General features: G+C 42.6%; 2 protein-coding genes across 4 annotated transcripts; one reads left to right on the forward strand and one right to left on the reverse strand.

The window, feature by feature from the left end:
• Nucleotides 1-1141: 1141 nt before the first annotated feature.
• On the reverse strand, nt 1142-192820 carry DEPTOR (DEP domain containing MTOR interacting protein). 3 transcript variants are annotated; one of them, XM_047783358.1, is made up of 11 exons: nt 192746-192820; nt 178176-178637; nt 129570-129748; nt 127980-128103; nt 94566-94744; nt 53804-53989; nt 51414-51548; nt 47304-47374; nt 44519-44623; nt 9811-9902; nt 6608-6666 (listed from the first exon to the last, which is right to left on the reverse strand). In XM_047783358.1, the coding sequence occupies exons 2-10, from the start codon at nt 178286-178288 to the stop codon at nt 9819-9821; spliced, it is 1176 nt and encodes a 391-aa protein (XP_047639314.1). In that variant the 5' UTR covers nt 178289-178637; nt 192746-192820; the 3' UTR covers nt 6608-6666; nt 9811-9818. The 3 variants fall into 3 exon arrangements, with proteins under 3 accessions (XP_047639313.1, XP_047639314.1, XP_047639315.1); XM_047783357.1 differs by lacking the exon at nt 9811-9902 and having other exon boundaries at nt 1142-6666; XM_047783359.1 differs by lacking the exons at nt 6608-6666; nt 9811-9902 and adding an exon at nt 29637-30369.
• On the forward strand, nt 192490-210731 carry DSCC1 (DNA replication and sister chromatid cohesion 1). Its single transcript, XM_047783360.1, has 9 exons — nt 192490-192950; nt 195211-195379; nt 197693-197827; nt 200861-200951; nt 203050-203188; nt 203564-203616; nt 203829-203983; nt 206627-206775; nt 209993-210731. The coding sequence occupies exons 1-9, from the start codon at nt 192772-192774 to the stop codon at nt 210099-210101; spliced, it is 1179 nt and encodes a 392-aa protein (XP_047639316.1). The 5' UTR covers nt 192490-192771; the 3' UTR covers nt 210102-210731.
• Nucleotides 210732-211313: the final 582 nt, after the last annotated feature.

Here is a 211313-nt window from a genome sequence, read left to right on the forward strand (position 1 = left end):
ATCAGAATGTTCAGAATGTTCACAGTGATTCTATTTAGGACAGCAACAGTAAGGACAATGGAAACAAACACAATGCTCATTGACAAGCAGGTAGACAAATAAGCTGTGCTCTGGAAATTTATGAAGCTGTAAAAAGTGAATTAATTACAACTACGCATAAACCTCAAGAAGAATCTTAGAAATATAATCCTGAATGAACACACACACAAGTCCCAGAGGTTTATATAAAACTCGATGCTCTTTTACTGAAGTTCATTTTTTAAAATCCCTAGGCAATTATTAAAAACACAAAGAAGAAGAGGATGGTAAACAACCTTTGCTATGGTGCTTCCGGGTAAAAGAAAGCGGGGGAGAGGATTAGGGAAGGAGAAACAGTTAAATGTAGGTTGCTGTCAGTGTTTTGTGGTAGAAAAATACATATTTTGGAGTTGCTTCTGTGGTGCAGTGGAAATGAAACCAACTAGTATCCATGAGGATACGGGTTCGATCCCTGGCCTTGCTCAGTGGGTTAAGGATCTGGCGTTGCGTGAGCTGTGGTGTAAGTCATACACTTGGCTTGGATCTGGCGTTGCTGTGGCTGCGGCCTGGGAACTTCCATAGGTGTCCACCCTAAGCCTGGGAACTTCCATATGCCACAGGTGGGGCCCTAAAAAGCAAAAACAAACAAACAAACAAAACCCATTTCAACACCAAGATTTCATGTTCCCACTTCTCCACGGAGAGAAGTTTTCTAGGAGACAGGCTCAGAGGTGACTCCTGAAGGATGAGCTGAATTCAGGGTGCTCTCTACTCGCTTTTGTAGTCCCAGGGCCTATACACACTGTCCAGCAAAACACGAGTTTTCCGTGTGGTTTCTTGCATGAATGAGCAAGTGAATAAACAAATAAATGAGAGAAAAATGTAAAGTTCCTTGGATTAATGTTGCGTGTAGTCTGAGTAACTGATCATCTCCATAGTTTAGCCCGACCTCCATACTTTTACTCTACGCATACTGACTCATGTAACTGATTTCCTAATTAATTGAAAATAAAAAAAGAATGTTTCGTCAAAATAGTAGACAACCACGTAGCATTTTTTTCATGTAGACTATTCCATAACATTTACCAATAACTATGTAGGGAGAAAATGATTCCAAATCAAATATTGTACAGAAAAAGCTTTTTAATGTACTTTTTTTTTTTTTTCCAGGCAAAAGAGCTTCAGAAAACATCCATCATCAAGTAGTTTTACAAATGGCACTTTTGGCTACATTAGAGAACTAGATACGAGTCCTATGTGTTTCCTCCGATAGGTTAGTTGTAGATCAGCTTTATAATGCAACCCTTCCTTAGGATAAAAAATGGCTAATTTGTTCTAAAAGACAGGAAAAGCTGAAACCCTAAAGACATTGTTTTAAAAACTTAACATCTATTTCATGCTATACCATCTATTTGCACATTATAATTTTAAGTATTTTGCTATAACTTTTAAGAAAGGAAGTAAATTTCAACCTAATTTAAAAATAAACATATATATTAAGTACATATATTAATGCATTTGACAATACCATACACTAACTTTGACAATGAACTTCATTTTGGTACAGTGCAGATTTGTTCTTTTGGTATTGAACTGAGAGAAAACATTACATTTGAAATGCTGCCTTAAATGAGTAAAACCAGGGTCAATGACACCAAGAGACTCTAACCAATCAGCAAAACTGAAATGTTCTAGAGTTATTACTATTTTTTTTTGGCCACGCCTGTAGCATGTGGAAGTTCCCAGGCCAGGGATTGAACCCATGCCAGGGCAGTGACAACACCAGATTCTTATCCCACTAGGCCACCAGGAACTCCATTCTAGAGTTATTCTGATCATTTAGAATCAAAGTGAAATAGGAATAATACTCAACAGGAGAGACCAGTTAATATCATTCAAATAGATCTTGAAAGTAGATTACTTTCTCAACTTATTTGAAAGAGATGAGTATTGGGAAATCTGAGACTCCATTTGGGACTGAAATCAGTAATTTTTACATTAGAAACTCCTCCCACTCCAATGCATTCATCTTTGACAAGATAGTGTGAAGCTGATCGCATCTAATTTACCCAAACATGGATCTCTTCTTCATGTAACCCATCATTTGTCAACTAGAAACTGATCACTTTGTACAATTATTTAACAGAGATTAGTAAGACGACGTCAGATGATAGAATCAACCCAAAAGGCAGCTGCAGAATTCTCTCTACAGCAGAATTAATCAACATGGCTTTCAAATTTGCACTGATAGCACATACTATACTAATGAATTATCAAAAACTGATTTCTGAGTCTATCACAAAAACAGAGAGACATTATACAAATACCTGAAAATCAAAAGTGTTTTCTTTAGGAACAAAGAAAGCCATTTCAGGGATTCTCCATGAACTCTCACACACAATACACTGATACACACAGTCACACGCATACACAGGAAATAACAACTCTTAGAAAGTCTGCTGTCTAGAATAATTCTCCATATTACATTTAGAAATGGAGTTTCTAAATTGTAAAGCAGTTCAACTGTCAACACATCACACAAAATATGCTTTTTTAATGCTGTAATTTAACAACCCAAGGCCTGAGTTAATTAAAATGTGTATCTGTCACCTTCACAGGTACATGGCGCAATTGCATTTAAGAATAACATGAAGCCAAAGGACTATTTTCACCACATTACCCTCCACGGCAGGAGGCTAAATTGTAAAGGACATAGGATTGGAGGGAGGGAGGCTGGCGTTTGGCCCAGGCCCTGACCCCAATAAGCCTCATGAGTTTGGACATGCCATGTGACCGTTCCACACCTGTTCCCTCCTCAGCAAAATGCAAAGAATAAAAACCGTGCTCTCCATGGCTCCATGTAGCACTATTACTTGGGGATTTTGTGACCCTGAAGTTTTCATTAGGCATGGAGTTTTATTCACAACGAAAGGTTACACTTCTACCCAGGGGTTGGTTGGTGATTTACATCTGGATAGCTGAAGCCTTTCAGTAACTAGGTAACTTCTTGGTTCTTTATTCAAAAAAAAAAAAAAAAATAGTGAGTACCTGCTTTTGGTGGACTAAAAATGGTCAGATTCTTTGCAGTTCCTACCATCAGAAGGGAGAGTCTGTCTCCCTACCTCTTGATTCTGGGTTAGCTTTATGACTTGCTTTGGCCAACAAAACGCTATGGAAATGACACTGCCTGACTTCGAAGCAAGTCTACGAAATGCCTTGCACTTTCCATTCTCCCCCTTTTGGATCTCAGGAGGCCTAATGAGGAAGCCTGGACTAGCTATGGGGAAAGGCCACCTAAAGAGGCTCCTGAGCCAAGAGCCCCAGCCAACCATGAAATATATGCATGAAGCCATCCAAATCAGCCAGCCCCCAGTCAACAGGCTCCCTGACCAGTGGTGTTTGTGTGAACCCAGTCCGTCCCACATCAAGCTGTGGCTGGTCATCCTAGCAGAGTTCTGCCCCAAAGGCCAACCCACAGGACCCCCTTCATGATTAAATAAGAAGTGTCATGAACTACACTTCAGGTTGATGCCTTAGAATATTCCACTGGATAGCTGACACCCTGCTCTGTGTCAGGAACTGTGCTGGGTGAAGGGAGTATCTGGGTAGCAAGACACAGTTCCTGTTCTGCAGATGCTCAGAATATAGTTAGGGAGACAGGCACAGAACGGGGCAATATTCCAAAGTAAAGGTCATCAGTGCTATAATCACAGGAGGCTGGTGTGTAGGGGTCCATGGGAATTTAGACAAGGGGCTTCAATTCCAGAACTGGCAAAGATGTTTCAGAGAAGATAATATCTAAAGGGTGTTCATAGAAAAATAACAGATTTTTCCAGGCAAAGGAGAAAGAATAATATTCCAGGCAGGAGAAACTGCATGTGCAAAGGCTGGACAGAGCTAGACTGGGCCCCTACGGAAATGGAGCACACACGTCAACCACAGGGTGAGGATGGCAGGGGTGGGTTGGGGTTATTATTCAGGAGATGCTCCCTCGGGCTTAAGAAAAATCCTCTGACATTTGGCCTTGAGGGTGATGGGAGCCAAAGGGAACAACAGTCCCTCTCTCCCTCCCTTCCATCTATCTTTCTCTCTTCTTCCTTCGTTCACCTTAGTGTCCATTTGAGCAAAGATATCAATGGCACTCTCCGAGTCAAAGAAATGTCACAGCAGGAGGCTGTATGATGTACAAAAAGACAGGTGCTCTTCTGGTGCTGAGATGGGCTAAAGGGAAGTGGTGCCATGCTGAGGTCCAAGACAGTGGGCATCAGGAGACGAGTAGAAAGGACACAGAGCAGGCAAGAAGAAGATGCCATTCCCCAAAGGCCTTCCTTCTCCTTTTGTCGATTAATGAATACCTGGGGACAAGAGGCATTTAGGACGCATCTTTTAAAGATGGTACCATTTTTTTAAAAAAAAGTCTAATGGTAAGGCTTCCCACTTTCTAGCTGCGTGGCCTTGGGCGTCTGACTAACTTCTTGAGGAGTCTGTTTCCTCAGTTGTAAAATGGACATAACGACAATGTTGACCTCCCAGGTCGGGAAGGATAGGCGATGCATAGTTTTAGCAGAGCACTGGGTACAGAATAAACCCTTGAGAGAAGGTCCCCAAATGGGGAAAGGCTGGGGAGGAGTGGGAGAGGGCGTAGCATGGGTTTCAGCATTAAATAAACTAATGTTTGAATCCAGGCTCTATCACTTCGCATTTCTTACAACCGTGTGAACTTCAGACGCCGTTTTTATTTTTATTTATTATTTTGGCCACACCTACGGCATGTGAAAGTTCTTGGGCCAGGGAGGGAATCCGCACCTCAGCAGCAACCTGAGCCACTGTGGTGCCAATGCTGGATCCTTAACCTTCAGAGTCATCAGGGAACTCCCTAAACACCATTTTTAAACTTGCTCGGCCTTAGTTTCCACGTCTGAAAAATGAGGAGGATAATCTCTACCTTGCAGGGTGGTGATGAGGATGAAAAGGCAGCATGTATGTAAAGAGCCATAGCACAGAGCCTGGCGCACAGTATAAATGCACGCGCACGCGTGCACGCACACACACACACACACACAGACGATAACAGTTCTCAACTATAGATCGAGAGTATTAATGTTAGCTACAGTCTCTCGTTCTTCAAAACTCTATTCTCTGATTAAAACTACAGGTCACAAAAAAGTTGGATAACCAGAAACATGTGAGTTAGCATGGCCTGTCCATTCTACCAGTACCATTACTAAATTATAATAACCTATTACCAAAAAAAAAAAAAAAAATGGCTGAGGTACAACATTCAGATTTTGTTAACCCATGATAAGAAAGTAACCTGGTCATTCAGAATGCATTATATGAAAATAAGAGGAACTGAACATTCCCTGACTCCCTAATCTGGCTCTTAGAGGAATTTCCTCTATATGCCAAGCCCCAAAATGCATTCTTTTCTAGAACTAAAAAAAGGAAAGAAAGAAACATGCATAAATACAAGTGAGCTGAAAAGTTATAACACAAAAAGGCGCTTTTGGTGAAAAATAATCCCGCCAAATAAGCAGCATGTCCTTAGAATATGTTACACTAGAAAGCTAATAAAAATTCAGGCCAATATGGCAATTGAGTTTCAAGTTTTATCATATATGGGCCAAGTTCTAGAATACTTTATTTAAAAAGGGACAACTTCAAAGAGAAATCTTGACAGGGGCTTGATTTTGAATTATATGTGTATATACAAACTTGTCTGTTTTCACATTCAACATATTCAGGATTATTTCTAGAAAGCCACTGTTGTTGACTGATGGAACAAAATGACGTAGGCTCAGAAACAGTAAACAGAACACATAGTTTTAAGTAGAATCTCTCTATCCACCCTACCCACACTATCATAAAGTTTTTATTTTTTTTTTGACCAATGCCATAATTGAGAACCCATGTTAAAAGTTGATACTAAAGGCAGGAATTAAGAACAAGTCAAAAATTTGATGGTTTTTAAGCACTTGAACACTTTAGAACTTTCAAAATGCTAATTAACTAGTACTATTCTTTTGGATGTTGCCTTAATTTGAAGTCTGATGAAGTCCAGATCCTCTAATAAACAGCTCCATGCTGCTTTTGGTGGGAGTATAACTTAAGGTCTGTAAAAACACCTTATTGACTCCTATGAAGGGGATTTTAGCATGTTGCTGTTTTGGCGAGAGAAACATTTCAACAACTTTCTGCAAACTGAGAAAAAACAATGGATGAAAACTACACGTAGAAATCGGGTAAGGCAATGATGCTGCTATATCAAAAAATTCTGTGTCTTGAACCTTTTCTACCCTGACATAAGTTTTTTTGTTTGTTTGTTTGTTTTAAGATGGATGACCCAGTTTTCCACATTCAAACAGTGACACTGTATGAAACTCGAATTAAAATGTGTAGGTACAGAGAAAAGACAGGTACGTCCAAAGCCATCCATGTACAGGGAAGTCTTGTCATTGCACAGCTCTGTGTTCTGTCTTGATCCTCCAAGGCCCTGGGGAGGGCTGGAGGGCCACCCACTCAGCACTCTAACTCCTCCATGACTTCCATGACAATCGTCCGTGGGCCCGTCAGAATCAGGTTGCTTACGGTCCGGTAATCCACATGCAGCACATTAAGCCCATTTACAGAGACGACAAACTGACAGACCTAAAGGACAAAGAAAAATCATCTCTTAGAGCTCCTGGTTTTTCACAGATCTAGAATAAAGACATTGTGAATTCTTTTTTTTTTTTGACGGTGCCCTCATCATACAGAAATTCCGGTGCCAGGGACCCAACCTGCGCCATAGCAGTGACCTGAGCCACAGCTGTGACAGTTGCCAGATCCTTAACCTGCTGAGCCCCAGGAAACTCCACACTGTGTATCTTTACCAAGTAACTTCCTACACACTGGTACCCAAGGATATCCAGGTGGCAACTGCAATTTAACAATTTCCAAGAAACTATACTTTTTCCTAGAAGGCAATGTACTAGAAAAGGTATGTGGTTACCAAATTGGGTCATTCAGCCACTTACTAGCTTCAGCTAGGCATCTAAATTTCTAAGCTTCATTTCCCTCAATTTTCAAATAGGGGTGATTAATAATAATAATACCTACCTTATAAGATTGTTGTAAGAATTACATGAGCTCAAGGATGTAAAACTTCTACTTCAGTGCTCTGAATCTGTGGAGTCCTCAACACATTTTCATAGTCACAGTGTTTATGGCTGTTACTATTCATTTGGACTCAATGTATAGGGATATTCTATGTCCTCATATTCCCCCCAAAACCCTCTTACATTTATTATTCCTGCAGGATTATTAGAAGTTTCTCCTTTCACTTGCCACGGCGCCTCAGTTGAGATGTTAAATTATCCACCCTTCCCTGTCTCCCATCCTTTTGAAAATGGATGAGGCCAACAAAGGTCAGCTTTTACACTGAGTTATTAGTTTATCTGTGATAGAACAGAGAATTCTAATACAAAAATAAAAACATCATTCAGTAATGAATGGCCTCTCTGGATGTGTCACTGTGAACTTGCCACTGATCCACAGCCTCTGCCTTAGACGGAGGAACTTCTCTTGAGGTTGGTGGTGGCATCATTTGTCACGTACTTTGCATTTAGCTGACACAGATTAAAAGATGGTATATCTCTTGTGTGTCTGAAGAGTGGACACTGGATATGAGTGACTGCTGATGCCACAGAGGAAAAAGAGGAGATAGACAGATCTCCAGCTTTTGGCGATAGGTACTTCTAATTGGCAAAACAGAATCAAACAGGATATAAATCCATACAGTTGCCTGGTACATAGTAGGTTGAGCAATACCCCCAACTCCCAAAGATGTCCATGTCCTAATCTCCAGAACCTGGGAATATATTAGTTGACACAGCGATGTAGAATGAAGGTTGAAGATAGAACAGGATTGCTTATCAGCTGCTTTTAACATAGGCGTTATCCAGGTGGGCCCAATGTCATCACAAGGGTACTTATAAGAAGGAGAAAATAAGTCAAAGGCAGAAATGGGAGACGTGGAGTTCCCATTGTGGCTCAGCAGTAATGATCCCACCTAGGGTCCACGAGGATGCAGGTTTGATCTTCGCCTCACTCAATGGGTTAAGGATCTGGAGTTGCCATGAGCTGTGGTGTAGGTCGCAGATGTGGCTCAGATCTGATGTTGCTGTGGCTGTGGTGTAGGCCAGCAGCTGTAGCTCTGATTCGACCCCGAGCCTGGGAACTTCCATGTGCTGAGGGTGCGGCCCTAAAAAAAAAAGAAAAGAAAAAAAAGTATGAGATGTGACAACAGGAGAGTGATACCAGGAGCCAAGGGATGCAGGAGAAGCTGAAAACAGTAAGGAAATGGATACATGGATTCTCCCCTCAGGACCTCTGGAAGGAATGCAGACCTGCTGTCACGGAGCAGGGCCCTGTGGGCTCCTGGGCACAAAAGCCTTTCTGTGTCCCCCATTTCTTGTTTTTTAGGAAATGGGCCTCCTTCAGCCTCATGGGCTTCCCTGAGTTGCAAGGGGCAAGTTCAGACCGTTGCTGATGAGGGAAGGAAGGGGATGGAGACGCAGGGAAGGAACAGTCAAGAGACAAGAGCACAGCCCTGGGCAGGGTCCTGGCTCCCCCCTCAAAGCATACACACAATGATGAGGCATCTTACACACCTAGGAGAAAAGTCACACTCCCGATGCTTCTTTTAGAGATGAAGACTTTGATGCTGAAGGGCTGGGAGCGCTTCCTTGCGCTTCTTCCCGGCGTAACTGCACCCTGAACACAATCACCTGTAAGCTACCGACTGGGACCATGAGCACCATGGCCTGTGGGTCAAAGATTATTAGAACATGTTTTTCAGGAACTTTCCTAGATTGCTCTAACTTCGGATCAATATGCCCTTTACGTGAGTACTGTCATTCAAGGCAATAACCTGAAGACCGGTCACACGCCGAGATCTCCTGACACCACCTTCCATGACTAAGATTCCTCCAAAGAAAGAAGAATGCATGTTTGTCCCAATTCTGATTTTTCATCTGTTTTATCTGTTTTTCTCCTTTTAGACTATAAAACTCCCTGTGATTCTACCCCCAAAGAGGGCACAGTCTTTAGAGCATTAGCTTGCTGTGGCCTCCTTTGCCTGGCAAAGCAATAAAAGCTATTTTTTTCTCCTTCACCCCAATCTCTGTTCCCGAATTTCTATTCGGCATCGGTGGACAGAGGCTGAGTTTCAGCAACACTACAGACACCTTTATTTCAGACTTCTGACTACAGAATTGTAAGATAATAAATTTGTGTTGCCTCAAGCTACCAAAGTTGTATTAATTTGTTACAGCAGCAATAGGAGATGAGTGAAGTAATCCATAATTTTTTTTTTTTCTTTTTAGGGCCACACCTGTAGCATATGGGAGTTCCCAGGCTAGGGGTCGAATTGGAGCTGCAGCTGCAGGCCTACGCCACAGCCACAGTAATGCTAGGATCTAAGTCACATCTGTAACCTATACTGCAGTTCACAGCAACACTGGATCCTTAACCCAGTCAGAAAGACCAGGGATTGAACCCATATCCTCATGGATACTAGTCAGGTTCTTAACCCACTGAGCCACAATGGGAACTCCTAATTATTCATTGTTGAGTGAATTGAATGAATACATGTATTAAGCAAAGAAAGCACAATTAAGAATGAGCCTAAAGGATTTCTGGCTTCTTGTAAAATGGAAAGACCAGAAGACAAAAGGAAGGGACAGAGTCAGGGAGAGGGGAAGCAAAGGAGATAAGACTGGCTGAGACTGATTAATTCAATGAAGTTATTACCATGGCGCTCAGCCCCAAGCTCTTATCCTCCCCTTTCCTTGAGGGAACAGAAGCTGCAGCTGTGGATAATGTTTTCCATGGCTTAGGGGAAGCTGCCAGAAGAGAAAAACAAGAACCCATCAGAACTGGTTAGAACTGGCCAAATCCAAGATGGTTACGCTCACGGTAACCTATTAGCATGCTAAATGACACACCCACCAACACCAGGACAGTTGACAACTGCCATGACAACCAGAAGAATCTATACAAGGAATGAAGAGGGGCAGTGCCCCAGTTCCCAGCAAAGTACATCCCTGCTCTGGTAAAAGTAATGAATATTCCTCCCTCTCCTTTTCTAATTCCCTCCCCTAACCCCAGCTCCTCTGTATCTATAGTTACCCTAGCCAGAGTTGGGCAAGAAGTTGATTTGCAAACCAAGTTCCTGCTTCTCCATTCTCTGGCCAATGAATAGAGCTTATGCTGTTTCAATCTCAGCATGGTTAGTTACTGGGCAAATCTGAATGGAAAATGAATGTTTCCTGTGAGGCAGGGGGTTTCCACCAGAGCTAGGGCCCAAGTGGGGGGTTCACCTGACCAATTCAGTGACAATGTCTCCCATATCTGTGCTCGTCATCATTCTTCTTTAACTATAATAACTGAGGAATTAAGGTACAGGCCTGCTTCCAATTATTTATTTATTATTATTATTACTTTTTTGTGTGTGGCATTTTTAGGGCTGCACCCACGGCATATGGAATTTCCCAGGCTAGGGATTGAATCAGAGGCAGCTGCTTGCCTACACCCCAGAAATGTGGGATCCATGCTATATCTGCAACCTATGCCACAGCTCAGGGCAATGCCGGATCCTTAACCCACTGAGCAAGGCCAGGGATCAAACCCATGTCTTCATGGATACTAGTTGGGTTTGAGCTGAGCCATGATGGAAACTCCTCCAATTATTTATTAATAGACTAATTTAATATTGATGACACAAAGAATGTAAAAATACTAGAACACTTGGAAACCACCACATCCTTTTATTATTTTACAGAAATTCAAGCTCTGTATTAATATAAACACATATAATATGAAATCTAATATAAAATGAAATATAAATAATATGAAATATAAATTACGTTTTACATTTTGTTTGTATTTTATTTTTTGGACTTGCCTGTGACATGCAGAAGTTCCTGGGCCAGGGATTAAACCCTGTGCAACTTCAGTGACCCAAGCCATAGCAATGACAACACCAGATCCTTAACCCCCTGAGCCACCATAGGACTCCATATTTTATATTTTCAATGTAAAAATGAAATAAGATATATAAAATACTATATTATTAAGTCTAAAAATATCTACACCTATTACTTAGATAAACCAAAATTGGAACATCTTAAAAGGGCAGCTGTGTAACGATGGAAAAGATGTAGGATTTAAGCTTTAAACTTAAACTTGAAAGTTTAAACTTAAACATATCATGGACTTAAGTTTTAGGCTCCTTTGCTGGATGATTTAACTCAAGTCATTTGTCCGCCTCTAGGCCTCAATGACATCATTTATATATAAAACAGAATTAGGTAAAAATGCTTAGCCTCACAGGTTCAAATTAATGAATTTAAAATCTCTTTGCAGTATCAAGCCCTATAGCAATACGAGGTCCTATGAACTTCTTTCCCTTTAAAAATACCCATTTTTTTTTTTCATGATCACATGCAAAACCATGGAAAGCAGATAGTGGAAAACACAGCAGTTATTTACTCAATAAACACTCACTGTTGTCATAAACCTCACTATTTTCCACTCCCAAACTTACAACATTGGTGAGATTCTACATAAGGAGACCAATCACTGTTTCTCCTTTCCCACTTCCACAAATCTATCCTCATGAATTCATAGCATGTTTCCCCCCCCCCCCCCCCCAGAGGACACCTTGTACAACAGAATCAGCAGTTCTCAACCATCGCTGAAGTTGTAGTCAGAATCAAGGTCACGAGAGCAAGCCATAATCCATCCTAAAGTAGGCTACAAGTAATTTGCAGGACAATTTAGCACTAATTCAATGTAGACATTTGCTGGAGCTTTGTGTTTTCTGCTCCAGCATATTCTTGAGCCAAAGAATGAGAGGAATTCCACCCCCTCCAGATGCAGAGTTGCAGAGTGTTGACTTTAGACCCAGGTCCTTCCTTTTTTTTTTCTTTTTTTTTTTTTTTGGCTTTTTAGGGCTGCACTCAGGCATATGGAGGTTCCCAGGCTAGGGGTCAAATTGGAGCTATGGCCACTGGCCTACGCCACAGCTACAGCCACGCCAGATCCAAGCCACATCTGCGACCTACACCACAGCTCATGGCAACAACAGATCCTTAACCCACTGAACGAGGCCAGGGATCGAACCTGCATGCTCATGGATACCAGTCAGATTCATTTTGTGCTAAGCCACGACGGGAACTCCTATTCTCTTATATTCTTGATATACGTCCAAGCAATTTCTTTTTTCCTTACGATGGCTGGTTCCTGCCATTGACAATTCATGATCATCAATATAATCCTTAAGAACAAACGGAATCTCAGAGAAGTTATTTGCTCAAGGTCGAAGAACTAGGTGCCTCACCTGGAACTGGAAGTCCATATGACTCTACAGTTCTACATAAATACACATTTATAAAGTGTAACATGCAAGTTCTGAGGAATACAGAGAATAGTGGAAAACAAGCATTTTCTCTCTCAGTTTTAACTTAAACAGTCTGGGTTCACTTAAATATCTTGTGATGTTGATATTTAGGGGCCCTTACTCAGTTAAGATTGGGCTACTTTCTGTGTCACTTAAAATTCTCAACAAAACATAAATTTAGAAATTTATTTCAAAATTTTTCCTTGAATGAGGCAAATAAAAAAGGCTTTCAAACATTTATCATGTTCATATTCAAGGTAGTATTTTTAGAGTCAGGCTATTAGACGTCATCTCTCCCTAAGTGGTCCCCAAAACTGCTGGGGTTCCAGCAGTTCCAGTGTCCTGTTACTAAAAATGTGCAAAATGATCTGGAAATGCAGGTACTGCAATGTAACATATTCAGTTCTAATAGAACAGAACTAGCATCCGTGGTACACTATGTTCTGAAAGGCAACACATACTACGAGTAACCACAGGAAGCACACAGCCTGAAGAAAAATTATTTCTCTACTGTATTATAAAGTGTACACACACACACACACACACACAAATGCAGAGAACACGTGATAACCTCCTAATAGACATACCTGAGGTATCTATTACCTCCTACCTGGGGTCGAGGGGCTTAGATGCCACCCATAGGTGATAATGAGAATTCAAGTGAGGTTGTGATGCATTTCTTCTGCTTATAATAATCTTTATCAGATCTGTTTTCAGAGATTTGATTGCCATCCTTTCAATTCCCCAGTTCACTGAAAAGAGCTCAATCATGAGCTCATGTAACTGCTCTGAACTCATCTCCTACTAAAAGGGGAGTAACTTCACTTTATAAAGAAAGGATATGATTTGGAGTAGATAAGCAATGAGAACCTGCTGTAGAGCACAGGGAACTGTATCTAGTCTCTTATGATGGAGCACGATGGAAGATAATGTGAGTTATATGTATGATTAGGTCACTTTGTTGTACTGCAGAAATTGACCGAACAATGTAAATCAACTAGAGTAGAAAAAATAAAAACCTAATAAAATTAAATTAAATAAAATGTTATTGGAACACCCCCCCCAAAAAAGAAGGGTTATGAAAGATGTTATCCTTAACGAAAAGAAAGAATAAAGCCTCCCTAAGTCATAGGTAAGTGATATCTCTGAGCAAGAGGGCAGTGAAGAAAAGTTCTAAAAACTCCAGCAGGTCCAATAAGAGTTAACAAGAAGAGGGAGGCAGGACTCAGATATTTTGGGGTGTGATCAAGTTGGGATAAATACCTAAGCTGAATTTCAGCCTTCCTCTTGATAAGGAGCCAAACAACTAAATAATCTCGCCTCTAATTCCTCTTCCTGCACCAGTGCTGGCAGATGCATGCTAACCCTCTGAATAGATTGCATGCCCGTGGGGTTATGCAACTGCACGTTAGTTTTCGTATGGCTGGAGTTTCATCATGATCCCTCGTTTCATTCAAAGAGAGAATGAGACTGGAGAGAGGTACTGCACCTACCTCTGAGTGACCTTAGGGTCTTCTCACTGCCATAGAAACCTGTATTCACCAAGTCATCTGTATCCCAGAAATGGCTGCATTCATGTGAAAATTACTCTGACTTTTCTCTCTCTCTCTCTCTCTTTTTTTTTTTTCATTCTCTCTTTCTGGTCTTGAAAGAGAAAGAAGGATTGGAAGGTCAGGCTGCTTCAGGCCTCCCTGAAATTAATATAAAACAGGTAGCAAGACGGAGACCAACACACATACTATTTCAGAGACAGAAAGAGTCATAAGGAGAAAAAACACCCAGAAAGATACAGAAAATAATCAGGAAGAACTGAGTCCTGGTGAATAGGAAATGGAAGTTTGTCCAATCAAATAACATAGAAAGCAGAACCAAGATATTAAGGGCAAGCTAATACTTAAATTCTTTTTGGGGGTGGGGTGGGGGCTGCACCTGCGGCCTATGGAAGTTCCCAGGCTAGGGATCCAATCGGAGCTGCAGCTGCTGCCCTACACCACAGCCACAGCAATGTGGGATCCAAGCTTCATCTGTGACCTACACCATAGTTCACGGCAACGCTGGATCCTTAACCCCCTGAGTGGGGCCAGGGATTGAACCTATGTCCTCACGGATACTAGTCAGGTTCGCAACAGCCACAACTGGAACTCCCCTTAAATTCTTAATCAAATAGAACATTCAGATGTATTCTAGAGATCATCCTGATTAAGCTCCCACTCAAAGCAGAACTTTTCTCTATAAATCCGGGCCAGCCATGCCACCTGTCTTACTTGAATGCTGCTTACGACAGGAAATGCACCAATTAATGAGGAAGCTTATTTTGAGCCAATTCTGTGTTAGAAGTTTCATCTGCCCATTCGGTCAACATTATTTAAGCTATTTTCACTATGCAACTGCCTAAGTATAAAAAGCACATCCAAATATAAAAATGTCTCTCAAACTGGGGTGCAAATAAATGTAAGTCACCCTTAAGGGCTGGTAGAAAATGCAAATTCTCAGATCTTGCCAAATCTGACTCGTGGGGGTGGGCCCCAAGAATCTGCATTTTGTTTTTTTCCTTTTTCTTTTTTCTTTTATGGCTGAACTCACAGCATATGCAAGTTCCCAGGTCAGGGATTGCATCAGAGCTGCAGCTGCAACCTACGCTGCAGCTGGGGCAACAGCTGGATCCTTTAACCCAGTGTACTGGGCTGGGGATTAAACCCATGCCTCTAGAGCGACCCAAGCCTCTGTAGTCAGATTCTTAACCCACTGTGCCACAGCAGGAACTCCAGAATCTGCATTTTTGTTAAGCATTATCATGTGATTCTGATACAGTGCTATGTTAAAAAAGTGTCATAAAGTATCCACCAGAATTCTTTGTACCAAAAGTTAGTTGAAGTACTCATCAAAGTGTTAACATTATTACATTCTATGGTGTTGAACCTTAACAGCCTCAAATATAAGAGGGAGGCTGATATTTCAGATTTTTATAATTATTACTTGCCTGCAGTTTATTTCATTTTTAGAGTCAAATTTTACTAAATTCTAGACGTCAAAATTAATCCTAACAATGTATAAAATGCTAAGTTTAGAACTATTATCACAGATAATATTCAAGTTGCTCAAAAGGCAATACCAAAAATAATCCAACTTGCTGCCATGTTACCACACATACTTTTAAAGACACATGTGAACCACCAATTTCAACTATTAACACAGCAAAAAATATACCACAACCAGCCCTGCTGAGAATGAAGCTTGAGGCTATTTAGAAAATTAATTAATTAATTAATTATTCTTATGATTATTATTTGCTTTTTAGGGCTGAACCTGAGGCATGTGGAAGTTCCCAGGCCAGGGGTCGAATTGGAACTGTAGCTGCTGGTCTACACCACAGTCACAGCAACGCCAAATCTGAGCCTCATCTGCAAACTGCACCACAGCTCATTGCCATGTCTGATCCTTAGCCCATTGAGTGAGGCCAGGGATGGAGCCAGCATCCTCATGGATACTAGTCAGGATACTAATCATGTTTTTCTGGATGATTTGTTATTTCTTTTCTTTGTTATCCACACCTGGGAAAGCCTAGTCATTTGACCCATGTATCTGGACCACTTCTCAGGTTACAACTTGCCAGTCAACATGGGTAGTGCTCTAATCACTAATAGGACCACCTAATATTTTCCCAAAGTTCTTCTCCTTTTTTTTTTTTTTTTTTTTAAGGGGATGAACCCATGGCATATGGAAGTTCCCAGGCTAGGGGTCGAATCAGAGCCGCAGCTGCTGGCCTACAGCATGGCCACAGCAACACCAGATCCAAGCTGCATCTGCGACCTACACCACAGCTCACGGCAACTTCGGATCCTTAACCCACTGAAGAAGGCCAGGGATCAAACCTCCAACCTCATGGATGCTAGTCTGGTGCGTTACCACTGAGCCACAATGCAAAATTCTCCCAGAGTTCCTTCCATGTGTAATCTCATAAATTTCCCACATACCCTATGGGCAGGTATGCTTATTAATATTATTGCTATTATTATTCCCATCTCACAGTCCAGGGTACATATTCGGAGAAAGAATTTAACTGGCCCAAGTTCATAAAGAAGTAAGTGGTGGCGGCCAGATTTTGACTCCAAACTTGTCTACTTAAGCCCTAGGCTACCCTACCTCGATGAGTCACAGACAATCAGCTCCTCTAAAACTGGCACCGACACCCATGGATAAATACCTCCGTCTGGTATCTAAGCACTTCTCGTGCACAATGAAGTTCTTAAGAACAATGCATTTCATTTTTCCTCTTACCAGCCTTGAAAATGGAATAATGCTCTTTTCATCATCGTCATCACTTGGGAAGAAAATGATTGAGGGTGGTAAGGGGGCATGATTATGTTTTAGGAATGACTTGGGGATTTCCTGTAGTGGCTCAGGGGTAATAAATCTGGCCAGTATCCATGAGGACGTGGGTTTGACGCCTGGCCTCCCTCAGTGGGGTGTGGAACTGGCATTGCTGTGAGCTGTGCCATACGTCACAGACTTGACTCCAGTCCCAAGTTGCTATGGCTGTGGCGCAGGCCGGCAGGATAGCTCCAATTCAATGCGTAGCCCGGGAACTTCCATATGTCAAGGGTGCAGCCCTAAAGAGACAAAAATAAATAAATGAATAAAAGAATACCTTGGGATAATCTTTATATCCGGGCTAGATCTGGCAGGTCTTACTGACAATGATCTTCAACCAATGTTTAAAGAACCAAGTTTATGTGTAATTCTTCTGCCTGAGTGAGCTGAATGATAATGATTCCTGGATGAAGACTTTAAAGACTCTGGGAGGAAGGACATAACACCAATAAAGGCTTGTACACTTACCCTTGGTTAACAATGCTGCATGTAGTTCAGCCAGCAAACTCCCCCAACCACACCATTTGTCATGGATGGTGATTACATCACCTAATCTGTGCCTTTAACTGGCATCGCCAATTCCACTCACATTCCTTTTTTTGTTGTTGCAGTCTTTTCTGCACAATAGAAACAGGACAGCAGAAGATTCGACATACCATCTGTCTTCTGTAGGTGGGTGAGAATGCTAGCGTCAGGTGACTAACACAGCATGGGAGTTATCATGTTCTATGGGAGGCACCCTTCACTTGTCTATGAAGCTTGGCTTATTCATAGCAAAAATAGAACTCTTGAGAAGTGCATCCCCAGGGATATGCTCATTCTCTCCTTCCTTTTCCTCCCCAGTGAGGATTTTTCCCAAGGGTAAGTTAATTATAGAGTAAGGGAGAAAGCACTGGACTAGCAGATAGGGGATAAGTCCTAGTCTCAGCTCTGCACCCAATGAGCTGAGTCACTTTGAACATGTTACTTCACTCCTCCGGGCATTAGTTCTGCATCTGATAAACTGAGCTGACAAAAAAAAAAAAAAAAGTACATTTATTAGAGGGGTTTTTTTGGCTTTTTTAGGGCTGCACCTGTGGCATATGGAAGTTCCCAGGCTAATGGCTGAATCAGAGCCACAGCTGCCAGCCAGCCAGCCACAGCAACGCCAGATCCAAGCCACATCTGTGACCTACACCAGAGCTCTTGGCAACCCGGATCCTTAACTCACTGAGCGAGGCCAGGGATTGAACCCACATCCTTACAGATATTAGATTTGTTGCTGCTGAGCCATGACAGGAACCCCATCAGAGAGTTTTAAAGCACTTTCAGGAGTTCCCTTGTGGCTCAGTAGGTTAAGGATCCAGGGTTGTCACTGCAGCAGCTTGGGTCACTACTGTGGCATGGGTTTGATTCTTGGCCTGGGAACTTCTGCATGCCATGGGCTCAGCACACACACACACACACACACACACACACACAAACAAACAAAACAAACAAAAAACACCTTTTGGCTCAAAAATTCAATAAGAAAAAATAACTTTCATTAATTAGTGATTGAACAACTACTTACTATGAATAGCAACCTTAGTTTACTGGTTACTTAGGTGCCAAGAACTAGGCCAGGAGTTTGGTTACACTTGCAAAGGAGACATTATTTTTAGATATGTGAACTGAAGTTTTGAAGGGTACAAATTAAGATGAGTCTCTCTCCTGTACTTAAGTGTTTTTGATATGGAAATAACAACAGCAACAAAGGTCTAAAAGATGTATTATAAAGCTATATTCTATTATTATAGTCTATAGGATGGTATAGTATTAGTATAGTTACATAGACCAATGTAACAGAATTGAAAGTCTATAAACTGCACCTCACACATGGGCACTTGACTTATGACAAAGGCAGTAATGCAGAAAAGCCCATTTTGTCTTTTTAGGGCTGCACCCATGGCATACGGAGGTTCCCAGGCTAGGGGTCTAATTGGAGCTGTAGCTGCCGGCTTATACCACAGCCACAGCAATGCCAGATCCAAGCTGCCTCTGAGATCTATACCACAGCTTGCGACAACGCTGGATCCTTAACCCACCGAGTGAGGCCAGGCACCGAACCTTCGTCCTCAAGGAAGCTAGTCAGATTCATTTCCACTGAGCCATGATGGGAACTCCAGAAAAGGACATTTTATAATGATAATAGTCTCAATCCGTTAGGAAGATATAAAAATTATAAATGTAGATATCTAACAAATGTACATACCAAAACAAAGCTCTGCTTTCAAATAAAGGATAGAACAATTAGGCAGAAGGTCACTCTAATTAAATGCAATATATACGTATAACCTGTGACCCAGCAATTCCACTCCTAGATATGTATCTAATATTATGAATGCTATATATTAGTTTAAATAAATTGTAGAAGTAGACAACTAATCCATGGTCTTAGAATTTCTGTGTAGTAGTTTCACTAGTACTTGTAATAATTTGAGACATGCATAAATACTTTGTGCATAAATTTTCTATACAGTGCAATAAAATTTATTTAACTTTCATTTTTAGTTTTTTAAAATTTTTTAGCCCACGCAGATGGCATGTGGAAGTTCCTGGGCCAGGGATCAAACCCATGCCACCACAGTGACCCAAGCTGCTGCAGTTACAACACCAGATCCTTAACCTGCTATACCACAGGGGAACTCCTCATTTTTGTAACCTAATAGTTACGTGACTTTAGCCAAGTTACAAAGTCTCCAAGTTACATTTTATTCATCTGTAAAATGGGGATTATGTTTATTACGAGAATCAAATCTGATTAAGTACTAAGCCCACTATTTAATACCAGTGAATGGTAAATAAGTATTTGTTTTTCTTTTCTAGCCCTCTTCCTGCACAACCTCTCCCTCTGGAATAATCCAGTGACTGCAGATTGTTGAAAGGGAGACAAGCCATTGCACAGGTCCCTACCCAAGAAAGCCAGTTTGGGTTTTGGTTTGGGAACTGGAAATAGATGTCAAATTGGAGTTATATATTCATATCAAAATTTTTATTTTATTATTTTACTATTTATAATTTTTATTTTTTTGTCTTTTTATTTATTTATTTTTTTTAGGGCTGCACTCCAGGCATATGGAGGTTCTCAGGCCAAGGGTCAAAGTGGAGCTGTTGCTGCCAGCCTATGCCAGAGCCACAGCAACACCAGATCTGAGCCGTGTCTGTGACCTACACCACAGCTCCTGGCAACACTGGATCCTTAACCCACTGAGCGAGGCCAGGGATCGAACCCACAACCTCATGGTTCCTAGCTAGATTCATTTTTTCTGTGCCACAATGGGAACTCCTAATTTTTACTTATTTTTTTTAAATTTTAGGTTCTCTTGTTTGGCGCGGCAGGTTAAACATCCGGTGTTGTCACCCTAACAGCCTGGGTCACTACTGTAGAGCAGGTTTGATCCCTGGGCCCTGGAACTTCCACATGCTGCAGGAGCGGCCAAAGCAAAAAAATGTTTCTTATTGAAGCATAGTTGATTTACAATATTACGTTAGTTTCAAGTGTACAGCAAAGTGATTCACTTATACATATACATATATCCATTATTTTTCAGAATCTCTTTTCCCATATAGGTATTTATAGAATATTGAGTAGAGTTCCCTGTGCTATACAGTAGGTCCTTGTTAATTATTTATCTTATATATAGTAGGGTATATGAGTTAATCCCAAACTCCTAATTTATCCCTCCCCCTCCATGTTTCTGCTTCAGAACCATTTGTTTTCAAAGTCTGTGAGTCTGTTCCTGTTTTGTAAAAAAGTTCATTTGCATCGTTTTAAAAAATTAGATTCCACATATTATTGATATCATATGATATCTTCTTTTTCTGTCTGAAAGATAGTGATCTTTCTATCACTTTGTATGATGATATCTAAATCCATCCAGGTTACTGAAAATTGCAGTATTTTTCTTTTTTATGGCTGAGTAATACTCCATTGTATATATCAAAACATTTTAAAAAGACATGAAAAACAATAGAGGGTGATGAGAGAATTTTTCCCAATCCAAGCGAACTCCATAAGGATAGAAAATCAGAAACCACAGTAAATAATCAGCAGAATTTTACAGTAAACAGATTGGTGGAATTCAGTTAAAGAATCTCTGGTTTTATCCATAAGATATTCACTTTAACAAAGTTCCTTCAGAACTGATGTAGTCATACAGTATAACTAGACTCATGGATGGTCCTTGAACAATATTAGAGATATACGCTGAATCATGATTTGTTAGTTACATCCATAGAGTTAGTTCCTTATACCTAAAGAATACTTGATTTTTACAAACACATTCACAGTCAACAAGGATACTACTGAGGAGTTTTGGACATTTCTACGGTAAATAATTTGTGTCTGTGTTTATTGCATAACAGCCCTGACAGCCAAAAAGTGTTCTTGGGGAAAAAAAAAAAAAAGAAAAAAGAAAATTTGCAGCTGTATGCTCAGTTCCATAAATCTCTCCACCAAATATGCAACTGGCTAGAGAGTGACTGGTGTGGGAGGAGGCAGAGAGCCAGTTCTTGGATAAACACAGGATTTGCTCTCCAGAGAATTACAGTCTTCTGAACTTTATGCATTTTAAGCATGCTATACGGCTATGCGGTGTTCCCAAAGAACAGACTGCACAATTAGCCTTGAAGAAAAGCCAAGTATGCGTAAGATTGACTTTCACAATAAAACAACACAACAAAAAGATACGCAAAGGAATTTTTGTTTCAAATTGAGAAAGTGCCTGCTGATTTCACCAGAATCAGCCCCCTCGCAGCCCAAATCAACCAAAGGTCTGTTTCATATCCAGGCTCACCCTTGATCCACTTTGCTTGGTTGGGAGTTCGGATGGGGTCAGCCAAGAAAGGGGGTGGGGCTTGTGGTTGCACTTAAAGGCTGGAGAGATATGAGGAACTCGGATTCAGTCCATGGAACTTGGATTCCCAAAGTGAGGATGCAAATCTGCCTTCCTGGCGATTCTCTCTCGAGACGTGGGTTAGGCTGGATAGCGGGTTTGTGGCCATCCCTGATGGCTCTGTTACCTCCCTACAAGTAGCTCATGAATGCATCCAAGGTCTGCTTATGCCAAGGGCAGACAGTATGCTCTTGACCTGGTGGTTTCTCAAGGTTATAAGAAGTGTTTGAGCACCGAAGAGAAGCATCACGGGCCCCCTACAACCACAAGATTCCTCGGACTTCCTTTTCTACTGAAGGAATCTGTCACCTGGGAGCTTTTTCACCACAAGGGATATGCAAATTATCACTGCTACCCAGTCCCCCCATACAAAGTTGGCTGACCCTGTGGATACAGGAAGTTCCTTAGAATTCCCCGTATTTGCAGGCTGGGGCTTCCAACAGCAGGAGATCCTCTCCCACCACATGTATTAACTCTCACAGGAACTGACGCCTGAAAGGAAGGAGGCTCCAGAAGGTCAGACTTCCTCCCTGACCCCAAATTCTTTCCTCCGCAAGAAACTTTTACTCAATTAACTCTTTGCCCCAAGAATGTCTCTTATTAGCTGCTTTTAAAATCCAGAAATTATTAGGCTTTTTTTCTGGATCACACTAAAATTAATATCCCCCAAATTTTCGAAGACAGATTATGCAACGAGATAGAGTACACCCTGGCATATTCACCAAGCAAATATATGCATTATAACTTTGTTTTCCCAAATGCAATGTGCTTTTCACATATTATTTTAATCATAAGGGGGACCTGTTGTGTGCTGACGACATTTTCTAGTCTTTAAAGGTGAGCCAAAGTCTGGCTTCCTTTATTCTGCCTCCAAAGAAGTGCGGCTCTGATGTGTGTGAAGATCAAAATATGTGTGTGGGAGCTCCCGCTGTGGCTCAGTGGGTTAAGAACCTGGCGTTGTCTTCCTGAGGATGTGGGTTTGATCCTTGCCCTCTCTTGGTGGGTTAAGGATCTGGTGTTGCCATAAGCTGCAGTGTAGATGGAAGAATTGGCTTGGACCCTGCATTGCTGTGGCTGTGTTGTAGGCCAGTGGTGACAGCTCCAATTCAACCCCTAGCCTGGGAATTTCCATATGCCACAGGTGCTGCCCTAAAAAGCAAAAAAAAAAAAAAAAAAGAGAGAGAGAGAGAGAGAAAGAGAGAGAGTTGCTGCACCCCTGACCTGGCTAAAGACTGGGGGATTAAGGCCTTCTTCCTCTCAGCTCCCACAGTCTAGCAATAAATGGTGGGCATGGCCCAGTGTGTCTGTCATATTCTGGATCATGCCACCTTTAGGAGCCTGGCACACCAGTCCCAGAGAATGAGTGGACTTGAAAACTGGGGTTCCCTTTAATATCTCCATTCCTAGAGAAACATGTAACCCCTGGCAGAACTGATCATATATTTTGCCAAGATTAGCCAGATGAAGAAACTGAGGACGAGAAAAGTAAAATAATTTGAACATATTGGAAGAGCACTGTGATATAATGGAAAGATCAAAGGTCCTGGAGCCAGACAGACCTGGGCTAGCCTGGCTTTTGGTTCTGTTGTTTAGTTGTACAACTAGAGGCTCACACTTTTTCACCCTCAACTATAAGACATAGCTAATAACCAGCTCATAGGGTTGTGACAAAGATTAAAGGAGATGAGACATATTAATAAGCAACTAGTATAGCACCTCGCCAAGATGCCCAACAAAAACTGGTTCTTTCTTCCCTTCATCCCTATAGAACATACCAGACATTGTTACATTAAGTGGTTTACCCACTAGATCAGCGCTCAGGCCTGTGAATGTTTATTTCTAAGGCTAATCCACCGGATTCGTAGCCAGGACCAAACTCTTTTGCTAAGCTTATGTGCAAGAAAGTGATTACTGGCTAATCCTGAAACGATGACTCCCATCCAGGGCACTCAAAACTGCTTCCAGGAAAGTTTTCCAGATGGCCACATTCAGCCTGGTCAGTGCTCTTCTGACTTTTTACAAAGTAGCTGAAATGAGCCATGCTGTGCATACTACAACTAGAGTTTGCAAGAACCAGTTCTTTTTCGAAGTTTGGAGAGAAAAGAGCAAAAAGAGGACTCCTATCTTAAACACTTCATCCATTTTGGGTGCCTGCCTCAAGGAGCCAGAGGGAACAAGACAGAGAGAGTTTCTGCTTACAGAGACAATGGCGAAAGCAATCTCCTTCTGGATGTATGTAAGAGAGGTCCATGTGCAGTAGCTCACACAAGGTACCGTCTAAAGGTATGCAGTACAATTCCATAAGCAGTAGCACAACCAAGGTACCTTCTAAATGTGTGTAATACAGTTCCATATGCCGTAGCCCACACAAGGTGCCACACTCAAGGAGCACTCTACCCTTCTGTCAGGGCATCCTCACGGTCCTTTACTGCATGGATCTCACTTTTGTTCTCTCCATCCTTTCTCATCCTTGTATCAAGGACATTTTGTGGCCGGTTATTAGGAAGAACATGACTATAAGAGGGTGGAGCTTTGTGGCATCTGCTTGGCCAAGCTGGCACCATATTTCGCAGATTCCCTTTCCAGTGCAGTTAGAGAGTCGAGCTGGCCACAGGAGAAATTAGCATAATACCTGGAAGTGAAAGCAAACAGCAACTCACGGCTGCCATGGTTACATGCAGTGAGAAGCCAACACAGAGGTGCCACAGAGTTCCACCCTGTCCTTGCTCTGTGCTGCTCCAGACCCAGCTCTTTCACCAACTGACAGCCCTGCTGACCAAGAGTGGTGTCAAGCCATGCCCACCAGCCCATGAGGTCACAGCCTTTAGAGATTTCTTTACCAGTTTCCCATGCCAGAACTTTCAGGAAAGAAAGTTAAGGTTACTCGACCAGGAATAAAGATTTGGGAACCATGAACAATTGAGGTGCTTGCCGAGGGTCCAGAGAATATGGAGTAGCAAAAAAAAAAAAAAAAAAAGAAGAAGTAGTTATTAGGACACATGCAGAGATGCAGAGATGTCGATGGATAACAATTTGTTCTCAGTTGCCCTTGAGGTGAGAGAGAGAAATGCGGCAGAGCTGGCAGTTTCCATCTCATCCGGGCTCCCGCCCAACTGCCAGCCCTGCTAATAAGAAGGAATCTCATGCCCACCACCAGACCCTCTAAAAGAGATGTGAAAAAGGAACCCAGGCTTGAAGCTGAGGATGAACGAGCCGGAATTTGAGTTACAGTGGTGGGAATCTAGGGGAGGCACAAAGACAGAGGCTGACTGCACAGACAATGCTGAAAGGTTTGAGGGACGAGGCTGAGGAGGAAGGAGAAGCAAGTTTAAGGCAAAGATGAGCAGGGACCTGGAGTTGTGGCCTGCGTGCGGCCATGCGGATGTGACATACTGGTCCTGGTGTCCAGGATGAGATGGCGAACAGGCCTGGAGCTGAGAGCTTGGGGTGAAGAGCCCACTTTGGGAGTCACTGACATAGAGGTGATGGGTGAGGCAGTAGGGGAGGTTCATGGAATCAGTACGGCAAAGTGGAACACTCAATTATACATAAACATGACGCCTCCGTCCCCCAGCGATTTCTCTCTGTCTGTATCTTATTGCCACAGGATCGGAAGCTCCCGAAGAGAATGACTTTGGACTCTCCACAGAGCCTGAGATGCATCTGCTGTGCTCCACACATGGACACACAGCCCTGGATTCCTGCTCACGCAGACACGGGCACCCCTGCTCCTGTCTCCCCTGTCCTAGCCAAGGCGGGAGACAGTCATGCCACCTCTGGGCCTACAAAGACACGGCCTGTGCCTGGTCCTGATTACTCTGGCTCTGTGAAGTGGAACTCGATCTCATCCATCCCAGCTGTGGGTACAGGCGGGAGGCCACCCCGCCCAGAACACAGTGTAGTTAGGGTACCATGGTCCCACTGTCGTAAAACAGCTGGTCACACATGGCCCGAGACAAAGGCGGCTTTCTCCTCCAAGAGGCAGAGGGGCTCTGTGGGCCCTCCTTATGCAGATGGCTGGCTTGCCCTGCCCCCAGCGAGAGGGCCTCAGTTAAAACCTTGCTCTGAGAACTTTTCAGCACTCAGCACAAACTGTGGCCAAATCTGGATGGCCACAGGTCTAGGGTGAAGGCGGGGGCTGGGGTGGGGGGTGGAAAATAAACATTTTCCCTTCAGGAAAGAAACATCCATCTTTTAAAACCAAATATCAAAGCATGTTCGCATTAATAGGAAATTAACCTCCTTAGACCACTGGGGCAGTATGGCCTTAGGACAGTATGCAGCGTACTTTCTCTTTTAAAAAGTTCGTGCTGTTCAAAGCGAGCAGGACACAGTGCAACCTGCCCCGGCTGCAAGACCACAGCAGTTCACTGGCAGCCTCACCCCCTGAGAGGCTGCAATCCCATCCCTACCTATGGGACACGCGACAAGAGCCGTGTTTTATGCTGGCAGTTAGGGGAAGCCGGGCTTCTTGAATGCCACATGGCACAGCTGCAAGGATTCAGTGGCTAAGATGAGCACAGGAGCAGAGTAGGCTCAAACACAGTGTTATTGAGGTTTGGGGGCTGCTGTTTTGCTCTGGGCAAATTCTGATATGAAGCGGACAGCATTCAGATATTTCCACATGTGTTTGTATCTGAGACGCTGCAAGGGAACACCTCAATGCCAAAAGCACACCCTCCAAATGCCTTCGCAATGTGTTTCAAAGACAGACCACAGAACACTGCCTTCCATTTGAATCTGAGGCACGAAAACCAGCAGAGCCACTCATTGAACAAGATGAAGGGATTATGCAGCATTGTATCCATCTTTTTTTTGGTCTTTTTGTCTTTTCTAGGGCCGCACCCGTGGCATACGGAGATTCCCAGGCTAGGGGTCTAATCGGAGCTGTAGTCGCTGGCCTACGCCGGGGCCATGGCAACTCGGGATCCGAGCCTCATCTGGGACCCACACCACAGCTCATGGCAACGCCAGATCCTTAACCCACTGAGCGAGGCCAGGGATTGAACCTGAAACCTCATGGTTCCTTGTTGGATTCATTAACCACTGAGCCACGATGGGAACTCCGATCTTTTTTTTTTTTTTTTTTTTTCTTTTAGGGCTGTACCCAAGGCATATGGAAGCTCCCAGGCTAGGGGTCAAATTGGAGCTGCAGATGCCGGCCTATGCCACAGTCACAGCAACGCCAGATCTGAGCTGCATCTGCAAACTAAGCTGCAGCTGGTGGCAACACTAGAACCCACGTCCTCATGGACACTATGTTAGGTTCTCAACCTGCTCAGCCACAATGGGAACTCTCTGTACCCGTCTTTTAAGAGGTCTGGGGTGGTATTCCTCACGCTTGACTGCTGTACATTAAAATCACCTGGGAGCTTCTGAAACGTGCTGACGTCTGAGCCTCACTCCAGACCAACCGAGTCCCTCCCTTTGGGTATATCCTGCAGATGCTTGCTTTAAATAAGCGGATTAGACGCCAGCCCAGCCCCCCAGAGTGGAAGTCATGGCATGAGAAGAGCTGGAATTCCCGCTTCACCTGACTCTGAACAACATACTTGGGTTCCTGGTTTTCTTACATGTAAAAGGGAGCTAATAGTACTTACTCAGCTCTGTTTCAGGAAGTTATGAAAAATGAAATATTCTCTGACATATGTTTTACAAAAGCAAGGCATTTTCATTATTACTATGAAAAACAGTCACACGCAATATAAACTCAAAGCAGCCCATATCATATTAGTTACTGAACTGATTGTGATAGGAGGAGAGGCACAGAGAAGGGATGGAAATAATATAAACTGGGTGTCCCCTGGGCCACACATTCATGCTGATCTATTACAGGAGTGCTCAGATCCTAGTTCCGGTTATCTTCCTTAACCCCAAATAAATCATTTCTCTTCTGTGGACTTTATTTTCTTTCTTTTTCTTTAAGTTTATTGAAGTATAGTCAATTTATAAGACTGGTAATTTCTTCTGACAACAAAGTGACCCAGTTATACCTATACACATATCCATTCTCTCTCAGATTCTTTTTCCATGAAGATTAACAGAGAATACTGGGTAGCGTTCTCTGTGCTATACAGCAGGTTCCCACTGGCCAATCATTCTATATATATCAGGTATGTATGCCAATCCCAAACAACCAGTCCACCCCACCTCCAACCTAGGCTTTATTTTCTTTACCCATAAAACGAGGAGGTTAGACTGAGAAATTTTTATCATGGAGTCCAAAGATAAGTTTTAGATGGTGCATGAACAGCATGTGTGCAAATGTGATTCTCTTGCTCTCTCTCTCTCAAACACACACACACACACACACACACACACACACACACACCTTTTTTATTGGGAAGACAGCCCAAGAAAGAGAGCCCATCTTTTTTCTTTGAATGTTCAAAGAGGCCTATGACCCCTAATTAACATTAAGAACCAGGAGAATTTTTTTGGCTCTAAATGTCTGATTATTGGTAGTGGAAATTCAACAGACATTTATATATGGGGTAGATTTCAAACACATTTCATTTATAAATTTACCCAATGCAAAGATCCAAGAATAAAACCTAGTCAATGCCCATTAGACGCTGTCATTGGGTTTTTTCATCTCCCCAAAATTAAATTGCTTTGATTTTGAAAGTGATGTAAAAAGACTGGCAACCTATACTGGCCCAGAGTGGTCCGGTGGTGACCAGAGCATCCTAGGTGCCTGCCAGTTTGGAGGTCATCTTTAGATCCTGCACTCTGGTTCCACAGTAGCAGTGGTGGAAGGAGTAGGGACACAGGGGCTGAAGGATAAATGAAGCAGAGAATGAAAACTTAGGGCCAAGGGGTTCAAGTCTAAAGATAGGATTGAGCCAGAAGAAGAACTTGAACCAGAATAAAGAAAAACCAGATACTCCAGCCCTGAGTGGAAGAAGATATCTAATGATGCTCATCCCTTATGTTGTTTGAGGCTCTCTATGATCACATCATCAGGATCAACACTTAGTATCTTTCTTTCTTTCTTTTTTTTTTTTTTTTGCCTTTTCTACGGCCACTCCCATGGCATATGGAGGTTCCCAGGCTAGGGGTCCAATTGGAGCTGTAGCCACCAGCCTACACCAGAGCCACAGCAACACGGGATCTGAGCCGTGTCTGCAACCCACACCACAGCTCCCTGCAACGCCAGATCCTTAACCCACTGAGCAAGGCCAGGGATTGGACTGCAACCTCATGGTTCCCAGTCAGATCCATTAACCACTGCGCCACGACGGGAATTCCCACACTTAGTATCTTGAGACACTAGGGTCCATGCTTTCAGACTTCTGACCAAGAGAAAATATCCATTCAGGAGCCCAGCTTAACTGCTGAGTGTCATATTATATCCCAAAGATGAAGAGATCTGAGTTGCTCAAATCCTTGGTCTGGAGAAAGCTCAGAGACAAGGACACGTGCTTTCTAGCTTTCAAAGCTCAATCTTTATTTTTAAGTATTTTATTGATTTGAACTTCTTAACTCACAAGAATGCCATCTATCAGTGTCATGTTCTTGGAGGACATAGTTATACAACAGGAGCCAATGCAGAGAGGACCCAAAAGCCATATTATCCTTCTGTCTACAGCATCATCTAAGCCCTATGAGATGTGAAAGATAAGGAGTCATGAGAAGAAGATTTTTTTTTTGTCTTTTTGTCTTTTTGCCATTTCTAGTGCCGCTCCCATGGCACATGGAGGTTCCCAGGCTAAGGGGTGAATTGGGAGCTGCAGCTGCTGGCCTACGCCACAGCCACAGCAACGGGGATCCGAGCCATGTCTGCAACCTACACCACAGCTCACGGCAACGCCAGATCCTTAACCCACTGAGCAAGGCCAGAGATCGAAGCTGCAACCTCATGGTTCCTAGTCGGATTGGTTAACCACTGAGCCACGATGGGCACTCTGAGAAGATTCTAGGAGGAGAAAAAAGTAAGTGCAAAAGCCAAATGGAGAGAAAGCACTCACTGGCTTGAGGAGCTAAAAGGTGGTATGGAGGCGAGCAAAGAGGAGGGAGGCAAGGAGAGATCAGATCATGCAGGACTGTGAGGCCAAGGTAATGCTTTCAGGTTTTATCCTAAATGCAATGTGAAACCCATAAAGGATCTCAAACCTGAGTTCCTTCAGATGCTAGGTAGGGAATGGATTTTTTTTTTCTCCTTGAAATTATTAGCTAATTCATTCATTTTTTAGGGAATGGATTATAAGGCTGCAAGAGTAGATGTAAAGAGACCAGTTAGAGCCTTAGTGGTCCTGGTGAGAGAAGGCAGTACTTTGGTTTTAGGGAAATAAAGAAAAACAGATGCATTTGAGATACATGTTGGAAGCATCTTGAATTGGAGGGAGAAGAAAAAAGCAAGCATGACTTCTAGGTTTCTGGCCTGAGCAACTGGGCGGACGGTAATGTTATTTACTGAGATGGAAGAGACTGGAGGAGGGACAGGAATGTGCAAAACAAAGCGTTCAATCAACTCAACATCCATAATTCCTGTTCCAGTGACCAGATCTTCTGCCAAATGAATGTTTTCCCATTCTGCTCTCCATCATTTCACTTTCTCTCACAGGCTCTCCTCTGAGAATTGTAAGTTGTAACTGCAATGCCAGCCATATCTGACTTTCTCTGTCAGGAATAAAGAAAAAAAATGATGGGTGATAAACTAAGAGACTCTGCCAGCAAATGGCAGACTCAGCACATGACTTTGGAGTCTTCATCTTGGAATTCTGAAAATGAATGAAATGTGCAAACTTAAAGAAAGTTTGTTTGTATCTGAGACCCCAAGTCTTGCACCCAGTCATGTTCCTGCCAAAACTACATATCACAGTTTATGATTTAATATTTGAATGAATAATTAACATCGGCCTCATCACTAGATCTGAAGTTCTACGAGTTCACTTGCTTTGCTCACTGGTGGATCCCACAAGGCATCATATGCATTAGGCACTCAATAAATATTAGTCAAAGGATGTCTGTACAGCTTTTTCTGGTCAATAATAGAAACTACTTGTTATCCTCCTGTACCACTGTCCCCACCCTCTTTATTAATAGAAACTTTTTTTTTTTCTTTTCTGGACATAGCCACTATATTAGTTTCCTTGGGCTACCATAACAAATACCAAAAACTAGGTGAATTAAAACCACAGACATGCATTGTCTCATAGTTCTGGAAGCAGGAAATGAAGGTAAGAGCGTGGCCATGCTCTTTGTGATGGCTCTAAGGGAGAATCCTTCCTTGCATCTTCCAGCATCTGGTATTTGCTGGCAATGCTTGTATTCCTTGGCTCGTGGCTATAGCACTCCAATCTCACTGCCATCTTCTCCACGTGTCTTCCTATTGTCTTTCTTCTGTGCAGATCTGTCCTTACATCTAAATATTCCTTTTTTTAAAAAAAAATTAGAGACAGTAGTCATACTGGATTAAGGACTAATCTAATGATTGCATCTTAACTTGATTACCTCTGTCAAGACCCTACTTCCAAGTAAGGTTACATTCTCAGGTACTGGAGATTAGGACTTCAAGATATATTTGGGGAGGACACAATTCAACCCCTAAGAGTCATCCAGAATAAACTCAACATTTCCCAGATTCCCTTGCATCAAAGTGTGGCCGTGTATGATTATGCTCCAGTTAACAGAATACAAATAGAAGTAGTGGGTGCAACCTCTGGGAGGTATTGTTAAAGAAGAAATAGTGCCCTTCTGCTTCCCTTCTTACTTTATAGGTGGCTGGGATGTAAACCTAATGGCTGGAGTTATAGCAGCCATCCTAGGCCATGAAGTAGCCTTCAGAATGGAAGTCAAGCAACATGAAAACACAAAGTAGGAAATCAGAGACCACCAAGACATACCTCAGTCTTGAACTGATTTTCTTCCAGCTTTTACATGGCAAAGAGATACTAATCTTAACCACTGTTTTCAAATATTTTATGTTGAACAAAAGGGAAACTAATTGTAATTGATATACAGCCTAAAACTGTGGAATTTCAGCAAGTCACACACTAGTAGAGACAGTAAGGACACTATTTATCTTTACTTTCCAAGATGCTTGGATCAGTCATGGATAAATCTAGGAATACAGTTTTGGAAAGAGATGTCCAGCCTTGGTTGGGACAGCTTTGAATTTCTTCCAGGTAATAGGTCAGTCTGGGGGAGGTCCCTGACTTTTCCCCTGGAGGTAGTCTTGGGGTTACCTGGCTTTGAGGAGTCCTCAAACCAGGAGTCCTGGTTTTGAGGAGTGACAGGGTTTGGCCTCACACGAATAATTCAGCTGTGATCTAGAAAAACAGAGCTACCACTTACTCTATTAAGAGTCCTGGGGCTGTCTCTTTCTCCGTACTTGCCTTTCTTCCTGTCTCCAGACATCCAGCACAAAAAGAAAGCCAGTGTTAGATCCCAGAGCAGATCTACTTAGGAAAAGTTGAGGACTATATCGAGATATTCCTAAAACTTGCTGTGTTTTGGTTACGAAAAGATGATCTTTTTCTACAGTTGTGAATAAAAGTGCTTAGTTTCAACTCAATGTGAAATAAGCTTAGCAAGGAGCAAAACAAACACACTGACAGGAGTGAAGCCGTCAGATGAGAGGTTGGAATCTGATGTAATGCCAGTAATTGCTTACTTTCAGATGCTCCTTTTAAGGACTCTGAAACTGCATCACATCTTATGGGATTTCATCTTATATTTGATGAAATATGTTAGATAATGCTCACTAAAGGCTACCATGTGTCAGGCAGGGGGCTTGATAGGTCACATACATTTTTTTAATTTATTCTCACAGTCATGCCATGAAGCAATTAACACTGCCATTTCAGGATGAGAAACAGAGATTTCGCATTTCTAAGAAAGTGATAGAATTGTATTGACATGCCGCAATGTGGCAGAAACATGATTACATAGATTCTGCTTCCCATGCTATCCTGTTTTAGCTACTGTTTTGTTACTTTATGTTATATGTTGGCAAATTTAAACTTATTTAAGCAAGAATCAGCCAGGAGGTCCCACTGTGGCTCAGCTGGTTAAGAACCCGACATAGTTTTCATGAGGATGCAGGTTCGATCCCTGGCCTCACTCAGTGGGATAAGGATCCAGCGTTGCTGCAAACTATGGCGTAGCTTGGATATATAGCTTGGATTTGGTGTTGCCATGGCTGTGGCACAGATGTCAGCATCAGCTCCAATTAGACCCCTAGCCTGGGAACTTCCACATGATGCAGGTGCAGCCATAAAAAGGAAAAAAAAAAAAAAAAAGAATTAGCTGGAAGACTCAGAATAACACAAAGATTCTAACAAGCAATATAATCAATGACACCTACACACATTTATTATTTATTTTGAGCGTGTTACTATGCTAGGACATGTATCATTTAACTGTAAATATTATAAGTGCCATTTTATTTATTTACTTTTGTCTTTTTAGGGCCATACCCTTGGCTTATAGAAGCTCCCCGGCTAGGGGTCAAATTAGAGCTGCAGCTGCTGGCCTATGCCACAGCCACAGCAAGGCAGGATTCTAGCCGAGTCTGTGACCTACACCACAGCTCATAGCAATGCCGGATCCCTGACCCACAGAGTGAGGCCAGGGATCGAACCCGAGTCCTCATGGATACTAGCCAGGTTTGTTCGTTACCGCTGAGCCATGACAGAAACTCCTCCAAAAGTACCATTTTAAAAGTGAAGAATTTAAGGGAGGGCAAGATAGGAGCAGGAGATTGAGAGGTACAATCTACTATGTATAAAATGAATACGCAACACGGGTACCTTGTACAACACAGGGAATATAGCAAATATTTTATAATAACTGTACATGGAATATAACCTTTAAAATTTTGTTTTTTTGTTTTTTTCTTTTTAGGGCCATACCTGTGGCATATGGAAATTCCCGGGATAGGGGTCCAATCGGAGCTGCAGCTGCCGGCTACGCCACAGCCACAGCAGTGTGGGGTCTGAGCCACAGCTGTGACTCTATACCACAGCTCACGACAAGCCAAATCCTTAACCCCCTGAGCAAAGCTAGGGATCAAACCTGCATCCTCATGGATACTAGTCATGTTCTTAGCCTGCTGAGCCACACAGGAACTCCTAAAAATTGTTAATTACTATACTATACATCTGAAACTTACAACTATACTTTAATAAAAATAATAATAAAAGAATTTGAGACTCAGATTAGAGTTTAAGTAGCTACCCTGGGTCCTATGGGAGGTTGGAATGTAAATATCTGGTGTCTGATACCTAATCCTGGCTTCTTCATCACAGGACCCAGAGCCAGGCACGAATAAGAAACTTGAGCCCATGGATGGGTCACAAGATAAAGGGAATGTGATGGGTCAGATGAAAGAAAGGAGAATGACTGGCTAAGAGAAGTCAGACATGACTTCTGGGAATCTTCTGGGAGATTTTTTTTTTTAAATATTTTATTATAGTTGATTTACAATGTTCTGTCAATTCCTGCTGTACAGTAAAGTGACCCAATTATACATATATATACATTCTTTTTCTCACATTATCCTCCATCATGTTCCATCACAAGTGATTAGATATAGTTCCCTGTGGAGGAGACTTTTGAAAGGGCTAGTCCCAGGGTCACTGGGTGAAATCAGCCAGAGAGGACCGTGTGGCCTCAGCAGGCAGCAGAGTGTGGCTTTCTGGACGCTCTGAGGAGCAGAGACATGAGGGGGATGGGAGGTCTGAGCAGAATTCTGAGATCATAAGGTAAATGGCAACTAAGACTGGAAAGGTTGGAGCTCAGGGAACTTGAGAAGGATGTCTGGAACTGAAGAAACCCTGACCTATTCCAGAAGCTGGATGCTGCTGAGCACGTCTTAGAGATGTGCCAAGGTCATCGTGCTGTGGGGGAAGGAGGAGAAAAACGACTCTCTCACCAGCTCTGTGAGCAGGACGCCACATGTGGCCTCATTTACCAGACGAGAAAAGGGCCCAGAGAAAGGAAATAATCTGCCAAACATCACAGAGACACGAGGAGTGGAGCCAGGATTCTAACAACTGACACTTATGTCTGGTGGTGGAAATCTGTAAAATGGGTTGCCTCTGGTGGGAGGGGACTATCTGGAAAGAGGCAGAAGGGAACTTTCTGAAGTGTGGGGAAATATTCTAAGTGCTGATTGGTAGTTACACAGGTGCATATACCTGACAACATTTATCAAACTAGATACTTCAGAGCTGTGCATTTTGTCATATGAAAATTATGACTCAATGTAAAACACACTTTTATAAATCTCTTAAGCTTTCTTCTAACTCATGCATTGTCTTCCTTTCCTCCTTCCTTTCCTTTATTTTGCTGTTTTTAGTGCCACACCCCAAGCATATGGAAATTCCTGGGCTAGGGGTCTAACTGGAGCTGCAGCTGCCTGCCGGCCTACACCACAGTCACAGCCACATGGGATCTGAGCCGAGTCTTCAGCCTATATCATAGCTCACAACAATGCCAGATCCTTGACCCACTGAACGAGGCCAGGGATCAAACCCACCTCCTCATGGATACTAATCAGGTTTGTTTCTGTGGCGCCACAATGAGAGCTCCTAAGTCATGCATTTTCAATGGGGGTGACTTAGTCTCTGAAGGGGAAAGGACTGCCTCTTGGAGTGTGAAAAAAATCTTCCTTTTTTATGCATAAAGCATATATATACATATATACACATACATAGTCCATAAGTAGATATATAGTTATCAGTGGTATATCCACATTTCGTAGGGAGGGATGATGAGGAGAAAAATGTCTTAAAAAGGCTCGAGTTTCCACTGAGGTGTGGTGTGTTAAGAATCTGACTGCAGCAGCTTAGGTCACTGCTGAGGAGTGGGTTCAATCCCTGGCCTGGTTCAGTGGGTTAAAGGACCCAGCAACTGTGGCGTAGGTCACAGTGGCAGCTCGGATTCAATCCCTGGCCTGGGAACGTCCATATTTTGTAGGTGTGGCCCCCCCAAAAAAGTAAAAAAATAAAAACAAAAAAAAATTGGCAGAGGAAGATAATAAAAAATAGATTTAAGAAACATTGCTCTGGGAGTTTCCAGTTGTGGTTCAACGGGTTATAAACCCTATCCATAAGGATGCGGGTTCTATCCCTGGCCTCGAATATCAGTGGGTTAAAGATCTGGCGTTACCATGAGCTGCAGTGTAGGTCACAGACATGGCTCAGATCCTGCGTGGCTGTGGCTGTGGCTGTGGTGTAGGCTGGCAGCTGCACCTCTGATTCAAACCTTAGCCTGGGAACTTCCATATGCCACGTTGTGGCCCTAAAAAGTAAAAAAAAAAAATTTTTTTAATATTAAAAAAGAAGGAGTTCCCGTCGTGGCGCAGTGGTTAATGAATCCGACTAGGAACCATGAGTTGCGGGTTTGATCCCTGGCCTTGCTCAGTGGGTTAAGGATCCGGCATTGCCATGAGCTATGGTGTAGGTTGCAGATGTGGCTCAGATCCCGCGTTGCTGTGGCTCTGGCGCAGACTGGTGGCTACAGCTCCGATTCGACCCCTAGCCTGGGAACCTCCATATGCCATGGGTGTGGCCCTAGAAAAAGGCAAAAAGACAAAAAAAAAAAAAGAAATTAAAAAAGAAAAAAGAAACAGTGCTCTAATTCACTGTTACCCACCCCCCTCCAAAATTCTCTTTACCCTGCAGTCAAGACTTAGCTTTTATTCTTTTTTTCCAAGGAACTATGTTCCCTTCTGGGTTTATGGAATAAACCTGTGTGTGTGCATGTTCATGTGTATGTGTGTGTACACCCCTGCACACAGGCACACACTGCAAACCACATGCATGTACCTGTACACAGAGGTGCGTACAATGCACACACAGACACAGGGACACTTAGGCTGACTTGATCTCTATTCATTCTTTAGGTCTCAGCTCAAGCATCATCCCTCCCTCAGGGGGCTGCTGCCTGCCATGCCGCTCGCTGTCCTACACAAATGGCTCTTTTCTTCACAGCTCTCGTCTCTGTTTATAATTATACGCTTCAGAGTGGAATTATTTGATGAATGTCCCTCTCCCTCCTTAGACCGTAAATCCCATAGAGACCTAACAGTTGTCTGGCTTGTGGGAGGTGGTCAGTAAGTGCTAACGGAACAAAGGACTGTGCCAAGCTGCCCTGGGATCTCCAGGTTGTTGGAACCTGATATGAGGGATGGCCCCCTGCCCAGGATGGGCACAGAGCTGGAAGGCAGTCTGAGTCGAGGTCCCAAGATGTGGCCTTAGCGCTGGCAGCACCCCCCACAGGCAAAGCGGTCTTATCTCCCCCAACAATGCCCAATGATAAGAGAGGGAACACTGACCCTTCTACTTCCTGTTGACTGGGAAGCAACAACTCTGATACAGTAAGAGCACAGCACAGAAGACAACCCTTTTTAATCCCCACATAGGACTTTCTTGAGCTCAACTGGCAAGGAGCTACTTTTCAAAAAACATTTTTTTGGCTGCCCCACGGCACATGGAGGTCCCAGGCCAGGGATCATATCTGAGCTGTAGTTTCGATGCTGCAATCAGTTGTGCCCCAGTGGGAACTCTGAAAAGGAAGTACTTTTAAAACATCACGGGAGTTCCCTGGTGGCTCAGTGGATTAAGGATCTGGTGTTGTCACTGCTGTGGTTCATGTTGATGTTGTAGCTAGAGTTTGATTCCCGGCCCAAGAACTTCTATATGCTGCAGCAACGCAAAAACAAACCAACAATCACCTGCAAGCCCCCCCCCCTCCCCCCCCGGCCCCCCCCCCCCGGCAAAAAAAAAAAAAAACCACATCATAGCATGCAATTTTTTTTTATTTGTGCTGATCATTTTACCATTTGCTACTTCAGTGCCGAAACTGTCTTGGTTAAGTTAATTAGGAACTTGGGATGGTTTGCCCAACCTGGCCTCTCTTGGTTTGGGAAGAAAATTCCATGAAATATACAGATTTGTTGCCACGGGGAGGAAAGACCAAAAAGCAGAATTTTGACATTTTCCTCTATATGAGAAAAAGGAATTTTTGGAAGGAGGAAGAAAGAACACAATGACCACTAATTCCTTACTCTGACTCAGATAATTTTGTCTCTAGGTAAACATACAAAGAAACAAACAAACACTGAAAAGAGGCCCCATAGGTCCACATCCATCAATTCATCACAGCAGGAAACAAGAAAAGAAGCCAAAGTCTTGAAATCCCTCTAAGAGTTGGCACAGGGTTGCATGAAAACTTGAATACTCTTTCTCACAGGATTTAATTATTCCCACCAGAAAAAAATAAACTTCCCAGAAAAGAGCAAGGATATCTTTTGTTTCTTATTTGTAAATATGGCTCAAATTCCTTCAGAATCTGAAAGCTGAATGGTCTGCTCTGATGAGTGTTTGATTAAACTAACAGATACATTTTTTTTACATCTTTCACTTGGATGACCCTGCAAGACATAGTCCTGACCTAGCTGAGAGGCTGGTGTCAAGGATAGAAATGTATGGGTCACCTTGCTGTACAGTAGAAAATTGACAGAACACTGTTAACCAGCTATGACGGAAAAAGTAAAAATCATTTAAAAAATAAATAATAAATAAAACATGAAAAAAAGAGAGAATAAAAATGATTTGCACCACGATGGGAACTCCCGGGGAGGAACTTTATTTCCTTTCAGAGTAGATGAAAAGAGGTAAGAATTGGAATTATTCTTTCTGGAACCATTTCTTCCTCCAGGATTTTTTATTTTTATTTTTATTTTTTTTTATTTAGGGCTGCCCAGGAGATGCCCATATGGAGATGCCCAGGCTAAGGGTCAAATCGGAGCTGCAGCTGGAGGCCTATGCCATAGCTCAGGGCAATGCTGGATCCTTAACCCACTGATCAAGGCCAGGGATTGAACCGGCATCCTCATGGATACTAGTCAGGTTGGTAACCTGCTGAGCCACAATGGGAACTCCCTTCCTCCAGGATTTTAATATTTAGATGCTAATATGAAGTGGACTCATGTACAGAAAGGGCCCAGTGTGGTGCAGGGTTAGGCATACAGAAGACACCTAATAAATTATAGTTTCTTTTTCTCTTTTCTCCTTTCCTCATGGTATTGGAATAAACCAGAAGCTACTGGTATGGACTCCCTAAAGGATAAGAGTCATCAAAGGGAAAATGTAGGGAACAACCTCTTTTACTTTATTTATTTATTTTTTTTAGGGCCACACCTGCGGCATGTGGAGGTGCCCAGGCTAGGAGTCGAATCAGAGCTGTAGCTGTTGGCCTATGCCACAGCCACAGAAACGCGGAATCCGAGCCACCTCTTTGAACTACACCAAAGCTCATGGCAATGCTGGATCCTTAACTCACTGAGCAAGGCCCGGGATCGAACCTGCGTCCTCATGGGTGCTAGTCAGATTCATTTCTGCTGAGCTATGATGGGAGCTCCAAGGGAACAACATCTTTTATATGAAAATGCATTGCGTGGGTTGATTCAGCTTTCCATGGGTCCCCTATGTCATGCTCCATTCCAGAGTTGCAATGCCAAGGAAAGGCCCTCTAAGCCAGAGGTTTACAGATTTCATTTGTAAGAAAATCTTTGCTTAAAATACAAAATAAGGGCCAGAAGGGCTGGCGAGAGGCGTATGAAATAACCACATAGACGATTATCAGCAAAGGTGTAACTAACTTATTGTTCTCTTTTTTATCTGGGTCTTGATTGGGACCTAACAGAAAATAAGGTTATAGTTTGGGGCCTCTGGTAACATCTGCTCCCTTTTTTGGTCTCTGGGGACAAATATATTTTATGGCATGAGGAGAAGAAGGGAACTAGAAGGGAGGAAGAGAAGTGGACTAGAGTAAATATAAAATTTTCACTCGAGCCAGAGATGCCATGAAAGTTTTTGGACCCAAACCCCTAAAACTCAATTCCACATACAACTGCAGTCAGGTTGGAACCTTCCCTCGCCAGCATCTCAGCAAAACCATCCTGCAGCTCAGCCCCTGGCCCTGCCCCCACCAGGGTCAGCTGTGACGAGGCTGTGGGCATGAAGAGCCCTGGGCACTGGGGCTAGCCCTGGGCACTGGGGCTAGGGCAAAAACTTCTCTATCTAATCCAGGAAAAAAATCAAGTAGACTTTATCTCTCTCCTCAAGGACACATTTTCTCTGGAGTTCTTCCAGAATTTCTAGAGAAGTAAATTTTAAGTCAGGCATGATGGTCTCCCCTTGTCATAGATTAAGGGCTCCATTTAAACCAGGCAAAGAGAGGGAGTTCCCGTCATGGCTCAGTGGTTAACGAATCCGATTAGGAACCATGAGGTTGCGGGTTCGATCCCTGGCCTTGCTCAGTGGGTTAAGGATCCGGTGTTGCTGTGAGCTGTGGTGTAGATCATAGACGTGGCTTGGATCCTGTGTTGCTGTGGCTCTGGCGTAGGCCGGCAGCTGTAGCTCCGATTAGACCCCCCCCCGGGAATGTCCATATGCCATGGGAGCAGCCCCAGGAAAGACAAAAAGACAATCAATCAATCAATCAATAAAATAAAATAAAATAAACCAGGCAAAGAGGGCTCTCCTCTGGGTCTGAAAAGGTCAAGAAGCATCATGAGGGGAATACGGCCCTCAGTCCCTTCAGTCTGGGGTCTGGCCTGTCCACAGACTGGTGGCCCACCTCTTAAAATTGTCCAAGCCCTATAAAAAGGTAAAATAGAAGTTTCCGTTGTAGCTCAGTGGGTTAAGAACCCCACTAGTATCCACGAGGTTCAATCCCTGGCCTTGCTCAGTGGGTTAAGGGTCTGGTGTTGCCGTGAGTTGTGGTGTAGGTAGGACATGTGGCTCGGATCTGGTGTTGCTGGAGCTGTGGTGTAGGCCAGCAGCTGCAGCTCCGATTTGACTGGTAGCCTGGGAACTTCCGTGTGCAGCAGGTGCAGCCCTAAGAAGAAAAACAACAACAACAACAAAGGTAAAACAAAAGAAATGGTAAACATTAAAAAAACACTTAGTTACAAAATGACTTCTGTTTTGGCAAGAAAAGCAGTGACGTTAGGCAGCCACAGTAAAGGTCTAAAAATTCTGCTCATGGCAAAGTCACTGGGCCCAGATGCAAAGTTTTGTCTACACTGGAAAGTAGGAGAAAATGAGGGCTGTGACCTGAAGGGTGAGCCTGATCTTCTGTGTGGAGAGTGACACAGAAGGCAAAGTCGGACACTTTACACTGTCCTAGGTCAGCTCTTGCCAGTCAGAGGTGCAAAAAGGAGGATTCTGGCCAAAGTTTTGGGTGATTTCTGCCCCCCAGACCATGCAGGTCAATCACTGCCCAGGTCAGGGGACTCTTCCCCCAGGACATGCTCCTTCAGAGTCACCCCTGCTCCCCTCACCACAGACAGAGCACCCCACAACCAGACTTACTGCCCTGTAGTTCAAGAGTAACAACAATGCAACAGGTCAGTGGAAAGAAGCCTCTAGGAATGGGTTATACAAATGGCGTTTCAGGAGTTTCCATTGTGGCTCAGCGGAAAACGAATCTGACTAGCATCCATGAGGTTGCAGGTCCTATCCCTGGCCTCGCTCAGTGGGTTAAGGATCCAGCATTGCCGTGAGCTGTGGTGTAGGTTGCAGATGTGGCTCAGATCTGGCACTGCAGTGGCTGAGGTGTAGGTTAGCGGCTACAACTCCAGTTTGACCTCTGGCCTGGGAGCCTCCACATGCCACAGGTGCAGCCCTAAAAAGACAAAAAACAAACAAACCAACCAACCTGGGAGTTCCCATCATGGCTCAGTGGTTAACAAACAGGATTAGCATCCATTAGGACGTGGGTTTAATCCCTGGCCTCGCTCAGTGGGTTAAGGATCCGGCATTGCTGTGGGCTGCGATGCGGTGTAGGTCACAGACGCAGTTCAGATCCCAAGTTGCTGTGGCGCTAGTGTAGGCTGGTAGCTACCGCTCCGATTGGACCCCTAGCCTGGGAACCTCCATATGCTGCAGGTACAGCCCTAAAAAGACAAACAAAAAAACCAAATGGCTTTTTAAATGTTAAGTTATTCTAGAACAGATACATATGGTAAAAATAGGAAATAATTTATTTGGTAACAAAATAACAGACTACGTAATTTAAAGTGAAGATATACAAATAAATTATATGGAAGAGCATACTATATTCCCTACCATTTCCATTTGACCAACAGTACAATTAAAAAATACATCTCAATGTATTTGTTCTACTACAGAGTTTGATCAAAAGCAGCTTTTTAGGACCGGGTTGTATCTTAATCTTAAGATTCTACTTCAGAGTTTCTATTAAATGATACATGTTGTATTAGCTAATTTAAACAGATTTGTTTTTCCTAGCTGGATTTCCCAGCATTTTTCGAATGCTAATGTGCTTTTTGTAAATTTCCAAGCGGGAAATAAAGTGTGCAGCAGTGGAAAACTGCCTTGATCACAGAACCTCAGGACAGAAAATTTTGCTAGACCAGAGGGCTGCATAATACAACTCTGAAAACTCTGCTCTACTGAATTCTGTACTGCCTACAACACATGCAAACCATTGTACACCCCCCTTGAGAAACTAAGAATATAAACCATATGAAGTGTTAGTTTTTGAAATTGAAAAAAAAAATATCAGGTTACTCATCTATCAGAGTAGATACATTAAGGAGTTCATTAATCAACTGACAATGTCTAGAACAGATATGCATGGTAATCAATAAAGATGGACTCAAATCGATGAAATACACCTGGCTAAGCAAAACGAGGTCTTTAGCTGCCATAAATCCATCGCTTTCCCAAAGGAAATATGCTTTAAGTCCAAACCCCATGCGAGTGAGTGCACGCTCATGATTGAAGCCCTCTGCCAAAAATAATTTAGACTGAGGTTCTTTACTGTGGAAATAAAATATAAAACTCTTTCCACAGCCAAGAGTTCCATTAGAAAATGAAAAATTTGGCCTCGGCACAAATGTACATGCTCCTGGCCAACTTTCCTGCCCTGGGCTGGTTTGGTGCTGTGCCCACTGCAATACTGAGGAGGTAGGAAAGGTCTCAAATACAAACAGACGTAGCCAACAAGGCTTCTGTAACCTGTCCAGAGCACAGGACCTGGTGATCCTGGGGCTCCTTGCAGGAAGGAGGTGTTCAAATCAGTGGGCGGGGTCAACCTGGAATTCTACCAGCGTCCAAAACCCAGACTGGCTGTCATCTCGGCTCTGTGCTCCCCTTGAGCTGGTCTCAGCTGCCCACGTCTCTTTTCTGGTGGCTAAACCAGTGCCAGAGGGGAGGTGCTAGAAATCAGAGCTGTGGAGATCCAAACCATGCCTATTGCTTCACTGGTTACCACTCGAGGAAAAGGACTGATGGGAGAGGATGAAAGTATTGAAGACATGAAGGAGGGCATAATATGCAGTTTTCAAGGCTTCTACATCCTCCCAGGGTCCCAGATAACCAAGAGATAAATGTCCTCTTTGAAATGTTTCACAGATGACAGAACGAAAGTGTACCAGATAAAGGTGTTTTGAAGCAGAATAACCAGTAAAGAATGCATATATGTGTGTGTGTGTGTATATATATGTGAATATATATAGAATATATATATACGTGAATCACTTTACTGTCCATCAGAAATTGGCACAACACTGTAAATCAACTATACTTTAACAAAAAATTTTTAAATAAAAAAATAAAGCAGAAAACCAGTGCTCTCAATATCCTCTTATACCATATTTCTTTACAAATAAAAAAAATGCATATATATATATACACTTATGTGTGTACATATAAATGTATACATATGCACAAGAAGTCTGGAAGAATATAAATCAAAATATTAACAGTGATACACTTTCCTTTTTTTTTTAACAGATGCACCTGTGGCATATGGAAATTCCTGTGCCAGGGGTTGAATAGGAGCTGCCGCTGCAGCCTTAGCTATAGCCACAGCAATAGTGGATCTGAGCCACATCTGCAACCTACGCCATAGCCTGCAGCATCGCCAGATCCTCAACCCACTGTGTGAGGCCAGGGATTGAACCTGTATCCTCACAGAGATAACATCAGGTCCCTAACCCACTGAGCCACACGGGGAACTCCTGATATGGGTTACTCTATGTCCATTACACTTCAACTGAGCTGCTTTAAAATGTTAAGAGTGGTTAGGAAAAATTATAGGCAATCATAATTTTTTTTCTGCCTGTCTATTCTCCAAATTTTCTGGACTCTATATTCATTACTTTAACAGTAAAAATATGTAAAAGTAAATTTCAAAAATCTTACACAATCCATTCAATTTTTTGAAGTGTTCTGACATATTTAACCCATGGCACAGCGAGTGAAATGTGATTACTAATTTCAGAGAGGAGGAAACAGGCTTTGAGATGTTGCAGAACTTGTTCAGAGAGCTAGTAAGTGGTAAAATCAAAATATGAATGCAGGTCTCTTCTTTCGAACTCCATGACTTTGGTCTTCTTCTCACCATTTCCTGTTTCTTACTAGTCTCACGTGCACCACTGGCTGCATAAATGCCACAAGTATATATGTTGTGTAGCACAGAAGCAGTAGAGTCATTACATAAGATTTAAGCAAACGGAAGCTTTTTTTTTTTTTTTTCCCCAAACTCAGCATTTGTTAAGGAGAGAATGCATAAGGGAGGTCTGGAGACCAAGGAGACCCAGTCACCGCGACAGGAAACCTTCTATTTGCTACTTCATACGCTCTTGGCTTCATTTCAACCCCATTCAGAAAAGGAAAGGGAAATGACAAAAATGGGACCAAAAAGCACAGGGAGGGAAAGTTCAAACGGCATCAAACAATGAAATAAAAGCAGAAGTACTTCAACATTGCTCAGCTGGAGGTACCTTCATCCCTGCAGCGGCTGCAGGGCCACTGGGGTCCACGGCCTGGATGTGGCATGGCTTGCTTCCCCGCACCACGAAGCCCCAGCCAACGGCGTCACCAACAATCTGCAGAGGAAAACCGCAATTAGCAACCCGCAGACAGTCCCTGGCAATTGGCCCGTCCTTCCAAGAGACAGAAAAACCCAAGATTAAGGTCATGCCCTGACATAATTCTTCTCCATTTCATCTCTGCCCTGTTAGGGGAAACGGCCTCCTCTGCTTCTATCACAAACACAGGCACATATATATATATATTTATACGTATGGAAAATGTGGTCCAGAAACCCTGGTTTGGCAGAAGGAAGCTTCTTCTGTGAGGTCACCACTCAATAAATAACTGGCAGATTGCTTCTTTCTTAGGCTCCCGTGCGGTTTAATCTCAGACTTGAATGGAAAATTTAGAAGATCTTAAAAAACATGGCTGAGATTTCTCTCCAGATCCAATTTCTGCTCCAAGCTTTGTTCTTTTCCCCTGTACCCAAAGGATGCTTTCTGGATGATCTGGCTATGTCATTGACCTCTAAAGTAACAATCTAAATTACTAATGGGGAGAAACAGGAAAAGTCTCGGCTTTCTTGAAATATGACTTTCTCTACCCAGAAAAGACTGTGAAAAAGGACATAAAGGTCACAGGGTACCAGCCGACTCTGGTCCAAAAGCTGTTTGACACTGGAAGGTGCCTTTACCGACATAATTATAATTTCAATTGGCAGTAACATTCGCTGGGCAGCTCCCGGACTTGTCTTTAACACAAACCCCAAGTGAAATACAGACGACAGCCGTTCACAATCAATTCCTGGCAATGCTGGCATGGATATTTAAAACCACAAGGAAACATACTTTAAAAATACAGTCCACTATCTCCTGAATGATGGAGACTAAGGAAAAGCAGGGAAACAAATGAAATTTGTGTGAACATTCTCAAAAAGATTTCTAGGGCAGGTCTGGTACTGATGAATGCTGTTTTTGCTTGTCTGAGAAGTTCTTTACTGGGCGCTTCATTGGCTTTGGGGTTTGCTGCTGTCAGCTCACGATAACTAATTTCACTTGCAAGGGTACACGTTACCTTTCCCCCCGATATAGACATATTACCAGTGCTTTTTTCATATTGCTGAATTAGGACTGGATCGATCCTATTTTAACACCTCAGTGCTCAGAATGGGAAGTATTCCTCGACAAATGTTTGCAGCATGAATGAGTGTAGAAAGCTCTGCCCCCACCCTGATGTATTAAAATAAAAATTGGAAGACTCAAGGAAAGATGAGAGGTGTTTTTGTTTTTGGTTTTGTTTTTGTCTTTTTAGGGCTGCACCCACGGCATTTGGAGGTTCCCAGGCTAGGGGGTCAAATCAGAGCTGTAGCCGCCGGCCTACACCACAGCCACAGCAACACAGGATCTGAGCCACGTCTGTGACCTACACCACAGCTCACAGCAATCCCAGATCCTTAACCCAGTGACAAGGCCAGGGATCGAACTTGCATTCTCATGCATGCTAGTTAGATTTGTTTCCACTGAGCCATGATGGGAACACCGAGAAGTATACTGAAGAGGATGTCGGGGTAAATGTGAAGAGACAGAGACCCAGGGACAGGAAGTGAGTGAGGTGATGTCAAGTGGGGCACTTGGATTCTGCTTGAGAAAAACCAGTGGGACCTTAGGGCTGAAGGAAGGCTGAAGGACCTCCAAGAAAGGGCAGGTGGTCAGAGGTGCTCACAGGAACCAGTTTGCCCAAATCAGGGGCTTGTATAACTCAAGGCATTGTAGCATTGTCAAAAGCATCACTGCTCAGGGCAGAGCAATCTATCCCACAATTTTCTTCCTCTACCTTAAGACTTCCCTAATGTCTTTAATAATTTTTAAAATTAACTATAATGCAGAAGGAATAACTGGCAGTATTTGTTCTACCACTTGCTTTTACATCTGTAATTATAGTAGAATAAATGCATAATGGAATTTGGGTTTCTTTGGCTGCAACCGTAGCAGGTAGAATTTCCTGGGCCAGGGGTTGAACCCATGCCACAGCAGCAACCTGAGCCACTGCGGGGATGACATGGGATCCTTAACATGATGCACCACAGGAGAACTCCAGAATCTTTTTTTTTTTTGTCTTTTTGCCATTTCTTGGGCCACAACGGCATATGGAGGTTCCCAGGCTAGGGGTCAAATCAGAGCTGTAGCCGCCAGCCTACACCACAGCCACACCACAACTCGGGATCCAAGCTACGCCTGCAACCAACACCACAGCTCACAGCAACACCGGATCCTTAACCCACTGAGCGAAGCTAGGGATCGAACCCGCAACCTCATGGTTCCTAGTTGGATTCATTAACCACTGAGCCATGACGGGAACTCCTCCAGGAATCTTTTTAAAAGGAATTGTAAGTGCTGTATCAAAAATAAATGGTGTCAAGTCCTAATGCATTTTAGTGCCTAAGGGTCAAGAAACCCCACTATTTAAAAAAATTTTTTTTTTAAATTATAGTTGATTTACAATATTGTGTCAAATTCTGCTGTACAGCAAAATAACCAGTCATATATTCTTTTTTTCATATTCTTTTCCATCATGTTCTGCCTCAAGAGATTGGAAATTGTTTCCTGTGCTTGAAAGCCCACTATTATAATGATGCTAAAAACAAAAAGGAGGTTGGGAAGAGCTTTTCAATTCTGTCCCTCGGCTGCCTACTGACACGTTGACATGGCCCAGAAGATGAGCAGCATGGGAGGAAAACCAAAACAACCAGCCTACCGTGAAGGTCTTCCTTGCATACGGAGCTCCGGGAGTCAGGAGTTCCTCAGACGTGACGGGTCTTTTTAACACTGTAAGACAGATGCAGTGTCAAGGTAGGAATGCTTTTGAGCCCTCTCTTCATTCATTCAGAGATCTATACTGAATGCCTCATATGTGACATCAGTGACCCAAAGTGGCAAAGATTCCTGCCTCCCAGTTTATGTTCTAGCCGCAAAGAGACAGAAAATGTTAGCACACATACATAACCCTAAACCCAATTGACAGAACTACAGAGAGAAGAAGTGGAGCAGAGTAAGGGGCAATAAGAATGCCAGTAGTGGGATGTGGAGTGGCTTGGACTTTCTCCATATAGGAAAAGACCACATTTTCTAGTTCTTGAATTTCTTTTGCTTAAACCCTGATAGGCATTCAACATGTCAAAGTTAAGAGAAATCCTGACTCTGGGGGTCTGAGAGCCATGCTTCCAGAGCTGACCCCATACTGAGGACACCTCATACACCAAAGCTACCCTGATGTCCTTATTAATACCCCCAGATTGCAGAGTTCCCTGGTGGCTCAGTAGGTTAAGGATCTAGTGTTGTCACTGCAGTGGCTTGGGTCTCTGCTGTGGAGTGGTTTCTATCCCTGGCCCAGGAACTTCTATATACCTTGGGCATGGCAGGGAGGGTGGCGGGGAGGGGAGGATTGCATGTACACACTGCCTTTTGCCCTGAATCATAATATCGATGAACTTTTCTGCACACTTAATATGTGCTAGGTGTTTTAAATACATCCTCTTATTTCATCATCACATGAACGAATGGGTTAGTTTCATCCTTATCCCTATTTTCCTAGGGAGAAAACAGAAGCTGAAAAAAGTTAAAGAGCTTGTGTCCAGGGTCTCATGGTCCACAGGCCGTAGAATTAAGATTCAAACTCAAACACTGGAAGTGGTGTTGGTGGTACCGTGGTGAACATGGCTGCCTTCCAAACTCAAGCATTTGATGCCCACACTCTTATTAGACGCTCTGCTACATGGTTCCTCCCATGCCATGCGGTTTCTGTAGGCAGAAGGAAGGGCTCAGATGCTCCAAAAGGTAGCTGTGCATTGCCCTCCGAAGACACCTGTTCCCATCAGTCTACTGCTGTGGTCTGCCAAGATGGCAAAGACCGCCGTCAATCCCTGACTTGCCGGCTGCCTAAAAACCCACCAAGAAATGAACTTCCACATTCATTCCATGCTCACTAAGAACTGAAGGAGGGATGACCACAGCTGCCCAGAGTAGCCAGTGGGTTGGAGGACAGGGATAATCCTATCCTAGTTTTAAAGGCATCATGAACTTGAGTCCACAAGGAAATTGGAAGGGTCAGGGCCAGGGGCCTGATGTGGCCAAGTGCCAGCCTCCACTTCCCCTTGCTGGTGGCCTTCAGGGGTCAGATGCCAGTCCTGGAACAAGTGTGCAGCTGAAAGTAAAAGGCAGCGTGGGGTGAGGCCTGGCTGATCCACCAGGCAGCTGGGCTCTAACAAGCCCTGTCTCAGTTAAAGGTCACCAAGTGCTTCTTGTTGAGAGGACAGGTGGCTGGGATTATTGCTTTGGCTCTCAGAAAGGTCATAATAGAGAACATGAATTTATGTTCCCCCAAAGGAGGGAGAAGTTGCATACCAAGAGCAGAAGCTCTCAGCACATGGTCAGGAGGTCAGCGAAGGGGTCCATGGTTGAGGACTGAAACCTCTTCTTCCCTGTCACATGACTCCCTCCCCACGTAGGGATCACACTATACTTGTGATACGTGGCAATGACACGGACCGCTTATTTTATCTTAGTTTTTGTCTTTTTAGGGCCACACCCGTGACATATGGAAGTTCCCAGACTAGGGGTTGAATTGGAGCTACAAGCCACAGCAATGCCATATCCAAGCCACATCTGTAACCTAAGCCACAGCTGGTGACAGTGCTGGATCCTTAACCCACTGAGCAAGGCCATGGGTTGAACCTGCTTCCTCATGGTTATTAGTTACGTTCGTCACTGCAGAGCCAAGATGGGAACTCCCCACTTACTTTTTTTTATACTTTCTCTCTTTTTAAATTGAGATATAATTGACATTTAACATTATATCAAAGTTTTGGGTTACAACATAATGATGGATATATTATGAAATGATCACCTAGTCTAGTTAACATCTATCACTTCATATAGCTACATATTTTTTTTTTCTTGAAATGAGAGCTTTTAACATTTACTCTGGGAGTTTCCTTGTGATGCAGCAGGTTAAGCAGGTTAAGTATCCAGCGTTGCCACTGTAGTGGCTCGGCTTGCTGCTGTGGCACGGGTTCAATGCCTGGTCCAGGAACTTTTACCCAGAAGGAGGGTTAACCCTCACACCACACTAGTTTGCAACTTTTTTCCATGAGCATGTATTTTCTTTATCATAAGAAACAATTATTTCAATAACATGATATTTAAAACTGCACCAAACTATATTAAAACTCCATGAAGTTTTCAAAAAAAAAGAAAGAAAGAAAAATACCCACTTGCCTAGAGAACAGCATTAGATGACAGTTTTCTCTCTCTCTCTATCTCCTTTTTTTTTTTTTTTTTTTTTAGGGCCACACCCACAGCATATGGAGGTTCCCAGGCTAGAGGTCAAACTGGAGCTGCAGCTGCCAGGCTATGCCACAGCCACAGCAACGTGGGATCCAAGCTGCATCTGTGGTTTATACCACAGCTCAAGGCAACGCCAGATCCTTAACCCACTGAGCGAGACCAGGGATCGAACCTGTAACCTCACAGTTACTCGTCGGGATCATTAACCACTGAGCCATGACGGGAACTCCGAGACAACGATTTTCTCTTAAAGCCCTTTAACAACATCTATTTGTCCTTATTCTCACGAACCTATAATTTTTTTTTCTCCAAAGAGAGGATGTGCTTCAAAGAGGGTTGGGGTCATGACCTCTCATCGTTGTGTCCCGAGTGATGAGAGAACGGCCTGAGGCACGAACAGAGTAACAAAGTCTCTTCCCTGAAGGTGATACACTGAAAGGTGGGTGGACAGGGCACTAAACAAATGGAGTTGAAGGTGTTTTCAAGGCCACAGTTGGAGTTCCCATTGTGGCTCAGTGGGTTAAGAACCTGACTAGTATCCATGAGGACATGGGTTGGATCCCTGGCCTTAAGGATTAAGGATCTGGTGTTGCCAAAAGCTGCAGTGTAGGTTGTAGGTGCAGCTCAGATCTGGCGTTGCTGTGGCTATGGTGTATGCTGGCAATTTGACCCCTAGCCTGGGAACTTCCACAGGCTGAGGGTGTGGCCCTGAGAAGAAAAAAAAAGAGCCACAGTTATCGTGATGAACCCCACAATCTAATCCTGGGAAGATGGGTAAGGAACAGTGAGAAGGTGGTAGTATCGGAGGGTTAGGGGTCCCTGTGTGGTTGAAGAACTGATCAAGTCAAGGAAGAATTACTTCTAAGTACAAGTTCATGAACAATCGCTGTGTCTAGATCTTTTCTGGAATATAAAGGCCATGAGGTTGATGAGTAGCATTTGAAATCACAAGGCACCAAGAGTCCACTGCAGGGATAGCTGAGTTTGCAGAGGTCCAAGTTTCTCCCCTAGGGGGGCTGAGACCTGACAGATCTTGGCATCAGCTGTGGTCTGGGGCAGCACTATTTCTTCCTTTGCTGGAACTGCTAATGGCAGACAGCCCTCAGAGTGCCAGTGTCCTCAACTGTCTTTGGAACCGCCTCTCCAAAGACAGCTGTCTTTTACCAGGTCATGCCCTCCTCCCGGGGCAGCCAACATCCAATGACTGGTCAACATGAGGGGATAAAGGCCTGCCCACCTCATCCCAAGTTGGGACAACTCTCAAGGGCCATCCCAACTCCAGAGCTCCTCCTGGGGTGAGCCACAGCCTTCACGGAAACTACACAGCAGCCCAATTCTCCCTCTGCCCAACCCCACACCCTTCCCTTCCACCCAATGGGTGTTGCCCCCAAGGACACTGTAATTTACAAGCTTCCCACAATGGTCTCCCTCCACCTGAGAATCTGCTTCCCAGAGAACCCAGGCTGCCCACAGTCCTGCACAGTCACGGTCAGAGAAATGGGGCCGCTTTTCAGCCACTCACCAGACTTGGGGTTGCAGAGCACTGGGGGGCTGCTGCTGAGGGTGGGGCTGCTGCTGAAGTAGCCACTGCTGCCGCAGCTGCTCATGCTGCTCCTCCGCACGGCAGACACGATCTTGATCTCCTTGCTGGGGCTGACTGTGGGCCGAGAACACTCACAGTCAGAGAGAGTGGCAGCCATGGTTCCCTAGAGCACGCGGGCTTTCGGCTGCCAGTGCCAGAATAAAGCACTCTGGCCTTGGAGTCAAAAAAGCAAGGTTTGCTTTATTTTTACGTATTTTTTCGGCTGTGCCCATGGCATATGGAAATTCCCGGGCAAGGAAGTGAACCCACAACCACAGCAGCAACCGAGCTGCTGCAGTGACAGTGATGGATCCTTAACCCACCGCACCACAAGAGAACTCTGAAAAAGCAAGGGTTTGAGTGGCATCTCTGCCACTTATGAAGAGCACAACCTGGGGCCATTCCTGCCAATTTTCTGAGCTTCAATTTCCCCAGCTGTGAAGTGGGAATGACATCCTCTCATAGGATTGGTGCAGGGGGTGGACGACGGAATACGTGTGAAAGTACTCAGCTACATAAGATATTAAGAACTACTGAGCCCATGCTAAGCATCCTTGGAAGGAGGTAAATTAAGTACAGGCGAGACACTTAATGAATTAACAGTGATAATAAGTGCCTCCTGATTGAATATTAAATTGTTAACCACCCAGAGCCATAGAAGGCAATTAAAACACAGAGCAAAAAGTTCAGGCTTTGAAGGTGCATGGGGGCAGTGACTTCAATGACCTCCTCTCTTTCTCTCTGCTGAGGAGTTGGCTGGCTCTCTTTGGGGAAGGACAGCAAGGTGTGTGATCCAATGAAAGAAGCCAAGGAGAGTGTTCCACTCAGTGCCTGGCACACAGGAAGCACACAATCAATGCTGGCTTTGATGGGGACCAGGTCTATAAGCCCCACTAAAGAAGAGGCAAACCCTAGTACCAACAAGGATGTGGGTGGTGCCTCTGCATTTGCAGGAGACTACAACCTGAGGGTCACACAGCTGTGTGCATGTATCTAAGCATAGGCTTCGGCTCCTGACTCTGGGCTGGTGTTTACTTTCCCAGAGCAGCTCTTGGTTCATTTTCTCCTCCATCCCAGCTGCATCTGAGGAACCTAGGAAGGTTGGGGAGGAGACAGTATAATATAAACACTGGAGTGAGACAGAACGAGAGCAAGACCCAGCTTCGTCCATCACTTTCTAGCTATGTAACCTTGGGTAAGCCTCTCAACTGCTTCATGTCTCAGTTTCTTCACCCAAAAAGTGAGATTAGGAAAGTCTTTCCTCAGAGTAATAGGGAGAATTAAACGAGCCACTTCCTGTCGGGGCTCAGTGGACTAGTATCCATGAGGAGGCAGATTTGATTCCTGGCCTCGCTCAGTGGGTTAAAGATCCAGCGTTGCCATGAGCTGTGGTGTAGGTCACAGACACGGCTCAGATACTGCATTGCTGTGGTGTAGGCCAGTGGCTATAGCTCAGATTCGATCCCTAGCCTGGGAACCTCCATGTGCTGTGGGTGTGGCCCTAAAAAGACAATAAATAAATAAATAAGAAAATTCAGGCAACTGAGCCTGGCTCTGTGTCAGGGGTGCAGAAAATTCTTAGGGCATCTTATTGTAGGTGTTCTCATTGTCACCTTCTATTCATAACCAAGGCACACATTTTCATTTTCAGGTTATGCCCAGAAGTTCCACACATTAGGCCAATCAGCTTCTTGAGTCAATGCCGTTTTCAGAGGGGTGGAAGATAACCGGTTAAGCCCCTCACACTTTTATACAGAATAACGCGTTAAGTTAACCTTTTCCGGATGAAGGGGGTTATCTCTGTGAATATCAGTCATCATTCCTGTCTGACCTTACGCATACTGTGCTTTCTGAGCTCCTGTGTCTGCTTTTCATAGTTTTAATTTGTTCAGTGTAATAAATTGATAATCAGTTGCCTTTTAGTTGTATATGCCCTCAGAAGATTTATTCGTCCTTAAACCATATAGCTTCGCAATATTGTGATTTAGAAAACTGGGTGCTTAAATAATACCTAGGAATTGTTTTTAAATGAAAAATAAATAAGGTATGAGTGAGAGCTTGAGTGGTCTTCTATAATGCAAATACACAATGTTATAAACCAGACTCTGTAGCATCTAAGTTGATTGCCCAGGAACAAGCAGGTGTGTATGTCTGCGTGCTTTCTCTTTTTGGGTGGGGGACGGGGGTGGGGGGGGGGGGGAGATATGCTTCATGGTTAGAAGTAAATAAAAATTTGCTGGAGAACAGAATTTCACCAAGGTGAAGTTACTACTATGCTACATCTCAAAAGACAGATTCACGCGATCAAACAAACAACGGAACCGACATACCTGACATAAAACTGGTAGATTTCCGATTGTCGTGGCTCTGCTTCCTCAGACAGAAGGGGCTGTCATGCGTTTCCTGGGAGGCGGGGGATTTCTCATTGAGCAGCTCCATCAGTCTTCGCCTCCTCCGGAAGTTCATTCTGAACTGGTAGAGAAGATTGCTGTCCACAAATGGGTGCTTGTTGGAAACTGGGGAGAAGAAACAAAGATGAGGACTTGTTGGCATCCTGGCCACTGAGGATGGTAGCCAGAAGACGCCAACCAACGGGGACAAGAGTCTTAAGAAAGAGTTTAGTTCTACAGATATCATAGAACCTTGCAGCGCACACATGGTCCCAAATCTTTCCACATGTCATGCACTTTAAACCTTTTCTTGGAGTTCCTGTCGTGGCGCAGTGGTTAATGAATCCAACTAGGAATCATGAAATTGCAGGTTCAATCCTTGGCCTTGCTCAGTGGGTTAAGGAACCAGTGTTGCCGTGAGCTGTGGTGTAGCTCGCAGATGCGGCTTGATCTCATGTTGCTGTGACTGGTGGTGTAGGACGGCGGCTACAGCTCCGATCAGACCCCTAGCCTGGGAACCTCCATATGCCGCAGGTGTGGCCTAGAAAAGGCAAAAAGACAAAAAATAAAAAAAATAAAATAAACCTTTGCCTTTTTGGACATGCGTGCAGCATTTGGAAGTGCCAAGGCCAGGGATCGAATCCAAGCCACTGCAGTGACAATGTCTGATCCTCAACCCACTGCACCACAGGGGAACTCCTAAACATTTTCTAACCAGTTCCTCTGGGGAAACTGCCTGACTTCACCCCCAGTCTAAGTTAGACCCATCCTGGTATTGTCCTGGTTCCTACTTCACCTCCATCAGAGCACTTATCACACACACTCTCATTGTCCTTCCACTTCTCTGCCTTTCCCACCAAGGTCTAGGTTCCTTGAACCAGTGATCATGGCTTCGTTCAGTCATGTGTACCCAATGTCCAGCACCTTGCTGGTTGCATAGCAACATGGCCATTCATTAACTTTTTTTTGTTGTTTTGCTTTTTGTCCTTTTTTTAGGACCGCATCCACAGCTTATGGAGGTTCCCAGGCTAGGGGTATAATAAGAGGTGTTGCTGCAGACCTACGCCAGAGCCACAGCAACGCCAGATCTGAGCCGCACCTGTGACCTACACCACAGCTCATGGCAATGCCGAATTGTTAACCCACTAAGCGAGGCCATGGATTGAACCCACAACCTCATGGTTCCTAGTTGGATTTGTTTCTGCTGTGTCATGACGGGAACTCCACATTTTTTAACTTTTTATTTTGTAATAATTATAGTCTCACAGAGAGTTGCAAAAATAATGCAGAGACCACACAGTATGTGATTCCATTCATCTGAAATATATAGAACAAGGAAATCCATAGAGACAGAGAATATTGGTGGTTTCCAGGGGCTGGTGGGGGTCTAAGGAGTAGGGGGCATTAACTAAAGTGTGGGATTTCTTTTGGAGGTGATGAAAATAGTCTGAAATTAACTGTGGTGATGATTGTACATATCTGTGGATACACTAAAAACCAATTAATATGAGTGAATGGCATGGTATGTGAACTATGTCTTAGTAAAGCTGCTGAAAAAAAAATCAACAGCAACAAGAAACAGTCTATTTGTAACTTCAATTTTATACTCTGAGTTCATGAATTGTGGAGCTGTGGAACAAGACACTAGGCTCCAAAAGTCATATTCCTGTGTCATTTTGGTCTCTGGGAAGTAACCAGGAACTCTGCAAACTGGCCAGCATCATCCTGAAGTCTCAACCCCATAAAATTCCAAACAATTGAGACTTCACACACACATATGTATATACACACACACACATATACAGTTAGCACATGAAAAGCTTAACCTTATTAGTTAATATGAAAATGCAAATTAAAATCACAATGATGGAAGTTCCTATTGTGGTTCAGTGGAAACAAATCTGACTTGCATCCATTAGGACACAGGTTTGATCCCTGGCCTCCTTCGGTGGGTTAAGGACCTGGCATTGCTGTGAGCTGTGGTGTACGCAACAGATGCGGCTTGAATCTGGAGTTGCTGTGGTTGTGGTGTAGGCTGGCAGCTGCAGCTCTGATTCAACCCCTAGCCTGGGAATCTCCATCTGCTGCAGGTGTGGCCCTAAAAAGGAAAAAAAGATCACAGTGATGTCATATCACACCCACTAGAATCACTAAAATAAAAAAGACTGACACCATCAAATGCTGATGAGGATGTGGAGCCACTGGAACTCTCACTTTGCTTCTGGGAATATAAAATGGTAAAAGTAGGTTGGAGAAGAGTCTGAAAGATCTTAGAAAGTTATATACCTATCTACCCTATGTCTCCACAAGTCTTAGGAATCCATCCACCACAAATGAAAACCTATGTCCCCCCAAATGTTCACTGCAGCCTTATTCATAATAGCTAAAACCTGGGAACATGTCCATCAACAGGAGAATGGATAAATCAACTGTATTATATTCAAACAACAAAACACTGCTCAGCAATAAAAAGGAATGTGCTGCTGGCGTATAAAACACCATGGGATCAATACCAAAAGAATTACTTTGAATGAGAAAAGCCAGACGTAACAACATACTGAGTGATTCCCTTTACATGAGGTTCAAGTATAGACGAAATTCACATATAATGACAGAAATCAAAAAGGGGAAAGGGAGAGGGTTGCCTGGAAAGGAGTAGGGGGAAATTTTCTGGGGTGATGAAAATGTTCTGGATCTTGCTTTTAGATGAACATATACTTGGTCAAAATGTATCAAACTAAACATTTAAGATCTGTATAGTCCACTGAAGGTTAAGTATATGTCCATCAATAAAAAGGAAACAAACAAGAACAACAACAAATGGACTGGAAGACCAGGAACAACAGAATCTTAACACTGTAAACCTAGTAGAAAAGAACAGGGTAGCACACTGCCAATGTAAGATGCTGCATAATGTTAAGGCCCAAATAGTTATATGGGTATGAATCACTGGGTATATGGTCAGTCTCAAAAAGGAGTAGTCCTATTCTACTTATCCGAGTTGTGAAATGTGGGGTTTTAATCCAATTTTTCTCTCTGGTCTTTTTCAACTAGATTATTATCTCTGCTCCAACAGAAATTTCTTTCCTACTGTTTGAAAATTAAAGGAAGTCAGAACTCCTGCAGCTCTGAAGAAAAGTGAAGGTTTTTTTCCTTTTATTCTCTTTTACTTTTTTTTTTTTCCGCTTTTGATTTCAGCAAGACAGGTCAAAACATGGTTTTATTTTAGAGATTCTACATGCATTTTGTAACAGCTTTATTGAGATATAATTCACATACAACAGCATTCACCCATTTAGTGTGCACAGTTCTATATATATTCTAGTCAAGAATATATTCAGAGTTGTGCATCCCATCACCACAATCAATTTTAAAACACTTCCACCACCCCACAAAAAACCCAACACTCCTTAGCCACCATTCCAATCTGCCCATAACCCTTGATCTTAGCTAAGCACTAACCAACTTTCTGTATCTACGGATTTGATTATGTGAAGCATTTAATATAAATATAAGAGTCATGGTATTAAGAAGACGTATATATACACAATGGAATACTACTCAGCTATAACAAAGAACAAAATAATGCCATTTGCAGCAACATGGATGGAACTAGAGACTCTCATACTAAGTGAAGTAAGTCACAAAGAGAGAGAAAAATACCACATAATACTACTTATTTATTTGTTAGCAAAAAAGCTTCTTTAATAATGATTTTGATTTTTTCCATTAATCTAATATACAGCACAAATGAACCTTTCTGCAGAAAAGAAACTCATGGACTTGGAGAACAGACTTGTGGTTCCCAAGGGGGAGGGGGATGGAGTGGGATGGATTGGGAGCTTGGGGTTAATAGATGCAAACTATTGCATTTGGACTGGATAAGCAGTGAGATCCTGCTGGACAGCATGGGAAACTATATCTAGTCACTTATGATAGAACATGATGGAGGATAATGTGAGAAAAAGAATGTGTATCTATGTGTGACTGGGTCACTTTGCTGTACATTAGACGCTGGACATTGACAGAACACTGTAAACCAACTATAATGGAAAAAATAAAAATCATTATAAAAAAATAAGAATCATGTAAGATATAATCCACATAAGATATGGCTTTTTTTCACTTAGCATAATGTTTACAAGGTTCATCCATGCAATATTGTGTATCAGTACTCACTCATTTATTGCCCAATGATATTCCACTGTATGGATATAATAGATTTTGTCTATCCATGCATCAGTTGATGGACATTTGAGCTGTTTTCCCTTCTTAGTTATAATGAATAATATTAACATTCATGGAGAAAGTTTTGTGTGGACATATATTTCCATGTCTCTCATATTTATAACTAGGAATAGAATGGCAGGATCATATAGTAACCCTTATTTTAGATGATTTTAGGAAGTGCCAGGCTCTTCTCCATAGATGATGCTCCATTTTACACTCCCACCAGCAGAGTGCGAGGTTCTAATTTCTCCACATCCTGATCAACATTTGTTATTCTCTATTTTTCTTATTACGCTTGTCCATGTGGGTGTCAAGTAGTATCTTACTGTGGTTTTGACTTGCCTTTCCCTGGTGGCTAATGATGTTGAGCATGTTTTTATGTGCTTATTGCATATGTGTATATCTTCTTTGGTGAAATATCTATCCAGATCCTCTATCCATTTTTTTAAATTAGGTTTGACTTTTTTTTTAAGAGACTTTTTTAAAAGCAATTTTAGGTTCACAGCAAAATTGATGAGAAAATACAGAAAGTTCTTATATACTCTGCCCCTGACATACAACTTTTCCCTACTATCAATTATGGAGAAAGGCACAGGTGTTACCATTGATGAGTCTACAGTGACACATCATAATTATCCAAAGTCCATAATTTACATTAGGGTTCACCTTGATACTGTGCATCCTATCGGATTTTGTCAAATATAGAATGATATCTACCTTTACAGCACAGAATTTTTGCCGTTCAAAAATCCTCTGTGTTCTACCCACTCATCCTTTCTTTCCCCCAACTCATGGCAATCACTGATCTTTTTACTATTTCATAGTTTTATATTTTCCAGAATGTCATATAGTTAAAGCCTTTTAATACTGTCTTCTTTCACTTAGTGATATGCATTTAAGGTTCCCCTAAGTCTTTACACGTCTTGATAGTTCTTTTTAGGATTGAATAATATTTCATCGTCTGGATGTATTGCAGCTTATCCATTCACCTATTGAAGGACATATTAGTTGCTTTTAAGTTACGGCAGTCATGAATAAAACTGCTATAAATATCCTTGCACAGGTTTTTGCATGGACATAAGTAAGTTTTCAACTCCTTTGGGTAAATACCAAGGAGCATGATTACTGGATAACATGACAAGAGTCTATTTAGTTTTGTAAGAAACTGCTAAAATAATTTCCTAAGTGACTATATCATTTTCCATGCCCATAGGCCATGAATGAGACCTCTGATGCTCCACAACTTTGCCTGCGTTTGGTACTGTCAGTGTTTTGGATTTTGGCCATTTTAATAGGTGAGTAATGGTATCTCATCCTTGTTTCAGTTTGCAATTCTCTAATGACAGAGGTTGTTTAGCATCTTTTCATGCTTATTTGCCATCTGTATATTTTCTATGAGAAGATGTATGCTCAGGTTCTTGGCTCATTTTTTAAAACCAGGTTGTTTGTTTTATTATTGTTGATTTTTAAGAGCTCTTTGTATATTTGGGGGTAAGAGTGCTTTTTCAGATGTCATTTGCAAATATTTTCAAGTCTGAGGATTGCCTCTCCATTTTCTTTGTGGGTTGTGTTTTTATATTTAGGTTGCCATGGCTCTTTATATATTCCAGATACAAGCCCTTTGTCAGACATATCATTCACAAATATTTTCTCCCATTCTGTAAGTTGTCTTTTCATTTTCTCAATTGTATCCTCTAAAGCACATGTTCAGTTTATTTTTTACTTTGTTGCTTGTACTTTTGGTGTCATGTCTAAGAAACTATTTTATATGGTATTTAAAGTAACAATTTTAAAAATAGTACCTTACAGGAGTTCCTGTCACGACACAGTGGTTAACGAATCCAACTAGGAACAATGAGGTTGAGGGTTCGATCCCTGGCCTTGCTCAGTGGGTTAAGGATCCAGCATTGCCGTGAGCTGTGGTATAGGTTGCAAACGCAGCTCTGATCCCATGTTGCTGTGGCTCTGGCGTAGGCCAGCAGCTACAGCTCCAATTAGACCCCTAGCTTGGGAACCTCCACATGCTGTGGGAGCGGCCCTAGAAAAGTCATAAAGACAAAAAACCAAAAAACAAACAAACACACAAAAAAAACAAAAAACAGTACCTCACATAAACATGAGAAATAGTGGGCTCTGTATGAACTGACAGAATGTGTACCTGCACGATGTCTTATCCATGTTATTTATGTGAAGCTGAAATGACGAAGATGAGATGAGAATTATGATGGAAGAATTTAAATCTAGCTCCAATTTGTAAAATACCTTACATTTCTGATTGAAATCTTTACACGTTTGTGTTTAAAATCTGAAAAATATATAAAGCTCTCATGCCTTAAAAAATAGAATTATCTATCTACGTTGAGCAAAGACAAGGCTGGCAAATACTAAATTTATAATATTCTCCACCTTTTATTCAGTATTTAAATACATTCTTATTCTTATTCATTTATACTATGAATACCTAGAGGCCAATCATCACTGCTTAAGAACTGGAAATAAAAAGAGAAATTATATGATAAATGCTCGCCCTTAGTCAGCTTATCATCTAGCAAAGGCAATAAAACATGCTCACATGTAACTACAGTACGAGACAGAAATTACATGTAAAGTGCTATGAAAATTTAGAGGAGAGATTATTTTCAGCCTGTGGGTAAAACAGGATTCACTAAAAATCGACATTCGTTGAAAAATAAATATATACATAAAGGAAGCTTATTTAGGAAAAAACAAATCAACAATCAAATCCAAAGAATTAGAACATGTATGTTCAACAATGGAGTTCCCATTGTGGCTCAGTGGGTTACGAACCCAACTAGTATCCACAAGGTTGCAGATTTATCCCGGGCCTTGCTCAGTGGGTTAAGGATCTGGTGTTGCCATAAGCTGTGGTGTAGGTCGCAGATGTAGCTTGGATCTGGCATTGCTGTGGCTGTGGTGCAGGTCGGCAGCTGCAGTTCTGATTGGACCCCCTAGCCTGGGAACTCCCATTCCATGAATTGCAGGTGCAGCCCTAAAAAGCAAAAAAAAAAAAAAAAAAGTATATGTTCAATATAATGCAACAACAAAGGATATCTCAGCCTCCTCTCTCTCTCTTTTTTTTTTTTTCACTTTCACTTGAAGAAAGTCAAGAAATATGTTCAGTTGCTTCATGGCAGGGGCACTATGAGGGGCACCCGTTCTCTGACACCAAGTCCAACAATCCTTCCATTACCCTGTGACACATGTTAGGTGGTCAAATGCTGAGTTTGATCTTGACTTCTGTGGTGAGTGGGCCATCATCTCAGCCCACCAGGGTTTCATAAACACCTGAATGTCCAACAACTACCATCTCTAGCCTACTCTGCAGAAGCTGGTCATAATTATACTAACAGCTCACTCTATGCCACGGTGCTAACCTTACACTGAGTATATATCATCATCTTCACATTCACTCTGCAAGGTGGACAGTGCCATTATCTTCATTTTACCGGGCAAGAATTGAGACCTAAGTTACTTCAGTAACTTGCCCAAGGCTGCACACCCGTGGCTTCTGATTCCAAAGAGACAAGTTTACTCAGAAATATAGGCCAGGGGTTCCTTATATGGCACAATGGGATCAGTGGCATCTCTGGAGTGCTGGGACTCAGGTTCAATTCCTGGCCCAGCACAGTAGGTTAAGGATCTGGCATTGTTGCTGCTGCAGCGCAGGTTGCAACTGCAACTCAGATCTGATCTCTGGCCTGGGAACTCCGTATACCTTTGGCAGCCAAAAAGAAAAAAAAAAAAGAATAAAAAGGAATAAAAGAAAAATAATATATAGGCCACAAGAAGTTGGAAGAGACTCTAAAGTTACAGAAAAATGTCATCTTATCCAACACTCACTCCCAAGTTCATCACAGAATCACAGAGTTCATCTTACCTTTCTTTACTTACTTTGCCAGGCTGTATCTTAATCATTCTAGCATCCTCAAATCTCAGGCTACTAGAGTTTGGCTCAGGGCAGGTACTTGGTAAATGGCTGGAAGTGAATCATCTGTGGTAGGTAGTCAAAGCACAGCTCACAAGACAGCTAACTTTTAACTACTTAGCAGTTAGTTATGCAGCAGCTCCCGCTGCATCAATCCGTGAGCTCATAGTGTGTCATGAAGAGTGTGCTGCGCCATGGGGAAATTGAAACATCAAGGACGATGCATTTAGTTTTTCCTGAAACTAACTCCACTCCATTTAAAGGCTTTCTTTTATTCTGAAATTATATCATTATATCTTTTTTGTTGTTCATTCATCCATCCATATATTCAACTAACATTTATTGAGTGACACTGATGCAATGCCAGGTACTTTTCTTGCCCAATGTTTTATGAAAGGCTGGTACAAATAGAAGTTGGGTTTTTTTTAAGTATTCAATTTTGGGGATTGTGTGTGTGTGTCTTTTTAGGGCCGCATATGCGGTATATGGAAGTTCCCAGGCTAGGGGTTGAATCAGAGCTGTAGCTGCTGGCCTAGGCCATAGCCACAGTAATGGGATCCGAGCCCCGTCTGAGACCTACAACACAGCTCATGGCAACACCAGATCCTTAACCCACTGAGCAGGGCCAGAGATTGAACCTGCATCCTCATAGATACTAGTACAGTTCATTACCGCTGAGCCACAACAGGAAATCCAGGAAATTTTTTTTTTTTTTTGACGGTGAAATTCAAAATTCTATAAACCACCACATATTAAGAATCATACTAACCCTTTTATCAATAATGTTCACTGGTTCATCGGCCTCCTTGGGTATTTCATAAACAGCATCAAATCTCTTCTAGGTCAATGCCAGCAAACCCAATCTAGGGTTGCAACTGTATTTATCATTCACATTTGCTAATGAATAATTCTTCTAGGGAGATGAACATCAGAGTCTCAGAAAGCTGGGTCCCTATTAAGAGAGTACATGCTGCCAACATCTAACCTAATGATTCACATGGGTGTTTCACAGTCTTCAAATGGTGATAAACTATTCACTTCAGCTAAATGAATGACGTTGGCCACAAGGACAAACACATTCAATTTAATGACAGTTCTATGTGTTCGTGGTAAATAATACATTTAAAAAAAATTTTTTAGAGTATAATTAATTTACAGTGTTGTGTCAATTTCTGCTGTATAGCATAGCCACCCAGTTATACATACATATACATTCTTTTTCTCATATTATCTTCCATCATTTTTAAATGCTAAATGCCTCCTGGACCAAAAAATAAGCCTTACACTTTCATATGCTATCTACAAATAGTGGCTCTTCTGCAGTTAGTCATATTTTTACACAAATTTACTACGTCATGATATTCAATAATACTATAATACAACTTTATAGCTAAGTTAAGCTTTTCTGAGTTTATTACAATTTTTAAAATCCTCAAGTTGACTTGGGTAGCAGTATCTTAAGTTATAAAGTAAAAATACATAGCACTGTTTATATACTTGTTAACACCTACTGTTTTGTCTTTGTACAGTGAATTACAAAAAAAAAAAAAAAAATTTGGTACAAATAAATCCAGAAAAGCATTCTGAATCTAAACAAATCGATAATAGATAAAAGCTCTTTAAAAAATTTTTTTGGGAGCTCCAAAATGATAAAAAAAAAGACAAAAAAAAAAGAAAGAAAGAAACACTACATTGAATGCCCTATTTCAATTTTCAAGGACTTAGGGTTTTCATGCCTCAGGAGCAGCCACATGTATTCTGAAATAAAGGTCTCATGTATTCATCGTCCAGCTGTGTGGTTGGCACAGATGGAGTCAAATTCTTCTCTCAGAATAGGAAAGCGACATTTGCATATGTCACTTGCACTGCTATCAATGAATTATTTGGCTTTTCAAAGTGTTCTTCTCCTTCCCCCCATTAAAAATTTAACAATACAAACACTGAGTTTCACACATTTGCTTTGTGAGTGCAGCCGTAGGTGTAGCATAGATAATTATAGTACCAAAAGGGAAGAGTGCAGTGAGACAGCCGTGTTAGAGCATCCATCAATCACATGTAACATCGTTCATTTATTCAACCGAGCACCTGTGCCACACACCATCCCAGGTACCTATGTTAGAACACTGACTGGAATATGACACATCCTCCTTCTTTCAAGCTCATCTGTATCAGTTTTTTTTTTTTTTCCTTTTTGTGGCCCCACCCCCATAGGGAAGTTCCCAGGCTAGAGGTCAGAGCTGCTGCTGCCAGCCTATGCCGCAGCCACAGCAATGCCATATCCCAGCTGCATCTGTGACCTATGCTGCAACCTGTGGCAATGCCAGATACTTAACCCACTGAGTGAGGCTAGGGATTGAAGCCAAAGCTTCATGGGCACTATGTTGGGTTCTTAACCCACAGAGCCACAATGGGAACTCCCATATCAAAGACTTCTAAAAAAGACATTGTTTCATACAAGAAAAAAACAGTTGGGACTTTAGTGAAAATGCTCCTAATGTTGATTAAGATTTGAAAATACTGGCATGAAATGAAAAGCTAAGGTTTTAGGAGTTTCCATCGTGGCTCAGGGGAAATGAATCTGACTAGTATCCATGAGGACATAGGTTTGACCCCTGGCCTCAATTAGTGGGTTAAGGATCTGGTGTTGCCATGAGCTGTGGTGTAAATCACAGATGCAGTTTGGACCCCGTGTTGCTGTAGCTGTAGCTGTGGTGTAGGCTGGCAGCTACAGCTCTGATTCGACCCTGGCCTGGGAACTTCCATATGCCATGGGTACGGACCTAAAAAGAAGAAGAAGAAAAAAAAAAAGGAAAGAAAAGATAAGTTTCTAGAATCAGCTGACCTCGGTTTTGCTGCCAGTCTGCCACCTTTATGAGCTGAGTGATTTGGGCAAATTACTAAATTTAAGCCTCAAATGTTTTGCATCATTTTGCTGTGAAGAAAAATAGGACAACTAATAAGAGATTTGACATGGTATCTGACATAGTGTTGTAAGAGTTCTTCTGAGACCCCTAAATACCGACATCAGCCTTTGGTCACTTAAGTTCTTACACAGAACCCATTTCTTCTGTCTTTTCTGCCCTTTTTTTTTTTTTTTTTTTGCTTTTTAGGGCCACACCTGTGGCATGTGGAAGTTCATAGACTAGGGGTCGAATTGGAGCTACAGCTGCTGACCTATACCACAAGCCATAGCAACGTGAGATCTGAGCCATGTCTGCGACCTACACCACAGCTCATGGCAACACCTGATCCTTAACCCACTGAGTGAGGTCAGGAATCAAACCTGAATCCTCATGGATCCTAGTTGGATTTGTTAACTGCTGAGCCACAAAGGGAACTCCCACACCCTTCTTTTAAAGAACAGTTTGCTCAGCTCTTACGAGCAGTTCTGTCACCTTCCACTTGTGAAAAATATGAAATCTTAACCAGATATCCAGTTCAAGTTTGCCAAGTTTCCACTGGAAGATGTTTAAACCTCAGAAAGCAAAGAAAAGCAATAAATAAAGGAGTGAGTTTGGAGACAGGAAGTTGTAAAAAGTAATGAGATTAAGAAAGCTAAAGATTTCTTTTTTATACCAATAAATTACATTATGTAGAGTCTCAAGAAAGAAAAATGGCTAATGACATCCAGTTTATATTCCAGAGAGAAATGCATTGGTTCCTTCTGTACTTTTACAGGACATTCTCCATATTAAATACAAATATCATTTACTATGTAAACAAGTTGCTTTTTCTTAAACACAGAAAAAATAACCTAAGATCGGGGGGGGGGGGGATTGAAGAGTAGGAAAGAAAAATCAAGAAGGAAAAACAGTGATTGGTGCCTCTAAATGTTGAGGTCACTCCAATTCTTCATTTCTTAGATCCCAATGCTATTTCAGGACCTTTATATCTTTTTTTTTTTTTTGGTCTTTTTGTCTTTTTCTAGGGCCGAACCACAGCACATGGAGGTTCCCAGGCTAGGGGTCTAATCGGATCTATAGCCGCCAGCCTACACCAGAGCCACAGCAGTGACGGATCCGAGCCGTGTATGCAACCTACACTACAGCTCACGGCAACACAGGATTAGTAACCCACTAAGCAAGGCCAGGGATCGAGCCCGCAACCTCATGGTTCCTAGTAGGGTTCGTTAATCACTACGCCACAAAAGGAACTCCTCAGGACCTTTATATTATAGTCAGTGTTGTAATATATACTATTTATTTATTTATCTTTTGTCCTTTTGAGGGCCACACTTGCGGCATATGCGGGTTTCAAGGTTTGGGGTCTAATCGGAGCTGTTGCTGCCGGCCTACGCCAGAGCCACGGCAACATGGGATCCAAGCCGTGTCTGCGACCTCCACTGCAGCTCACAGCAACACAGGATACTTAACCCACTGAGCGAGGCCAGGGATCGAACCCGCAACCTCATGGTTCCTAGTCGGATTTGTTTCTGCTGTGCCATGATGGGAACTCCACATATATTATTTAACAAATTTCTTTTTTTGTTCCTTGAGTGTGTGTGTGTGTGTATTTTACATACACAGCAGCATTGTTTGCAACTACACAAATTTGGTAGCAATATTAATGTCTAGCAATAGAGGAACAGTTGACTGAATTACTCCTTGAGAATAATAATCTCTGGACAAGAGTAAATTAAAAACAGACAATGCTCAAAGCCTACACTCAGTATCCAATATTCTAGTTGCTTTTATCACAACTGTAATTGAAAACTGACAATTTCTACTCATCTAATTTATAGTCTCTGGGACTTGCCAAGCATTCCTTTTTGCATTGGTGGAATTCTCTAGGCTTGGTTTGGCTTAGTATTAAATGAGACATAAAACAGGAGGAAAAGCAGGCATAGCCAGAAAGCTGAAGCAATGTAAATACAGGACGATCTTACTGCTTAGGAAAGCAGGAGCTCTAGAAGCACTAAACTCCCAATGTTGATATTTGGTAAAAGGAAACAGATCCCTCTTCATTTTCAGAAAGTGTGAGGTAACTGTCACGGAGTCCATCAAAAGAATAGATTGACATAGTTCAGATATGTTCCTTTGGTGGGTAATGTGGCTGCATTTTTCCCCTTATAAATGATTAGGTTGATTTTAGCCGACAAAGGAATCTTTAAAAGTTGATTATCTGAAAGAAGGAAATTTGGGTTCTATTCCATTCGCAAATATATTCTAAGGATGAATATAAAAACTTATCACCTTAAGCCCTTTAAGTTCAGCTGAATATAAAAGACATTCCAGGCTGCTTATCTAGTTGGAGGGAGGAGGATCACATACTTTCATCCATCCTTGAAATACTGGCTGGCAAACGACATAACACAACAGACAACAGGCGTCATGAACTAAGTAACTGAATCCAGCAGGGTGATAAAAGGGCAAGAAGGTGGGGGCTCCGGGAGAGGAGGGAGTGGAAAGCATGTGAGGACATCAACTGTGGCCTGGATGACAATTCATCAGACTTTTTTTAAGGTTTTAGAATTTAGAAGAATAAACAGGGGCCTTTGATGGGAATAAGGATAATGACTATTACGAGGACGAAGAAAGACCAGCAAAGGATGAGGCTGAGGGGGCCATGACTACAACTGCAAAGTCATGTCAAAGCTAAAACGTCTTTGAGGTCACCTTGCAGAGAGAAGACCCTCACCAGCTGCCATGGTTAACACCCTTCTCATCAGGACATTGCACAGTGGCACAGGTGGGTGAAGCTCACCACTTCAGCCAGTGTACAGTGGCAGGTGGAGGATCATTCTGGGCCATTAAGGATGTCACTCTATCCTACCACCAGTTCCATTTCTCCCTGCTTTCTTCTTTATGCTACTGGTACCTTTATCTCCTTCTAAGAGGACCATGTAGCTCTTTTTTTGTTTGTTTTTTTTGTTTTTGTCTTTTTAGGGCCGCACCCATGGCACATGGAGGTTCCCAGGCTAGGGGTCTAATCGCAGCTGTTGCTAAGCTGTTGCTGCCAGCCTAAGCCAGAGCTACAGCAATACCAGATCCCAGCCATGTCTGCGACCTATACCACAGCTCACACAACACTGGATCCTTAACCCACTGAGCGAGGCCAGGGATCACCCGCAAACTCATGGTTCCTAGTCGGATTCGTTTCTGCTGAGCCATGACAGGAACTCCCATTTAGCTTCTACAGAGAATGCTTAAGACTACAGACCAGAGGTTCCCGTTATGGCTCAGTAGGTTAAGAATCTGACCTACTACCTGTGAGGATGTGGATTTGATCCCTGGCTTCGCTCAGTGGTTTAAGGAACCGGCGCTGCCCCCAAGCCTCCTTGTAGATTGCAGATGCAGCCCAGATCCTGCATTGCTGAGGCTGTGGGTAAGCTAGCAGCTGCAGCTCCGATTCAACCCCTAGCCTGGGAACTTCCATATGCCACAGGTGCAGCTGTTAAAAAAAAAGGCAAACTTGAAGGATTACGAGGTGGCAGACCTAGTCCTCAGATTTAGTGTTTCTAAAAGGCAAATAAATTCTGCCTGTGAAAATGCTGCAACTTCCCTGCCAACAAAAGCTTTCTGCTGTTTCACATGTCCGGTGATGGATTTGCACTCTTGTATCCCTGCTCCTGCTAGATCCCAGTCCTGCAGAGACCAAGCATTTCATGTAACCTGATATGCTGCATATTTGAAAAATTGTCACGACTAGGGAGTTCCCGTCATGGCCCAGTGGTTAGCGAATCTGACTAGGAAGCATGAGATTGCAGGTTCGATCCCTGGCCTTGCTCAGTGGGTTAAGGATCCGGCGTTGGTGTAAACTGTGGTGTAGGTTGCAGACGTGGCTCGGATCCCGAGTTGCGGTGGCTCTTGTGTAGGCCTGTGGCTATGGCTCTGGTTCGACTCCTAGCCTGGGAACCTCCATATGCCACAAGAGCGGCCCAAGAAATGGCAAAAAGACAAAAAAAAAATTGTTGAGACTAAAAATATTAACATTTTATTTTTTAAATCACGTATTTGTTGGAAAACATGAATTGAGCATTAATTACAACAGAAAATGAAAATTATTCTTCAAAGAAAGTCTAAGCTTTCCTTAACGCCATCACTACCATTTCAAACCACCCTAAAGGGAGGCAGGAGTTGAGAGAGCTGTTTTCCAAAGCAGCACAGGTCCTTGATTCGAGAAGGTTAAGCAACTGTGTTGAAGTGTCTATGCCACACAAGGACAGTTAAGTGCCTGGGATACAGAACTCTTCAAAAGGCAATAACAACAGTGAGTCAGAGAACTAAAATAATTACTTCCTGAGCACTGACAACATTAAGAAGAGGATATGAAAGCAGGAAATTGATTTTAGGGCATAAAGTCCTATTAACTGACATTACTAAAACAAAACATTTCACCATACACAAAGCTAGGACACAATGACACTTATTTAATTGATTTAAGGGAAGACAGGGGATGGAAAAGAGAAGAGGAAAAAGGATCCAAGTAACTTCTGTAAAGGTAGCAGAAAAGAAGCAAATCAAAACATGACATTGTGATTATACACGTTTCTGCTGCTTGTGTGTCTTACTGCCAGAAAAGTAAAGGTAATAAACAGATGGGAGGTCAAATTATATTTTATTTTTTTCTCTATATCTTTAAATAATGGCTGGGTGCCTTCCAAAGACTAGAACCTTGTATCGTTAGCGATAAAATTCAGAACAAAGTGTACGTTTCTCAAAGATGAGAATGTTTTTCAGGGACTAATTCATAGTGCACTAATTCAAGAGTGGAGAGGTCTGAAAACAAATTTATTTTATCTGGCAAATGGAATCCTTCCCGTACATAATTCAATGAAAGAAATCTGTACCTCTATTCTAGATCTTTTGGAATTGTTGGCATAAATCCAAGGGATTTTAGTGCTGATTTATTTTAAAAAGTATATGTTCATGAGGTCCTGTCGTGGCTCAGGGGTTACCGAATCTGACTAGCATTCATGAGGAACGGGGCAGGTTCCATCCCTGGCCCCACTCAGTGGGTTAAGGATCCGGCGTTGCTGTGAGCTGTGGTATAGGTCACAGACAAGGCTCAGATCCTGGGATCCTGTGTTGCAGTTGCTGTGGTGTAGGCCAGTGGCTATTGCTCCGATTCGACCCTTAGCCTGGGAACCTCCATATGCTGCTAGTGCAGCCAGGAAAAAAAAAAGAAAAAAAAAAAAGAAATATATGTTCAGCATAGAGTATATATGAGATTTTGTTAATGAGATCCTGCTATATAGGATGGGAACTATATCTAGTCATTTATGAAGGAACATGATGGAGGATAATGTGAGAAAAAGAATGTGCTATATGTGTGACTGGGTCACTATGCTGTATAGCAGAAATTTTTTTTTTTGTCTTTTTGCCATTTCTTGGGCCGCTCCTGCGGCATACGGAGTTTCCCAGGCTAGGGGTCTATTTGGAGCCATAGCCACCAGCCTACGCCAGGGCCACAGCAACGTGGGATCCGAGCCGTGTCTGCGACCTACACCACAGCTCACGGCAACGCCAGATCCCTAACCCACTGAGCAAGGGCAGGGACCGAACCCGCAACCTCATGGTTCCTAGTCGGATTCGTTAACCACTGCGCCACGACGGGAACTCCTGTATAGCAGAAATTGACACAACACTGGAAACCAATATAATGGAAAAAATAAAAATCATTTAAAAAATTTAAAAAGATATTGTTTAAGATCTGCAGTAGAAGCCATTAAACTTATAATAATCTCTACCTACCAAGGCATCTGATGATATGGATATACTGATGATAATAATAATGATAACACTTATTGATTGATACACTGTGCTAGGCACTGTGCTTATTTCATAAGCACATGGCATAATTATATCATTCAGTTCTCAAAGCAGCACTCTGAGAGAGCTATTATAATTATTTGGCAGATGAGATTATACAAGGTCAACTTGCCCAGGGTCCCACAGTTGTGAACTGGAAGATCCAAGACAGAAGCACAGACAGATTAACTCTGGAACCCCACCCTTTAATCTCACTAGACTGCCCCCCATATCATAATATTGCCAAACGAGGAGGCAGATGAGCTTACAAACACAAGAAAAAAGTCTGCTTTTCTCTCACTCACTTCCGTCGTCAGGTTACAGAAGACGATTTGGCTGGGCATGTTTTCAACAACATTCTTCACCAGGACAAAACGTTGATTACCCTAGAGATGCTTATTAAAAGGACAAGAGTGACAGCATGATAAACACCCCCTGCCTTCAGGTAGCCCTGGGTTGAATATCAGCTTCACTCTTGACTAAGTAACTTAGCTTCCCTGAACTTCAGTATTGTTCATCTGTGCAATGAGTTGAAGGAGTAACGAAACAAGGGAAGTAAAAGGCTAATTAGAGTTTCTGGTCCATAGAGGCATTCAATTAATGTTGGCCATCTGTGGCTTCCAATTTCAGGCCCACTCATGTGTCAGTGCTCAAAGGACATCTTTTCCAGGTATAATAATTTTCAGACTTCACTTAGGTAGGGGAAGTGTCTGGAAGCTATTCTAGGTGGTCTGTGGGGAAAGGAGACATCCAGATAAATTCAGCAGGGCCAACCAACACCGAGAAGGATATCCAATATGGTGCTAGAGGGATCAGAATAATCCTACCCAGGAACCACTGGGTACGAAAGCCCACCAAAACCTTACTCCTGGAAAGCATTTTCTAACCATTCCCAGAAAGGTGCATATAACCCGTGGGTACTTCATTATACTGTCATTTATCAGGTGTTCCTTTTGAGACTGGACAGACTAGGATCCTTGAAGGAGGAAGAAGTAGACAGAAAAAGGAAGATATTGGTGGTGAGATTTAGTAGTTTTTTTTTAGTGTTTTCATATACTTTCTCTATTATTTATATTTGTACTCACCTTTTCTTAACAAAAAAGGAAGATAGAAAATATAGGAAAAACCTCACCAGTTTTTTCCCCTAACAAACTAGATTTCTAATGTGTAATAATTTTGGATTTATTTTTTAAAAAAAAGCTGCAAAGATAATACAGACAGTTCCCATATGCCCTTCCCCCAGCACCCCTTGACGTTACCCTAAGCATAGTACACTGGTCAAAATGAAGACATTAACACTGGTACACCCACCTGCTTTTAAATCTAGCTTAGAGCTACCAGGAACTTAGTGTGTTGAGACAGGAAGAAAATTGTTCCTTGGAAGCCCACGTTTCAGAGGGAAGGTCACCTAGCTACTTAATGAAAAGGGCACTTGTCCTTGTAGCTGACCATGCCAGCTGCTTGTCCAAAACCCATTCTCCGTTTCTTCTTTATCATCTGTATGGGGCAGCTGTTTTGCCAGCCTAACAGTATTAGATTCACTTATTGCCTTCCAGCGTGGAGTGACCATGAGACTTGGTTCTGATCCAGGGGAGGTAGGGAGAAATCCCTGAGAGGGGCCACTCTTCCTATGTAAAAAGGAACCTCTTGGTTCAAGCAGGCATTACTCTATTTTCTCTTATTTGTAACAAATTACAATCCTGTTATTGTTCCAAACTCAGAGTGGCGATGTGAAATCAAAGGCTTAAAAAACAAACACTGTGTATTTATTTTGCAGCCCACACCTTGCAACAAACTATGCTTGACTCAGAAGCCAAGGGTGATTAGACAGACAGTTCTACAGGTAAAAGACATGCATGCCTTAGTGCAACTCCGCTCTGATTCCCTCGTGACAGAACTGGTTACGGACAGTCCCTGAAACTCAATTTTTCCATCTGTGGAAAAGAAATGACAGTAACTTCTTTTATCTAAAGCAAGTGAATTAATAAACACATGGCAAGTCAGAGCTCTCCGAGAGACAGGGGTACAACGATGCTCAGGCACCATTAAAAAAAATAATACTGTTCTGCTGTCAGCAAAAATCCAAAGGATCCCATAACAAAGCCTAGGAATTTAAGAAAGTGCTCCTGAATTTTGGGTCATACATTGGACAAGCCTGTTCTGAGAAAAAAGAGAACTGCCAAGATCAGATCTAGTCCAAATGATCATAGACAACAATTTCTGATTTGTGGAAATACTAAAAAATTAGAGGAGGAGTTCCCATCGTGCCTCAGCGGTTGACAAACCCAACTAATAACCATGAGGTTGCAGGTTCAATCCCTGGTCTCGCTCAGTGGGTTAAGGATCTGGCATTGCCGTGACTCGGATCCAGTATTGCTGTGGTTCTGGCGTAGGCCAGCAGCTGTAGCTCCAATTAGACCCCTAGCCTGGGAACCTTGGTATGCCGTGGGTGTGGCCCTAAAAAGACAAAAAGACAAAAAAAAAAAAAAATCAGAGGAAAGGGAGTCAATCCTGATGGGTTGAGGATATGGTGTTGTCACTGCTGTGGCGTGGGTCACTGCTGTGGCTTGGGTCACTACTGTGGTGGGGGTTCCATCCCTGGCCCAGAACTTCCGCATGTCGTTAAATGTGGCCAAAAAAACAACAGCAACGATGATGATGGTGATGATGATGATGATAACAACGAAAGTAAGAGGAGAAAGAAAACATGACTGTGATACCAAGGTTCTTCCGTGACACAAACTTTCAGGTATTTTAGCTGTCGGGGAACAAAGATCTCCCAGCTCAGGGGTTGAAAAATGAAATACACACTCCCCAGGATACCACCCTGCCCTGTGCTGGTTTTTAAAAAGTCTAGAGCTGTGCTCTCCAGATTGGGTGACATGCGCTTGAAACGTGGCACATCTGAACTGAGATGATTTTTAAGTGTAAAATATGTACTGGATTTGGAAGAGAGAGGATGAAAAGAAGAACATAAAAGGTCTGACGGCTGTTTTCCATACTGAGCATACGCTGAAATAATGTTTTGGAGATCAGGAGTTAAAATATATTGTCAAGGTTAACTGCACCTGTTTCTCCTTTTTTCACTGTGGCTATTAGAAAACTTTAAATGACATATGGAATTAAAATGATAGTATTGGGAATTCCTTTGTAGCACAGTGGTTAAGAATTCAGTGTTGTCACTGCAGCAGCTCAGGTCACTGATGTGACAGAGTTGCAATCCCTGGCCCAGGAACTTTTGTATGCTGCAGGCATGGCCAAAAATGAAAAAAAAAAAAAAGGTAGTATCTTATAAAGTAGTGAATATTGACTTCTTAAGATGGTAACGCAGTGAGAAGGGGGCATAGTATTCAATGTTTACATAGTTAGCATCCGATCCCTTAATTATTTGTCAAAGCCAATAGTGTATATTAGTTTCAAAACAACTATAAAATGTATTGGCCAAAGACTGGTGTAATTTAAAGATTTTTTTCATTATAAGACTAATATTAAACTTGCTGAAAGATTAATTAGGTTAAACCAAAAAAAGAAAAGAAAAGAAAAATTTATTTTATTTTATTATGGCTGTACCTGTAGCATATGGACGTTCCTGAGCTAGAGGTTGAATTGGAGCTGCAGCTGCTGGCCTGTGCCACAGCCACACTAGATCCAAGCCACATCTGTGACCTACACTGCAGCTTGGGGCAACACCAGATCCTTAACCCACTAAGCAAGGCCAGGAATTGAACTCGCATCTTCACGGACACTATGTCAGGTTCTTAACCCACCAAGCCATGACGGGAACTCTAAGAAAAGAAAATTTTAAATTACACTGAACAAATAGATGGCATTTGTGGGTCACATCCTATTTCCATTGGTCCAGAGGCTGGTATAGCATAGGAACACATCAGCTAACCTACCAACAAGTTCATCCCTGTAAGTGTAGCACTTTGAGAGCCATTTATCCTAGAAGAGAACTCTTATCCTGAGCTTCCCACAGCTAAACAGTCAAGAGTTGTTACTGCTATCCAGTCTGGTCCCCCCTCACCACCACCACCACCATCCCTGCCAACACACTATCTGCCCCATCCTATTTCCTTTATTTTGATGAGGAAGTACTTTATGTTCTGATTTACTTCCACAGCAACAGACAGGAGTGGTTTTGCCAGTGGCCAAACCAATACCTATGCCCCTGTGTTGGCTGGTGGCTTTTGTCATTTCCAGGCAGACTAAAACCTGGGCCATAGCTGAAGGAGTACCTAAAATGAAATGGAAAGAATACAGACCCTGATGGAGTTATTGTTGTGGCTCAGGAGTAACAACCCAACTAGTATCCACGAGGATACAAGTTTGATCCCTGGCCTTGCTCGGTGGGTTGAGGATCTGGCACTGCCATGAGCTGTGGTGTAGGTTGCAGAGGCGGCTTGGATCCCACACCGCTGCTGTGGCTGAAGTGTAGGCCGGCAGCTACAGCTCTGATTGGATGTATAGCCTGGGAAGTTCCCTATGCCACGGGTGCAGCCCTAAAAAGACCAAAAAAAAAAAAAAAAAAAAGAGAGAGAGAGAGAATATAGGCCCTGATACACAGGCCTTCCTTGGGTGAAAGGAGAGAGGAAAGAGGTAGGCCTTTTATTGGGTCAAATGTCATTACTGGGACAGAGAAGAAAGTGAAGGACATCTTTTCAGAAAAAAGCCAGGTAAAATGTTAGAGCCTTAAAAATTTTATGTTGACTTTATTAATTTTTTTTTGTCTTTTTGCCTTTTCTAGGGCCCCTCCCGTGGCATATGGAGGTTCCCAGGCTAGGGGTTGAATCGGAGCTGTAGCCACTGGCCTACGCCAGAGCCACAGCAACGCGGGATCCGAGCCGCGTCTGTAACCTACACCACAGCTCACGGCAACGCCGGATCCTCAACCCACTGAGCAAGGGCAGGGACGGAACCCGCAACCTCATGGTTCCTAGTCGGATTCGTTAACCACTGCGCCACGACGGGAACTCCTTAAAATTGGTTATGAATATTAAGAAACACATTTTTCCAGTTGTAAACAGGATATGGCTGTGTGTGTGTGATACCTTCTTAAATTTTTTTTTTGTCTTGTCTTTTTAGGGCCGCACCCATGGCATATGGAGGTTCCCAGGCTAGGGGTCTAATCAGAGCTGTTGTTGCCAGCCCAAGCCACAGCCACAGCAATGCCAGATCTGAGTTGCATCTGTGACCTATACCACAGCTCACGGCAATGCCGGATCCTTAACCCACTGAGCGAGGCCAGGGATCGAACCTGCAACCTCATGGTTCCTGGTCAGATTCGTTTCCGACTGCACCATGATGGGAACTCCCCTTCTTAAATTTTTTCTTAATATTCTTCCAAGGTCATAGTGATCAGAGTTTACATATGGTCAGTTTTATACCTACTAATCACTCCGTGGTACCACTTGACTTTATCCATTCCTGGCTGAAGAGGGGAGGAGGCAGCAGGGAGAAGGCAGAGAAAAACAAGCATTTTCAAAGAATTATAGGCCTGAGCACAAAAGACAACCTGGACACTGTGTGAATGGGCGTATCAGCTAAGAGACACTGAGTTAAAGTGAGTAGCTAAGAATCTGGAGCCAGAAACGGCTGCTGGAAGAAGTTCTAGAGAACCGTGGGAGACCAGGGCATGGCAAAGGTGTCATGGCTGTGGAAATAATCATCATAACTGCCCCAGGAGAGCCTGGGTCCCGCACAGGAATCCCTGCCCCAAATCCCCAGCCTCCAAGCTGAGAAAGGCGCTTGCTCAAGACTGACACAGGGTCAAAGCTAGAAAAAAGTTCTGCCTGTGACGGGAAAGAGAATGGGGGCGGTCCCCTCCTTAAAGGAGAGCCTCTTAATTTTTTGGCCCCACCCTCCAGCTCCCACCTCCCTTTGAGGGCTGTGTCAAGCTCACGTCCAACAGTAACCAGGACTGAACATCCGCACTGCTTCCCACCAGGAGAGAGGGAAGGGCCACATCAATTGTCTCTTACACCCAGGAGATCATGATATGCTGTTCTTGCAATATACTGGAGACCTCAGCCTATACATCCCTCCAAAAATGACCACTGAAACTCAGCTAAGTCTTTATATTAACACATAAGGCCAGGCTATAAAAGGGCATTGCACATTTCCATATACTGCATCTGGACAGAGATTGTGGGCTTGTGTTTTAAGGCTTCCTTGCGCTGCTGTAACATCACACTTGAGCAAACTGAGGACTACATACTGCAGGGGACACTGGCTGAAAAGCGGTCAGGAGCCAGGCAGGAGTCAGTAGAGGCCTAGGCTTCAGAGTGAAACTCAGTCTGTATCTAAAATGTCAGTTTCTATACACCTGACAACAGCTGTACTGACGTCAGCTAAGGAGAGAGATTTACAGTTTCGACACTGTTGACAAAAGACCTCTGTTCTTTGTGCATAACACCCTTCCTTTGCAAGACTGTGTAAGATGAGGCATTGCTCACTCCTTTCGTACTTTCTAAAAGTCAAGGCTTAGGGCACCTACAGACCTGTTGTCCTTCAACAAAACCAACACTATATTGTGTGCCAACGTACCAGTCCTGGACTTTACCAAGGAATCTTGTTCCCTTATATTTACATTGCAACAGCACTCTGGCTGTGTCCATTTTGCTTCCTGCTTTGGATTCTGCTAGAATCAAACGTAAAACGGAGCCAAAGCCGATCAGAGGGCACAGTAGGAAAATCCCCAGAAATTCTAAATTGAAGAAGGAAAAAGTTGTGGTAGCTAACAGCTGCTAATAAAGATGACATAGGAAATACTAATTGTTGAAAGCAGATTGAGAAAATATTCTACCCAATCTTTATTTTCTTCTACTCAGACTTTAACATTTAGGAGCTAAGAATGATTATACTCATGGCAAATGCCTCAACACGGTCATTGAAAACAACAGGGATAATAATTATCAATTGAATTGATTTGAAGGGCAGATTAAAGGAACCAATAGCTGCAAAGAACGGCCTGTCACTTTGGCCTGCTCAGCACTCACTTCCTTAAGGTAACAGAATTTTTTTTTTTTTTGTAGAACAATGTGTCCCCCTCGCCTCCCCCCCCCACCTCCCCCACTCACCCACCACTTGGTGAGTCTGTCAATCAAAGGCCCTACCTATGAAGGGGATCAAGAGGTGGGCATGTGACCTAGGCTCAGCCAATCAGAGTTACACTCTAGCTTGGTCTCTGGAGAGAGAGACAGCACCGGGCAGAAAACGGCCAGTGCTGACTTCTCAGCTGTATGCAGCTGGAAGGGACTGCCCCTCAGTCACTATTTCCTGGCACCTGGGTCACCAAGAGCTGCTCTGATTCTTCTCCCAGCAGCCTGTTTTCTCAGTGTTTTAACTATCCACTAGCTCCCCCATATATTTGAAGCAGATGATGACCAAGGCAGCTTATTTTCAAAGTACTCCATCTGGTATAAACATGCGGCACCGTGCCTGGCAAAGGCAAATCCTCAAAAAGTGGTCATGACTGTCATTCATTTATTCAACACTTTTTTTTTTTTTTTTCGCTTTTTAGGGCCGCACCTGCTGCATATGGATGTTCCCAGGCTAGGGGTTGAATAGGAGCTATAGCTGCTGGCCACAGCCACAGCCACAGCAATGCCAGATCCGAGCTGCATCTGCGATCTACACCATAGCTCATAGCATTGTTAGATTCTTAACCCAGTGAGCGAGGCCAGGGATCAAACCTGAAACCTCATGGTTCCTAGTCGGATTTGTTTCTGCTGCATCATGACAGGAACACCAACTTTTTTTTTTTTTTTTAATAGAGAAGCTAATAAATAAATGTCAAGCCATGGGGGATACAGAGACGAGAAAACAGATTTTCTGTCTTCGAAGCACTTACATTCCAGCCAAGTGTACAGAAAGACTAAGAGATACTTGGAAAAATCTTCATTTTGTTGGTGGCAAGGAGGTATCAAAAACAAAAAGTAAGAGAACATGTATAGAATAGTCTTGAAGGAAAGGGTGAAAGGGTGGCAAGCCAGGGTAGGCTGCCCCTGACAAAGGCTCTCTCCTTGTCCAGACTTCAGTTAGATTCCTCTGAGCCCCTATTTCAACTAGCCCTTGACCTTGGCCCTTATTACTGTGGTAAGAGAACTTTAAAATAATAATAATAATAATAATAATAATATGGTTTTTTGGTGCAAGAGTGCCCATCCCCCACTCAGTGAGTCTGTCAGTCAAAGGGCCTGCTCATCCAGGGTCAAGAGGTGGGCATGAGGAGTTCCTGTCACAGTGCAGCAGAAATGAATCCGACTGGGAACCATGAGGTTGCAGGTTCGATGGCCTCACTCACTGGGTTAAGGATCCAGCATTGCCATGAGCTTCGGTGTGAGTCACAGACACGGCTTGGATCTGCCACTGCTGTGGCTTTGGCTGAGGCTGGCAGCTGTAGCTCTGATTGAACCCCTAGCCTGGGAACCTCCATATGCCGCGGGTGCAGCCCTAAAAAAAGCAATAAAATAAAATAAGAGGTGGGCATGATTCAGCCAGATTTGACCTACCAGCCCAGTGTCAGCAAAGAGTCCTGCTAAGTCAGGATCCCCCCACTGCACTCATGATATCTGATCACTCTTGTGATTTGACCAAGCTCCTCATCCTCCATCTTTGATGTCTAAGTCCCTGGCCTCAGAACCCTCTTACCCTTAGTGTCTCTCATTCATAAATTTCCATCCACTGGCCCCCTCGCCCTTCTTCATGGCAATAAATCCCCACTGGCCCCTGTTGTACCTGGAGTTGAGGCCCATCTCCCTCCCCTGCTAAAAATTCCTATTGCAACAGTCTCCCCCACCCTTTTTAAACTAAAGTATAATTGATTTACAATGTTTTGCCAATTGCTTCTATATAGCAAAGTGACCCAGTCATATGTATACATGCTTTCCCTTTCTTATATTATCTTCGATCATGGTCTATCCCAAGAGACTGGATATAGTTCCCTGTGCTGTACAGTAGGACCTCATTGCTTATAGTCTTAAGACTGCAATAGTCTTAAATAAAGTCATTCTTACTGTTTTCTATAATAATGTCAGAATAACTTGTTTTCTATAATATCTTATGGTCTTGAGCAAGTTACAAACTTGCCTTTAGCCTCAATCATCAGTGCCTTTTTTTCTTCCTTCCTCCCAACCTTCCATCCCTCTGTCTTTTCTTTCATTTTTTGGGCTATACCTGCTGCATGCAGAAGTTCCTGGAGCCAGGGATTGAACCTGCACCGCAGCAGTAACCTGAGCCACAGCAATGACAATGCCAGATCCTTACCCACTTAGCCACCAGGGAACTCCCCCCCCATCTCTCTTCTTCTCTGGCGAGGCTATTTCAGGCTCAGTTGAATTCTTTAGTGCTTTTAATTACTGAGAGGATGAGATTAATTCCTGTCTGGATCTGGCATCTAGCTTCCCCTGCAGAAAGTCCCATGCTCTCTCATTAGACTACCAGAGAGAATATCTCAGCTACAGTCTTCCCCTGGAGAATGGGATCACCAAAACTACCCCACAGCAGCTGGGTGGGTTAAAAATACAATTTATAGAAAACTGCTTTGTGTGTTGCAAAATGTTATATAAATGTATTTTTTAAAACCAAAGGCAAAGAAAGAGGGCTTGATGAAGTGTTGAAATTGTTAGAGTGCTCTGACTAAATCTTTAAAAGAGGAAATTACACGCCTGGACACAGCAGCGGTAGCCTGATTATCCAGGGTCAGCTGCTGCAGCTGTGAGCAATTTACCCACGTGACTCCCTGTTTCCTCGCTCCCCTCCATTTAAGGATAAGATAGCTGGATAGCAGCTCAAGCAGTTGAGGGAGATATTTATGTGAGTCAAGAAAAGCGTTCATCGCATTTGCAAAGGTCACACAAAAATCTCAAGGTACTCGGTCATTGTTGGCGAAAAAGGAATTTTGTCTATTTTATGACTTAACATGTATTATAGCTGCGCTAGCTGACAGGCTGTGTGAGCTGATGCAATAAAGGTTGAGGTTTTTTTCCCCTAATTTAGTGGCTTTTAATAAGGAACCAATCTTTTTTGATTAAGAGCCAGACGGCTTTGATGCGAATCTTTATTTCTTTATTTTTTTAGGGCCACACTTGAGGCATATGGAGATCCCCAGGCTAGGGGTCGAATCGGAGCCACAGCTGCCGCCCTGCACCAGAGCCACAGCAACACAGGATCCAAGCCGTGTCTGTGACCTACACCACAGCTCATGGGAATGCTGGATCCTTAACCCACTGAGCAAGGCCAGGGATCGAACCCGCAACCTCATGGATACTAGTCGTGTTCATTCACCACTGGGCCATGAGAGGAACTCCTTGATGTGACTCTAGAATCTCCCATTTACCAGCTCTTGTCTTCGGCAAGTTACTCAACCTCATTTTAAAAAGGAGAATTATTATGATACCTAACTCAGATATGGAGAGGTAAAATCAGTGAATGAGCAGAGTGACTGGGAACAGTGTCTGGTGTATAGTACAGACTCTACACATTTTAGCTGTTACTTAGAATCGATCAGATCCAGTATAATGACGGGTAGTTGAGGGCCATCAGAGGTAGACTCTGCTAAAAGCTTTTGCCCATTGCTGTCATTTAATTCTCACAGCAACTCTGTGTTGGAAAGAGTTGCCAAAGCAGCCCTGGAACAGAAAGGCCTGCTTGTGGGGCTGTCCCACGGCTAGCATCTGGGAACTTGGCTTTTAGCAGGTTCCCTTTGTTACTATCTGATAAGGCAACTGCTTACCTGGGGCACTGAATTCTTCTGCACTAGCCTGCCTACTTTGCGCACACTGTGATTGATGAAGAATGCATGCTTTCCTTCTGAGAGTTTGGAAGACTGGTAGTGTAGCTGCCCAGGCAGGCAGTGTGTCTAAGAGCTGTCCTCAATAAAACCTTGCCCTCTGAGTTTCAAGTGGGCTTCCCTGGACAGAGCTAGTCCACATGTGTTACTGCACACCCCCGCTGGAGGAAGGAACCAGTTCTACGTAGCCCTGGGAGGGAGCACAGAGGACGCCTGCACCTGGATTTTTCCAGACAACACCCAGTGTGTCTTTTTCCCTTGCTGATCCTTCTCTGCGTCTTTTCACCATAAAAAAGACTCACCAATCATATGGTGAGTCTTTCTAGTACATGGGGATAGTCCTATTATTTCAAAAATCAAAAGCCCAACCAACCAAATAAATGGAAGAGTTGAGACGTTGACAGCGCACACAGCGGGTAAAGAAAGGGTGCAAACCCTGTCTGCCTCCCTCCAAAGACCATGTTCATTATATAGTGCCAGGCAGCTGCCCCCAATTACATAGATCCTGGGCCAAAGGCCACTTCTTTCTAAGGCACAATACCCAGTAGCTTCTGGTTAGCTATGCAATCTTGGGAAAACATCTTAATGGCTTTGAATTCCAGATTTCTTCGCTGTAAAGCTGTCATAATAATATCAATGTCATAGGGTTGCTGTAAGGATTTAATAGGATTATATATATGATACATGCCATATATGTGGAGCATGCACGCATTACATATGCAATATATTAAAACCTATAGAGTATTTAGCCCAGTGCCTGGCACCATGGTGAACCTCTATAAATGAAAAAGATAGATAGGTATGAACATACATGATCAACATACATACATTTGTATAAATATGTACATACATAGGCATGTATATATACACACATATATATTTACATTTGCATACAAGTTAATTACTCAGCTAACAAGCTCTGCCTTGATTATAGAGCACCATTCACCATTCATAAATTAAGTTGGTTAGTATTTCATAAGTGAGCCTGATTTTAATGCCTATTTTCAAGCTAGGGGACGACTTTTACCCAGAAATCTCCTGCTCAAAGCCTAAAGGCTTTTTAATGTTTAACCTGTGAAATTAATTATTAGCTGGACAATTCAGAGCTTTCCTAAAGACACCAGCTGGTTTTTATCATTAAGCCTCACATATACATCTGTGGTGGCCATATTTTCCTAACTCAAAGTTAGAAACTGATCTAGTGATGAATTGCTGTGCTAGGAAACGTGAACTCCCTTGGAAACTCTGACTTCGGTGGACAGAGAATATTCAGTCTCATAGAACCATGGAAAACAAACTTTCTGCGGTTAGGATTTGCTATCAATAATACCTTATTTTACCCTTTATGTTGCAATGTTGTGGCTTTATGTTTACAGCATTACAAAATCACACTGTATTTGAAGTATATTTACTCACTCATTGGAAATCATTTGGAAACAATTCGTGGGATCCTCTATCTTCTCTTTGAAGTTGAGATGTATAGTATCAATTAGTGAACAGCATAAGGCTGGTTTTCTCTAGAATTTCGTGTCACCAAGTTTTCTCTCTGGAGCAAAGATGACAGAACTAACGAACCCAAACACACCATTTTTCACTGTGGTAAGACCCAGTCACTCCAACCAATTCCGAGTTCACAATTATGGGCAATAATATCCATTTGGACATTACGACCTGAGCAGCCTCTGATAAATTACTTAAACCACTGGTGGCTTTGTTTCCTTATCTGTAAAATGGAGATAATAAAAATTCTTGCCCTAGAGTAAAGGATACTATATTGTACACTTAAAAATTGGTAAGAGAGTTGATCGCATGTAAGGTGTTCTTACCACAATAAGTTTAATGACAGTAATTACAACATCTGCCCCAAAGGGTTTAAGAGCTTTCAATAAGTTGCTGTGTGTAAAATCACTAGAACAGTGCCTGGCACATGGTGTAAAATAAATAAATAAATTAAATACATCATACGTCTTCTACCGTTCTCTAATTGCTTCCATATCCATTCTATAATCTCTACAAGACTATCACCTGTTTAAGGCCATTTTAGAATTGGCACTGGCAAGAATTCTGCCCACCCTTCAAACCTCAGTCAACAGTCCAGCAGTAGACAAAGCTGGCCATTAATAAACAGTTGTGACTTTGATCATGACAGTATCACCATAGGAGAAAACAATCCGAAATACACTGTGTGGCTTGAGTACCTCTCAAGCCAATGATTCTACATCAGTGGCTTTCAAAATATTTGACCCCAATGTTCGCAGTAACAATTTTCTTTTTTTTTTTTTTTTCGTCTTTTTGTCATTTCTAGGGCCACTCCCTCGGCATATGGAAGTTCCCAGGCTAGGGGTCCAATCGGAGTTGTAGCCACTGGCCTACGCCAGAGCCACAGCAACGCGGGATCCGAGCCGCGTCTGTAACCTACACCACAGCTCACGGCAACGCCGGATCCTCAACCCACTGAGCAAGGGCAGGGACGGAACCCGCAACCTCATGGTTCCTAGTCGGATTCGTTAACCACTGCGCCACGACGGGAACTCCTTAAAATTGGTTATGAATATTAAGAAACACATTTTTCCAGTTGTAAACAGGATATGGCTGTGTGTGTGTGATACCTTCTTAAATTTTTTTTTTGTCTTGTCTTTTTAGGGCCGCACCCATGGCATATGGAGGTTCCCAGGCTAGGGGTCTAATCAGAGCTGTTGTTGCCAGCCCAAGCCACAGCCACAGCAATGCCAGATCTGAGTTGCATCTGTGACCTATACCACAGCTCACGGCAATGCCGGATCCTTAACCCACTGAGCGAGGCCAGGGATCGAACCTGCAACCTCATGGTTCCTGGTCAGATTCGTTTCCGACTGCACCATGATGGGAACTCCCCTTCTTAAATTTTTTCTTAATATTCTTCCAAGGTCATAGTGATCAGAGTTTACATATGGTCAGTTTTATACCTACTAATCACTCCGTGGTACCACTTGACTTTATCCATTCCTGGCTGAAGAGGGGAGGAGGCAGCAGGGAGAAGGCAGAGAAAAACAAGCATTTTCAAAGAATTATAGGCCTGAGCACAAAAGACAACCTGGACACTGTGTGAATGGGCGTATCAGCTAAGAGACACTGAGTTAAAGTGAGTAGCTAAGAATCTGGAGCCAGAAACGGCTGCTGGAAGAAGTTCTAGAGAACCGTGGGAGACCAGGGCATGGCAAAGGTGTCATGGCTGTGGAAATAATCATCATAACTGCCCCAGGAGAGCCTGGGTCCCGCACAGGAATCCCTGCCCCAAATCCCCAGCCTCCAAGCTGAGAAAGGCGCTTGCTCAAGACTGACACAGGGTCAAAGCTAGAAAAAAGTTCTGCCTGTGACGGGAAAGAGAATGGGGGCGGTCCCCTCCTTAAAGGAGAGCCTCTTAATTTTTTGGCCCCACCCTCCAGCTCCCACCTCCCTTTGAGGGCTGTGTCAAGCTCACGTCCAACAGTAACCAGGACTGAACATCCGCACTGCTTCCCACCAGGAGAGAGGGAAGGGCCACATCAATTGTCTCTTACACCCAGGAGATCATGATATGCTGTTCTTGCAATATACTGGAGACCTCAGCCTATACATCCCTCCAAAAATGACCACTGAAACTCAGCTAAGTCTTTATATTAACACATAAGGCCAGGCTATAAAAGGGCATTGCACATTTCCATATACTGCATCTGGACAGAGATTGTGGGCTTGTGTTTTAAGGCTTCCTTGCGCTGCTGTAACATCACACTTGAGCAAACTGAGGACTACATACTGCAGGGGACACTGGCTGAAAAGCGGTCAGGAGCCAGGCAGGAGTCAGTAGAGGCCTAGGCTTCAGAGTGAAACTCAGTCTGTATCTAAAATGTCAGTTTCTATACACCTGACAACAGCTGTACTGACGTCAGCTAAGGAGAGAGATTTACAGTTTCGACACTGTTGACAAAAGACCTCTGTTCTTTGTGCATAACACCCTTCCTTTGCAAGACTGTGTAAGATGAGGCATTGCTCACTCCTTTCGTACTTTCTAAAAGTCAAGGCTTAGGGCACCTACAGACCTGTTGTCCTTCAACAAAACCAACACTATATTGTGTGCCAACGTACCAGTCCTGGACTTTACCAAGGAATCTTGTTCCCTTATATTTACATTGCAACAGCACTCTGGCTGTGTCCATTTTGCTTCCTGCTTTGGATTCTGCTAGAATCAAACGTAAAACGGAGCCAAAGCCGATCAGAGGGCACAGTAGGAAAATCCCCAGAAATTCTAAATTGAAGAAGGAAAAAGTTGTGGTAGCTAACAGCTGCTAATAAAGATGACATAGGAAATACTAATTGTTGAAAGCAGATTGAGAAAATATTCTACCCAATCTTTATTTTCTTCTACTCAGACTTTAACATTTAGGAGCTAAGAATGATTATACTCATGGCAAATGCCTCAACACGGTCATTGAAAACAACAGGGATAATAATTATCAATTGAATTGATTTGAAGGGCAGATTAAAGGAACCAATAGCTGCAAAGAACGGCCTGTCACTTTGGCCTGCTCAGCACTCACTTCCTTAAGGTAACAGAATTTTTTTTTTTTTTTGTAGAACAATGTGTCCCCCTCGCCTCCCCCCCCACCTCCCCCACTCACCCACCACTTGGTGAGTCTGTCAATCAAAGGCCCTACCTATGAAGGGGATCAAGAGGTGGGCATGTGACCTAGGCTCAGCCAATCAGAGTTACACTCTAGCTTGGTCTCTGGAGAGAGAGACAGCACCGGGCAGAAAACGGCCAGTGCTGACTTCTCAGCTGTATGCAGCTGGAAGGGACTGCCCCTCAGTCACTATTTCCTGGCACCTGGGTCACCAAGAGCTGCTCTGATTCTTCTCCCAGCAGCCTGTTTTCTCAGTGTTTTAACTATCCACTAGCTCCCCCATATATTTGAAGCAGATGATGACCAAGGCAGCTTATTTTCAAAGTACTCCATCTGGTATAAACATGCGGCACCGTGCCTGGCAAAGGCAAATCCTCAAAAAGTGGTCATGACTGTCATTCATTTATTCAACACTTTTTTTTTTTTTTTTCGCTTTTTAGGGCCGCACCTGCTGCATATGGATGTTCCCAGGCTAGGGGTTGAATAGGAGCTATAGCTGCTGGCCACAGCCACAGCCACAGCAATGCCAGATCCGAGCTGCATCTGCGATCTACACCATAGCTCATAGCATTGTTAGATTCTTAACCCAGTGAGCGAGGCCAGGGATCAAACCTGAAACCTCATGGTTCCTAGTCGGATTTGTTTCTGCTGCATCATGACAGGAACACCAACTTTTTTTTTTTTTTTTAATAGAGAAGCTAATAAATAAATGTCAAGCCATGGGGGATACAGAGACGAGAAAACAGATTTTCTGTCTTCGAAGCACTTACATTCCAGCCAAGTGTACAGAAAGACTAAGAGATACTTGGAAAAATCTTCATTTTGTTGGTGGCAAGGAGGTATCAAAAACAAAAAGTAAGAGAACATGTATAGAATAGTCTTGAAGGAAAGGGTGAAAGGGTGGCAAGCCAGGGTAGGCTGCCCCTGACAAAGGCTCTCTCCTTGTCCAGACTTCAGTTAGATTCCTCTGAGCCCCTATTTCAACTAGCCCTTGACCTTGGCCCTTATTACTGTGGTAAGAGAACTTTAAAATAATAATAATAATAATAATAATAATATGGTTTTTTGGTGCAAGAGTGCCCATCCCCCACTCAGTGAGTCTGTCAGTCAAAGGGCCTGCTCATCCAGGGTCAAGAGGTGGGCATGAGGAGTTCCTGTCACAGTGCAGCAGAAATGAATCCGACTGGGAACCATGAGGTTGCAGGTTCGATGGCCTCACTCACTGGGTTAAGGATCCAGCATTGCCATGAGCTTCGGTGTGAGTCACAGACACGGCTTGGATCTGCCACTGCTGTGGCTTTGGCTGAGGCTGGCAGCTGTAGCTCTGATTGAACCCCTAGCCTGGGAACCTCCATATGCCGCGGGTGCAGCCCTAAAAAAAGCAATAAAATAAAATAAGAGGTGGGCATGATTCAGCCAGATTTGACCTACCAGCCCAGTGTCAGCAAAGAGTCCTGCTAAGTCAGGATCCCCCCACTGCACTCATGATATCTGATCACTCTTGTGATTTGACCAAGCTCCTCATCCTCCATCTTTGATGTCTAAGTCCCTGGCCTCAGAACCCTCTTACCCTTAGTGTCTCTCATTCATAAATTTCCATCCACTGGCCCCCTCGCCCTTCTTCATGGCAATAAATCCCCACTGGCCCCTGTTGTACCTGGAGTTGAGGCCCATCTCCCTCCCCTGCTAAAAATTCCTATTGCAACAGTCTCCCCCACCCTTTTTAAACTAAAGTATAATTGATTTACAATGTTTTGCCAATTGCTTCTATATAGCAAAGTGACCCAGTCATATGTATACATGCTTTCCCTTTCTTATATTATCTTCGATCATGGTCTATCCCAAGAGACTGGATATAGTTCCCTGTGCTGTACAGTAGGACCTCATTGCTTATAGTCTTAAGACTGCAATAGTCTTAAATAAAGTCATTCTTACTGTTTTCTATAATAATGTCAGAATAACTTGTTTTCTATAATATCTTATGGTCTTGAGCAAGTTACAAACTTGCCTTTAGCCTCAATCATCAGTGCCTTTTTTCTTCCTTCCTCCCAACCTTCCATCCCTCTGTCTTTTCTTTCATTTTTTGGGCTATACCTGCTGCATGCAGAAGTTCCTGGAGCCAGGGATTGAACCTGCACCGCAGCAGTAACCTGAGCCACAGCAATGACAATGCCAGATCCTTACCCACTTAGCCACCAGGGAACTCCCCCCCATCTCTCTTCTTCTCTGGCGAGGCTATTTCAGGCTCAGTTGAATTCTTTAGTGCTTTTAATTACTGAGAGGATGAGATTAATTCCTGTCTGGATCTGGCATCTAGCTTCCCCTGCAGAAAGTCCCATGCTCTCTCATTAGACTACCAGAGAGAATATCTCAGCTACAGTCTTCCCCTGGAGAATGGGATCACCAAAACTACCCCACAGCAGCTGGGTGGGTTAAAAATACAATTTATAGAAAACTGCTTTGTGTGTTGCAAAATGTTATATAAATGTATTTTTTAAAACCAAAGGCAAAGAAAGAGGGCTTGATGAAGTGTTGAAATTGTTAGAGTGCTCTGACTAAATCTTTAAAAGAGGAAATTACACGCCTGGACACAGCAGCGGTAGCCTGATTATCCAGGGTCAGCTGCTGCAGCTGTGAGCAATTTACCCACGTGACTCCCTGTTTCCTCGCTCCCTCCATTTAAGGATAAGATAGCTGGATAGCAGCTCAAGCAGTTGAGGGAGATATTTATGTGAGTCAAGAAAAGCGTTCATCGCATTTGCAAAGGTCACACAAAAATCTCAAGGTACTCGGTCATTGTTGGCGAAAAAGGAATTTTGTCTATTTTATGACTTAACATGTATTATAGCTGCGCTAGCTGACAGGCTGTGTGAGCTGATGCAATAAAGGTTGAGGTTTTTTTCCCCTAATTTAGTGGCTTTTAATAAGGAACCAATCTTTTTTGATTAAGAGCCAGACGGCTTTGATGCGAATCTTTATTTCTTTATTTTTTTAGGGCCACACTTGAGGCATATGGAGATCCCCAGGCTAGGGGTCGAATCGGAGCCACAGCTGCCGCCCTGCACCAGAGCCACAGCAACACAGGATCCAAGCCGTGTCTGTGACCTACACCACAGCTCATGGGAATGCTGGATCCTTAACCCACTGAGCAAGGCCAGGGATCGAACCCGCAACCTCATGGATACTAGTCGTGTTCATTCACCACTGGGCCATGAGAGGAACTCCTTGATGTGACTCTAGAATCTCCCATTTACCAGCTCTTGTCTTCGGCAAGTTACTCAACCTCATTTTAAAAAGGAGAATTATTATGATACCTAACTCAGATATGGAGAGGTAAAATCAGTGAATGAGCAGAGTGACTGGGAACAGTGTCTGGTGTATAGTACAGACTCTACACATTTTAGCTGTTACTTAGAATCGATCAGATCCAGTATAATGACGGGTAGTTGAGGGCCATCAGAGGTAGACTCTGCTAAAAGCTTTTGCCCATTGCTGTCATTTAATTCTCACAGCAACTCTGTGTTGGAAAGAGTTGCCAAAGCAGCCCTGGAACAGAAAGGCCTGCTTGTGGGGCTGTCCCACGGCTAGCATCTGGGAACTTGGCTTTTAGCAGGTTCCCTTTGTTACTATCTGATAAGGCAACTGCTTACCTGGGGCACTGAATTCTTCTGCACTAGCCTGCCTACTTTGCGCACACTGTGATTGATGAAGAATGCATGCTTTCCTTCTGAGAGTTTGGAAGACTGGTAGTGTAGCTGCCCAGGCAGGCAGTGTGTCTAAGAGCTGTCCTCAATAAAACCTTGCCCTCTGAGTTTCAAGTGGGCTTCCCTGGACAGAGCTAGTCCACATGTGTTACTGCACACCCCCGCTGGAGGAAGGAACCAGTTCTACGTAGCCCTGGGAGGGAGCACAGAGGACGCCTGCACCTGGATTTTTCCAGACAACACCCAGTGTGTCTTTTTCCCTTGCTGATCCTTCTCTGCGTCTTTTCACCATAAAAAAGACTCACCAATCATATGGTGAGTCTTTCTAGTACATGGGGATAGTCCTATTATTTCAAAAATCAAAAGCCCAACCAACCAAATAAATGGAAGAGTTGAGACGTTGACAGCGCACACAGCGGGTAAAGAAAGGGTGCAAACCCTGTCTGCCTCCCTCCAAAGACCATGTTCATTATATAGTGCCAGGCAGCTGCCCCCAATTACATAGATCCTGGGCCAAAGGCCACTTCTTTCTAAGGCACAATACCCAGTAGCTTCTGGTTAGCTATGCAATCTTGGGAAAACATCTTAATGGCTTTGAATTCCAGATTTCTTCGCTGTAAAGCTGTCATAATAATATCAATGTCATAGGGTTGCTGTAAGGATTTAATAGGATTATATATATGATACATGCCATATATGTGGAGCATGCACGCATTACATATGCAATATATTAAAACCTATAGAGTATTTAGCCCAGTGCCTGGCACCATGGTGAACCTCTATAAATGAAAAAGATAGATAGGTATGAACATACATGATCAACATACATACATTTGTATAAATATGTACATACATAGGCATGTATATATACACACATATATATTTACATTTGCATACAAGTTAATTACTCAGCTAACAAGCTCTGCCTTGATTATAGAGCACCATTCACCATTCATAAATTAAGTTGGTTAGTATTTCATAAGTGAGCCTGATTTTAATGCCTATTTTCAAGCTAGGGGACGACTTTTACCCAGAAATCTCCTGCTCAAAGCCTAAAGGCTTTTTAATGTTTAACCTGTGAAATTAATTATTAGCTGGACAATTCAGAGCTTTCCTAAAGACACCAGCTGGTTTTTATCATTAAGCCTCACATATACATCTGTGGTGGCCATATTTTCCTAACTCAAAGTTAGAAACTGATCTAGTGATGAATTGCTGTGCTAGGAAACGTGAACTCCCTTGGAAACTCTGACTTCGGTGGACAGAGAATATTCAGTCTCATAGAACCATGGAAAACAAACTTCTGCGGTTAGGATTTGCTATCAATAATACCTTATTTTACCCTTTATGTTGCAATGTTGTGGCTTTATGTTTACAGCATTACAAAATCACACTGTATTTGAAGTATATTTACTCACTCATTGGAAATCATTTGGAAACAATTCGTGGGATCCTCTATCTTCTCTTTGAAGTTGAGATGTATAGTATCAATTAGTGAACAGCATAAGGCTGGTTTTCTCTAGAATTTCGTGTCACCAAGTTTTCTCTCTGGAGCAAAGATGACAGAACTAACGAACCCAAACACACCATTTTTCACTGTGGTAAGACCCAGTCACTCCAACCAATTCCGAGTTCACAATTATGGGCAATAATATCCATTTGGACATTACGACCTGAGCAGCCTCTGATAAATTACTTAAACCACTGGTGGCTTTTGTTTCCTTATCTGTAAAATGGAGATAATAAAAATTCTTGCCCTAGAGTAAAGGATACTATATTGTACACTTAAAAATTTGGTAAGAGAGTTGATCGCATGTAAGGTGTTCTTACCACAATAAGTTTAATGACAGTAATTACAACATCTGCCCCAAAGGGTTTAAGAGCTTTCAATAAGTTGCTGTGTGTAAAATCACTAGAACAGTGCCTGGCACATGGTGTAAAATAAATAAATAAATTAAATACATCATACGTCTTCTACCGTTCTCTAATTGCTTCCATATCCATTCTATAATCTCTACAAGACTATCACCTGTTTAAGGCCATTTTAGAATTGGCACTGGCAAGAATTCTGCCCACCCTTCAAACCTCAGTCAACAGTCCAGCAGTAGACAAAGCTGGCCATTAATAAACAGTTGTGACTTTGATCATGACAGTATCACCATAGGAGAAAACAATCCGAAATACACTGTGTGGCTTGAGTACCTCTCAAGCCAATGATTCTACATCAGTGGCTTTCAAAATATTTGACCCCAATGTTCGCAGTAACAATTTTCTTTTTTTTTTTTTTTCGTCTTTTTGTCATTTCTAGGGCCACTCCCTCGGCATATGGAAGTTCCCAGGCTAGGGGTCCAATCGGAGTTGTAGCCGCTGGCCTACGCCAGAGCCACAGCAACGCGGGATCTGAGCTGCGTCTGCAACCTACACCATGGCTCATGGCAATGCCGGATCCTTAACCCACTGAGCAAGGGCAGGGATCGAACCCGCAACCTCATGGTTCCTAGTCGGATTCGTTAACCACTGCGCCACGATGGGAACTCCCACAGTAACAATTTTCATGTTGCAAACAAAGGCACACGTGACAATGTCCATGTTTATATAGTATATATCAACTGAAATAAACATTTTGTAAAACAGTCCTTAGCCTAAGGATGATCTTATACTTTCTATTCTAGTTAAATCCAATCCAGTACATCTCAAACTTTAAAGGGCATTCAGATCACATGGGTGTTATACTAAAATGTAGATCAAATTCAATGGGACTTGTGCAGGTTCAGAGATTCTGCATTTTGATCACATTCCTAGGTGACATTGTGGGTCCATGGACCACTTCAAGTAATAAGAATCTAGTTTAGCTTCCATTAAATTTTTTTTGGCTGCCACTATACTAAAAAATTGATTGAGGAGTTCCTGCTGTGGAGCAACAAGATCAGTAAGTCTCTGCAGCACCAGGATGCAGGTTCCATCCCCGGCCCAGCAGAGGGATTAAAGGATCTAGCATTGCCACAGCTGCAGCATGAATCGCAATTGTGACTTGGATCTGATCCCTGGTCCAGGAATACGATCCATATGCTGTAGGGCAGCCAAAAATACAAAAACAAAACCAAAAACATTGATCGAGCATGTATGTAGCTCAGTGAACCAAGTGCTTCGTATTGACCCTATTTACTCCGATCACCACCCTATGCGTGTATACCCACTTTACAGATGAGAGAAGAGAGCAGCTAATAACCAGTATAGCTGGGATTCCAGAGCCTATGTTCTTGTGACAGCCAACCTCACAAGGACCGAGATGGCTCCAGTGATCCTTGCCTCCTGGATTCGCACCCTTATAGAGTCCTCCCTCATGCCAAGCAGGACTGACCTGGTAACCCATAGGGTACTGTGACTGCCAAGGCTCAGTTAAGACACTGTGGCTTCTGTCTTGCATTCTCCAGGATCCCTCCCTCTGGAAGAAGCCCAGCTGCCATGTGATGAGAATTCTTAAGCAGCCTTCTGAAGAAATCCATACAGCAATGGACAGAAGCTTCCTACCAACAGCCAACACCAACTTGGTAGGCCTCTACCTGAGCCACTGTGGAATCAAATCCTCCAAGCTCTCAGGCCTTCAGGTGACTGTTACCCTGGCCAATGTCTTTTCTTTTTTTGGCTTTTCTGGTCTTTTTAGGGCTGCACTCGCAGCATATGGATATTCCCAGGCTAGGGGTCCAATCGGAACTGTAGCCGCTGGCCTACGCCACAGCCACAGCAACATGGGATCCTTAACCCACTGAGCAAGGCCAGGGATCGAACCTGCAACCTCATGGTTCCTAGTCGGATTCGTTTCCACTGCGCCACGACGGGAACTCCCCGGCCAATGTCTTGACTGCAACCTCATAAGAGATCTCCAAGTCAACCCACCCACTAAGCCTCTCCCAGATTCCTGACCCACAGAAACTGTGTGAGATAATAAACATTTATTATTGTTTTACACCATTAAGTTATAAGGCAATTTATTCTGTAGCAATAGATAACGGATATAGTTCTCAAACAATATGTTGCATTGCAATACTGTGATTCAGTCTTAAAAAAGGGGAATCTTTGAAGGTCTTTTGGATACTTCTTTACCAGGGCAGCATGAACCATGGTTCAGCAAATTTTCATTCTCCTGATGCAACCAACCTTGCAAGCACCATCTACTTCCCATCCAGACTTGACCAGCTGACCTGCTGTAGTCAGTTGGACATGAGAGCTGTTATGTACAATCATACCCAAGCAGAAGTTTCTGGAGATGCTACAAGAGTCTGCCTGCTGGAGTTCTCCTGTGGTACACTGGATTAAGGATCTGGCATTGTCACTGCAGCGAATTGGGTCTCTGCTGTGGCTAGAGTTCAGTCCTTGGCCCAGGAACTTCCATATGCCATGGGTGCAGCCAAAAAAAAAAAAAAAAATCCATATATTCCAAAGAGTGGATGCTTCTTTAGTCTGAGTCCCAGAATGAGAAGGCATGAAACACATACCTGAACTTGACCCTGGCTTGGAGACAAGCTAAGTGGGGCCCAAGCAAAGGTACCATTGACTTACAGAGCCATGAGTGAGAAATAAAGGCCTGTGGTTGCCAGCATAAGATTTTAGGGGTTGGCAAAAGCTGATCCATGCCTCACCGTGCTGTATGATGCCATGCTCCATGAGCCGTTGGCAAAGCTGCTCTGCCTCCTTCCTCGTAGTGGCCTCACCCTCCTGAACCAGCCAATCCAGGAATTCAGACGCCATGAAGGTGCGCTCATACTTGACCCCCTCCTCTTCCCTGGGCTGCAGGAGGGTGTTTTCAGGGCTCATCAGCCTGGGAGGAAGAAAGGAAAAATAAATAAGTAAACCTACACTTATGGCAGGCAGGAGAGGGAAGAGGGGAGGAGAAAGTTAGGGGGTAGGAGGAGTTCCCATCGTGGCTCAGTGGTTAATGAATCCCACTGGGAACCATGAGGTTGCGGGTTCAATCCCTGGTCTTGCTCAGCGGGTTAAGGATCCGGCGTTGCCATGAGCTGTGGTGTAGGTTGAAGACGCGGCTCGGATCCTGAGTTGCTGTGGCTCTGGCGTAGGCCGGCAGCTACAGCTCAGATTAGACCCCTAGCCTGGGAACCTCCATATGCCGTGGGAGCAGCTCAAGAAAAGGCACAAAGACAAAAACAAACAAACAAACCAAACGAAAGTTAGGGGTAGGGGGTTGAGAGATACAAAGCACTATGTGTAAAATGAACACGGAGTTCCTGTCATGTTCAGTGGTTAACGAAACTGACTAGTAACCATAAGGTTTCGGGTTCGATCCCTAGCCTCGCTCAGTGGGTTAAGGATCCAGCGTTGCCGTGAGCTGTGGTGTAGGTCGCAGACATGGCTTTGATCTGGTGTTCCTGTGGCTGTGGCATAGTCCTGCAACTACAGCTCTGATTTGATCCCTAGCCTGGGAACCCCTATATGCCGCACCCCTAAAAAGACAAAAGGCAAAAAATAAATAAATAGAATAAAACACATTACAAGGATATACTGTACAGTAGAGGGGCTATGGTTAATAATTTATACTAACTTTTTAATTTTATTAAAAAATTTTTTGAAGTTCCCGCTGTGGCCCAGTGGAAAGGAATCCGACTAGTCTCCATGAAGACTTGGGTTTGATCCCTGGCCTTGCTCAGTGGCTCAGGGATCCAGCATTGCTGTGAGCTATGGAATAGGTCACAGATGTGTGTCAGATCCCTCATTGCTGTGGTTGCGGCATAGGTCAGCAGCTGTAGCTCTGAGTTCACCCCTAGCCTGGGAATGTCCATATGCCATGGGTGAGGCCCTAAAAAGCAAAAAAAAAAGAAAAAAACAAAAAACTTTTTTTTTAGGTTGCACCTGTGGCATATGGAAGCTCCTGGGCCAGTGATCAGATCCAAGCTGCAGCTGTGCTCTATGCCACAGCTGCAGCAATGCCAGATCCTTAACCCCCTGTGTCACAGTGGGAACTCCTATAATAACTTTAAATGTTGAATAATCTATATGAAGTTTGAATCACTATGCTGTATACCAGAAATTAATACAATATTATAAATCAACTATACTCCAATTTAAAGAAAAAAAGAAGAGGAGTTCTCTGGTGGTTCAGTGGGTTAAGGATCCAGTGTTGGCACTGCTATGGCACAGGTTCAATCCCTGACCTGGGAACTTTGTATGCCACAGGAGCAGCCACTTTTTTCTTGAAAAAGGCTTCTGTGAAGTATCACCGCAGGGTTGTCAGACAATGCAGCTGTCATGTGCTGCCCCAAATGTAATTGTTAAGAGAAGGATCTGCTTCAGAAGTGAACATGATGCATTTTCTCCTGATGGTTAGAAAAAAAACTGAAACTGCAATCCAAAACTCTAGCATTAACAAACTAATGGTATTGGTATTCAGTTACTGACCAAACCCCACCCTGTGAAATCGATTGTTACGATCATTATACAACTACAGGTGTGATAAATTCATTTGAGTAATAAAAAAAATAAATAAAATAAAATAGTCTTACGTTTCTTTCCTAAAGCATCATTCCCTTTTCCAAATCATCCTGCTAATAAGACTACTTGCCATGGACTGCATGTGTCTTCCCAAAATTCATATATGAAAACACTAAAGCCCAATGTGATAATGATAAGAATAGAATAAGATAGTTACACAGGTAATTCTAGAATGCCCAGGAAGGGACCACAGAGAGAGAGGGAAACCTAGGGAACTTTGGGAGACCACTGTAAGTTAATAATCGCTCAAGAAGGCCATCAGAACATTGTGGAATGAAGCAGGCTTGCTTAATGATAAAACCATAAATAAAAGCATGAGATATGGTTTTCATTCAGCAAAAGATAAAAAAGAGGCCTGCATTCAGATTCAGCAAGATAATGATCCTTAGGACCAAGGACAGGAATTTAAGGAAAAGACGACCTTCCAAAGTAGGAGACTCTCATACAGAAACCTGAGGATTCAACATATTTTTGGCATATGTTACCACCCTTCTGCTGATTTGTATAAGCACCAGGCAGTTCTAGTTTGACCTCAGAGGGTCAAATTCTCTCTTACCTGATACAAAGGAGGAGCTAATGATATAAGCCTGAGGAAGAAGGCTGTTTTTCCCCACTCCCCAGTTTCCTTGGATTATAAAAATGCAGCCCATCTAATCCTCGTGGCCAAGCCTCCCCCCACCTGCTTATATCCCTCATAAGCGCCCTATCTTAATAAATCTATTTCTTGCCTGTCACTTTGTCTCTCCCTGAATTCCTCCTGTGCTGAGACACAAAGAACCTGAGCCTCAGTAAGTCCAGACCCCAGGTGAGTGATTCTAATGAAAAAACCAAACCAAACCAAACGTGGGTTCAAGTCTCAATCTGGGTTTTGGCTGGGTTCGAGTCGAGTGTTTTTGGTTTCAACAGCATTTGGAAATAGGGCCTTGGGGAGGTGCTTATTTCATAAGGGTAGAGGCCTGTTGTCGAGGAAGAAATTTTCCTTTGCCCTTCTAGATCATTTTGGTTGGTCTAGGAATTAAACCGACATAAGACAGATCAACAAGAGAAAATTGCACAAAAACTGATTAACATGTGCACATGGGAGAGCTCAGGAAAACTGAGTAACCCCAAACCCTCATCTTAAAAACCACCTTCAGCTGAAGACAAAAGAGGATGTTGGGGGTAGTGGTTCAGGATTTCAAAGGGGAGGAAAACAATTCAGGTGTAAAAGCAAATGTCTGGTAAATAAAAGTTGGCCATGTCTTGAAAAGACAATGGGACCCAGAGAGGAATTTTAACAAAAAGACTTTGTTAGGTTTCCACACCTAGCTCATACTAGGTTGCCCTTCCTGGAGCAGGTCTTCTGGCTAAGTATTTTTAGGCAGTTAGGTTGAAGGTCAAAGTTTCTTCCTGAGGAGTTCCCGTCTTGGCTCAGCGGTAATGAACCCAACTGGTACCCATGAGGATGCAGGTTCAATCCCTAGCCTTGGTCAGTGGATTAAGGATCAGACATTGGCATGAGCTGTGGTGTAGGCTGCAGATGTGGCTCGGATCCCCGAGTTGCTGTGGCTGTGGCATAGGCCGGCAGGTGAAGCTCCAATTCAACCCCTAGCCCGGGAACTTCCATGTGCCACAGGTGTGCACTGCCCCCCTCCCCAAAAAGGCCAAAAAATTTTTCTTCCTGTCTTTTGGGGGGCCGTAATTGTTTTCAGCTCAAAATACTCCACGAACCAAGGAGACATTTTGGGGTAGCAAACTGTGTTTCCCCCACATACTCATGATGTGATTACTGTCCTTATAAGAAGGGACAGGAGAGAGCCTGCTCCCTCTTTCTCGGTGAAGAGACAATGAGAAGATGTCTACAAACCCAGAAGAGGGCTCTCCCCACACAACAGGTCTGCTGGAGTGTTGATCTTGGACTTTGCAGCCTCCAGACTGTGAGAAATAAGTGTTTATTGGGTAAGCCATCCAGTCTATAGTATTTCTATAAAAGCAGCCTGAACTCAGACAACTTCATAAGTCACTCCTTTAAATGTCCATATTTAAAAAAAAAAAAAAGTAGGAGGCCCTCATCATACAGAAACCTGAGAGGATTCAACATATTTTAACATATGTTACTGCCCTTCTGCTGATTTGCATAAGCACCCGGATAGTCTTAGTTTGACCTAAGATGGTCAAATATTCTCTGATACAAAGGAGGAGCTAGTGAAGACTCCCTGAAGCATGAGAAGGAAGGCAGCGGTCTTTTCCCACTCCCCACTTTCCTAGGATTATAAAAATGTAGCCCACTGAGTCCTTGAGGCAGAGCTTCTTTGCTGGCCTGTCTGTATCTCCCATAAGTATCCTATCTTAATAAATCTATTTCTTACCTATTACTTTGTGTCTTTCCTTCTGCACTGAGACACAAAGAACTGAACCTCAGCAAGTCCAGACACCAGGTGAGTGATATGAATTAAAGACCATGGGTTCAAGTCCCAAAATGGGTTCTGCCTGGGTTCAAGGCAGAGGTGTTTTCAGTTTCAGCCCTGTCCCTATGTTTTCTCAGTGACCACTGTGTTGGCTCCTTCTACTTCTCTGGATGCTAAACATTTGCAATCCTTTGAGATCCAGTTCCTCAAATATCTTTTTCCCACTCTCTTGTCTCTCAGGGAAGTTCTTTTATTCCCCATGGCTTCAATTACCATCCATGCTCCAAGGATTCCCCAAATTTATATTCCCAAGCCCAGAATTTTGTACCCCCATGGACATCTCAGAGACAGAGCAAAATCAACAAACCCAACACCGGACTCAGGTTCTTCCCCCCAAACCTGGTCCTGTGACAGTGCCTGAAAACAAGGCTTTCCATGATGCCTCCAGCTGCCTTGAATGGTCTACTGGTACCAACTGTGAATTTTTCCTCTCAGACAGCTCTCACAAATGTCTAGGCCTTCCCATCTCTGGTGCTGCCACTGCCTTGGCCCCAAATACCAACACCCTTAACCTAGATACTTATAGTGGTGTCTTAACCAGACTATTCTCTGCATCCACTCTTGTTCTCAACTCAACCTCAAGTCCCCAAGGCCAGACATAGCAATTAAAATGATCTTTTAAAAACTGGAACCTGATAATGTCCTGCCCCTCTTGAAGATACGCTTTAATGTCTTCTAACTGCATGCTTGGCTCTGCCTCCTTGGGCCCACTCTTGCCTCTGACCCCTGTGTGCTCTAAAGATGCTGGCCTTCTTTCAGTTCAAACATATCAAGCCCCACTGACACTGAGCAGGGCCCTGTGGGGTTCCTGGGCACAAAACCTTTGTATTGTGCACTGAAGTTTGGCACTTGCCATCAGCCTCTACTTGGAGTAAAATATGAGTCACTGCAGCTGCCAACACATGGCACCCTGTGGGTGGCACTCAGGACAGAGACCAGGAGTGAGGCACGCTGTGCTCTGGGAAAACCGGAAGAGCAGGTCTTCAGGTAGTTAGACATTTTTTAGGAGAGATTTTCATGAGCCCAATTCTTGCATCTCCTCATATCCAGAAAGAGTGAAATCCTTCAATGATGGCAGATGTCTGTGACTAGTGATAACTTACATAAGACCATCAGCAAACTTCTGTAAAATGTGTGTGGGGCTGCATGCACCTCCCCCTTCACCTTTATAAGGTACATACACACACTCGCGCACACATATATACATACATACACACACACATACACACACATTTTTGTCTTTTTAGGGCCGCACTTTTGGCATTTGGAAGTTCTCGGGCTAGGGGTCGAATCAGAGCTCTAGTTGCCAGGCCACACCACAGCCACAGCAACGTGGGATCTGAGCCACATCTGCAACCTACGCCACAGCTCACAGCAATGCCAGATCCTTAACCCACTGAGCAAGGCCAGGGATCGAACCTATGTCCTCATGAATGCTAGTCAGATTCATTTCCACTAAGCCATGACGGGAACTCCTATGACTTACATCTTGATATTCCCCCCTTTCCTCTTTGGGATAGGATTTCAGAGCTAGAGTTAAATGGACTGTAGGTGAATGGACAAAAGATGTCACTGTCGTCTATGAGAACAGCCACTCCCAAGGGTGGGCCAGTGAGCCCTGAGGGAACTCAGGCAAGAAACAAAGACTGGCCCACAGCTGCAAAGTCTATCACAGGAGTGATTCCAGTAAGCCCAGACCTTTACCTCTTCCCATAGACACTGGCTGTCTATAAATCTTTGCCTATAAATCTGGTTATCTATAGACCTTTTGTTCCTACTACTTTCCCTTGGTTGCAAAAACTCATATATCCTAGCTTCCCCTCTTGGCTCCTTGGAGCGGTTTCTCAGGGCTACCTAAGATGCTGTCTCCAGGGCTTAGGTCCTAATTTCACCTCAAAGAAAACATAAAACATAACTTTCAACTTTCAGGTTGTATATCTTTAGTCAACACTATCCCCCCATTTCTTGTTTTTAGGGAAAAAGCTTCAGCTTCCATGAACTTCCCTGAGTTCCAAAGGGCAGGTTCAAATAGCTGCTAATCCGGGAAAGGAGGGGATGCAGAGAGAGGGAGGAGCAGTCCAGAAACAACAGTGCAGCCTGGGGGCAGAGTCCTGGTTCCCCCTCAAGAGAGACACATAATGACGTCTTTGAGCTCTTCTGCAGAACTAAAACCCCCAACAAATGAAAGATGTTAACTAATTGTTGAAACAGTCTTCATTCCAGAAAGGAAGAGGATGACCAGGTCCCAGTGCAGGGACCACTAAACATTAGCTTTGAAGAATGCAAGCTTGCACCTACCCTGATCCTTATCTGCCGCCCTATTTTCCACTTCCAAACTATAAGACCATCTCCTATGCTCTCCCAAAGGAGGATACAGTGTTTAAGGCATTAGCCTGCTGTAGCCTCCTTTGCCTGGAAAAGCAATAAAAGCTATCTTTTCCTCCTTCACCCAAAACTCTGTCTCCGCATTTCTATTCAGCACTGGTGGACAGAGGCCGAGTTTCAGCAACACTGCTGACCACAGGGCCTTTGAATAGGTCATTCTCAAAGCTGGAATGCTGTCCTCTTGATGCCAGAAAGATGATACCAGAATCCGGGTTCTTGTTCAGGGCAGCCAAAGAATGAACTCCACAACACACAGGCAGCAAACAAGCAAAGTCTTTTTTAAAGAAAGGCAAATAGTTCCCAGGGTTGCTGGGAGTGGGGAGAAAGAGCCCCCTTCTCTATTGTCCTATAGGGGTTTTTATCTCTTAAAGATGAGGTGGGGGCGGGCACCAACATGGGGTCCAGAAAGATGTGGTTTTCTCCCATTGGCCTTGCTCAATTACCTATATCAGTCCTTGTCCAATAGGGCCTTAGGGGTGGAAAAGTCCCGTAAGTCTCATAGTTTCTTTGCCCTTTTCTTCCCATAAACTGAGTCATAGGGGATTAGTGATTAATGTCCATCTGGGCGTAGGTACACTCCCTACAGTAAACAAGGCCTGCAGGGATGTTCCTCCCTGGAACCCTTAAGCCACAAATGTTAATCAATGACCACGTCAAAGAAGCCCAGGCTCCTACGCTGACTACCTGAGTTATTATTCTGCCTTACTCCACTTCTCTCCACTACTCCTCAAACCTAATTGGTATTTCAGTTACTGTCAGGTTTCCATTAAGCCATCCCATTGCTCCCTATACGGTCCGTATAATTATCAGTTTAAAGACTACCTTACTTGGAGTTTCTATCATGGCTCAGTGGTCAGCAAACCTGACTAGCATTGATGAGGACACGGGTTCGATCCCTAGTCTGGCTCAGTGGGTTAAGGATCTGCCGTTGCCGTGAGCTGTGGTGTAAGCTGCAGATGTGGCTCGAATCCTGCATTGCTGTGGTTCTGGCGTAGGTCGGCAGCTACAGCTCCGATTTGACCCCTGGCCTGGGAACCTCTATATGCCGAGGGTACGGCCCTAGAAAGACAAAAAGACCAAAAAATATAAAGACTACCTTAATTATAAGCTCCAACAGAATAGATGGAGTCCACGTGTTAGGGATGGAGCAGGCAAAGGTAGTTGTAGAAGTCCCAATAAGGGATCACAGATAAAGAGGGAAACTTAGGGGACTTTGAGAGATCACTGTGAGTTAATACTTGCTCAAGAAAGCCATCAGGATTAGGCAGGCTTGCTTGACTAGTGGAGGTGTGAGATGTTGGCTGGGGGATGGGATGAGGCCTGAGTTCAGATTCAGACCAAGGGCAGGAGTTTGAGGACTGCCCTTCTGCTGATTTGAATACACACCTTCCAGGATACTAAGGAGGAACCACTGCTTGAAGAGAGAGGAAGACGTGGTCTTTTCTGACCCCCCCCCCACTCCCCTTGGATGATAAAACTGCAGCCCACCAGATCCTTGGGGCAGAGCTTCCATGCCTGCCCGCTTGCATTTCTCACAAGTGTTCTATCCTAATAAATCTATTTCTTTTTTTCTTTCTTTTTTTTTTGTCTTTTTACTTTTTCCAGGGCTGCTTCCGACGGCACATGGAGGTTCCCAGGCTAGGGGTCAAATCGGAGCTGTAGCCACTGGCCTACGCCAGAGCCACAGCAACGCGGGATCCGAGCCTCACCTGCAACCTACACCACAGCTCACGGCAACGCCAGATCCTTAACCCACTGAGCAAGGCCAGGGATCGAACCCGCAACCTCATGGTTCCTAGTCAGATTTGTTAACCACTGCACCACGACGGGAACTCCAATAAATCTATTTCTTACCTATCACTTTGTCTCTTGCTGAATTCCTTCTGTGCAGAGACATGAAGAACGTGAACCTCAGTGAGTCAAGACACTGGGTGAGTGATTTTAATTAAAACCATGGGTTCAAGTCCCAATCTGTGTTCTGGCTAGATTCAGGCCATTAGTGCTGTCAGTTTCACATGTATTCCATGAAAACTTGTTCAATGGAAAACCGAACCTCATAAAATGCCACAACATTGTGTCATCTTCCTTCCAAACTCTTCCTGATGAGTTCTTGTCTTCTCTACGACAGTCTGTTTGTCTCTTTCAAAAACCCTCATGTCAGAGTTCCCACTGCGGCTCAGTGAAAACGGATCCAACTAGTATCCATGAAGATGCGAGTTCAAGCCCTGGCCTCGCCCAGTGGGTTAAGGATCTGGTGTTGCTGTGAGCTGCAGTGTCGGTCACAGACTCAGCTTGGATCCCACGTTGCTGAGGCAGTGGCATAGGGCAGAAGCTGCAGCTCTGATTCAACCCCTAGCCTGGGAACTTCCATACACTGAGTTTGGCCCTAAAAAAAAAAAAAGAAGAAGAAGAAGAAGGAAAAAATAAATAAATAAAATAAAAAACTTCATGTCTTCTCAAACTAACAACAGTCTGCAACACAAAGTTATTCTAGAACAGGAAGAAACCTTAGAGGTCACATTATAATCCAACTCTCTCTTCAGCCACAGGAGAAAAATGTTAATTCATATCCAAATGAGAAACATTGAATGACAACATTCAGGGTTTTGGAGAGAAAACTTGCTCAAGGTCATGCAAACAAGCATTTATACACATTTATAAATCATGTCATTGAATCTACATACTTGAATGTCTACTCATATGATGTCCATTTTCATTGCTTTCAGACTTAATGCCCAATCCTGCTGTGGACAGAATACTGGATGAGGAATCTGAAGACTTAAGGATTCAGAATGGGTCACTTGGTAGCTGTGAGATGTAAAGCAAGCCACTTTTCTCTTTTTAACCCTCTTTTTTCTTAAGAGTGTAAGGACAGCTTCATCCAGCTGTTGTGTGTGTGAGTGTAAGCGAAACACCACTTAATACAAAAGACAACATATAGACAAAGTGCTGTACTTAACTAATCATGGTACCTGTGGGACTTCAAGGCCCCTTCAAGGAGATGCAACTCAAAGTCAAGAATTACCAGACCCGTATCACTGCCCCACCTGTCTCACTGTAATGCCCCGCCCCCACCTTGAACAACCTGGCCTACTCCCTCCTGCTCCTACTAGGAAACGTATGTGGCCCACTCCTCACCCAGCCCCTGCCCCTAGAGGGGCCTTATACACCCCCAACCAACCAGCAAGTGTATGTTAAGACCCCTCTTTCCCCAAGCAATTAGCAGAGCAACAGGTGTATCGCAAGACCTCTCCTCTTCCTGGGCTATAAAAACAGACACGACCACACACTCAGAGTGGGCTCTCCCTGATTATCTGGAAGTTGTCCAACTGTGCTAGAAGCATCTCTTATCTCAATAAACCCTTCTTTCTCTTCACCTCGCTATGCCAGAAAATTCTTTTTCTGACTCACACCCATGAACCATGACAGTGTCTACCTCTGGGCATTATGAATGTGTGACAATAGCTACCGGGACTCTTCTGAGTCATCGCCACTCTCCCCAGAATCTGCAGAGTTCCACTGCTTAAAAGCCATGAAAAGGGCACAGCCTTGGGAAGTAGGACACCTGGGACTCAACTAATGACATGATTTTTCACTGCTTCAGGGTCTCCGGATTCATTTTAAATGAGGAGGATAATATATGTTCTACTGCCTTCACTGGATTGCTATCTTTAAGTATTTTTGTTAAGAGAAAAAAAAAAAGTTCTAAGTATAAAAGTGTATGCTTTTTTAATTAAAAAAAATTTTTTTTTTTGTCTTTAGGGCCGCTTCTGAGGCATACGGAAGTTCCCAGGCTAGGGATCAAATCAGATCTGTAGCTGCTGGCCTACGACACAGGATCCAAGCTGCATCTGTGACCCACACCACAGCTCACAGCCAAGCCAGATCCCCAACCCACTGAGCCAGGCCAGGGATCGAACCTGCATCCTCATGGATACTATTTGGATTTGTCACCACTGAGCCACAACAGGAACTACTATAAGTGTATGCTTTTATATTTAAGAGTTTTTATATGAAACTGATAAGACTAGATTCTCTACTTGATCTTAGCCAAAAAGCAACTAAGAGTAAGCCAAGAAACAAGTAAGAGTATTTATCAAAGCTATCTGCATATAACTGAACTCACTGAAAACCCTACTCAGCTTGTATACGTGTGTGCGTGTGTGTGTGTGTGTGTGTGTGTGTGTGTGTGTGTATTTTTTGGCCACATCCACAGCATGTGGACATCCCTGGGCCAGGGATAGAATCTGAGCCACAGCTGCAATAATACCAGATCCATAACCCACCACACTGGGCAAGGATCGAGCTGGCATCTCAGCAGGGACCTGAGTGGCTACAGAGACAATTTGGGATCCTTAACTTGCTGTGCCACAGCAGGAACTCCCCAAATTATACTTAATATAATAATGTCCAGGCCCTTCTTAGGAGATGGAAGGGACAACTACCACATATGCGGGAACACAAGGGAGAGAACCCTGAACACCTCTCATAGGCAACTACGTGGGATGATGGCCATACAGCTCCTCTCCTGCTTCTTTCTGATGTGACTTCACTGCTTCTCCCATCAAGAGGTTGAGTCTAGTTCCCCTTCCCTTGAACCTGGGCTGCCTTTGTGAATTGCACTGACCAACTAAATGCAGCAGAAATGACATTATTCGACTTGCAAGGCAAGGCCTAGCAACTTCCACCTTTGCACCCTTGGAATGCCATTCTGAGACCGCCGTCTAAGGGAGCAAGTCTAGTCTATTGGAGGTGAAGAGGCCCCAAGGCCCATGTAATGGCCAGCACCAGTCAGACAGGAGAATGGAGCCATTCTGGGTGTTCCAACCCAGCTGACCCTCCAGCAACCATATAAATAAGCCCAGAGGAAACTAGTACAGGAGTCACTTTGCAACCCACAGAGTCAGGAGAAATAATACGTCATCATTTTAAACTATTCAGTTTGAAGGTGAATTGTTTCGTAGGAATAGATAACTAGAATACATTCATAGCAAAGGGCAATGGCAAAAAAGATGTGAAACCTCACAAAGAGAGACATGTCACATCAGATGGAAAGTACTGTAAGAACAGTGAATTGGAAGGTTCTAGAAATAAACTGCATAAAATAAAGCCAGGTGGAGTAAGATCCAGGAGCCTGCACTGGTGATGGGAATCTAGAAAACAAAAGGCCAAATAAGGACTACCATTATTCCTTCATTTCTTTTGATCCTCAGGTAAGATATTTTATTTTATCTTATGCTACGCTTCTGATAAGTGGTAGTTCCCAGGCCAGGGGCCGAACCTGTGTCCCAGCAGCAACCCAAGCTACCCAGTGACTACACCAGATCCTTAACCCACTGTGCCACAGGACAACTTCTCAAATAAGGTATCTTAGAGAGAAAATAGAAGAAAACTAGTTTTCCAGTGTTAGGTATAATTTCTCTAAGCAATCTCCCACCCTATAAATCTGGACCACATGCCATTTCTATGTGCTCCCAGAGTCCCCCTGCAAGGGCCTTCTCAGAGCCTGGGAGAATAGCCTGATCACTTAATTATAAGCTTTTTTGTTTTTTGTTTTGGCCACGACCACAGCATGTGGAAATTCTGGGGCCAGGAATCGAACCTGCACCACAGTTGCAACCCAAGCCACAGCAATGACAATGCCAGATCCTTAACCTCCTAAGCTACCAGAGAACTCCTAATTATAAGCTTTTGGAGACCAGGGGTCCCTGTCTATGTGGTTGACAGCTGCTGCCTTGTGCAAAAGGTCCTTGTAAAGTATTCCCTGAATGAATAAATGAAACTCATTTCTCTGCATTCCCCTGCTACACATCATTAACCAAGAGGATATTAAAAACAACCCCGTGAGGATAACTGTGTGTGGAGATGAAGTGAATCAAGTTTCTTCCCTACTGGAGTTCCCGTCAGGGCTCAGCAGTAATGAACCCAACTAGTATCCATGAGGATGAGGGTTCATTCTCTAGCCTCACTCAGCGGGTTAAGGATCCGGCATTGCCGTGAGCTGTGGCATAGGTCTCAGATGCAGCTTGGGTCCTGAGTTGCTGTGGCTGTGGTGTAGGCTGGTAGCTGCAGCTCTGATTCAATCCCTAGCCTGGGAATTTCCACATGCTTTGGGTGCAGCCCTATGAAGACAAAAAAAAAAAAAGTTTCTTCCCTATTGATATTCTCCATTTAAGATATAGACACAGATGCCTGGCCTTCAACTCTGTGTCTAACCTCTCTGTCTCTTCCAGCTCAGCAATTTTCTTTTCAGGGCATGGGGAGGACAAGTGGATAGGGGTTTATTTGTGTCACTTCTTATAACCAGAAACATGACCTTCCAGCTCCCTAGAGCTCCTGTTAAGTAGCTGGTGACCTCTGGACAAGTGGCTGGTTAGCGGCTGCTGCCAAAGTGAGTTGAGAAAAGGGACAAGTTGGCAGGCCTGCCTGGACAGGTTCAGCTGGCTATTTAAAACATGCCCCACAACACTTAGCTCTTCCTTATTTCATTTCCCGGTAAAATCAAGCACTATTCTTATCCAGGTTCTTCTCTCGATGATAAAGCCCTGGGATTAGATTTTAGAATATGTAGCACAATATTAATACAATAATTTGACTTAATATTTGGTCCAATGATATCTTGCTATGTAACAAGTTACCCCAAAACTTGGTAGTTTAAAACAACCACCTTTTATGGGGATAAGGTTGTTTTTTTTTTTTTTTTTTTTTTTTTAATGGCCACAGGTGCAGGATATGGGTGTACCCAGGCTAGGGGTCAAATCAGAGCTACAGCTGCTGGCCTATGCCATAGCCACAAGCCAGATCTGAGCCGTATCTGAGACTTACACCACAGCTCTTGGCAACCCCAGATCCTTAACCCTCTGAGAGAGGGTAGGGATTGAACCCACATCCTCATGGATAGTCGGGTTTGTTACCACTGATCCAGAAGGGGAACTCCTGCAGTAGGCTTCTTAACCTACTATGCCATAGCAGGAACTACTGCCAGGACTTTATTTCATTCTTTTATTAATACACGTTAAGATATTATTAAGATATATTTTACTTAGCAGACAACGAGCCCATATAACGTAAAATTCAATGGTTTTCAGTATATACATACTGTTGTACAAGCATCACTACAATCCATATTAAAACACTTTATCACCGCAAAGGAAACCTCGTACCACTAATAATCACCCCCATTCCCATTCCCCCTGCCCTAGGCAAAGACTAGTGTGCCTCCTATATCTATGAATTTGCCTCTTACAGATAGTTCATATAAACAGAATCATACAATATGTGGTCCTGTGTGACTTGTTTCTTTCACTTACGATGTTGTCAACATGCCTCATTCATCATGGTGTAGCGTATATTAGTATTTCATCCTTTTTTATTGTCAAATAATATTCCATTGTATGAATATACCACATTAAGTTTATCCATGCCTCTGCTGATGGACATTTGGGTTGTTGCCATTTGGGGTTTTTTTGTTTTTGTTTTTGTTTTTGTTTTTGTTGCTGTTACTTTGAGAATTCATATACAAGTTTTTACATGGACATATGTTTTCTTTTCTCTTGGATATGCATCAAGGAGTAGAATTGTTGGGTCATAATGGTAACTCTTTGTAACCTATGGAGAAACTGCCAGACTGTTTTCCAAAGTGTCTGTGCTACTTTACATTCCTACTGGGAAAGTCCGAGAGTTCCAGTTTCCCCATATCCTCCCCAACATTTGGTGTCAGCTCTTCTTTTCTTTTTTTTTTTCTTTTTTTTTTTTTTATTTTCCCACTGTACAGCAAGGGGGTCAGGTTATCCTTACATGTATACAAGCTCTTCTTTTCTATTCGGATTCTCCTAGTGAGTGTGAAGAGCTCTGTCAATGTTGTTTTGAGTTGCATTTCCCTGATAATTAATGATACCGAGCATGTTTTTATGTGATTATTGTCCATTTACATATCTTTGGAGAAATGTCTGTTCTGGTCCTTTGTCCTTTTAAAGATTAGGTTACTTGCCTTTTTATTATTGAACTTTAAATATTCTTTATATATTCTTTGACCCAAGTCCTTAATCAGACAAATGATTTGTAGATATTTTCTCCTATTCTATGGGTTGTTTTTTCACTTTCTACTTCTTTTTTTTTTTTTTTTTTTTTGCCGCAGGGTACAGAGGCTTGATGTGGGATCTCAGCTCCCAGACCAGGGCTTGAACCCCAGCCACAGCAGTGAAAGCCCTGCGTCTTAACTACTAGACCACCCCGGGAATGGCTTTTTCTCGCTTTCTTGATGGTATTGTTTGTAACCCCAGAGTTTTTAACTTTATGGAGTCCAATTTATCCATCTTTCTGTTTTGTTCCTTGTGCTTTTGGTACCATATGTCAGAAACACTGCCTAATACAAGCCCATGAAAAGTTATTCCTATGATTTCTTCTAAGAGTTTCATAGTTTCAGTTCTTACACTTAATTCTATAATCCATTTCAAGTGAAATTTTTTTTTTTTAAGGCATGAGGCAAGGGTCAAGCTCTGTTTATTTGCATGTGGCTATCCAGCTGTCCCAGCACCATTTGTTGAAAAGACTATTTATCCTCTACTGAATTATCTTTTTGACTCTTGTCCAAAACCAATCAACCATGCCAGGCCTTCTTAATGCCTAGGCTCAGAAGTTCCAGAACTGCCCTGAATTATATTTCTTTAAAAGTATGAGATTAAAGACAAATGTAGCTTCAAATCCTAACTCTGCACACCTGTTTGATGAGATTCTACTTCCTCAAGTGTAAACTCGGGATAATGACAGTGTTTACTGAGGAGCTCTTGTGCTGCTTACATGTGATAATACATCAGATGCTTCAATCACAGTGCGGAATATTTAAACACTGAATGTATTTTAGCCATAATGATGATATGATGATGACAGTGATTCTGACAATAAAATTTTTCTAGATGGAGCCATTACTTGATAAGATCAAAGCACTTCCCTTTTTTTTTTTTTTTTTTGGCTGCATCCACAGCATGTGGAAACTTCCAGGCCAGGGAGGGAAACCACACCTCTTCAGTGACCAAGCTGCTACAGAGACAATACTGGATCCACAGCAGGAACTCCTCAAACCCCTTTCTTTGTGGTAAAATGAATTAAGATTCTGTGGGTATTCATTCCATCTTAAAGAGAAATGAGAAATGGGGGGACGATGTCCTGAAACTCTTTTATAGAATTCATCTTTAATCAAAACAGTCCTCTGTGGGCCTATAATCACGACATAAAGGAGTTCCCTGATGGCTTGGCAGGTTAAAGATCCAGCATGGTCACAGCTGTAGCTCTGGTTGCACAGGTTTGATCCCTGGCCTAGGATCTTCCACATGCCATTGATGCAGTCAAAAAAAAAAAAAAAACCCAAAGCCAAAACCAAAATATTAACAACAATAAGAGTTCTGGTCATGACTCAGCGATTAATGAACCTGACTAGCATCCATGAGGACTCTGGTTCAATCCCTGGCCTCACTCAGTGGGTTAAGGATCCAGCGCTGCCCTGAGCTATAGTGTAGGTCGCAGACGTGGCTCGGATCCCATGTTGCTGTGTCTGTGGCTTAGGCCGGCAGCTACAGCTCCAACTGGACCCCTAGCCTGGGAACCTGCATATGCTCCAAGTGTGGCCCTAAAAAAAAAAAGAAAAAAAGCGCAAAATATTAACAACAATAACAACAAAGACATAAAGCCACACACCCTATAAGGTATGAGGCATTAATGATACTCACCTCCTTAAAGTTCACACCGGGTTTTGCTTGTGCACATAACTGAGTTCAACCTTTCCTGGATATGCATCTGAGTCACAGTTCCCAGACTCACTGTAACCCAGGGGGAAGGCAGCATCACAATAGTAGGAACTGCTACATTTAGGGGCCAGCACAGGAATAGAAAGAAGCTGATAGCAATCGCCTTGTGCGTTGGGGGAAAAAGAAAATTCAAAAGAATTGAGAAGGCCCTATGGAACGTGGGAACATATGTGAATAGAGCACATGAACGCAAGCTAGGGAGGGAGCAAGATGACCAATGGGCTGTTAGGCCCAAAAGGTGCTTCAGAATTTGAGAGAGCTTTTTTTTAAAAAAAAAAAAAAATCATGTGGTAATATAATGATAAATGATTTTGAAAAGTAAAACATAAACTATATATAGGAAAGCCATTAAAAATTAAAAACCTATTCATCCAAATATTAATGGAGTTCTCTTGGGGCTCAAGCAGGTTAAGGATCCAGCATTGTCACTTCAGCAGCTCAGGTTGCTGTTATGGCACAACTTCAATCCCCGGCCCAGGAATTTTTCACAGGTCTTGGGCACAGCCAAAACAAACAAATAAACAAACAAACAAACAAAATCCCACAAACAAATATTAAAAGAGTTGCTTCCCGCTGAATGATTTCTCTTTTCTTTTTAACAGAATTCTCTATTACTCAAATTATTCCCCAGAGAGAACATACTATGTTTATATGTGGGGGAAAATATTAGCCATCGAGACGTTATATTAAGGTTAAGTTTATATTTAACCAGATGAATTATTCCTGACAAAATACTTATTTTAATACCCAACATAATAAAGTTGCTGCCAAGATATAAACTATATATTTAGATACGTGCTTCCAATATACCGTTTCAATGTATAACACTGACCTGTGTGATTAGCAGGCAACTATGAATTGTGCAGAAATTCTTCTGTGAGCACTGATATTTTTGAGTACTACATTATTATCTCTAGAAGAGATGGATGCAGACAAATTGACATAATTTTTATAATAATTAAGTTTGGAACTAGTAAGCAGAAAGTTGATTGGTTAATATTTGTCAATGAGAAATACACACTAGAAAAGGTGAGGCAAAGGTAAGCAAAACAGCGCCTTACTCTTTGCCAACAAATATTTTCCACCTTCGTTCACTTATCTTCACAATATACACTGAATAGAACATTCTCTTTCTCATCCTTTGCCTTACTCATGCTGTTCCCTCACATCTTCTCTCCTTCCTTTCCCTAGAGAAATCCAAACTATTCTTCAAAAAAAGGTGCTCACTGTACAGCGATGCAGGTTGTTCACTGCACAAGGGCTTCAGTGACAAATGAGGTCTAAAATCTAGTATCGACTCCTCATGGGCAGTCCCTATGGAGAGAGGGACTGTAGGAGCCTGAAGGAGAAGGCAAAAGGGTGTCTGTTCCTCATTTGCACAAAGGTGCTAAGTAAGACAGTGGGGCTCTGCATGGAGGGCTTGATTAAGTACCAACCTCTCTTTGAAAATATCTCAACAAACTAGAAGTTCCCATCATGGCTCAGTGGTTAACAAACCTGACTAGGAACTGTGAAGTTGCAGGTTCAATCCCTGGCCTCACTCAGTGGGTTAAAGATCCTGAGTTGCTATGGCTGTGGTGTAGGTTGGCGGCTACGGCTCCAATTAGACCCCTAGCCTGGAAACCTCCATATGCCATGGGTGTGGCCCTAAAAAAGACCTCCCCCGCCAAAAAAAAAAAAAATCTGTGATCTTATGGGACTTCCCATCATGACTCAGTGGTTAACGAATCTGACTAGGAACCATGAGGTTGCGGGTTCGATCCCTGGCCTTGCTCAGTGGGTTAAGGATCCGGTGTTGCCGTAAGCTGTGGTGTAGGTTACAGATGTGGCTCGGATCCCATGTTGCTGTGGCTGTGGCATAGGCTGGCAGCTAGAGCTCTGATTCGACCCCTAGCCTGGGAACCTCCATATGCCTCGGGTGCAGCCCTAGAAAAAGACAAGAAAAAAGAAAAAGAAAATATATCAACAACTCTCTCCCCCTCCTTTTTTTTTTTTTTTTTGGCTTTTTGCCATTTCTTGGGCTGCTTTTGCACCATATGGAGGTTCCCAGGCTAGGGGGTCTAATCGGAGCTGTAGCTGCCAGCCTACACCAGAGCCATAGCAATGCGGGATCCAAGCCAAGTCTTCGACCTACACCACAGCTCAGGGCAACGCCGGATCGTTAACCCACTGAGCAAGGCCAGGGATCGAACCCTCAACCTCATGGTTCCTAGTCAGATTCGTTGACCACTGCGTGCCACAACGGGAACTCTAGAGTTCTCTCTCTTTTTTGAACTTGAAGTCAGTACCAAAGTTTTGCCTATATTCTCTTAATTTTCAATGCACCATTTTTACCCCTTCAGCTAAACTAGACACTTCTGAAGGATAGACACCATGTCTTCCATGCTTTTATTTCTTGGAAACCCAGTCCAAGCAGACAGTATACATGAGATGCTTAACAAATATTGGTTAATCAAGTGACTGAAAACTAAGAATACCACAAGCAACAGTAACAGAGAGTGTTATTTGTCTTTGAAGGATAAAATCCCTTCCTCTTTGCTCACTATTTTAAATTTGCCAGGAAAAAAAAAAAGCAAAGAACTTTTTTAGTGTTGGTTTTATGTTCTAAAGAGACTGATATTCTGGAACCTAAGTTGTAATTTTCACATTCCCCATGGTTTTTAGTGTTGTCACATTAAACATTTCAGCTGTTGTTATTGAACCTGAATCGGCTTTAGACAGAAGCTGAGTATGGATTCCAAGCTCATAGCTGTCCTAAAAGGCTACATTCAGCTATGGTTTCATAACCATAAAATTACACAAGAAGGAGAGAAACCAAGCACTTTGACACTGAATTCAAAACAATTCAAACCTCTGTAAGCCTTTTCAAACAACTGTCAAGGGAAGCTGGGTTTTCAAACATATTATAAAGGCTTCTTTTAAAGGAATGGTTATTATTTCTTTTGGATGCTTTCATAATTATTAGAAAATAGAAGGATTTGCTGCCAAAAGCAAAGAAAAAAAGGGACGTAAAGAAAGAAGGTTAGAAGAGGCAGGATAAAGTAATTAAGGAAAATTAGAGATAATACCAACTAGAGAAAATAAAATGAATATATTTTTAAAGGCATAAGAAAAAATGATTTAAAAAAACTGAACACAGTGTTCTCGTCGTGGCTCAGCGGAAATGAATCTGACTAGTATCCATGAGGATGCAGGTTTGATCCCTGGCCTCGCTCAGCAGGTTAAGGATCCAGCGTTGCTGTGGCTACAGCTCCAATTTGACCCCTAACCTGGGAACTTCCATATGCCGCAAGTGCAGCCCTAAAAGGACCTAAATAAATAAATAACTGAACACAGTGACAAGTAGGAACTCCTTTTCTATAGGTTAACAAGAATCACTCTACCCTGCATACTTGCAGAAGTTACATGAAAGAGAACGGGAAACAGCCTCCCCTCTGTTTTTTTAAACGAGGTCTTAACTTTTTTTTTTTTTTGGTCTTTTTGCCTTTTCTAGGGCCTCTTCCCACGGCATATGGGGGTTCCCAGGCTAGGGGTCTAATCGGCCAACGCCAGAGCCACAGCATCACGGGATCCGAGCCACGTCTGCGACCTACACCACAGCTCACAGCAATGACGGATCCTTAACCCACTGAGCAAGGCCAGGGATCAAACCTGAAACCTCATGGTTCCTAGTCAGATTCGTTAACCACTGCACCACGACGGGAACTCCCCCGAGGTCTTGACATTTACAATCATAAGCCTCCTGCTCAACAAACATAGCTGAGGATACCCTGCCCTGAGCTGGCCGCTGGAATACAAAGAATAAGTCAAGGTTTCCTCTCTGGAAGATCAAGAGGAGGCAAGGTCACCAAACTTCTTGAAAGCTTGAAACTGCTCTTGTACACTTTGGTTTTTGCCCACCTGCTGGCAACCAGCAGGGAGTCATTAGTGGCAAAAGACTGATCGCTAACCTCAGTTATATCTCAGTCATTGTCTCAGAAATGAGACAAAGAAACACTCAGCAAGCTGGAGCCATGTCCACCTCTTAGCTCGGACTAGATGGAAGGGCATGGTCTATGAAAGTGAAATGCGATGGCGAAGCTGACCTCACAGTCTTTCCGAATCTACCTGTCCTAGGGCAGGGAGGAAACACAAAACAACACCCCTCTGCCACACCAAAGGAATCTAGGACTGGTCTGGTTGATTTTCTTCTCTGCTCTTGCCTATGAGCACAAACTGCTCCAGAGAGACAGGGGCAGTGGGAGGGGCCCTGGGTCTGAATCTCCAACCTGTGATTTCCAAGCTGTGGTTGGGCTCTACGACCCTGAGTTTCTTCCAGTAGGTAATGAAGAGAATCATGCTTACCTCAACAGGGCTGTGAAAATTACAGCTGATCTGTACAAAGCACACAGCCTATTGCCTGACACAAAGCAGCAGTGAACAAATGATACCCACAGGCACGCATGTGTGTGAGCGCAGGTGCTCTCTCTCACACACACACACAACAGCCCTGAGAGCTGACCCTTAGTAACTCGTGTCAATCCTTGGCAGGTTGGACAACAGTCCTGACTGGCCAGAAGAAATAATCCCAAGTGCCTGAGGGGAGGATGTGGTGTTTAGGTGACAGGTGCAACATAGGAGAGACAAAGCTGAATTACGTAAAAGGAAATTTCACATTCTAGGGAATGCTAACATCGATGCAAACATTAATTTTATTTAGGATATTAAATCACGGTAGAATACAGAGGACATTGAAAAATATACATAATTTGGGTGGTTCCATGAGTGTGCTGGGTTTGTGAACGTTTACTGAGCTGCACACTTACAGTATGTGTACTGTAGGAATAGTATGCTTCAACACATTTAACTCTATAGTTGAAGCTATATATATATATACCTGTCTTTATTATATATACAGATATATAATAAAGTTAAAATGCTATCTGGATTTTCTTTCTTTCTGGTCTGAGAGACTCTTCTGTTAGGGGCTCTGAAATTAATAAATGCTTCCCGCCAGTTTGCTGCTTTTTCCATTTATAGAACAATGCCATTGCTTACACCCCCCTGGCTCTGTGTGAAGAAACTATAATGAGGGAGGGATGTTTTCGTTTAGTAAACAAAGCACGAAAAACAGCATGGCAACTACATCTCTTGGAATCACCTCTGCATTTAAAGACAAAGCCACCTACCCAATGAGCTTCCACAGAAAACTTCTAATCAAGGAAGAACACCCTCCAACCTTAGGAAGCCCCAGGCGAGTTTTTCACTGGCATCATTCCTAGAAGGTCCATTTTTACTTTGCTCCAACAAGTGCCTCTCCTCCCAGGAGGTCCTGCCTCCTCTTCTCCTCTGTGTGTGTTCTCCTTCCCCTTGGTTGTAGACAGTTTGGCACAGCCTCGCCCTGCCCCCACCTCCTCCATCCATTCACTTTAGAATCTCAACACTTAAAAACAAACAAGAGCCACTTCCTCTAGAAAAGACTCTGAGTTTTAATCCCTTCCAGATGGAAGAAACTGACATCTGATGTCAACTAGAGTCACTGGATTCAAAGAGGCTGGGGACGGTATTCAATTTCTACAGGCTCCCTCGAGTTTTATTTTTTAACACCATTTGTGAGAAAGTGAAGAGCCTGCACTTTTGGCCAGGATCACTCTTTAGCAACTGAATGGGTAAAGAATGCCAATTAGCCCATCTCAAATTCGCTTTCCTTCCTTGTAAAACTGATGGTGAAAATCTCTCCCTTTTAGAGGTATAGGAAGAGTTCAGTAATCTGTGGAAAATACTTAAGATGATGCCTAGTACACAGAAGTCCTCGGTAAACAATGGCTGTAATTATTATTCTCATCTTTGAATGTTTATGATCAGAACCACAATGAGTAAATACGAACTGAGCAATCTTAGAATGAGAAACATCTACTACTGGTTTCAATCCAATTGAACATTCTAAGGTTAGGAAAGAAAGGGGCTGCCCAATGACCTCTTTCCTAAATAAGGATGACCATGCACTCATTTATCTATTCATCTTTTCATGAAACATGTATTTGGTACATGCTTTGTGCTGGACATTGAGGCGCCTAAGTTATGTGTCACCTCAAGCTGAAGAGACTAACATATCCAGCACAATCGCCTTGATATGAAATGGCTGCTATGGTTGCTGGGCTTAGAACTCAGGCTGATACAGGAGCAGAAAGGGAGCCAAAGAAATTCATTATAATCCACCCATTCTCTATACTCATACAACAGTGAGAGTACCCTGTGCAATTCTTTTTTTTTTTTTTTCCCACTGTACAGCAAGGGGGTCAGGTTATCCTTACATGTATACATTACAATTACATTTTCCCCCCAGCCTTTCTTCTGTTGCAACATGAGTATCTAGGCAAAGTTCTCAATGCTATTCAGCAGGATATCCTTGTAAATCTATTCTAAATTGTGTCTGATAAGCCCAAGCTCCTGATCCCTCCCACTCCCTCCCCCACCCTGTGCAATTCTAACCATCACATTATCCACAGTACGTGCTCAGAAAAAGAAAGAAAGAGCAAGTGAATTTTCCACCGATAGATGATGGGCAATTCTGCATGTCCACCCAAGGAGAGAGCAGGTAGCTCATTTCAGTTCCCAGGCGGGTCTCCCAGGCTCTGTCATGATCAGGGTGCCAGCAGAAAATTACAAAATGGTACAGATGGGCTAATAAAGAGGTAGTTTAGCGTAAAAGAAAGTTATGGGCAGGGTTAAAGGAAACTAAAAGAGAGAGTGAAGGTTCCAGACTAGCAGACGATGGTGACCATTAGCAACTCCACATCTCAGGATTACGTAGAGAGGGCAGTTTCCAGAGACTAAAGGGGACAGGTGTCAAGGAAAGGGCTGCCTGATGAGCTGTGACCAAAATAGCAGGGAGGGAACAGAGAAATAAGTACTGTGACCTCACTCTCCTCCCTTCTAACTGCTTCCTTCTAGGGCCGCCCATTGAACCAGCCAATGGCCATGGAGCCTGTGACACAGGCCATGTAAGTCAGCCTCCTGGGGCACGTGGCAGGCAGGGAAAGGATGGGGAATGAATCTGGAGGACCAACAGAAATGTCCTGCGTACAGGCTGGGTATCTCACCATGCAGAATATAATTCTTTACATATAAACATGTTTTTTTTTTTTTTTTAATGCAACTGGAGTCACCCAAGGATATTCTGGACTTTATGCGTTTTTCCTTACATATTAGCAACACAACACGAACCGTATGAGATGACACTTCACTGAACTTTATCTCATTTAGTCCTCACAGCAAGTTGAGTGAGTTATGCCTGTTCTTCCAATTTTACAGATGAAAAGCAGACTCAGAAAAGTTGAACGTCTCACTAAGTGGCAGGGGAAGAACTCATGCTTCTCCCACCCGAGAACTCTTAAATGGTTTTTCCATTCTACCAAGTTACTACAGAGATTGCTTGGCAAAAGTCAATGTTACAGACTTGGTTTGCAGCCCTGCAATTATCAAAGATGAGGAAAACTTGGAAGAAATACCCAGCACTGAATCTCCAGCAATGAATCAAGTCTACTGCTGAAGCAACAACATGTGCCTACCTTTATGTCATTTCTTTTTCTTTTCTTTTTCTTCCCCCCTTTCGTGGCCACCCTTGCAGCATGTGGATGTTCCCGGGCCAAGGACTGAATCCGAGCCACAGCTTCAGCAATGCCAGATCCTTAAGCCACTGTGGCAGGCTGGGGATTGAACCTGAGTCTCCTCTGCAACCCGAGCTGCTGCAGTGGGATCCTTAACCCACTTTGCCCGCAGCAGGAACTCCTTAAGTCATTTCTGAATAATCAACCAAGGCTAGAAATCTGTAGATGACAATCTAGGGCTGATGACTTCTGACAAGCACAGCTGGCCTGCCACCCGTGCTGCATGTTAACGAAGCTCTAATATCATCGCCACATACTGTGTAGGAGGGGAAGTGTGGCATTGCCGAGAAGCAGGAAAGAAGAATGTGATTTCCAAAATCAGACCCAAGGACTTGGTAGAAACCAGGAGATGAACACTTTTTTCATGCCCACTAAAAGTCTATCGAAAACCTATGCATATTGTTCATGCACCATTATTTAGTGACATTCATTACTTGCTACAGCCTTGGATTGAAGCTGCAGGCTGAAAAATAGTTACATGTGGGCTCATGCGCTCTGGAGCTGGAAACCAGGGCTCAGGCCCCACCACGATTTCTGGCTATGTGAGTGAGAATAAACAAATTAGTTTACCAATCTAGCCTCAATTTCCTTACCTGTGAAGGTAAGAATAACATAGGTTTTTCCATTAGTACAGAACGAGGCTTTAAGAAGAAAACACATTCAGAGTGTCCGGTATATAATAAGCATCAACAGTGTCCTACGTGTGCTCCTTTCATCATTATCATCAGCATCTTCAGGCCTTTGACACCATCTCTTCAACTCCTCTCACCATCTTTTCAAGAACGTTTGCACAGGCGTTCCTGTCGTGGCTCGGCAGCTAATGAACCCAACGAATATCCATGAGGATGCGGGTTCAATCCCTGGCCTTGCTCAGTGGCTTAAGGATCCGGCATTGCCTGAGCTGTGGTGTAGGTAGCAGACTCGGCTCAGAGCCAGTGTTGCTGTGGCTGTGGTATAGGCTGGCAGCTACAGCTCCAATTCGACCCCTAGCCTGGGAACCTCCATATGCCTCAGGTGCAGCCCTAAAAAGACAAAATAAATAAATAAATAAATAAATAAAAGAATGTTTGCATAAAGGACAGACCTGGAAGAGAAAGACAATGCCTCTTTCTGGGCCAGAAAGTAAGTTTGCTTGAAGACCATTACAAATGGTTTCTCAAGACTGGGGGTTCCTCTTCTGTAACCCAGTCTAGGCAGGTGGCATCTACCCCTCTTTGTGCTGTTCCTTGCGAATTAAGACTTGGAGGAACTGTCAAGGAAATGATGATACCCAGGTTACCGCTACTGTTGAGAGCGATAAACTGTCCTTTGTCCCCAGCCCAGGGGTCTCCTGCCAGCATCCATGAAATGGCAGGCAAACTTGTTAGCTCAAGTAAAATAAACTCTTAAAAACTTTTGACAGTTCTCTGACATTATCGAAATCGTGTCTCTTCACCCAGATTAAACAGTTGTAAAAGGTAACGTTTAACCCACTTACACTACAATCTTCGGATACTCTTCAAAAAACCCAAGGGGGAAGGAAGCATTTACTCCAAGATTCCATGAAACCACTAATGAATGGGGCGGCACAAGCAAACTGTGAAAAGTTGCATGTCACATATTAGAAATTATTTTTATTAGAGTGCGCAATTAAGACATTTTGCAGATTAACACGACTCTATTTGCAGAACTCAAAATCTCCATTTGGAAAGCACTTCTGCACCACAAATGCAACAAGATACGAAACAAAAACTTGGAGCCTCCCCCCTTTGTTAACGGAGCTCCCTGTTTCCAAGTTACCATCACCCTTACTTAAACCACTTCCTAGCTCCGGTGCCCCATCTCTACAAAGGGATTACTTGTGCCTCCAGGGTATAACTCACAGAGTTCTACAGGGTATCAAGTATGTTAATGGACAAGATGCTTTGCAAACTCTAAAGAGGCAAGACAAGGTACACCTCTGACTCCTGGTGCTTATCGCGAAAAGCAAGCTTTCTTTAGCTTTTTCATGGTACCAGCTCAACAGCTTGTAGCAATCACAGCATGTGGAGTCCTTTGTTCGTTCAACAAATATTTATTGTGCCAGCCACAGGGAGGGAACAGGAAAAAGATCCCAGGGGCACAAGGTAGAGAAATCTCTGATAAGATAAAACACACAAAAAGGGCTTTTCCCCTTTGTATATGGTTTCTCCCTTCCATTCTCCTCAGTCCTATGGAAGAGAAACTATAAAAGAAGCAGTGGGAACTCAACAGAATCTAATGGCATATGCGGGCACTTTAACTCTTCAATCAGGTCTACACTCCTAAGCAGAATAAACAGACCACTAGTGGCTAGAGAGAGAAATACATGATGAGAAAACTAAGACCTTTTGGATGAAAAACTAATGTCATTATGAACCAGACTTAGAAGGGACTGAACTCCCGATGAAGACTGAGGTTTAGGAGTTCTTGCAGGGGCTCAGTGGGTTAAGAATCCAACTGTAGCAGCTTGGGTTGCTGCAGAGGCATGATCCCTGGCCCCACACAGTGAGTGGGTTAAGGATCTGGCATTGCTGTAGTTGCAGTGTAGGTTGAAGTTGTGGCTTGGATTCAATGCCTGGCCCAGGAACTTCCACAAGCTGAGGGTGTAACCATAAAATTAAAAAAAAAAAAAGACCAAGGTTCAGTTAAATTTGAGAAGTCTCCTCTCCTCTATGTCTGAAGATGAAATCAAGGGTAGCTTACAATGTTGTTTCAACTATTAGTTTTAGCAAGGGTAGTCCAAATTGTACCCCAAACTTGTGTTCTCTTTTATAGCTAATTTTATTTATCCTGTAGAAAGCACATGGTAATCCTAAATTCAATTGTTTCTTAAACAGATCACTTGTGCCAACTACTGCAAGATGATGTTGTGTAGTTTGGAACATGCATCCAAAATACCTTCAACCAGGACATCCCATTGCAGCTCAGCAGCAAACCTGACTAGATTCTTGAGGATGGGGGTTCAATCCCTGGCTTCACTCAGTGGGCTGGGGATGCGGCATTGCCATGAGCTGTGGTGTATGTCGCAGACTCAGCCCAGATCTTGCATTGATGTGGCTGTGGTGTTGGCCGGCAACCGCAGCTCTGATTCAACCCATAGCTTGGGAACTTCCACATGCCACAAGTGTGGCCCTAAAAAGCAAAAAAAAAAAAAAAAATCTTCAACCATCTGAAGGCAATGGACATAGATTTGATGTTCTTTTAAGTTGGTGATGTTATCCTGCTTTCAAAGTTTTCTTTTTTTGCTTTTTTTTTTAGGGCCGCACCTATGGCATATGGAAGTTCCCAGGCTAGGGGTTGAATCAGAGCTACAGCTGCCAGCCTACACCACAGCCACAGCCATGTCAGATCCCAGCCGAGTCTTCGACCTATGCCACAGCTCAGGGCAATGCCGGATCCTTAACCCACTGAGCGAAGCCAGGGATGGAACCTGCATCCTCATGGATCCCTGTTGGGTTCATTAACTGCTGACCTACAAAGGGAACTCCTAGTAGGTGCTATCTTAAAGTAATATGATAAAAGAAGAATATCCTTTGCTTCTATTATTATTCACTACTCTAACAGCTGCAGCTAAGATTTCTTGGGATCTCAATCTGTGCCAAGCATGGGGCTTAGCACGGCGCAGAATGGATTTCATCCAATTAGCACTTTTCTTTACAGAATAGATTTCATCCAATCCTTCACACAGCCTTCCCCAGTGGGTTCCCCCCTTATCTCCCTTTAAGACTGCAAATCAGAGAGGTTCAAGGCCTCCTCAAGGTCACAGAGCACGCCAGGTATGAGACTGAACTGGAGACCAGGACTATGTGACTCTAAAACCTCTGCCACTTACTGTGAGAGAGGATCCATGTCACCAGCTCCCCTATAACCTTCCTCACATTGGGACAACATGAAAAGGCCAGCGTCTGCCCCTTAACTAGCGTTCATTCAAGAACCTCCAAGTTAAGGTAACTGAAGTGACAGAGACACTAAGAAGGAGCAGAGTCACTGAATTTTAGTCTTGAGACACAGATGTGTCCTGCCAAAGAGCAGACTGAGAAACACCGCCAGTGGTTAGAAAGCCAGCAGGTCCCCAAACCAGCATGTTTCAGCAAAACCCCAGCCAGAAACCACCGAGTTTCACAAAGGCCTATTAATAACACAGTACAAACAAGCCAGAGGAGAGCAAAAAGGAAATATTGACAATACAGCCAGGCCCTCAAGAGCTGGTGGGAGGTTTTGGCGAGCATGGCCTGCACACCTGCCACCCTGGGTCAGGCGTCTCCTGTCTGCCTCGAGCTGTAGCCCCAGAACACAGAAGTGACTTAACTGTTCTGGACCCCCAGAGGCTCCTCCTTCTGGAGGCAATAACGTAACACCCCATCTATTTTCTATTATTATTTCCTATGCTATTATTATTATATTATTTACTATCTATTGTTACTCTATTGAGGAGGTTCAGATAAAACAATCTGATGGCAGTGCTTTGAGAAGTTTAATTTATAAATAGAAGTCATTTTTATCATATTTAGAGGACACCACATAGATTTACCCTTCTCCAATGTAAATTTCCTACTTTGAAATTCTGGGATATTTTCCATGAATTTTTATAGAAAATGCCATACCCAGATATTCACAAACCCCTTGTTACATTTTTCAAGTAACCATTGGTTTCATTCATTTAATCTCTATTAAAGGAAACAGAAAAGGCTCATTAATAGCCTAGTAGTCTAGTAGCAATAAATTTGGGCTCTAGACCCTTGGTTCAAATACCAGCTGGTTTTTGGGTTTGTTGACTTTGTGTAAGACTTTGAGGTGACTTTGTGTAAGTCTTACCCATAAAATAGGGACAATGAGAGCATCTAACTAGGAGTTGTGATGATTAAATGAAACAGATTAGCCAGGATGTCTGATACATAGTCATAGTTAGCAGTCAGCAAATATTATCTGCTGTTATTATTTTAAAAGGAAAACAACTAAAGAGACACATATTTTGCAAGACCTTCTTTCACAAATGTCAGAGATAGCCTAAGCAAGGGTGCTGGCTAAAATAATATGGGGGGGGGTATCGATTCTATTTCTTTTTCCTGTTGTTGGCTGCTCCCAAGACACAGGGAAGTTCCTGGCCCAGGGATTGAACCCACGCCGCTGCAGAGACAATGCTGGCTCCTTAAACCCGTGCTCCACAGCAAGAACTCTGCCAATTCTAAAATAAATAAAATTCTTTATTTATTTTTATTTTATTTTATTATTTTAATAGCCATACCTGTGGCACATGGAAGTTCCCAGGGCAGGAACTGAATCTGAGCCACAGCCACAACCTATGCTGTAGCTTTGGCAACCCACTGCACCGGGCCAGGGATCAAATCTGCACCTCTGAAGCAACCAGAGACGCTGCAGTCAAGTCAGATTGTTAACCCACTGTGCCAAAGTGAAAACTCCAAAACCAGCTACTCATTTTTTTTTTTTTTTTAGGGCTGCACTCACAGCATGTGGAGGGTCCCAGGCCAGGAGTCAAACTGGAGCTGCAGCTGCCGGCCTACACCACGGCCATAGCAATGCCAGATCCGAGCTGCATCCTACGCCAGAGCTTGCAGCAACGTCAGATCTTTAAATCACTGAGTGAGGTCAGGGATTGAAACCTAATCCTCATGGATACTAGTTGGATTCTTAACCTGCAGACCCATAACGGGAACTCCAACTATTCATTTTTTATTTTATTTATTTTTCTAGGGCCGCACCTGCAGCATATGGAAGTTCCCAGGCTGGGGTCGAATCTGAGCTATAGCTGCCGGCCTACACCACAGCCACAGCAACGCCAGATCCAAGCCACATCTGTGACCTACATCACAGATCATGGCAATGCTAGATCCTTAATCCACCGAGCAAGGCCAGGGATAGAATCCAGGTCTTCAAGGCCACGATGGGGACTCCCAACTACTCATTTTTTAATGATATATATTTTTAAGTATCCAAAACTTACAAAGTCATAGTATATGTTGAGATGCATGGAAAACATGGCCAGTGAAACAAAGAAAATACATTAAAAATAGGTTAAAAAATAGGTAATAAACAAAACAGATCAACTAGGTAAACTGAACTAAAAAATTTCAAATGCCCCAAAGTTTGTTCCATGTCTGTTCTAGCAACCAAAAGTAGGGGCCAAGATTTGCAAGGCAGCATTTAGGTCATGCAAGGTTAAGTACTTATTAAATTACCTCTCCTAGTGCTAACTTTGCAAGCAGTTTGAAAACATGCATTGACTTGGAATTGAGACACTGAACACTAGTTGAGTAGAAAGCCAACTGCACACAGAAAAGTACAGCAATATTGATCAGCTTGTCCAGGGATCAAAAAATTTATTCATCCTTTCCAGCAAATATTTACCATTTACAATTGGCCAGGCTCCTGGGAAACCATAAGAAAGACAAAGAAAGATAAAGCAGTTCCTCCCTTTAGGTTTTTCAGTTTAACGCCATAAACATACAAAATCTGAATACAGCTCTTTCATAAGGCAAACACAGTAGCAGTATCTAGCTCAGTCCTAGGGGATATGAAGGATTCTCTGAAAAGGCTAAACTGATCTGAAGCCAGGAAGAGTCAAAGTGAGCAAGAGAAAGGGCTGAGCGTGGCAGGAAGAGACTTCTAGACAGAGGGAGCGGCATATGCAAAAAGCACATCGGATCACCACCTTACCACTCCCTACTCTCCCATGGCCTCCCATCAAAACTAAGATAAAAATTTCAATATCATGGCAGTAAAGGCCCTATATGATTTGGTCCCTATTCATCTCCTACTACTCCCCCTTTACTTCCTGCCCTCTGGACACTCTGGCCTCTTTACTGTCCTAAAATATACCCAGCACATTCCTACCTCAAGCCTTTATCCTTGCTTGTGGCCTCTGCCTGGGATGCTGTTCCAGCAGATACACAAGTCTCCTCTATTCAAATGCTACCTCTTCAGAGACATCTCCCCTGTACTCACCTCTAAAATAGCTTGCCACCTTCAATAAGTCTATTTTTCTTTCTATCAGTGAAAAATCACCTGTACCAAACATAGTCCTCTTCACGTGTTATCCCTTTAATGTCTGCCTCTTCAATTAGAATGCGAGCCCTATGAGGGCAGAGGCTTTCTCTGCCTTTGGTTCAAGGCACATTTCCAGTGCCTATAATTGTGCCTGGCAAGTGGTGAGGGCTCAATAAGTATTTTTGGATAATTAATAAATTAATAAATGTCCTGAAGGCAGAGAGGAGACTTGGAAGATCCAGAGACACGCAGTTTAGCATGAAGAGTGCACAGGATGTAGGGGGAGAAGCAACAGGAGGTGGGGCTGGAGTAAGTGTTTGCTAGCAAGTCTGACCAACTTTCTTCAACTTTTCTTATCATAGCCATCCCATCAGCGAGAACAGTTCTCCATCAGACATTTCAATTATTGCTAATCCCTGTCCCAGAACATGGCTACTCAGATCCCAAGAGATCATCTGCAGCTAGAGAGGAGTGTTACAGGATCCCCTGGCTTCTTTCCACGGAAATGACATGTATGTGGAAGTTCTCAGGCCATGGATCGAACCTGTGCCACAGCAGTGACCTGAGCCATTGCAGTGACAACATCGGATCATTACTCCGTTGTGCAGGAGAACGCCCTGCTTTTGACAACACAGAATGTTACAGTCCGAAGCGACTGTTAGCGTAATCTAAATACTTAACACTTGCTAGAATTTTCCAAAAGGAACTGAAGAAGTAAAAGAAAGGAGCAACAAAACATATGCACACACTTAAGCATACAAATGAAGTGTTGATAGATCCCTTCCCTTCAAATTCATGGGAGTCACGGAGATGAAGGATTTTCTATATTTTGAGACAGAAAGTAAGTGTGATCAGAGAACTAGGAGAACTAGTACATATCAGACATTATGTGGTTGGACAATACCAGCTCCAGAAACAGAAGTGAACAGAATTGGGACAGAGGTAGAACACAGGAGAGACGGAATGGAGAGAGGTTGTCAACATCATTTAATATATTTTTAAAAATGGCTGTCCCACCTCCGGCCTGACAACATACCAGGGTGACTGAACTAAATATTTAAGTACTTGATACAATTTATTCTTTTTAATTTTCTGTTTTTCTTTTTAAGGCTGCACCTTGCTAGACCACTCTCTTTCTTTCTCTTTCTTTTTTTCTCTTTAGGGCCACACCTGTGCAATATGGAAGTTCCCAAGCGAGGGGTTGAATTGGAGCTGCAGCTTCAGGCCTACACCACAGCCATGTCTTCAACCTACGCTGCAGCTTTCAGCAACATCTGATCCTTAACCCACGGAGTAAGGCCAGAGATCGAACCCACATCCTTATGGATACTAGTGAGGTTCTTAGCCCACTGAGCCACAACAGGAACTCCAATTTATTTTTTTAATTCCCAGAATAGCATTAAACACCTAGGAGGTAGGTGCTATCACCCACTCCCATATCATAAAAGAGGATGCTGAGGTTTTCAGAGGTAGCAGGGCTAGAGTTCAAACCTTGTTGGGTTCCTAACCATCATGCCACTCAATCTGACCTCCGAGGTGCCTCTGCCCCACGCACCAACCCACTTACAGAGTAGGCTCTTCTATATTATAAATGTTTTGAAAGGGTAATTGCAGTTAAGAAACAGGTGTCACTACCCCTGCACTCTTTCCCTGTAAGGGTTGCCCTGAAAAACAAGGCAGGCAGGCTAGGAAAGGGACTGCAGAAATAGCAGATCAGCTCAGAGACAAACCACTGAGAGATTCAAGATCCACCAACCAAATACTCCAGGGTTACACAGTACACTCATCTCTTCCAAGGAGCTGAGAGGGAATTCCTCGCAGGCCATCCTGCTATCGGACTTCTCTCAGAACTCATCTCTTGACCTGAACTGGAACTTCCCCTGTCCTTGACACTGCTTCTAGCCAGTTACAAGACCAAACCTCCATGTCATACACCCATATTTAAAAGAGAAGAGGAAACTGCATCCCTTGATGGCAAACATCAAGTGCCAAAGTTTTGCTTTTACTTCCGCAGTCTTGTTAAATTGACCTAAATATAGAAAATACTGTTTAAATAAATTCTTTACTAAGAATCTTATGACATCAACTTGATTTCTGGCAAAGAGAAAGGCAAGTGAGTGATTGGGTTTTCTCATATCAAAAGGAACAGTTATGTAACCACCCCACATGTAAGAGCCAGGCTGAAGTCAAAACGATAAAAGACTGAAATAGCCCTGTTTCTCTCCACAAGAACACAGCGGGGGAGTTCACGTGCAACATACTTCTCATACAGCCTCTGTCCTCTCATGAAGGCCTTCACTTCATTGTCCAGTGGGAAGGTGCCGTCATCCTTTCTAAAGCGGTAGAAGAGTTTGACGTCCTTGAATTCCTTATGCTCGTCACACACTGAAAGACAATATAAAAAGAGAGGCAAATAAGAAAAAAAAACCTCTCTTAATCACTCAAATGAAGGAAGATGCTAATTCAGATTTGCTTTACTACCTAATTTCTCGAGCATGCAACTACATAATTCTTTTTTTTAATATACGTGCTGCCGAAGCGAACAGCTACATAGTTTAATACATGTCAAGTATTTTGCATAGTACCTGGCACAGAAAAGTGCTCAATTTTATTAGCCATCATTTCATTACTATCATCATTTATTAAAAGAGACAAAATTCAATTCCTCATTATTTCTACAAATTCTTCTTGGGCATGATACTGAGGCAGTCATCAGCCTCATAAAAGGTGAATCTAATAAGAGAAAGAGAAATCTCAATATGTAATTAAAATATGGTGTGGAGTTGCCACTGTAGCACAGCAGGTTAAGGATCTGGCATTGCCACAGCTGTGGTGTGGCTTGCAGCAGTCGCTAGGATTTGATCCCTCGCCCAGGAACTTCTATATGCCGCGGGTATGCCCCCCCCCCAAAAAAAATATGGTGTGATAAGGCTATGAGGAGATGAGAAGACACTGAAGTGGGAGCCCAAAGGAGGAACACACCCAATACACCAGCTTTGGGAAATGCATGCTTCTCGGAAGAGTGTGTGAGTGGAGGAGTCCCGCAGAATGAGGAGAAAAGGAGCAAATATGTAGATGTAAGGGCACTCCAGCCCAAGAGAATAACAGCATGAGAAAGGTCTTGCCTAGGGTTTGAGATTTCAAGGAGGTATTTTCATGAATGTTCATTGAACCACTAGGGGTAACAGCAAAAACTTGGAAAGAGCCTAAATGTCCATCAGTAGGAGAACGGATAAAGGCCAAAATGATACATGGTACACATGGCAGTGAAAATGAGCAAACAAGATACACTGGGAGGGGAGGGAGAGGGATAAATGAGGAGGCTGGGATTAACATCTACACACTACCACATATAAAAGAGATAACTAACAAGGACCTACTGTACAGCACAGGGAAATCTGCTCAATATTCTGTAATAACCTACATGGGACAAGAATCTGAAAAAGAATGTACACGTGTGTATGTGTGACTCACGTTGCTGTACACTTGAAACTAACACGACATTGTAAGTCAACTACACTCCGATAAAATTTAAAAAAAAGAGGCACTGTCACTATGAGTGAATCCCGAAAAGAACATGTTGACCAAATTGCAGCTGAATAATCATGCATCTCTATAATGATGCAAAACATGTAAAATGATAATATTATTTTGCCCAGAGAGGCATATATAGAAAGGAAAAAGCACAAAGAACTCCATGGAAATGCCTCTTGAAGAAGGAAGGGAATGTGATTAGGGAGAAGTAAGTGAGGGAGAGGTTTTATTTCTTAAATGGGTGGGTCCATGTCTGAAACAGACGTGGAGTCCTTCGTTTGATCTCAGGTGACCATGACGGGCGCCCCCTCACTCACCGTGATGAATAATGCCCCGGTCTGCTAATTTCTGCATGAGCTTAATTGCCGTCTCTCGGTCAGAAGCCTCTTTGTGTTCGATCAGCCAGTCAATCAGTTCTTTTGCGACAAAACAGTTTGGGTAGGTTTTGAGATGATGTCGCCTATCTTTAATAACCTTTTCTTCGTGCAGCCTGAGCCTGGAAAGAAAATTGGGGCAATCACTTTAGGAGTTTTGATGACAACACCTATCATTAAACCAATCCCAGGGAGCAGTACAAAATGGAAGCCTGAAATGCACCAGAATGGGCATTTGGTCTATACTGTCGGAGCCCAGAGGTCTCAGAAAGTCATTCTACTGCAGATCTAGAGGTGATACAGGTGAGTGGGAGGGGAAACCACATCTGGACAGCCTAGAACTCTCCAGTTACTCAGGAGACTGAGAGAAGCTTTCTAATGCCTACTGGGCCTCACTTCCTTCTCTCTCCACCAGTTACGGCTTCAACAAACCAGCAAAAAAAAAAAAAAAAAAAAAAAACCAAAAAACAAAAACAAACAACTCTAGAAATTTGCTGAAATCAGGTACTTCCTCTTCATCACAGACTGCTCAGGATCCATGATTCTTGAATTAATTCAGCCACATAAGAAATATGAATGAACGTCTACCACCTGCCTAATAGGGACTTGCAAGTAATAGAGACATACATCAGAAAATACACAAAGATCCTTGTTGTTGCTGGCCTTGTTTTTTTGTAAGGGCTACAGCTAATCCTTTTGTGAGGCTCTTTACATAGATTAAATCACCTTATGCTCACAAACTCATCAGAAGTCATGACGGCTATCGCCTTTTTTTTTTTTTTTTTTTTTAAGCAGCAGAGAGAAGTAAGATCTCAGAAAGATTAAGTGACTTGTCTAAGACCACACAGTGAGCAAGTAGTGAAAATGAGATTTGAACCCTGACGGTCTCACTTTTAGAGTATGATTTTTCCAACTGCCTATCCTGCTGCCTCCAGCTAGGGAGGGATAAATGGAAAATCCAGGATGGATGGATTAAAGCTGGGATAGATTAAAGCTGTTGGACAAATACAACTTATTCATGGGCTGATGGATCAGCCTGGTGAAAAGCAGGTGACAGAGTCTCCCTTGCTCCCTCCAGAACCCAGTGACTTTTTTCCAAAAGAGTCTTAAATCTGCTTTTAGAAAAGTTTCTTCCATCTGCCTACCTTCCTTTTTTTTTTTTTTTGTCTTTTTAGGGACATACCTGTGGCATGTGGAGGTTCCCAGGCAAGGGGTCCAACTGGAGCTGTCGCTGCCAGCCTACGCCAGAGTCACAGCAACGCCAGATCCAAGCTGAATCTGCAACCTACACCACAGCTCACGGCAATGCCAAATCCTTAACCCACTGAGCAAGGCCAGGGATCGAACCCTCAACCTCATGGTTCCTAGTCGGACTCATTTCTGCTGCGCCATGACAGGAACTCCTGTCTTCCTTCCTTTTATCAGCCATACAATGGCTTTTAATTCTCAAGAGAAGGGCTGAGTTGGGTAAACAGGAGGTCTGTTTTCTTCCTAACTTCACCCAAGTGACTCCTAAGCTCCTTACTTCATCTTCTCAATGTTGTTGAGAAATGGAACTGCCACATGAGTAAATCACACGGTAACCCTGTGACCTGGGCAAGTGACTTAATGCCTTTTTCTTCCTCTACGGAGCCAACTATGCCTACCCCCTCTCGGGCAAAGCTGAGACGGGGGGATAATATTTGTTAGGCACTCAACCCAGCACAGTAACTGACACTGAACAAGTCCCAGCCTCCTTTCTTCCATTCTCTAAGGAAGGAACTAGGTCCTATTTGCTAGGTTTTTGTTTGTTTTTTGGGTTTTTTTTTTTTTTTTTTTTGAGCAGAGTGCACTGAATCGTATTTAATGGCTTTCAGTATCCCAAGGGTTGTGATGATGAGCTGGGATTACACTGGGCTGGAACTCTGAGGCCTAGATGCTCTTCCTTGCTAGACCACTGTTATAGGAGTTCCCTAAAATTCTTTTTTTTTTTTTTTTTCTTTTTATGGCTGCACCTGCAGCATATGGAAGTCCCTGGGCTAGGGGTCAAGTCAGAGCTGCAGGTTTAGGCCTACGCCACAGCCACAGCAACGCTGCAACTGAGCCACATCTGCAATCTACACCACAGCCTTAACCACTGAGCGAGGCCAGGGATCACCTGAATTAAGAATGAGTTAAGAATCTGCTGAACCACAATAGGAACTCCCTCCCCCCAAATTCTTTTGTTGAGGCCCTAATCCCTGGCACTTGGGAATGTGACTATATTTGGAGATAGGGTCTTTGTTATTATTATTTTTTTTATTAATGATTTCTATTTTTTCCATTATAGCTGGTTTACAGTGTTCTGTCAATGTTCTACTATACAGCAAATGACCAGACACACACACACACATCCACATTATTTTTCTCACATTATCCTCCATCATGCTGGGTCTTTTATTATTAGAAGACCTCTGTTACATTAAAATAAGGTCAAGAGAATAGGCCCTGATCCACTATGAGTTGTATCCTTGTAAGAAGTTGGAGATTAGGACACAAACGGGCACAGAGGAAAGACCATGTGAAGACACAGGAAGAAGGCAGCTGTCTACAAACCAAGGAGAGAGGCCTCAGAAAACCAACCCTCCCACCACCTTGATCTCAGATTTTAAGCCCCCAGAATTGTGACAAAGTAGATTTCTGTGGTTTAAGCCACTCGGTCCATGATTCTTGGTTTACAGCAGCCTGAGCTAAGACCACCACCGACTGCTGAAGACTAGAGGCTCCTGAGTGGTCTGGGGACAAAGGGCTCAGCTGGGGCATCAACAGGGGGAAGGGAAAGGAGAAGAGAGTCCTACCAGCTATGAACTGCACAGAAGGAAAAGAACCGTTTCAATGGAGTTCCTACGATATACTCTGCATTGTACTATTTTCATACAAGCTGGCTTAACTACTATGGCCTGAATGTTTGCATCCTGCCCAAATTCACACATTGAAATAATAAACCCCAAAATGCCAGTTATGTGGGTAGCCAGGAACACAGAACTAGGACTTGAAGGCTAGGCTCTCATCCTGATACTTCCAGTCCTTCCAGATGATCAAACTTCTGAGCATCAAGGCTCCTCACTGGTAAAACGAGGATAATGGTACCACCCTGATTACCCTAGCCTGTGGTCACAAAGCTCACTAATAAGGATAAAAATAGCATTTGATCCCTTACTAAAGGCTAGGTACCGTTCTGACCACTTTATTGGCATTAGTCCTCAGGACAACTCCCTAAGGCAGGTAATGCAAAAACCACAAATGATACCATCCATCGCAGACTTGTCATTATTCATAAAAAATAAATGAGCCCTATAAAAAAACCACATTCACATCGGTATGCTAAAGTCATCACATGAATCCTTCTAATTAATTCAGTGACAATGACACTGAGTAATTTGTTTAACATGCTCAAAGTGGCAGAATGCAAAACATTAATTCTTAGATGGGATGTCTGTCAGGAATCTAAGAATAATGAAGACCAATTTATTTAGAAATTGAAATGTGGGATAAGCTACTATATAATTTGGTGGAGGAGGAATATATTATGAGCCAAAAGAGAAGTTTCAGTGCCTGTAAACTTTCCCACTTAAAAAAAAAGTATTAGGTAATATTTATCTTTAAATACTACAGAAGAGAACCTTTTAGTCACTATCCTTTCATGAACCCTGAGCTTGGGGCTAATTCTTAAACATGCTTATTCCCTCTGAGTCTCACCCTGTACAGTAGGAAGAAGCACCAATCACTACCCCAGCAGCCTGGCCAGGGCCTGGTACATTTCCATGTTTAGAAAACTGAGGAGAGGAGTTCCCGCCATGGCTCAGTGGTTAACAAATCTGATTAGGAACCATGAGGTTGGGGGTTCGATCCCTGGCCTTGCTCAGTGGGTTAAGGATCCGGCATTGCTGTGAGCTGTGGTGTAGGTTACAGACGTGGCTCGGATCCCACATTGCTGTGGCTCTGGTGTAGGCTGGCGGCTACAGTTCTGATTGGATCCCTAGCCTGGGAACCTCCATATGCCCTAGGAGCAGCCCTAGAAAAGGCCAAAAGATGAAAAAAAATAAATAAATAAAAATAAAAGAAAGCATACTGAGCAGAAACAAGATGTGGTAGAAAGAACTTTAAATCGGAGATGGCCTGGAACTTGATCTTTTGAGACACCAGGGATTAAAAATGTTCAATAACTGTGCTGCCATCTTTTTTCTTTGACAGTCAGAAATAAAGAATTCTAAAAATAAGCATTAAAAATTGTACATTCCCGAAAAAGTATCCCAATAAGGATATGAATTTTCATACTCTAAACACGAAACCAAGTGTTTTGCCTGGAATTGTGGGTACTTCATAAATATATGGGGAACAAATGAATATACAGGGGCAATAGTAGAAATGACACCCTTTTCTAAAAGTTAGGAAGGCTTCTCTCTAAAAAAGTGGGAGTTCCCAGCCCACAACTTAGGAACCAACTAGTATCATGTAATTTATCTTTTTTACCTTTTAGCTGAAATTGCTTTTTTTAATTAAAAAATTACAACATGGACATGTCTTGCTGTGGTTTCCTCTTTTATGTCTTTGGATGGAGAATATCATTTTGGGCAGGTTCCAGTCTTTTTTTCCTCAGTGGTTGTTCAGCAGTTGTGGTTTTCAGGTGCTTGTAAGAGAAGCTGAGCTCAGGTCCTTCTACTCCACCACCTTGTCTCTTCTCCCAGAATTTATATTTTCACTTATTTTTTTTTTCATTTTTAAAGATTTTGGCTGCACCTGTGGCATGCAGAAGTTCCTGGGCCAGGGATCGAACTTGCACCACAGCAGTGATCCAAGCCACCACAGTGACAACACTGGATCCTTAATCCTCTAGGTTACCAGGGAACTCCTCAGAATTCATCTTAAAAAACAAAACAAAACAAAACAAAAAAACACCAAAAACTATTCATATGCTTTCACTTCTAGGGTAAACAATTTCCAAAGGTTTAATCCGTGTGTGTGTGTGTGTGTGTGTGTGTGTGTGTGTGTGTTTTAAAGAGGATTTCCATTTATCCGAACTAAATTTACCCCTTAAAAATTTCCACAGTGTTTAATACACTAATGCACAATGAAGATCACCAAGAAGGGGATAGAGTAAGAAATATTTCAAAGTTCTGCAGAAAAACATAAATTTTGCATAGCTGAGCCTTTTGTGGAATATGATTCTCTAGAAAGACTGTAAGAAGCTCGGGACTGAAAGCCACTTTTTTTTTTTTTTGGCTTTTTGCCATTTCTTAGGCCACTCCTGTGGCATATGGAGGTTCACAGGCTAGGGGTCGAATCAGAGCTGTAGCCACTGGCCTACACCAGAGCCACAGCAATGCGGGATCCGAGCCACGTCTGCAACCTACACCATAGCTCACAGCAATGCCGGATCCTTAACCCACTGAGCAAGGCCAGGGATTGAACCTGCAACTTCATGGTTCCTAGTCAGATTCGTTAACCACTTAAGCCACACTTTTAAACAGGGCATGTTGCCTGGACATGTCAGTCACCTTGTCTGCCATGCCCAACGTCCCCTTCCATTCGACACTGCCTTTCACACCTGATTCACTTCAGGCAGGGTTCCAACACCCGGTGCCTGTATTCTTTGCATGGGGCGGCAAGGGGTGCACCTGACTGGAAGAGCCCTTGACTTACAAGGGCCCCTGCACACGCCCACAGGCAGTTCAAAGGGGGGACGAGGGCCATGAGAGTCTACCTAATTCAAGCGTCAGTAATTAGCTAAGCCAAGCAGAAGGGCTCCATCCAAGATGTGCACTAGAGCTGGAGTTTTCAAACCCTGTTTCTGCTGGGACACTTCCCTTCAAGTGGAACTCACCTAGAAGTCACAGGTAAGACAGCAATGCAGGGTGTCCTGGCCAACAAGGGCTGCGGTTCCTGAGTCCAGAGTATTTCCTGGTTTTCCCATTTGGTTCTCCCATGTACACCCTCCACATCTCCCACACCATCCCCATTTTATCACGGGTTAAAAATCCTCCAGAGGAGTTCCTGTCATGGCTCAGTGGTTAACGAATCCGACTAGGAACCATGAGGTTGCGGGTTCGAGCCCTGGCCTCGCTCAGTGGGTTAAGGAACCGGCGTTGCCATGAGCAGTGGTGTAGGTTGCAGACACAGCTCGGATCTCTTGTTGCCGTGGCTAAGGCGTAGGCCGGTGGCTACAGCTCTGATTCGACCCCTAGCTTGGGAACCTCCATATGCCACGGGTGCGGCCCTAGAAAAGACAAAAAATAAAATAAAATAAAAAATAAAAATCCTCCAGAATTCCAATCTGGAAGGAGAGGGGAGTGAGGAGGCCAGCTCAGCAAAGCCAGAGGGCCAAGGAAAGAGCCCTAAAGCCACATATGAGAGATGGCAAGAGATACCTGCCTCTGGAGCAACCTTTGTTCTTTTTTGTTTGCTTTTTAGGGCTGCACCTAAAAAGGTGGCACATGGACGTTCCCAGGCCAGGGGGTGAATCAGAGCCGTAGCTGTAGCTGTAGCTGCCGGCCCACACCACAGCCATAACCATACCGGATCTCCAAACCACTGAGCAAGGCCAGGGATGGAATCTGCATCCTCATGGATACTAGTTGGATTCATGTCTGCTGCGCCACAATGGGAACTCTGCACCTTGGTTCTTTAGAGTTTTCCTGTTCTTCCAAGCTCCATACACCCTAGTAATAACCAGAACAGAACCCACCCCTTCAAGTGGCTGTAAAAGCCTGACTGCCGAGATCCAAAGGAGCTTCACCTACCCAGGCTCTAGGGAGCCCTTCAGCCCGACCCCAGGCCTCCTCTCAAACCTCTTCACTGCTCTCTCCCAAGCCCAAGCAGGTCCATCTTACAGTCTGGATACACCAGACTCTCTTCCATCGTGAGAAGCTGCCCTTACCCTCCATACCTCCACTCAAGACGGAGACCCCTCTGCTCAGAATGTGCCTCCTCCTGCCTGCAATAATTCAAAAACAAATCCTACCTGCTCTTCAGCTTAAAAGGCACCTCCACTGTGAACATCTTCCCAGACTTCCAAAGCCAGAAAGCAAGCTTCCCTCTGCCTCAGCTTTCCCACCATTTTTTTTACTGCCACTAGGAAAGCATCCAGCCCCCTGTATCACAATCAGATGAAGTGAAGGATAAGAAGGGATACTTATTTATTTTTCTAAGTCTAGTGCCTCGCACCTAGTAGAGACAGATCCCCGCGGATGCGAAAAATCAATTAGTGCCCATGAGGCCCTCTGCCTGCAGGGGCACAGGGCAGGCTCAACTTCTGAATCACATAGTCCTCATCAATCCACACAGAACCACTGGGAAGAGTAATCACCTCTGTTTTAGCTACATTTTCAATACCCCTGGCTGAGGAATTTAAATACAAAACCCATCTTCCCATCATTCATTTCAGACAGCTGGTTCCCAGGCTTTAGATTCAAGGTGGTTCTGTAATATTCTATTCCTGGCCAGCTAACCAGCTGCTGAAATTGCATCAGACCATTTCCTCTTCCAGCACAAGGAGAACAAACACAACGGAGTGCAGGGTGTTAATAATCCCTGTGAAATCACCGTCCGTCGGATAAGAAATGCAGAAAATGTTTTAAAAAAAAAAATAGCTCATAGAAAACTGCAGCAGGTTGCAGGACTGTGGGAACAAAAGGGGGCCAGAAACCACATATTCTCATTGAAAAACAGTGTCATAAATCTCAGCCGAAGTACACAGTTTAATTAAAAAAACACAGCAAGTCGAACGGTGGGGTTGATGGTGTGAGCGTTGTGATTTGGGCAATAGAACTGACATAGATGTGCTTTAAGCCAAAGCTATTGTCCCTTCCAGATGTTCAGCGGTGGCCAATATCTCTCCCTGGGGCTCAGGGAACTCAGAGAAAATCATTCTTAATCACCCACCCTCGAGAGGCCCCTACTGTAAAAGGATGAGGAAAAAAAAGCAGGAACAAATGAAATCGAACACACTGCATTTCCTTTGCATGTTTGGGTTTATTTTATAATTAACATTTCAAATTATCAAACTAATGCACCCTCCTGGTAGATTAAAAAAAAATATTCCAATACATATAACACGAAGCTGGGTATCTGGTGATGAACTCACAATTGTTCAAGCCAGGAGACAGGTGCATGGGGGTTTGCTTCACTGCTGTATTTGCTTTGGGATGGGTTTGAAATTTTCCTTGACCCCTACTTTTCAAAGGAACCCAGCGTGAATGGTTGTTTATGCATTCTTGCAAAAACCTGTTTATGTCCACATGAATGGCTATGTATATTTTTATGAGAAATGGGATCATAATAGACATTTCATGTAGTTTTGCTCCAAGAAGATGCTTGAATTCTTCCAGCATGATGAGAACAATAGAATACAGATAGTGATAGGAAGGAGACTATAGAACTGGTTAATGTTTTTGTTGTTACTGTTGTTTGCTTTTTAGGGCTGCACCTGTGGCATACGGACATTTCAACAAGGCTAGGGGTCGATTTGGAGCTGCAGCCGACACCACAGCCAGGGCAACACCGGATCCTTAAGCCACTGAGTGAGGCCAGGGATTGAACTGGAATCCTCATGGATAACTAGTCGGGTTCATAATCCGCTGAGCCATAACAGGAACTCCTGAACTGGTTAATGTAAACAGAATACGCGTGATTCTGGAGAGCCAGAACAAATTGGTCATTTCAAGAAACCAGAGCCTGTAGTCCCATTTTCTCTCTGATAACCATAGCCTCGTCGTACTGAAAGCCTTGTGCATGCGCAAGGCCAGGTTTGCATGCATGCCTGGGTGAGCATGTGTGCACGGGCACACACACAGCAGAATGCTGCAGTAAATCCCCTTCAACACTGGTAATAATATTAAATGTCCCATCAGGAGGGTGGTAAGCAACAGATCTAGGAATCCGGAACAAAGTCTTGAGCCATAAGTTCTACCCAGAGCCCTTCCAGGTCTCCAGTCAGGTCAGTACTTGTACGATGTGTGTCCTGTCACTGCAATGAATTGAGATGGTAAACACAACCAGGAAGGAAGCATGTTTGATTCCAAGTCCTGTACATCATGCGCTGTCTTTGAAATCATGATGACAGATGAAGAAGCTCAGAAAAATTATACGATGTACTCAGGTCACATTTTGGTTTTTTTTAAATGTGTTCTTAGCTTTATTGGATCCCCAACTATCACACCTAATTGTCCCACTATACACTGCTACAGTAACACACCTGCTACACTGAAGTCAGTTGACCAACAGAAACCTTTGTAGATGGGCAGCTGGTGATAGCTCACGGAAGGCTTTGATTGGCCGGATTAGTGGGGGTGGGGAGTGCAGCCCTCTTTCCTCTCTCTACCAAGGTTCCTTCATTGGATTGACCAGCTGTCAGGTTAAACCCCAGGTCACATTTTTAAAAAAGAATAGGGTTAGGATTTGAATTCAGATCTTCTGATTTCTATGTTAAGAGAGATTTCCATGCCATCAAACTTTCAATAGAAGCACCTGTCTTCTGCCAATTTTACACTCACGAAGGCTAAGAAGGCGAAAACATTCTATCATGCTAACATGCCACGGTAAGGTGAAAATTTATGCGATTTATATACATTACACAGCTCCTGCTACCATATACATACCAGATGGGGATCACAGAAGTGCCTGCAAAAGCAGTCATCACACTGTCTTCATGTTTGCACTGAGCCGATGTTGTATAATTAAGATGACACTTCTAGAGGGGCTGGAAATGGATGTCGTGAGTTATACCATCCCAGAGAGTCAGCCTCAGTTCATGTGGGACACACAACAAACACTTTTCAACGATGTGTACATAAAAGCCCATGAGGCCCTTTTAAATCTCTCATCTCATCCTTGAGAGAAGAAGTAAATATAGGGTCAAGACAGGAAGGTCCCTGAGTCAGCTTTCCTTATTATCTCATTAGACCTGAGATCTTCACTGAAGTCTTCCCACATGTGGGCCTTTTTCTAGGCCTCCTGTTCCAAGGAACGAACAACAACGGCATCAACATTCCTGCTCTGATCGCCTTTCTCTTGTGAGTCAGAAGAAAGGTGCTTTTCCAGCTTGCAAAGCGCTTTTCCAAGAAACTCCAAGATTTTTTCCCGAACAGGTCATTATCTGTTTGTATACTGTATCCCCATATCCAGCAGAAACAGGCTGCTAATTGCCATTTCATAGGTCAAGAAACTAACCCAGAATGGTTCCCGGAACTCGCGGAGGACACAGGGTGACTCACAGGCCCAGCACTTGCTGCAGAGTGAACTGATTCTTATTTTGGCAAAGGACTGGGCAGCACTTGTATTTCATGGTGGCTGCTTCAGGCCCTGGCCCAGTTGTGTCTTTCTGTAATGAGAGGATGCTGCAGCCTGACTCCTTCCTCCCAAAACAAAGAGGTTTGCTCCTCACTTAGAATAGTAGTTCTCAAATTGAGGCCCAAATTATGTCCCTCTCTTTACCCCTGGTCCCCAAGACCTGGCACAGGGCCAATAAATGGTACTATTCAGGTGATAGTACGTGCGGAATAAGAAAGTTCAGCTTTCAGGTAGGAAAAGGGACTCAGTTGCATTAGTTAGCAAATCCCCTTCCTGCCCTCCTCATTTGCCATTCATCACTCACGTATAGCCGGGCTGTGGAACCAGACCAACTGGGGTTCAAATCCAAGTAACCTCTATTATTCACTATGGATGTTGGAAAAAGAGCATTCAACTTCTCAGTGCCTCAACTTTCTCATCTATAAAATGGGAATAATATATGTCTCATATTGTGAGAATTAGATGAGAGATTCTTTCTGTGTGTGTGTGGGGGGGGGATTGTTTCCAGGCTAGGGGTTGAATCGGAGCTACAGCTGCCAGCCTATGCCATAGCCACAGCCACATCAGATCCAAGCTGCGTCTTCAACCTACACCACCCCTCACAGCAACGCCGAATCCTTAACCCACTGAGTGAGGCCAGGGATCCAACCCGCAACCTCATGGCTCCTAGGCGGATTTGTTTCTGGGAACTCCTAGATGAGAGAGTCTATGTAAAGTATTTAGCACATAGTAGGCTCTCAATAAATGTCAACTCTTACTGGTGTTATTATTATCAAGTAATATATAATTGTCAGATTTTGCCAGAAGCACCCTCAAAATGCCACTAAATATGCATTTCAGTTGTTTCTTAGAACAAATGCAGTCCTCAGGTGCTGACTGCTGTTTTCTAATATGGATGCAGGACTCGGCACCAAATTTGCTTAATGTCTCTAAGAGTTACTCTCAGAACAATTAGGGTGGGTTAGCAACTACTGAGAGACTTGGTTGTTCTTCTTTGTTAAGTACCTTCTTCTTAGGTAAAAGCAGCGAGAGCCAAAGATGAGAGAGTGTTCAGTCATATCCCTGAAAACATACCGAAGCCTTGCTTCTGGGGGGTTTGCTGGAACCTATCCCACCCCTTCCATGGTGGCAACCAAACTGAAAACTAACATCACTGTTCCCTGGAAAGAACCTCCCAGTTACCTTGTTCAAGCACCAACCCCCTCCCCTGATATCACTGTTTTACAGAGGGCAAAACAGAGAAACTAGGTGGCCGGCCTATGTTTTCCCTGATGGAATATCAGTCATGGCTTCCTGATTCTGAGCAGACTTATCTGTTGAACTTCACCGCGGCACAGCCTAGACACAGGCTGTTGCTAATCTCGCCCTTTAGCAAGGAGCCCTTTTAGCGCTGATGAGAAAACCGGCCTGGATTCTGTCTGTAACTGCCTTGCAAGTCATCTTTGGTAACACCCAGATTGCATGCACGCTTGAGAGACCCCGCATTCCAACAAAATATTTAATGTTGGAGACTGAAAACTTCTCCTCTGAGAAGCAGCAGTCTCGGGGCCAATTTTAGACAAAGGAAAAAAATATGTCGAAAGATGAAGTACAAAAGACCATGAACTGGTAACTAAGATACTGTTCAATCCATACCCCTCCCCCACAGTGGAGCATGGAAAATACGTGCCAAGGGCTGTGCAGACTGAGGCAGAGATTCAAGGTAGAGAAGGTGAGAGCAGAGATGCTCAAGGACAAGTGCATTACGATCACCTGGAGGTAGCAGTGCCTGTTGTGGCTCAGTGGGTTAAGGACCGGATGTTGTCTTCCTGAGAATGTGGGTTTAGTCCCTGGCCTCGCTTGGTGGGTCAAGGGTCTGGTGTTGCTGTGGCATAGGTCTCAATTGCAGCTCTGGGAACTTCCATATGCTGTACGTGTGGGTGTTTTTTTTAAAAAAAAAATCGGACTTCCCGTTGTGGCGCAGTGGTTAACAAATCCGACTAGGAACCATGAGGTTGAGGGTTCAATCCCTGGCCTTGCTCAGTGGGTTAAGGATCCGGCATTGCAGTGAGCTGTGGTGTAGGTTGCAGATGCGGCTTGGATCCTGTGTTGCTGTGGCTGTGGCATAGGCCGGTGGCTACAGCTCCGATTAGACCCCTAGCCTGGGAACCTCCATATGCTGTGGGAGCAGCCCTAGAAAAGACCAAAAACAAACAAACAAACAAAAAAAAACCACCTGGAGGCTTTGTTGACCCAAGATGTCTGGGCCCCACCTCTGATAATTCAGTAGGTCTGGAGCCCAAGAATCAGCATTTCTAATGAATGCCCAGGTGATGCTGATGCTGCTCATTAGGGAGCATCCTCTGTGAACCACTGGGCTGGAGTGAAACAGAACCAACATTGCGTTAAGGGATAAAAAGAAGAAAAGGCAGATGGAAAGGGGGATGGGCAGGGAGGAGAGTGGCTTATTAGCTGAGCGCTGGCCAAGCATGTCTGAGGGGGGAGGAGGCGCAGGGTGGGGTCAAGGTGGGCCATTCTGTCAGGGGGCATATTTCCAGGCACTGCAGTGCCTTCCTCAGGGAATCAGGAACCTGCGCGTCTATGGGCTCACACTTTGTCAACATTTTAAAAGGCTGACAAACGAGCTAACTCTGGGGCCAGCCTTCGGTGTGATCTTTAGGGCCCCTCCTTCCTTTATATGTATCTCCCCACCTGCTCACTGACGCTTGTTCCTCTTTGAGGAGGCACAAGGCCTTCCATCCTTCCCCCCAATGAGAAGGTATGAAAGTGTGGTTTTTTTAGGACCAGGTCTTCGGCTGGAGGAGCAAGTGACAAGCTCATACCAAATGTAATCAGTTCAGCTCTTGGAATGGATTTACCATGAGATCCTGCTGTGTAGCACTGAGAAATATGTCTAGATACTTATATCACAACACAACAATGGGAGGAAAAATTATGGATACATGTATGTGTAATTGGTCCCCATGCTGTACAGTGGAAAAAGATAAAAATAAAAATATAAATGTAATCAGTCAAGCAGCAAGTATAGATGATAGTATTGAATCTGTCCCCATTCTGATTGGGAGGAAGTTTAAAATAAGAAGGTGTGTGATTTCCAGGAAAGAAAAGGAAAGAGCTGGTCCCATCGGTGGGGAAGGATGCCTGGGGCAGAAGCTGGGCTCGGAAGCAAGACTTGGTCCCAGCGTGGGTGAATCCACAGAAGCCAGGTGCTGTTTTCTGGGAGGAGTCAGGCCACCTGAACCATAGTGTGTGCAGCGTCTGCCTAGGTAACTTGAGCTGGTGGTGGGTCTTAGTTAGAACCTCTTCCCTAATCTGGAAAATGAGGAAGTCAACTAGATTTAGCTCTAAACTCCCTTCCAACTCTGACTTCTCTGGTTTTTTTGTTTGTTTGTTTGTTTTTTTCTTTTTAGGGCCTCACCCGCAGCATATGGAAGTTCCCAGGCTAGGGGTTGAATCAGAGCTACAGCTGCTGGCTGACACCATAGCCACAGCAATGTGGGATACGAGCTGCGTCTGTGACCTACATCACAGCTCTCGGCAATGTGGGATCCTTAACCCACCGAGTGAGGCCAAGGATCGAACCCGCATCCTCGTGGATCCTAGTTTGGTTCGTTAGGCACTGAGCCGCGAAGGGAACTCCAAACTTCTGTTTTTTTATGGAAAAACCCTGAGGAGCCTCCAGAGTAAATCTTCACTTGCAAGATCAAAACAGAACAGCCCATTTGGGGCACATTTTGTACTGAAAAGATCTGCCACAAACCACAAGGCCAGGGAGCACAAAACAGCAATTTTCATTTCCTTTAGGCTTCCAAACAAGGATGCATGTATCAGAGTGAATCCTGTGCTAAGCATGCTGCTCAAACACCAGCAAGGGTTAGGATCATCTATTTTCAGCTCACAGGACAGATGTCGAAGTTGCCCAAATGCCAAAGGATTTGGATGTGTGGGTGTACAACAGTGTGTGTGTGGGGGGGGTATCAAAGTTTCTCGGGTTTAAAAATATTTCACGAGTCCTCAAAAGTGTTATCAGGGACATCTAAGGCTACAGTGGAAGCTGCTTTCCAATAAGGGACTTGTATAAAGGTTTCTCAACCAATACACATTTACTGAGCTCCAATGGCATACCAGACAACGTTTAAATGACTGCTCAGAGTGTACTAGTTTCTGTGGTTTGAGGGCCATCTAACTGAAAGAGGTGATGTTGTTTCAGAATAAAAATGCTGGAGTTCCCTTCGTGGCTCCGTGGTTAACAAACCAAACTAGGATCCATGAGGATTCGGGTTCGATTCTTGGCCTCGCTTGGTGGGTTAAGTATTTCATTTATAGAGGAGAAAAGAACTTTCTTCTTTCATATCCTAGGTGTACAGGAAACACATATACCAAAGTCTCCATAATATGTTAACACTGACTCTATCCAACATTGTTTTTCTTTTCTTCTACTTCCTATTTTAGCAGATGCATCACCTTCATTTCTGCCTCTGTCCCTAGATGTATGTTTTTCCTTGTTCAGGATACGCTCCTCTTTTCTTATTCCTCCACTAAAGTCTATCTTAACTCGACCTCCTCCACGATGTCTTCTTTCATTCAACCAGGCATGATATGGTTTCCCTGTCTCCTCTATGATATATTTACTGTGATGCTTATGTTTACCCATATATGATTTTGTTTTACTCTTTACTCTTTTTTTCTTTTTTTTAGGGCTGTACCTGCAGCATATAGAAGTTCCCAGGCTAGGGAATCAGAGCTACAGATGCCGGCCCACGCCACAGACTCAGCAATTCCGGATCCAAGCTGCATCTGCAACCTACACCACAGCTCACGGCAATGCTGGATCCTTAACCCACTGAGTGAGGCCAGGGATCAAACCTGCGTCCTCATGTTTACTGGTCAGATTTGTTTCTGCTGAGCTACTACGGGAACTCCTTAATTTACTCTTATTTGAATTCTCTCTTCAACTATTGTACAAATTGTATGAGTAAAGAATTATCCTCTTTCATATTCTCCAAAGTATCTAGGTCAGGGCTAATGGTAATTAATACTCTGCTAGGATAAAGGTCTTGGGTTTTCATCTTTGTCTTTTTTTTAATCTTTTATTATTATTATTATTATTATTATTTTTTAATGGTTGCCCCCACAACACATGGAAGTTCCTGGGCCAGAGACTGCATCCAAGCCACAGCTGCAACCTATGCCGCAGCTGCAACCTATGCCTCAGCTGCGGCCACACAGGTGCAAGTTTGATCCTTGGCCTTTAACTCACGCTGCCAGGCCAAGGATCAAACTTGCACCTCACCTCTGCAGCAACCCAAGCCTCTGGGGTTGGATTTTTAACCCCCTGTGCCATAGCAGGAACTCTTCATCTTTATTTTCAAGAGAAAAACCAGAGCACAGTACAGAATGCAGAACCTGAGTCTCTGGTCTTGGGCCGTTTGGTGGCTATAGACCCAACCAGGCTGCCCTTACTGGGCCACCTCCAAGTGCTCCTACCATTGCTTTCCCATCACTAGGAAGGCGTATTTGGACCATGTGTGGGTGTTTGGTTCCCCCTGGTTAAGAAGTGTTAAGTAATTCTTCTGTTAGAAAGAACCCATGCTACTCGTCAGAGAATGTGTACACAGCACGGGTCTGGCTTTAGCTCAGGTCTTCTGATGTCGGATCCAGGCAGGGGCCCTACTGGAGTCCCCTGACAGCCCAGTGGGGGAACCAGATGATCAGAGAGGAGGGAAGTTGGGAAAAGGCTCAAGTGTCTGGCAGCCCAAGGACAGGAGTCAAATCTGAAGGTCCTGTCTTCACTCAAGGTCTGTGAAGCCAAGGACCATAGGCAGCTCTGCTGTGGGGAAAAGGTGACAAAGACACACACAAAAGGGCATATTAACAGTCACAGGTGCAGGGACACAAACACACACTCTCACATACACACATTAGGGGACAAAAAAAAGGTCGCAAGAAGGGCTATTGAGAAACATCCAACCACTCAAAAATAAGCATAAAGGAGTGTTAACTGTCTCTTCTAAGTACTCAATACATTTACATCCAAATGTTTAGGTCACTTTTGTACTCTGTGCAGACCCCTAGTACACTTGGGATTAGATTTTTTTTTCCCCATGACTAACAGTGCAAGCAAAATACAACACTGGAGGAAACTCAAAAAGCCTGAAAATCTGTTATGTCTATTATGACTACGTAGAAAGCCAAAGAGGTTTGTCAGGGCTCCATGATAAAATGTTATTCCCGAAACCATTTTCAGGAAATCTTCACACACTCAATTGTCAGACACAGCAAGAGAGAAGAAACCCCGGGAAATCCAGGTATTGGTTTATTCTAGTTTTACATCTCCCCGCACCTCTTTTTTTTCACCACACCCATGGCAAATGGAAGTTTCCAGGCCAGGGTTCGAAACTGTGCCACAGCAATGACCTGAGCTGTTGCAGTGACAATGCTTGATCTTTAATCCTCTTCGCCACCAGGGAACTCCCTACATTTTCCCTTTCTTAACATAGTGACCTTGCATGTACTCAGTATACTTGAAGCTAAAATTTCAGGCGACTTGTGTATCACTGTCATCATAAATGCACTTGGTGTATGTTTGTACTCAATGAGGCTTTGATACTAATAACCTCATGTGTCTAGACCCACACTTATCTGGATCCCAGGTCACTCAAACTGAGGATCAGAGAGAAGAGGGGCCAAAGCAAGAAGCAATAAGCCATCATCAACAGCCAAGAAGGAATGATGTGGACTGTGGGAGAAAGGCTCTAGGCAGTAACTTTAGCAAGTGCAGTTTTCTATGAATTTGAGTTCCAATAGGGTTCTACATAATAAAAAGCGATATACATGTGCTTAGTACATTAAAAGTTATAAATTCCATACTCTTCACGTGATTTTGCAAACAGCCATGTGAGACAGTCAGGGGAGCAGTGATTTAGCCCTGTTTACAGGTGAGAAAAATAAAGTTTACTTTAGTGGTTGGAATTAGTTACTGATAATTTACATGGATAAAGGCACACGTTGCATCTACAACTTCAGACATCTCACCTACCGAGTCTTCACACCTGTAAGAGTATATCCAACTTCATTAACAAGAATATTTCTTTTCTTTCATTTTTTTTCTTTTCTTTTTTTCTTTTTCTTTTTTTTTTTTTTTTTGTGGTATGGTCACACCTGAGGCATATGGAAGTTCCCAGTTCAGGGATTAAATCTGAGCCACAGCTGTGGCAATGCCAGATCCTTTAACCCCCCAAGCAGGGCTGGGTATTGAACCTGCACCTCCACAATGACCCAAGCCACCACAGTCGGATTCTTAACACACTGCGCCACATTGGAGACTCCTAATGAGACTATTTCTGCATGGCAGTAGTTGTTTATATCAGTGGTTGCATCTGCAGTGTTATTTGCATATTAATGTTTTCCAGAGGTCCTCCATTACTTTACAAGCACCCCAAAGATTCCACTTTCTCTGCAACTCCTTATTTTGCTGTGGTGTATGGGCAGGTTATTTAAACCCTACTGATGACTATATAAAGGAACTGAAAACTCACCAAACTCTATTTAGGGCCCCAAATGCTAACATGGTTCCGAACACCTGTGGCTACTTATGAAATAAACCAAAGGCAGTTATCTCTAAAGATACCTAGATACCTAAAGATCTTGTTAGCAATCAGACATATTCTCGACAGCTGTCATTTGAACTGTAGTGGCATTTCCATAGATAAAAAGTCACACTATTAGGCTAACAGAGCAAGGTAGCAAAGCCCAAACTGGACTATTCTGAAGTCATTAAGATTCTAGAGGGCCTCTGAAAGACCTTTCCTAACTTAAAGTCACCACGCTACTACTGCACCTGTTTCCAATATAGTTCCATCAAAGCATTTCTTTTATTGTGTGCAAGATTTTAGGAAGCAAAGCCAACATAACAAACTCCCACTCTTGTTAACAAGAAGTAAATGATACCTGTGTTCAGTGAACTGGTGAGGTTTTTTTTTCCTTTTCATTTTGGTCAGTACCTGCGGCATACGGAAGTTCCCAGGCTGCAGGTGCCGGCATACGCCACATCCATGCCACATCCTGCCATAAAGCCATATCCCTAATCCTCCAAGTGAGGCCAAAGATCAAACCTACATCCTCACAGACACTATGTCGAGTTTTTAACCCATTGAGCCACAATGGAAACTCTGGATAGGTGGGGGGTTTTGGGTTTTTTTGTTTGCTTTTTTTTTTTTTTGTCTTTTCTAGGGCCACTCCCATGGCATATGGAGGTTCCCAGGATAGGGGTCTGATTGGAGTTGTAGCTACCAGCCTACACCACAGCCACAGCAATGCGGGATCCGAGCCGTATCTGCGCCTACACCACAGCTCACGGCAATGCCGGATCCTTAACCCACTGGGCGAGGCGAGGGATCGAACTCACAACCTCATGGTTCCTAGTCGGATTTGTTAACCACTGAACCACGATGGGAACTTCTGAATAGGTGGTTTTTATATATCTTTAAGCCTAGGGTCTGTTCCTCTGGGACCCTGATTCACAGAGATTGACATCTGTCCTGTGGTTATCTGATAAGTTAACTATCTGGTTTGTTCCTTGTGGAAACTTACAATATCCTACAAATAAGTCCCTATTTATCAGACTTGTAACTCTCCACACGCTGAAAGGACAAATATGTGATTTGATTAAATTGTTACTTGATTCAATGGCAAGTCAAGTTCTTTATTTCCTTGTGTTAAGGGTGGAGTTGCAGACAGAAAGTGGAACCCGACCAGAATAAGAGGTGTTCAGGTTAAAACAACGATGAAACATGCATTTTAATAAAGGGATATAACCTAAACCAAAGAATAGGGGTTTGTGTTAGTTTGATATTAGAAAAACAATGGTCTGGATGTAATAAATACAATTAGTTGGTGAACATAAACTATTGAACAAATAAAATTAAGCAATGTGTCTGCTCAGAGAATCACAATACTTTCCAGTTCTTCCTGGATTAGCGTGATTATTTCTGAAGCTCCTTTCCACAAAAAAAGAAACTTCCTTGCCTTTCTCTAGATTTTCTGTTTGTTTTTGTTTGTCTTTTTCTTTTTGGCCACCCTCGGGGCATATGGAGTTCCTAAGCCAGGGGTCAGAACCCAGACAGTTGCAACCTATGCACAGCTATGACAATGCACTATCCTTAACCCACTGGCCAGAAAGGTGATCAAACCTGTGTCCAGTACTCCAGAGGTGCAGCCAATCCCTTTGTGACACAGAGGGACTCCAGTCTTTCTCCTGTTTTCTTTTTAAAAGTTGTTGCTTTTATTTGCTGCAATGACCACACCATCCAGTTCCCTAAATCACCAAACATCTAACATAAAGAATGGGGACCCTCCTACCCAAACCAAACTCAACCAAACTTTCCACAATGAATCATGTACCAGTGACTAAAGTCCAGGTATCACAATGGATGTATAATTTCTTCCACTGCATATGTTTGCAGTGTGGCTGTAAGACCTGAGAATCAATTCTGTTTCTATAATGTCTTACACTAAGGACATTACTCTACCTTTGAGTCCTATATTGTAGTAGATCATTGAACTTCAGTTAATACTACGTTTAGTCTGCATTTCTTGAATACATGAGCTGAAGGTAAGGAGGTGACCATAAGAATAAAAAGAAAGGTGAATGTCTTGGTTTAAGAAATCTGTAGAGGAAAATTCAAATCCAGATAATAAAGCATTCTTTGCACTTCAAGATATGCATGCTTTCTTCTTCATGTTCTTTACTCTTATTTTATTTGTTTAATTTGTTTGCTTTTTAGGGCCGCACCCATGGCATACAGAAATTCCCAAGCTAGGGGTCAAATCGGAGCTATAGCTGCCGACGTACGCCACAGCCAAGGCAACTTGGCATCTGAACTGTGTCTTTGCCCTATGCCACAGCTCATGGCAACACCGGATCCCCAACCCACTGAGTGAGGCCAGGGATCGAACCCACATCCTCATGGATACTTGTCAGATTTGTTTCCACTGTGCCACAACAGGAACTCCTTACTCTTACTTTATACCCTGTGGTACTTCCAAACTTCATAGTTGATTCCATAACAAACCTCAATACCTCCGATCCTTCTCTCAACTCTAATTCAGGGAGCACCATGAGGACAGGGGTGTTCATCCATGGCATTCCCTGTACCATCTGAGGCTAGTATTTCCCCCAAACTCAACAGACACGAAGCGTGGTAGACACACATTAGGAATTATTTCAATGGTCCCATCTTTCTCCCCTCCTCCTTCCACACTCTGCCCATAAACACATACTCCTCTCATCACCATTCGCTAAACCAGTTCCTCTTCTCAAACATCGGTTCTCTAGAAATGATTCCCCACTTATTCCAGCCACCCAGGTAATATTTTTAGCCTTCTTGGGGTAGGAGCTTCCATTTCTGGGTCTTTACCCATGGTGCTCCCACTAATGGGAATTCTGTCTTCTTTCCTCCTGATTCTATAAAACCTACTCATCTTCCCTCATGTCCCATGAAGCCACCCCTTTCTTTTCAAGGTCACAGGGATTTCTCCTTTCTAAAACTGATGCTTTAATTCTCCAGAGTTCTTCACAATATTTTACTCAATTACCCTCCATTTATTCATGGATTCTTATTTCTCTGCCTAAAATGTCATCTTTTAGGGGCAGGATTCATACTGTTTATTTCTTGATAGCTTGTCCAATACAAACAAAAGCTGGCCCCACAAGCTCTCGATAAATATCTGTAGGCTGATTAATAACCAAAGGAAAATATTATCAGCAGCCATGTGTTTAAGAATATTTTCTGGGAGGAAAAGATGAAAAAGGATACATCTAGGCTTCTCTGAAATATGCAGAAGAAATCCACATTCTACATATACCGACAGGTATACAATCTTTTTTTAATCGAAGTATAGTGGATTTACAAAATTGTGTTAGCTTCTGGTGTACAGCTAAGTGATTCAGTTTGCACACACTTTTTCATATTTTTCTCCATTGGGGTTTATTCAAGATGCTGAATATAGTTCCCTGTGCTATACAGTAGGGACCTTGTTATCTATTTTATAAATAGTAGTTTGCATTTGCTAATCCCAAACTCCTAATTTTTTTTCTCCTCCATGCTGGAATCTTAACTAATTTATAATAAAACATTAACTGAGCTTTTAAAGTCTTCTTTAAATCCATCTACTAATTGCAAGGCACTGTGACCGACCTTCTGTTTTGTTTGTTGCCATGTGAAAAAGACAGTCCTGTTGCGAGAACATCACAGACCCTTATTCTCAAAAGTCAAACAGAAAAATATGCTTCTGATGTTGTTATCATTCTCCATAAGAGCCATGGTGGGAGGAAGAATGGCTCTCATTCTCTCTGCCTGCTTACACAAGGGCTATTTACCATTTTGCTAGGTCTTTCATCAGTGCCAAGTGCTCCACAATATCACTTTTATTGGTCACTCACCACCAGCACCATGTGATACCCAGGAATATTATTGCCCCCTGTTGAACAGCGCGAATGCCCTCATGAGACACAGAGAAATCCTGTGAGGGACTTGCCCTCCCTAAGTTAAACAGTGGGAATTAGAGCTTGAACTCAAAGCTCTGGTGTTCTGCTCCAAGTCCTGGGAAAATCTACAAAGGTCTTCCTTCAGTAAAGCTAGGGAACATGTGCCACCAGCTCATCATTTCAGGCTTATTCTCCAGCAGTACTGAAAAATCAACTTGATCCAACAGATATTTATTGGGTGCCTAGAAATGCCAGACACAGTGCTAGATGTGGGAGACAGAGCAGAGAATCTGACAGACCTGGCCTCACAGAGTGGAGAGTCTAGGCAGCAGTTTATAAAGGAGGAACCTGGGAGTTCCCACTGTAGCTCAGTGGGTTAAGTACCTGACAAGGTGTCTGTGAGGATAAGGGTTTGATCCCTAGCCTCACTCAGTGGGTTAAGGATCCAGCATTGCTGTGAGCTGTAGGATAGGTCAAAAATGTGGCTTGGATCTGGCATTGCTGTGGGTGGCTGTGGCACAGGCTAGCAGCTGCAGCTCCAATTTGATGCCTAGCCTGGGAACTTCCATATGCCTCAGGTGTAGTCCAAAGGGGGAAAAAAAAAAAAAAAAAAAGGAGGAAGGGAATCCTTTGGGGTATGGCTAGAAAATATTAGAATGTCTTTAGTTCTTTTATTTCACCATTTAAGGGATTTTTAAATTTTTATTTGTGGGTGTTTATGATACACTAACAGACAGTATGCTTATATTGGGGGGAATCTATGTTCAAAATATTTGCACAGATATGGATGGGCAAGTAGGACATTTGAAAACCACTGGATGGCAGGACTATTTGGACTTTCCTGAACATGCTGTGATGTTCACATATTAAAGCCTTTCTACCTGCTATTTTCTCTAAAATGTACCTCCTCTCTTGTTTAGTTTGTTTTTGTTTTGCTGCCCCTGTTGCATGCAGAAGTTCCCAGGCGAGGTTTCAATCCTGTGCCACAGTAGCGACAACGCCTGCTCCTTAAAACCTGATGAGCTACCAGTAAACTCCATCTCACCATTCTCCTTCCTGAGTGAACTCTTCCCAAGCTCAGCTATCGCTTGCTTAAGGAAGTCTTCCTTGTGCCTCCCTTCCCCAGGCAGAGTCTCACTTCTCTCTGGTGGCCTCCATTGTACCTTAGATGTCCCTTGCCCACAGGAACTACCATACTGCACTGTAACTGTCTGTCCACATTCCTGTCTCTGGCACTGACTGCCTGGAACCTCTGGTCTGTGAGCTCCCTGACGACAGGGCTCCTGTGTTTCACCTTTGGTTCTCAAGGGTTAGCACTGGCACTTGGCCCATAAGGGACTCTCACAGTGCATGTCAGAAATTTATTCACAAGTTTTTCTTTTTTATATAATTTCACTGGAGTAAAGTTGATTTTACAATGTTGTGTTAGCTTCAGGTATATAGCAAAGTGACTCAGTTATACACACACACATATATATTCGTTTCAGATTATTTCCCCATATAGGTTATTGCAGAAAATTGAGTAGAGTTCCCTGTGCTATACTGTGGGTCCCTGTTGATTATCGATTTTTTTATTCAGTAGTATGTATATGCTAATCAAAACTCCTAATTTATCTCCCGCCGCAACAACTCTTCCTTCCTTCCTCCTTCCCTTTTCCCTCTCTGCCTTTCTTTTTTTGGCTGCACCTGAAGCATGCAGAAGTTCCTGGGGTAGGGATTGAACCCACGCCACAGCAGCGACAACGCCAAGTCTTTACCCCCTAGGCCACCAGAGAAGTCCAACTTTTTCTTTTTAATTGCAATTGACTTAAGACGGAAGTTTCATGTGGGCAATCAGGGTGCATTTTACTTCCTCCTTTCTCCCCTTGTGGAGAAGGAGAGGTGCTGGGGAGGCAGGGAGGTGTGTTCATACTCAAGGTATTAGACTACAACCCCTAACTCCCCAGTTAAGTAGAAAATGTAGAGAGGGGCTATGAGAAAACAATACATTTAAAATTTCCCAGGAGTTCCTGTCCTGGCTCAGTGGTTGACGAATCTGACTAGGAACCATGAGGTTGCGGGTTCGCTCCCTGGCCTTGCTCAGGGGGTTAAGGATCCGGCGTTGTCGTGAGAGCTGTGGTGTAGGTTGCAGACGTGGCTTGGATCCCACGTTGCTGTGGCTCTGGTGTAGGCCGGTGGCTACAGCTCTGATTCCACCCCTAGCCTGGGAACCTCCATATGCCGCGGGAGCGGCCCAAGAAATGGCAAAAAGACACAAAAAAAGACAAAGTACTGCTAAACCTGGGAAGAAAAAATCAAAAATGCAGAGAGGTGCTGAGCTGAGATGGAACAGTCTCATGGACAGGCCTGCGGCGCTGAAAGGAGAGAAACTCAGGACTGAGTTATGAGGCACCTGTTCTGTTTCAGCTCTATGCACACGAAAGACATAACTAACTACCTTGGGGCCAAGTGGTCTCCAGAGAAGACCATTTTGATTCCTCATAAATACTTTAGAGTTGACCTGATGAAGGTGGGGATAGAGAGGAACCAGGACTGTCGGTTCCATCCTTAACTTTGGTGCCAAGTCAGAGGGCCAAGAAGGAGTCATTTAAAAAGGCCTCCCATCGTGGCTCAGCAGAAATGAATCTGGCTAGCATCCATGAGGACACACACTTGATCCCTGGCCTTGCTCAGTGGGTTAAGGATCCGGCATTGCTGTGAGCTGTGGTGTAGGTTGCAGATGTGGCTCGGATCTGGCACGGCTGTGGCTGTGGCACAGGCTGGCTGCTATAGCTCCGATTAGACCCCTAGCCTGGGAACCTCCATATGTCATGGATGTGGCCCTAAAAAAATAAATAAATAAAAGGCTGGGTTAGATAAATTATCACTAAGGTCCTGGCAGCCTGAAGTTTGACAACTTGATTACGCTGATGACATGGAGATGGTATGTCAACCAACGCTGTTAGGATCCATCCTTTGGGAAGACTTTCACTAAGGTGTGATTTAGAGCAATGACTTAGTTTTCTGGTGTTCAATTAATGTCAGCAAACATTAATTGAACACCTAGTGTGCATTAGGCACTGTAAGTAACAAGCAAACAAGACCTACATGGACTCTGCCTTTGGAGAGTGGGTAGTTTAGTAAACCGTGCTTTCCTTCTTCCCAACATGTAAAGGTTCTTTCCTGTCTTTTAAAGCCCCTGAAATGTGATGATTCAGTGTGAACTCCAAAGTGGCATGGCCCTCTCCAATATTTTTTTTTTTTTGTCTTTTCTAGGGTTGTGCTGCGGCATATGGAGGTTCCCAGGCTAGGGGTCAAATCAGAGCTGTAGCCGCCGGCCTACACCAGAGCCACAGCAACGCCAGATCCGAGCCGTGTCTGCAACCTAGACCACAGCTCATGGCAACGCCAGATCCTTAACCCACTGAGCAAGGCCAGGGATCAAACCCACAACCTCATGGTTCCTAGTCGGATTTGTTAACCACTGAGCCACAACGGGACCCCCTCCAATTTATTTTTGAAATTCCGTTTGAACACATCAAACTAGAGAACTTACATATTAGCTACAAAATAATCCCTCATTCAATTTAAGAGTGATGCATTCTGAGATTACAAATGTATTTCCTTATCTTACCTTTTAGCATTGACCACGACTTCAGTTGCTGTTGTTGGGGCATCACCATCACAAAGCTGTGTGTGGAATTTGGAATTGAACATCCTACATCTGAGCTCTGCCTCCATCACTTAGTAACTGGGTGTCCTTGGCCAAGTCACTTAATCTCTCAGAGCTGCATTTGTCACTTAACAAATGTTTATTCCATGTACCTACCTTAGAGGGGACACAACAATGAATAAAGTATGACAGAACTTCAGCAAAGCACTTTCCCTTGAAATCTAGAATCAGAATAACCAAATTCCCCTTAGCTCACAGGTTAAGGATCAACAGAACATTCAGAATCAATAAAATGATACATATATAATCTCTTTCTAAAGTAAAAGATGTGGCGTTCCCATTGTGACACAACAGAAACAAATCCAACTAATATCCATGAGGATGTGGATTTGATCCATGGCTTCGCTCAGTGGGTCAGGGATCCAGTGTTGCTGTGACCTGTGGAGTAGGTCACAGACACAGCTCAGATCCTGAGTTGCTAAGGCTGTGGCTGTGGCCGGCAGCTGTAGCTCTGATTCAACCCCTAGACTGGGAACTTCCATATGCTGCTGGTGCAGTCCTATAAATAAAAAAAGGAAGAAAAGAAAGAAAAGAGACACTGTTTAAATGTTAGTGAGCATTTGTAATCTGTTATCACATATACTTGTCACAAAACTAAGATAAAGAGAAAAACTGTTATTGCAATTGTTATAATAGAATTTCCTTATATATTCACCCCACCCAGCAAGTGTTCTATGATTTTATAGACTAAAGGCTCACAGTACGACCTCCTTTTATTTTTGTCTGAAGACATCTGAACCATCAACTAATAGGCGCTGTGAAGCCATGAGACTGTAATTACTGTATCTCTCTAATAGCATCTGTGAAAGCTAAAAATGTTAATATGTTTGTATGTTGCCTAACCTGCATAATCAGCTGATTCTAAAGTGAGATTTTATGTTTGTGCTTAAATATTTAGGAATTTTAACAGCACACTGAAGTGACAGACTAAAAATATAAAAAGACCAAAAAAGTGTTAACGGGCTCATGATAGAATTGCATTAAGTGTCCTTGTTCATGAAAAGATCCAAAACCTCACATAACCAAATGAACTCCATTAAATAAAACACTCTGCTTCTTATTGCCCAGTCTAAACTCTAAATGACCAACTTCAATTCCTAAAACCTCAGTTTCCCGATTTTTTAAGGAGGAAAGGGAAGCAGGAAATTTCATGGCTTAAAAACCGAAAGCAATTTCACTTTCCATAAGGGACCAATCAACAAGCATGTATTTTTCTAGAACAGTGGAGATGCCACAGTTACAGAAACTTGAATAACACACAGCCCTCTATGTAACAAATGTGGTTACAAGTCACTTTCATGTACTAAAGCCCATACAAATGTGAGGGGCCCTAAATGATTATTCTATTCCAAGCAGAATTAGTCTTTGTTTATACTTTGTAACAGATGATGCTTTATGTAAATACTCATAATCTATGCTTTTAGAAAAAGAATACAGACAAAATTTAAACATATGGCAATAATAGGTATTTGTGATTTTTGTCTTGTAGTACTCATGTACCTCATTCGTGGTACGAATTTCTGTGTCAATAATGGTTATGAGAAACAGACACTAATTCTGGCTAACTTAAGCAAAAAGGGGTTTTACGGAAAGGACACAGAGGCTCTTACAAATTCAAGGGAAGGCTGAAGAAGGAGCTTAAAAACACAAGAACTGTGTAGCTCTGAAAATACACTCGTGACTCTAAGAATGCAGGGGCACTTCTAGAAGATTTATAATCAGATAGGTAAGAAATGCCCAGAGACTTTTACAACCTTCTGGGTTATGAAGACCGTGAGTTCTTGAAACGGGCTGGCAAGTTCCTCTGAGCTATAAGTGATGCAGGGTATACAAACTATGGTTGATTCATAGCAGATTTGTGATTTAAAACAACAAAAAAAGGTTTTTACAAAGCAAAAGCAATTCCAGTTACTAATGACAGAAGACTTGTCTCCAAAAGCAGGTATTTTATTAAACTCAGTTTTTTGTTTGTTTGTCTTTTTTTGCCTTTTCTAGGGCCGTTCCCGTGGCATATGGAGGTTCCCAGGCTAGGGGTCTAATCGGAGCCTATGCCAGAGTCACAGCAATGCGGGATCCAAGCCACGTCTGCAACCTACACCACAGCTCACGGCAACGCCGGATTCTTAACCCACTGAGCAAGGCCAGGGAATGAACCCGCAACCTCAGGGTTCCTAGTTGGATTCGTTAACCACCACGCCACAACAGGAACTCCTAAACTGAGATTTTTGATTAACAATTTAAATATACACAGATTCCTGCACAGATTTAAAGCATTAACTTCTATAGGCTTATGTTACTTGTCTAAATGAATGCATGCATGTCTTCTTAACCATCTGAGAGACAACTTTTCCCGCAAATAGGAGATAAGGAAATGAAAGAAAAGAAAGTAATTCCTTCTTTCTTCAGCTCCTAGATTAGGTCCTGAGATCGAGAGTAAGAATTAATAGGGGTAGGAGGAGACTTCCAGGAGGTGGTTAAAGTGCAAACCAGCCAAGTAATCACAGGTAATTTCTAGTGTAATTTCTCATCTAGTGACGTGAAGGCGGCTGAAAGCAGAAACACACACAAGCAGCTGCTCAACACGGGACAATATGAAGAATGCCTTACATCACAGGATAAGGAGAACTTAAAGAATAATATGACCTTACACCTATAACACCATTTTGATATCTACAGTGGCTGATAGAGAGCCAGGTGAAGGAAGAAAAAAGATGGGATAAAAAGGAAGTCAGCATCTCACAAATGGTTAAAACAGCAACATGTCATCTCAATACAGTTTTCTATGGCCTTTGGCAAGACGGCATAGGGAACATCCACTAGTCTATATTCGCATATACATTATTGTCATCTGTTGCATCAGTGCAACAGGTATTACACGCATGATGGGGAAAGATAATTAGAAAACAAATGACTCAGGATTCTATATGGCTAATGAAGTCAAGACCTTAATCAAAACTTTCCGAACATTTCTAAATTTGGTTTCCTACTATAAATTATGTCTTAAAATGGAAACGATCATAGGCAATACTAAAGCTTCTCAAAGTCAATTTATAAATTTGTCAAACATTCATTTCTCATTTGAAAGAATGTCACCGACTTCTAGCAAAGTGTTCCTTATATAACCATATACAAACCACACACACACACACACACACACACACACACACACACACACACTTCTTCTCTCTTAGATGCACATCAAAGGTTTGCAAATTTTGTCTATAAAGGACCAGATGGAAATACCTTTGGCTTTGGAGACCATATAATCTTGGTTGCAACTAATTCTGCTGTGGTAGCACAAAAGCAGTCATAGACAGTATGTAAATGACTGGGCGTGGCTGTGTTCCAAAAAAACTTTACTTATAAAAAATAAGCAGTGGGCCAGATGTGGCCCACCAACTGTAGTTTACACCTACTCCCCACACACATGGTTGATTTCCATAGGTAATGTAAAAATTCATGTTTACACTCATTTCATAATTGAAGAAAAGGTGCTTCCAGAATGTTAATTCTGAGCCCTGCTGACCTATTTACTAATATTAACAGCAATAATAACAACTAACAATGAATGTTCCCTACATGCCAGGCCTTATTCTAAGAACTTTCCTCGCATGTAACCAGAAGCGCCCTATTTATTTCTCCCATTTTTAGAAAAGGAAACAGAACTTTAAACTCAGTCAACAAGAGTGCTCAGTGAGAGCCCCTGAATCTATCAAGAGAGCCCATTTTTAAGAACCCATGCCAAAATTGCATATCACTCTTTAAATATCCTTATTCTCTCTTCTGCTAAAGGATTTTTTTCTCTTATGATACTTGATAATTCTAAATCATAATTCTAGCATTATGCCCAAACATCCCCTGATATCTTAGAAAATCTTTACACTGATTGTCTTGAACCCCTAATTCCCCAATTCTGAGAGTTCTGCATTCATTCTTCTAATCCTAAAAATCAACACGTAAACTTCAGGAACCAATTTTCCAGCAAATCGAAAGGCTTGGTGTGAAAATTTCAGTTATAATTATAAAAGGCTTGCCTTAGCCATTCCTACAAAGGAAAAAAGAGGCTGTTAAATGAAATGTCCAGTGCGTGTTTGGCCATATCAATGTACACTCTTAGAGGACCTGAGTCAAAATATTATATATATTAGAATCTATTATATTATATTATGTAGAATATAAAATCTATTAGAATCTATTATAAGGATCTACAGTTAACTAAGTAAAATATTATTCTAGATCTAAAACAGTTGAGCAATACCTTAAAAGGCTCTTAATCTTCAATGTACGAAATATTTGAAATATTTTTTAATGTTTCTTTCATGAGATTCTACTGACTGATCTATTTCTTTCATGCAAAACATAAGTCTGGGGATACACATCTCGTGTTTTGTGTCACTGAGAAGTGGCAACACATAAGTTTCCTTTTAGAACCTAAAATAAGACCCACTAGACAATCATATTCAAGAACTTCGAATATTTTCACTTAATCCATATGTGAAGGTTATTTACTATTCGAGTAAAACACTCGTTAATCTGACACATGTCATATATATACGCTCATCAGTATGCTTCTGGGTAATTAGGCATATATAGCAGTGTAAGCAGACAATTAGTCATACAACTAAACCAAGTTTTTGTGGCTTTTAAATATTTCTTAGCCGATTAAAAATTTTTTTTTTCTTTTTAGGGCTGCACCTGTGGCACATGGAAGTTCCTGGGCCAGGGGTTGAATTGGAGATGCAGCTGCCAGCCTATACAACAGCCAAGGCAATGCCAGATCCTTAACCCACTAAGCAAGGCTCGGGATCAAACCTACATCCTCATGGATACTAAATGGGTTCTTAACCCCCTAAGCTACAATGGGAACTCCTGATTTTAAATGTATTTATGTTGCTCTTCATTGTTTTTTGTCTATGTAGACATAAGTATACCTATAATTTTTGCTCAATTCAAATTTTCAGAGACAGGTCAAAGTCCAGACTCCAGGTAACTGGGGGATTCTTTGCCTCTGTCCTCCAGACTCCAATGGCTTAGCACTGAGACCAGCTGTATTCTCAATCTGTACATTCTTAAGGCAAGGCTTCTGGCAACACTGCGAAGCTGCAAAACCCAGCTCTTCTATTTGCTGGCCTTGTGACCCTGGACAAGTTTCTTAATTTCTCTAAGCCTCTGTGTTCCCATCTCTAAAATGGGACTGATAATACCTGTAAAATAATCCATGTAAAATATTTATAACACTACTTGGAACACACTAAGGGTTCAATAAATACTGGCTATTACTAATTTTTACTGAGAAGGCCAAAAGAAAATCAGAGTAACACCAAACCAGTGAATACTGCAATAAATTGCATAGAAATAATATCTTACAATCTACTGCCGGGGGAAGATTTTTCCACCTGTCTTAGCAGAAGGAAGCGTGGAGTTAAGCAATTAAAAACAGGGCCTTCACCTAGTTTGACCTTTGAACTAAACACCCTCATTTTAAAAATAAGGTGAAGTTTAAAGTCCTGGTTTCAGAATTTCAGAGGAAGTCAAAATGCACGGAGGGGAGGCCTCCTTCCTGGATTTTAGCAGAGGAGTTGTAGCCTAAGGATGAATAAAGTGCCTTACCTTCCCTTGCGGGGTGCACAGACCTGCCAGCTGTGGAGGGACACACAGGTGTGTGGATGTGACCTTAGAGGCCCAGCTCGACTTTCCAGGCAGTGAGGTAGCTGGGGCTGGGAGCCTGGCCTGAGGGCCTGTGACCTCACACAAACCCCAGAGGCCTCCAGGTGCTGAGCACCTGGAGTCTTCCAGCTCCTTCTATCAGGAGCCTGAGTTCACACTGCAATCCAGAGATAAAGGCCATGCCACTGCTTGCATTATAGGAAAGTCGAGTACCCAGGGGTCAGGGTGCCTCCAGTGGAAGAGAAAGATGCTGTGTGTCAGGCAGCTGCATGCTCATCCCCTACTCGGTGGGACAATGGATGATGATGGAGGACCCTTTGTGCTGATGGGCCCCCAGTAAAGTGTTTAATCCGCACGAAAGTGGTATCTACCTTCACCCCCCTCACCACACAAGAAGGACAAAAATGGACCAGGTTGTAGATATCTTGATGTCCGTCTGCTCGAGGTACCAGAAGGCTCAAAATCAGAGAAGCACCCACTCTTTTAAGTCACTGGAAGTTCTGCAAAGAGAGCTTGGCTTCCCCTTTAGAAGGTGTCACCTTTTGCTGATACCTCCCATTCCTAAGTCTGAAGGGGAGGGAAGAGGAATCAGGCCTGCCATCATCCTGACCCTCTTCTGGGAGGATTATTAACCTGGATAGAGGGGCTCTTGGAGAAGAAAACATTTGCCCTGTGAGATACCTACTTCACTTAAATAATCCTTCTGGTATGGGAGGCAGTTCAGGTCATAGAGATAAGGTATGATTCTCAATGCCTTATGGTGAAATATTGAAAAATGTCTTCATTCTAGTAAATGCAGTTTGTTTGAGGTTTTTTTTGTTTTTTTTTTTGTTTGTTTGTTTGTTTTTGGCTGCACTAACATCATGTGGAGGTTCCTGGGCCAGGGACCGAACCTACGCCACAGCAATGACCATGCCAGATCCTTTTAACTGCTAGGCCACCAGGGAACTCCCCAGCAAATGTAGTTTTAAGTGACCCACTGAATAGCTAACGTTTAACCTTTGAACCCATCTCTGAATAGACTACCACAAATGGTTTTTTTTGGTTTTTGCTTTTTAGGGCCACACCCATAGCATATGGAAGTTCCCAGGCTAGGGATCGAATAGGAGCTGCATCTGCTGGCCGATGCCACAGAACATGGAATCCGAGCCTCGTCTTCGACCTCCACCCGCATCCTCATGGATACTAGTCAGATTCGTGTCCACTGCACCACAATGGGGACTCCTACCAAATAGTTTTAAATTCCTTTGTTACACTTTGGATTATAATCTCTACGAAGGCCTATCTTCCAGAGTACCCTGAACAACGTGATTTAATACCTATTGCTATGCTCTATCAAGAATAGCATTTTTGGGAGTTCCCTTTGCAGCACAGTGGTTAACGAACCTGACTAGCATCCATGAGATGTGAGTTCGATCCCTGGCCTTGCTCAGTGGGTTAAGGATCTGGCGTTGCCGTGAGCTGTGGTGTAGGTTGCAGATGTGGCTCGGATCCCACATTGCTGTGGCTGTGGCGTGGGCCAGAGGTTGTAGCTCTGATTTGACCCCTAGCCTGGGAACTTCCATATGCTGCACATACAGCCCTAAAAAGCCAAAAAAAAAAAAATAGCATTTTTGACTACAAAGTAAAACCAACTGTCATATTTTATTTTATTATAGATGGGTGTTCTTTTAAGGACTGCTAGGCTAAATTTCATAATAATTTGTTTTTTCCTCATAAGCCACCAACACAGTCTGCAATGATTTCCCCAAACACATATGAGCCTCCAAAAGTCTGACTGTGGCACTGGTGGCGATCATGCCATCACCACTCAAACACTGAGAAGCCCACAAAGAAGGGAAAGGGTCCTAGCCCCTGGAAGTTTTCTCTGGTAGAGGCTGGAAGGTCAGCCGAGGAGCATTCGTTGGGGAGGAGGCACAATATCAGAGAGCTGAAAATGTCCAGATAATCCCCAAATTCTCACAGTGTTCAAACTCCTCCCTGAGTAAACATTCTTCCAGAACTGCTGACAGACAGCCAAACCAACTTCCTCTCCTTCTCTGTGTTCCTCTTTCAGAAATGAAATTATCTAGAAGCAGAATAACCATCCCAAGTGGAGCTCCAGGAAGGCAACTGAAGAGATTCCCTTTGGGTTCATTAAGCGTGTAAGCAATCAAACAAAATGGGCTGATAAATCCTGTGCGTTGGAAAAGCGGTCTCCGAGGAATTCCTGGCCCTAACCACTGTGCCTCCACTCAAAGGACATAAGTGTAAATTATGATAAAGTCCTGAGTAATCAGACTCTGCTCTCCTTGGCTTCAAGCCCTCCTTAGAGCCAAGTCAGCAAATGGTGAACATGTAGGCAAGTGCATTGGCTCCAAGCCCAGCTTCTTAGATGTCATGGATGTTTCGCCATGGGTTTAACTGGAGCTTCTCCCTTTGGTAGCCAACGTAGGCATAAGGAAAAGCATAATTTTATATTACAGTACCTGAGGGCAAAAGGTTCACTGCATCTGGACACATACCACCCATTTTGAAGAATAAAAGGCTAAACTCATGTTGTATTATCCAAGAATAAAACCCTAAATTTGGGTTTATTCCTAACAGCTTTGTTGATGGTAAGATGTGGTACAAAATCAATGCCAAAAGTTGCTATTGAAGAGTCCACAGTGCAATAAGATACAAGCTTATCTGGTGAAAAACTTGCCTTCTTAATAATCTGAGGTAGCTCCAATTTCTGGAGAAAAGAGGGAAAACAATGACAAAATATATTGAAACGCATGACCTTCCTTAGTTATGTAAGTAAAGAACATTTTGCAACTTTCCCAGAAAGTCTGCATCTTAATTATTCTTCAAGCGGCATTGCTTAAACAAAGAGATAACTTTTATACAGCTTTGGCCGGGAGCCTTTCTGGGTGGAGGTGTTACTTGGAAAGACATCAAAACCCAAGTGATGCAAAAGGCATTCTCTGTTATTTGAACCTGAGCCACCTGCCATTTTAGTCACATTTAAAAAAAAAATTTTTTTTTTATTCAAGTGTAGTTGATTTATAATGTTGTGCCAATGTCTGCTATATAGTCATATGTTAAGGTCTTGATTTTACTTCTATTACTGAGCACACCTGGGGCATCTCTTCCAATTCAGAGGGTGGTGAGGTGTGGAAGGTGAGGGAGGGAGGGTATGGATGACAAACAGGTGATCATCATGATGGGGAGATTTCCAAGGAGACTTGCTTTGAAAGCGGTACAGTCCAGGTTCAATGCCAATGTCTCTGAGCCTTTCCCACGCTGAATCTTCCTTGTGGCTTTTCTGTGGACATTTTATTTTTTTCCTTACTGGAAATATTACAGCCTTATTTGTTTATTCATTTTTACATTTTTTATTAGAGTTGATTTACAATGTTCCTTCAATTTCTGCTGTACAGAAACATGACCCAGCCATACATACACACATTCTGGTTTGTTTGTTTGTTTTTTTCCCATACTCTCTCCCATCATGTTCTAACCCAAGAGACTGGACACAGTTTCCTGGGCAGTACAGGGAGAGCCCATTACTTATCTGTTCTAAATGTAAGTGTGGACGTTTCTTTAACACATGGGCTCTCCCTGCCCCCAAGATCTCCAAACTGGAAACCTTAAACCATGCAATTGAAAATCAAGTTTTCACATCGGCCAAAAGTGTGCTTGAAACTCTCAGAGATGTAGGTGATCACGGAGGGAAGTCAGGGAAATGAAGGTCATTCTCTTGCTCCCCAGCACCTTACTCAGTGCCTGGCATCTAGATCGGGTTTGGGAATTATTTATAGAACTAGTGCTGAGACGCTAAGAGGGATCCTGCATAGATATGACAGGACAACAGTGCAGCTTTTGCCTTCACAGATGCCCAAGCCGACCTTTTCTGCAGCTTTGCAACATTTCTGCTGAGTCCTGGAAAGGCATGGAAGGTAAGAGCTGCACACATGACAAGCCTACAGTAGAGCATCATAATTCTAAGGATACAGTATTATTTTCAGAAGAAGGATGGTTACATAAACACATAGTATCAACTCGTTATTCTACTTAGAAAAGTCATTTCTCTCTCCTGGATTGGGGGCGGGGAAATGTTGGGGTTTTTTTATTTTAATTTTTTTACAGAATAAAATACATATATTTGAACACAGTTACACTCACACAGATTATTATATCATGGATCTTAAGAAACAGATTAAGTGACTCCCTCTGGAGAAGTGGAATGGAAGACATGCTGAGACAAATAAGAAATTTATTCTATACTTTATCCTATTTTGTATGGCTTTCATCTTTACTATTTAGTATTATCTATTACATTTCAATTTTTCTTTAAATATTAGCATTATATTAAAATTTTGTATATTGTGCAACTAAAATTTATAAAGAAGAAAGCCTTATATACCATTAAATATTTTACATAGCATAATAAAAAGAATAACTTAACTGGTAAGAATAACAAAAATAATACATCCTCTGAAAATAAGTAAAATATAAAATGCATAAATTGGTTAAAAAACAGTGTAACTATATAAATATGTTCTCACAATTTGTTACATCTTATGGATTCTTCAATATAGGCATTACACCATTCTAGGTGATGTGATAAACAAGACATTATAGACCTTACATTGTACCACGGAGAGAAATGGTTGTTAATAATACAATTGTAGAACTGTATTATTTAATGGTACAGTGGCATTATTTAATTATAATTATCATAAGTTCTTTGATGGAGAGGAAATCAGAATCAGATGTAAGATTTCAGCATTCCAAGAATGACGTCAAATGACCCCCTTCATGGTGGATTATGCACTTATTTACTATGAGATATATTTCTTTTCCAGAGATTCCTTGTTTGTGTATCATTTGTAGATTTTTGGTTTGCAGTTATTCTGAAGTTGTGATATAAGAGTCTATATGTATATGAGATTGTTTTAGATTGTTGTTCTCTTAATTGCAAGTTCATCTCCAGTGTCCTGCATTTGTACCCACCTCTTCTCATGATTTCTGATTTTGGTGGTATAATTGTGTGTGGATGATTTCATACCTTTACTTATATATACCTTTACTGTTAAGCCTTGTCATTTGTGGAATTTTTGTTTCCTGTTGCTGTGTTTTCGTTTCTGCCTAGAGAAGTTCCTTTAGTATTTGTTGTAAGGCTGGTTTAGTATTGCTGAATTCTCTCAACTTCTGCTTATCTGTGAAGGTTTTGATTTCTCCTTCAAATCTGAATGAGAGCCTTGCTGGGTAAAGTAATCTTGGTTGGAGGTTTTTTCCTTTCATCACCTTAAGTATATCATGCCACTCCCTTCTGGCCTGCAGAGTTTCTGCTGAAAAATCTGCTGATAACATTATTGGGGTTCCCTTGTATGTTATTTGTTTCTTTTCCCTAGCTGCTTTCAAGATTTTCTCTTTGTCTTTAATTCTGATCAGTTTGATTAATATGTGTCTCAGTGTATTCCTCCTTGGGTTTATTTTATATGGTACTCGTTGTGCTTGCAGGATTTGAGCCAGTGGTTCCTTCAGCACATTAGGGAAGTTTTTGGCTATTATCTCTTGGAATATTTTTTCTGTCCCCTTCTCTCTCTCTTCTCCTTCTGGCACCCCTATAATACCGATGTTGGTGCATTTAACGTTGTCCCAGAGTTCTCTGGGACTCTCTTCATTTGTTTTCAATCTCTTTTCTCTTTTCTGTTCTGCATCGTAATTTCCACTAATCTGTCCTCCACTCTCGCTTATTTGTTCTTCTGCCTCCTGTATTCTGCTGTTAGCTGCTTCTAGTGAATTTTTTATTTCAGTTATTATATTTTGCATCTCTTCTTGTTTAAGTTTTATATCTTGTATCTCTTTGGTCAGTGTTTCCTGTAAGTTGTTCATCTTTGCCTCCAGTTTATTTCCAATGTCTTGCATCATCTTCAGCATCATGGGGGGTGGGGAATGTGATTTTGTGTTTTCATCCTCGTAAAACATGTAACATTTTTAAAGAATTGCCATAGTGACTTTAAGGAGACACCTGGTAAAACACATGATCATCTCTCTCCAGCTTTTAGTTTTTTGATTTTTTGTTTGTTTGTTTGTTTTTACTGATAAATAGAATGTCCATCATTAACACAATGTGGTTTCAGGTCATGAATTCTACCTTTTTGTACACACACTTATTAAGACTAAACAGGGTATAGTTTGAGATTCTCAAGGGTAAAGAGTTTCTCTTGTTTCGCTGATCTCTCTCACAGCAAGTAGTGTAACACCTGACATATAATAGACATTTAATAAACATAAATTGAGCACATGAGAAATGGTAGCACCCACCTAAAATAGGTTTGTGCAAAGAAATGAGCTCGTAAAAGCTGATGCATAGTTGCAAAAAGTCACAGTTTTGTCTTCTTATATCATAGTTTCACATTTGCAAAGAAATAAAAGATTTGTGTTTTGATTATTTTCTGATATGCTAAACTATTTTTTCCTCAAAACAGCCCATACTAAGAAGCTTTCTTTCCCTTTCCCAAAGTTAAAGAAAACACACAAGCAAGCAAAAAATTCCTAGAAATGGTAGAAGATTATGCATGAACTGTGAAGTGACCTTTGAAAAGGAGAGAAAAATTGTGCATGTGCGTGCGTGCGTGTGTGTGTGTGTGTGTGTGTGTGTGTGTTGTGGGGAGCTGTCTGGTTGGCTTGTGGCATCCACTCCCCAAGCCACAATCTCACTGGTTCATGAGTAGGCACATGATCTAAGCAGTCCAATCAGCATGAACTTGAGGAACTGTGTCTGGAATTCTGGGTGGAAATGTCCCCTTTCTCTTCCTTCTGGATATTATCACGAGCCAGGGTGAGGTCTGAAATTCCTATCCCACCACTGACTTGAGGATGAAGCAAACCAAAGAAAGAACTGACACATGAAGGTGCCGCAGAAGAGAACGAACAGATCTTCAGAGATTGAATTAAGCTTCAAGTCATTGCATCTTCTGGATTTCCAGTTATGGGGATCAATTCATTAAGTTGATTTTCTGTTTTTTAAACCAAAAGCATTCAAGGATGTGTGGCTATGACAGACGTATGTCTTAAGCAAAATGCATTAAATGGTATATTTCATTGTACATAAGTTTTTTCTCTAAAAAAAAACAAATAGTGTGTACAAGCTAGCAAATTTCATGTTGAAGATTTTAGAAATATATTATTATTTGCAACTTACTCTGAAATGCCTGGGGAAAAGATGAATGGACAGCTGATAAGACAGTTATGAGAGGAACCAAGCATGGTAGACTGTTTCTTGTGCAATCTAAGTGGTGGATAGGAGGGTGTTTGCTGTAAAATTTTTTAAACTTTTCTGTATCTTTGACTTTTTCATAATAAAATGTTGGGGTAAAAAAGCTCTAGTTCATTCTTATTCTTTATATTTGAATGTCCTTAAATACTTTGTGATATCTTTTGGCTATTATAAGGATGGTAGTAGGACAAGTGTATTTTATCCTGGCAACCAAGGTCTATTCATCTTCTTTCATAAAAACAGGTTCTACTCACTGTTATGTTTGACTATGAGAGTCTACAAAACAGTTATTCACAAAGTAAATTCTAACAAATGTGAAGGAAAATGAATCGTGGTTGTGCGTCAGATAACTGCCTTAAAACCTCATCTCTAAACTGATTTTTGTTGCCAGTTTTATTTATTTTATTCATTTATTTTTTGTCTTTTTTAGGGCTGCACCTGCGGCATATGAAAGTTCCCAGGCTAGGGTTCTAATCGGAGCTACAGCTGCTGGCCTACACCAGAGCCACAGCAACGCCAGATCTGAGCCACTTTTGCGACCAACACCACAGCTCAAGGCAACGCCAGATCCTTAATTCACTGAGTGAGGCCAGGGATCGAACTCTCAACCTCATGGTTCCTAGTCGGATTCGTTCCCGCTGCACCGCAATGGGAAGTCCACTGTTGCCAGTTTTAAAGAAGAAAAGTTTTGGTGAAGTCTTATTTTATCAACCTTATTAGAGCTTTACTAAAGATGATATAAGGGGCACTTGGCACCTCAAAGTAAAACACAATCATATATCACCACGGGGAATAGACCCTTGCTTTTTGCAGGGTATACATTCTGTGACAGTCTCTTTCATTTACGGAAAAGTTAAAGAGTAAGATAAGTAGAACTTTATAAAAACATTCAATGAGGAGTTTCTGCTGTGGCTCAGTGGTCACAAACCCAGCTAGGATCCATGAGGATGTGGGGGTCAAATCGGAACTTTTGCTGCCGGCCTACAGCAACGTGGGATCTGAGCTGCATCTGCAACCTACACCACAGCTCACAGCAATGCCAGATCCTTGACCCACTGAGTGAGGCCAGCGATTGAACCCACGTCCTTATGGATACCAGTCAGGTTCATTACTGCTGAGCCACGATGGGAACTCCTGGGAATTGCATTTTAAGTAGAAAACAGGAGTTCCCGTCGTGGCGCAGTGGTTAACGAATCTGACTAGGAACCATGAGGTTGCGGGTTCGGTCCCTGCGCTTGCTCAGTGGGTTAACCATCCAGCGTTGCCGTGAGCTGTGGTGTAGGTTGCAGACGCGGCTTGGATCCCGCGTTGCTGTGGCTCTGGCGTAGGCCGGAGACTACAGCTCCGATTAGACCCTTAGCCTGGGAACCTCCATATGCCGCGGGAGCGGCCCAAGAAATAGCAAAAAGACAATCAATCAATCAATAAATAAATAGAAAACGAACCCAGCATCCTCAATAGAAAATGTGCTAAATCCTTTCTTAAGATGGACAAACACTCCTTTCTTAATACATCCATTTTGTAAGACTGCACTTTTATACACTGGTTGTTCTTAAACCAGCACCTCATTATCTATCTGACACTACCCCCTTCCCGATCCCCCCCACTTTTTTTGGTGGACACACAACTCATAGTGTATTCCTCCAGAATTTTACAACTTGTTAGAAAATGACCAAATTTCACACACACACACACACACACACCAACCAACCAACCAAAAACAACCACAAGGACTAACCTAAACTTAATGAAAATAGGACAGACTGAAATGAGGCTTTCTCTCCTAAAAAGAGAAGGGTCATTTGTTTCCCACACTTTAAGTCAAGATCAAACAAGTTACTGAGCATGCTGTACTAGGATTGGTCCTTCTGAATCCTACCTAATCTGCCACAAAGCACACAGTTCAGTTCTCTGCAGCGCTAATAGTTTCAACCACCCAAGGGAGAGCCTCACAGAGCTGGATGATTAAAATAAGACCAAGACCTAAGTGGGTGTTGAGCCACGGCTTACCTCAAAGAAAAGAACCTCTGGGTAAATACCAGGATCAGAAATCTGTAGGTACAAGTACTGTAGGGGAGACAACATCATCAGGATTAAAACAAATCAACAAACCAACACCACCAACAATAACAAAACCAGGAGAAGCAGATAGAGGTTCCAAGTGGAAAGACTTGAGCCGTTCTCCGACGACACAAGATGCTACCTCCCTCCTGCTCTGCAGCTGCCACGGGCTTTTCCAGCTGGAGGCCCAGGCCTGTGTCCCCTCTCACTGCACCCTAGCAACAGCTGTCATCAGCAAACTGCCCAGATGCAAGGATATCTTGTCCCCGACTTTCAGGTGTGTATTCTCTCTCCATCTTGCCTCTCCCATTCAACCTTAAAAATATCTGAAAGGCTATAGAAAAGAGGGGTCATCTGAAAAGCTAAGTAAATTACTGCTCTCTGTGAACCATCCAACATGGAACTATCTCAACCAGGCCTGAGGAAAATAGCTCCTGTTGCCCCTGCTGGCACTGCCACAGGGAACAGCTGCTGGCAAGCAGGCTGTCTGATCTGCTAAGCTCTCTGCGCCCACTCTGTCTCCACTAAGTCCTCTGTGCCCACTCCACTGTCCCAACATCTAATAACCCATAGAAACAGTCACTGACATAAGCTGCCAAGTTTGGTGAAAGCTGATAATCCTGGGACAAGGATCTCAGATGTGGAACCCACTTGTCCTTGGTAGATCATGAGGAGCACAGAAAAGTGGGATGACTTACTATGTGGAAGAGGGCTGCTGACTGTTTCCTTTGACTTTTCCAAATCACTAAACTCATAGACACCAGTCATTTAAGAGCTGCCACCTGAGAAAAGGAAGTGAGTACCTGATCCAAATGAATACTAGAAATAACAGGAGAGGAGAAAAATCATCTGTTACTTCTCATTCTCTCTTTTTTTTTCTTTTTTCTGGCTGCACCTGTGGTGTATGGAAATTCCCAGCCAGGGATCAAAGCTGAGCCTCGGTTGCAACCTACGCCACAGCTGTGGCAACACTGGATCTTTTAACCCATAACCTGCTGGGCCAGGCTGGGAATCGAACCCACACCTCCACAGCAACCCAAGCCACTGGAGTCAGATTCTTAATCCACTGTGCCACAGCAAGAACTCCTCACTCTCTTCTTTTGAGATGTATATATTTAACTTATTTTCAGGTTTATTGATTCCAGAACCGACAGAATCCATAATCTAAATATCAGCATTGGGTATTTATTTATTTATTTTTAAAGCTGCACCTGCGGCATATGGAAATTCCTAGGCTAGGGGTCGAATCAGAGCTGCAGCTGCCAACCTGCACCACAGCTACAGCAATGCTGGACCTGAGCCGTGTCTTCAACCTATACTGCAGCTCATGGCAACACTGGATACTTAACCCACTGAGTGAGGCCAGGGACTGAGCTCGCATCCTCATGGATACTAGCACGGTTTGTAACCTGCTGAGCTGCAATGGGAACTCCTAGCATTGGCGTTTTTAGAAAAGTAATCAAAATCATATTATTCATAAACAATTAACACTGTGGTCCTTTCAAAAATAGGTTTACATAAGAAGTGCATAAAGGTGTAAATTAATTCCTCAATGATTTATTGAGCACTTACTAAGCATCTTCCATATGCATGAATGGTTTTTGCAAGTGACAAAGTACTTTCCCAGGCTCTCACTCCAGAGGAGAGAGGAGTCTTCACTGAGCTTGCTAAGTGCCAGGACGGTGCCCGTTCCCCCACATCCAATATATGAAGCGGAAAAGATGTTCATAGGAACAGGATCCGTAGGTGGGAAAAGCCTCTGAAACAAAGGCAGTTCAACACGCTACACAAGGCTCCTCTGAGCTGACTCCAAATACAGTGACTCTCCATTTCCTAAAGTCCCCCCCCCCCTTTTTTTTTATCTGAACAGGCAGTCATTTCCTGACACTGGGATATCCTCTCTGCTGTTTAGAAGAAAAAAAGCATACTCCTTCAGCTTGGAGCCCTACATTTTAGTAGCAGCATCTGGGCCGTAGCTTTCTGGCTATTCCTCTAGTTACAGTGTCTCGTAAGGCTAAGCTTCCATATTAGTGGTCATCAGTGAGGGACCCTCTAAGACATCCTCTAGGACAAATTTCCTCAAGTTCCAAGTGCAAGCAAATGAACTATAATTGACCCTTGAACAACAGGGGTTTGTACCACTCAGGTTCACCTATACTTGGATTTTTTTTCCATATCAATACGACAGTACTCCACAAGCCATGATGGGTTGAACCCATGAATGGGGACCTGGGGATACAGAGGAACAGCATATACAGAGTCTGACTATAAAGCCCTACCGGGATTTTTGACTGTGCAGAGGGTGGGGACCCTCACCCCCACATTGTTCAAAGGTCAACTGAATTGCTCCTTGTTCTGTTCTGTATCTCTGAATTCCTTATCTCTCTCCTTGTTCTGTTCTGTATCTCTGAATTCCTTATCTCATATTTACTTTATTATAGATTGGCCTTGGGTTCCACAAGCTGACTTTTACCTTTATCTGCCTACTGCATTAATGTTGGCAAAGCTAGCTCAGAAAAACGACTCAATATTGATTTCAACGTGCTTTTAAAAGGCAATAGCAAGGCTGTAAGAGTCTGGAAAGGCAGTCTGTTGTAGCAAAAAGGCAAATACATCAAACAATTTGCAAAAACTATAATTTCCTACAACTTAGCTAAAACTAAATTGCTTGTAGGGACCCAGCTTCAGTGCTGGGATGAGACTGTGGTAATTAGCATATTTGGTCTAGGTAGATGAACATAACTGAAAAGCTGGAAACGTTCTCTCTCTTAATTAAGCATTCCTCATAACGTTCTTAATTCTCCTCCCCACCCGACTCCCATCCTCACAGCTGGCAAAATAGCAAACTGCCATTTATCTTCCCATTAAAATGATTACAAAGTCAGAATGAGTGGAATTCAAATGAAGTTTTCAAAAGCACATGGCTAGGGAGACCCAGTTTAACAGTTGGTGGAGAAAGTGACCATTCTGTCTTGTCAAAACATAAACACTTCTAGAAATTAATTAGCTTTTTCCCAACAGAAGGCGAAAAAACCATTTGTCTGCTCGCTTGTTTGCAAAAGTTAACACACCAGGATGTGACAGTGTTAGACACATGATTCTGTTTTACTCCGGTCTTATCATGACGCTTCTCAACTCTCCAAATTACTCATTGGAGACACCATTAAATCACTGCCTAGCATCCTGCTTACAAGCAAAACCTCTCAGCTCTAATACTTGCTGGTTGAATCATCTATGGCCAGCTAGCTTACATTCTCTGTTCCTCAGTTTCTCATCTGTAAAATGGGGCTAATAAGTGTATCTTCTACACTTCTTATTAAGGGCATATACATAGATATATGTATACACTTTTGATATTATATATACATGTGCATTTAGTAATAATATATATGAGCACTTGGAAGAGTCCTTGACAGGTAATAAATGCCATGTAAGTGAGAATGTTATGATTATCATGTCTGCAATTATCACAGAATAGGGATATTCTTGGCTTTCTTTAAATGTTCTATTACAAACCACTTTCCTGCTGAGGAGCTCCAGGATCGGCCTATAGAAGAAACCTAAGGTAGATTTTGGATGCTGTGATTAGAGTGTCACAGCGATAACTGCATGGCAAATTTCAAAACAAAAGATTTATAGGTAAAACCTATAAAATAACTAATAATGTGAAAAGTCATAGAATGAAACCCCACAAATATGAATGATGTATATAAAGTCAACTCTTTTCAAATTAGGAATGTTGTGAGATGATTTTCTTGACTATGGCCTCTATGGCATCTTTTCTCTGTTTTATATGAAGAATAATGCCTACGAAAAGCCATATTAAAATATGGTGTGGTAGTATTGAGTTAATGATAAGTACATCACTTTCCTTGGCCAATCCAAAAAGACAGCAAAAATTTTCCTTGACATCTTGTCTTCCATCACGCTACCATCATCCAAATGCATTTCTATGACAGTTTTCTTGAGATATAATTCACATACCGCAAAATTCACCCATTCAATGTGTATAATTCAATGGTTTTAAGCATATCCACAGAACTGTGATATCATCACCACCATCAACTTCAGAGCCTTTTTCATCATCCCAAAAAGAAACTCTTTAACCATCAGCGGTCACTCTCCACTCCCCTTCCCCACTGCTGCTGGCAAGCACTTTCTGTCTCCATTGATTTGCCTGTTCTGGATATTTCCTATAAGTGGAGCCTTACACTATGTGGCCTTTTGTGACTGTCTTGGTTCACTTCGCATAATGTCTGTTAAAGTTCATCTGTGTTGTAGCATATGTCAGCACCTTATTCCTGAATAATACTGCCTTGTGTGGATACATCACATATTATCCTTTCATCAGCTGATGGACATTTGAGTTGTTTCTGTGTTTGGCTATTGTGAAAGATGCTGCTGTGAAAATCTGTGTACAAATTTAACGTGGACATACATTTTCATTTCTCTTAAGTATATACCTAGGAGTAAAACTGCTGGGTCATATGGTAATTGTATGTTTAATCTTCGAGGAAATGCCAGGCTGATTTACAAAGTGGCTGCATCATTTTACCTTTCCAATAGCAGTGTGTAAAGGTCCCAATTTTTCCACATCCTTGTCAACACTTGTTATTATCTGTCTTTGATTATGGCCATCCTGAAGCTGTGAAGTGGTATTCGAAGGCATTTTTAAGAAGCAAAAACATGCAAATACATTGGGCAAGGAAGTAAAATCTTTCATGACAAGAGAAACACAAAAAAGATTAGGAAAAAGATCCTGCAGTCAGGAGGTATTTTTCAGTCCGTTACTCAATTTCATATCCTTATGCAACCAGCTGCCCTTACCAAAGTATGAGGATTATGGAGCCAGCACCCAATTTCACATCCAGAGATTATAATGATCTTAACAACTACTCCTGATTTATTGATTTATTTTAACAAAGTCCCTTCCCACACTATACCCCATTTGATCCAACACCACAAATCTTACATGGGAAAATATCATTCCCATTCTGTAGATGTGGCACTTCTGCCCAGAGTGGCTGACTCGCCCAAGCAAACATAGTTAAAAATAAACACATATATCCATATGTAACATCCATATATGCATAAATAAATATTAAATAAATAAAATTCATGGAACTGGTCTTGAAAGCCAAATTTAGCACTTCAAATCCTAATCCTAGTTTCTCTTTGCCTCATCTTTGATGACCAGAAAGTAATGGAAAAGAAAGAGAAGGCAGAGAGGAATTTGTGTGTGTGTGTGTGTACGTACACACAACACAGAGGCAGGAGGCCTGGACAACATAAATGCCCCACAATCAGCCTGTGAGAGAGCAGTGAGGGATGCAAAAACATGTGACAGTAACAATAAGGACTTTATCCTCACTGTTTATAAGAGGTTCCTCCAGTAATCAGGCAGCCAGTGGCATACACGACCACTTAAATCCCTAAATTCTAATTATTACATTATCTGTATTTACAATAGCATATTACCTATACTAGTCATTCAAATATATGTACTCAACCTAGGATGGATGAGATTTTTAAAAAGCAATGATGACACTTTTCCAAAGTAAAAGTAAATGATTAACTCTTTTTTTTTTTTTTTTTTTGCTTTTTAGGGCCACACAGGACATATGGACATTCCCAGGCTAAGGGTTGAATCGGAGCTGCAGCTGCAGGCTTACACCACAGCCACAGCAATGGCGGGGGGGGGGGGCCCGGAAATCCGAGGCACGTCTTTGACCTACACCACAGCTCAGGGCAACGCCAGATCCTTAACCCACTGAGCAAGGCCAGGGATCCAATCCGCATCCGCATCCTCATAGATACTAGTTGGGCTTGTTACCACTGAACCACAACGGGAATTTCCTAAATAATTAACATTTACGAAGCCTCTTATATGTAGCATCTCCTCATTTAATTCTCACAAAATTCCTGCAAGAGAAGTGGACCAGAGGCACAGAGAAGTTGTAAATTGTCCTCAAGTCACAGGACTAATAAATGGTGGAGACAGAATAAGAACCCAGGCAGCCTGGTTATGTGCCTTGTGTCTGAACCACCAATCTTTCCTGCTAGATCCTGCTCAGCTGGAAGTCATGTGTGATGAAACACAGGGGCCAATGATATTCATTAACTCCAGCAACCATTTGTTGAAAGCTCATTAATACTTGAAGCCCTGGGGAGAATTCTTACAACACCACCATGAAGTGCTTATCGTCATTGCCTTTTTGCAGGTGAGGAAACAGAGGCACAGAGAAGAGAATTAACTTAGCTATTACAGAACTATAATAGCTAAGGCTGACATGACTGACGCTTACTACATACCAGGTTGTGTTCTAAGCACCCATCAAATTAATCCTCCTTACAACACCAGATAGGTTCTTCCATCCTTCTCAGTTAAGTAATATGTCTTAGGTCCCAGTCTTCTAAGTAGCAAACACAGATTTGCTCGGCTTTAAAGCCCTTCTCAAAACAAGATTGATTTTTGGCAACAAAGTAGCTGAGCAGAAATTCACACCCAGGTCTATAAATCTTGAGAGAGTCCTCTACCTTCTCACGGACACACTAAGCCTGGCCCTCAAACCTACTGCAGTGCAGAGGGGAGGGGTGCCAGGGAAGAGGGGACTAGCCAGGGATCAGGAGTCACACAAGGAAAGGGCATTTAAGCATTTCCAAGGAGGAAGTGCTTTCTGCACAAAGAAAGGCACCATGCAAGTTATTATTTTGAAGGAAGTGAAAAGTACCCGATTGAGGAGTAACTAAATTATTAAAGTGTTTCAAACTGAATCAGAAAAGCTTTATTTTGATTTTTTTTCAGTTAGGAAATCTCTTGATGGAAAACAAGCTTTTATTCCCTTGAATGTTGACTATACATTAAAAAATCATCAAGGAATAGAAATGTGCAGTTTGCCTTTTATAAGATTACACTCACTTCAGACCTCCAATATTTACTTTTTCGATCTAAGGGCAGCAAGCAGGGTGATTATTAAACCTTTAGGGATCTTTGCAAGATTCCCTCTCCTTTTGGTCCCGAAACACAGCATTTTAGAAAGCAAAATGAGCCTGGAGATTCAGACCAAAAAGTAGAAGAAACAGGAACTCACGCCTGGTGATGGGGCCAGGGGCCGGCATGCAAGTTGTAGCTCAAAGGCTGGAGAGGCAAGGGTTTTTTTTCCCCTGGCAAACTGATTTATGACCACAAGACAGGCAGCTGCGGAACCGGTCAGACCATAAGTACGATTCTCATACGTGAACAGAGAAGGACCAAGATTGCATAGGAGTGATGCGGAGATCTGAATCTGGGGGTCACTGCCTGTCCCGAGCATCTTGAGACGCGTCAAGTACCGATTCTCGAAGCAGCCGGGGGCCTGATGGGCTCTGCCGCCCAAAATGTACGCGCGGGGGAGTTGGCACTGCAGCAGGGCAGCGGGTCAGGGTACCTCCACGCCCCCTTGCGGACCCAAACGACCATTGACAAGAATTTACTAATTAAGCGACAGGTACCCTGTTAGAGAAATGTTCTCAGTTTAGTCCTTACAACAACCTTACAAGGAAGCTGCTGTGATCAGTCCCATTTTACAGATGAAAACACTGAGGCTCAGGGGACTGAAGCAAGACTTGCAAGCAAAAAGAGAACCTTAAGTGAAGGCGACCTTTGGGCTGGCTCCTTTTAATCTAGAAGTAAGAGGCTGGGGTTGAAGCCGGCTGGCGGCCCCCCACCGCTCTGTGGACGGACTAGGAGGCCTGGCAGCGCCGGGTGCCCCGGTAGAGGGGACGCGCGCGGTCGGGAGCAGCGCGTCTGCTGGACGCAGGGCTGCAGCCACTGGGCGAGGACGCAGCTAGCACCATGCGCTCGCATGCATCCGTCTCGGGAGCTCCGCTCCAGTCCAGAGTCCAAAGGGCGCTGGGCTGCAGCAGCTAAGCCGGGGGCGGCACCGAGGGTCCACGCGTCCTTAGGCGTCCCGGAGCCCCAAGCGAGTTGCGAGCCACTAGCCACGGCGCGCGTGCGCGCGGGACTTCTGCAGACACTGGCGAGCAGTGCCACGGCGAGCCCCCCGGCACAGTCCTTCGTCTTACCGTAGCTGCTCCCCGGTGACAAGGACCTCAGCCATGCGCTCCAGCTCCCTTTGCTGCGCTCCGCCACTCCCGCTAGTGCTGCCGTCGCTGCCAGCGCTGCTGCCCTCCTCCATGGTCGGGGCTGCGCCGCTACCACTGTCTTTGCTGTCCGTGGTGGGTTCAGGCGTTAAATCAGTCTGCCCTTAGTGAAGCCTTCCCCGCCATCTTTGTTAGGGGCAGTCCCGTAGCTCGGACGCGATTGGCTGGAGAGGGAATCCCTGTGGGTAGGCTGAGCCACTCGGCGAGTCCGCCCCTGAAACTCCAGCTGGGGGGCGTGGCTGGAGTCCCGCGTGGTCGGGGGCGGGACCGAAGGAGGAAAACATCAACATCTGGGCGGGGCATCGGTTCGGAGCTAATCCTGCTGGTTGAGGTCGAAGTCCTGAGTGCCCTTTCTTCTACCCACACAGCTCTCGTTATAGGATCCTGGGGACAGGCAGGGAGGTTATTAGACGACTGTGAAGTCATTTTCATTATTATGTCCACGCCCCAAATTGCCAGAGAGTGAAAGTAATAAATATAGCTAAATAGCGAACAATGAAGGATGTACATGTCAATGCAGGGCTTGAAGAAAGTAATGTCTTTTTTGGTCTAACCTCCTTACCAAAGTCGCTTGCTTACCTCATGATGTAATCAATAAAGAACTCTGGCTGGGAATCAGACAGACCTGAGCTCCAGCTCCACACCTATAATTTCCTAACTAAATGTCCTCAATTCTCAGTTTCTTCCTTTACAGAATAAAAATAATTGTGGCTTGTTGACAACTGCTGCATTAGAGATGCTTCAGGTAGTTGTTATTGTCTGTAATTGGAACAAATCCTGAGATGGGTATTGTCTGTGTTTTACATGGGGAAGCAGGTGAGGAGAGGTGGGATAACCTGAGCCTCATTCTGCATGAAGTAGGAAAATCATTTAACCAAAATAGTGGTCTCACTCAGAGTTAATGAGATTAACAAACAGCTGGGTGTTTCTCATGTTTTAATTCTATTGTTGTTGTTTTAGCCATGTCTTTCAGAAGTTCCTGGGCCAGGGGAGCAACAAGCCACACTGGATCTTTCACCTGCTGAGCCACCAGAGAACTCCATGTTTTAATTCTATAATCATTAAAACATTATCAAGAGTTTGCATGGGCTTCAAGCTCAAACATGCAGTGTCTTTCCTGATTCTGTCACGTACTAGGTTTGCAACCTTATGTTAGTTAATGTCTCTGGCCTCAATTTTCTATCGATGAAACAGGAATAATTCCTACCTTTTAGGGATGTTGCATAGCTTAAATAACATCATGTAAAGCTTCCAAGCACATGATATGTGTTCAAAAGCCATTCTCTTTAATATCACTACTGCTTTTAATGAGAAGAAGAGGAATAAAAGAAGAAAAAGAAATTCTTGCCAGATACTTTCCATTATGATTTTTTGATACTAGACAAAACATTTTTCTCAAGTTATCGCTAATTAATTTTTAATTATTTGTAGGCCTTAAAAATGAAGAAAAGAGAAGTGCAGACTTGGACCCACTAAATCTCTCTTTGAGTCAGTGTTTTAAGCTTTTTGAAAATGCAGAATGAAAAAAATTTACACATTCCTAATTATCCACTCTTCAACATTTAGTTTTGCCCCAAAGCTCTTGCCACCTATTGTAAGTCATATTGCTGTTATGATTGTCTTCTGCTTTTTTTTCCTCCTTTTAAATCTAGTCCTATTTTCATTTGAATTCAGGTAGCTTTCTTTATCTGAAAAATAAAAAATGAAAAATGCTTTCCTGTAAAATACTTTCTTGTTTAATAATTTCTGATAAAAATTAGTGATAAAAATTTTTATCATAAAATTTTGATAAAAAATTATGATTAGGAATTCCAGTCGTGGCTCAGCGGAAATGAATCCGACTAATGTTCATGAGGATGAGGGTTCGATCCCTGGCCTTACTCAGTGGGTTAAGGATCGGGGGTTGTCGTGAGCTGTGGTGTAGGTCACAGATGCAACTCAGATCTGGCATTGCTGTGTCTGGGATGTAGGCCGGCAGCTACAGCTCCAATTTGACCCCTGGCCTGGGAACTTTGATATGCTGTGGGTGCGGCACTTAAAAAAAAAAAAAAAAAAATTTTGGAGTTCCCGTCGTGGCGCAGTGGTTAACGAATCCGACTAGGAACCATGAGGTTGCGGGTTCGATCCCTGCGCTTGCTCAGTGGGTTAAGGATCCGGCGTTGCCGTGAGCTGTGGTGTAGGTTGCAGACGCGGCTCGGATCCCGAGTTGCTGTGGCTCTGGCGTAGGCCGGTGGCTACAGCTCCGATTCGACCCTTAGCCTGGGAACCTCCATATGCCGCGGGAGCGGCCCAAGAAATGGCAACAACAACAACAAAAAAGAAAAAGACAAAAAGACAAAAAAAAAAGTTTTAAAAAAGCACCTTAAAATAAGGGGAAAAATAATCTTGTTAGGAACATACTTGATACCACTACTCCAGTGAGAAGGACTGCAGAATTTATTTTCGATGCTTGACGAGAGGGGTGTGTGTGTGTGTGTGTGTGTGTGTGTGTGTGTGTGTAGATGTGAACAGGAAATGGAAACTGGTGTTTATTATTGTTTTTAAGCTTTCTTTTGACATATGAGACACACCACGCTCTGCTGAGTTAGAAGACAGACCCATTTTCCTAACTTACAGAAAGAGTGAACTGATTCTTGAGGACATGTGAGCAGCAATGCCAGTACTGTGAGCTCTGGAGCAACTGGTCCCAGCATCAAGTGTGATCTATAAGCATTGATGGATGAGAGGCAGGCACTGACATGGTGATGAAGTTCTTTAGAACGGGTGAAAATTCCATAGTATCTTGGTTTGACTCTGGCTCCTTTGCAGCCAGTTCTCTAAATTTTTGCTCTCCTTTCTAAAGTCAAGATCATACCACCAATCACAGTGCATTGTTCGGAGAATTAAATAAAATATAATGAGCCCCTGATGCAGGTGGAAACTATTATATGTGAGCCTTCTCCTCCAGGTTGTCTGACTCAACTGCTTCATGCCTTCCGGCTATTTTGGTGCTCTGGGGCCAGTACTTCTCAAATATTTGGTAGATAAGGATCAAGTGTGTATGTGTGTGTCTTCAATCCATTGAAGACTGGCACTTAGGTAAAACCCAATACAAACAAAGTTGTTAAAAACATAGATAAAACAAGCCCCAATTTTATTTATTGTAGTCACCAGACAAAAGATTGTCAAATTGCTATAAACATGTCTAAATGATTTCTCTCACTATCTGTATGTCCTAGTGTCTTACAATACAGGTGATGGTCACCAGTTGGCAGACCACCTCTTTGAATGGTTCTGGTTAAGGCCAAGCAGCAATGTGGGAAGATGCATAAAACCTGTGAAAGAATACTGTCAGCTATTAAGTTTAATAACATTACTGCTATTGCCTCTTAGTATACGCCTGTCTTATTCCCACCTGATCTTAATAACTAACTTAGGCTCATCTTCTCTGTGCTGTCTTCTTAACACTCCCCTAAGTGGTGTGTTGTTCCTGTCTGCACATTTTCATGATATTCAGAAATGTACATTATTCTTTTTTTTTTTTTTGTCTTTTTGCCATTTCTTGGGCCGCTCCTGCGGCATATGGAGATTCCCAGGCTAGGAGTCCAATCGGAGCTGTAGCCGCCGGCCTACGCCAGAGCCACAGCAACGCGGGATCTGAGCTGTGTCTGCGACTTACACCACAGCTCAAGGCAACGCTGGATCCTTAACCCACTGAGTAAGGCCAGAGATCAAACCCCCAACCTTATGGTTCCTAGTTGGATTCGTTAACCACTTCGCCACTATGGGAACTCCAGAAATGTACATTATTCTTAACCATTAATGGAAATCTGGATTCTCCAGCTGCCACAACTTTTATTCTCTTTCTGTGAATGGAAGCAGATTGATGGTTTAGCATCATCCCATCCAGATCTTTCTATTGATCCCTTAAGAAGGGAACTCTTTAAAAACATACATGTAAAGATAGAGAAAAATTAAATGTTGACGTATTCATCATTCACATCAGTTTTCAATATTTTTGTCATCTTTTTGCAGTGAAGGAAATAAAACATTACAAATAAATATGATGTCCGTCCAGTCTCAGGCCTCCTCACTCCCAAGTTCTTGATTCTGCCAGAGCATCAAAAACACTTAATCGTTGGTATATGCTTCCACCTAGTGGTTTTTTTTGTGATGACACTAAATGATTTTTCAGTCTCTTGTAGTTAAAGGGCCACATGCAAAAAGAGTTTTCAGAAATTTGGGTGTGGGTGTGTGTTTTCTCCTAATTGTGAGTGTTCCTGTTTTTTAGTGAGCAGGGACTAGGGATATTAGGTATTCTTATTTTCTTGAGACAACACCTCACAAAGAAGACTTGACTTGTCCTGTATCCTGAATGTCTTTCTTAGGTCCTCTGGGATCTTCATGGGTATGAAAAACCTGTTCGCAGTTATCTGATATTTAACCTAATTTGGTTTTATATAGAAATAAGATATTTTTGGGAGTTCCTGTAGTGGCTCAGTGATTAACGAATCCGACTAGGAACCATGAGGTTGAGGGTTCGATCCCTGGCCTTGCTCAGTGGGTTAAGGATCCGGTGTTGCCCTGATCTGTAGTGTAGGTCCCAGACTTGGCTTGGATCCCGAGTTGCTGTGGCTCTGGCGTAGGCCAGTTGCTGCAGCTCCAATTAGACCCCTAGCCTGGGAACTTCCACATGCTGCGGGCGTGGCCCTAGAAAAGACAAAAAAGAAAAAGAAATAAGATATTTTTAACATAATCTTGAGTTGTACATGGATGCAATTATTGTGTACATCAAGAAAAATTTCTCTTCGTTTTGTTGGGAACTTTACCAAGAAGCTTCATCATTATGTAAAATTGCTTCACTCAACATTTGTATGGTACCATGAGTACAGCACACTTTTTGAGTGTGCATTTGCTAGATACTGCATACCCAGTGATTCTGTGTGTGTTTGCAGAGGAATGTATTGTCATATCATAAAATGCCAAATATAAAACAGAAGTGATGGCAATATTCAGTTAAATATTGTCTTAAATCTGTTACTCTAAAATTATTCATGAGAAACATCTGATGACCTCACTAGGCCTTTAAAGTCATTTAAATATTAAAATACATATTGTTATATGTGATTTTCCTTTTCCTTTTCTTCCCTATACTCCAGTATAAAGGCATTATAATGATTTTTTTTTTAAATAATGCCCCCAGAAAGCTTATATTCTCTATGAATATATGACAAGGAAATAAAGTGAGCATTACAAAATATCTATTATTTTTAAGGGGACACTGAGTTAGACGGGTTTGAGAATCTTTTAAAATGGAATAATAATGTCATATTTCTTGAGCTCTTGGTCTGTGGCTGGCCATGGTCAAACCGTTGTACATAGATTAAAAATTTATTTCTCAAAATAACCCTGTGAATGGGCCATCAATTTTCCTTTTCCTTTTTTTGTTTAAGTTTAGTTAATTTATAATGTTGTGTTAGTTTCTGGTATGCAGCAATGTGATGCAGCTATACATATATATTCTTTTCCATTATGGTTTATTGCAAGATATTGAATGTAGTTCCCTCTGCTGTACAGTAGGATCTTGTTGTTTATTTTATATACAGTAGTTTGTATCTACTAATCTCAGTCTCCTAGTTTAACCCTCCCCATCTTTCCCATTTGGTAATCATAAGTTTGTTTTCTATGTCTGTGAGTCTTTTTCTGTTTTGTAAATGATTTCATTTGTGAACTTATTTTTTATGGCTGAGTAATATTCCACCCATTGTGTTTTTGTGTGTGTGTGTGTGTGTGTGTGTGTGTGTAGCACATTTCCTTTATTCATTCATCTGTTGGTGGACTTTTATGTTGCTTCCAAGTTTTAGCAATTGTAAATAAAGCTGCTATGAACATTGGGGTACATGTACCTTTTTAAATTCATTTTCATCTTTTCCAGATATATGCCCAGGAGAGGAATGGGATTGCTGGATCACACAGTAACTCTTTTTAGTTTCCTAAGGAACCTCTGTACTGTTTTCCATACAATTTACATTCCCATCAACAGTGTAAGAAGGTTCCCTTTCAGGGATGTATATTTTAATCTCTACAGTAATTACTGAAAAAAAAAAAAAAGTAGAGAGGAAGGATTAAGAGATCAACAGATAAATTATAATAAAATTCTTTTAAAAAATGCAAGTAATCCCCAGGAGGGTAGAAAATGAAGGATAGAATTTTTAAAAGTTGGAAAAAATTCAAATAAAAAATGGAAATTTCACCAGGAAAGACCATGCATTTGGCCATAAAACAAGTCTTGATAAAACTAAAATGACTGAAATCATATAGAGTATGTTCTCTGTGTATAAGCCTATCACAGTGACATTAAAAATTAATAAATATCTAGGAAATCAAAAATATCTGGATATACAATCCACTCCTAAACAATTCACAGGTCAAAGAAGTTACAAAGAAAATTAGAAACTACTTCAAACTCTGTGATAATGAAATATAACTTATCAAAATTTGTGCAATATAGAACTTTGGGATAAATTTATAGTTTTAAGTGGTGTTTGTATTAGAAAAGAAAAAAGGCCTAAAATCAATAAAAAGCTAGAAAAAGCAGAGTAAAGCAAACCCCAAGTAATTAGAAGCTGATATTTAATAAGTATTCCTTCTCCTTCTTTTTCCAGTGGGCTTAAGGAAACTTTGGAGGGTAATGAGAATAGTGTATTTTGATTGTGGTGGTGGTTTTGTAACTGATCTGTGTCCACCATTTCTTGTTTTTAGGAAATGGGCCTTATTTAGCCTCTTGGCCTTCCCTGAATTCCAAAGGGGCAGGTTCAGACAGTCACTGATTAGGAAAGGAAGGGGATGCAGAGGTGGGAGGAGCAGTCAGGAAACAATAGTACAGACTTGGGGCAGGATCCTGGCTCCCCCTCAAGGGATACACATAATGATGTAGGCATCTTATACACCTAAGAGAAAAGTTATATTCCTCATGCTTATTTCTTTTTTTCTTTTGTCCTTTTTAGGGCCACACCCACGGCGAAGGAGGTTCCCAGGCTAGAGGTCTAATCAGAGCTGTCTGGCTGGCCTACTCCAAAGCCACAGCAATGCCAGATCCGAGCTGCATCTGCCACCTACACCACAGCTCATGGCAACACCAGATCCTTAAGCCGCTGAGTAAGGCCAGGGATAGAACCTGCAACCTCATGGTTCCTAGGATTCATTTCTGCTGAGCCAGGATGGGAATTCTGTCCTTATGCTTCTTTTAGGAATGACTACTTTAACATTGAAGAGCTGGGAGCTCTTGCTTGTGCTTCTCCCTCATTTGATGGCACCATAAACACAATTACCTGCAAGCTACAGATTAGGCAAGCTGAGCACAATTGCCTGTGCTTTAAAGATTATTAATGAGCGCATGATGTTTTTCAGGAGCTTTCCTAATTTGTTCTAATTTCTGATCAATATCCCCTTTTCACAAGTACCGTTATTTTAGGCAATAACCCCAAAGACCAGCACCAGGATCATGCAAATATTTCCTGACAATAACTTTGATGATTAAGATTCCCCCAAAGAAAGGAGAATGTATGTTTGTCCCAATCCTGATTCTAATCTGAAACCCTGTTTTTCTCCTTTTAGACCATAAAAGTCCCTGTAATTCCTCCCCAAGGAGGACATGGTCTTCAAGGCATTAGTCTGCTGTAATCTCCTTTGCCTGGCAAAGCAATAAAAGCTCCTTTCCCTCCTTTACCCCAAACTCTGTCTCCACGTTTCTATCTGGCACCAGTGAACAGAGCCTGAGTTTTGGCAACAGTTTCACCAGTATGTAAACGTGTCAAATTCTTACTTACACTTTAAAGGGATGCAATTGCAATTTATTTTACTTAAATTACATCTCAATAAGGTTGGTTTAAAAACAAAGGAGCCCAGAGGCAGCAGTGCCTCTGGTAATTTAGGGAAAAGCAGGGGCACCAGGGTGGGGGTGGAGATTGTATCAGGTCTAATGGGTCTCATGAGGCTTGATAAGGACTTTGAGGCTATGGACACAGAAAAATTAAGATCTCTAAGACAAAGAGCATTGTTCACCACCCAGTTCTGCAAGAGTTAAGTGAGTCGACCACTGAGAGTGCACCCTGAAAGGAATTCATGATGAAAAACTAGATGAGGCATTCTATGCTTTGGGTGAGTAGGCCCCATAGGTAGTTAGATGCATATCTCAGGAAGAATTGCAATGGCTCCAGATCCTTGCATCTTTCCAGGCATAGAAAAGCACTAAAATCAATAACTTGACATAGCTGTTCTTTGCGATCAGCAGTGATTTTTACCAAGCTGTATGTTTGACTACATGTATTTCTGTGGCCAATAGGCTGCCTTCCGCACACCTATGCAGACTAGAAATGTGGAGACAGAGTTGGATGAGACTGAAACAGTAGCTTTAATTGCCAGGCCAAAAGGGAACACAGCGGGCTAGTGCCTCAAGTACTGTGCCTCCTGGCCCCCCCACAGGTGCCAAATAGAAATGCAGAGACAGAGTTTTGGGTGCCTTAGGAGAGACTGGGAGATGGTTTTATAGTTTGGTCAGTGGTAAATAGGGCTGCAGATAAGAATCAGGGCAGAGGCAAGCTTGCATTATTTTCAAAGCCAGTGTTCAGTGGTCTGATGGTCTTCTTTCCCAAATAAAGAATGCTTAATGAACATCTATTTGTTGGGGGGTTTAGTTCTGCAGAAGAACTCAAAGATACTCTTATCTATATTCCTTGAGGAGGGACCAAGACTCTGCCCCCAAAGCTGCACTATAATTTCTTGACTTACTCCTCCCTGTTCTCTGCATCCCCTCCCTTTCCTGAGTAGCAACTGATGGAATCTGTCCTTTGGAGCCCAAGGAAGATGATGAAGGCTGAAGTTTTTTTCCTAAAAACAAGAAATGGGGGCAGAAAGGCATGTGTGCCCAGGAGCCCCACAGGGTCCTGCTTGGTGTCACCTGTGGAGGGGGAAGTGAGGAGCCTTATATAGTGTTCAAGGAGCAGGGAGGGTGATCAGCTCATGGACATTTTCCTGATTGGTTGGGAGTCAGTATCATCAACCTTCTGGTTCCAGTGACCTGGGGTCTGCATGCTTGTGCACAGCCTGCAGTTGACTTCTTCTACCCAGTGGGGGCATCAGCACTTGCAGAACAGCTCCAACCACACAGCTCGGAATATTATCTATAGTCTTTGAGGAAGAACTAGAAGTCCTTACCTTTGTTGAATGTCTAAACTATGATTATTTTGTCTTGCTTGACCGTTTTTATTTTTTCCCTGTTATTTCCTCACTTCTCCGATTAAATTGATTCTTTAGTTTTTCTATAGACAAAACTGCAGGCAGAGGACATGAAGGGGGGTGGGCCACTCTGGGAAAGCCTCCCAGGGTCCCACTCCATTATATTTCCTAGCCAAAAATCATATATATGCTTCTCCCCTACCTCCTCAGAGTAACTGACTGGCTGTCACCAAGGCTCTAGTCCTTAATAAGATCCTGAATAAAACTGAAGTTCACATCTCTTACATTGTATATATTTCTTCAAGTTAACAGAGTTTATTCTAAAAGTGATCAGGATTCCACTGGGAAGATTTTGCACAGAGAATGCCATGATCTGACTTAACACTATTGCATGGACTGCAGAAGATAATGTATATAGTGTGCATAGTTCAGTGCTTGGCTCAGTAAATATTTAATAGATATGTCTATTTCCTAAGGCAATGGAGAGCAAAGGGGCAAAGCCAGCTACTTTGTGAAACATGAAATAATAGCACCATCTAGTGGGAAAAACCCTGTTTTACAGGCAAAGCCTAAAAAGTTTAATAAAAAACATTACAGCATTAATAAGCACATTGTAAATCAACTATACTTGGATTTACGTAATAGACTTTACCATAACTAGACTTATGGTTGCCAAGAGGGTGGGAGAGGGAGTGGGAGGGACAGGGAATTTGGGGTTAATAGATGCAAACTAATGCCTTCAGAGTGGATAAACAATGGGATCCTGCTGTATAGCACTGGGAATTATGTCTGGTCACTTGTGATGGAGCATGATAATGTGAGAAAAAAGAATGTATACATGTATGTGTGACTGGGTCACATTGCTGCGCAGTAGAAAATTGACAGAACTCTATATATTTCCATTACAGACAGCTATAATGGAAAAAATAAAATCATTATAAAATAAAATAAAACAAAATAAAAAATAAAAGATGTGAAGTTAAAATCTAAACCACTGTATTTTCCATAGAATGAAATAAAGCTTGCTGGGAATCAAAACTTCCTTATATGATGTGATTTTAAGTAAAAACAAGGTAATATGATTTCTAAGATACTATTTTATTCTGTTTTTCCTACTACGTGCAATTCTTTCCTATGTAGAAGTTTAGGGAGGTATTTCTTTCAAGGCTTCCACCTCAACTATTTGGTGAGATTTTCTGTTTAGTCCAGATTTTAGTTATATATCATATTCTCCCTGGGTGATCATGTTACCAAACCAAAGTTGGGTCCACTGGCAAAGCCAATCTACTGACACCAGGTTGTAGTGAAGGGAAGTCAATTTTTATTTTTTAATTCTTTTGTGCGGGCAGGTGCTCCACAGTATATGGAGTGTCCCAGGCTAGAGGCTGAATTGGAACTGTAGCTGCTGGCCTACACTGTAGCCACAGCAACTTGAGATCCGATCCACATCTGCAACCTACACCATGGCTCATGGCAATGCTGGATTCTTAACCCACTGAGCAAGGCCAGTGATCGAATCTGTGCCCTCACAGATGCTAGTCAGATTAGTTTTTGCTGAGCCACAACCGGAACTCCAGGAAGTCAACGTTTATTGCAAGGTGCCCAACCTGGGACCAAGGAGAACAGTCAGTTTATACTTAAAGGCCCCAAATCTCCACTGTTTTCAGGGAACAGCTTTTTAAAGACAGTGTAAGGGAGCGAGCACAGCGTGTGTAATCAGCTCATGCACAATTCTTCTGATTGGGTGGTATTTCAGGAGTCAACATCATCAACCTTCTTGCTCTAACCCACCTGGGTTCTACATGCTGGTGGTCAGCAGTTAACATTTTCCACCTGGTGGGGGTTTTAGTATCTGAGAAACAACTCAAGGATATGGCTCGGGATATTATCTATAGTCCTTGAGCAGAATCTTTCTTTCTTTCTTTCTTTTTTGTCTTTTTGCCATTTCTTGGGCCGCTCCCGTGGCATATGGAGGTTCCCAGGCTAGGGGTCGAATCAGAGCTGTAGCCAACGGCCTACACCAGAGCCATAGCAACGCGGGATCCAATCCTCATCTGCAACCTACGCCACAGCTCATGGCAATGCTAGATCCTTAACCCACTGAGCAAGGCCAAGGATCAAACCTGCAACCTCATGGTTCCTAGTTGGATTGTTAACCACTGAGCCACAACACGAACTCGAGGATCTTTCTTTTAATCATAAAAGAAAGTCAATTACATTTCTTTTATTGCTATTATTTTTTCTTGCTTGACTGTTTTCTTTTGTTTCTGTGTCATCTCTCTTCTCTGATTGTTTGCTCTTCAGAACTTGGTAAAGGCCTAGGAGGCTAAGACTTTTCTATAAATGAGAGGAAGGGGGGAGGTCTGTCCTGGGGAAGATCCTACAGGTCCTGCTCAACTTCAGTCTCACTCACAGGCTCCCTTGTAATTACCATGTATGTGCATTTAACACCTTTATCTTTGAACTCCTGGCCAGACCTTTATTCAAACTTCAACTTCTAGATCTAACATCAAGGCATGTTGTCACAGGTATATTCTCATAGCAAATTAATCTCCACATCTCAAAACCAGAGCTCACCTCACTCATTCCTAGGCTTCCTACAATATGTTGTAAATGAGGGGAAATGCACTTGCTCATGCAAGAATCTAGAATTTGTCCTTCATTCTTTCCTCTCTCTTATTCTCTATGTTTAATCAAGTAGCCGCTGTTGTCCATTCAATCTCAAAAACTATTTCTCAAACCCAGCCACTCTCTCCATTCATTTGCGATCTTACTGGTTTTCTACCTTCCCTTCAATCTGTGCCACAAATTTTTCTTTCTCCCATCTCCCTCCCTTCTTTCCTCATGTATTAACTGTCCATTGAAGTTTTTTGTCAGTATGTTGGGTTTTGCAATAACCCAAGGGAAAATATTTTAAATGTATTTAGCTATACATATTTAATGCATAAATATGCTCTCAGTGTTAAAATTTATACAGTAAAGATAAATTATAAATTATCCCCTTTGCACTCCCCTTCTAAGAGGTAAACATCATCACAACTCATTCATTTATTCATTCATTCAACTTTTTAGGAAATATATTTGAGGATCCATTCATTATGTGCTGGGCACTCTGCTTAATGATGGCCAAAAACATATCCTATGGAAGTGTATAGCCTTATACTTCTAGAGACAAAACCCCCAGATCCTCAAAACCCCACATTAAGTAATCATAAAAATGTAAAATTACAACTTACTTAATATCTAGGAATGAGAGGTATCTATTCCCATGAGATATATATTTGACAGGCTTGACCTGATTACGGAGGTCAGAGAAAGATTTCGGAGGAGTGACTATTGACTCAGAGCCAATGTAAGAGCCACTAGCCCCTGTAACTATTTACTTTTTTTTTTTTTTTCCTTTCCAGCTGCATATGGAAGTTCCTGGGCTAGTGGTTGAATTGGAGCTGAGGTCCACTCCACAGCCACAGCAATACCGGATCCAAGCTGCATCTGTGACCTACACTGCAGCTTAAGACAACCACCAGACACTTAATGCACCCAGGAACGCAATGCCAGGGATCACAACCTCACAGAGACAGTGTCGGGTCCTTAAGTGGCTGAGCCAAAATGGGAACTTAAATTTAAATTAACTAAAATTAAATAAAAATTAAAATTCCTCACTCACAGTATCTACATCCCAAGTCATCAAAAGCCTCATGAGGCTTAGGAGCTACCAAACTGGACTGAGCAGATACAGAACATTTCCAACACTGGTGTTCCCGTCCTGGCGCAGAGGAAACGAATCTGACTAGGAACCATGAGGTTGTGGGTTCGATCCCTGGCATCGCTCTGTGGGTTAAGGATCTGGTGTTGCCACGAGCTGTGGTGTAGGTTGCAGAGGCGGCTCGGATCCCTTGTTGCTGTTGCTGTGGTGTAGGATGGCAGCTGTAGCTCCAATTAGACCTCTAGCCTGGGAACCTCCATATGCCACAGGTGTGGCCCTGAAAAGACGAAAAAGAAAAAAGAACATTTCCAGCATCTTAGAAAGTTCTATCAGACAGTGCTCATCAAGAGAATGAACAGGTACGAACTGGGCAAAGAAAGGAGAGAATGTGATAGGCAAACAGAGCCACAAGTGGCAGAAAGTAAAAATCCTGGAGGAAGCCCTTGTGTCTGATACTAGAAAGAAGGCTTGAAGAGGAAGAAGGGGAGACAGAATGGGACACAGACCTTCCACATCGCTAAAGAAAAAAATCCAACAAACACAATCAAAGGCAGTGAAAGAAAATAAGAAGCAACAAAATACAAGAGTGTTCAATACACAAAAAATTTGGCAGAGAAGCAGTCAAATATATCAGATCTAAATCTGCATACTGTGTGCCTGAGCTTGTGTAGATCTGCTCCAGGAAAAATGATCTTGTCTTGATGTAGAAGTCACTTCAGAGCACTTTACACATCCTATAGTGTGAGTTTGTCTCCCTAGGAGGCAGCAGGGCCTTCCCAGCCCCAGGAAGCTGCTTTCCTCTTGACAAGGGTCTCAGCCCCTCAGCTGCTACTCCCCACCGCCGGCCCCTGGCACAAGCTAGGTACTCAACGAATGGATGGATCTAGTCCAAGCCTTAGACTCCCAGATATGATGGATGGTTCCCAGACTCAAAGAAGTGAGACGCTGTCTATTCCACCAGGTCCTCGTTTCCGGCCCAAGGTGTTTACACAAACCCGGCTGGAAGTTTTTAGAGACCTAATAGACCAGCCTGGAATCAGACTTTACTTCCTCCTGGCTGTGCCGCAGGGGCAAGGAGCTTGCTTCCTCATTTTGCAAAAAGGAATTTAAAAGCGTCCCCTTCACAGAGTTGTGGTGAAGGAGTCAGGAAATGGTGCACGCAAAATGCTTATCACAAGGCCGCCACCGGTGGAAGATGAGACAATTTTAATGGCGTGGAGATGGAGATAATATTGGCGGGAAACAGGGTGGGGAGGAGCGCAGCGGAAGGGGCGGGTGAGGGTTCCACGTGGAGCACCGCGGGGTCTACGCTCAGCTCCCGCCCGCTTCCGCCGAGGCCCCCGGCAGAAGCCGCCTTTCCTCCCAGCAATAGTCGATGCTCTGCCGATGGTGACCCGGTGTCGGAAGGCCCAAGTACCCTGAAGCTTTCGGACCTGCCGGGGGAACGCCCCCGCGGCGCGCCCCGCCCCGGAAACCCGCCCCCAGCTGCCTTGGCGCACTTTTAAAACAGACTCCATTCTACTTGTTTGTTTCTCTGGGTCAGAGCCCTTCGGGGTCTAGGTTCTCTTACCCTGAGCCGGCGGCCCCTGCACAACGATGAAGAGGACCCGCGACGAGGTGGACGCGACGCTGCAGATCGCCAAGCTGAACACGGCCGAGCTGCTGCCCACTGTGCACTGCTTGGGCTTCGGCCCCGGGGCCAGCGCCGCCGCCGGCGACTACTGCTTGCTCCAGCTGGAGCCTGCACTGTGCCAACAGCTGGAAGCGGGACGCAGGTGAGCCGGATCCGGGTCTGCCGCGCATTCAGCCTGGTGCCAGCCACCTTATTTTCCTGCGGGGAAACTGGGCCGGAGAGGTGCATTGATTTGACGGGGGCCTCACAGCAGGCCGGTGGCTTGATTCCCAGCTCGCCGCCTTTTCCCGAGGAGTCCAAGCACTGCGGGGATAAACGGGACAGCTTCAGCTGGTCTTGTTGGCCTCTGTCAGGGGAAACAAGTCAGGAAGTAGAACCTCAGGGAAGATTTGGGTATGTTAACTGTGAGGCCAGGGACTCAAAGAACACCTTTCCATTCCACCTTAAAGTGCAGTGGAAGTATCTAATATTTATAGGGTTCTTCTTGCCTTCTACTTATATTTATTTTACTCAGAAAGTAGATACGATTGTGGGGGGATGAATTTAAAGCCATTTGTATAGCCTCGTAATTGTGGAAGGCCCTCAAGAAACAGACTTGCTGGGGGGCACTCAGTAGGAACGTGAAGCTGTTTCTAATTCTACACAGTTGCTACACAGTTGCTGCAAGACCTTGGGTTAAAAAACATAGAGGAGGAGTCCCTGTGCGGTCCCTGAAAATGAGGAGTTGTAGGCTCTGGTTTAATTCTCTTCTGCACTGTCTTTCCTCCAGCACCTGTATGTTATCAGGGAGTATGTTCTCTTGTAGGATCCTTTAAGTTGAATCCTTTAGGCTGTCTTTCAGTTTTCCCACTGTACCCATCTAACAGTATTATAGTTAACTGGCCAGTATTCAGATGCTAGCAATAAAGTATCTTTGAGGGAACGGAAGGAGAACATCATTCAGGGGGGCTTCATTCCAGCTGAGTTGGCAGGAATTTGCGAAAGGACTTCAGGTGTGAGGACCTTCTTTGTCCAGCTGCAGTTAATCTGGCTGGCAGAAACTAGAAGGGTTTGAAAACGTGCGTTTTAAATTTTTTTTTTTTTTTCAGGGGAAAGGGGTAGTTGTTTTAAACAAAATATTTGAAGGTGGGGATAGTGTAATGTAGAAATAAATGTTAAGAGTAGGCACTTGGGACTATTAAACATTTTAGGACCAGGAAACTAAACAACAGAGGAAATTAAATGAAAGCTTATTTCAAAAAAATACATATATTTACACAGTCTCCTATTTCAGGTTTTTAGCTCTTTTACTTAAATGAATTGGGCTAAGAGGATTAAATATTTTATGGACAAAGAGAACTGCTTGAATCAACTCCTTTTTCGTTAATCTCAATCACCTTTATTATTTATCATTAGTTTTTCTTCCACCGCCTTTTTCTTTCTTTCTTTCTTTTTTTTTTTTTTTTCTGCACCTAGGGCATATGGAAATTCCTGGTCCAGGGATTGAATCTGAGTAGCAGCTGTGACATACACACGGTTGCAGTCACAGCTGCAGCATGCCTGATCACTTAATCCACTGCACCAGGCTGGGGATCAAATCTGCACTGCCACAGACACAATGCTGGATCCTTAACCCGCTGCACCAGAGAAGGAACTCCTACCACATCTTGCTCATTTTTATCCTCCCCTCTTCCTCCTTCTGCCTTTTTTTTTCCCACCAGTGACCCTGTATTAGAGACATCATTCAGTAGAGTTTGTAAACATACCATTTTCATATTTTTCATTGCAGCCTTTTCTCATAGTCGCCCCCCCCCCCCTTTTTTTTTTTTTTTGCAGTGTAGATGATTAGGCCAGGATGTGCTCCTTTGATTGTTAGGGGATCTCAGGACAAAACAAGAAGGACCAGTTTTGAGTGGGTACTAGGACCAGCGGCATGATCACCTGGGAGCTTGTTAGTAATGCAGACTCCTTGGTCCTATCCCAGACCTACTGAGTCCAGATCTGCTTTTTAACAAGATTCCCTAACGTGCCTACACATTAGTTTGAGAAGTATTGCTTTAGCATATTTTAGAAAATTGTGACATCTTGACTGAAGCTACTGAATGCTTTGCCTTGTGCTCTTCCTAGCAATTTGCACAAAGATGCCATATAGTGACATTTGGCCTCTTGGCATCTTTGGATCTTTTTTGCCTCTGTTGAGTTATTTTTCCTTAGTGAGGCCACCTGGTGCTCCTGGGTCTCAATTGGCCCAGTCTTTGCTCTGGGGAGCCCATCACTGTGGGGGCGGTGAGAGCAGGGGCCAGACACAGCCTTAAGACTTAGTTTTAAATTCTAGAAGCCTAGAGGATTTTGGAACTGTTTATAATCAAGGTGTGCATTGTTGTCTCAATAAACCAAATATTTTCTTTTCCCATTTCCTGCAGTCTTGTGATTCGTGGTGATAAGGATGAACAGGCAGTGCTGTGCAGTAAAGACAAAACGTATGACTTGAAAATAGCAGACACTTCCAATATGTTGCTTTTTCTTCCTGACTGTAAAACTCCAGACCAGCTGAAGATGGAAGAAACCCACTGTAACATTATTCACTCCGAGGTACTGTCTTCTGTTTCTGGATTTATTTAAGTAGAAAAATGACAACACATGTGCTAATCTTACCTTTAATTAAAAACTTGAGGTATGAAGTGTACAATCACGATCTGAAAAGTTTGCTAACGAAATTTGAAATTTCCCGGCATTATATTTGTTTGTAGTCTTGTAAAACTGTCTTTATTTTCTCAGTCTATTTTTAAAGTCCCAGATAACTTGACCATTCTCTGTAACAGAAAATTGGCTATCAGGTGAGTCATTTTAAACATTTTATCTATTTTTAGTAAGTTCTGCTGTGAATAGCCTTTGAAAGGAAATTCCCTCAAACCATAATTAGCGCATTAGATGAGGGAGAGAAATGAAGAAATTTGTTGTTGAGGGAAGTGTTTCTCACCTTTGACACTGGTTTAGTTCATAACTATCCACAGCCTTGTATAACAAATTCTTAATTATTTCGGAGACTACTGGTGGCAGATACCAAACAGAAGTCACCATTCTGGCTAGAATATTAAATGTATATGATTATAGTACAGCTCTTAATCCTATTAGAGTAACTTTAAGCCAGCTACTTAGTAAAAACAGAATTGGAATAGAAATAAGGGAAAATACTGGGACATTTCAGGGATTCATATGATGTGGCTAAAACAGACAAACTGCCAGTAAGTACCAAATTTTGGTTTTTGTAGGCATCTTCCATTGTAATTAACTAGAAATACTGACAAATCATCCTTTTGTAAAACACATTATTTTCTGGTCATGTACTTGTTTTGTAGGTATTTTGGGCAGGGCATAAAAACATCTGTGAGTACCTTTGAGTTCTTGTTATGGGAATTCTGTGTTCTGAGACTTAGTGAAACTTAACAAAGTTCTACTAACCAGTTTTAATCTGTGATTGTACTTTAGATGCCTAAAAAAGCTATGTAAGGAATGCACAAGAGCAAAGCAGCCTGGCCTTGATATATTGGTAGTGGATACCCAGTCACAGGAGATAGACAATGGGGGGGATCTATGGCAAATTAGAGCACACAAGCCCCAAGTCGGTGGGTGGGTACTTCCTGGCCTTGTGGGAAAGAGGGCTCAACATTCCAGATCTTCTGATTTCTCTTGTCCAAGTAAAGTTTAAAATTTAGATTTTAGGGGCACATCTCCTTATTTTTCAATGTTGGCAACTAATTAAAACTCTATACTAAACTTCCCTTCTTCCCAAGACAAAAGCACACACCAACATCTATTCATTGGATATAGCCAGGAGGCTTCCCATTTGTGAACTATGCATGAAATCAATCTTTGTGTTTTGGTCCTTAAGCTTTTCTTAGATTTAGCAGCATCTCCATCAGGCTCTGGGCCTCTTGTCTTGTCAGTCAAGGCTTATACTAGTTTTAGAGTAGATGCATCCTCAGACCTTTCATGTTCGGGTTGGAAGGCACCCCAGGGACAATCCATTTCAACCCTTTCCCCTTCTTTCACGAGCACCTACTAAGTGCCAGACATTTCACAAATCCTGGGGATACAGAGAGGGATAACGGATATTTATTTAGCTATCATTTAGTCATTATGACCTAGATTTCTTTGAGTGATTGGTCTCTCACTGTTTCACAAGTCCAAAGAGGAATTGGTTGCAATTCTAAAGAGTGGGAAGTTCTTACATCGATTAGAAGTTTCTCTTAACATCTGCTTAACTTTGGCATCATGAACAACACAGAACAATTATACCTCCTCTTCCCTTTAACATCCCTTCACTATGTGAAGACTGTGCTAATGTTTCTGTTTTTGAGCATGAAGATATTTTTTCTCTGTTGTTTCTATTTGGTTTGCAGAATTGTCACATCCTGGTCATTCTTTTCTGGGCATATTCCAGTTCCCAGAGTGCACTTGGGACATGGAACTCAATTATCTCTTCTTACTATGTTGACAGGGTCTTTTTTGGCCACACTCACAGCATATAGAAATTCCCAGGCTAGGAGCTGAATTGGTGCTGCAGCCGCCTGCCTATGCCACAGCCACAGCAACACCAGATCCTTAACCCACTGAGCGAGGCCAGAGATCCCACCTGCATCCTCATGGATACTAGTCGGGTTCGTTACCACTGAGCCACGACAGGAACTCTGACAGTGTCATCTTGAATTTTGAAAAGTGTTTCTTGAACATACCTATTCATCTGCTTGAGATGGTTGGTTGGATGGGCACCTTCTCAACAGAAGGGAGAATTCCTTGACTCCGTTTTCTTGCTTCTTCAGGAAGGCAGATGGGTTGGTTGAAATTTTGTAGCAAGTTTTATTCTTAGAATGGCCCCTAACATGTTATATTTTTAATTTCTAGATCTTTGGTTTTTCTAATAATTACTGGGAATTAAGAAGATGTAGACCTAAATTAAAGAAGTTAAAGAAACTTTTGATGGAAAATACCTATGAAGGACCTGATAGTCAAAAAGAAAAGGATTCAAATCAATCAAAAGTAAGACTGTTATTTTCATCTTTTAATTCATCTATTTGGAATTTTAGCAATAGAGCTATAAATAGAGACAGGTAATGGTGACATTCTTTCTAAAGTTTATGACAATTTCGAACATACCCAAAAACAGAAGGACCCCCAAATATTCATCACTCTGTTGAACATTAATATTTCATCAATCTCACTTCTGTCCCTCTGCTGCCTTCCACTTTTTTTTTTTCCTTTGGAGTATTTTAAGCAAGTCCTAGACATCATGGTGACATTTATGTAGCTGAAAGCTTCTCATGTTCCTAATTATGAGATAATAGTTTTTTAGAAGTTAGAATAATTTTTATTTAATTGAAAATTATAATTAGGGGCTCTTGAGAAAAGGCATTATGAAAACGGAAAGCATTCTTATTCTAATGTCAGGATTGACTAACTCCTGGAAATATGGAAAAATATTTATAAACCAAGTAAAAAAAATTTAAGTTTTAAATGTAATTCAAAATTATAGAACTCTATTTTGAAGACCACATTTGTATTAGAAGTTTGAACTTTCTTCTTTGTAACAGCTTTATTGAGAGATTTCTATAACAAGCAATTCACTCATTTTAAAGTGAATTAAGAAAATTCCCACTGTGGCAAGTGGCTTCAGGATCCGGTGTTGTCTCTGCAGCAGTGCAGGTTCAGTCCCCAGCCTGGCCAGTGGGTTAAGGATCAGGCATTGCCGCAGCTGTGGTATAGGTCACAGTTGCAGCTCGGATTCAATCCCTGGCTTGGGAACTTCCACATGCTGTAGGTGTGGCCAAAATAAAGTGAATTAAATTTAATTCAGTATTATTAGTACATTTATGGAGCTGTGCAATCATCAAAATGAAGTTTAGAATATTTTCATCACCTCAAAAGAAACAGTTACCTTCCAATCCTACCTTTTCCTCCCTCCCTCTCCCATCTCAGCCCTGGGCAGCTACTAATCTACTTTCTGCCTCTATTGATTTGCCACTTCTGGATATTTTGTGAACAGAATCAGTAAGTGACCTTTTCTGACTGGCTTCTTTGACTTGGCGTGCCTTTTTCATGGTTTATAGTCATTTTGTACTATGCATCAGTAGTTTGTTCCTTTTTGTTGTTGAATAATGCCCCAGTTTATGAATACATTATGTTCATCTATTCCATAGTGGGATACTTGAGTAGTTTCTACTTTTTGATTTTTATTCATCATTGGGATATTTGAGTAGTTTCTACTTTTTGATTATTATTCATCATTGGGATATTTGAGTAGTTTCTACTTTATTATTCATCATTTGATTATTATGAATAATACTGCTGTGAATATTCATGTATAAGTTTCTAGTAGACCTATGTTTTTATTTCTGTTGGGTATATACCTGAGTGAAATTGATGGGTCATGTGGTTACTCTGTATAACCATTTGAGGAATTGCCAGACTGTTTTCCAAAGTGGCTGCACTATTTTACATTTCCATTTTATGAGGGTTCCAACTTCTTCGTATCCTGGACAACAATTTTTACTGTCTTTTCTACATCCTCCCTAATGGGTTTGAAGTGGTATCATTGGGTTTTGATGTGTATTTCCCTAATGACTAATGATGTTGAACATCTTTTCATATGCTTTTTGACTATTTCTGTATCTTTGGAGAATGTCCATATAGAAACTCCTTTGCCTGATTTTTAATTGGGTTATTTGTCCTTTACTGACTTGTAGGAGTCTCTCCCCCCGCCTTGGCCACATCCGCAGCATGCAGATGTTCACGGGCCCAGGGATCAAACCCGCACCACAGCAGTGACCCAAGCTGCTTCAGCGACAACTGCTAGATCCTTAACTGAGTCACAAGAGAACTCCAGGAGTGTTCTTTATATAGTCTAAATATAAGTTCTTTGTCACCTATATGATATGCAAATATTTCCTCCTGTTTTGTGGGGTTTTTTTTCACTTTCTTGATTTTTTTTTTAAATTGTAAAAATGGACAGAACATTTATCATTTTAAGCATTTTTACCTGCACAGTTCTGTGGCATTACATATGTCCACACTGTTCTGCAACCATCACTATCATCCATCTACAGAAAATTTTCACCTTCCCAAGCTGAAACTCTATATGCATCAAACACCTAACTCCCCGGTTTTCCCTGCCTCTCACTTTCTGGCAACCACTGTTCTGTCTCTGTGAATGTGCCTATGTCAAATATACCATATAAGTGGAATCATATAATATTTGTCCTTTTGTGTTGGTGATGTTTGAAATATGAGTTTAATTACTCAATGAATTTTATTACATTTATAGTTGTACAACAGTCATCACAACCAAATTTTACAGCATTTCTACCCCAAACCTTCAGTGCATCCCCCCGCCCCCCAACTTGTCTCATTTGGAAACCATAAGTTTTCCAAAGTCTGTGAATCAGTATCTGTCCTGTAAATAAATTCATTATGTCCTTTTTTTAGATTCCACATGCAAGTGATAGCATTTGATATTGGTGTCTCATTGTCTGACTGACTTCACTTAGCATGATAGTCTCTACGTCCATCCATGTTGCTGCAAATGCCATTATTTCTTTCCTTTTAATGGCTGAGTAATATTCCATTGTGTATATGTACCACATCTTATTTATCCACTCCTCTGTTGATGGACATTTAGGCTATTCCCATGTCTTGGCTATTGAAAATAGTGCTGCAGTGAACATTGGAGTACATGTGTCTTTTCAAGTCATGGTTTTCTCTGGATAGATGCCCAGGAGCGGGAAGAGTTTTCACTTTGATGAAATCCACATTATTTATCTTTTGTTGATTGTGTTTTTAGTATCATCTAAAACCACTGCCAAATCCAACATCATAAAGATGTACCCTTGTTTTCTTCTAAGATGTCCACTGAATTTTTGTAGTAATCATTACACATTAACAAAAGAAAGTTAGGGTACCTATAAAAATTGCTTTAATCTATTCCTATGTATTTTCCCAAATTCAGTAAGCCTAAAAAAAAAAATTCTTTGCAGGCCTTAAAATATGTTTTTTTGTTTTGTTTTTTTCTTTTTTCAGTATACGACTGAAGATTTGCTTGATCAAATTCAGGCAAGTGAGGAAGAAATAACGGCCCAATTACAAGTTCTAAATGCCTGTGAGATTGCAGGTAGCATTACTTCTTATTCATAATGATGGAAATTGGGTGTCAAATGAGAAGTTTTTAGACATCTTCACCTGTTTATTGCTGTTGCCTGCTATTTATTTAATCTTTCTTAGGGCTCGGAGATGATGCTATTTGTATTACGGGTGTGGGGTAGAAACTACCTGTGATCACCTTTACAGGAGGAGGTCAGTCTCTGACCAGTGACTTTACGCCTCATGGGCCTATTTCTTTGTACTGAATGCTAATAGAAGAATCATATTAGATCAGGGAAAGGTCTTAAGATATGAGGTAGTCTAATCTCTTCATGGTTTTTAATCAGTGAGGAAACTAAGGCCTAGGAAAGGAAACGGACTTGTCCAGGGTTCCACATTGAGTTAGTGATGAGGCCAGGTACTTGAACTTCTACTTCAGCATTAACTCGATAACCTCATTGTACTTTCACATTGCTTAGAAGACCTCTCTTTTTGTGATGACTAAACGTACTTCTGAATGTGTGTTAGGTAGTTTGTATAGTAAACCTGTGTAAAAGGTGTATTTTTTGGCTTCAGAGGTTGAAGGAGAAGCCCCATTAATATCTTCTTCAGTGTTATGACCAGCTTCTGGTCTGGAGTGGTAGGTAAACTGGAAGCTTTCCCCCCACCTCACATCTAGGCGTGCTGTAATACTGGAGTAGATGTTTGTGTGCATTTTTCAGCCCTCTTTAGCTTGCCCAGGGAAGCAGCTTGATTCTGCCACCCATGTGTTAGGAAGGAGAAAATGGCATGGTTTGGGGGATGCACTGTTTCTTGGATGCTCACAGTCTTCCAAGCTGGATTTGCTTTTGTGAGGCCGTAACTCTCAAAGGTGATGAATTCTGTTGAATAAAGCAGCTGCGTGTGATTTTAAAAATAACTGGACGCATTTAGTTCTTTGTTATGGTTCCTGGAGACACATTTGGTCCTAATTGTGGTTGCTTGCTGCTAGTTACTATGGTATATGGGTACCATAAATGTTAAGGTTAAAAAACAAAAACAAAACAAACCCAAACCAGTGTATTTGATGCAGTCCTCTGCATTATTCACTAACTGCATGAAAATGGATAACATTTTGGTGTGTGTGGGTGGGGTGGCACATAGGTTTTTTTCCTAGCTTTCTCAGTTTTACATAACACATTCCATTTTTTAACATTGCCTTGATTTTTTCCGAATAGGAACATTCTCCCTTGAAAATGGTGGGTGTGTGCTTAACTTGTTTCTCCAGGAGTTGTGGCAGTGCCTTTGGTTATGAGAGGGCATTTCACAATCTCTCACAGGAATAGGGTAACATATCTTGATGCTAGCCTTTCTCTTTGCCACTGGTCCACATCATACCTCTGAGTCTGTTATCTCTTGAATGAACTAGACTTCTTTTTCTCCCCCCTTCATTTTTAGGGCTGCACTTGCAGCATATGGAAGTTCCCAGGCTAGGGGCTGAATTGGAACTGGCAGCTGCCAGTCTGTGTCACAGCCACAGCTGCACCAAATCCAAGCCATGTCGGTGACTGACACCATAGCTCATGGCAATCCTGGATCCTTTAACCCACTGAGCAAGGCCAGGGATTGAATCTGCACCCTCATGGATATTAGTTGGGTTCTTAACCTGCTGAGCCCTGACGGGAACTCCAGAGCTAGACTTGTTTATGAGCATGGGAAGACCTCTCCAAAAGAGCTGAGATGGGGCTTGTAACCACAGCAATGCCTCCACAGCAAAGACCACTGTCTGGTTCAACCTATGACCTTTTATCTCATTTGTAAAACATTCTAATGAAATGACTATACCAGCCACAGGTTTCCATGTTTCCATTTAGGATGACAAGATTATTGTGAGATAACTAAATATTAAAGCACATGGAGAAAAAAAAGTGTTAGTCATATGTCAAGTAACTCTAAAAACCAACAAATTTCCCTTAAGACACAATTTGTAACAAGAAAAGCATAAAAAGAAGCACTGTTTTATCAAGAAAGCTAAGACTTGCCATGACTTTCTTGCAATAGGCAAGAGTATGCAGCTACTTTATCAAATCTATCAGCCAATCCATTTTTTTTAAACGTTCTTTGAGAAATATAACTTCTGGAATTTGTAGGTTATTGGAGGATTCTTGAATTTGATTATGAGATGAAACTTCTGAATCATGTTACTCAGCTCGTGGATTCCGAATCTTGGTCTTTCAGTAAAGTTCCTTTGAATACATGCCTTCAGGAACTTGGACCATTGGAGCCAGAGTAAGTATTTTAATCAATGTCCCTCCAGGTTTCCTTAAAGGGGAAAAAATTATTTTCCAAGACTGAACTAAACCTAGGGCATAGACTATATTTTAATATCTTGTAGAAATCTAAAAAATATACAACCGAGAAGGAGTTGCGAATTTTGGTCACTGGGGGTGAATAAATGTGTATCTTTTTTTTTTTCCTGCCATCAAAAATACTTAGCATGGGGCCTGGAACATAGTAGCTTTCCAGTACATTTCACTTCCTAATGCAAAGTTCTGCTGGGCAACCAAAATCTTTTAGTATTTCAAATTTATATCTTAGTTTCTGGTTAGCAATGTTAAAAATATAATGCATAAAAATGTGAAAAAAGTGTTTAAAATTTTTCAGGGAAATGATTGAACACTGTCTCAACTGTTATGGAAAGAAATATTTAGATGAAGGTAAGACTGGAAAATATTTTAATGGGTATTTTAACTCCTGTGTTAAAATGGGTATACCTTTTTTAAGTATCCCTTCCTATTAAAAATAACTCCATGGGGTGATGGGAGATGAGTTGCGTATAAGTCCTGTGAAATGGTGCTGAAGAAAAGGAAACAGTAGTGTAATTAATTGTCAGAAGCCAATGTGAAACTGTCTGATACCTTTTCCTTAGGTGAAGTTTATTTTGAATTGAGTGCAGATAAAATATGCAGAGCCACAGCACAAATGCTACTTCAGAATGCAGTGAAATTCAATCTCGCTGAGTTTCAAGAAGTGTGGCAACAGAGTGTTCCGGAAGGAATGATAACTAGGCTTGATCAGCTTAAGGTAAGGTAGTGATGGTGACTGCCTCCATAACTCACTAGGTTACTAGGTGAAATGAAACCTGTATTAGAACTGAATTTGGAACTAATTTACTTTCCTTGCTGCCCGTTAGAGCGCTCTCTACATTCAATCCATCACAAGATCCTTAAACAAAAATAAAACCCAACCAAAAAAAATCCCACTTTATTGAAGTGTAATTTATACATCATAGTTCACCCTTCTGAAAAGGACTGGTATTAAATTTAATGAGCTACCAGCCAGCACAATCTAGTTTTAGAACATTTCTATCACCTCAGTGAGATCACTCCGGCCCATTTATAGGTAATCCTGGTTCCCACCTGGTGTATCTTTTTTCATCCCATTTATTTCCATTTTTACCAGCATCATGTTAGCTGTCTGGCTCTAAAGCAATAGCATCCCTAAGCAGGCCTTCAGTATTTTTAACTTTGCCCACCTCCAATCCATCCTCTGTGTGGTACTACTAGAATGACCTTTTAAAAATGCCAGTTAGATGAGATGAACATCTTGCTTAAATCACTGTAATGGTTTCCCATCACATTTAAGATATAAAATCAAGCGTTTCATGAAACAATGTAAAATATATAAAATCTTGGCCTATAAAGCCCTTCATAATCTGCCCCGTAGCTTCATCTCTTTCTCCTTTCTCTCTTCCCGGCATACCAGCCTTCTTTCAGGTTCTTAAGATCATCAAGCTGTCTCCTACCTTAGGCTCTAACAAGGCTTTGGTTCTAGAATAAACATCTCAGTTTCACCTGGCTATCTCTCCTACTCATCTTTTAGTCATTTCATCAAGAAGGCCTTCCTTCACTCTAAAAAAAAAAAAAAGTATTTGCTCAATATTGTCAGAATTTCTTTTTGTGCTTAGGCACCATGCTAGATGCTGAGGAGAAAACATCACACAAGGTGCCACCTAGGTCCTCAGCCTGGGGAAAGGCCGTGGGGGTGCACATTACATGTATATATCTCTTGCAGCAATGTAGAGCCATCTGTGCCTTGGGAAAAGCATACATAAGATATCATGGGAGCAACTGAAGGGGCTTATCCATTGGACTGGTCCATCAGGGATGAGTTTCTGAAGGAAACTGCTAAATTTGAGAGGATGACCTATTACTCTATAGATGGAAGGGCAGAGACGAGAATCCAGGAGCATATGTTCTAAGGTGTGGAGGATAAAAATTGGGACAGATAGTAGGGATACACAACTGGAGTGAAGAGGACTGGTGAGTTGGTGAAGGACACTGTGGACTGTGCTAAGCAATGTCAGCTCTCACCTAGAAAGCTCTTTGGGGCCATTCAGTGACATCGGTTAGAAGAGTTACCTGATGAGTTCTGCCTTTTGGAAAGAACACCATGACAGAATGAGGCTGGATGGATAGATGGATGGAAGGTTGGCTCAATCATGCAAAAGAACTGTCCAGCTTTCAACACTTAAATACTCCTAAGAGAATATTCCAGAATACTGGCCAAAGAAATCCTGCTGTATAGCACTGGGAACTGTATCTAGTCACTTACAATGGAGCATGATAATGTGAGAAAAAGGAATATTTATGTGTATGTGTGACTGGATCACCTTGCTGTACAGAAGAAAATTGATAGAACACTGTAAACCAGCTATAATGGGAAAATAAAAATCATTAAATAAAAAGAAAATAAAAAAGAATACTGGCTAAAGAAATGGGTAATCAGAAATGAATAGAGAAATGTTGAAGCCCTAAACTCTGGGATTTGGGGACCACTAATCCTAACCCTAGTGGTTTGACTAATGGAATCTAGGATGATGCCTAGGTTTCCTGGTTTCCTAGGATTAGTAAGACTAGAGTAGGTCTGGGTAACACACACAGTAAGTTCATATATAGGTTCAGACATAGAGGTCTGGTGTTTGCAAAATGGATTTGAGTTGAAGATACAAATATTACAGTCATTAGCAACTAAGTGGTTGTTCAAGTTCCAGGTTTAGAAGAGGTTACCAAGGACAGTGACAGCAAAACTAGAGGAATGGGATAGGAGGCCCTGTGAACTATAACATAAAGTTAGGAGTAAACAGTGATGCAGATTTAAAGATTTGTTAGCAATACTAACAAAATAAGCAGGGTGAACAAGATGAACCTAAGCAAAGGGTCCACTGGATTTGGCACTGACAGGTCTTCAGTGACCTCTAGGGCCAGATCCTTCTCTACAAACTGGTGGTAGTAACAGCCAGGTTACAGAAGGGACAGTAAGTCACAGCTTAGAGGACTCTTTTTACAAAAGTTTCTGGGGAGTTTCTTTTTTAATTTTTTTGTTGATTTACAGTGTTCTGTCAATTTCTGCTGTACAGCAAAGAGACCCAGCTATACATACATATATAATACACATACACATTCTTTTTCTCATGTTATCTTTATCATGCTCTATCACAAGTGACTGGCTATAGTTCCCTGTGCTTTAAGCAGGACCTGATTGCTTATTCATTCTAAATGTAATAGTTCGCATCTGCTAACCCTAACTTCCCGGTCCATCCCACTCCCTCCCCCTGTATGAGTTTCACGGGGCTTATATTTTAGATACCTTGGGCTAAGTTAAATGCAAGATAAAAGAATGAGCCTTTTTGACTTGAACTGTCCTTTGTCTTCTCATTTCTTACAGGGTTTAGCCCTGGTGGATAGACACTCAAGACCAGAAATCATATTTTTGCTCAAAGTAGATGATTTACCTGAAGATACTCAGGAACGTTTTAATAGTCTATTCTCTCTGAGGGAGAAGTGGACGGAAGAAGATATTGCTCCATATATTCAGTAAGTAATTCATTACAAAGGAATTTTGAGGTGGGTTTTTTTTTTTTTTTTTTTTCCTGGCCATGTCTGTGGCCATGTGGAAGTTCCTGGACCAGGAAACAAACCTGCACCACAGCGGTGACAACACTGGATCCTTAACCTGCTGCATCACAAGGGAACTACAAATGGATCTTGAGGGCTGTTCTTTTTATAATGGGTGACATAGGGTATTAGACTATTAGAACTTTTTTTTTTTAAGTATTCCTAAAGACACTGCTTCCTTCCAGACTTCAGTGGCTGTCCTCTCTTATCATTCTCTACAACTGCTGCTCCTGGAGGTGGGGTATGTGTCATCTCTCTTCCTTACTGTTTTTAGAATCACTTAACCTGCTCTTCTGCCTGCAGAGCTGCAGCTCTTACAGGGACAGTCAACTATATACCCATAGTCAAGCACCCTTCTCTCAGGGCCACCTTCTTTCTTTTCCACTGCCTTACCTTAACGTTTTGGTAGAAACCGGACTATAGAAGAACAAGTCAGCCCTACTTGCAGGACCAACCTCACACCCGCTAACAAACACTTCTGTGTCTCATACCTGGCGTGGATTCCAGGATCAGTCTTTCTAACTCTTACTGTTCACACTGTACTCCTTTGGTCCCATCTCTGTGTCTTGACATACCTCTTTGACAAGAATCTATAAAGATTAAACCCAACCTTCTGCTTCCTCTCTACCTACATGGGGGCACCTGAAATTTCCTGGAGAAAAATAACACAGTAGGGCTTGGCATTCTCACTGAAGAACTTAAGTGGCACTCAGCAGGGCCTCTGGCAAGGGACCATTTCCTCATGAAGCTTTCCTACTGTTGCAAAGCACTTTACATCTTCTTTTTTCATACCAGCAATACTTCCTGTTTCCTCTTCATTCTCAGCTCATGACCTTGTATCTTGAGAAAACAGAGGCAGACAAGAAAAGACAAGAACTACCTTCTTCTCCACGGCCCAGTATTCCAGCCGCCTCGTGTCTGCACACACTTCCTTTGCTGTCCCTCCTATGTAATGAATGAACTGTCCCTGCTCCTAAGGCCAATCCTCCTTCTGTACTACATCTATCCCCTTTGTCCTTGTCCTGTAGTTGTCCCTTCCCCCACTGTGTTATCAGTGTCTCCCTACTGACTGGATCATTCCCAGCAATGTATGATGTTCTGTGGCATTGCTCATCTCAAAAACAATCTAAGGAACCCCATGTCCTCTGTCCTCCTTCATAAGAAGTCTCAAAAGTTTTTGTACTCGCTCTCTGCTTGTCTCTCATTCTTTCCTTAACCCAATGGCATCCATCTTTCTCCATTCAGTGGTCAATTGTCTGTCTTTGTTTACTTGGCCTCCTAACACTGTGTGATACAGTAGACCACATCCAACTTAAAACACTAGTTTTCTTCCTTCTCCCTCAAGCCAACACTGCCTTTTCCATCTCTTGCTAATGTCTCCCTGTTCTTCCCAATTAAATGTTGGAGCGCTCTAGCATTCTGTCTTTGGCTACTCTCTCCATTTTATATATTTTCTTTTGGTGCCGTCACGTAGGCCTCAATTTCATTTTAATGTCTTGTCTTTTTTTTTTTTGTCTTTTTGTCTTTTCTAGGGCCGCTCCCACAGCATATGGAGGTTCTCAGGCTAGGGGTCTAATCGGAGCTGTAGCCACCGGCCTACGCCAGAGCCACAGCAACGTGGGATCCAAGCCGCATCTGCGACCTACACCACAGCTCACGGCAACGCCGGATCGTTAACCCACTGAGCAAGGCCAGGGACCCAACCTGCAACCTCATGGTTTCTAGTTAACCACTGCGCCATGACGGGAACTCCCGTAATGTCTTTTCATTTTATCTTCATACTTCACCTTTTCCCTGAGCTCGAGATTCTTCCATCTACTTAACATTTCTACTTGGAGGAAGTTCCATTTGTGGCTCAGTGGTTAAGGAACCTGACTCGAATCCATGAGGACTCGGGTTCGATACTTGGCCTCATTCAGTTGGTTAAGGATCCAGCGTTGCAGTGAGCTGTGGTGTAGGTGGCAGACATGGCTTGGATCCTGCATTGCTGTGGCTGTGGTGTAGGCCAGCAGCTGTTGCTCCAATTAGACTCCTAGCCTGGGAACCTCCATAAGCCATGAGTGCAGACCTAAAAAGCCAAAAAACATTTCTACTTGGATATCTAATAGGAATTTCAAACCTAACATGCTCACAATGGAACTGCTGATTCCCCCTTGTCTTAACCCCATCTTCCTCATCTCAGTTAACAGCACTGCCATTAATAATACAGTTACTCAATCAAAAGGTCTAGAAAGCCTTGTCTTTTTTTTTTTTCCTTACCCCTGGGTTCAAACCATGAACAGATCCTGATAGATCATCTCTACCTGCCTCTGAATTGATCTCCCTGCTTCTTTTTTCGTTCCCTTCTCTTCCCCCTTTTAAGCTTTTGGAGAATTTTTAGCCTTCAAAAGTGACAATATAAGGAATCCTCCATGTACTCACTACCTACCTTCCATAATCATCAACTCATTGCTTTCGTTACTCAAAACTTGGATCACATTATGCTTTTCTGTGAAATAAAATCCTCCCACTGGCTTCCCATTATACTTACAATTAAATTACAGTTCCCTCTCATGCTCTTCAAGGCCTTATTTGATCTTGCCCTTGCCTCCTTCTCTAGGTCTCTCCTCCCATATCTTCCCTTCGCTCATGGTATTCCAGTTAGTCTTCTCTTTGAGGTACAGAAGAGGAGGCTAAAGTTCAGGTAGGGTAGGTTCCCTAGATGAGCTCACACAGGTCGCCTGGTATCTATGTTCTCTGAGTTTAGGCCTCACTGTGTCATTGTTTGTATTTCTAATTTGGAGGCTGTGTGATATGATGGGAAAAATGCAGACTTTGAAGTCATAGAGAGCTGGCTACAAATCTTGGCTCCATCCTTTATCATCTTAGCCTCAGTTTCTTCATATCTAACACAGAGTTAAATAATTATATCATTCATACTCTTACCATGAAGGCTGAAGATAGTACATACATGTATCTAGTTTAATTTACGGCTTAGTTATCTCTCCCTAGTGTGTTTTTCCCACAAACACACTTATGTTTGTTGGAAAGATGGATGTAGGTGAGACAGAGATAAATAACTAGTATTGTGAATGTTGTGTTCTGTTCCCTAGAATATTTATGATGTTCATATATTTTTTTTTATTGTTCCCCACAGAGATTTGTGTGGAGAGAAGCAAACCATTGGTTCATTACTCACTAAATATTCTCGATCTTCAATGCAAAATGGTGTTAAAGTTTATAACTCAAGAAGACCCATTTCTTAAAAAGAACAAGGCTTTTCTTTGGGACTAAAGTTGCTGGTTATATGAAAAAGATATGTTTTTTATGTATTTATATTCCAGACTTTAAAAAATGTAGTGCTCGAGGCATTTTTCTTCTCATCTTAAGCATTTTGAAACTATTGCTCTCCTTTTTTCTTAAATGTAATAGGATATTTTGTATCTTTCCAATTGTTTATATTTTGTATACAGTGTAAACCAGGATAAAAGAAAATTATTTCCTATATTTAGTATATCTCATCTGTATGGGTTTATTTATTAGAATGATAATGTTGCTTTTTTATATTTAAAATTGCATTTCTCTAAGATTTGGCATTCTAATTAATAATAAATTTAAAAGTTTTCAAAGAACTGAGTAGTAAGTTTCCTAGAAGAGAATTATTCACTTAAATATCATTTCTCAAGAGAGTTCCCCTCTACTTTTAACCTTCCACCAAAACAGGAATTCACATGATGCTATCAGTTATTTAAATTAGTTGTTTGTATTGATGAAATTGGCTTGACAATTGCTCCTGCTCCCCTGGCTGATGTAGATGTGCTCTTTGGGAGGAAAGTTTGTATACTACCTTTCTGCTTCTTTTTCTCTCATTCTTTCCTTAACCCAATGACGTCTCTTTAATCCAGCTGGAGAAAAAGCATCTATCTCTCTAAATATTCTTCATCTTCCATGCAAAATGGTATTAAAGTTTATAATTCAAGAAGACCCAGTTAAAATTATTTGAGTATAGTTGCCTTATAAGAAGACACATTTTAATACTAATCTATGTAAAAAATACTAACTGTAGTTTATAATCTTATAATAAAGGATACTCACACAGGTAATACTCACTAAAAAACTACAAGTAATTCTTAGCTGGTTCTGGAATGCCTGATAAAGTTCCTTTACATCTTTATTTTCCTAGTATGTTTTCATTTAGACCAAAATTCAAATTAATTTTAACTTACCTAATGAACTTGTTCCCAGGACAGCTGGAAGGGGTAGACCAGGGTTTAATCTGTTCCACAAGTTTAAAAAAAAATGTTGAGGAGTTATCCACAACTAGCTAAAATTTAACTGTTATTGGAACTTAACAGCTGTACAAACATGAAATGCAAATACGATGGCTTCAAAATATTTGTCCGTTCAAAAAATTCTTCTGCATCTATATAATCCACTTGTTTTTTTAATAAATGCTGAGGCAGCAGTGCCTAGTAAAC

This window comes from Phacochoerus africanus, chromosome 6 (assembly GCF_016906955.1).
Source record: "Phacochoerus africanus isolate WHEZ1 chromosome 6, ROS_Pafr_v1, whole genome shotgun sequence".
Lineage (NCBI taxonomy): Eukaryota > Metazoa > Chordata > Mammalia > Artiodactyla > Suidae > Phacochoerus > Phacochoerus africanus.

Coding starts and splice junctions, on each gene's coding strand:
- DSCC1 (XM_047783360.1), top strand. CDS start 192,772: ATGAAGAGGACCCGCGACGAGGTGGACGCGACGCTGCAGATCGCCAAG. Junction 203,617..203,828: donor AAAGAAATATTTAGATGAAG/GTAAGACTGGAA, acceptor CCTTTTCCTTAG/GTGAAGTTTATTTTGAATTG. Junction 206,776..209,992: donor GATATTGCTCCATATATTCA/GTAAGTAATTCA, acceptor TGTTCCCCACAG/AGATTTGTGTGGAGAGAAGC.
- DEPTOR (XM_047783357.1), bottom strand. CDS start 178,288: ATGGAGGAGGGCAGCAGCGCTGGCAGCGACGGCAGCACTAGCGGGAGT. Junction 129,749..178,175: donor GTCACCGGGGAGCAGCTACG/GTAAGACGAAGG, acceptor TTTTCTTTCCAG/GCTCAGGCTGCACGAAGAAA. Junction 51,549..53,803: donor ATCTACCAGTTTTATGTCAG/GTATGTCGGTTC, acceptor CTCGGCCCACAG/TCAGCCCCAGCAAGGAGATC.